The sequence below is a fragment of the Dendrobates tinctorius genome, unplaced genomic scaffold, assembly GCF_039654945.1.
Source record: "Dendrobates tinctorius isolate UK_male_01 unplaced genomic scaffold, ASM3965494v1 ptg000116l, whole genome shotgun sequence".
NCBI classification, from domain to species: Eukaryota; Metazoa; Chordata; class Amphibia; order Anura; family Dendrobatidae; genus Dendrobates; species Dendrobates tinctorius.
In genome coordinates this window covers 22,779,428-23,067,785 of record NW_027361784.1, presented here as the reverse complement: position 1 = coordinate 23,067,785, position 288,358 = coordinate 22,779,428, and the positions used below count along the sequence as shown (strand labels likewise).

Below are 288,358 nucleotides of genomic sequence, written 5' to 3'. Positions count from 1 at the left end.
GGCTGGTTTCACATTAGCGCTTTTTAAGCGCACGCACGGCCGGGGGTAGCTCTGCCCCCGAGCCGGCTCTCTGCCCGGCGTGCCCGCCCCTTGCTTGTAGCGCCGCCTCCTAGCGCACAGCGGCGTCTGCGATCGGCGCACCCTATCTTTAGCATAGGGTGCGCAGATCGTGCGCAGGCCGTGCGCTAGTTGCGCTTTGACCTGCGCTGTGCACTTTTGACGGTGCGCCGTGCGCGCCAAAATCCGAAAAGTTTGATTTTGGCGCGCACGGCGCACCGTCAAAAGTGCGCTGCGCAGGTCAAAGCGCAACTAGCGCATGGCCTGCGCACGATCTGCGCACCCTATGCTAAAGATAGGGTGCGCCGATCGCAGGCGCCGCTGTGCGCTAGGAGGCGGCGCTACAAGCAAGGGGCGGGCACGCCGGGCAGAGAGCCGGTTCGGGGGCGGAGCTACCCCCGGCCGTGCGTGCGCTTAAAAAGCGCTAATGTGAAACCAGCCTTAGACATTGTTTTTCAACCATGCTTCCACAAAATTTTTTAAAACATAAAACTCATGAAATAGGCCTGGACAGAAATGATGGTACCCCTGAAAATAATATGACAAAGGGGACATGTAAAATCGCGGTGTGTCCACTAATTAGCATCACAGGTGTCTACAATCTTGGAATCAGTGAGTGGCCTGTATAGAGGCTACAGATACTCACTGTGCTGTTTTGTGACATTTTGTGTATCACCCTCAACATGGACCAGAGGAAGCGAAGGAAAGAGCTGTCTCAGGAGATTAGAAATAAAATTATAGACAAACATGTTAAAGGTAAAAGTTATAAGACCATCTCCAAGCAGCTTGATGATCCTGTGACTACAGTTGCACATATTATTCAAAAATTTAAGCTCCATGGGACTGTAGCCATCCTCCCTGGACGTGGCGCAGGAGGAAAATTGATGACAAATCAAAGAGATGGATAATACGAATGGTAACAAAAGAGCCCAGAAAAACTTCTAAACACTTTAAAGGTGAACTTCAAGCTCAAGGAACATCAGTGTCAGATCGCACCATCCATCATTGTATGAGACAAAGTGGACTTCATGAGAGACAACCAAGGAGGACACCATTGTTGAAAAAAATCATAAAAAAAACAGACTGGAATTTGCCAAACTACATGTTGACAAGCCACGAAGCTTCTTGGAGAATGTCCTATGGACAGATGAGACAAAAATGGAACTTTTTGGCAAGGCACATCAGCTCTATGTTCACAGATGGAAAAATGAAGCATATCAAGAAAAGAAAACTGTCCCAAAGATTCTGGGAGAATGTCCTATGGACAGATGAGGCAAAAATGGAACTTTCTAGCAAGGCACATCAGCTCTATGTTCACATATGGAGAAATGAAGTATATCAGGGAAAAAGTACTGTCCCTACTGTGAAACATGGATGAGGCTGTTATGTTCTGGGGCTGCTTTGCTGCATCTGGCACTGGGTGTCTAGAATCTGTGCAGGGTACAATGAAATCTCAAGACTATCAAGGGATTCTAGAGAGAAATGTGCTGCCCAGTATCAGAAAGCTTGGTCTCAGTCGCAGGTCATGGGTCTTGCAACATGACAGGGATCCAAAACACACAGCTAAAAACACCCAAGAATGGCTAAGAGGAAAACATTGGACTATTCTGAAGTGGCCTTCTATGAGACCTGACCTAAATCCTATTGAGCATCTCTGGAAAGAGCTGAAACATTCCGTCTGGAAAAGGCAACCTTCAAACATGAGACAACTGGAGCAGTTTGCTCTTGAGGAGTGGGCCAAAATACCTGTCGAGAGGTGCAGAAGTCTCCTTGACAGTTACGGGAATCGTTTGATCGCAGTGATTGCCTCAAAAGGTTGTGCAACAAAATATTAAGTTAAGGGAACCATCATTTCTGTCCAGGCCTATTTCATGAGTTTTTTTTCTTCTTAATTCTGTGGAAGCATGGTTGAAAAGCAATGCCTGACTTTCATTTGTTCATTTTCATAGATTTTTTATTTATTTTTACTTTTGTCAGATTCAAGTTATTTCTGTCACCATTGTGGGTTTTTCTGTCATTAAACGAGGGGTACCAACAATTTTGACCACGTGTGTAGATAGATAGATAGATAGATAGATAGATAGATAGATAGATAGATAGATACAGTTGGGAAAATAAATATTTGATACACTGACGATTTTGCAAGTTTTCGCACCTACAAAGAATGGAGACTTATGTAATTTTTATCACAGGTACACTTCACTTGTGAGAGACAGAATCTAAAAGTAAAAAAAGAAAATCACATTGTATGGATTTTTAAATAAATAAATTGCATTTTTATTGCAATGAAATAAATATTTGATCACCTACCAACCAGCAAGAAGTCTGTCTCTCACAGACTTGTTAGTTTTTCTTTAAGAAGCCTCCAAACATGTTAGGGCAAGTTAGGATAGGATATGGGTTGAACTAGATGGACTTAAAGTCTTCCATGAACCTTAATAACTATGTTACTATGTTATTCTACACTTATTATATGTATTAATTGCACCTGTTTGACCTTGTTGTCTGTATAAAAGACACAGATCCACACAATCAATCACACTCCAACCTCTCCACCATGGCCAAGACCAAAGCGCTGTCTAAGGACAACAGGGACAAAATTGTGGACCTGCACAAGGCTGGGATGTGCTACAGGACAATAGACAAGTAGCTGGGTGAGGCAACAACTGTTGGCACAATTATTAGAATATGGAAGAAACACAAGATGACTGTCAATATTCCTCAGTCTGGGGCTCCATACAAGATCTCGCCTTGTGTGATAAGCATGATTCTGGGAAAGGAAGCAGCTCAAAACTACACGGGAAGACCTGGTCAATGACCTGAAGAGAGCTATGACTCCAATCTCAAACATTACCATTAGTAACACACTATACCGTCATAGATTAAAATCCTGCAGGGCATGCAAGGTCCCCCTGCTCATACCAGCACATGTGCAGGCTCGTATGAAGTTTGACAGTGACCCAGATGAGGCATGGGAGAAGGTCATGTGGCCAGATGAGACCAAAATAGAACTTTTTGGTATCAACTCCACTCGCTGTTTGGAAGAAGGATGAATACAACCCAAGAACACCACCCCAGCCATTAAGCATGGTGGGGGAAAACATCATACTTTGGGGGTACATTTCTGCAAAAGTGTGCAAGACAACTGCATCGTATTGAGGGGAGTATGGATGAGGTCATGCATTGTGAGATTTTGGCCAACCTCCTTCCCTCAGTAATAGCATTGAAGATGGGTCTTGTCTGGGTCTTCCAGCATGGCAATCACCCAAAACACACAGCCAGGGCAACTAAGGAGAGTTCCGTAAGAAGCATTTCAAGGTCCTGGAGTGGCCTAGCAAGTCTCCAGATCTGAATCTAACAGAAAATCTTTGGAGGGAGCTGAAACTCAATGTTGCCCAGTGACAGCCCCGAAACCTGAAAGATCAGGAGAAAATCTGTATGGAGGAAGGGGCCAAAATCCCTGCTGCAGTGTGTGCAAACTGGGTCAAGAACTACAGGAAATATCTGACCTTTGTAACTGCAAACAAAGGTTTCTGTACCAAACATTAAGTTGTTTTTTTATTGTATCAAATACTTATTTCATGCCATAAAACACAAATGAATTACCGTATTTTCCAGCGTATAAGACGACTTTTTGACCCCTGAAAATCTTCTTAAAAGTCAGGGGTCGTCTTATACGCCGGGTGTCGTCTTCAGATCTCGTCTCCCGAGATCTCGGGACGAGATCTGGGTCTGACCATGCGCCGCTCCCAGCAGACATTTTCCTGGAGGCCACCGCATCACAGCAATAAAACTGCGGGGGTCTCTGGGCTGTGACTAAATTCCGGCGGAGCCCCCCACGCTGCACAAAGAGCCGCACAGAGCACCGCTGCCGCAATGAGGTAATAGGGATACTTCACTTACACCTTCCCGGTGAGGCACCCCCTCACCTAGTCATCGGGACCACCCTCCCCCACCATATGCGGTGACCGCACATTGCTCCGCACCCGCCCTATAAGAAGATCCCCGACTTTTGAGAAGATTTTATATTTTAACTGGAAAAGTTTTTTATTGTTAGATTCTGTCTCTCACAGGTGAAGTGTACCTACAATAAAAAATACAGACCTCTCCATTCATTGTAGGTGGGAAAACTTGCAAAATCGGCAGTGTATCAAATACTTATTTTCAGACAGATAGATTCTTTTATTTTCATAAATGTCAATTTTTTTCTAGGGAATCCCCAGGCTGTAGTAAACCCATATACTAGCCAATTGGCTCCTCTGTAAAATAAATCTAATGAAAATTCCAATGTAAAAAAAGTTCTCTTTAACATCAGTGTACACCATGTGCCACCTAGTGACCAGCAGCGGTATGGCAGCTTCTACCGCTATATCATTCATCGAAGGTGGAGTCGCTTCCAAACGTGATCATAAATCATTACGTCCTTGACCTTCCCAATTATGGATGGAGAACAATTGATGATAGCAAAAATCCTACAACATGGAGTCAAGGAGTGGTTCCTTAATGTCCGTTTTAATTTAGAGGGGTGTCACATCCCTGCCAGGGCGACGCCTCAGACTAAAGTGATGTCTGACAGACGCATCCATCATAGCGCACAAGTGACGCACGGCTCTCGCTGACTATCACTGCGGAGTCCACACATTCCTTACTTCCATGAATATTCTCTGCAGATTATCAGCCAGGTTTATTATATTTGGGAAGTTTTTGCTAGGCAACGTGGGATGTCTGACAAGGCTTTGGCTGCCGGCCTTTATATATTGTTTTTTGTGAAATTTCCCAATTTCCTTTATGTTCAGCTCCTGAGGTTAGATGAGGACACTTCTCTGTGGTCGAGGACTCATATCACAGCTTTCTAATGGAAATGTCTGGACATTGCCTGTGTTGTGTAATTACATTTTTTTTTTTACAAAAATTTACAATTTTAGCCCAAATTATCCAAAATGCTGGATTTACGCAGCTCTAATATAAGCATTTTTTAGGGGCCCATTGTTCTGTCTAACTCATTGCAGCTCTCTATAGACATTTAAAAAGGACCCATTACCAGGTTAAAAGCATCCAGTTTTTTCTCCTATTTTATTCCCCCTCCTTCACTGATTATTTCACTTTTTTTTTTTTTTAATTCGCCCCATAGTTCCAGAGATATGGGTCTTTTCATTTAGTGCAAATTTTTATGGTCTTCACTAAGGAGGTGGGGCTCTGAGCATTCTCTGGGGGGCGTGTCTTTAGGCTGTTCTGCATAATTACACTGAGAGCCACGCCCCTTTTGGGAAAAAAAACATGAAAAAAGTAGCACAAAATAAAAAGACCCATATCTTTGGAACTGTATGATGGATCAAAAAAAAAAAGAAAAGAGATTAATACACAGGGGAGCGGAGGTAATACAAAAAGAACAAAAACTGGACACATTTGAACTGGTGATACGCCTACTTTAAGGCCTGCTCGTCAGCACTTTAGAGGGCTTATGGATGAAAAAAGTGCAAACTGGACCCTCACAGGCTCAGCCCCAAGTATAGACTAGTTGATGACCTGAATTAATAAAGAGGGGACTTCATTGTTGATAGAAGGGAAACCCAAGAATCGGACCCCCATAGTTTGCATATTAATGGTCTATCCTAAAAAGTTTTATTTGTTGGGAACCAACCACCATCCTCTGAGTCTCCACCGCAGCTCCCAGTGTCTGCTATTGTCTACAATGCTGACCTCACATTGACAGTGTTGTCACCATTCAGTGCTGCAGCCACTGAACTCAGTGTTTGGTTGCAGCGCTGTCGACTTGGTGTAAGTGTATGAGGGTGTGCCGGAGAATATGAGATTCCCCGGCACTGTGCGGCTTTTGTGTTCAAAGACTGCCACTTGCTGCCCAAGCAGTACCCTGCATAACCAACAGGAAAGGGAAGAGTTTCAGGAGGGAAGAGTCTAGATGAACCACTGGGTCAGGTGATCTCCGTGATGAAGTTCATAAGAAGATGGAGCAAGAATTCGGGAAGGGATTTGGTGCCAACAAGTGAGACACAAGCAGAGAGGGACGCAGAGGCCGAGACACTAGTGTGCCAGTTGGCCTGAACCAGCAGGTGGTTGTGCACCTGTGAGCGGGATCCAGACAACACCAGTCAAGACCCGCGGACCAGGCCACAGCAGTCAGAACCGGAGGCCCAGACCCACAGTAGTCAAGACCCAGGAACCAGACTACGCCAGTCAAAACTCCCGCAGCCCAGCTCTCTTTCATCCAGGCCCGATAAACTACTGCCACAGGTCGAGCATCAAAGACTTGGTGAGAACTGTGATCCAGAAGAACAAACTCTAAATGAAAATTGAGGTGCAAGAGAAACCCACTACAAAATAAAATATGTCTATATAAATACACAAAGCATGGGAAACAAACAAGAATAATTGGAGCTGAAAACACAGGAAGAGAGATATGATGTCATAGGCATCACTGAAACTAGGTGGGATGATACACATGATTGGAATACAAACTTTGAAGGCTACAACTTATTTATTAGACACAGGATTAACAAGAGGGGAGCAGGAGTTGCATTGTATGTTAGGAAAACATATATCTCCACAAAGATCCAAGCTTCAAAGACCGGTAGCTCTGCAGAACCTGGATAAGAATTCAATTAAAGAAGAACAGAAAGGACACTATTGTGGGTATTTATTATTGGCCACCTGGACAGACTGAAGATATGGATGAACTCTTTTAACATCAGATGTTTCTGTTCTCGAAAAAGTATGACATAGTGATCATAGCAGATTTTAGCTATCACAATATTTGTTGGGAATCTCTCTCAGGCAAAAGTAATGGGTCAAAAAAATTCTTATCCTCTCTTGCTGACAACTTTGTCTTTCAAAAGGTACAAGAGAGAACAAGAGAATCTGCAATATTCGACCTAATTCTTACCAACAGGGAGGTAAACAGTTTAGGAAGTAAAAGTGGCTGGAAATTTAAGAGGCATGCTATCCTTGAATTTTAAATTACAAGAGGAGGAAGACCAGCAAGACTTTAAGGTTGGAATTCAGAAATGCAGATTTTAACCCCTTTCTGACATCAGACGTACTATCCCGTCCATGGGACCCGGGCCCCTATGCCCATGGACGGGATAGTACATCTAGCGCGATAAGTGGCGCTCATGTGGTGAGCGCCGCTGATTGCGGCCGGGTGTCAGCTGATTATCACAGCTGACACCCGGCACAATGTGTCAGGGGCGGTCACGGACCGTCCCCGACACGTTAACCCCTTGCACACCGCGATCAAACACGATCGCGGTGTACCGGGGGTTAAAGGGAAGCATCAGCAGGGAGGGGGCTCCCTCTGTGCTTCCCTGAGCCCCCCACAGCAGCGCAATGTGCAGTGCTGCTGCGGGGGGCTCCATCCCTGCAGGTCCCCGAGTCCAAGATGGCGACGGGGACCTTCGGGGGCCTGCTGGGAGCTGGCTTCCTCAGTGCCTGCAAAGCGCAGGCACGAGGAAGCCAAGTGCAGTGCCTGTGACAGATCGCTGATCTGTCACAGTGATCTGTGATGTGACAGATCAGCGATCTGTCACATGACAGTTATGTCCCCCCTGGGACAATGTAATAAAGTTTTTTTTTAAAAAAGTGTAAAAATAATTTTTTAAAAATCGCTAAATAAATTAAAAAAAAATATATATATATATTCCCTATTAAATTCATTTTTTGGAAATAAAAAAAAAAAAACAATAAAAGTACACATATTTGGTATTGCCGCGTCCGTAATGACCTGCCCTATAAAACTGTCCCATCATTTAACTCCTTTAGCGAACCCCTTAATAAATCATTATTTTTTGCTTCGTTTTTTATTTTTATTTTTTATCATACCGCCAAACAAAAAGTGTAATAATGCGCGATCGAAAAGATACATATAAATATCCATGGTACCACTGAAAACGTCATCTCGTCCCGCAAAAAACAAGCCATGATTCAGCATCATCAGCAAAAAAATAAAAAAGTTATAGCTCGCAGAATAAAGCGATGCAAAAATAATTATTTTTTATATAAAATTGTTTTCATTGCATAAAAGCGCCAAAACATAAAAAAACGACCTAAATGAGGTATCGCTGTAATCGTACCAACCCGAAGAATAAAACCGTCTTATCAATTTCACCGCTCGCGGAACGGTGTAAACGCACCCCCCAAAAGAAATTCATGAAACGCTGGTTTTTGTTCATTCTGCGTACCAAAAATCAGAATAAAAAGTGATCAAAAGATGTCACGTGCCCGAAAATGATACCAATAAAAACGTCAACTCGTTCCGCAAAAAATAAGACCTCACATGACTCGGTGGGTCAAAATATGGAAAAATTATAGCTCTCAATATGTGGTGATGCAAAAACTATCTTTACAATAAAAAGCGTCTTTTAGCGTGTGACAGCTGCCAAACATAAAAGCCGCCATAAATAGTAAATCAAACCCCCCGTTATCACCCCCTTAGTTAGGGAAAAATAATAAAATTAAAAGAAAATGTATTTATTTCCATTTTCCCATTAGGGCTAGGGCTAGGGCTAAGATTAGGGTTAGGGGTGTGTTGGGGTTAGGGTTGGAGTTAGAATTGGGGGGTTTCCACTGTTTGGGCACATCAGATGCTCTCCAAATGCAACATGGCATCTGATCTCAATTCCAGCCAATTCTGCGTTGAAAAAGTCAAATGGTGCTCCTTCCCTTCCAAGCTCTGCCATGCGCCCAAACAGCATTTTACCCCCACATATAGGGTATCAGCCTACTCAGGACAAACTGCAAAACAACTTTTGGGGTCCAATTTCTCCTGTTACCCATAGAAAAATAAAAAATTGGGGGCAAAAATATCATTTTTGCGGAAAAAAATGATTTTTTTATTTTCACGTCCGGGCGTTATAAACTTCTGTGAAGCACTTGGGGGTTCAAAGTGCTCACCACACATCTAGATAAGTTCCTTGGGGGGTCTAGTTTCCAAAATGGGGTTACTTGTGGGGAGTTTCAATAGTTTAGGTACATGAGGGGCTCTCCAAACGCACATGACACCCGCAGACCATTCCATCAAAGTCTGCATTCCAAAACGTCACTACTTCCCTTCCGAGCCCCGACGTGTGTGGGTCGCCCTCCCAGGGCTGTGGGGTACTCGGTACTGGGCCGGTTTCAGTGGGATGTGTCACAGCAGCGGTGACCCGGACCGTGGCCCTGGGCGCCCAAGTAATAGGGAGATGTGAATGGTGGAATGTAGTTAGATGAATAGTTCGCAATGCCACCTGTGGTGTTCGGCAAGGGAGGTGTTAAGCCGACGCTGCAGACAGATCCTCTGGGACTGATGGTACGGTGCAGCAAAGCTGTAAAAGCTCCCCACAGGAGAAGCTATAGTCCCAGGGCAGTGTAGATGTGGTCGGCACGGGGATGTAGTGGTGCCGGAAAGGTAGGAAGCAGACAAGACAAGACACAGCGGGGTGAAATTTCTGTACCTTTACTTGGTAACTGCAGTCCAGGGTCCTGATTACAGATGGTATTGGAGCAAGCTAGCCTGGAAGCAACTCCGGGATTCTCTCTCAGCAGATGGGCTGTGCAGTCTCCTTTCTAGCGCTTATTCAAATGAAGTACTCCCAGTACTGAGTTACACTGGAGTTCCTCCGGACAGATGTTCTCTAGAACCTCACTTGCACGGCAGACAGCTGTAGCCTGCTTCGGGGACTCTCTAATCCTAAGTCCCGGCTCTCTATCCGTGTTGCTGTTGTGCCCTCAAGTCTTAGATGGGAGTAGTGCATTTACAGCCTCCTACTCCTCTGGTGTCTGTTGCAGGACCGTTAGTATCCATACAACCGTGGAGACCAGGCTCCAGTTCATGCGCTCTCTCCCGAGATGAGCTCGTCCTCTCTGCTCTATCTCAGCGCTCCTTCCACATGTCTGCACACTTCACCCTCCGCAGACTAACTAACTACTCCTTCCTCTTGGTCCTCAGAGAGCACTCCTCCCTTTAATCCCGGTTCAGAGTTCCCCCTGCTGGCCTGGAGTGGAACTGTGTTGCATGCATAGATTGACTGCGAGAGAGAGACCCATCATTGCCTCCAAGCCTGGCATTACCCTCCCCTGGAGGAAGGCAAGCCACTGTGGCGACCATACCCCTGGGGGCGCCACATTCCCCCCTAGTGCAAGTCAGCACTCCTGGGCTGAATAAAAACATGAAACATACAAACAGTTACACAATAATAATTGTACAAGAGTTAAAAATGAAAAAGTTACAAAAACCAAGAGCTTCAAAAATGGTCCTATGATGATAAGTCCAAGCATCAATGTCCATGGTCCATTCCTGGGCAAATGGTGAACTATATACAGGAAAGTTTTTGACCACACAAGTCCTGTGGTACAATGTCCATAAAATAAAACTGGCAAATCCAAAGGAAATTCTTACAGGTTACCTGTAGGCACAAAACTTGAAAAACATTTACATATATACATATATAATTTCAACATTGACATTTATCTATATATGATATCTGATGGGTGGTATCCCTTGGGTAATGCGGGTAGACCTACGTAATACTGGTGTAGTGGGTAATGTACTGGATACACTACTGGGGGTTCTGCATGGCACAGGGATCCTAGATTGTCTGTGAACTCTTAGACTCACCATGGGCATAACAGGTTCACCACTGGCAGGGCGAGGGTAGCAGGGTTCTCTGGATCCACTGCTGGTGTGGCATCTGCTGCCTGATTTTCCTGATCCTCAAGATTTCCTTGAGTCACATCTTCCTGTGCTACCAATTGGGGAAATGTCAACACCAGCACCACTATAGCATCATTTATTTTAGTCCAATTCGCAGGGAATTCCCCAAGTATTGTGCTGACCTTCTCTTCTTCCTCTATGGGTTGGATGTTATCTGGTTCTTCCACTCTTTCCTTCAGCAGGTCAGGACATAGTTTCAGGTGATCTCTTGATATCGCTGCCGAGGTTTCTCCTCCATCTTTGCTAATAAGGCATACCTTGGTATTATCAAAGTTTGAGGGCAGAATGGTATAAGGTTCAGCTTCCCATTGATCATCCAATTTGTGCAATCTTCTCTTCTTTTTTAAGACTTGTTCTCCTGGCGACAAAGGAACGGCAGGTGCATTTTGATTGTAAAGCTTTTCCTGCTTTTGTCTTGCCTGGGCTAGACTCTTTTCCACGCATTCTTGAACCCTTCTGTACTGTTGTTGTCTTCCTGTATCCCAGTCAGCATGTGGTGACATTACTTCGGGTGTAAGGACTCCCATGCCCAAATCAATAGGCAGTTTACCAGGTCTTGCTCTCATTAAGTAGGCTGGGGTACAGTTGGTGGAATTCACTGGAATATGGTTGTAGAGGTCCACCAGATCTGGCAACTTCTCTGGCCACAGATTCCTCTCCTCCAAGGGCAAAGTCTTCAGTAGGTCAATCACTACCTGATTCATCTTCTCACACATGCCATTGGTCTGTGGGTGGTACGGTGTTGTCCGGATCTTCTTACAACCATACAAGTTACAGAATTCCTGGAACACTTCTGCCTCAAAAGCTGGACCTTGATCTGTAAGCACTCTTTCAGGATATCCATGTGTAATAATTATAGGGGATAACTCAGGAGACTCTGTGCGTGGAACAAGATGACTACAGGACACAGCTTTATAAGTGATAAAGTCTATATTAACACACGGTGATACAACAGATGCAGAAAGAAACTCAAGTCCATAACACTTGGAGAAAATATAAGAAGCAGCTTAGCAGTCTATAGGAACTTCAGAGGAAGATGCAATCAAGCAAAAAGTCTATGAAGCACAGTAATTTCTTCAGGATACTTGGCATGAATAAATCCTTGTCTTAGTCCAGACACAGATAGCTAAGCTTAAAAGGCAGTTCAAATCTTATCTTAGCTTGACCAGGAAAATAGTCTCAGGCTCTTGCAGAGCAGGAACAGCTTACATGTCCAGCAAATGCAGATGGAAGTGAAACACAAGCAGCAGAGGAAGAAGAGTTCTGGAAACTGGAGTATGCAGCAGGAACTCAGAGCAGAGCAGCAGGATCACCACACAGGTTCACAGGAGACGGTATATAGCCAGGGAGCAATCAGAGGTCAGGAGCTGGATGCAAGGCAGAGTACTCAAGCACAGACTGAAGGCTGGGGTGGAGTTTTATAGCAGGAGGACACAATGCACATGAGACCAAGGACACCATCTTGGAAAAGGGCAGTAATGCAAAAAGGTAAAAATGTTCAGAGTCCTGACACCATGTGGTCTTGTGGTCCTACTCCTGGGGGTTGGCCCTCTGCCCCAGGGGTTGCTCGTTTAGAGGACAAAATCTCGCAAGCTGGCCGGCCTTGTAGCAGTGATGACAGATGGGACGCCCGTCCTGGTCATAGCGATCGTTGCTCCTCCCTCGAAGTGGCGGGGTTCTCCTCCTCCAGAGCCACGGGACATCCTCTGGACTGGAAGCAAGCAGGATCTTTTCCTTGGAGGACACCTGCAGGGACTGCACGCTTTTGGTAAGTGCAGCCATCCCTTGGTCAACTCCTGGACCTGAAGACGCAGCTCCTCAGTTGGATCTTTATCCAGAGTCTGTGCATCAGCCTCTGCAGGGATGGAAGGGAAAGATGTTGCTTCCCGGTGTAAGTGATCGCTGGACGCCTAGGGGGCGCTGGGCGGCTGTCAGTTGATTCCTGCAGTACCCGAATAACCCTGTCCTTAAAATCAGCAAAGTCCAGATCAGGGTTTTGCAGGGTTATGATACGCAACTGTCCTCTGTGGGTATTGGATAGGAGTCCTTCAATGAACTGCGCCTTTAACAGCTTATCCTCCTCCTTCACACTGTCAGGATCGACTTGCTTAACTGCTCGCAGCACCTCCTGCAGGTTGAGAGCATAGTCCCTTATACTGTCCTGCGTTCTCTGCTTACATCCAAATAACCTCATCTTGATTTCAGCTGCGGTGTCAAAGGTGCTTCTCAGCTTGGCCAGGATCTTTGCAACAGTCTCTTTATCAGTGTCCTGCCAGGCTTTCACTTCTCTCTGTGCTGCACCCGTTAGCTGTCCAATCAGGATATTCACTTTCTGGCTCTCAGACAGAGGGTAGACTTTAAACAAACTGCACAGTCTCTCTTTAAATTCACTCAGGGTATGTGACTCACCCGAGTACTGCGGTAACCAGGCCGCTCCCAGTATGTAGGGCATAGACAGCGGCATTATGGAGACTGCTGAGCGGGCGCGCCTCCTTGCAGCGCTGCGGGGTTGGCGGCGGCGTCCACCGCTGCATTGCCGTGTGGCGCGGACATTCTCTTCCTCCCCCCTAGTTAACGTTAGCCAGGGCCGGGGGTTGTGTGAGCTCACCGGCGACCGCTTCGCAGGCCCGATGCTCCGGGTCGTAGGCCTCAGCTCCTCCTCTTCTCGCGCACTGTCCTCTCTTCCCGCGCGGCACTTCACTTCTTCGCGCTCTGTGGCAGGCTCCGCCCTTGAAGGCCTGCCCCTTTTTCTTCCCGCACGCGCCAAGTGGCGCGACAATTGGCGCCAATTTCACACACAGTCTTTTACACAAACACAGTCTATGGCACACAGGACCCTGGGGTACCGGGCTCCATAATCCTGTTCGTGACGCCAAATTGGGTCGCCCTCCCAGGGCTGTGGGGTACTCAGTACCGGGCCGGTGTCGGCGGGATGTGTCACAGCAGCGGTGACCCAGACCGTGGCCCTGGGAGCCCAAGTAATAGGGAGATGTGAATGGTGAAATGTAGTTAGATGAATAGTTCGTGACGCCACCTGTGGTGTTCGGCAAGGGAGGTGTTAAGCCGACGCTGCAGACAGATCCTCTGGGACTGATGGAATGGTGCAGCAAAGATGTAAAAGCTCCCCACAGGTGAAGCTATAGTCCCAGGCAGGGCCGGCCCGAGAGATTACGGCGCCCTAGGCGAAACTATTTTGTTGCGCCCCTACTATTCTTGGCAGTAGATAAAAACTTGGGATATAAATTTAGGAGCAAAATAAACCACAACAACAATGATTAATTACCTCTCTCCTAACACTTTAATCTTCTGAGAAGTTGTATAGGACAAATATATACAAAGTAATCAATAACACAAAACAAAAACGACCATAGGTAATTAAAATTTTTGTTTCCTTGCCTTGTTTTTTTAAAAGGATGACACTAAGTCACCGAGATTAATTTGTTTAGCAACTTCAGATTCTATCAAAATTGTTGCCAACCCAACCAACCTCTCTTGCGTCATATTTGCCCTTAAATATGTACACTTTTTTTTCCATCCCTAAAACTTTTTGCCTTTTGAAAAGATTTTTTATAATTTTTTCTATTTTTTCTCTGGCGCCCCCTTTGGGTCGGCGCCCTAGGCGGCCGCCTAGTTCGCCTATACGTTCAGGCCGGCCCTGGTCCCAGGGCTGTGTAGATGTTGTCGGCACGGGGATGTTCGGTGCCGGAAAGGTAGGAAGCAGACAAGACACAGCGGGGTGCAATTTCTGTACCTTTACTTGGTAACTGCAGTCCAGGGTCCTGATTACAGATGGTATTGGAGCAGGCTAGCCTGGAAGCAACTCCGGGATCCTCACTCAGCAGATGGGCTGTGCAGTATCCTTACTAGCGCTTATTCAAATGAAGTACTCCCAGTACTGAGTTACACTGGAGTTCCTCTGGACAGATGTTCTCAAGAACCTCACTTGCACGGCAGACAGCTGTAGCCTGCTTCGGGGACTCTCTAATCCTAAGTCCCGGCTCTCTATCCGTGTTGCTGTTGTGCCCTCAAGTCTTAGATGGGAGTAGTGCATTTACAGCCTCCTACTCCTCTGGTGTCTGTTGCAGGACCGTTAGTATCCATACAACCGTGGAGACCAGGCTCCAGTTCATGCGCTCTCTCCCGAGATGAGCTCGTCCTCTCTGCTCTATCTCAGCGCTCCTTCCACATGTCTGCACACTTCACCCTCCGCAGACTAACTAACTACTCCTTCCTCTTGGTCCTCAGAGAGCACTCCTCCCTTTAATCCCGGTTCAGAGTTCCCCCTGCTGGCCTGGAGTGGAACTGTGTTGCATGCATAGATTGACTGCGAGAGAGAGACCCATCATTGCCTCCAAGCCTGGCATTACCCTCCCCTGGAGGAAGGCAAGCCACTGTAGCGACCACACCCCTGGGGGGCGCCACATGTGCCCATACAGTAGTATTCTCCCACATATGAGGTTTCAGCGTATTCAGGACAAATTGGACAACAACTTTTGGGGTCCAATTTCTCCTGTTACCCTTGGGAAAATAAAAAAAAAGGGGACTAAAAGATCATGTTTGTTGAAAAAATAGGATTTTTTTATTTTCACACCCGGTCGTTATAAACTTCTGTGAAGCACTGGGGGGGTTCAAAGTGCTTACCACACATCTAGATAAGTTCCTTAGGGGGTCTTGTTTCCAAAATGGGGTCACTTGTGGGGGGTTTCCACTGTTTAGGTACATCAGGGGCTCTCCAAAAGCAACATGACACCCGCAGACCATGCCATCAAAGGCTGCATTACAAAACGTCACTACTTCCCTTCCCGAGCCCTGATGTGTGTCCATACAGTAGTTTTCTCCCACATATGGGGTATCAGCGTACTAAGGACAAATTGGACAACAACTTTTGGGGTCCAATTTCTCCTGGTACCCTTGGGAAAAGCACTGGGGGGTTCAAAGTGCTCACCACACATCTAGATAAGTTCCTTGGGGGTCTAGTTTCCAAAATGGTGTCATTTGTGGGGGTTTTCACTGTTTTGGTACATCAGGGGCTTTCCAAACGCGACATGGTGTCCGATCTCAATTCCAGCCAAAAACGTCAAATGGCGCTGCTTCCCTTCCGAGCTCTGCCATGCGCCCAAATAGTGGTTTACCCCCACATGTGGGGTATCAGCATACTCAGGACAAATTGCACAATAACTTTTAGGGTCCTGATACTCTTGGAAAAATAAGAATTGAGGGTGAAAAGATCATTTTTGTGGAAAAAATATGATTTTTTAATTGTACGGCTGTACGTTATAAACTTCTGTGAAGCCCTTGGGGGTTCAAAGTGCTCACCACATAACTAGATAAGTTCCTTGGGGGGTCTTGTTTCCAAAAATGTGTCATTTGTGGGGGGTTTCCACTGTTTAGGTACATCAGGGGCTCTCCAAACGTGACATGGCATCCGATCTGAATTCCAGCCAATTTTGCATTGAAAAAGTAAAACGGCGCTCCTTCACTTCTGAGCTCTGCCATGCGCCGAAACAGTGGTTCCCCCCACATATCAGGTATCAGCGTACTCAGGACAAACTGCGCAATAACTTTTGCAGTCCAATTTCTCCTGTTACCCTTGGTAAAATAAAAAAAATTGAGCCTGAATAATTTTTTTTGTGAAAAAAAGTTAAATGTTCATTTTTTTTAAATATTCAAATAATTCCTGTGACGCACCTGAAGGGTTAATAAACTTCTAGAATGTGGTTTTAAGCACCTTAAGGGGTGCAGTTTTTAGAATGGTGTCACTTTTGGGTATTTTCTATCATATAGACCCCTAAAAGTGTCTTCAAATGTGATGTGGTCCGTAAAAATAAAATGGTGTTGCAAAAATCACTGGTCAACTTTTAACCCTTATAGCTTCCTAACAAAAAAAATTTTGGTTCCAAAATTGTGCTGATGTAAAGTAAACATGTGGGAAATTTTACTTATTAAGTTTTTTGTGTGCTGTATCTCTGTGATTTAAGGGCATAAAAATTCAAAGTTGGAAAATTGTGAAATTTTCAACATTTTTGCCAAATTTCCATTTTTTTCACAAATTAAACTTGCAAGTTATTTGAATGAAATTTTACCACTAACATGAAGTACAATATGTCACGAGAAAACAGTGTCAGAATCACCGGGATCCATGGAAACGTTTCAGAGTTATTAACTCATAAAGGGACAGTGGTCAGAATTGTAAAAATTGGCCCGGTCATGAAAGTGCAAACCACCCTTGGGGGCGAAGGGGTTAAAAGACAGAAATGTCTAAGAAGTAAGGAAGATTTTGGTAAATTAAATTCTCACTGCACAATCAGTAACAATTCTAAAAAGATGGAAGAATTGGAAGCATTTAAAGAGACCAGGATGGATGAACACAGAACTTAATCACTTGTTAAAAAGGTAAAAATAAATGTATATCAAATGTGAAGACGGGGGCATATCTAAACAATAATATAATGCTGTTTGCAGGGAATGCAGGGCAAGCGTTAGAAAAGCTAAAGCCAGAAATGGAGTGAGTCTTGCAAGGGAGAGCAAAAGCAGTAGAAAGTTTTGGAGGTATGTCAAAAGCAAAAGAAAACTCAAAGAAGCTATAGGATTTTTACAGGCTGAAAAGGGTAAAGTGATCAAAAATGATGTTGAAAAGGACAAACTTTTCATTTCCGATTTTGCATCTGTGTTCTCTATGAAAGCAATTGTAACATCAACTGATCTTTGTGGTATCATCGAAGTAATGAAAGAATCCACACTATCTATAAACAGAGAAATGGTGAGGGAATACTTAGCTAATTTAAATGAATTTAAATCTCCTGGTCCAGATGAATTATATCCTAGGGTACTAAAAATGATAGCAGAGGAAATTGCAGAACCACTGGCCAGAATCTATGAAAAATCCTGGAGAACAGGAAAAGTCCCAAAATATTGGAGAAGAGCAAGTCTTGTCCCTATCTTCAAAAAAGGAAAGAAGATGGAGCCAGGAAATTTAGAGGCCAGTGAGCCTTACTTCTACACCAGGAAAGATCTTTGAACAAATTATTAAACAACATGTGTTATGAATGTTATGAATGAGTCACCGAGGAGGAAAAAACAAAAAGCAAGCTAAGCCCAGAAAACCGGAGAGGTTGGTAACTAGCGGATTGCAGACCCCTGATCCTATCCACAAAAACTAGCAGTAGTCGTGGAGCGTGCCTACGGTGGTCCTAGATGCCTCATCACGGCTGGAGAACTAAATAAGCCTAAAGAAAGAAAGGGAAAATCTAAACTGCCCCAGAGCAGACCCCAAAGCAATAGACAGCCCCCAACATGTATTGTCGGTGAAACAAGATGAAAACACAGACACAGGTAGAAAGATAGGCTGAGCAAACGATGGGGCCCTGACTAACTAGAAAGGACAGGAAAGAAAAGATGCTGTCTGCAATCACGCAAAAAACCCTGCCAAAAAGAATGTCCAACACGTCTGATAGAAAAAGGCCCTGAAGTTGCTAGACTTCAAGTCACTATATCAGTACTCGGGTATATTCTGAAGACAGAGCAAAAGAGATCAGCTGATCAGAGACAAAATGGGGATTCAGCCCAGTCCCAGCCAGGGCTGGCTGAACACAAAAACTAAGTAAACCAGACAAAAACTCATATGAACAATAGCAGAGAAAACTTAGCTTTAGGAAGGCAGGAACCAAACTGGAAACCAGGAGCCACAGTCAGGAAAAATCACCAGCAAGAAACTAGGGAGTCGGCTGCCTTAAATCCAGTCAGAAACTCCTGATGTCCAATCGCAGTCCTCTTCCTCAGGTGGCCGGTGTCTGCCATTTAGATCAGCTTCATTACCTCCCTTCACCAACAGAGGGAGTCCAGATAGAGAACTCCCTACTCCTCTGTCAGCACAGCCAGCTCCATAACCCTCACCAGAAGCCAGAGGCAAACCCGAAAATGAGCTCACAACAAACATGTATGTAAGGAGCTGGATAGATTTGTAGCAAACAAGTCATGCCGGACTAATCAATTTCCTTCTATAATGGAATCACTGACTAGGTGGATTAGGGAAACGCGGTAGATATAGTATATCTCGACTTCAGCAAAGCATTGGATAAAGTATCTTATACTATCCTTATTCAAAATATGACATATTGGATTGGAAAGGCTATGGTTGGGTGGATTCATAACTGGCTCAGTGATCTTACTCAAAGAGTTGTAATAAATGGTTGCACATCCAATTTTAAGAAGGTTTCAAGTGGGGTATCGTAAGGCTCTGTCCTGACCCCAGTGTTGTTCAACATTTGTATAAATGATCTAGATAGGAGAACTGAAGGTAAATTGAATCAAATTTGCAGACGATGCAAAACTAAGAGGGATAGCAAACACTAGAGGAAAGATTCAAAAGGATCTAGATAAGCTTGAACAATCGTCAGCGCCTCTCACAAGTGGGTAACATCATCCTTAGAGAACTGGGGTTAAAAGATCGTTATGTATTAAGGTTGATGCTTCAGAGTTGGGGTCTGGGCTGTATTGTCTCAAGAGTCATCAGCTAGTAAATGGCATTCATGTACCTCCTTCTCTAAAAAGTTGTCGACGGCCGAAAAAAAATATGTTGCAGGCAATAGGGGACTTTTGGCCATTAAGTTGACATTTGAGGAATGGCGTCATTTTTTGGAGGAGGCAGTTCACCCGGTCACAGTCATCATTGATCACAAAACCTTGATGTATCCTGATCTGCTAAATGTCTTAATCCCAGGCAAGCTACAGGGTCTTTGTTTTTCACCAGAATTAATTATGTGGTCACTTACGTCGTGAGATTAAGAACGAGTTTCCCTGGGGGTGGGAATACTTATAATGCTGTCTGTTATGATTGAGTCACCGTAGGAGGCAAAAACAGAAATGCTAGCTAAGTCCAGAAAACCAGAGAAGTTGGCAACTATCAGATTGCAGACCCCTGAACCTATCAACACAACTAGCAGTAGCCGTGGGGGGTTCCTACGATGACCTAGACCCCTCGATCACAGCCGGAGAGATACATAGGCCTAAAGAAGGAAAGGGGAAATCTAACTGCCCCAGAGCAGACCCCAAAGCTATAGGCAGCCCCCCACATATAATGACGGTGAAGCAAGATGAAAACACTTACACAGACAGAAAGACAGACTGAGCAAAGACGGGGCCCAAAAACTACCTAGATAGGAACGGATAGGAAGGCTGCTGTCTGCAATCTGCCAAAACCCTATCAGAGACAAAAGCCAACAAGCTGATATAAAAATGGCCCTGAAGCAACTAAGCTTCAAAAACTAAATCAGCACTCAGGTACTTTCTGAAGACAGAGCTAACGGAACACTGCACACTCCAGCAGGGAGTGGCAGAATCCAAAAAGCAAGAAAAACAAAAACAAATCTTAAATGCAAAAAGGCAAAGCAGAAAACTTAGCTTTAGGAGAGCAGGAATCAGACTGGTGTCCAAGGGTCCACAGAGAAATCACCCACAGGGCAGAAAGGGCGTAGGCTGCCTTAAATCCAGTCAGTGACTCCACTCAGCCAATCGTCTTCATTAGTCCCAGGTGCCTGATAATCAGGATCACTACCTTCCTTCACTAGAATAGGGAGTTCACCAGGCCTCAGTGACGGATGGGAAAATGAACTCACAACAGTACCCCCCCCTTGAGGAGGGGTCACCGAACCCTCAACAACGCTACCAGGGCGATCAGGGTGAGCCCGATGAAAGGCACGCACCAATCTTTTGGCATGAATATCAGAGGCAGAGACCCAGGAATTATCCTCCTGACCATAACCCTTCCACTTAACCAAGTACTGGAGTCTCCGTCTAGCCAGACGGGAATCCAGAATTTTCTCTACCTCATATTCCAAGTTACCTTCAACCAATCACTGAAACTTGGTGGGACAATACACATGATTGGAATACAAGACTAGAAGGATACAACTTATTTGCAAGAAACAGACTTGTTAACGAGGAGGGGGTGTCGCATTGTATGTTCGAAACGCGTATATCTGCACAGAGATTGAAGCTTCAGAGACTGGGAGTTCTGTGGAAACTGTTTGGGTAAGAATACAAGGACAGAACAATGGAAAGGACACCATTGTAGGCATTTACTACAGGCCGCCTGTGCAAGCCGAAGATATAGATGAACTCTTTATGCATCAGATGGCCAAGTTCTCCAAAAAATATGACATAGTTGTCATGGGAGATTTCAACTATCCAGACATTTGTTGGGAATCTCTCTCAGGCAAAACTAACAGGTCAAGGAAATTCTTATCCTCTCTTGCTGACAACTTTATCTTCCAAAAGGTAAGGGAGAAAACAAAGGGAACTGCTACCTTGGATCTAATCCTTATAAACAGGGAGGAAATGGTTGAGGAGGTAAAAGTGGCTGGGACCCTAGGAGGTAGCGACCATGCTATTTTAGAATTTTGGATTACTAGAGGTGGAAGACCTGTGAAGACTCAGACGTCAAGGTTAGATTTCAGAAAGGCAGATTTTAAGGGATTCAGAAAGAGAATTGGAGGGATCCAATGGCTGGATATCCTTAAAGACAAAAATGTCCAGGAAGGATGGGAAATCTTGAAAAATGAAATTCTCAAAGCACAGTTGTTAACAATTCCGAAAAGAGGGAAGAATAGGAAGCATTTAAGGAAACCAGGATGGATGAACACAGAACTTAAGCACATGCTAAAAAGGAAGAAAAAAATGTTTATAAAATGGAAAGAGGGAGGCATATCTAAAGAAGAATATAATGCTGTCTGCAGAACCTGCAGGGCACAAATCAGATTATCTAAAGCTGAAAATGAACTGAGGCTTGCAAGAGATGTCAAAAGCAATAATAAAGGATTTTGGGGATATGTCAAAAGTAAAAGAAAAGTCAAAGATGCTATAGGATTTTTACAGGATGAAAATGATGAAATGGTAAGACAGGATGTTGAGAAGGCTGAACTTTTAAATTCCTATTTTGCATCTGTTTTCTCTCAGAAAGGAAATGCAACATCAACTGTTATTCACTGTCCTATTAAGGGAATAGAAGAATCCAGGATATCTATAAACAGAAAGATAGTGAGGAAACACTTAGCTAACCTAAATGAATTCAAGTCTCCAGGTCCAGATGAATTACACCCCAGAGTACTGAAGGAGATAGCAGAAGAAATTTTTGAACCCCTCTCCATAATCTTTGAAAATTCTTGGAGAACAGGAGAAGTGCCAGAAGACTGGAGAAGAGCAAATGTTGTTCCTATCTTCAAAAAGGGGAAGAAGGTGGACCCAGGCAACTATAGGCCGGTGAGTCTGACTTCTATACCAGGAAAGATCTTTGAACAAATTATTAAACAACATGTATGTCAATACCTGGATAAGAATGAAGTGATTAAACAGAGTCAGCATGGGTTTCTAACTAATAAGTCATGTCAGACTAACTTAATTTCCTTCTATGACGGTATCACTGATTGGGTGGATCAAGGAAATGCTGTAGATATAGTATATCTTGACTTCAGCAAAGCATTTGACAAAGTCTCTCATACAATCCTTATTGAAAAAATGACTAAGTATGGAATGGACAAGGCAACTGTTAGGTGGATTCATAACTGGCTTAGTGATCGGACCCAAAGAGTGGTCGTAAATGGCTGCACATCCAGTTGGAAGAATGTCTCAAGTGGGGTACCACAGGGCTCTGTCCTGGGCCCTGTATTGTTCAACATCTTTATCAACGATTTAGATGAAGGAATTGAGGGTAAACTGATTAAATTTGCTGATGACACAAAGCTAGGAGGGATAGCTAATACTAGAGAAGAGAGAGAGAGGATTCAAAAAGATTTAAATAAACTGGAGAAGTGGGCAGCAACTAACAGAATGGTTTTTAACAGGGAGAAATGCAAAGTACTACATCTGGGCAATAAAAATGAAAAAAGCATATATAGAATGGGAGGAATAGGGCTAAGTGACAGCACATGTGAAAAAGACTTGGGTATACTAATAGATCACAGACTGAATATGAGTCAACAGTGTGATGCAGCAGCAAAAAAGGCAAATGCAATTCTAGGATGTATTAACAGAAGCATACAGTCTAGATCACGTGAAGTCATTATTTCCCTCTACTCCTCTTTGGTCAGACCTCATCTGGAATATTGTGTCCAGTTTTGGGCACCACATTTTAAAAAAGACATCAACAAACTGGAGCAAGTTCAGAAAAGAGCGACCAGAATGGTGACCGGTCTGCAAACCCTGTCTTATGAGGAAAGGTTGCAGGATTTGGGAATGTTTAGTTTGCAAAAGAGAAGACTGAGAGGAGACTTAATAGCTGTCTACAAATATCTAAAGGGCTGTCACATTGTAGAAGGATCAACTTTATTCTCATTTGCACAAGGAAAGACTAGAAGCAATGGGATGAAACTGAATGGGAAGAGACACAGATTAGATATTAGAAAAAACTTTTTGACAGTTAGAGTGATCAATGAGTGGAACAGGCTGCCACGAGAAGTGGTGAGTTCTCCTTCAATGGAAGTCTTCAAACAGAGGCTGGACAGACATCTGACTGGGATGATTTAGCGAATCCTGCTTTGAGCAGGGGGTTGGACCAGATGGCCCAGGAGGTCCCTTCCAACTCTACAATTCTATGATTCTATGATTCAATACAGGGTCCGGAGGTGCCACCTCAGGCACAACTGGCTCAACAAACCTCTTCAACAAGGACTTATGGAACACATTATGGATCTTAAATGTGACAGGAAGAGCCAAACGAAAAGAGACCGGATTAATAATCTCCAAAATCTTGTAAGGTCCAATAAATCTAGGCTTAAACTTAGGAGAAGCCACCTTCGTAGCAATATTTTTTGATGATAACCACACCATATCACCAATCTTAAACTGGGGACCAATGGTCCTATGTCGATTGGAAAACTGCTGGGCCTTTTCCTGGGAAAGAGATAACTTATCCACCACTTGGTCCCAGATCTGGTGCATTCTCTCCACCACAGTGTCAACACCTGGGCAGGCAGAGGGCTCCACCTGCCCTGAAGAAAATCGAGGATGAAACCCAAAGTTACAAAAAAAAGGTGACATCAAAGTGGCAGAACTAGCTCTATTATTTAAAGCAAATTCGGCCAAGGGCAAAAATGAAACCTAATCATCCTGATCAGCGGAAATAAAACATCTCAAATACGACTCAAAGGTCTGGTTTGTTCTCTCTGTCTGCCCATTGGTCTGAGGGTGAAGAGCAGAGGAGAAGGACAACTGAATTCCCAACTTGGAACAGAACGTCCTCCAAAATTTAGACACAAATTGAACTCCTCTGTCAGATACAATGTTCTCAGGAATCCCGTGCAAGCGAACCACCTGTTGCAAAAACAGGGGCACCAACTCAGAGGAAGATGGCAACTTAGGGAGTGGTACAAGATGAACCATCTTAGAGAACCTATCACAAATCACCCAAATAACAGTCATTCTTTGAGAGACCGGCATATCAGAGATGAAATCCATTGAAATATGGGTCCATGGCCTCCTGGGGACCGGCAAAGGCATCAACAACCCACTAGAGCGAGAACAAGATTTAGACCGGGAGCAAGTCCCACAGGACTGCACAAAATTCCTGACATCATGAGACAAGGTGGGCCACCAAAAAGAGCGACTCACCAGATCTCTAGTACCAAAAATACCTGGATGACCAGCCAATGCAGAGCAATGAACTTCAGACATCACTTTCTTCTTCCACTGGTCAGGAACATACAACTTTCCACTGGGGCAACGCTCAGGTTTGTCCTCCTGGAACTCTTGCAGAGCAAGTCTCAAATCGGGCGAGATGGCAGAAAGAACTACCCCTTCGCCTAAGATGGTAGCAGGCTTGGTCACCATAGGAGAATCAGCAAAGAAACTCCTAGAGAGGGCGTCTGCCTTGACATTCTTAGTTCCAGGAAGGAAAGAGACCACAAAATCAAAATGTGTAAAAAACAAGGCCCACCTAGCCTGTCTAGGGTTCAAGCGTTTAGCCGACTCTAGGTAAATCAAATTTTTGTGGTCAGTGAGGACCACAACTTGATGTTTGGCTCCCTCCAACCAATGTCTCCACTCCTCAAATGCCCATTTCATGGCCAACAGTTCCCGATTCCCCACATCATAGTTACGTTCAGATGAAGAGAACTTACGGGAAAAGAAAGCACAGGGATTCATTTTAGATGTTACAGGATCCTTTTGGGACAACACTGCTCCTGCACCAATCTCAGAAGCATCCACCTCTACCTGAAACGGGAGTGAGACATCAGGCTGCCGCAGAACCGGGGTGGAGGTAAATCTACGCTTCAGCTCCTGAAAGGAAGCAACCGCCTCCGGAGACCAATTCAACACATCCGCACCCTTCCTGGTCAGGTCAGTCAATGGTTTGGCAATACTAGAAAATTTTGCTATAAATTTCCGATAAAAATTAGCAAAACCCAAAAATTCTGGAGGGCCTTCAAAGAAGTGGGCTGAACCCAATCATAAATGGCCTGTACCTTGGCCGGGTCCATTTCAATAGTTGACGGAGACAAAATAAATCCCAAAAAAGAAATCCTCTGTACTCCAAAAAGGCATTTTGATCCTTTGACATACAGAGAATTCTCTCTCAAGATCCGGAACACAGTCCGAATATGTTCCACATGAGCATCCCAATCCTTGGAGAAGATCAAAATATCGTCCAGATAGATAATCAAAAATTTATCGACAAAGTCTCGGAAAATATCGTTCATGAAGCACTGGAAGACAGAAGGGGCATTAGTGAGCCCAAAAGGCATCACCAGGTACTCAAAATGTCCCTCTGGAGTATTAAACGCCGTCTTCCATTCATCCCCCTGCTTAATGCGGATAAGATTATACGCCCCCCTGAGGTCAAGCTTGGTAAACCAGCAAGCACCTCTGACTCTAGAGAATAGATCCGAAATCAGGGGTAACGGATACTGATATTTAATAGTAATTTTATTGAGGGCACGATAATCAATACAAGGCCTCAAAGAACCATCCTTCTTGGCCACAAAAAAAAAACCGGCACCTAACGGTGAAGAGGATGGTCTAATATGACCCTTCTCCAACGCCTCCTTAATATAGGACCGCATAGCCTCGTGCTTGGGTACAGATAAATTGAAGAGCCGACCCTTAGGAAATTTACACCCCGGGCTTAGTTCAATTGCACAGTCATAACTCCTATGAGGAGGCAAGGACGCAGACTCATTCTCACTAAATACATCATAGAAGTCCGCCAAATAGTCAGGAACCTCATGCGACTGAGGAGAGGTGGAAAAAACCGGAGCCTTACTAAAGGTACACCGGCAACCCCAACTCACCGCAGACACAGACTTCCAATCCAAAACTGGATTATGAATCTGCAACCAGGGAAACCCCAGAACAACAGCATCATGCAGACCATGCAACACCAAAAATCTGCAATTTTCTTGGTGGTCTGGGGCGACCCGCATGACCAACTGGGTCCAAAACTGAGGTTTATTTTTAGCCAGAGGGGTAGCATCAATCCCCCTCAAAGGGATAGGCGTCTGCAGAGGTGTCAACGGAAATCCACAACGTTTAGCAAAATCCAAGTCCATTAGGTTTAGCGCTGCTCCCGAATCCACAAAAGCCTTGGCGGAAAATGTGGACAGGGAACAGATCAGAGTAATCACCAAAAGAAACTTAGGCTGAACCCCACCAACAGAAAACGTGTGTGCAAAGCGTTTCTCACGTTTAGGACAAACAGAAATAATATGTGAGGCATCTCCACAGAAAAAACACAGCTTATTACGCCTTCTGAACTCCTGACGTTGCGCCTTAGACAAAACTCTATCACATTGCATAGGTTCAGACGTCTGTTCAACCGGTGGCAACACCTCTCGTGTAATCCTGCGTTCACGTAAACGCCGATCAACCTGAATGGCTAAAGACATAGAATCGTCCAGACCAGAGGGAACAGGAAATCCCACCATAGTATCTTTTACGGCTTCTGAAAAACCCTTCCGAAAGAGAGCAGCCAAGGCACTATCATTCCAGGTAGTAAGGACCGCCCACTTTCGGAACTTTTGACAGTACAACTCTGCAGATTCTCGACCCTGGTTCAATGCTAACAGGGTCTTTTCAGCCTGATCAATAGCATTAGGTTCGTCGTACAGCAACCCCAAGGCTTGAAAAAATGCGTTCACATTAGTCAGAATAGGGTCATCTGGTTTCAAAGAAAACGCCCAATCCTGGGGATCGCCGCACAGCAAAGAGATGACAATTTTAACCTGCTGCGCGGGGCTCCCCGACGAGTTAGGCTTCAAAGCAAAAAATAATTTACAATTATTTTTGAAACTCAAAAATTTAGATCGATCCCCAAAAAATACATCAGGTGTGGGGATCTTTGGTTCAACAGCATGTGAACGAGCAAGATAGTCGGAAATTCCTCGCACTTCAGCAGCGAGCCGCTGCACACGATCAGACACTTGCTTTATCTCCATTGAGAGAAAAAAAATTCCCCCTACGGCCTCAGAGATATAGAGGAAAGAATATACACATTTTTTTTTTTTTTTAAACACAATTCTTTCCTGCTATTGAGTACCCAAGGATCTGCGGTTAGGCGGGTGATTCTGTTATGATTGAGTCACCGTAGGAGGCAAAAACAGAAATGCTAGCTAAGTCCAGAAAACCAGAGAAGTTGGCAACTATCAGATTGCAGACCCCTGAACCTATCAACACAACTAGCAGTAGCCGTGGGGGGTTCCTACGATGACCTAGACCCCTCGATCACAGCCAGAGAGATACATAGGCCTAAAGAAGGAAAGGGGAAATCTAACTGCCCCAGAGCAGACCCCAAAGCTATAGGCAGCCCCCCACATATAATGACAGTGAAGCAAGATGAAAACACTTACACAGACAGAAAGACAGACTGAGCAAAGACGGGGCCCAAAAACTACCTAGATAGGAACGGATAGGAAGGCTGCTGTCTGCAATCTGCCAAAACCCTATCAGAGACAAAAGCCAACAAGCTGATATAAAAATGGCCCTGAAGCAACTAAGCTTCAAAAACTAAATCAGCACTCAGGTACTTTCTGAAGACAGAGCTAACGGAACACTGCACACTCCAGCAGGGAGTGACAGAATCCAAAAAGCAAGAAAAACAAAAACAAATCTTAAATGCAAAAAGGCAAAACAGAAAACTTAGCTTTAGGAGAGCAGGAATCAGACTGGTGTCCAAGGGTCCACAGAGAAATCACCCGCAGGGCAGAAAGGGCGTAGGCTGCCTTAAATCCAGTCAGTGACTCTACTCAGCCAATCGTCTTCATTAGTCCCAGGTGCCTGATAATCAGGCTCACTACCTTCCTTCACTAGAATAGGGAGTTCACCAGGCCTCAGTGACGGAGGGGAAAATGAACTCACAACAGCTGTCCCTATTTTACAAAAGGGGTGGTTGTCACTGTAGTGTGTTCTGAACTTGAGGGTTAGGTCCTGAAAACTCGGGGGATGCCTGTTATGAAAAGGTCTCCGAGGAGGATGGCAGGAATAGGCTAGGCCACCAGGAAACCAGAAAGGTTGGTAACTTAGTGGATTTCAAACCCCTAATGCTAACAACACAACTAACAGTAGCCGTGGAGCGTACCTACGATACCCTAGACGCCTCGACACAGCCGGAGAACTAACTAGGCCTAAAGCAAGAAAGGTGAAATCTAAACTGCCCCGGAGTAGAACCCCAAAGAATATAGATAGCCTCCAAACATATATTGCCGGTGAGACAAGATGAAACACAAATGCAGGCAGAAAATAGACTGAGCAAATGATGGGGCCTGAACTGACTAGATAGGATAGGAAAGGAAAGACATTGTCTGCAATCACGCAAAAACCCTAAAAAATCCAACACGTCTGATGTACAAAAAAACAGAGGTCTCACGACCTCGCCCCCACTATATCAGCATTCTGGTATGAACTGGCAGCAAAGCAAAAGAGACTAATATAACAGGGGACTGAACAAACTGACACAAGCTGTAACATATGGAGCGGGGTCCAGCACTGCCCCCAGCAGGGAGCACGCTGAACCCTCACAACAAGCAGAAAGAGGAAAAACCAGATCAGATGCAAAGGATTAGCAAATGAACAACTTAACTGAAAATTGCAGGATCAGGCAGGAGACATCAGACCTCAGAATGCACAGAAGAACTAATCACCAGCATGGATTGAAGGAAGCCTGCTGACTTAAATACTCCAATCAGTAACCCCAGATCTCCAATCATCATCATGAGGTGACAGACCTCTGTCAATCCGGCCAGCTCCACTACCCACAGTAACCACCAGAGGGAGCCCCGACTCAGAAGTAAGAGAATTCACAACAGATGCCCCAGCTGGTCCTTCAGGGAAATTGTTTGTACCTGTACTTCTGCCTCTTAAAATTTTGAAGGCACATCATAACTTACCTTTGGCTGGTCACCCAGGTAGTAAGGTGACCTTAGACCACCTTTTTCGATGACTAAAGTTGCCTAAAGATGAAGCTGACTTTGTGTCCTCCTGTTGTGTCTGTTTGTGTTTCAAGACCCCGCATACTTGTCCGTCTGGGGTTCTTTTACCATTAACCATTCGTGACAGACCATGGACTCTTTTATCCATGGATTTCATTACGGATCTTCCTTTGTCCTCTCGTAAAACTGTTACCTTAGTTGTGGTGGATAGGTTTAGCAAAATGTCACACTTTATTGCTTTACCTGCTCTCCCTAAAGACACTGGTTCAGGTGTATGTCATTGAGATCGTCAAGTTTCATGGGGTTTCCTCCGATATGATGTCAGATCGAGGGACCTAATTTGCATCTATCCCTTCCTTCGGTGTTCCATCCTCAAACTAATGGCCAGACTGAATGCCTAAACCCAAGTTTGGAGGCTTACCTCAGATGTTTTGCGGCAAATAACCAGGAGGATTGGTCTTCCTTTCTACCACTGGCTGAGTTTTCATTAAACAATGGTTGTAGTAAGTCCACTGGTAAGTCGCCATTTTTTGGTCCATATGGCTCCCATCCACAATTCTGTACCTTCAGTAATGATCAGTCTTCGGAGGATCCTGGGGAGGAACAATTTTCTTCTTCGCTCTCATTGGTATGGGAAGGGGTTCAGTATAATTTAAAGATCATGGGTGACAAATACAAACGCATGACTGATAAGAAATGATTGTCAGGTCCGGACCTGGGATTGAATGATTTACTATGGCTGTCAACCAAAAATATTAACCTTTTCGCTCCGCAGCCCATTTTCGTTTTTGTTTTTTGCTCCCCTGGTTCCCAGAGCCATAACTCTCTTTATGTTTCAGTCAATATGGCCATGTAATGGCTTATTTTTTGCGGTTTTGATTTTACGATATCATGTACTGAGAATGGGAACTAAATTCCAAGTGCTGTGAAATTGCAAAAAAAATGCAATTCCACAACTGTTTTTTCTTTTTGATTCTTTTTTCTTGTTACACTGTTTATCGATCGGATTTATTTTTTTAATATTTTGATAGATCGGGCGATTATGAATGCGACGATCCAAATATGTGTATTTTTTTAATGGGGGTGATTTGAACTATATATCTTTTTAATTTTTTTTTATATTTTTGAAAACTTTTTTTACTTTACACTTGTTTCAATTGTCTCCATGGGACACTAGAAGCTGCAATCATCCAATCGCTTGTGCTACACAAAGCAGGGCTTCAGCACTGCTCTATGTAGCAGAAATGCTCATTTACTGTGAGCACCGACTGCTGAAAGGCACTTATAGCAATCAGGCTATGACAACCACAGGGGTCTGCTGGAGACCGCGGATTGTCATGCTAACCCATTGGCAACCCGCGGTCAAGTGACAAAGGCGCCGATTGGCGGGATTAGTGATGCTCTTTTGGCGCAATCACATTAAAAGCCGCTGTCAGAGACTCACAACGGCATCTAACAGCTTTACAGCTGGATCGCAATTCCACCCTCAGCTGTTAAGGGCACATGTCAGCAGTTCAAATCAGCTGACATGTGCCGGAAAAGATGTGGGCTCATCGCCGGAGCCCACCTCAAAGGGAGACACGACATGTTCAGTACATGTACGGCACATGTCGTTAAGGGGTTAAACTGAAATTTCCTTCTTGGAAATTAGGATCTAGGTTTATTGGTCCTTATAAAGTGGTCATCATATTTAAACCTGTAACTTTTCATCTCAAGCTTTCACCAGTTCTCATAATCTTTAATGTTTTTCACAGGTCTTTGCTGAAAAAATTTGTTGCACCTGTGAAACCTTTACTGCCACCACCGGTTATTATTGCTGGCAATTTAGAATCTCAGGTAGTGAAAATTATTGATTCCTGTATGGTTCGTTGCTCTGTACAGTACCTGGTACATTGGAAGGGGTATGGTCCAGAGGAGAGGATGTGGGTGCCGACATCTGAGGTTAATGCCACTAGATTGATACAGTCTTTTCATTTGAGCCATCTGGAAAAAGCCAGTCCCGAGGGCCATGTGGCCCCTCGTAGAAGAGGGGTTCTGACACTAGTGTGCCACATCCTCCTGGGAGATCTGGGGTTAAAAGATCACTACGTCTTGTGAATCGCAGATCTTCCTTTTAGCCTGTATTTTTGTGTCCATAGTAAATGGATTTGGTTTCCTTTGGTGCTGAAGAGGTTAATGACCTTTTCAATTCTGGTCAGAAACTTGCAGCTCCATTTCAGCTGCTTCCCATCTGGTCATTACCTCTCCCTATAAAACCTGACCAGACCTTCTCTGCCTTGCAAGTGAAAGCTTTGCTATCTATCTCCTTGGAGATGCTGTGCTGAATTGGAGATCATTGTTGCTATTGGACATTGTTGCGTGCTGCTTTTGGGTGTATGCTTTCCTCATTGTCCTATTCCCATTTGGTTGGTACATTCCTATATACCGCTCTACCTTTGGTGAGTGTTTGTATGTTTGTTGCTTCCTGTTATCCCTGTTTTGTCTTTGTGTTTTGTTTACCTTAAATTTCTGTCCCATACCTCATGGTGTAGGAGAGGGGCAGTTCAGGGTTTAGCAGGAGCATAGTAAGGTTGGACATTCGGAACCCTCTACCCTCAAGAGTGCCCTCGTGACAGGGATAGTTAGGGTCCCAGATCCAGGGACAGTTTGGGTCCCCCCTTCCTTATTGAAGACCGTAATTTTGTAGCTGAATCTGCAAAGTAATATAATCTGCCCTGAAGATGGAGAAACATACTGTCCAGTAAGAGATTAGGAAAGTGGGGAGCACACAGGAAGATGTCCAGTCCAGATCCAGCAGCTGGATTATTAGATGTTCTGCAGCAGGAGGCTTCACACAGCTATGAGAGGATGAGCCAAAATGATCAGCTGGTCAGTTACAGACCTCACTCCTAACATGACCCGAACCAGTGGCTAGAGTCATGGACTCCCTGGTGGAGCATTAGTAGATAATATATTAGGCTCAGTGCGCTGTATCAGTGTGGGAGGTCTGCAGATGAAAGGCTGTAACGTCCTCCACTTACGCATTATACTGGGCGATACACAGCGCAGAGATGTTATTGTCCTGAAGGATGCACATTGGAATCTTTTGGAGTTTGTATTTTTGTAGATTACAGATGTCCCTTTATTGCAGATGCTGGTAAGACTTTCCATAGCAGTAAGGGATCTACGCTGAAAGGAGTTTCTAACCTTACTGACAATATGGGAATATATAACCTACAAGGCAATTACTGAAGGGCACTACCGGTGAAAACAAGTTATCCTGTAGATAGGTGATAATTTGCTGATCGGTGGGACTCTGGGACCTACACCATTCGGCCAAGTAGGGAATTATTTCCCCCAACGGTTGTCTTTTATCTCCATTACAAAATGGTGCTGCAGGTCAAATTTCTAAGGCTGTGTGCCCACGTTGCGTTTTTTAAGCGTTTTTGCCACTGTGGAAACGCAAAAAAACGCTACTAAAACGCATCCCCATGCAGTCCTATGGGATTCCGCAGTTGCTGTGCCAATGCTGCGGATTTTACCGCTGCGGAATCACATAGTGGAAAAATCCGCAGCATGTCCATTAATTTTGCAGAATCGCGGCGATTCCGCCACCATAGGATTGCATTGAAACGCTCACTTTACAAATGTGGCTATGCACACCATGCGTAAAGTGAGCACTTCATGTGCGGATGGTACCCAGGGTCTGGAGGAGAGGAGACTGTCCTCCAGGCCCTGGGTACCATATTCCTGTAAAAAATAGAATAAAAATAAAAAATAGTGATATACTCACGCTCTGATGGCCCCCGGAGTCCTCAGCGGCGCTGCCGGCAAGATCCGTTACCAGGCATGCTTTGTGAGAATGACCTCTGATGACATAGCGGTCACACGACCGTGACGTCACAAAGGTCCTTCGCACAAAGCACGCCTGGGAATGGAACGGAACTTGCCGGCAGCACTGCTGAGGACCGGGATCGCCACTGTGGAGATCGGGGGCCACCAGGAGGTGAGTATATCCCTATTTTTAATTTTTATTATTATTTTGAACATTCTATCTTTTACTATTGATGCTGCATAGGCAGCATCAATAGTAAAAAGTTGGTCACACTTGTCAAGCGCTATGCTTGTGTGTGACCAACCTGTCAATCACTTTTCTAAGCGATGCTTCAAATCGCTTGGAAAAGCGCTAGCATTCTGCAAGCTAAAAACGCTTGTGTTTTGTGGGAAAACGCATGTGAATTCCGCATGTGTTTTACCCGTGGCGGGGAGTTGCGTAAATACTGCGGTCATTTCTGCAGCATTTCTGCAACGTGGGCACAAAGCCTAACTGTTGCTCCATTCATTGTCTATGGGGCTGCCGGGTAAAGCTGCATATAGTACCTAGCTGCTCCATAGAGAATGAATGTAGTGCAAATTCCCCATTTTGCCAATTGGTGGTGGCCCCAGCACTCGGACCCCCACCAAAGAGAAAGCTATTACCTATCCATTCCTATTGGCACAAAGCATCCACCGGCTATTTCCAAAAACAACTTCACTCTGTGCCTCTGTCTCTTTCTCACTCTATGCAGATTCTATTATTGCAGGAGTTACAAAAAGAGGATTCAATATGACCTGTAGAGGAGACACTCCTTAAAAAATAAAGGGGACAATTTGAGCCAGTTTTCTGCCATCAAAAAGTCACAAATTTTGGCACACAACATTTTTGCACTTACAGCATATTCCAGGCTTTTTGTGATTTTTCTTCACTTACCAGGCAAGTGGTCAGCCTGTTTAATCCCAGTGGTTTGCATTTAGTCAGTCGGCAGGTGTTGAACGGTTGTGATGGGTCGGTGTAGATGTCACCTTAGCAATGAAACCAGAGGTTGCGTATTGCAAGGAGCATCATTTGTAACCCTAACATATTATTAGTAGGACTGGCTACCCAAAACCTGGATCTGAGGCCAGTTAAGGTGGAATCTGCGCATGTTAAGGGTACGTGCACACGCTGCGGATTCCGCTGCGTTTCCGCAGCGGTTTTGGCCGCTGCGGACCCGCAGCAGCTTTAGCTGCGGTGTACAGTACCATTCAAATGAATGGGAAAAAAAAAACGCTGTGCCGACGCTGCGGAAAAATCCGCGCGGATTTGCTGTGGTTTTGAATCCGCAGAAAGAATTGCATGTCAATTCTTTCTGCGGAAACCGCTGCGGGTTCCTATCTCCACCATTGTGGAGATAGTGAATCCGCAGGACCAAACCGCAGGCAAAACCGCAGATAATCCGCAGGTCTTTTGACCTGCGGATTATCTGCGGTTTTTGCAAAATCCGTGCGGATTAATCCGCAGCGGATTCCGCAGCGTGTGCACGTACCCTTAGAGTACAGGAAGAACGCAGCCATACTAAGAAAGCAAGTGTAAACAGGTGCTTGGGATGCAACTGTGACGGAGGGCCAAGGCCGTAGTCATGGCCAAGGACACCGGGGCATCTGTGCCCTGGCTTCCCATCACATGAAAACAATGTCCATTAGTCAGCATACCTGTGACTTCAGGTCCAGCATCATCCAGATCCCTTTTGCGCCACTGAATGCTGTTTGCAAACATTTTTGCATCAATTGAGTCACAGTAAATTTCAACTTTCAAAAGGACAACTTTATTGTATTCATTTCGCAGCACATCCAAGTATTTCACAACATTAATCACATGTTCCACATTAATTACACATCTCTTCCTCTTTCCCTGTACTTCTCTCACTGTCACACAGCACGTTACCGGGTCAGGCCACCTCATACGGTTCCTCAGCATCCTCCCTGTGTAGCTCTGCCACGGTTAGACACTCCTCTGCCTGTTTTGCCCCAGAAATAAGATCTTCTGTTCCCGAAGTCAGTTGCCCCATTGCGAGTGACCTGCCCATGTGTACTGTCTCCTGTAGTGACACAGTGTTCTCCCAAACCAAACTTACTGCATTTGGAAGTTCCCTCAGCCGTTTCACCCTGGATCTAAGGGAATCAGCCCATACTATAAGTTGCCACATAATGGAGCCACCTGCGTCCCCGTGTTGCCACTGTTTCTGCCTTAAGCTTCTGTTCCAAGCCTGCAGTGATCCTCCGCTGTTCTGGCCAGTAGCTATGGATGGCTGGGCTTCTCCCTTGAGCGTTGCATGGTCACTGCTACGATTCTGGACAATAAGTCCATGCTATAATTCTGGGCACTTATGCCCGTACAGGCGGTCAGGGCACCATGGCCCATCTAACTCCTATCAGGAAGTCCTCCCTATCTTAGCTGCAGTTGACCCCTCTTAAATTAACTAGTTCCTAGCTCTATGTACCTGTCTATATAGTATCCTAACATGCCCCCTCTAGTGGCTGAACTAAGCACTGTACTTTCCCTTCATAACTATATACATATATAGTACATTTGCAGTACATTTATCAGCATAAGGAATCATCACATAAGTAGAACGTATTAAAGGCATTAATATACATACAGTAACATATATATTTAAATACCAAAGGAAAAGAATGGAGCACTATACGGTACACCCCTTACACAACAGCGCAGAGGATGAGGATGCAGCAGCAAATTAACCAAAGATTAATTAATACTCTAACACAACAATTTGAATTATTCGGATGCAAAATTAAAGGAGGTTATCAGATTATTAAAGTGCAATAAAATATTTGACAATTTCAACGTAAACCACTTCCTTTTTATAACAATTCAACCCTATCATACAAGGAACTATTCATTTACAACATATACAGGCATCTCTACTCTCTTATTCTGTCCCCACGGTCAGTCGTGTACCTGTCGCCATCGTTATCCTGCCACTTTGGTGGTAATAATGCGGCCCATCCAGGCCCTAACTGGTGTCTATGCTACTACATAATTATGCCGCAAGATCCTTCTTGGTGAGTCGCTCCTAGTACACAATGCACTGGTCACCTCTGTTCCCTGAAGCGCGGCCCTTATTCCCTCATTGCATCATCTCACGTCGCAGATTTCACAGATTTCCCTCTAACATTGTCCACTCGCTTCTCGTAGCCCTGGTCATTCGATCCCTCACACAGGTCTGGTCACTCAGTTCTTCTCTCAGATCTGGTCACTCCATTTTTATCTCGGTTTGGATTCCGGTCTGGTCACTCACATCCCAACTGGGGTCTGCTCACTCGATTCTTCACTCGGGTCTGGTCACTCGATTCTTCACTCTGGTCTGGTCACTCGGGTTTGATCACTCAATTCTTCACTTGGTCTGGTCACTCGATTTTTCAATCAGGTCTGGTCATTCATAATGGTGGCAATAAGCCAACCTCACTGTGCCACGCATCTGCCTGTTACAGGTTCAGACACTGATTCCTGCCATTCACTGCCCTTCTGAACCCTTTATAATTACCACAGCTATAACCTGACCTGGTGTCTCTTCCAATCTCTTCCCCGAAGGAACATGCACTTCACTCTTCAGTTCCTGCTAAAGCAATTCTCTCTGCTTTCCCTTGTCCTATCATCTCTGACCAGCAGATGGCGGTATTCACATGCAGACACTCTGTTAGGCATTAAAGGGAACCTGTCAGCAGGGTTGTGCATAGTAACCTACACACAGTGTCAGGTCGGCGCTGTTATACTGAATAAAATGATACCTTTGTTGATGAAACTTGTCTTGTGTTTCTTTTTTAATCCTTATTTTTAGTTAATGATATGCTTGTGTCCTAAGGCAGGGTTGGTGTATGTGGTGCTCTGATTATATATTCATAATGCAGACTGATGACAGGTCGCTGCTCCCTCATTGACCTGCCCCCTAGTTTGCACAATGAATATACTAATGTGTGTATTTGAAAAAAACATGTCACTTCATCAGAATGGCTTGTCAGTTAGTGACTATTACCTTGTGCTGTTGAAAAGAAACAAAAATCACCATCAAAATGGCACCGTTGGCTGCACCTGCACGTTATCATCTATCGCGTTCCGATAGATGCTACTGCACAAGCGCCTCAGCCGACTCCTCGTTGCTGCAGACAAAATGAAATTACACTACATTAAAATAGTGCCATGGGCTATGCCTGCACATTAGCTTCTATCGCGTACCGATAGATGCTACTCAGCATGCGCAGCCTCCGGCGCCATTTTGTTGTAGTGTACATTTTTTTGGCTGCAGCGTCAAGGGGTGGGTGGAGGCACTTGCGCAGTAGCATCTATCGGTAACTATTATCGGCCAAACCTGGTGCCAGGTTCCCTTTAACTGTGTGAATCTGTAGTAACCCTCCTACTGAAATGGTGCAGGTGTAACACAGGAACTTGGATGCAGTGACACAGAGACGCGGAGCAGGGGTTAACTATTGTTTACTTAATCAACAGTAAGGAACTCCTAGCAGGGAGATAACAGGGAGGGGAAAACAGGTTAAACAGTGTAATGGTTATTTAACTCAGCAGTCTCTTTATGAGGTTCAGCTTATCGTGACTCCGCTGTAGTTTACTCGCTTGCAGTCCGATGGGTGATGGGTTGCTGGCAGAGGCCGGTTTTGCGTCTTCAGGCTTCCCCGCCTAACACATGGTTTCGCTTTTGGCGGCAGCAGGCGGTCACCGGTTTTGCCTGCAGAGCCCCTAGTCCATTGATCTGCGGAGCAGAAGAGTGAAGCTCTCCGCACAAGTCTCTCCACGGTGTGTACTTTCCTGCGCACCCACCGATACCTGGATGCCCGCACCGCAATGCTTCACTGACTTCAGCATCCCCGTAATGGCGCATGATGTCACTACCATGAGGTCACGCGCATGCCAATGTCAGCTGTCGGCCTATGATTGTCCGGCAGCGAGTATTGCAGTGCAAGAAGACGGTGGGTTCCCAGCACCGGAATACATTATTGCTGAAAGTGTGTCCTCGGATGCACATCCAGCTGAAGCAGTCTCTGGTGGCGGCGGCCCCCCTCCATATCAGGGCCCCAATGAAGCTACACTGCGCCGGTGATATGTCCGCCCCAGCATTGTGAGGTCTTACATTTAGCAAAGAGGCCTTTGAAATTTGACCGAATCACAGAAAATCCATTTAACCAATTGCCATCAGTACCAGAAGTTCATACAGTAAATTATTTATTATTATTATTATTATTATTATTATTATTATTATTATTAATAATGATGGTGAGATATTATTATTCGGAACTTGTAATGATGTGAAATGTAATTTCTCACATGTAATTCTCCCCATAAACACCAGAGGGCAGAACATTACTGTAAAGCATAGGAAAAGTCTCAGTGTTGACTGATTCCCGTGATCCATTCCTTACATCACACAAGACATTGTGTTACAGCCATGGAAATTATCGGAGTCATGTCGGAAAATGATTTGAGTCAAGAAGATGCTTTGTGATGTCAGAACCTGGTGCAGAGATGAGGGGCGATACAGAGACGCTGCCGCTTATCTCTTCCAGCAGGAGCCGTCGATTACAGATCAAACTTACATGACATTACTCCTTTAAAGCCAGCCACTAATTGATTGACATGTAGTGGTAACGCTGTTTATCAGAAAGAGGTTCTTCAGCAGCTGTAACGTGTCGAATAAAGCTCCATGTCCCTGCTGCTACAGAACATCATACTACACACCTCAGCTGCTGCAGAACATCATACTACACACCTCAGCTGCTGCAGAACATCATACTACACACCTCAGCTGCTGCAGAACATCATACTACACACCTCAGCTGCTACAGAACATCATACTACACACCTCAGCTGCTGCAGAACTTCATACTACACACCTCAGCTGCTGCAGAACATCATACTACACACCTCAGCTGCTGCAGAACATCATACTACACACCTCAGCTGCTGCAGAACTTCATACTACACACCTCAGCTGCTGCAGAACATCATACTACACACCTCAGCTGCTGCAGAACATCATACTACACACCTCAGCTGCTACAGAACTTCATACTACACACCTCAGCTGCTGCAGAACTTCATACTACACACCTCAGCTGCTGCAGAACTTCATACTACACACCTCAGCTGCTGCAGAACATCATACTACACACCTCAGCTGCTACAGAACTTCATACTACACACCTCAGCTGCTGCAGAACATCATACTACACACCTAGCTGCTGCAGAACCTCATAGTACACACCTCAGCTGCTGCAGAACCTCATAGTACACACCTCAGCTGCTGCAGAACATCATCATACACACCTCAGCTGCTGCAGAACCTCATAGTACACACCTAGCTGCTGCAGAACATCATACTACACACCTAGCTGCTGCAGAACCTCATAGTACACACCTCAGCTGCTGCAGAACCTCATAGTACACACCTCAGCTGCTGCAGAACATCATCATACACACCTCAGCTGCTGCAGAACCTCATAGTACACACCTAGCTGCTGCAGAACATCATCATACACATCTCAGCTGCTGCAGAACCTCATAGTACACATCTCAGCTGCTACAGAACATCATAATACACACCTCAGCTGCTGCAGAACCTCATAGTACACATCTCAGCTGCTGCCGAACCTCATGCTACACACCTCAGCTGCTGCCGAACCTCATAGTACACAACTAGCTGCTGCAGAGCCTCATAGTACACACCTAGCTGCTGCAGAACATCATCATACACATCTCAGCTGCTGCAAAACCTCATAGTACACATCTCAGCTGCTACAGAACATCATAATACACACCTCAGCTGCTGCAGAACCTCATAGTACACACCTCAGCTGCTGCAGAACCTCATAGTACACACCTAGCTGCTGCAGAGCATCCTCATACACACCTCAGCTGCTACAGAACCTCATACTACACACCTCAGCTGCTGCCGAACCTCATTCTACACACCTTAGCTGCTACAGAACATCACAGTATAGACCTCAGCTGCTGCAGAACCTCATACTACACACCTCAGCTGCTGCAGAACATCATGATACACATCTCAGCTGCTGCAGAACTTCATACTACACTCCCCAGCTGCTGCAGAACATCATAGTACACATCTCAGCTGCTGCCGAACCTCATGCTACACACCTCAGCTGCTGCCGAACCTCATAGTACACAACTAGCTGCTGCAGAGCCTCATAGTACACACCTAGCTGCTGCAGAACATCATCATACACATCTCAGCTGCTGCAAAACCTCATAGTACACATCTCAGCTGCTACAGAACATCATAATACATACCTCAGCTGCTGCCGAACCTCATGCTACACACCTCAGCTGCTGCCGAACCTCATGCTACACACCTCAGCTGCTGCCGAACCTCATACTACACACCTTAGCTTCTGCCGAACCTCATTCTACACACCTTAGCTGCTACAGAACATCACAGTATACACCTCAGCTGCTGCAGAACCTCATACTACACACCTCAGCTGCTGCAGAACATCATAGCACACATCTCAGCTGCTGCAGAACCTCACAGTACACACCCCAACTGCTGCAGAACATCATCAGATACATCATACAGAGCATATTGATATGATGGAAAGCAGCCGTCTGGATCCTCCCACTGGGGAAATATATGACCCTGGAGAGTTCTCAGCACCTTGTCATCTATTATAATACATGTCCCTAGCACTGAGCGGAGAACGTCTGAGGATTCTGCAAGTGTCGTCAATGACATAAAGTTCTGAGGTCCCAATGCAAAATCTATGAAAGAGACCCACATCAGTGACGTGTACTATACTTGGGGCCCAAGGTATGACTTCTGACTCTGCACTTCCATAAAGCTGAGGGACGTATGGTGCCTAGTGTTGAGCATTCCGATACTGCAAGTATCGGGTATCGGCCGATATTCGCGGTATCGGAGTTCCGATACTGAGTTCCGATATTTTTACAATATCGAATACCGGAATCGGAAGTTCCCATAATGCAATGAGCCTGTCAGGCATGCTGAAATGATATCATCATGATGCGTTATAATGGAGTGTGCGCGGAGACTGTGCGTGACCGTGGGGGGTCTGTGCGGGCCTGCCGGGGGTCTGTGCGGGCCCGCCGGGGTCTGTACGGGCCTGCCGGGGGTCTGTGCGGGCCTGCCGGAGGTCTGTACGGGCCTGCCGAGGGTCTGTGCGGGCCTGCCAGGGGTCTGTGCGGGCCTGCCAGGGATCTGTGCGGGCTGCCGGGGGTTTGTGTGGGCCTGCCGGCGGTCTGTGCGGGCTGCCGGGGGTCTGTCGGGGGTTGTGTGTGTGTGCAGGCATCGTCCGATGGGACTACAAGTCCCATCGGGCTATGCCTGCTACAATGACAATGATTGACACATTAGCCAATGATGGGACAGTAATAAAAAGCACAAACATACATACTACATACATACAACATACATACAACATACTACATACAACATACATACTACATACATACTACATACAATACATTCATACAATACATACATATAGACATACAGTACATATAACATAGAGTACATACTCACATCACTTGTCACTTTGATCCCCGAAGCCAGTGTCATCTGTAAAAAAATATTAAAATAACAAACAACCAATATACTCCCTGATCCGCAGAAATCCACGCTTGTCCCACGACGATCTCCCCTATAGAACATTGACATCTATAGGGCCTTCAGTGACACACTGACAGGAGACAATGGCTCCTGCAGTGCATCACTGAGAGGTTACTATAGTTCACTGGTCTCACTTTATGGCAAAAGCTGCGTGGGAACTTTCTCACACAGCAATGCCAAAAGTGAGACTAGGGACTATTTTTTTACAGTGGCAGATGAATACAGTGCGGAAGGATACCTTCCACCCGTCATTGTATTCCTGGAGCCCCTAGAGAGCGGTCGCATCAGCTGATGCTGCTGTTCTGCATGGAAAATTGTCGTGGGACACTCGTGGATTTCTGCGGATCAGGGAGTATATTGGTTGTTATTTTAATATTTTTTACAGATGACACTGGCTTCAGGGATCAAAGTGACAAGTGATGGTGAGTAGGTACTCTATGTTATATGTACTGTATGTCTATATGTATGTATTGTATGAATGTATTGTATGTAGTATGTAGTATGTATGTAGTATGTATGTATGTAGTATGCATGTAGTATGTTGTATGTAGTATGTATGTATGTAGTATGCATGTTTGTGTTTTGTTTTTTTTTACATTCAACACATTAGCCGGATGATGGGACTACTACTGTCCCATCATTGGCTAATGTGTCAATCACTGTCATTGTAGCAGGCATAGCCCGATGGGACTTGTAGTCCCATCGGAAGATGCCTGCACACAGACACAAAGACCCCCGAGAGGCCCACACAGACCTCCGGCAGCCCGCACAGACCCCCGGCAGCCCCCATAGACCCCCAGCAGCTCGCACAGACCCCCGGCAGCCCGCACAGACCCCCAGCAGCCCGCACAGACCCCCGGCAGGCCCCCACAGACGCCCAGCAGCCCGCACAGACCCCCGGCAGGCCCCCACAGACCCCCGAGAGGCCCGTACAGACCCCGCCCGCACACACACAGACACGCACAGTCTCCGCCCACGCACCGCCCACACTCTTCCCCCCTCTCGAACTGGATGTGCAAGGAAAGAAAGGATTTATTTTCATTCCGATGTTTGTGTCCCATTGACTTGCATTGGCTTCCGGTATCGGAATCGGTGATACCCGATATTTTTGGGGTATCGGTCCGATCCAGTCCGATCCGTTATTTCCCGATATCGGAAGGTATCGCTCAACACTAATGGTGCCACAAAACTATATTCTGGGGGGTCCTAATATGAAGAGGAGTTCACCTAACTATATGACCTCTTTATACATTTGAAAATAACTTTAGGCTATGTGCCCTTTAGCGTTTTTCATGCAGAATATTCCTGAGCGGAAACGCACACCCTCTTCCCGGGAAAACTCATGCGTTTTATGAAGCGCTTTTGTAAGCATTTTTTACGCTTTTGTTAAGCGTTTTCGCATGCGTTTTTGTAATACAATTGAATGTATGCAGAAACGCGTGCGTATCCGCAAAATTGATGAACATGCTGCGTTTTTTTCCGCTTAGCATTTCCGCATCGGAAAAAAACGCACCATTAGCACAACATGTGCGGATTCCATTATGATTACATTGGATGCTTTTCTTAAGCGCATCTAAAAACGCTGCGGAAACGCTTAAAAAACGCAACGTGGACACCCAGCCTTAAAGTGGTCAGAAGTAGAAATCCATGGCTGGTTTCAGACACAGCGCCACACGTGTCCACAGGTTGTGTTTGGCATTGCAACTGAGCTCCACTGACGTGAACAGGATCCAGCCTGATGCTAAATGCTAAGACGACTTTTTATTTCCCTCTTGTCCCTGAGAAATGTAAATTGTGATTTCTGGTTTAGTTTCAGAGCACGATGCTCTTATAAGAGTGGAACCTCCACGGTATAAATAGTCCCAAAGTTTCACTTACCGCAAAATGGCCCCCGAGGTCAAGCATCTGGTATCAATAATGGGATCGTCACGAGGCGTTTATGGGAATTTGTTGGCATTTTCATCGCTAGAAATAGAACGAAAGCAAGAAGACAATTTTGCTTCATGGCGTTCACGAGAAATCCTGTTATGGTAGAGATGCCAAGGAGCCGCGAGGTCAGACGCCTCTGTCCGAATTCCTTGTACGCGTTTTATCTGCGGTTTCCTGAGATAGAACCCATCCCCGCTATAAACTCTGGCGCTGTTCACAGAGATGAATGAAACTCACTCATACAAGTCTATTGGAACATGGATGGCGTTTAATAGGAGAAACTTTGGAAACTTCCATCAGTTTTGTACATGAAACCCTGATACTAAAGGCTGATCAAACACTGATGAAAATCTGTCCATTTTTCACGTACACCAAAACAGTAATGTACTTGTGGAACTGGGATACAGAGGTTTCCAGTGATATCAACTTTTGACAAAGAGAGTTCAAACAAGAGTAAGAAAAATCATTTATCATCTGTATTATCAGATTCCATCATCATCTATGGGGGGGAGATGGGAGGTCCCCTCCACAACAGGTGGTCATATGGTCTTACCTAAATCGGCGGATTGGACTGACTTTATTCTATTGTGTACGGGAGGGGGGCTTTAAACAAAACCCTGTTGATGCTTCCTTTAAAGAGGATGTCCAACCTTAGGCCACAAATCTACAGTCACTGTATGTGACTGCAAACTTAGAAGATTTTCCTGTGCTCTTGGAGCACCCCCAGGGCAGGTGAGGTTCCTCACTTTACTTGGTAGCGGGCCGGTGTCTTAAAGGGGAAGTGTCGAGGTGGCGGTGACCCGGACGGTGGCCCTGGGTGTCCATGTAAAATAGGTGGAAATGAATAAAGTTCATGTGTAGATAAGTTTGTGACGCCACCTGTGGTATCTGGTCAGAAGGGGACCAGCGCTGCAGTGCAGATCCTCTGGGACAGATGGTCTGGTGCAGCAGAGATGTAATAGCTCTCCACAGGCAGAGCTATATTCCCAGGGCAGTGATAGTAGATGTTGAAGTAGATGATGTAGTGTTAGGCACAGAGATGTAGCAGTGCTGAGTAGGTTGGCGCAGGAAGAAGGCAACGACACAGCTGAATGCAGGTCCAATGCTTTACTCACGTTTCTGGCATAGACAGGTGCCCGCTTCAGTGCTGTGTCCTCCAGGTCAGGGGCTCAGCCAACTCCCAGGGAGATGGAATACACGCTAGCAGCACTCCATTCCGTGTGCTTCTTCTGAACGTCTCCTTACTAGCGCTAATCTGAAGTACTTGTAGTTATGAATTACACTCAAGTTCCTCTTTCTTGCTGTTCCTTAGAACTCCACTCGCATGACAGGCAGTTGTAGCCTACTTCAGGGACGCCTTACAATCATGTCCCGGCTCACATACGTTGCTGCTGTGTCGTCAAGTCTTAGATGGGAATAAAGTGGTCACAACTTCTATTCCTCCGGTTTCTGCTGTAGGATCATTAGTATCACACACAGCCTCGGATACCGGTGCCCTGCCTTGGCGCAATGAACTTAGGGAAGGGCTCTGCACTAGCCCTAGTCCCCAGTCTCTCACCTCCTCACATTCCGTTCTTATCTATCTTCCTTCTGAACAACTGATCCTTCTTTCCTCCTCTTTCCTTGCCAGCAGCTCCAGCTCACAGGAGGCTGCAGCATCTACATCCTTTCCCTCCTTCCCCCCATAGGGGAACTGACTAACTTCCTGTCAGCTTTCCCCTCTAGCGTTTCTAAGTTCCACCCACCACCCAGCACCCTTCATGAACCAAAGCAGCTGCCATAAAGGGTGCTCTGCTGTTCTAAGCTGTCTGTGCTGGATGCAGGTGCTGGAGTCTGGTCAGGTGGTACCATCTTACCTGAGGAGTGGGATACTACACCTCAGGAGGAGGTGCAGTACCTCTGTGGCAACTGAACCCTCAGGGGCGCCACACTGGCGCAAGGAGTGGGTGGTCATGTGACCGCAAGGAAGCAATTTGCATACTCCCAGCCACATTCTGACTAGACATACCTGGTCTCGCTCAGTCTAGTTGGCATGTAGGCAAATCACACACTTGCAATAGCGTGACTGTCACTCCCGACACCAGCATAGGAGAATCCTCAGAGAGCACTGTGCATCTTGTGAGGATCCACAAGTCTACAGTGACTGAAGACTTGCAGCCAAAGGCTTTTAAATCCTCTTCTGCTCTTTAGACTAGGTTCACATGACAGTATCAGGGATCGGACCATTCCCAAATTGCGGCCATGACTTTCTCCACGTGCAACTCTGTGTGCTCATCCACATTTCGGATAGGTATCGGAGCTGCCTTTACATTGTGGGCATTATTCTCGTCTGATGGTGAATGATGTAAGTTTTTTCCCCACAGACCACTGACCGGCCGCAGGCACTGGCACACTGGTAGCGCACACTGACTGATAATGTGCTCGTCTGAACAAACCCTTACTCTGGTGACATGACGTGGCCCTACCATATGGGAATTCGGAAAATATGCTGAGCGAACATTGGGTGAGACCCCCATCTGTCAGACAGATATGGATTTGTGGGCATGCTTTAAATATACAGTGGGGCAAAAAAGTAGTCAGTCAGCAATAGTGCAAGTTCCACCACTTAAAAAGATGAGAGGCGTCTGTAATTTACATCATAGGTAGACCTCAACTATGGGAGACAAACTGAGAAAAAAAAATCCAGAAAATCACATTGTCTGTTTTTTTTTCATTTTATTTGCATATTATGGTGGAAAATAAGTATTTGGTCAGAAACAAGCAATCAAGATTTCTGGCTCTCACAGACCTGTAACTTCTTCTTTAAGAGTCTCCTCTTTCCTCCACTCATTACCTGTAGTAATGGCACCTGTTTAAACTTGTTATCAGTATAAAAAGACACCTGTGCACACCCTCAAACAGTCTGACTCCAAACTCCACTATGGTGAAGACCAAAGAGCTGTCAAAGGACACCAGAAACAAAATTGTAGCCCTGCACCAGGCTGGGAAGACTGAATCTGCAATAGCCAACCAGCTTGGGGTGAAGAAATCAACTGTGGGAGCAATAATTAGAAAATGGAAGACATACAAGACCACTGATAATCTCCCTCGATCTGGTGCTCCACGCAAAATCCCACCCCGTGGGGTCAGAATGATCACAAGAACGATGAGCAAAAATCCCAGAACCACGCGGGGGGACCTAGTGAATGAACTGCAGAGAGCTGGGACCAATGTAACAAGGCCTACCATAAGTAACACACTACGCCACCATGGACTCAGATCCTGCAGTGCCAGACGTGTCCCACTGCTTAAGCCTGTACATGTCCGGGCCCGTCTGAAGTTTGCTAGAGAGCATTTGGATGATCCAGAGGAGTTTTGGGAGAATGTCCTAAGGTCTGATGAAACCAAACTGGAACTGTTTGGTAGAAACACAACTTGTCGTGTTTGGAGGAAAAAGAATACTGAGTTGCATCCATCAAACACCATACCTACTGTAAAGCATGGTGGTGGAAACATCATGCTTTGGGGCTGTTTCTCTGCAAAGGGGCCAGGACGACTGATCCGGGTACATGGAAGAATGAATGGGGCCATGTATCGTGAGATTTTGAGTGCAAACCTCCTTCCATCAGCAAGGGCATTGATGATGAAACGTGGCTGGGTCTTTCAACATGACAATGATCCAAAGCACACCGCCAGGGCAACGAAGGAGTGGCTTCGTAAGAAGCATTTCAAGGTCCTGGAGTGGCCTAGCCAGTCTCCAGATCTCAACCCTATAGAAAACCTTTGGAGGGAGTTGAAAGTCCGTGTTGCCAAGCGAAAAGCCAAAAACATCACTGCTCTAGAGGAGATCTGCATGGAGGAATGGGCCAACATACCAACAACAGTGTGTGGCAACCTTGTGAAGACTTACAGAAAACGTTTGACCTCTGTCATTGCCAACAAAGGATATATCACAAAGTATTGAGATGAAATTTTGTTTCTGACCAAATACTTATTTTCCACCATAATATGCAAATAAAATGAAAAAAAAACAGACAATGTGATTTTCTGGATTTTTTTTTCTCAGTTTGTCTCCCATAGTTGAGGTCTACCTACGATGTAAATTACAGACGCCTCTAATCTTTTTAAGTGGTGGAACTTGCACTATTGCTGACTGACTAAATACTTTTTTGCCCCACTGTATCAGGTGGGAAGAATAACCCTTTACACTTATGTTCTATGAAATTAGTGCAAAAATCATTGCACTCGGCCCTTAGTAAGGGAGGCGGCCGTATAAATCAGACTGATAGCAGACCGCAGTGCTCGGACTGGCCAGCGGCTCTCCTGACCCAAGAGAGACAGCTTCATATATTTCTAAGCTGCAGCTGTCACGCTCGCATCGGGAGATAAAAAAAACACGAAAGAGACCTCTTATATAAATATCCCCATATAACTTTAGGTTATGCCCCCTTCACACGTCAGCTTAAAAAAACGTACGCTTGAGATGGTCCGTTTTTACTATTCATTTTGGTTTTCTGTTGTCCGTCCGTGTGTCCGTGTGTACTATCCGATGTAGTCCAGTGAATGGAAACCTGAAAAGAAGAAGCACACAAAACCACATAGAAATAATAGAAAGTCACTATCCTTCACTCACCACGATATAAAGCGAGACCCGACGAATCTGGAGAGCGGTGACGTCAGTAACGGTACCGCTCATCAGAATTGCCACATCTCGCGCAGCGCAACCTAACCCAGATGTGGCTGTTTCCAAAGACTATGGAGCGTGAGAGCAAGGCTCCGTATGCTTTGTAAGGAGGATTCAATGGACTTTGCTGGATTTGCTTGCACTATGTCGGATTCTGTGGACTACGTCGAACCTGCATGTGAAGCTCCACTTTTGTGGTGGCTGTGGGCTGGTATTTTTAGACTGGGAAGGGGCCAATATCCATGGACCTTCCCAGACTGATATGCAAAAACTGTGAAAAAGAAAATAGAATATAGCATATATTGTATACTGACTTACTGGTATCTTTAAGATCCCTGGCTTTTGACGCGCCCTGTCCTCTTAGTTATTCCTCTTACTGCTCGCCTACATCCATTGGGATTAATCCTTCCTTCTGTTCTTATTTTACAAGCGTGAAGAATCAGATAAAAGCTCATATAATGCAAAAGCACAAGCCAATTCCTGTGGAGCTTCTGCTCATCTTCCCAGGCTTTATAACCATCACTTACTTACACGTGGCCACCGAGGGTGATAATGGTTTCATATTCATGTTCTATTCATAGTGGCCACCTTCTATATATATCCCATGTGGCCCAGTTTCCCAGGAAATTCCTATTTTGTTTTCCCACTGAATATCTGTAATGGAGACGTCCTTACTGTTCAGGGTTAGGGTTCATAAAGGGAATGTGTAATCAAAAAATGACCAATTAGGAAAATCAGATTTGTATCTTACTGCATTTTTAACCATTTTTATAATGTGTTTGTTTTATTATTTATATCAAACAAATTCAGAAAACTGTTTCAAGTCTTCACACTGGCCAAAACATCCTGTTCTGTACAGAAGATTTTTCATCAATCTCATTAGCATCACAGACACAATTGCAATGACTGATAACACCTCTACGTACAGTAGATAACACAGAATCAAATATTCACAATAGGTGATATCACAGCTCACCTCCTCCTCCTGTGCAATCATATATCTACTGTACAATGACTGATAACACCTCTATCTACACAGGGCCGCCATCAGGGCATTACTGGCCTTTACTTGTGTATGGGGCCCGATGAGCAGAAGCAAGGAGGGAGGCCCTCCTCTTTTTGCTTTTGCTCACCGGGCCTCAGGGGCGGGATTCAGCTGGTTCAGCAACTGAATGTGCATCCTCCGAAGCACATTCAGTTGACATCTATTGCCGTGCAGAAAGCCACTGGCCTGTTACTATGCAGGGCAGCACTATGTTGCTTATATTTCTTCATCTGATGTTGTGTAGAAGTTGTGGAAAAATTGGGGAATGTGCTCTGGATTGGTGCTCTAGATAAGTATGTGTTATTTTCTGCAGAGACGAGTCTTGGCTGGAAGAAGTGATGGCGGTCTGTGCTGGATGAAGAAAGCCAAGATGAAGGACTTTAACTAAAGATGTCACTAGTGAGTGAGTGCGTTACCTGTACACTTACATTTTACATTATATACAGGGCTCCTGTGTATAATGTCGCTGGCGATCCCTGTAATACCTGAACACTGAGACTATATACAGAGCTCCTGTGTATAATGTCACTGGTGATCACTGTATTACCTATACACAGTACACTCTATACAGAGCTCCTGTGTATAATGTCACTGGTGATCACTGTATTACCTGTACACTGACACTATATACAGAGCTCCTGTGTATAATGTCACCAGTGATCACTGTATTACCTGTACACTATATACAGAGTTCCTGTGTTTAATGTCACTGGTGATTCCTGTATTACACTTACACTATACACTATATACAGAGCTCCTATGTATAAACTCACTGGTAAGTCAGAAGCTTTTTTTACTTTAGAAGGGAGAGCTGACATTTTATTGATATCAATTTGGGGAGTATACAACTATTTGGTCGCTCCTTATTGCATTACTTTAGGGAGGTGTGGTGATTGAAAACTCTAAATTCTGTTTTTTTTTCTCTTTTCGGCATTTACCATATGAGCTAATCAGCTTTATATTTAAAGAGATAAGACTTTTATGGATATAGCTATACCACATATGTTTATTTTTTTATTTATTTTACTGGTGGAAATAGGGGAGTGACTTCACTAAATATATATATATATATGTATTTCTGAATATTTATTTTCTTTTTAACTTCAATTTTAAATTTTTTTTATTTTAGCTTTCATTCCCTTTAGGAGACTTGAACCTTTCCTGATCATATATTGCAGTCTCCAATGAGGCTCACCAGAACTTCACAGATGTACCAAGATGGCAGTGATAGGGACCTTCAGCAGAAGCCTGGCTGCCATCGTAATCCATCGGTTCCCTGTGATCTCGTTGCTGGGTGCTGATGGGAATCTATGTCCTCATTATTTAAATGCCATTATCAGAAATTAACAGAGGCATCTAAATGGTTAACAGCAGCTTTCGGAGCACGGTTCTGGTTGCTGCTCTTAAATACAAATTATGGATATGTAACACAGCCCGCACCTACTGTATGTGGAGGAAGCTCAGCTCCTCAGCCCCCTCCACACATGGTCACTGTAGTGCTACTATACAACAGGGGCAGATTGTGATGAGGGTAATTTGGGCTACCAGCTGAGGTCTGAGCCTCTGGGGAGGCCCCTGGTCAGATTGCCCCATTTTAATACTTTTGTGCCACCATCTGCAACGTACATCGCCTAGCAGGGTGTCATTTAACACGTATCCACCAGCAACAAGTGGAAGAGAGAGGAGCCGTGGGGTGTCGTCTAGAGATAATCACATTATAATGAATAGAGAGGGCGTGGGAAAAAATGACATAGGGAATCGGGGAGGATACCTAATTATGTTGAAAGGGGGGGGAGACATGTAGTTTAATGATTTGGGTGAGTGGGAGAAGCAGATCTGGGGTGGGAGGGTCGAGGACACAGGAGAGTGACTTAATGAATTGGGGGTAAAGCATGAAGGCTAATTACCCTAGTTTAAAATTTTAAATGGGGGGAAAGAGTGGCTAATTAAAGTTAGTGGTGCACAGTGGTGGATTATCAATTTATATTTTGTATGGTGGGTTGCACATTGGCTATTTATACATTAATGGTGGGTGCATATCTGTATTCAGGTATGCACGGTGGGGGATTTATTGCATCGGAAACAAATGTGTGTATACATATGGATCGCCCCCAGGGCTGTGGGATACTCGGTATCGGGCCGGTGTTTAGCAAAGGGAGGTGTCGCGGCGGCGGTGACCCAGTCTGTGGCCCCGGGAGTCCAATGTAGAATGGGTGAAATGCAAATAGAATAAAGTTTATAGGTAGGTAGTTTGTGACGCCACCTGTGGTGCTCAGCAAGGAAGTTATTAGGCTGACGCTGCAGTGCAGATCCTCTGTGACAGATGGTGTGGTGCAGCAAAGATGTAATAGCTCTCCACAGGCAGGGCTGGAGTCCCAGGGCAGTAGCAATGGGTGTAGAGATAGATGGTGTAGTGTTAGGCACAGAGATGTAGCAGTGCTGAGTAGGTTGGCGCAGGAGAAAGGCAATGACACAGCTGAATGCAATTCCAATTCTTTTACTCACGTTTCTGGCACAGACAGGTGCCCGCTTCAGTGCTGCAGCCTCCAGGTCAGGGACTCAGCCAACTCCCAGGGAGATGGATTAACCCTTACAGCACTCCCTTCCAAATGTGCCTTTTCTGAACGTCTCCTCTCTAGCGCTAATCTGAAGTACTTGTAGTTCTGAATTACACTCAAGTGCCTCCTTCTTGATGTTACGTAAACTCCACTCATATGACAGGCGACTGTAGCCTGCTTCGGGGACTCCATCAATCATGTCCCGGCTCACACAACATTGCCACTCTGTCTTCGAGTCTTTGGTGGGAATAAAGCGGTCACAACTTCTATTCCACCGGTTTCTGCTGCAGAATCATTAGTATCACACACAGCCTCTGATACCGGCGCCCGGCATTGGTGCAATCAACTTAGGGAAAGGCTCTACTCTAGCCCTCGTCCCCAGTCACTCTCCTCCTCACGTTCCGTGCTTATCTATCTTCCTCCTGAACAACTGATCTTTCTTTCCTTCTCTTCCTGTGCCAACAGCTCCAGCCCACAGGGAGCTGCTGCAAATACGTTCTCTCTCTATCCCTCCACCGGAGATTATCACTGTCGACAGTTCTTCTCTCCGCTCCCCCCTGCGGGGAACTTCTGCCTTCCTCCCCCTCTCAGGGGATTCTGCTCCAACTTCCTGTCAGCTTTCCCCTCTTAGTGTCATCTAAGCTCCACCCACCACCCAGCACCCTTCATGAACCAAAGCAGCTACCATATAGGGTGCTCTGCTGTTCTAAGGTGTCTGTGCTGGATGTAGGTGTTGGAGTCTGGTCAGTTGTCCCCATCTTACCTGGGAAGTGGGATAATACTCCTCAGGAGGAGGTGCAGTACCTCTGTGGCGACTGAACCCTCAGGGACACCACATACCCCCCCGTTAACTGCAGCACATCCGCGGGCTGTAAACAAATGAGCATAAGATGTTACTGAAACATGCAAAATTTTGCTTTTTAAATTAACAATGTAAAACACTTCTCTTAAGGAGAGGACTACTGCTTGAACGTTACTGAACATTTTAATTACAACATCCTACGTCCTAAATGCTATATCATATTATATCCTAAGTGCTATCCAACTTCACAAAGTGCTACTGGGGCAACCGCTCTCTTTCCAGGTTCGCCACCAGATCCGGACATTCTCTTGTCCCTGTAACAATATATCATACCTATATTAGTATCCTATCTTTTACCATACTATCTACTTTACGAATATATTAAAACATTCCTATTTTACTCATAAAGTGCTTCTTTCTATAAGTCCTGAGTGACAACCGCCAGCCTAGGTTCGCCACTGCTGTACTTAGCTATCTATACACATTTATCTATATCTATCAAAAGTGCAAAAATCCTATACTCATCAATATATATTTCCTATACATGGCATAATATTTACAAATATAATAACACTTTTATTGATTACAAAGAAAAGCAGTATTTATCAATGATGAATGGCAGATATTGCCCCAGCCGGAGTATCTTCAAGTGTCCAAATTCTGTGTGGAGGACCCGCTTAAAACCTCCAACGGTGGTCCTAAGTAGGCTGCAGGACATACTAGTCTTCCCGCTTAGACCCTGTTTTCGGCCACACCCAACGGGTTTTTGTTCGGGTCTGTGATTTTGTGAAATGATGAATCCTTATTTTTCCTAAGAACATATGTAAAACCCAAGAGGGAGCACCTTAATAGGCGCTAACTATTTACAATTGGAGTGTCCGGATCACTCAGTGTTTATGATCTCCACAGTTTTTATAAGGAACACTTTTGCCTAAACCCACCTGGGTTAAACTTTGTACAGGAAAAGTTAAAGTGTACTGTCCACTTTGATGAGAAACTTGTAAAACCCTACTGGGTAACTATATACAAACGAAGGAACTCACTGGAGAAACAGTTCAGTCCTCCTGATTAACATGGCTAAGCGTTTGGGCTTGATCGCTTCCATGGCATGTCGTGAGTACCCTTCTGGGCAGGGTAAAAGAGGCTGTTTTCTGCCAGTACTTGTTTTAAGGCATCTGTTAGCTGTTCAGTAGTGAGGCCTGCCGACCTTGGCACTACAGAAGCCACTGGTGAAATTGCGGCCTGTGTTGGGGTTGCCGCTGTTGCCTACTGCTACATAGATTCCAGGCGTTGTTTTGGTGCCCCCTGGTGGGCAGACGAGATTTTGTATGGCTTTGATGGCATGTTCGGTGGTCTGACTGTTGCAGGTTCAGAAGTGTCATGCGCCCCCTGCTGAGCTAGTAGCTGCGGGGATCCTACGGACATTGAGGTCATATCACCCCCTGTCTCCAAGATGGTGTGTGAGTGACATGTAGTCCTCCTCGTACAGATCACGCTCGGGATGTTCGTGGACCAGATGGGCCTCTACATCCCGCCTGTTAACAAGAAGATCAGGACCCCTCTCGGAGTCCTGGATAAAGCCGAATCCTCGGTCATTATCGAATCAGAGTACTAGTCCCCACCCCATAGGGTTACAGTGCTCCAGCTGCCCCCTCCGAACTTGCTGCTTGTGGTAGAGGTCCCGCTCCGCCAGGGCCTGCTTCTGCCGCTGACGGTCCCTCTCCTCCTGTTTGAATTTAAGGATCTGCTGCTGCAGAACTCTTCTGTGCTTAGGGGAAAGATCAGCGCTTCAGCCCTCTGTGCTGCTTTGCTGCAGACCTCCGACCTGCTACCCCTGGTGGTATGGGGCTGCACAATGGGAGCCAGTTCCAGTACTCCGCCCTGGGCGCCATCCTCCGGTCTCATGTTACATCCAATATGGCCTGACTGGACTTCAGGGTTGGTGGCGCTGCACTGGGGCCTAGCGGGGCCTCCCAGATCCCAGGGGTGTCAGACATACCTGCTCCTCCAGGGTCACGGCTTTCCTCTTCAGCCTCCGGTGATGGAGAGACTGGCGTGGCAACGGGTACCGGTGACGATGGTACCGGGGAAGTGCTGGTGGGTACCGGTGGTGATGGTACCTATGGGGTGACTGTCGGTACCGGTGGTGAGGGTACCAATATGGCGGACTCGTCCTGGCATTGCTTTTGCAGCAGAGCCTGCTTATCCTGGATCCTCCTGTGCAGCTTCGCAATCTCTTCCTCCAGCTGTGACAGGTTGGAAAGTGGTGAGCGTCCAGAGAATGATTCTCCGGAGCCGGGAGATGCTGACTCTTCTCCGCTGCGCTCTACAGGCCTCCTGCTGCTTGCCATCATGGCCTCCTTGTACTGTGGCTTCCTCTTCTCTTCTGCTCCTTTTCCCGCCGTGGAGCTTCTCTCCGCCCACGAGGGGTGGTCTTTTTTCTTTGCCGCCATACCAGGCTAAGATCCGGACCCCTCTCTGGGTCGGCCATGACGCAGTAGCATAGAGTACAGGCAGGGGAGGTTCATGTTGCTTTGCACTCTTTCTTGGGTGCCACCCACGAAGGCACACCTCACTGCATGCCTCGTGGGACCGCCATGGCGGCCATCTTTACAGTCAAAATCACAGTCCAATAAATCAGTTCCTTTGCACATTTCAGGTTTAGCATTTCTCAAATCAATCAAATCTTCGGCACACAGGACCCAGTGGCACCGGGCTTCTCGTCCTGTTCGTGACGCCAAAATTTGGATCGCCCCCAGGGCTGTGGGGTGCTCAGTACTGGACCGGAGTCTAGCAAAGGGAGGTGTCACAGCGGCGGTGACCCAGTCTGTGGCCCCGGGAGTCCAAGTAGAATTGGTGAAATGTAAATAGAATAAAGTTTATAGGTAGGTAGTTCGTGACGCCACTTCGGGTGCTCAGCAAGGAAGGTGTTAAGTCGACGCTGCGGTGCAGATCCTCTGGGACAGATGGTGGGGCGCAGCAAAGATGTAATAGCTCTCCACAGGTAGAGCTGTAGTCCCAGGGCAGTAGTAATAGGTGTTGAAGTAGATTGTGTAGTGTTAGGCACAGAGATGTAGCAGTGCTGAGTAGGTTGGTGCAGGAGGAAGGCAATGACAGCTGAGTGCAGTTCCAATTCTTTTACTCACGTTTCTGGCACAGACAGGTGCCCACTTCAGTGCTGCAGCCTTCAGGTCAGGGACTCAGCCAACTCCCAGGGAGATGGATTAACCCTTCCAGCATTCCCTTTCAAATGTGCCTTTTCTGAACGTCTCCTCTCTAGTGCTAATCTGAAGTACTTGTAGTTCTGAATTACACTCAAGTGCCTCATCCTTGATATTACTTAAACTCCACTCGTATGACAGGTGGCTGAAGACTGCTTCGGGGACTCCATACACTTGTGTCCCGGCTCACACAACATTGCCACTGTGTCTTCGAGTCTTTGGTGGGAATAAAGCGGTCACAACTTCTATTCCATCGGTTTCTGCTGCAGAATCATTAGTATCACAAAAAGCCTTGGATACCGGCGCCCGGCCTTGGCACAATCAACTTTGGCTAGTTTCACGTTTGTGTTTAAGGCCGCAGCGGCGGCCTGCGCACGGCTGCCGCAAAGCTCCACCCCCTGCCATGCCTCCCCCAGTAGCTCCGCCTACGGGCGCATGACGCTGCATGTGTCCTGCGTCCCCTATCTTTAGCACTGGGGACGCAGGCTGTGCGCAGGTATGCGTTTGGTGGCGCATGCGTCCTTTTGACGCTGCACCGAGCGCACCCAAAATGCAACCTGTTGCATTTGGCGCTGGTCAGCGCAGCGTCAAAAGGACGCATGCGCCGCCAAACGCATACCTGCACACGGCCTGCGTCCCCAGTGCTAAAGATAGGGGACGCAGGACACATGCAGCGTCATGCGCCCGTAGGCGGAGCTACTGGCGGAGGCACGGCAGGGGACGGGGCTTAGCGGCGGCCATGTGCAGGCCGCCACTGCGGCCTTAAACGCAAATGTGAAACTAGCCTTAGGGAAAGGCTCTACTCTAGCCCTCGTCCCCAGTCACTCTCCTCCTCACGTTCCGTGCTTATCTATCTTCCTCCTGAACAACTGATCTTTCTTTCATTCTCTTCCCGTGCCAACAGCTCCAGCCCACAGGGAGCTGCTGCAAAAACGTTCTCTCTCTATCCCTCTGCCAGGGATTATCACTGTCGAGAGTTTTTCTCTCTGCTCCCCTCTGCGGGGAACTTCTGCCTTCCTCCCCCTCTCAGGGGATTCTGCTCCAACTTCCTGTCAGCTTTCCCCTCTAGTGTTTCTAAGCTCCACCCACCACCCAGCACCCTTCATGAACCAAATCAGCTGCTATAAAGGGTGCTCTGCTGTTCTAAGGTGTCTGTGCTGAATGTAGGTGTTGGAGTCTGGTCATTTGTCCCCATCTTACCTGGGAAGTGGGATACTACACCTCAAGAGGAAGTGCAGTACCTCTGTGGCAACTGAACCCTCAGGGGCGCCACACATATATTTGACCTGGAACAACGTTAAGACGTGGACATGAAGGTTTGACAAAATGGGGAAGAAGCAAAGAAATGGCTGTAATCAGATGAGATGTTAGGGGTGAGTTACTGTAAATTCTGTATCAACAAAATATAAGGGTCTGTTTATACAGACCCACCAGCAGCACTAAACCACCAATCAATTGGTTGTAAAACAAATTTTTATTATATATGGTGCTGTCCCTTATTACATACAGGCGTGGGGGGTCTGTTTTCCCCTTTATGGTTTTATCATGAAATTATGTGAATAAAACTTATCGTGGATTTTATTAAGTCTCCAGTGCCGGATCTTCCTTCTCTCTTCATGATTACATACAACAGCATCCTCTCTTGTTATATATAGCTCTGTCCCCTATTACATGGTGCCCACTCGTGTAATATATTCCTCCTTATATTACATAGTGTCCTTCCTTGTTATGTATAGCACCATCCCTTATTATATTCCATTCTCTATCTTGCTATGCACAGCACCATTTTTTTTATGTATAGCGCCATCACTTATTACATAGCATCGGCTCTTGTTATGTATACCGCCATCCCATATTACATAGTGTCCTTCCTTTTTATGTACAGCCCCATCCCTTATTACATACCACCCTGTCTTGTAATATACATCACCCCTTATTACATAGCATCCTTTTTTGTTATGTATAGGACTGTACAGAAGGGAAAAAAATGTGGTTCGGTGCGCTATGCTACCCCTTCTGTGGGCAAGAAGAGAGGAAGCAACAGACATTACTTTTATCTGCCTGCTGAAAAAGAGTTACTAAACCAATGGCTTGGATACTAATGGAGATTTATTTCTATTTACTCTTCCTTATAACAATATGGTCTTGGAACTTCAGCATTTTTTATATTAATTTGCAGTTTCTTAGCACCTATTCAAAATAAATTGTAAATGTATTAAATGTTACCGGTGTTTACTGCAAAGATCGAGTGAGCAGGAGTAATGTTAATTACACTGGAATTAAGATTAATATTCACCAGACTCTGTAAATTATAGAATTTCCGCTGTTTACTGCTATTCTAGAGCAAAAAGGCATGGGGTAGGTATGAATCACACAGAGCATATATCTGTGTAGATAGATGCATAAGATATTTATTGAAAGCTGGAAAACTGCATATTTACCATCATTCTGCTGTTCTCAGTTTTGGTCCTGATGATTCCTGTCTATTTTTCAGGTGAGCTGTGATTGAATGTTATATTCTTGTACATAGGGGCAGTACACTCACTGGCCACTTTATTAGGTACACCTGTCCAACTGTGTGTTAAGACTTAATTTCTAATCAGCCAATCACATGGCGGCAACTCAGTGCATTTAGGCATGTAGACATGGTCAAGACAATCTCCTGCAGTTCAAACCGAGCATCAGTATGGGGAAGAAAGGTGATTTGAGTGCCTTTGAACGTGGCATGATTGTTGGTGCCAGAAGGGCTGGTCTGAGAATTTCAGAAACTGCTGATCTACTGGGATTTTCACGCACAACCATCTCTAGGGTTTACAGAGAATGGTCCGAAAAAGAAAAAAAATCCAGTGAGCGGCAGTTCTGTGGCCGGAAATGCCATGTTGATGCCAGAGGTCAGACGAGAATGGGCAGACTGGTTCGAGCTGATAGAAAGGCAACAGTGACTCAAATTGCCACCCGTTACAACCAAGGTAGGCAGAAGAGCATCTCTGAACGCACAGTGCGTCGAACTTTGAGGCAGATGGGCTACAGCAGCAGAAGACCACACTGGGTACCACTCCTCTCAGCTAAGAACAGGAAACTGAGGCTAAAATTTGCACAAGCTCATCGAAATTGGACAGTAGAAGATTGGAAAAACGTTGCCTGGTCTGATGAGTCTCGATTTCTGCTGCGACATTCGGATGGTAGGGTCAGAATTTGGCGTAAACAACATGAAAGTATGGATCCATCCTGCCTTGTATCAACGGTTCAGGCTGGTGGTGGTGGTGTCATGGTGTGGGGAATTTTTTCTGGGCACTCTTTGGGCCCCTTGGTACCAATTGAGCATCGTTGCAACGCCACAGCCTACCTGAGTATTGTTGCTGACCATGTCCATCCCTTTATGACCACAATGTACCCAACATCTGATGGCTACTTTCATCAGGATAATGCGCCATGTCATAAAGCTCGAATCATCTCAGATTGGTTTCTTGAACATGACAATGAGTTTACTGTACTCAAATGGCCTCCTCAGTCACCAGATCTCAATCCAATAGAGCATCTTTGGGATGTGGTGGAACGGGAGATTCGCATCAGGGATGTGCAGCCGACAAATCTGCGCCAACTGTGTGATGCCATCATGTCAATATGGTCCAAAATCTCTGAGGAATGCTTCCAGCACCTTGTTGAATCTCTGCCACGAAGAATTGAGGCAGTTCTGAAGGCAAAAGGGGGTCCAACCCCTTACTAGCATGGTGTACCTAATAAAGTGGCCAGTGAGTGTATAATAGTAGTAATATTCTTACACAGGAATATGCCTACTATAATACTGCTCCTATGAACAAGAATATACGGTAACTACTATAATACTGCCCCCTATGTACAAGAATATAACTACTACAATACTGCCCCTATGTACAAGAATATAACTACTATAATACTGCTCCTATGTACAAGAATATAACTACTATAATACAGTTCCTATGTAGAAGAATATAACTACTATAATACTGCCCCTATGTACAAGAATATAACTACTACAATACTGCGCCTATGTACAAGAATATAACTACTATAATACTGTTCCTATGTAGAAGAATATAACTACTATAATACTGCCCCCTATGTACAAGAATATAACTACTATAATACAGTTCCTATGTAGAAGAATATAACTACTATAATACTGCCCCCTATGTACAAGAATATAACTACTATAATAATGCTCCTATGTACAAGAATATAACTACTATAATACTGCCCGCTATATACAAGAATATAACTACTATAATACTGCTCCTATGTACAAGAATATAACTACTATAATACTTCCCCTATATACAAGAATATAACTACTATAATACTGCTACTCTGTCCAGAATATAACTACTATAATACTGCTCCTATGTGCAAGAATATAACTACTATAATACTGCTCCTATGTACAAGAATTTAACTACTATAATACTGCCCCTATGTGCAAGACTATAACTACTATAATACTGCTCCTATGTACAAAAATATAACTACTATAATACAGCCCCTATGTACAAGAATATAACTACTATAATACTGCCCCTATGTACAAGAATATAACTACTATAATACTGCCCCCTATGTACAAGAATATAACTACTATAATACTGCTCCTATGTACAAGAATATAACTACTATAATACAGCCCCTATGTACAAGAATATAACTACTATAATACTGCTCCTATGTGCAAGAATATAACTACTATAATACTGCTCCTATGTGCAAGAATATAACTACTATAATACTGCTCCTATGTACAAGAATATAACTACTATAATACTGCTCCTATGTACAAGAATATAACTACTATAATACTTCCCCTATATACAAGAATATAACTACTATAATACTGCTCCTATGTACAAGAATATAACTACTATAATACTGTCCCTATGTACAAGAATATAACTACTATAATACTGCTCCTATGTACAAGAATATAACTACTATAATACTGCCCCTATGTACAAGAATATAACTACTATAATACTGCTCCTATGTACAAGAATATAACTATTATAATACTGCCCCTATATACAAGAATATAACTACTATAATACTGTTCCTATATACAAGAATATAACTACTATAATACTGCTCCTATGTACAAGAATATAACTACTATAATACTGCCTCCTATGTACAAGAATATAACTACTATAATACTGTCTCCTAGCTGTGAGGTTGTGTGTTTGTAGCTCTCCTGATGTCTGGAGCAAGCCCAGGGAGAGGCCACCCTGGGCGGGGTAACTCCCCAAGCAAGGCCCAGGCTTCCAGGCCTACACTTGGAAGTAACGCTCAAGTTGTGTCTAAGGCGGATGCAAGTCCCAAAGTTGTTTCTGAGGGAAAGAAAGCTCAGAATGGAAGTAGCAGCAAGAAAGATGAAGCTGTGAAAGTGCAAAAAGTAACGGAACAAGGAAAAGCCATGGCTGTGGGTAAGAAAGTTCCAGTTAAGCAGTCGGCCAGCCAAGGCAAACAGAGTGAAGTGCAACTAGGAGAAATCCAAAAGAAATCTAGTGGTGAGAAGCTGAATGGAGGAAAGCAGCCTGCAGCTCAGGAGGTGCCATCACCATCTTCAGGTGTGCAGCTGACTCCCAGCAGACAGAGGAGAACCTCACTGGAGAGACAGACGCTCCAGGAGAACCTGCAGCAGAAGCATGTGGTGGCCAGCATGGCGAGCTCTGGGCGCACAAGGTCGCAGTCAGGTGGCAGCAGTAAAAGTGCTGTGGAGCCTGGAGCCACGAAACCAGCGGTGGTGAAAGTTAAGGAGACGTCTGGTTTCAAGCATCCGGGGACATTGCTGAAAGCAGAATCCCAGGAGGAGACGCCATGTGCACCTGAGCTTCAGGTCGCAGAGGAGATCCCAGGACTGGTCAAGAGGCTCGGTGAGTTACAGCAGCACAAAGACTTGCTGCAGAAACAGATAGAAATGGGCAATAATGTAAAGGCTGCTAATCCTGGTGGAGATCACACCTTTTATGATCAGACTCTGAACATGCTTGGTATACAGCTGGCAAAAGTGGTGACGGACATGGACTGTGTCCTAGAGAGGATGGGGCCCCTGGCAGAGACTTATAGGAACCAGGAACTGTTTATGTCACACAAGCAGGACTCTGCGGGTTCCAGCTCAGACATTGTCCCAGGTGAGCCCCAGAGGCCGGTGCGGCCAGTGCTGCAGCCTGCAAGTTTCTGCTTCCAAAAGGGTCAAATACTGCAGCCGCAGCAGCCTGCGGCAGACCCCAAGCAGCAGCATGTTATGCAGATTCCAGCAGGTGTACCACAAGTCTCAGAATGCCTAGCACAGCAGCCTGCAGCAGATTCCAAGCAGCAGCATGGACTGCACTTTCCAGCAGAGGGACTACAAGTCTCAGAATGCCAAGCACAACAGTTGGGCAGTGGACATGTGCTGGTCATTACTGATGGTGCCCAGCAGGGCTCTGATGCTGGGGATAACCGTGCTGTATCTGAGGGGTTGGGGGCTTGGGGGAGCACAGTATCTTTGGTGGACGCTGCACAGTCTGATAATGACATTGATGCTGATGATAACAATGTGCATGATAATGTCTGTGGTTTCCCCCCTTTAATTTCAAGCACACAAGGTGTGGCTGCCCCTCCTGCTGCAGACCTTCACCCCGTCAGTCAACCCAATGTGACCCCGCACGGTCCCCCCAGTAATGCCTGGAGTCGTGGTGCTCCTTCCTTTACCTCTGGTACCAATTATACAGGCCAGGCGTTTAAACGGAGAAACGTCGTGCGTTTCCGGCACAGAGGTGCCAAGGAGGACCTGCCAGACAGGAGGTTTGTCGTCAGGGAGCTCTTGTGCCACCAGATGGGGTTTGTGCCAGTCAGCATCCTGGCAGTGATTAATCTTCCAGACAGGCAGGGCTATGATGTCAGCTTTAAGCTCATGTCAGACCTGGACAGATTCTGGTCTAGTTTCCCCAAGTTTAGAGACACGGAGAGCTGGAGTAAGTTCAGCTTTATTCCTACCTCTAAGCCAGATACTGTCACTGTAAATGTCATCTTCTGGAATGAGTCTGTTCCCCCGCAGGACATTGTGGTGTGGCTCCGGAGGCATTGTGACCTGGTCTCGGACCTCACCAAAAGCAGAGACAGTGATGGGATCTGGACGGGAGGGTGGCGGGTTTTGGTGAAACTGCGCCAATGCAATAACATCACTGCCCATTTACCCAACTCCTTCTTTATTGGGAGGGAGAGGGGTGTGTGTTTCTATCCTGGGCAGCCTCGTAAGTGCTTTAAATGTGGCAAGGCAGGTCACCTGGCAAATACCTGTACTGTGGTGAAGTGCAGCCTGTGTGGGGAGGTCGGCCATCTAGCTGCAGACTGCCAGAACATCAGGTGCAACCTCTGTGGGAAGATCGGTCACCCTCACAGGGACTGTCCAGACGCCTGGCACAACATCTGTAAGGACTTTCCTGACGAGGACTTGGTGGCAGGGGCAGAGATTCTGGAGGAGGCAGCTTTACTGTCAGGGGAAATACTGACCAGACCAGAGGTCCACCAGGGGTCTACTCAGCTAACACCAGAGCAGCAGGGTTCAGAGAGAGAACAGGGGAGTATGGAGGTTGTACCTCAGGGGCAGCGGTCACAGGAAGGCATTACTTCAGTGCTACCATCTGTGTCTGAAGAGTATAGCAATAATCAGAAAAGGAAGAAAAAGGACAAGGCCTCCCGTAAACCTGAGGGGTATGACACTGGCCAAGGAGCCGGGAAGAAATTCCAGAGTTCTGCAGGTGTAATGGTCGTATCTAACAGGTTTGATGTTCTGTCTGAGTCTGACGGCGATTTTGAAGATGACCTTAAAAGAATTGACGCAGAGTGTGATAGGGACGTAGAGGATTGTCCTCCGCCAAAGCGGAAGCCCTTACCTGAGGGCACTCGGGTAGAGTCTGAGATGGAGACCGGTGGTGAACAGAATAACTCCGACTCAGATCTGTGACGCTGTCAACCAGATAATGTCCAAACTCAGATAGGGAAAATCATTAGGAGAAATTAGGAAATGTTAAGGTAGAGAAGGATGAGTCACTGGGTAGGAACATGATGAGCTCTGTTTGCAAAGTGTTTTTTTTTTTTTTTTTTTTTTCCTCTCCTCAAACTAGGAGTATGGACTCTAAGTTAATTTGATATGTATAAACTGGATATGTAATGAATGTATGTACAATCCTAGTGAATTCAGTTTTGTATTATTGGAGGAATGTTATTTGTATTTGTTTGGTTTTTACAATAAAAATTGCCCCCTATGTACAAGAATATAACTACTATAATACTGCCCCCTATGTACAAGAATATAACTACTATAATACTGACCCTATATAAAATATACCTACAATAATACCGCCCCTATATACAAGAATATAACTACTATAATACTGCTCCTATGTACAAGAATATAAGTACTATAATACTGCTCCTATGTGCAAGAATATAACTATTATAATACTGCTCCTATGTATAAGAATATAACTACTATAATACTGTCCCTATGTACAAGAATATAACTACTATAATACTGCTCCTGTGTACAAGAATATAACTACTGTAATACTGCCCCCTATGTGCAAGAATACAACTACTATAATACTGGCCCTATGTACAAGAATATAACTACTATAATACTGCCCCCTATATACAAGAATATAACTACTATAATACTGCTCCTATGTGCAAGAATATAACTACAATAATACTGCTCCTATGTACAAGAATATAACTACTATAATACTGCTCCTATGTGCAAGAATATAACTACAATAATACTGCTCCTATGTACAAGAATATAACTACTATAATACTGCTCCTATGTATAAGAATATAACTACTATAATACTGCTGCTATGTACAAGAATATAACTACTGTAATACTGGCCCTATGTACAAGAATATAACTACTATAATACCGCCCCCTATATACAAGAATATAACTACTATAATACTGCTCCTATGTGCAAGAATATAACTACTATAATACTACTCCTATGTACAAGAATATAACTACTATAATACTGCTCCCTATCTACAAGAATATAACTACTATAATACTGCCCCTATGTACAAGAATATACCTACAATATTACCGCCCCCTATATACAAGAATATAACTACTATAATACTGCTCCTATGTACAAGAATATAACTACTTTAATTCTGCTCCTATGTACAAGAATATAACTACTATAATACTGCTCCTATGTACAAGAATATAACTACTACAATACTGCCCCCTATGTGCAAGAATATAACTACTATAATACTGCCCCCTATGTGCAAGAATATAACTACTACAATACTGCTCCTATGTACAAGAATATAACTACTATAATACTACCCCCTATGTGCAAGAATATAACTACTATAATACTGCCCCCTATGTGCAAGAATATAACTACTATAATAATGCTCCCTATGTACAAGAATATAACTACTATAACACTGCTCCCTATGTACAAGAATATACCTACAATAATACCGCCCCTATATACAAGAATATAACTTCTATAATACTGCCCCTATGTACAAGAATATAACTACTATAATACTGCTCCTATATACAAGAATATAACTACTATAATACTGCCCCCTATGTGCAAGAATATAACTGCTATAATACTGCCCCTATGTACAAGAATATAACTACTAAAATACTGCCCCTATGTATAAGAATATACCTACAATAATACCGCCCCCTATATACAAGAATACAAGAATATAACTAATATAATACTGCCCCTATACAAGAATATAACTACTATAATACTGCCCCTATGTACAAGAATATAACTACTATAATACTGCTCCTATGTACAAGAATATAACTACTATAATACTGCTCCTATGTACAAGAATATAACTACTATAATACTGCCCCTATGTACAAGAATATACCTACAATATTACCGCCCCCTATATACAAGAATATAACTACTATAATACTGCTCCTATGTACAAGAATATAACTACTTTAATTCTGCTCCTATGTACAAGAATATAACTACTATAATACTGCTCCTATGTACAAGAATATAACTACTACAATACTGCCCCCTATGTGCAAGAATATAACTACTATAATACTGCCCCCTATGTGCAAGAATATAACTACTACAATACTTCTCCTATGTACAAGAATATAACTACTATAATACTGCCCCCTATGTGCAAGAATATAACTACTATAATACTGCCCCCTATGTGCAAGAATATAACTACTATAATACTGCTCCCTATGTACAAGAATATAACTACTATAACACTGCTCCCTATGTACAAGAATATACCTACAATAATACCGCCCCTATATACAAGAATATAACTTCTATAATACTGCCCCTATGTACAAGAATATAACTACTATAATACTGCTCCTATATACAAGAATATAACTACTATAATACTGCCCCCTATGTGCAAGAATATAACTGCTATAATACTGCCCCTATGTACAAGAATATAACTACTATAATACTGCCCCTATGTATAAGAATATACCTACAATAATACCGCCCCCTATATACAAGAATACAAGAATATAACTAATATAATACTGCCCCCTATACAAGAATATAACTACTATAATACTCCCCCTATGTACAAGAATATAACTACTATAATACTGCTCCTATGTACAAGAATATAAGTACTATAATACTGCTCCTATGTACAAGAATATAACTACTATAATACTGTTCCTATGTACAAGAATATAACTACTATAATACTGCCCCCTATGTACAAGAATATAACTACTATAATACTGCTCCTATGTACAAGAATATAACTACTATAATACTGCCCCTATGTATAAGAATATACCTACAATAATACCGCCCCCTATATACAAGAATACAAGAATATAACTAATATAATACTGCCCCCTATACAAGAATATAACTACTATAATACTGCCCCTATGTACAAGAATATAACTACTATAATACTGCTTCTATGTACAAGAATATAAGTACTATAATACTGCTCCTATGTACAAGAATATAACTACTATAATACTGTTCCTATGTACAAGAATATAACTACTATAATACTGCTCCCTATGTACAAGAATATAACTACTATAATACTGCTCCTATGTACAAGAATATAACTACCAGAATACTGCTCCTATGTACAAGAATATAAGTACTATAATACTGCTCCTATGTACAAGAATATAACTACTATAATACTGTTCCTATGTACAAGAATATAACTACTATAATACTGCTCCCTATGTACAAGAATATAACTACTATAATACTGCCCCTATGTATAAGAATATACCTACAATAATACCGCCCCCTATATACAAGAATACAAGAATATAACTAATATAATACTGCCCCCTATACAAGAATATAACTACTATAATACTGCCCCTATGTACAAGAATATAACTACTATAATACTGCTTCTATGTACAAGAATATAAGTACTATAATACTGCTCCTATGTACAAGAATATAACTACTATAATACTGTTCCTATGTACAAGAATATAACTACTATAATACTGCTCCCTATGTACAAGAATATAACTACTATAATACTGCTCCTATGTACAAGAATATAACTACCATACTGCTCTTAAGTTTACAAAAGGAAATTTTTTTTCAGCACTCATACATGGATTTTACAATATAGAATTAAGCTGAAAAGTAAAAGATGATTCACAGATAAGAGAATGGCACCTACAGGAGGCATCATGGTGAGGAAGAGTTGCTCCCGGATGTAAATCCATCAATTATAACATGATTATTTATATATCCGCGGCTAAGATTCTTGGATTCAGGTACACTTTATAAATAAGTTTTGCCGCTGATTTCTACCTTATTCTATATGAAGCCTTGCCATCATAGTTTATCTGTTAAGAATGTTACTGAGATGCTAGCAATCCTCTGTCCTGTCGATTGATGTCATTTCCTGCGGCTAATGGTGAATATAGCGATGCAGAGAGGTATGTGGAGAATGTAATTACAGCAGGCAGTAGGGTACCAAATGGGAACGGATAAATAATAAAAATTCCAGCCAAGAAGAACAATCCCCCAAGTGATTTCACTTTCAAGGGATATAACTATTTCCTTAAAGGGCCAAACTGAAGCTGGGGATCGGTGGTACCATTCGTCAGTCGTGCCACGATGTTTGATGGGGGCTCTCTGCTACATAAGACATCTGTGTTATTAATGTCCCTGGCAGAATAAGTGGGCAACAAAGCTGTAAATCTTGAATTTTGGATCCAAAAGATACAGTCTAATTTCATAACAGGGGTGGAAATACCAGTAAAACAGCTGCATGGGGGTCCATGGTGGACAAAGCCCCAGCCAGGAAGCTGATATGTGCAGATATGAAAAGGGTCGTCTATGCAGGGATGTTGGTACTGAGGCTCTTTGCTCTACATTTACAGTTCATGTCCTTCTTGGTGCTGCTGAGTTTTCTCTTTTATCTATTTCAATTTTTCTCTAAAGCAAGACATTGGCGTAATGGCCGTCCCAGCAGTCTGACTGCGCACTGCAAAGTTCTCTATATATTTCATGATAAATTTAATCTCAGCATTTGTAGCCAAGACTCAAACTCATGAACTATAGTATGAGAGGCAGAAACACTAACAGTGAGCCACAGGCTGCACTGCTGTGTATGGGAGACATTTCTGAAAGCATCACTAGTAGAGATACGCGAACCTAAACTTAAAAGAGTCATACAGACAGTTAGTGTCTGATGCTATGTAAGGGAGGGACAGGACTGTAGTCGTGACCAGAATAACTGCAATATCTATGGCCAGTCCTTCCCCTACAGAAAACTGTACTCTTCTCTCCAGCATACCTGCATCTCCAGCTTCAGCTTCCTCTGGGCACTTCCCAGGCGACGACAGTCTCTCTTTCAGGCAACCCCCAGCAATGGAGACACAGTCCAACTTAACTTTAACACTTTCTTTACTGAGAACTTCATACGTTACATCCACAGTTGGTACATCATGACATTTACTTGTTTCCTCATCTTTCCCTTTCTGGCTGTCGCTTCTGTGCAGTACATGCCCGGACCGAACCGTCCTAGACTGCTCCCCAGTTCCTTCCTGGCCTGACAATTCCTTCTGCCTGTTTCGCCCCAGACTTGAAATCATCAGTGACCAGGTTTGGTTGCCTCTGGTAAAGCATCCGGCCCGTCTGTATCGATCTCGTTGAAGCCCCAACTTCCTTAATTTCCTCAGTCCAACCGATTACTGCCCAAAAAGCATCTGCCCAGGCGATAACTCGACACATCTTTCCTTTACTGTTCTGCCCCACTGCTATGACACACAGTGGCCGTGGGTAACGTGAGCTGCAGCACTTTAACGTTGCGTGGTTGCCGAGCTGTCCGGGCCTATATCCCATGTGGACACTAGGGCACCCTGGCCCCGTCTCACCTAACTTACTACCAGATTTCCTCTTACTACCCAGCAGCCCCTCCTACAATTAGCCCGCTATAAACATCCTACTCGCTATACCTATAAGACCCACTATTATGCCCCATCTAGTGGCCCTCAACAGAACTACACGTACCCTTATCTATAGGAACTATAAACTACAGTTCCCTCCTCTAATGTCCCCCCCCCCAAGAAGGATGCACTAACTTACCCTAACTGTACATCAGACAGTATAATATAGTTTTTATCAGGCAGTATAATACAGCTTTTCCTATACAATGGTAACACATATATGTGTCAATACCATAAGCAATGAGCGATAATACATATTTCTATGTAGCAGTACCGCAGATACTTATCAATCAACAATATGTAAACATTAGTAATCGAAGGGCAAACAGAGGAAGAGAAGCAAGAAGAACATTATATCTCACCCCCTTACAGCTAAACGCCGAAGTCCGCTGCAAAGTTCCAAATCCCTGCGAGAGAAAGAAAGAGAGAGAATTTTCCAGCTCAACAGTTTGAGTCCTTATTATTTTCAATAGGGTTTGGGTTCTGGTTCAAGTTCGGGTACAGTTCTGGTACCCAAACCGAAATTTGGAATAAAATTCGGGTCGGGTACCAGAAGGCGAACTTTTACAGATCCGCTCATCCCGAATAAGTAATAGTCTTCTTTACAAACGTAAAATACTGCTTTTTTTTTTTATATAATATAGATAAAAAGACAAAAACAATTAAGATATTTTAGAAATAAACGTCATGAGCGAGTAAATGACTTGGGCGTAATTAAGATCCAGCATGGTAAAGTGATCACTTTACTTGATCTTTACAGGGAGTAAGTGAAAATGGAGCAACTGTCTGTTGGGGGTTTTTTGGGCTGTTTTTGTTAGTTTTTTTTATTTGCACAAAATAAAATGTAATATAAATAAAAGCCACACTTTTGTGTCTTGTAAACCGTCACTTATCAAAGTAGAGTTCATCTCTCAAGAAAAAAAATATACATAGCCTAGAGATATTTGCATAAAAAAGCGCTCATGATATGAATGAGAGAAGGTGAAAATGTGGCCATCAGAACGAGTGCATCACCGAGCGTTCCATCAGTAAGAGCAATAAGTTACACGCCTTGCGGCATACAGCTGCCTCTCTCCTTTTTTCGGAAGAAATTAGTTTTGGTAAGGCCTCGTGCACACGACCGTAAAAATCGGACAAGTGCTACTGGGTCGCCCTCCCAGGGCTGTGGGGTACTCGGTACCGGGCCGGTGTCAGTGGGATGTGTCACAGCAGCGGTGACCCGGTCCGTGGCCCTGGCGCCCAAGTAATGGGGAAATGTACTTAATGGAATGGAATAGTTCATGACGCCACCTGTGGTGTTCGGCAAGTGAGATGTTAAGCCGACGCTGCATGCAGATCCTCTGGGACTGATGGTATGGTGCAGCAAAGATGTAAAAGCTCCCCACAGGTGAAGCTATAGTCCCAGGGCAGCATAGAGGTGGATGGCACGGTGATGTAGCAGTGCCGTAAGGGTAGGAAGCAGACAAGACACAGCGGGGTGTAATTTCGTATCTTTACGTGATAGCTGCAGTCCAGGGTCCTGATTACAGATGGTATTGGAGCAGGCTAGCCTGGAAGCAACTCAGGGATTCTCTCTCAGCAGAAGGGCTGTGCAGTCTCCTTCCTAATGCTTGTTTGAATGAAGCACTCCAGTACTAAGTTACTCTGAAGTTCCTCCTGTCAGATGTTCCCAAGAACCTTACTTGCACGGCAGACAGCTGTAGTCTCTCTCGGGGACTCCTCGTTCTGAGTCCTGGCTCACTATCCAAGCTGCTGTTGTGCCTCAAGTCTTAGATGGGAGTAGGGCATTTACAGCCTCCTACTCCTCTGGTATCTGTTGCAGGACCGTTAGTATCCGTACAACCGTGGAGACCAGGCTCCAGTTCTTGCACTCTCAAGTTGAGGGAGCTCTCCTTCCTAGCTCAACCTCCAGCTTCTCTCAACACGTCTGCACACTTCACCCTAACTAACTCCTCTTCCTCCTGGCCCTCAGAGAGCACTCCTCCCCTTAATCCTGGTTCAGAGTTCCCCCTGCTGGCCTGGAGTGGAACTGTGTTGCATGTATGGATTGACTGCGAGAGAGACCCATCATTGCCTCCAAACCTGGCATTACCCTCCCCTGGAGGAAGGCAAAGCCACTGTGGCGGCCATACTCCTGGGGGCTCCACACTACTCTTCATTTTGTTGTATCGCTCTCGTCCCTGTGTTATTCTATGAGGCCGTGTACATGTCTGATTTATTTCTGAGTCGGTTCAAGACAAAAAAAATAAAACGTGCATGACTTGCATTCGGTTATTGGATCACATACGGCCATTCAGGTCATGGAAAAAATCAGACTGTAATCAGGTGTTATTTTCGTGGACTGGCAGAATGGAGAAGATGGAGAATTTTTTTTTTCAGATGCAGGGGTTGCCTAACAAATAGGTAATCCCTGCAGGTGATGCGCCGGTGTCGAAAAACCCACAGACATTCAGCCGCGGCAAATCGAGCATTTTTCCGAAGAAATGCCGAAGACACTCGATTAGAACATGAGCATGCTCAGATAATACCTTCTCCGAGCATGCTCGCTCATCACTACTGGTGGGTGATTATTACCGAGAAGGCAGAGTCTGGCAAACATTTTAGAAATGAAAAGCACTGGAAATGTTGCTGTTCCTCCCTCGTTGACTCTTACGTGTCCACAAAGAATCATAATCCAGGGAAAAGCTAATTTATTTGCCAAATTCAGGTCTAGTTTTTTGCAAGAATTCTGTCCAACGCGTCATTTTCTTTTTTCTCATTGTCTTTATTAACAATACAATTTTTGTCACAATTTCCGAGCAAAAGCAAGAAGAAATAAAGAAAGAAAACAACACTTCAATGCGTTCTTATTAAAAGTAATAAACAGCAGCATACTCTTCTTGCACCTCCCCTGCGGATCCAGCACAACCCGCCCCAGAGGTCTACGGTGGCTAATGAAGGTGATGCTTCACTAATGGCGCACTTCTTCTTGTCCCTGACCCACCAGAAAGCTGCGGCGCGGGCTGCACCAGATCTGCAGACGCACTAGAAGATGACACCCACTCTATGCTGATGACACCCAATTATACGCTTCTTCTCCTGACATCACGCCAGCCTTTCTAGAAAACACCGGCGATTGTCTAACATCATGTCCTCACTATATCTGAAACTGAACCTGTCAAAGACTGAACTCCTTGTGTTTCCTCCCTCTACTTGCCTACCTATGCCCGACATTGCCATTTCTGTGTGGGGTTCCACTATTACTCCTCAGCAACATGCCCGCTGTCTTGGGGTCATACTTGACACCGAGCTTTCCTTCACCCCCCTCATTTGATCACTGGCTCGCTCTTGTCATCTGCACCTCAAAAACATTTCTAGAATTCGACCTTTTCTTACTTTTTACTCTGCAAAAACACTGACTGTTTCTCTTATTCTTTCTCGTCTCGACTATTGTAACTCTCTTCTAATCGGTCTCCCTCTTACCAAACTCTCCCCTCTCCAATCTGTCTTGAATGCTGCAGCCAGGATCATATTCCTCGCCAATCGTTACACCGGTGCCTCTACCTTGTGCCAGTCATTACACTGGCTACCCATCCACTCCAGAATCCAGTACAAACTTATTACTCTCACCCACAAAGCCCTCCATGGCTCAGCACCACCCTACATCTCCTCCATAGTCTCAGCCTACCACCCTACCCATGCCCTCCATTCTGCTGATGACCTGAGGTTAGCATCCTCAATAATCAGAACCTTCCACTCCCGTCTCCAAGACTTTACACGTGCTGCACCAATTCTTTGGAATGCACTTCCCAGGTCAATACGATTAGTCCCGAATCCCTACAATTTTAAGTGTGCCCTGAAAACGCATTTATTCAGACTGGCCTACCGCCTCCACACATTACCCTAATCTATCCCTATGTGGCACAGCCAAAAGTTTTACCATAACCAGGTTCCCCGCATCATGTTCCCATATGCTTTATGCATCCATTAGCCCTCTGTGTCTGTACTGTTACACACTTAACATTATGGCTGGTCCATACAATCAGGGCAACTGTTACCACCCACCTTTCGTGTCTACCTCTTTCCTCATAGACTGTAAGCTTGCGAGCAGGGCCCTCACTCCTCTTGGTATTTGTTATAATCTATGTGATTATTGTTATGCTGTAACGTCTATTGTCTGTACAAGTCCCCTCTGAAATGTAAAGTGCTGCGGAATATGTCAGCGCTATAGAAATAAAATGTATTATTATTATTATGAATATGCCTCTGTTTATTATTTTTAGTCAATCCATCCCTTAATAGAAAAAAAAACAATTGGGGGGGACATATCCTTTAAATAGAAAGTATTAAATCAGTGTGTCATCCTGAGACATGATGGAGGTGATTAAAAAAAAAGAGAAAAAAAATGAAATTTATTTTAGAAAAATATTTAAAATCACTCATTCTCATCAGATTTCTACTTTTGCTTAGAATGTACAGTCATATGTTAAAGTTTGGGCACCCCTGTTAATGTTAACCTTTTTTCTTTATAACAATTTTGGTTTTTGCAACAGCTATTTCAGTTTCATATATCTAATAACTGATGGACTCAGTTATATTTCTGGATTCAAATGAGGTTTATTGTGCTAACAGAAAATGTGCAATCTGCATTTAAACAAAATTTGACCGGTGCAAAAGTATGGGCACCCTTATCATTTTCTTGATTTGAACATTCCTAACTACTTCCTGAAGCACTAAATTGGTTTTGTAACCTCATTGAGCTTTGAACTTCATAGCCAGGTGTATCAAATCATGAGAAAAGGTATTTAAGGTGGCCACTTGCAAGTAGTTCTCCTATTTGATTCTCCTATGAAGAGTGGCATCATGGGCTCCTCAAAACAACTCTCAAATGATCTGAAAGCAAAGATTATTCAACATAGCTTTTCAGGGGAAGGATACAAAAAGTTGTCTCAGAGATTTAACCTGTCAGTTTCCACTGTAAGGAACATAGTAAGGAAATGGAAGAACACAGGTACAGTTCTTGTTAAGCCCAGAAGTGGCAGGCCAAGAAAAATATCAGAAAGGCGGAGAAGAAGAATGGTGAGAACAGTCAAGGACAATCCACAGACCACTTCCAAAGACCTGCAGCATCATCTTGCTGCAGATGGTGTCACTGTGCATCGGTCAGCAATACAGCGCACTTTGCACAAGGAGAAGCTGTATGGGAGAGTGATGCGAAAGAAGCCGTTTCTGCAAGCACGCCACAAACAGAGTCGCCTGAGGTATGCAAAAGCACATTTGGACAAGCCAGTTACATTTTGGAAGAAGGTCTTGTGGACTGATAAAGCAAAGATTGAGTTGTTTGGTCATACAAAAAGGCGTTATGCATGGAGGCTAAAAAACACAGCATTCCAAGAAAAACACTTGCTACCCACAGTAAAATTTGGTGGAGGTTCCATCATGCTTTGGGGCTGTGTGGCCAATGCCGGCACCGGGAATCTTGTTAAAGCTGAGGGTCGCATGGATTCAAAACAGTATCAGCAGATTCTTGACAATAATGTGCAAGAATCAGTGACAAAGTTGAAGTTACGCAGGGGATGGATATTTCAACAAGACAATGATCCAAAACACTGCTCCAAATCTACTCAGGCATTCATGCAGAGGAACAATTACAATGTTCTGGAATGGCCATCCCAGTCCCCAGACCTGAATATCATTGAACATCTGTGGGATGATTTGAAGCGGGCTGTCCATGCTCGGCGACCATCAAACTTAACTGAACTGGAATTGTTTTGTAAACAGGAATGGTCACAAATACCTTCATCCAGGATCCAGGAACTCATTAATAGCTACAGGAAGCGACTAGAGGCTGTTATTTTTGCAAAAGGAGGATCTACGAAATATTAATGTCACTTTTATGTTGAGGTGCCCATACTTTTGCACCTGTCAAATTTTGTTTAAATGCAGATTGCACATTTTCTGTTAGTACAATAAACCTCATTTGAATCCAGAAATATAACTGAGTCCATCAGTTATTAGATATATGAAACTGAAATAGCTGTTGCAAAAACCAAAATTGTTATAAAGAAAAAAGGTTAACATTAATAGGGGTGCCCAAACTTTAACATATGACTGTATATTTGATTTGAGCTAAAAAAAAGATTTCCATTGCCGTTAAAAAACAAAAACAAAAGTTTAATAAATGTAAAAAGAAAACAAATAAGCTGTAATCCTAGAGAGAAGACATTCCAGTGGGAAAACAGCACAGAAAATAAATGTTGACTTTATTGCAGAATACATTTTCTCATTCCACACCGGTCAGTGGAGAAGACCGACGCTTGTATTAAAGTCAACGTGTGGTTACTCCACCAAAGGAGTCCGTGTATAAATCCATCAAAAGCCATAAAATAACCTCGCAAGTCAGAAGAGAGATGTCTGTGTCAGGGCAATGCTTCCTAAAAATGATCCTTGACCGTTTTTTCATAATGAAGGAAGACGATCGGTCAGCTCTCCTGTGTCGGGCAATATGTAGAGCAGGGGTCTGAAACTCAGCCAGGGAAAGTAGCCACACATAGAAAAAAACAATTTTTTTCGATATGACTTTTTGATCATTTTTGGCTTGTTTTTATTTTCTTTATTGCCATTTATCATTTGATTATGGTATAGGTTTTCTTTTCTACTTCAATTTGTACAAAAAAACATCATTTTGGTGGCAAAATATTTTCCAGAATTTTTTCATACTTTTGGACACACTGTGTGTACACATTTTTACACACTGATGTATCATCATCATACAGTAAAACTGTTTAACAGTTAGCCCCATATGTAATTCTGGCCCCAATCCTGTAATAATGGCCACCATCCTGCCCCATATTTTGTAGTAATGTATCTCATCACGGGCAGCACGGTGGCTCAGTGGATAGCACTGTAGCGCTGGGCTCCTGGGTTCAAATCCCAGCAAGGACAATATCTGCAAGGAGTTTGTATGTTCTCCCCATATTTGCGTGGGTTTCCTCCGGGTTCTCCGGTTTCCCCCCACATTCCAAAGACATACTGATAGGGAATTTAGATTGTGAGCCCCATCGGGGACAGTGATGATAATGTGTGCAAACTGTAAAGCGCTGCGGAATATGTTAGCGCTATATAAAAAAAATATAAAAATAAAAAAAATCTCATCCTGTAGTAGCGTTTCCCATCCTGCAATGATGTCCCTCATCTGGAAATAATGTCCTTGATTGTGGTTCCCTTCTTGTAGCAATGTTCCCCATCCTGGTCCTCATCTTGTAGTAATGTCCCCAATCCTGGTGCACATATTGTAATAATATCCCTAATATTATTATTTCCCATCCGGTAATACTGTCCCCATCCTGGTCCCCTTCTTGTACCAATGTTCCCATCCTGGTTCCAATCTTGTAATAATGTCCCTCATTCTGGTCCTCATCTCATAGTAATGTTCCCCATCATGGTCTCAATGCTGTAATAATGTCCCCATCCTGGTCCTATCTTGTAGCAATGTTCCATATATTGGTCCTCATCTTGTAGCAATGTCCCCCATCCTGTTCACATCTTGTAATAATGTCCCCAATCCTGGTCCCATCTTGTAGTAATGTCCACCAACCTGGTCCCCTCCTTGTACCAATAGCCTCTTCCTGGTCCCAATCTTGTAATGTCCCCCATCTTGTAGCAATGTCCCCCATCAGGGTCCCAATCTTGTAATAATGTCCTCATCCTGGCCCTATCTTGTAGTAATGTTTCCCATCTTGTAGCAATGTCCCCCATCCTGGTCTCATCCTGTAGTAATGTCCCCCATCCCTGATCCTGGTCCCAATATTGTAATAATGTCCCCCATCCTGGTCTCATCGTCTAGTAATGTCCTCCATCCTGGTCCCCTTCTTGTAGTAATGTCCCTCATCCTGGTTCCTTTCTTGTAATAATGTCCCCAATTCTGTGTTCTTCATATATAAAAAAATATTAAAAAATATAAAAAATTCTTCTCACCTGCCCTTGTGCTCATTTCAGGTGAAAAGAGTGCGACCTCCTGACACTCTGGACACAATCGTGTTGAAGATATATGCACAATGGAGCCTCGGTGGCCATATGCAGCCCGTGGGCCACGGTTTTGAGTCGCCCGTGATATAGAGGATCTGTCTTGTGTGGGGTATATACAGGAGCTTCTCACAAAATTAGAATATCATCAAAAAATTAATTTATTTCAGTTCCTCAATGCAAAAAGTGAAACTCATGTATTCTATAGAGTCATTACACACAGAGTGATCTATTTCACGTGTTTATTTCTGTTAATGTTGATGATTATGGCTTACAGCCAATGAAAACCCAAAAGTCATAATCTCAGTAAATTAGAATAATTACCAAAAAACACCTGCAAAGGCTTCCTAAGTGTTTATAAAGGTCCCTTAGTCTGTTTCAGTAGCTCCACAATCATGGGGAAGACTGCTGACTTGACAGATGTCCAGAAGGCAGTCATTGACACACTCCACAAGGAGGGTAAGCCACAAATGGTCATTGCTAAAAAAGCTGGCTGTTCAGAGTACTATATCCAAGCATATTAATGGAAAGTTGAGTGGAAGGAAAAAGTGTGGTAGATAAAGGTGCAGAAGCAACCGGGATAACCTCAGCCTTGAAAGGATTGTTAAAGAGAAACTGTCACCCCCCCCCAGGGCGGTTTTAACTAAAAGCACCACCTTCAGTAGCACTAAGGCGGCATTCTGTGAAGATGGCTCTTCTGTTTCTGTCCCCCATTAACGCCAAAATATAGACTTTTATAAATAGGTCCTCATGCCTGTATTCCGTCACAGAGGTATGGAGTGTCTCTCTGTTTAAGCCGCCTCCCAGCTGTCTATCAACCCCCCTCTATAGCGTCCCTGCACCGCCTCCTCCTGTGTTGTTGCCGTTAAATGTTGTCGGGCGCCTGGGCTGTGCCAACTGCTCTCGGGCATGCGCAGTGCGCGCTGCCCGGGAACTGCCATCAAGCTATCGCGCCTGTGTGTTTTGGCATCCCCAGATCCCGCCCCGCAGTGTGTTATGAAGTATTCACACTGAGGGGCTGGGGCCTCCGCAACACGCAGGCGCGATAGCCTGATGTCAGATCCTGGGCAGCGTGTACTGCGCATGCCCGAGAGCTGTTGGCACAGCGCAGGCGCCCGACAGCATCTAATGTGGCGCCCCTGAGGCTCAGTTGCCACAGAGATACTGCACCTCCTCCTGAGGTGTGGTACCCCACCATCCAGGTAAGGTGGAGACTCCTGACCACACTCCAACACCTGCACCCCACAGCACAAAGTAGTGTAGCAAAGCAACTTCGGTGGCTCCCTGCTTGGAGTATAGCAAAGCACCCATTGGTGGCTCCCTGCTTGGAACATGAAACGTGCTGGGAGGTGGGTGAAGTAAGTTTACATTACAAAGAGTGAGAAGAGTTTAGGATTGAGAGGTAAGTTGGTTGGTGAGTTGGAGGGAGAAGGAGGTCCCCGGAGAGAGGGATAGATGGATGGAAGTGCTGCAGCAGATCCCAGTGACCTGGGTCTGCTGGCACAGGAAAGGAAGAGAGAGAGAGCAACATAGACTGAAAGCCTGATTCTCCATAGAAAGAAAGATTAGTACGGAACGTGAGGAGTAAAAGAGAACAGAGGACGTGGGTTAGAAGAGAACCCTTCCTAGAAGTTCTAAGCGCAAGGCCGGGGCCCGGTTCCCGAGGTTGTATGGATAATAATGGTCCTGCAGCAGACACCGGAGGAATAGAAGTAGTGACCACTTTATTCCCACACAAGACTTGGGGGCACAACAGCAACTGGATAGTGAGCCGGGACTTAGTAGCGAGGATTCCCCGAAGCAGGCTACAGCTGTCTGCCGTACAAGTAGAGTTCATAAGAACATCGGACAGGAGGAACTCCAGTGTAACTCAGTACTAGGAGTACTTCATTTAAAGGCGCTATAAGAGGAGACGTTCAGAAAGGCACATGTTGGCAGAGTGTTGGGGAGGAGTATTCCATCTGGCCTGGAGGTTGACCGAGTCCCTGACCCGGAGGACACGGCACGGATGCGGGCACCTGTTTGTACAACAGACTGAGTAAAGCTTTGGAACTACATGCCCTGGTGTCCTCCATTTATTCCTGCGCCAGCCTGCCCAGCACTGCTGCATCCTCTGCGCCTGACACTACACCATCTACGTGTCACTTCACCTACTCTGCCCTGGGACTACAGCCCTGCCTGTGGAGGGCTATAACATCACTGCTGCACCACACCATCAGTCCCAGAGGATCTGTCTGCAGCGTCGGCTTACATCTCCATTGCCGAACACCACAGGTGGCGTCACGAATCACTCATAAACTTTCATCACAATAAGCACACTGCAACAACCCCTTTTACAATGGGCGCCCAGGGCCACGGGCCGGGTCCCAGCTGCCGTGACAACCCCCATTGAAGCTCAACAGGCCCGGTACCGAGTACCCCACAGCCCTGGGAGGACGACCCACAAACGCGAACAGCAGCACAGAAGATAGGCGGCGCAGGGACGCAACAGGGGGTTGATGGACAGCTGGGAGATGGCTTAAACAGAGGGACACTCCATACCTCTGTGACGGAATGCAGGTATGAGAACCTATTTATAAAAGTCTATATTTGGACGTTAATGGGGGGTCAGAAACAGAGGAGCCACCTTCACAGAATGCAGCCTTAGTGCTACTGAAGGTGGCTCTTTTAGTTAAAAACACCTTGGGGGGGGGTGACAGGTTCCCTTTAAGAAAAGGCTATTCAAAAATTTGGGGGAGATTCACTAGGAGTGGACTGCTGCTGGAGTCATTGCCTCAAGAGCCACCACACACAGACGCATCCAGGACATGGACTACAAGTGTCGCATTCCTTGTGTCACCCACTCATGACCAATAGACAATGCCAGAAGCGTCTTACCTGGGCCAAGGAGAAAAAGAACTGGACTGTTGTCAGTGGTCCAAGGTGTTGTTTTCAGATGAAAGTAAATTTTGCATTTCATTTGGAAATCAAGGTCCCAGACTCTGGAGGGAGAGTGGAGAGGGCACAATCCAAGCTGCTGGAGGTCTAGTGTGAAGTCTCCACAATCAGAGATGGTTTGGGGAGCCATGTCATCTGCTGGTTTAGGTCCACTGTGTTTTATCAAGACCAAAGTCAGCGCAGCCGTCTACCAGGACATTATAGAGCACTTCATGCTTCCCTCTGCCGACAAGCTTTTTGGAGATGGAGAAGTCATTCTCCAGCAGGACTTGGCCCCTGTCCACACTGCCAAAAGTACCAATACCTGGTGTAAAAACAACAGTATCACTGTGCTTGATTGGCAGCAAAGTCGCCTGACCTTAACCCCATAGAGAATCTATGGGGTGTTGCCAAGAGGAAGATGAGAGACACCAGACCTAACAATGCAGACGAGCTGAAGGCTGCTATCAAAGCGACCTGGGCTTCCATAACCCCTCAGCAGTGCCACAGGCTGATCGCCTCCATGCCACGCCGCATTGATGCAGTAATTGATGCCAAAGGAGCCCCGACCAAGTATGGAGTGCATTTACTGAACATACATTTCAGTAGGCCAACATTTCAGATTTTAAAATCATTTTTCAAGCTGGTGTTATAAAGTATTCTAATTTCCTGAGATAATGACTTTTGGGTTGTCATTGGCTGTAAGCCATAATCATCAACATTAACAGAAATAAACACGTGAAATAGATCACTCTGTGTGTAATGACTCTATATAATACATGAGTTTCACTTTTTGTATTGAAGAACTGAAATAAATTAACTTTTTGATGATATTCTAATTTTGTGAGAAGCACCTGTACGTTTTTGCTTATCAGCTTAAGTTTCTAAAACTTTTTTTTATTATTGCTTTCTGTATTTTTTGTGGTCCCCTTAGGTGACTTAAACTTCAATTGGGTACTTAAATATTTGTACTTGATACATTTTTTGTAACTTTTTTCGTTATGTTTTTGTCCCCTTAATCTCTGTTGTTTATCTGCTTTGATTGGTGGTTCACGCACACACTAGCTCCCATCGGCCCCCCTACTGAAGCCACTCGAGGCATCTTTTTAGGAGACCATCATTTACACTATATAGTGCAATAAAATGGTATTGCATGAAATGATCGAAGGTTGGAGAGTTACCATCCTTTCCTAAACTCCCATTTTCACGTTCCTTTTTTTTTATTAAAAGGGGGTCGGTGATAATCTACACAGCAGTTCCATCAATATATAAATATCTGAGCCACCAACTGGACCATCTTTACTCACAACGTCCAACGAACATCTGGTCAAGTGACACAAATCAAAGTTCGGGGTTTGTCATTATTACTCGCAGCTCGCTGACATGGCGACATTTTGACCTTTTCCAGCTATTCATTAAGGGTTGTAAATGTTTCTTTCACTGCAAAGTCCAATGAAATAGATAAAAGTTACCTGCTTATTAAACTTCACAAGACTCCTAATGATAGTCTGTCGTGGCCAGGAGGCTAAGAAGTGATCACAGGGCTATGGAGAAACATTTTCTATACGTTCCATTCTGCCCTCACTTTTTCCTAACGTCCTTATACATTACATAAATATATATATACGGTATCTGTAAGTGTGATTTTATATATATACAGTATATATGTGAGTAATAGGGCTGTGGTACAGGAAGGGGCCCAATAACATATCATAGTAGAAAACTATTAATTGCACATGATCCATAATACAGATTCTGAAGAAACAAAATGCTCCATTGCTTTCATAGTTCACATGTTTCTTTTTGTTCCATTTTTAGAATCAATATTTTAAAAAAATTACAAAAAAAGTTCATAAAACACCATTAAAAATATAGAAACATGAGAAAAACGGGAGAACCGATAACACACTGCAAAAAGAAAAAATAAACAAAATGTAAAAAAACCACACCTGTGTTTGATCCATATATTTAATATGAAGGTTAAAAGGAGCCGTAGCACCACATAGTTACATAGGTTGAAAAAATCTCCCGGTCTATCCCGTTTAACCTTTCTCCACCAATTGTACATTTGTTACTAATCTATTTATATAATTGCCTTGTAATGGTTTCATTTCCTGTTCTGTCCAGATGTCACCGTATCCCAGAATTCCAAGCAGAGGAAGTTCACCGACCGCCATATTGGGACACCCAAGTAATGGGTGTCTCAATATGGAAACTGTTGCTGGTACCAACCTATTGCGCGGTACCAGCAGTGGAACACCGTCACACACACACACTCTATATGCCGTACGCACCACACACACACACACTCACACTCACACATTCACGCAGCCTCTTGCGTGGTACCACCAGCGGAACACCATCGCAGGCGCAGTGAATCATTCGGCTGATCCCGGCGGCAGATGCGCGACTCTACAGGCAGAGGAAGACGGTCACATTAAAGGGGTTTTCCCACGAATCAAAGTTCATTTTAAAAATTGTCTGTGTCTGACCATGTACGGAGCATGCCACAGCTCCTGGGCAGGGGAGGAAGCAAAAGACAATACTGACATTATAGCAGGGGATCACAGAGGATTCATTTTGTGAGCTAAAATATTTCACTGACTGTTTTTAAACAATATTTTACCTCACAAAATGTATCCTCTGCGATCTCCTGCTGTAATGTCAGTATTGTCTTTTGCTTCCTCCCCTACCCAGGAGCTGTGGTATGTTCTGTACACGGTCAGACACAGGGGTGAGAGAGACAGAGCACAGGGGGGAGACAGCTCAAACGGGACAGCACATGAGGGGAGAACACAGCACAGGAAGGAGAGAGACAGCAGACAAGGGGGATAGCACATGGGGTAGACAGGTCAAAGAAGAGAGCACAGACGGAAGAAGTCAGCACATGGGGAAAGAGAGAGTGGGTAGGTGGGTGAGCACATGGGGGGAGAGATTCTTAACGCTGCAAAGCTTCCCCCATCGTGACATTACCGCCCTCCCGATGCGATAGCATCGGGCCTCCATCTAGTTTAACTATAACCCACTAAGTTATGTATATTGTGGAAATCATCCAGCCCTTGTATAAAAGCTGTTCTAGTGTCGGCCATTACTATCTCCTGTGGTCGGCATTCCACAGTCTCACTGCTCTAACTGTAAAGAACCCTTTCCTATTTAGCTGCTGGAATGATCATTCTTCCTCCCATAATGAGTGCTCCCTAGTCCTCATCTAGGTCCTTGAAAGAAATGTCATGCGCCAGTCCTTTGTACTGACCACACATATATTTATACATGTAAATGAGATCTCCTCTGAGACTTTTTTTTCTAAGCTAAACAAGCCCAACTTTTCCAACCTCTTCTCATATGAGCTCATATCCCTTGTAATAATCTCGTTGCTTGCCTTCAAACTGACTCCAACTTCTGAATATCCTTTTTAAAATGTGTAGCCCAAAACTGGATCCCATATTGTAGATGTGGCCTCACCAGTGATTTATAAAGATGTAACAATACGTTGGGATCACAGGATTTTACCTCTTTTTATACACCCTAAAATCTTGTTTGCTTTTGCGGCTGCTGACTGACATTGAGTACTACTGCTCAGATTACTTGTAACCAGAATCCCCAAGATGTTGGACAATACAGGGCCCAGGACAGAGCCCTGTGGTACCCCACTTGAGACATTCTTCCAACTGGATGTGCAGCCACTTATGGCCACTCCATGGGTCCGATCACTGAGCCAGTTATGAATCCACCTAACAGTTGCCTTGTCCATTCCATACTTAGTCATTTTTTCAATAAGGATTGTGTGAGATCACTCCTTCCTAGGTGCATTACTCTACATTTATCTACATTAAACCTCAATTTCCGAGGTTTTGTCCATTCAGTCATCTTATCCAGATGGTTTTGCAATATTGTTATGTCAAGGTCAGACTTCAATATCCTACATAGTTTGGTGTCATAGCAAAGACTGAGGCTAAGTTCACACGTAGCGGAATTCCCGCGGAAGTTACCGCGAGAATTCCGGAATTCCATTCTGCGGGAAAATCGCATTTTAAATTCCCGCGATTTTCCCGCTGAAAAACTAGCGATTTGCAAGCGTAATTAGCTTGCAGAATTGCTAGCGTTTTCCAAGCGATCTAGAGCACAGTGTTTGACAAGTGTGACCAACTTTTTACTACTGATGCTGCCTATGCAGCATCAGTAGTAAAAGATAGGATGTAAAAAATATTAAAATATTGTTATTCTCACCTTCCGGCGTCCCGCACTGCCTTCCCGCCTCTCACCACGCTCCCGGCATCTTCCGGTCTCAGTAATCCTTTGAGCTAATGACCGCGAGACGTCGTGCTCCCGCGACGTCATCGCGAATGACCGCGAGACATCGCGCTCCCACAAGACCGCGACGTCATCGCGGTAATTCTCGCAAAGGATTACTGGGACTGGAAGATGCCGGGAGTGTGGAGAGAGGCGGGAAGATCGCTGGCCGCCGGAAGGTGAGAATAACAATATTTTTTATTTTAATTCTATTTTTTACAGGGATATGGTACCCACAGCCCGGAGGACAGTCTCCTCTCCTCCGGACCGTGGGTACCATCCGCAAATGTTCTGCTTACTTTTTGCATGGTGGGAACAGCCACATGCGGAAAGTAAGCAGAACAATGCATTCCTATGTGGGCGGAATCGCCGCGATTCCGCTAAATTAATGAGCAAGCTGCGGTTTTTACCGCGAAGCGATTCCGCCGCGGTAAAAACCGCAGCATTAGCACAGCATTGCGGAATGCCATAGGATTGCATGGGATGCATATTTTTCGCGTTTTCGCTGCAAAATCGCGCGTTTAAAACCGCGACGTGTGAACGCAGCCTGACACTTTACTCTCAATCCCATCCACAAGGTCATTAATAAAGAGATTATAAAGAGTCGGTCATAGAACAGATCCCTGTGGTCCCCACTGCTCCCAGTACAGATCCCTGCGGTCCCCCACTGCTCCCAGTATACAGTTGTGGCCAAAAGTATTGACACCCCTGCAATTTTGTCAGATAATACTCAGTTTCTTCCTGAAAATGATTGCAAACACAAATTCTTTGGTATTATTATCTTCATTTAATTTGTCTTAAATGAAAAAAACACAAAAGAGAATGAAGCAAAAAGCAAAACATTGATCATTTCACACAAAACTCCAAAAATGGGCCAGACAAAGGTATTGGCACCCTCAGCCTAATACTTGGTTGCACAACCTTTAGCCAAAATAACTGCGACCAACCGCTTCCGGTAACCATCAATGAGCTTCTTACAATGCTCTGCTGGAATTTTAGACCATTCTTCTTTGGCAAACTGCTCCAGGTCCCTGATATTTGAAGGGTGTCTTCTCCAAACTGCCATTTTCAGATCTCTCCACAGGTGTTCTATGGGATTCAGGTCTGGACTCATTGCTGGCCACCTTAGAAGTCTCCAGTGCTTTCTCTCAAACCATTTTCTAGTGCTTTTTGAAGTGTGTTTTGGGTCATTGTCCTGCTGGAAGACCCATGACCTCTGAGGGAGACCCAGCTCGCACTGCCTGTTTCACACATCAGTTTTTTGTGTCAGTTAAAATCCGCTAAAATGGCGGAAAGCGGATCCGTTCCAGTACTGACCTCAACGTTTGCCACCGGACCATTGTTTTAACGGATCCGGCGAAGGAAGAATCTTAAAGGAACCGCAGCTCAGGGAGGAGAGAGAGAGAATTTTCAGCCGCAAGAACAGAGTTTAGGGTTAAATTTGCGGCCGAGGCAAGTCCTCCGGGCATGCGCAATGTAAAATGCGGATCCGGACGCCCGAAAAAACGTTGCATTTTCCGTCCAGGCATGTTGGCGGACGTCAAAATTTTGGCGGATCCGCAAAAAAACGGATCCAATGGATGGCCATCCATCAATATCGCCGGTAATGCAACTCAATGTGAAAAAAACGGATCCGCCAAGCAAAATGGCGGATTCGTTTTTTTGCAAATCGGCGGATCTTGACTGATGATGACAAACGGATGTGTGAAACAGACCTTATGCTGCAAAATTTGTTGGTAGTCTTCCGACTTCATAATGCCATGCACACGGTCAAGCAGTCCAGTGCCAGAGGCAGCAAAGCAACCCCAAAACATCAGGGAACCTCTGCCATGTTTGACTGTAGGGACAGTGTTTTTTTCCTTGAATGCCTCTTTTTTTCTCCTGTAAACTCTATGTTGATGCCTTTGCCCAAAAAGCTCTACTTTTGTCTCATCTGACCAGAGAACATTCTTCCAAAACGTTTTAGGCTTTTTCAGGTAAGTTTTGGCAAACTCCAGCCTAGCTTTTTTATGTCTCGGGGTAAGAAGTGGGGTCTTCCTGGGTCTCCTACCATACAGTCCCTTTTAATTCAGGCACCGATGGATAGTACGGGTTGACACTGTTGTACCCTCGGACTGCAGGGCAGCTTGAACTTGTTTGGATGTTAGTCGAGGTTCTTTATCCACCATCCGTACAATCTTGCGTTGAAATCTCTTGTCAATTTTTCTTTCCCGTCCACATCTAGGGAGGTTAGCCACAGTGCCATGGGCTTTAAACTTCTTGATGACACTGCGCACGGTAGACACAGGAACATTCAGGTCTTTGGAGATGGACTTGTAGCCTTGAGATTGCTCATGCTTCCTCACAATTTGGTTTCTCAAGTCCTCAGACAGTTCTTTGGTCTTCTTTCTTTTCTCCATGCTCAATGTGATACACACAAGGACACAGGACAGAGGTTGAGTCAACTTTAATCCATGTCAGCTGGCTGCAAGTGTGATTTACTTATTGCCAACACCTGTTAGGTGCCACAGGTAAGTTACAGGTGCTGTTAATTACACAAATTAGAGAAGCATCACAAGATTTTTCGAACAGTACCAATACTTTTGTCCATCCTCTTTTTTATGTTTGGTGTGGAATTATATCCAATTTGGCTTTAGGACAATTATTTTTGTGTTTTTTTCATTTAAGACAAATTAAATGAAGATAATAATACCAAAGAATTTGTGTTTGCAATCATTTTCAGGAAGAAACTGAGTATTATTTGACAAAATTGCAGGGGTGTCAATACTTTTGGCCACAACTGTAGATCCCTGCGGTTCACCACTGTTCCCAGTAAAGATCCCTGCGGTCCCCACTGCTCCCAGTACAGATCCCTGCGGTCCCCACTGCTCCCAGCACAGATCCCTGTGGTCCCTACTGCTCCCAGCACAGATCCCTGTGGTCCCCACTGCTCCCAGTACAGATTCCTGCGGTCCCAATTGCTCCCAGTACAGATCCCTGTGGTCCCCCACTGCTACAAGTACAGATCCCTCCGGTCCCCACTGCTCCCAGAACAGATGCCTGTGGTCCCCATTGCTCCCAGTACAGATCCCTGCGGTATCCCACTGCTCCCAGTACAGATCCCTGCGGTCCCCACTGCTCCTAGTGTGGCGCCCCTGAGGCTCAGTCGCCACAGAGGTACTGCACCTCCTCCTGAGGTGTAGTATCCCACCATCCAGGTAAGGTGGGGACTCCTGACCACACTCCCACACCTGCACCCCACACCACAAAGTAGTGTAGCAAAGCACCTTTGGCTGCTCCCTGCTTGGAGTATAGCAAAGCACCCATTGGTGGCTCCCTGCTTGGAACACGAAACGTGCTGGGAGGTGGGTGGAGTTAGTTTACATTACAAGGAGCGGGAAGAGTTTAGGATGAGAGGTCAGTTGGTTAGAGAGTTGGAGAGGAGAAGATCCCCGGAGTGAGGGATGGAAGGATGGAGGTGCTGCAGCGGATTCCAGTGACCTGGGTCTGCTGGCACGGGAGAGGAAGAGAAAGAGCAACATAGACTGAAAGCCTGATTCTCCATAGAAGGAAAGATTAGTACGGAACGTGAGGAGTAAGAGAGAACAGAGGACGTGGGTTAGAAGAGCACCCTTCCTAGAAGTTCTAAGTGCAAGGCCGGGGCCCGGTCCCCGAGGTTGTATGGATACTAATGGTCCTGCAGCAGACACCAGAGGAATAGAAGTAGTGACCGCTTTATTCCCACACAAGACTTGGGGGCACAACAGCAACTGGATAGTGAGCCGGGACTTAGTAGCAAGGAGTCCCCGAAGCAGGCTACAGCTGTCTGCCGTACAAGTAGAGTTCATAGGAACATCTGACAGGAGGAACTCCAGTGTAACTCAGTACTAGGAGTACTTCACTTAAAGGCGCTATAAGAGGAGACGTTCAGCAAGGCACATATTGGCGGAGTGCTGGAAAGGAGTATTCCATCTGGCCTGGAGGTTGCCTGATTCTCTGACCTGGAGGACACGGCATGGAGGCAGGCACCTGTTTGTACAACAGACTGTGAATAAAACTTTGGAACTACACGCCATGGTGTCCTCCAATTATTCCTGCGCCAACCTGCCCGACACTGCTGCATCCCCTGCGCCTGACACTACCCCATCTACGTGTCACTTCACCTACATTGCCCTGGGACTACAGCCCTGCCTGTGGAGGGCTATAACATCATTGCTGCACCACACCATCTGCCCCAGAGGAACTGTCTGCAGCGTCGGCTTACATTCACATTGCTGAGCACCACAGGTGGCGTCACGAATCACTTATAAACTTTCATTACCACAAGCACACTGAAACAACCCCCTTTTACAATGGGCGCCCAGGCCCAGGTCACAGCTGTCGTGACATCTACCGAGTACCCCACAGCCCTGGGAGGGCGACCCATTTTCTGGCGTCACGAACAGGATGACGAGACCTGATGCCATCGGGTTCTGTGTGCCTAAGACTCGAACCTTTTGAAAATGTGCAGAAGACCCAATTTAATAGACTGTAAAATGAACGCTAAACATGGCCGCTGGTGCGGTGAAGAAGGGCGTGACAACATGGGTGGTCCTAAGAAAAGAGCGCAGACTGTCCTGGGCCTCCCCTGTCTGAACTTCTATGCGACAGCAACATGGCCCACCCCCTGAGGGGTTCGTATACTGGCTTGGTATGGAGGAGTAGGAAGAAGACGCCGCACTCAGGAGGGGCGAGAGCCAGTGGCGGGAAGGGAACCCGGGAAGGAGGAAGAACGTCAGAATGCCATGATGGAAGGAGCGCGGAGGCCAGGAGAGAACGGTGGGGAGAAGCCATCCTCCCCCAAGCAACCCCCGCAGGACATACGGCCGCTGCAACACCCTTTACAGCGCCCGCTACTGCCCCCAGGCCGATGTTGTCACTGGATGCGGCCTTCTAGAAGGTACATGAGGGTTCCGGAGGCTGTGGGACGGGAGCTGAGTCCCAGCCCGGCCCTAGCGCGGCCACGCAGGCTTTTACCGGCATGCCCCCGTCCTGTGCCAACACGGATGCAACTACTGGCCGTTCCTCAGTCCACTCCCGGGGTTGCGGCCGCCATCATTTGTCCCCCGGTGCCTCGGCCGGAGTCGGCACATCACAGGGAAGCACCGGGTGTGGTCACCGTCCCTGCCATGATCTTGGTACTAGGAGCCGTGCCTGTGGACAGAAATGGTCCGGTGATTACCCAAGCCAGGAGTGGTGGCACTCCAATGGCATCCAGCCCGCAACAACCGGCTGTAGGACTGCCAACTGTGGTACCACTTGGGTTCGCAGAGCAACATCTATTGGTGCCGACGGCAGCCCTTGCTGACTTGTTGGCGGCAGAAATACCATCTGCAGCAGCTGATGTGCTCTCAGTACTGGCAGCAGAGACACCATCAACAACCGTTGACATCATCACCCCTGCTGTACCTCAGGCAGCAGCCATGCCAGATGAAAATCGGCAATTCTTTAACCCAGCTGGACACCCTGAGCATCTCCCCTGGAAGCAGCCCAAGCAATCCGCTTCCAGAAACCCAGGAGGGGATAACAAGCCATAATGTTGATCTAAACTAACTTTTGTTGCCCAGGAGGGTATTAGCAAGTTCCAGTTTTTCTATTTCTGATTATGATGTTTATTTGTTGATCCTGTTGTTGCCCAGTTTTTATTGGCAGCGTTTTTCATACTTGAACTGTGGAGATCATGGACGCTGAGTGATCCAGAACTGTACTTGTAAATAGTTTGCACCTCTTTAGGTGCTCTCTCTTGGTTTTACATAGGAACCTTTCCCTTGGAACAAGGACTACCTCGTTATAAGGACATTTCCAGACGTGATGGCCGGACCAATGTCTATTCTTTGCACTTATGAATAATGCTTAGTATTTTTGAACAAAAAAAGAAAATGATAATGTGAAGTGACAGTATTAATGACAGATTTTATAAGGTCAAATTGAGCAGGAAAAATATAGAGAATGTTTTAATAAAGATGTGAAAATTGAATAAAAGTATGCAGGTGACGAACCAGGTGTTGACGGTTGTCACTCCTTCAGAAAGTAGAAAATGTGACAGATAACACTGGTCAACAGCATTTTTGGTGCCAAAGATATTTCATCGAATTTAGGGTATTTTTGGGGTGCTGATTCTGAATATGTCATCAGTTTTGCCAGATTGGCTCAAGTTTTTGAGATTTTTGGTATCTTATTTATAGCACTTGTTGGTAAATGCGACGCATCATCTCATTAATTTCTTTGGATTAGTACTTGAACTGAGCAGTTCTCAATATAGTTTTGTGTTAATTAGTGTTCTAAAAGTTTGTTCATAGCTTGATTTTTGCACTAACTTTATGTTGTTGTCTGTTTTCCAGTGAAAAGCATGAACTCATCAAGAAGAAGTTGTCTTAACGATCCAGACTCATTCTGTTACATTTGTGGTGAATACACACTGCCAAAACATAGAAGAAACATAACAGACTTCGTAAAAAAAGTGTATTTTGCCTATTTTGGGGTTATGCTTGGGGACCAAGACAAGTTTTGGGCACCACACATAGTGTGCAAAGCATGTATCGAATTATTACGAAAATGGAGCAAAGGACAAAGAAAAAGCTTCAAATTTGGTGTTCCAATGGTGTGGAGAGAGCCAAAAAATCATCATGATGACTGTTATTTATGGTAAACACAGGTACAGGCACATCTTCACAATGAGGGACAGGCCTTCTTGCAGATTCCATGTTACTCCCATTTTCGTTTCTTATGCTTATTGAATCCTTGCACTTGCACTGCACAGAAATAACAGTCATCATGATGATTTTTTGGCTCTCTCCACACCATTGGAACACCAAATTTGAAGCTTTTTCTTTGTCCTTTGCTCCATTTTCGTAATAATTCGATACATGCTTTGCACACTATGTGTGGTGCCCAAAACTTGTCTTGGTCCCCAAGCATAACCCCAAAATAGGCAAAATACACTTTTTTTACGAAGTCTGTTATGTTTCTTCTATGTTTTGGCAGTGTATATTCACCACAAATGTAACAGAATGAGTCTGGATCGTTAAGACAACTTCTTCATGATGAGTTCATGCTTTTCACTGGAAAACAGACAACAACATAAAGTTAGTGCAAAAATCAAGCTATGAACAAACTTTTAGAACACTAATTAACACAAAACTATATTGAGAACTGCTCAGTTCAAGTACTAATCCAAAGAAATTAATGAGATGATGCGTCGCATTTACCAACAAGTGCTATAAATAAGATACCAAAAATCTCAAAAACTTGAGCCAATCTGGCAAAACTGATGACATATTCAGAATCAGCACCCCAAAAATACCCCAAATTCATTAAAATATTTTGGACACCAGAAAAAAAAATTTTTTTCGTTGACCTGTGTAATAAAAGAAAGGAAATGTGATGATAGAAAATGTGTTACTCAAGCTGATAGTGAGTTTGCTTACATAGCACTTTAAATTAGGTAGCATAAGTTTCAATATAGATAGACAGTTAAATTGTTTGCAATGTCCAAGAAACAGTGCCTCCCACATTGGGAAGTTTAGTATAAGACCTGTTCATTATGCAATATAAAATTTTGTATGTTCCTGTATTGTCAACTGTGTTTACCTTGCAGCCCGCGGACGTGCTGTGTTTAACAGGGGGTATGTGGCACCCCTGAGGCTCAGTCGCCACAGAGGTACTGCACCTCCTCCTGAGGTGTAGTATCCCACCATCCAGGTAAGGTGGAGACTCCTGACCACACTCCAACACCTGCACCCCACACCACAAAGTAGTGTTGCAAAGCACCTTCGGCGGCTCCCTGCTTGGAGTATAGCAAAGCACCCATTGGTGGCTCCCTGCTTGGAACACGAAACATGCTGGGAGGTGGATGGAGTTAGTTTACATTACAAGGAGCGGGAAGAGTTTAGGATTGAGAGGTCAGTTGGTCAGAGAGTTGGAGAGGAGAAGATCCCCGGAGAGAGGGATGGAAGGATGGAGGTGCTGCAGCGGATCCCAGTGACCTGGGTCTGCTGGCACGGGAGAGGAAGAGAAAGAGCAACGTAGACTGAAAGCCTGATTCTCCATAGAAGGAAAGATTAGCACGGAACGTGAGGAGTAAGAGAGAACAGAGGAGGTGGGTTAGAAGAGCATCCTTCCTAGAAGTTCTAAGCGCAAGGCCGGGGCCCGGTCCTCGAGGTTTTATGGATACTAATGGTCCTGCAGCAGACACGGAAGGAATAGAAGTAGTGACCACTTTATTCCCACACAAGACTTGGGGGCACAACAGCAACTGGATAGTGAGCCGGGACTTAGTAGCAAGGAGTCCCCGAAGCAGGCTACAGCTGTCTGCCGTACAAGTAGAGTTCATATGAACATCGGACAGGAAGAACTCCAGTGTAACTCAGTACTAGGAGTACTTCACTTAAAGGCGCTATAAGAGGAGACGTTCAGCAAGGCACATATGTTGGCGGAGTGTTGGAAAGGAGTATTCCATCTGGCCTGGAGGTTGACTGAGTCCCTGACCCGGAGGACATGGCACGGAAGCGGGCACCTGTTTGTACAACAGACTGTGAGTAAAACTTTGGAACTACACGCCCTGGTGTCCTCCACTTATTCCTGCGCCAACCTTCCCAACACTGCTGCATCCCCTGCACCTGACACTACCCCATCTACGTGTCACTTCACCTACACTGCCCTGGGACTACAGCCCTGCCTGTGGAGGGCTATAACATCATTGCTGCACCACACCATCTGTCTCAGAGGATCTGTCTGCAGCGTCGGCTTACATTCACATTGCCGAGCACCACAAGTGGCGTCACGAATCACTTATAAACTTTCATTACCACAAGCACACTGAAACAACCCCCTTTTACAATGGGCGCCCAGGGCCACGGGCCAGGTCACAGCTGCCGTGACATCTCCCATGGAAGATCATAGGGCCCGGTACCGAGTACCCCACAGCCCTGGGAGGGCGACCCACTAGTACAGATCCCTGTGGTATCCCACTGCTCCCGGTACAGATTATTGTGGTCCCCACTGCTCCCAGTACAGATCCCTGCGTTCCCCACTGCTGCCAGCACAGATCCCTGTGGTCCCCACTCCTCCCAGTACAGATTCCTGTGGTCCCAATTGCTCCCAGTACAGATCCCTGCAGTCCCCCACTGCTACAAGTACAGATCCCTCCGGTCCCCACTGCTCCCAGAACAGATCCCTGCAGTCTCCACTGCTCCCAGTACAGATCATTGTGGTCCCTCTGCTTCCGGTACAGATCCTTGTGGTCCCCACTGCTCCCAGTACAGATCACTGCGGTCCCCACAGCTCCCAGTACAGATCCCTGCGGTCCCCACTGCTCCCAGTACAGATCCCTGCAGTCCCCACTGCTCCCAGTACAGATCCCCGCGGTCCCCACTGCTTCCAGTACAGATCCCTGCGGTATCCCACTGCTCCCGGTACAGATCCTTGTGGTCCCCACTGCTCCGGGTACAGATCCCTGCGGTCCCCACTGCTCCCAGTACAGATCCTTGCGGTCCCCACTGCTCCCAGTACAGATTCCTGTGGTCCCCACTGCTCCCAGTACAGATCCCTGCGGTCCCCACTGCTCCCAGTACAGATCCCTGCGGTATCCCACTGCTCCCGGTACAGATCCTTGTGGTCCCCACTGCTCCCGGTACAGATCCCTGCGGTCCCCACTGCTCCCAGTACAGATCCTTGCGGTATCCTACTGCTCCCAGTACAGATCCCTGCGGTATCCCACTGCTCCCGGTACAGATCCTTGTGGTCCCTACTGCTCCCAGTACAGATCCCTACGGTATCCCACTGCTCCCAGTACATATCCCTGCGGTCCCCACTGCTCCTAGTACAGATCCCTGTGGTCCCTACTGCTCCCGGTACAGATCCCTGCGGTATCCCACTGCTCCCGATACAGATCCTTGTGGTCCCCACTGCTCCCGGTACAGATCCTTGTGGTCCCCAATGCTCACAGTACAGATCCCTGCGGTCCCCGCTACTCCCAGTACAGATCCCTGCGGTATCCCACTGCTCCCGGTACAGATCCTTGTGGTCCCTACTGCTCCCAGTACAGATCCCTACGGTATCCCACTGCTCCCAGTACATATCCCTGCGGTCCCCACTGCTCCTAGTACAGATCCCTGTGGTCCCTACTGCTCCCGGTACAGATCCCTGCGGTATCCCACTGCTCCCGATACAGATCCTTGTGGTCCCCACTGCTCCCGGTACAGATCCTTGTGGTCCCCAATGCTCACAGTACAGATCCCTGCGGTCCCCGCTACTCCCAGTACAGATCCCTGCGGTATCCCACTGCTCCCGGTACAGATCCTTGTGGTCCCTACTGCTCCCAGTACAGATCCCTGTGGTCCCCACTGCTCCCAGTACAGATCCCTGCGGTCCCCACTGCTCCCTGTACAGATCCCTGCGGTCTGCGGTCCCCACTGCTCCCAGTACAGATCCCTGCGGTCCCCACTGCTCCCAGTACAGATCCCTGCGGTCCCCACTGCTCCCTGTACAGATCCCTGTGGTATCCCACTGCTCCCAGTACAGATCCCTGCGGTATCCCACTGCTCCCAGTACAGATCCCTGCGGTCCCCACTGGTGAATATATCCCATTTAGAGAACGTACCACCTTTTTTACAATTATTTTTCTTTACTTATCAATATAAGGCAAGGAAGCCACCCAGTGCTGCTTATCAATTGTCATAAGCAGTAAGAATGCCGACATGATTGATCTAGAAGAGGGAGGATCCTCGTAAGAACTTTACCAACAGAAGATCGTCTAAAAGACATTACTCATGATGACAATACAGGAAAGATAGTGTTTATGTCTATGGGAGGGAGATCTCCCCGGCCCGCACCTTATTATAATGGACTTTACCAGAAGGAACAGGAATAAGAAAGGGAATAGCAGGAGGGAAGAGGAAGCAGAAGTCCCACAGTGATGGAGGAGGACCAGCTCTAGAACCATCTCTGCCCCCATCCCCTAATCCTACCTTATTATTCTAACCTCACTCCGAAAAGATTGGATATGACCAAAAGATGTGCAAAAAAATCTGCCCTCGTGGCACTTGCGTGGTCCACAGAAGGGAACATTTTATGGCGCTGCACTCTCACCCTATAACATCTCGTTAGTAGTTTGTAATTTGCTTCCTGCTGATGTCTTGGGATTTAAGACTTCCCTTACTGCCTGCTTATGATTGGTCATTGTCAGAACGGGTAAGAAGAACACGCCCCCCAGTGAAATCTCTCTGGTAGCTTTTAAAAATATTAACTGTTTAGCTGCCCAATACTTTGATCGCTAATATCTCCGCACAGATAGGTGAAAAATGAAACAAAAACATTTTATTCCGCGGAGACAGCGTGTTTACACTTCAACATGAAAAATTTGGTGAAAGATCCTGTTTAATCACTTGATAACATTCGATGCACATATAAGTCACATGTATGAAGGGCGTTTATGGCGTGTGTGGAGCTTGTTCCGTACAAAACAGGTGCAAATTGCCTCTGCAGAGAGATCCTAAAAGTCACTATCAAGCCTTTTTTGACCCTTACCACATGACTTAGGTTAAAAGCCAAACTGGAATCTCAATTTGCGGACACGGTGTTTCGGGATATGTTGCCCCTCAGTGCAAAGTATGAGATCTGATTTGAATAGGTGAGAGGCTAAGACTGGGATCTAAAAGAGAAGGCTTCTTATTGTGGAAAGTGACAAGCCAAGCCTGGCATGTCAGAGTGAGGAGACTTATAGGCCACGCATGCTCCTCTGGGAAATTAAACATGCCAATTGTTGGTATCTGTAAGCCAAAACCACGAGAGGAACAATCAGAGGAAAATTAGATTAGAAACACGTCACCACTTCTGCATCTATCACCCACTCCTGGTTTTACTGGGCTGATACAGAAAACTTTAGTGCTGTAATTCACGCCGGAAATGTTACTCCAGTCACTGACTTTGATTGATGTACCAATTCTGTGCCGGATGAGGGCTTGTATTTTCAGGCTGGGAAGGGACCAATATCCCGAGACCTTTCCAGCCTGATATCAGCTGACAGCTGTCTGCTTTACCTTTGCTGGTTATCAAACATAACCAGCAAAGGTAAAGCTGATCTATAAAGGTAAATAAGACTAAATACCATTTAGTGCCACATGAAAGGCACTAAACTGTGCAAGTTTATTCTATGTAGATGGGGCTTGTGATGTTATCTATCTGTATGTCTTTCCTCATCTGTGAATGTTCTCTACTCGGCTGATGAAATGTTGGGTTTCCTTTGATATTTATGCGTTAAAATAGGGCGGCATACGTTTGGTCCGTGTTCCCATTTTTTTTCGCACCCATTGACTTTCGTCCAATATGCGCGGACACTCGATTATTATCCCCAGCCTGGGTACAGTTGAGCGCCGACTCACTGAATAACATTGGTCAGAGTGCGCTGCGATGATTTTTGGTCCCATACACACCCTGGAGTGAGCCAGCCCTCACATTAATAACACTTTGTAAAAAGTCTGAAAAAAAATTAAAATAAATAAAGTTGCCACCGAAGTAGCTTTTTTTTTTGGCCGGGCTGTAATGCCCAGAGCGCCCACTAGATGCCGCTGCCCCCGCGCTCTCGCCGCGCTGTAGCCCTTGCTGCACCGGGACGCGGCCCCATTAACCCCGCGCTGCCCGGGCGGCCGCCTTGGCTCCCGCCGCACCGGTGATCCCGAGCATTATGTGCTCGGCTTTGTTTGCTCAGTCAGCTCTTCTCGGGTTTCCCCGCTCGTTGCTCCTCCCCGCTGGGGAGCAGAGAGACATGAGTTGGCACCAGAACTATTTCCCAGTGAGTGAAGTCGGAGTAAAGTCCTGAGTGCGGGCGATGCGCCCAGCATGGCAGCAGCCGCAGCAGTAGCGCCGCCGGGCAGCGGGGGGCTGGAGGTGCTGGTGCGGGAGCGCTGGCACAGAGTTGGGGTGAAGTTGTGTGAGGACTCCCTGGTGCTGAGCAGCGAGGACGGCGGCTCCAACGGCCTCACCAATGGCTCGTACAGCAGCCCCCCGGAGCCCGGCAGCGGCAGCCCCCCGGAGCCCGGCAGCGGCAGCCCCCCGGGGGCGAGGACGGCGCTCACCGAGCAGCCGGTGCCCGAGGCCATCGCCAGCCAGAAGCGGGCGGTGCGGGTGGTGAAGCAGGAGCTGGGCGGGCTGGGCATCAGCATCAAGGGGGGCAAGGAGAACAAGATGCCCATCCTCATCAGCAAGATCTTCCGGGGGCTGGCGGCCGACCTCACCCACTGCCTGTACGTCGGGGATGCCATCTTATCGGTCAACGGGCTGGACCTGAGGGACGCCACCCACGACGAGGCCGTGCAGGCTCTGAAGAAGGCGGGCAGGGAGGTGACCCTGGAGGGTGAGTGCTGCTGCCCGTGTGTGGGGGGCTCTGACAGCTGCTAGGGACTACAGGGCTCCGCTCAAAGAGGTGCTGCAGCAGCTGCTTCAGCGCACTGGTCCTTAGTAGTCTGTGTGACTGGGTCATTTATGCACAGGTATTATACTTACAGGCTTCACACGCTGTCTGTACATCTGCCTGTCAATTCTGCACTCAAAGATGTTCTGCAGCAGCAGCTTTACCTTCAGAGCACTGATCCTTAACTAGTATAGGAGCCATTAGATCATGTCTACCTATATAGGTCTTACTCTGTTACAGGCTGTAGACCTACTCACTTAGAACTGTCAGATCTGTGCTCAAAGATGTTCTGCAGCAGCTGCTTCAGCGCACTGGTCCTCTTAGTCTGTGTGACTGGGTCATTTATGCACAGGTATTATACTTACAGGCTTTATATGCTGGCCTGTAGACCTGCCTGTCAATTCTGCACTCAAAGATGTTCTGCAGCAGCAGCTTTAGCTTCAGAGCACTGATCCTTAACTAGTATAGGAGCCATTAGATCATGTCTACATAGGTCTTACACTGTTACAGGCTATAGACCTACTCACTTAGAACTGTCAGTTCTGTGCTCAAAGATGTTCTGCAGCAGCTGCGTTCGCTTCAGAGCACTGGTCCTCGTGACTAGGTCAAATGTGCATAGGTATTATACTTTGAGTGCCTGTCAATTCTGCACTCAAAGATGTTCTGCAGCAGCTTTATCCTCAGAGCACTGGTCCTTCACTAGTACTGGAGCAATTAGATCATACATAGGTATTACACTATTACAGTTTGGTCAAGCTGAGCTGTAGACCTGCTTATTTAGAACGTTCTGCATTTAAAGATGTTCTGCAGGAGCTTTACTAATCGTTTCCTAGTATGTGTGTGACTAGGTCATGTAGAAATAGCTATTCACTGTTACAGGCTGCATAAGCTGGGCTGTAGACCTGCTCACTTAGAACTGTCCTGTACTCGAAGATGTTCTGCAGCAGCTTTAGCTTTAGAGTACTGATCCTTTACTCGTTAGGAGTCACTAGGTCATATATGTATAGGTATTACACTATTGAAGTCTTTATATGCTGGGCTGTAGACCTGCTTAACTAGATCTGTCTACGTGTAAAGATGTTCTGCAGCAGCTGTTGAGCAGGAAAGATTGCTTATACTGACTTTGTGACTGGAGCGTGCACTCGCTGAGTGTACATCATTACCGGCTGCAGACAATCACTGCTGTAACCACACTGGATGATAATGGACACTTCACTGTTCCATTCAAAGATGTTCTGAAGCAGCTGCTGATCCTTGAGCGCTTTTAGATGACTAGTTCGTGGTCACTGCTTTCCATTGTTGTTACTTGTATATCACTTCTTGCAGTCTGAACTATGACAACTGACAGTTCTATACTGAAAGATGTTCTGCAGCAGCAGCGACGTGGCCCATTTCACCAGATATTTACAAGTTTAACAGTCGACAATGGATTTTGAGTGAATGCTGTCTAATGTGGAATGGTCAGCGGTGTCATTGTCATTGCTTTCAAAGATGTTCTGCAGCATCTACTGCTCCATATGGGATCAGGTGTGGGTAGAAAGGATGTCACTATGAGTTAGGAAAATGCTGTGAAGATTCAGCTGTGACTGTAGACAAGCTGACCGTCCTGCACCTCAGGAAGCTGAGCTACGAGGCGCTGTTTGATGGATTCCTCACACTATGCGACTTTTAACTTTTAGGGTCTTCTCTAAGGGTTCGGTGCTCAAAAGGCAATAATGCAGAGCGGTCAAAAGACATAAAAAAAAAAAATCCTGTGAGCTCCACTTAGCATTTAATAAAAGGTCCATATTTCTGGAAGCATATGGCGCCTTTAGATAAGAGTAATCAGAGGAGCAGTGGGGATAAAATAAGAGCGAATGGTCACTTTTATTTTTGTGACAGGTCTCCTTTAAGTGGCGCTGTTGGATCTGTGTCGGCTCTGGAGAGGACTAGGGGCTGTTGTTATTTTACATGGAGGAATAGGGCAGGTGAGAAGGGGTTGGCCGAGTAGAGGACAACCCCTTTAAGTGGTTCTAGTGAGTTAGTGGCATATTGTGGGTGGCCAGTGCTCGGAACAAATCAAGTATTACACCCCCAAATACGCCCTTAAAGAAAATATTGTCCCCTTAGTGTCCTTTTTTTTTAGAAAGTACTAATGGCCCATAGTTCCCTTTATAAAGTATTGATGCCCCTCTGTCCCCTCCAAAAGTAATAATGCCACCCCTCACATACAGTACCCCACTATTTCCTAAAACCAAGTCCTCTTCTCACCTGCAGACAGAGGGGCCGGTAGAGTCGACACAACAGGAGTGACGTTATTGCTCCGCCTGCCCCGGGACGGAGACGTCTTGTTGGCTCCTTCCTCTACCACAGGGTCCGGATGTGTTGGCATCAGGTTGACACCAATACAGTTCAAAGGGGTTCTTGCCCATAAATCAGGGGCATCGGTCAAGAAGTTTGGCCCGAATCTTCTGCAGTAGTAAGGCCCAGCTACTTTCTTTTCATTCTTCTGACATTTTTGCGCCCAGGGCAACATCCCCTGTGCCGCAACCCCCTCACTAAGCTGCTCAAGAGAGGCACCTATCGTTAGGCAGTCGGGAATTATTCTGGCCTCCACTAGTAAATCTAATTTTGATGTAGCCTGAATTAATATATGTGGTGCATGTGACTATTCCTAGGATGCTCATGGGTGTTATCAAGCTAAGCAGGGGAGGGGATTAAGGATGTGAGATTTACCATAAATATTGAGGGCTACAGTAAATTCTGAAAGTATTCAGACCCCTTTACATTTTTCACTCTTTGTTTCATTGCAGCCATTTGGTAAATTCAAAAAAGTTCATTTTTTTTCTCATTAATGTACACTCTGCACTCCATCTTGACTGAAAAAATAACAAATGTAGAAATTTTTGCAAATTTATTAAAAAAGAAAAACTGAAATATCACATGGTCATAAGTATTCAGACCCTTTGCTCAGACACTCATATTTAAGTCACATGCTGTCCATTTCCTTGTGATCCTCCTTGAGAGGGTTCTACTCCTTCATTGGAGTCCAGCTGTGAGTAATTAAGCTGATAGGACTTGATTTGTAAAGGCGCACACCTGTCTATATAAGACCTCACAGCTCACAGTGCATGTCAGACCAAATGAGAATCATGAGGTCAAAGGAACTGACCAAGGAGCTCAGAGACAGAATTGTGGCAAGGGACAGATCTGGCCAAGGTTACAAAAGAATTTCTGCAGTACTCCAGGTTCCTAAGAGCACAGTGGCCTCCATAATCCTTAAATGGAAGAAGTTTGGGACTACCAGATGTCTTCCTAGACCTGGCCGTCCAGCCAAACTGAGCAATCGTGGGAGAAGAGCCTTTGTGAGAGAGGTAAAGAAGAACCCCAAGATTGCTGTGGCTGAGCTCCACAGGTGCAGTAGGGAGATGGGAGAAAGTTCCACAAAGTCAACTATCACTGCAGCCCTCCACCAATCGGGCCTTTATGGCAGAGAGGCCCGACGGAAGCCTCTCCTCAGTGCCAGACATATGAAATCCTGCATAGAGTTTGCAAAAAACACATGAAGGACTCCCAGACTATGAGAAATAAGATTCTCTGGTCTGATGAGACAAAGAGAGAACTTTTTGGTGATAATTCTAAGTGTTATGTGTGGAGAAAACCAGGTATTGTTCATGACCTGCCCAATACAATCCCAACAGTGAAACATGGTGGTGGCAGCATCATGCTATGGGGGTGTTTTTCTGCTGCAGGTACAGGATGACTGGTTGCCATTGAAGGAAACATGAATGCGGCCAAGTATAGAGATACATTAATGAGAAAAAAAAGAATTTTTGGGAATTTACCAAATGGCTGCAATGAAACAAAGAGTGAAAAATTAAAAGGGGTCTGAATACTTTCCGTGCTCACTGTATGTGGAAGAGCATCCCACCGCAGTCAGTGAGCGCATATAGCAAGGGTCAGGCCATTTTTTGATGGTGGACAATTTTCCACGGCTCTGGTTTGTAGGACACCTTTAAGGGAATCGAAACGCCAGAAACAAACTGCTACTTATTATTTAGAAGCACGTAGTTGTATTATTTGGGAACTGAATGGTAGTACTATATGGGAATTATCATGTGCGATTATGTACATTTTTGTATTATAACGAAATTAAATAGCGGTATTATGGGAATATTTGAATATATGAGAATTATATGGCGGCATGACGTTTATTTTTTTAACATATGGGAATCAAATGGCGGTATCATGTGCACATTTTAATATATGGGAATTATATGGCAGTATTATGTGAGCTTTTTTAACACATAAGTGAATTATATGGTGTTATTATTTTAACTTTTTAATATATGGCAGTTATATGGCTGTATTATGTATTTTTTTTTCAACCTATTGGAATTAAAAGCGGTATTATGTGATCTTTTGCATAAATAGGAATTATATGGCGGTACCATTGTTGTCTTGTGTCCTAAAAAAATGAATATTATGGAATTGCTTTGGTGAATTCAGAAGAACTGGATCAGAGGCCGTTTACTCTCAGAAAGTAACCCTTTCTCAGGAACTTTTTTTCTGTTCCCATTTTAGCCTTGCAGATGAGTGTTTTCCCTGGATTGAGCAGAGTTGATGCGGTGTGGGGCAGGCCGCAGCTTGTTGGTTCACAGCCATTGTAGCATGTGTAGCGTGTTCTGCCAGGCGGCTGACTCCCATGTAGTAGGAAGCCTGCGGAACGGCCAGCTTTCATGGAGCTCAGCATTCGCTGCCAGTCGCTGAACTTGGAAGTTTACCTTTGAAGTTGTTTCATCACCCATATTTAACTTTTGGAAAATAATCTGGCGATATTCTTTAAATTAGATTTGGGGCCACTAGCCCGCTAAATGCCATTATACAGCCGGGGTTTGGGATTTCAAACATGCCCATGTCAAAACCTAGAATTTGAGCGTTAGTTAGGTACTTAAAAGATGACTTTATTTAATCAAGTTTTTATTCTAAACCATTTTTTTTTTACGTATTGTATTTTTTTTTTATATAAAAATCCTAAAGATGTTGTATTCTGGTCACTAACTCACACAGTGTCATAAAAGTGGTCACCACCCGGTGACTATTCTGTAGTTTCACATCCTAAAATCAGTCCAAATGTGACTCTAGCTAAAACCATTCTCTTGAAGGGGGACTTCACTTAAATTCTTACTTTAACCCGAGTAGTTCCTCCAATTGCCGCTGCTCCGTCGATTCCGGAACAGTTTTTCTTTTTCTTCTGTGACCCTCCGTTCCAAAGTTATGCCCTCTCATAATGAAGATGCAAATTTTCCCTTCCACCAAGTGGGTGTATACCACAGAACTCTGTGGGCGTGGCCTTTTTTTTTATTGGCCAGCATGAGAGGAGAAAAAGTAAACGCCCACAGAGAACTTAGTTGAATGGAATATTTGCACCTTTGTTACCGGAGGGCATAACTTGGGAACAGAGGGGCACAGGAGAAAAAGAAAAACTGTTCTGGATTCAGTGGAACAGCGGCAATTGGAGGCCAGACTCAGTTTAAATATTAAATAAAAATTTAGTATAAGGGCCCTTTAAAAATGTTTACATTAGACTACCATTAACGTTTTTGGTTGCGATTGGAGACTAGTACTAGGAACATAAATATAGGGGGTCCAAGCCCAGTGGCCTGAGAAAGACCAAAAAAGGTCACTGTACAATATAAAGAGACTTGTACTAGAAATAATGGATCACCTCATAGCTTTGGGTACAGCGGGAAATTTTAAATTGGGGGCCCCAGGAGTATCTAAAAGGGTTTGTAAATGACATGCAAGACATGGCAGCTAGCTTCCAGTGATATACACCCATGCTTGTATCCGCTCGGGTCCTAAAGGGGCTGAGCTGCAATACCACTGTCGACCAATAGATAATGTGGCGCTGTTTTTTAAATAAAGTAGCCATGTTTTCCTAATCCTGGTCAACCCCTTTAAGTAAGTTGATAACAAGCTGAGCTTTAGAGGACAACTTTTCCTTCTTTTGAAACTCGTGTTACCCTCCCTCTTGCAATTATTTGCAAAAATCCCATAGGGTCCAAAATTCAATATAATATGTAGACATTTTACTCTGCGCAAGAGTCACCGAGGAATTTTATCAATTCCCAAACAATTTCCTTTTTTTTTCTGCAGATCAGGGGATTCTTAGGTGAATACCAGGACAATTATCACCTGCGCTGGCGGAAGAGGAATATTTTCCCATTAATAGAACTTTATGATTTTCTGCTCAATTATTTACGAACTTTTTAATGGGTTTTCTGCTTCCACATTAAACTCTGAAAAATTTACTAAAATTTCCGCTGATTCCTGTACTATTTCATTTCTCCATACATTAAAATCAAGAAAACTGTGACTTTGTTCCCACAGGAATATGGCACAACTCTGCAGAGTGATATGTCTGTCACTTTCCCGTACGAGGCCTAGAAGTCACGAAGTACAAGATTGGAGTCCAAGGAATATTGTTTGTTGCTTAAAGGGGTTCTCAACTTTTAGTGAAGTGGACCCCGAAACGCTGGCAGACATGTCAAATAACAAAACCAGCTCTTGCACTGGCTGCTCCGATATCAGTGGTTTGGCTGCAGCAGTGAGCCCATATAACCGCTGCAGCCAATCACTGAGCACAGCAGCTCGTACCATCTACATCGCCAAGCAAGTGGTTCAACCATACCATAGATATCGGAGCAGCGGTTGGAGTAAAGTAGGGTGAGTAGCGGCTGGCTTTGATATTTTAAATGCCTGACAGCTTTTTGGGGTCCGAAAGTGGGAAAACAGCTTTAACCTCACGGAAGAAGCGTGACAGCGGCATTTAAAAGTCATCAACACGGTGGCCGCGAGTTCTGACCGTTATCATCACCCCCCCATCCCCATGCAACGTGATTAAGAGGGAATGATGGGTCGCTTTGGCAGCCAGAGGCGTACGAAACGCCCACAATGTCTGCTTGGTTAGAAGGATATTGGCCATTTTTCAATGCACTACAATGCTAAAGTATTACAGTGTATGGAATAATGCGATCAGGCGATCGTAGGGTCAAGTCCTGTTTGAAGATTAAATGTAACGTAATAAAAGAGACATTTGAAAAATATTTGAAAAGAGAACAAAAAATATAAAAGTTTATATCACAGCCCAGCAAAATATAAAAAAAATAAACCTTTATGTTAAATGAAAAAAAATAATAAAAATATATTTCAGTTGTTCATTACCCCCCAAAAAAATGTCAGAAATGAAAAGCGCTTAATATTGTATGTGCCGGAAAATAGTACCAGTAAAAACTAAACAAAACCCGAAAAAGTGACAAAATCACGTTGATTTTCACCATTTATTTTCTCTTTTGTTCACCATTTTTTTTTATAAGCATTATAGGGTAAAATTAAAGGTGTAATCCAAAACAACTCATCTTGCAAAAAAAAAAAAAAAAAAAACAATACCGCATATGGCTTTGTCAATGGAAAACATAAAAAGTTATAGAAGAGGGTGGAGTAAAAAAAAAAAAAAAAAAAAAATGAAAGTGTAGAAACTAAAAAGAATCACCCAGCCCTTAAGAAGTTAATGGGGAAAAAGAACTGACTTGAGGATGGTAGGTTAACTAAAATTGGGCCTCATCTATCAAAATTGTCTAAAGGTAAAACTGCCCATAGGAACCAATCATCACTCGGCTTTCGTTTCTTTAACAGCTCGGGTAAAATGAAAGCTGCACTGTGGTTGGTTGCTACGGGCAACAATGACAGATTTGTTGTTTTCATACATTTTCCCTGTTGGTTTTTTTTTTTTTTTCCCACAGATGAATTGTTTCATTGCCACTTTTGGGGTCAGAAGACCAGGCTTAGTCAAATAAGTCTTTTTTTTGATACAACAGAAGTTATACTGCAATGTAGGCCAGATTCAGGCGTCCATGAAACACGGTCCGCGTAGAAACCGGGGTGTAGGGACCAGCGGGGGGTCTACAGACACAAACATAGCCTCATCTATGAGAGGGTATCCAAAAGAAGCGGACATTAGGAGTGCTTGTAGTGCGGTTTTAATGCCGCTGGACCCTTCTGAGTCAGTGTGCCAGTCGACATTTTTGGGGATGGTTGTTTTTGGCTTCAATCTTTTGCCTATTTTGTGAGGGCCGATTCACACGAACAACTCATGGCTATGTCTGAGTGCCCGCGACTGCTAGGCAATCCCTGCATGTGTTGTGGCTGTTGAGCAGCCGGCGGGGACTCGAACATATTATTCGAGCACGCCGAAGACACTCGGTCAGCACCCGAGCATGATAATATAACACCTTATCCCAGCACGCTCGCTCATCACTAAGTGAAAATGTGATAAAAATTTGTCAGGCCTTTCTAAAAGGACGCCATCGAGCCATTGAAGATCTTGCACAATTGACTGGGAGTTCTTCTCAGCGAACTTTACCTCAGGAATTGGGCACCAAATGAGTTGCAATAAAATTCGTGCCTCGTAATAGCCTTTTCTGCTGTTTTTTTTTTTTTTTTCCCCAAAAGGAAACAAAACTTCATATCATGTGAAGCAGCCATCACAATGTAGGCGAAAGATTGAACGACCCATCGAAAAAAAATCTACCTGGAACCAAACGCAGCGGGCTCGGAAAAAAAAAGCTCTAGTCACCACGGCTGCATTTCTTGCAGTTCGACAGCCGCAACACATGTAGGGATTGCCTAACGAGCAGGTACTCCATGCATGTGTTGCAGCTGTCGGGACAGCCGCGAGACATGCAGCCGCGGGGACGCGAACATATTTTTTCGAGTACGCCGAAGACACTCGGTTAGCACCTGAGCATGCTCAGATAACACCTTGTCCCAGCACGTTCCCTCATCACTAATCCCTTCCCTTCTTCCCTATCCAAAATAAAAGAAATTTAAAAAAGTTAGAAAAGAAAAACATCCGGTCTTGCTCCATCTATATATGTCCGATCAATCAAAATATAAAATTGTTAAACTCATAAGGTAAATGGAAGAAAGAATACAGAATTGCCATGTTTTGGATACCCGCTCCTCCCCAAAAAAGTGCAATACAAGGCAATCACAATTTCACACTTGCGACAAAATGGTATCACTAAACACTACAGCTCAACACACGCAAAAAAAAACAAAAAAAAAACAACTTTTTTTTTTTTTTTTTTTTGCAAAGTTCTTCATTTTTTAAATCACTGAAAAGAAAAATGACACAAGTTTGGGATCAGCGTTTTTACTCTGACCTAAAGGATTGTTTTTCGACCAGACAATGAGCACCATAAAAAGAAAACTACAGCACAACGGAGCAATTGCAGAGGGGTTTTTTTCACCATTTTCCTCCACTAGGAATTTTTTTCTGTCATGTCTTTTCAGTGTTTTATATGGTAAAATGGATGGTGTCATTCAGAACTACAAAAAACCTAAAGTGATGACTGTTGGAAGAAAAAATCGAAAAATGGATGAAACAAAGTTACTTAACTTTTCAACGAAGTTATTTCATGTAGAATAGTAGTTTTCATTTTTTTTTTCACATACAGCAGAGCTGATAATTTCTGGTGTAGTAGGGCTGAGTTTGTTCTTTTGGCTGTACATGTGGTATGATGTGAGACATAGATCTGCAATCCTTCAATGAATGAATGACGCATTTAGCTCTGCTTCATCCGTGCTTTTTCAGGGGCTCTCATTGCGGAGTCCACTATTCCGTATAGAACCGATAGTAGTCATGTACATTAGGGTAGGTTCCCTGTGATCCCAGTGCAGTGTTTGCAGCCGGTGGCGTGTCTGCGCTTGCACAGTGCAGCTTAATCTGCGGTGCTGCTTGATAATGGAAGGAATGGTATGCTGAGCATCTGCTTCCCGCCACATTGTGAAACGCCACATTGTATGCAGCCTCACTGTCTTTTTATATCATGTCATAGCCTGCCAGTCCGTCCACGCTCATGTGTTCTGCGTTGTGCTGCCAATGAGGGGGCTGGGCACAGCATGGCGGCAGTGCGGAGCTCTCCACCAGGATCGAAGGGGGTTGTCCAATTTTGGAGACACATTTTTTCTTTTGCTTTTTTTTTAGGGGTTACTATTATTATTGTTATATTTTTTTTTTTTAAAGAAAACATTGCACCCTTTTGGGTTTCACAGGATCGTTACTTCCAGGCTCATTAAACTTTGAAGGGTATATTCATCTGGGGCGGACACAGACAAAAGAGAGCTCCAGTGCAAGAACGTTGTATGGGCTCCCCTTTATGTGACCGAAGCTGCTTGTCGCATTAGGGGTGGAAGTCGGCCCGCTTGCCTAGTGGGCCCCTGTGTGGCTGCACAGGCTGTACCAATGCTATGTCCGCCCCTCGGGGTCATAAATCAGCAGAGAGGAGCTCAGAAAAAAAGAGCGACAGAATGCTTAAGGTCTCTGAAAGTCGGCTGATCCTGCCGATATCGACAGGTTCGGCCAACAGTCAGATGGGCGTTGGGCAGTGGGAGATATCGATCGGACATGACCAATTTCAGACTGCCGATGCATTGTTTAGTCAGCGGCTTTCTCCTGTCATTCGGCGGCTTTCTCATAGAGAACACAGGAGTTCTCTTCCTCCTGTGTATGGGAGTGTTGGCCCAGATGGTTGTCAGATGAACGATCAGCTGGAGCATCGGACATCCGACAGCCATCTAATGTTTATGGCCAGCTTTAAAGACTATGTTTTGAGACTGTCAGAATGAGCTCGCTGTTGGATTGCCAGTAAACTCAATCTGCAGCCAGCAATAGACTATACCTTATAAAGGCTATCTATAGACATATAAAATGGCCTCTCCTGAGGATACAAAATAAATTTCCAAGATAAGGCTATCCCTTTAAAGAGGACCTGTCATGTGTATGTATATACAGCTGTGGCAAAAATTAAGAGATCACTGCACTGTTTTATAAAAAATCAGCTTCTCTCCATGTCTGACAGCCAGTCCATTCCTGTGTCAGTTGAATTCCAACCAGAGTCCACCTCATTCTACTTAATGTGCTTCTGATTAGGAGATCACCTGAGCCAAATCTTATTTAACAAAGGAAAGTATAAAACACCCTGCTGTGGTGTTCACAATCCTCTTGTAATAGGACAAGCTGGATGGAAAAACCAGTGCTAGGAATGTCCCAAAGGTAATAGGAATGAAAAAATAACTTTTAACCATGGCATAGGAGTTGGAGAGAAAAGTCTTGAGTGAGGAATAGAAGGGCTTAATTCTGACTTTACTAGAAGAGGGATACAGTGAGCGTCATGTTGCCTCCATCCTTAAAATTTCTAAGACGGCAGTCCATTACAACAAGGTCAAGCAGCAGACATTGGGAACAAGAAAGCTCCAGACCGGCAGAGGGTGAAAACAACTCTCCACTGACCGGGTTGACCGTCATCTTATTCGAATGTCACTCAGAAACCGCAGGATGACATCAAGTGACCTACAAAAGGAATGGCAAATGGCAGCTGGGGTGAAGTGCATGGCAAGAACAGTTTGTAACATGCTCCTAGAGGCAGGGCTCAAGTCATGTAAAGGTAGAAAAAAGCCTTTCATCAATGAGAAGCAAAGGAGAGCCAGGCTGAAGTTTGCCAAAGACCATAAGGATTGGACCATAGAGGACTGGAGTAAGATAATCTTCTCTGATGAGTCTAATCTTCAGCTTTGCCCAACACCTGGTCGTCTAATGGTTAGATGGAGACCTGGAGGGACGTACAAGCCACAGTGTCTTGCACCCACTGTGAAATTTGGTGGAGGATCGGTGATGATCTGGGGAGGCTTCAGCAAGGCTGGAATTGGGCAGGTTAATCTTTGCAAAGGACGTATGAGTCAAGCTGCATACAAGGTGATCCTGGAAAAACAGTTGATTCCTTCTGCTCAGGCAATGTTCCCCAACTCTGAGGACTGTTTTTTCCAGCAGGACAATGCACCATGCCACACAGCCAGGACAATCAATGTGTGGATGAAGGACCACCACATCAAATCCCTGTCATGGGCAGCCCAATCTCCAGATCTGAACCCCATTGAAAACCTCTGGAATGTAATCAAGAGGAAGATGGATCATCACAAGCCATCAAACAAAGAAGAACTGCTTACATATGTGTACCAGGAGTGGCATAAAGTCACTCAAAAGCAGTGTGAAAGACTGGTGGAAAGCAGCCACGACGCATGAAAGCTGTGATTAACAATCATGGTTATTCCACAAATTATTGATTTCTGAACTCTTCCTGAGTTAAAACATTAATATTGTTGTTTCTACATGAATAAGAACTTGCTTTCTTTGCATTATTTGAGGTCTGAAAGCACTGTTTCTTTTATTATTTTGTCGATTTCTAATTTGCTGCAAATAAATACAAGATTTTTAGCTTTAAACTTTGGAGACATGTTGTCAGTAGTTTATATAATAAAACAACAATGTACATTTTGCTCAAAAAATATACCTATAAATAGAAAATTCAGAAAAACTGAAAATTTTGCATATATGTGTGTATATGTATGTATATATATATATATATATATATATATATATATATATATATATATATATATATATATATATAGTATATATTTTTAGTATTTTTTTGTGGGTGTAAATGCCGCTATTCTACTGAATCACGCGATGTTTTTTCTTTTGTTCTGGAAATATGGCCCCCTTTTCCCTGTATGAAAACGTAAGACCCGATTCATTATTTGCATTTTTTGTTGTTGTGGGTTTTTTTTGGGGTTCTGCAGCATTCGTAACATTTTTTTTTTTACAGCCCATTCTTGAAACTAGCTCACGCGGTTTATAAGTTCTGCGCAAAATTAAAAAAAATTCTCTTATTATTTTGATACAGGAAAGATGTATATCTTTGTACCGTGTTAGCCAGTGGATAGAAAAATATTCAGGATTGAGAGTCCTCAGTAGTTGATAGCTTTTAATGGCTAACTGAAAAGATGGTAATACATTGCAAGCTTTCGAGACTACTCAGGTCTCTTCATCAGGCTTCATCAAGCTTCAGATTTTGTATTAGTCTAGCCTGATGAAGAGACCTGAGTAGTCTCGAAAGCTTGCAATGTATTACCATCTTTTCAGTTAGCCATTAAAAGGTATCAACTACTGAGGACTCTCAATCCTGAATATCTTATTATTTTGGTTATTTTTGTCTTCAATTTTTTTTGGCAGTTTTTTTTAACACAGAAAGTCGCTTGTGCCGCTAAAATGATGCAAAATTTGAGCAAAAAAATTTCTGGCGTGTACAAATATACTTCTTTGGGGGTAGGGGGAGACTGAAAATCAAAAAAGAATTAGAGGTTTGCCGTCTTGTGGCAGTGGGCTTATACCTTCTGGACGAACCTCATGTTTAGTTTTGAACATTTTCCTACAGTATTATAATGTTATTATTACGGTATTATTTATTTCTATAGCGCCATTGGTTCCATGGTGCTGTACATGAGAAGGGGGTTACATACAAATTACAGATATCACTTACAGTAAACATACTAACAATCACAGACTGATACAGAGGGGAGAGGACCCTGCCCTTTCGGGCTTACATTCTACAGGATGGTGGGGAAGGAGACAGTAGGTTGGGGGGTCGCAGCAGTTCCGTTGTTGGTTGAGGTGAAATCTCCGGTAGTGGTGGGGAGGTAGCGGGGTCATTGCAGGCTGTAGGCTTTCCTGAAGAGGTGGGTTTTCAGGTTCCGTCTGTTGGGTCAAAGAATTCCAGAGGATGGGGGCTATTCGGGAGAAGTCTTGGAGGCGGTTGGGTGAGGAGCGAATAAGTGTGGAGGAGAGAAGGAGGTCTTGGGAGGACCGGAGATTACGTGAGGGAAGGTATCAGGAGATTAGTTCAGAGACATATGGGGGAGACAGGTTATAGATGGCCTTGTAGGTCAGTATTAGTAATTTGAACAGGATACGCTGAGGGAATGGGAGCCAGTGAAGAGATTTGCAGAGGGGAGAAGCGGAGGAGTAGCGAGGAGAGAGATGAAGTAGGGCTCTATTACACATCAGTCTTTTAGAATCAGTCACAATCCGTCAAAGTGTTGAAAAAACGGATCCTGTGGAGACTGTAAAAAACTGATGCACCGGATCGTTTTTTTTTTTTTTTAATGGATCCATCGAAGCAGGAGTTGTAGGAATTGTAAAGGATCAGAATTCTGGAGTAGAGAGAGAATCTTTTAACGGACAGCGACAGATGTCGCCCAATAGGCTTCCACTGTAGCCATTGACGGATGGCGCTGGATCCGTCACTGTCCTACTTTTCGACATACACAAAAAAAACGTTACTTTGTCCACTGTCTCCGGCCGACGGACAAAGAATTTATGACTGATCCGTCAAATGACAGATGAAACGGACGACCATCCGCCACAATCTGTCGCTAATACAAGTCTATGAGAAAAAAACAGATCCAGCGGGCAAATTTGCTGGATCCATTTTTTCACAAAACGACGGATTTTGACTGAAACAAAAAGACTGAAGTGTGAAAGAGGCCTTAGTCGGGCAGCAGAGGATGGACTGGAGAGGTGCGAGGGTGTTAGCAGGGAGGCCACAGAAAAGGATGTTGCAGTAGTCGAGGCGGGAGATGATGAGGGCATGCACAAGCATTTTAGTAGATTGAGGGTTGAGGAAAGGATGTATAAAATATGGATGTGAAGTCCATGTGTTTTTTTTTTCTACAGTTATGCTTTACTATTGTATACTACATATTGCGATCCTCTAGTATTACGAGCGATCAAATGATTGCACCTTCAACTCCACCAGGTGGACTAAAATATAAAGTAAAAATAAATGTAAAAAACTTCTAATACATATAAAAAAAAAAATATAAAAGTTTAAATCCCCCTTTCACTTATTATAAAATATAGAAATTAAAAAAAAAATGTTTGGTATCACCGGCGCGTCTGTAAAAAATCTAATCAAACTAAATATAAAATTATTTAACCTGACAATTATATTCCTTAAAGAAAGAAAAATGCCTTTATGGATGAAAAAATGGCGTAAATAAAATCTAAGGCTAAGTTCACACTGGGAGTTTATTTATGCAAATTTTCAGCTTCATTTCACAGTACCTGCAAAGTCTGAGATTTCAGACATTTTATGTACACACCTTGGTTTTTTATCTTCAGTATTTTTTGCTTCGCATGTTTTTTTGCACAATGGAGCATGTCAATTTTTTTTGTTTTTTCAGCTTTTTTCACCCATTGAAATGAATAGGTAGTGAAAAAAACGCACCAAAAACGTAGATATCAAGTTTTGCTGCTTTTTTTTTTTAATGCCAAAACCTGATTCTATAGAACAGGCCTTTTTTTTTTCCCAACACTAAACTTTATCAGCATGCACGCGAGACAAATCCAGCATGCCAAAACTGCCGCAAAATGCACCAAAAAAACAAGAAAAAAAACAAGTAAAACATGCTTTTTTTCCACTGGAAAAAAAAAAGTGTGAACTTACCCTAAAGCTTCCTATGCAAAAAAAAGCCCTCACAAAGCGCCAGTGATGGAAAAGTACAACATTTGTGGGTCACAGAAAATGGCAACACAATCCCAACTTTTTTTTTGTACAAAGTTTTTTAACCTCTAAAATATTTTAAGAATCCTTGGTATTGTCTTAGGCTGTGTGCACACGTTGCGTTTTTTTGCGTTTTCCCGCTGCGGAATCGCCGCGAAAACGCAAAGAAAGCGCATCCCGTGCAACCCTAAGGGATTCCGCACATGCTGTGCTAATGCTGCGGATTTTTCCACTGCGGAATCGCATAGCGGAAAAATACGCAGCATGCTCATTCTTTTTGCGGAATCGCGGCGATTCCACATCCATAGGATTGCATTGAAGCGCTCACTTTACGCATGTGGTTATGCCCACCATGCGTAAAGTGAGCGCTCAATGTGCGGATGGTAACCAGGGTCTGGAGGAGAGGAGACTCTCCTCCAGGCCCTGTGTACCATAATCCTGTTAAAAAAAATAGAATAAAAATAAAAAATAGTGATATACTCACCCTCCGGCGGCCCCTGGCGTCCTTCCCGGCATCTTCCAGTCCCAGTAATGCTTTGTGCGAATGACTGCTGCTGACCTGCTCTCGCGAGCGTGACGTCATCTCAGGTCCTTCGTGCAAAGCATTACTGGGACCGGAAGATGTCTGGAGCGCCGCAGAGCAAATTGGGGGCTGTCGGAAGGTGAGAATAACAATATTTTATATTTTTTTTTATTATTTTTAACATCCTATCTTTTACTGTTGATTCTGCATAGGCAGCATCAATAGTAAAAAGTTGGTCACACTTGTCAAGCGCTATGCTTGTGTGTGACCAACCTGTTAATCACCTTTCCAAATGATGCTTCAAATCACTTGGAATGTGCAAGCATTCCACAAGTGAAAAACGCTTGCAAAACACTTGTTTTTCGCGGGAAAAACGCATGCGAATTTGCATGTGTTTTACCCGCGGCGGGAGTTGAGTAAATTTCCGCAACATTTCCGAACGTGTGCACATAGCCTTAATCGTACCGGTATGGAGAATCATGTTGCCATAAACGCGTAAAAACAAAGCCCAAAAAAACAATGGAGGAACGGTGTCTTTATTTTTTTACCGAACTAGGATGTTTTTGCCGTTTCTCAGTGCATTACATGGTAAAATGAAAGGTGAAATCCAAAACGATATCTCCTCCCGTAAAAAACAAGCCCTCATATGGACAGAAGAATAAAAATGTTATGGGTCTTGGAAGAAGAGAAGGAAAAAATGAAAAAAATGAAAAATTGCCCACAAGTGAAGAGGTCAAAGTTTGTACTTTTACTACAGCTGGAGAGAGACGAGTTGGAGGCCACTCCTGGATCACTTCTGGAAGAATCTCCTAATGTTTCCTGCAATTTACAGAAACCAGGAGGAACGTCCTTGATCTGTGCACTCAATAAAGATAACATTACCGCATATCAGGGCCTGTTACGGGTGAATGATCGGTGGTGTCACCCATGCAGTGTATGATCGGCGGTGTCACCCATACGGCGTATGATCGGCGGTGTCACCCATACGGCGTATGATCGGCGGTGTCACCCATACGGCGTATGATCGGCGGTGTCACCCATACGGCGTATGATCGGCGGTGTCACCCATACGGCGTTTGATCGGCGGTGTCACCCATACGGCGTTTGATCGGCGGTGTCGACCATACAGCGTTTGATCGGCGCTGTCGCCCGTACAGCGTATGATCTGCGCTGTCGCCCGTACAGCGTATGATCTGCGCTGTCGCCCGTACAGCGTATGATCGGCGCTGTCGCCCGTACAGCGTATGATCGGTGCTGTCGCCCGTACAGCGTATGATCGGCGCTGTCGCCCATACTATTATTATTATAGCGCCATTTATTCCATGGCGCTTTACATGTGAGGAGGGGTATAAAGTACATAATACATGCAAGTACAGTAATCTTAAACAATACAAGTCACGACTGGTACAGGAGGAGAGAGGACCCTGCCCGCAAGGGCTCACAATCTACAAGGGATGGGTGAGGATACAGTAGGCGAGGGTAGAGCTGGTCGTGCAGCGGTTTGGTGGATCGGTGGTTACTACAGGTTGTAGGCTTGTCGGAAGAGGTAGGTCTTCAGGTTCTTTTTGAAGGTTTCCATGGTAGGCGAGAGTCTGATATGTTGTGGTAGAGAGTTCCAGAGGAGGGGGGATGCACGGGAGAAATCTTGTATGCGATTGTGGGAAGAGGAGATAAGAGGGGAGTACAGAAGGAGATCTTGTGAGGAGCAGAGGTTTCGTGCAGGTAAGTACCGGGAGACTATACAGTGTATGATCGGCGGTGTCGCCCATACAGTGTATGATCGGCTTACCCTGACGTTCTCCATGGCTTACCATGGGTTCCCATGCACCGCTCGATCACGTTCAGCCACTCTACGCCCAGGAGCCCATGGCTAATTCTTCTGGGATTCCTTGCCCCCCAGCACAAATTCTTCCTCCGGGCTCTCAGCATTTTTCTTGCATATCATAAAGATCTGCTTACGTCGTGTTTGTCCCTTATGTCAGATACATACATATTGATGAGCAGACAAATCCGACTCAAGACAGTTGTTTGCTCTGGATTTATTGGGATCCATTGATTTGTGCTGATTGACAGGGTTTGGGGGGGGGGGTTAGAGCCCACCTGTCAATATCGTTGGCTCGTCCTATGGATAGACTGTCAGTCCTGGAGAAGCCCGTCAAAGGAGTCAAATTTAACCATCTGAAAATATGGAAAATATGAAGTGACTTGGTGCGTTGTTGTGATGGAGGGGCAGAGAGGAACGGATAAAAAGGAGCGATGAAGCCCAAGGGACTAAGCGTGGTTAGTCCACGTGTAGTACCTGGAGAACCTATTATTGGTTTCCGAAAACCTCAAAAACTGTAACGATAATTAGAGATACCCGCAATCGAATAGTCCATCTGTTATTCTCAAAGCAATGGATCGGCATACTATTAGCACCAAAGCACGCGCACCCTATGGACCTGGCCTCGTCTACACCTTTGTATAGCAGCCCTTGAATCTATAACCTTACCTTATTAAAATGTCCTGCAACCCACCCTTCAAAAAATAAACACCTTCCCAACCTGTCATGTTCCTGTCCAAAAATATAAGGGGGGCTCATCAGAAGACATAAGGCCTTAGACATGTATCCCAATTTTGAAAAACAAGAGGGACATAAATGCATAGCATGCCATGGCAATTGTTATATGCCCCTACTGTACATTTATGTGTATTCACACATACACAGCTCTGCTACATCAATGCACACAAAAACACTTACAGCTTTGGTACATTAATACACACACATACACACATAGCTCTGCTACATCAATACACACACAGCTCTGCTACATTAATACGCACACATCACTGCTACATCAACACACACACAGCTGTTGCATCAATACACATTCAAACACAACTGTTGCATCAATTCACAGACATACACACAGCACTGCTACATCATTACACAACCACACAACTTTGCTATATCAATATACACCCATACACACACAGCTCTGTTATATCAATACAATCATGCACACTCTTGTCTGCTACTTCAGTACAAACATATACAGACACAGTTCTGCATCATCCATACTCCCATACTTACTCTGCTCTGCTACATCAATACAAACACACACAACACTGCTACATCAGTACAAACACACAGCTCTGCTACATCAATGCAAATACACACAGCTCTGCTACATCAATGCAAACACACATTCATGCGCCCAAACCATGAGCACCATGAATCAGAACCCATATGCACGATTGCAGCCACAATCTGAGAAAAATATATTTTAGAGATTCGGGAGCCGCTCCGGACTTGGTCAGTCTCTGCCTATGGTCCCCGGCCGGCTTTCCCAGCTCCACTGTGGGTGATTGACAGATCTTTATGTACCGAGCAGTGTATGGAGAAGCAACGCTGACATTACTGGAACGGCGCCTGCCAGATGTGACAATACACAACTTGTATTGTAATTTGGGTCCTGAATTTATTAGGGTGGGGTTATCCCGTAGTGGACAAACCCTTTAAATATTGCTAGGATATGTCATTATCATATTGTGAGGATTCGACATCCGGCACCTACAGAGGCTGAAAATTTTGTACAGAGCCAGAACAACACATACCTATTTATTTAATTGGGTGACGGGTGGATGAGGTTCCACTAAAGCTAAATCTCTAAATACTCATAAAACCTGCCCAAAGACTCGTCCTCCTCATAATTTCACACCAAAACATCCTTAGTGAAAGGAAGGTAATGTAATGTGTCTGGAGGATTGACGTATACATGGATTTAGGAGGATCTGTATGTAATTATGGTATAATTATAATAATTGCTCAGTCAAGGATTTCCATTGTACATGAATCTGCAAAATTGCTCTTCCAGGGGCCAAATACCGAAAACAATCTCTCAAATGGTTGAATGTTGGATGAACTCATGCTACATTTTACTCTGATGTGAATATCCTGTCACCGGTAGCCGTATCCTCTACTAGTCCTTAGGGCACCCATAGTTAAGAAAATGGTTGGAGGAGATAGAAAGTTGACAACCCTTCTCTGAGCCAGAAATACACACCAAGAACTTGCTTCCCTTCCCTTTTTTTTAGATCATTACTCAGTCGGGGGCGATATTGAGTTCCTCCCAGGTTAAAGAAAATCTGGGCGCCATCCTGAAGCTTTATGGGAGTCAAATATAGATTTTTTTTTTTTTTTTTTTTTTAAAAAGGGTTAAACTATTCAATTATTTGAACTGTTGACCACGTATTCTAATGTGAGAGAGAGGTCTTAAAGTAGGCACCAGGTCTGAATGCAACTACTAACCATAGTCCAGCTCACAATTCTTAGGTCCACTGAAAGATTTGCAAGTGATCCCCAACCTACTTTAGTCCAGTTAGGATATTGACATATTCCTAAAAGGGTAATCCCAACAACAGGGTAGGTGATAACTATTCCCAGCAACAGGGTAGGTGGTAACTATTCCCAACAACAGGGTAGGTGGTAACTATTCCCAGCAACATTGTGGGTGATAACTCTTCCCAACAACAGGGTAGGTGATAACTGTTCCCAGCAGGGCTGTGGAGTCGGAGTCGTGGAGTCGGAGTCGGTGCTCATTTTGGTGGAGTCGGAGTTGGTATAAAATGGACCGACTCCGACTCCTAAAATATATAATAAATTGGGTACAGTAATTCAATGCAGGATGTGCTGAATATTTTTTCATAGGAGTTTGGGAAAGTTATGAAATGTCCTATAAATGGCTGTTATATTCCTGATCTAAGGCTACATTCACACACAGCGTTTTTCCTGTGTTTTTTGAGGATACGTTTTTCAGCTGCAAAAGCTGATCATCTTTTTAAAAAACCGCATCACCTGAAAGGTTTTTGAGCTCATAGATAATGTTTTCAATAGCAAAAGCAGATTAGAAATCTGCTCTATCTATCCATTTATCCATATCTGTCTATCCATATCGTATCTGTACCAAAAAGAATGAAAACCGGGTAGTACACCAATATATATTCTGTTCTATATAAATATCTTGATTATTGGATCATAAAAATGATTAAATGTCTGAGGTTCACATTGTACTACAATAAATTTTTCACTTAAATATAAGCAATATGTGTGGGAGTCGGAGTCGTGGAGTCGGAGTTGGAGTCGGTGTAAGGGAAATTGAGGAGTCGGAGTCGCAGGTTTGGCTTACCGACTCCACAGCCCTGGTTCCCAGCAACAGGGTAGATGGTAACTGTTCCCAGCAACAGGGTAGGTGGTAACTGTTCCCAGCAACAGGGTAGGTGGTAACTGTTCCCAGCAGCAGGGTAGGTGGTAACTGTTCCCAGCAGCAGGGTAGGTGGTAACTGTTCCCAGCAGCAGGGTAGGTGGTAACTGTTCCCAGCAGCAGGGTAGGTGGTAACTGTTCCCAGCAGCAGGGTAGGTGGTAACTGTTCCCAGCAGCAGGGTAGGTGGTAACTGTTCCCAGCAGCAGGGTAGGTGGTAACTGTTCCCAGCAGCAGGGTAGGTGGTAACTGTTCCCAGCAGCAGGGTAGGTGGTAACTGTTCCCAGCAGCAGGGTAGGTGGTAACTGTTCCCAGCAACAGGGTAGGTGATAACTGTTCCCAGCAACAGGGTAGGTGGTAACTGTTCCCAGCAGCAGGGTAGGTGGTAACTGTTCCCAGCAGCAGGGTAGGTGGTAACTGTTCCCAGCAGCAGGGTAGGTGGTAACTGTTCCCAGCAGCAGGGTAGGTGGTAACTGTTCCCAGCAGCAGGGTAGGTGGTAACTGTTCCCAGCAGCAGGGTAGGTGGTAACTTCCCAGCAACAGGGTAGGTGGTAACTTCCCAGCAACAGGGTAGGTGATCACTGTTCCCAGCAACAGGGTAGGTGATAACTGTTCCCAGCAACAGGGTAGGTGATAACTGTTCCCAGCAACAGGGTAGGTGATAACTGTTTCCAGCAACAGGGTAGGTGGTTGGTTAATTGGTTAATTTATGTGTATATAATTGTGGCTGTAACAGTTTTATGTATCCTATGACTGAGTGTACACCAGGCACTCGAAACGCGTCAGGCAACTTAATTTTAATATGGCTTAATTTGCCACAATAAAATATATATTTTTTTCTTTATTCCTGGAGTGCCGTCAATCTCCTTTCTTCCTGATTCCGCTATGCTATCTAGCTTGGACGTGCACCCTCCACATGTGGATTGGCTCGTCTAATTTGGATTCATCTCGTGGCAGCTCCATGTCCTCCCTCCAACAGGGTTGGTGGTAACTATTCCCAGCAACAGGTTAGATGATAATTTGCTGAGGTCTGGGGTCCGACCATTGAGATCCCCGAGAAGGTTGTGCCGTGTCCTGTTAGAATTTAGCACATGCGCACCTCCACTTTATTCATTGTGTATGGGTCTGTCAGAGATGGCCAAGTGCAGATCCGTTCCTGGCAGTCAGACGACCACGGATCACAGCTGATTATCATCTAACCTGTTGATAGATGTTAACTTGTCAAGTTGCCAATAACCCTTTAATTACTACAGACTACTTTAGACACCAAGGACCAGAAAAGATTAATTTCCAATCTTTCCTATTAGCTACACCCCTATCACTATGGGTCCAGCAGCAGTAACTCTGAAGACCACCTAATAATTTTCAGCTGCATCTTGGCAAAAACGGAGAGGAAGATATCAGTAGTGCCCCCATTAGCATATAATAGGCCAGTGTGCATTCAAAAAATGCTTTAAAAAGCTTGAAATAAAAATATAAATTAAAAAAACTCAGACAGATTACAGACGCTTCTTTCATTCTTGAAATGAGGATAACGTTCATCTCATATAACCTGATATGGATCAGAGCGCCGTCCTGGAACTTCATTTCCAGCGGTAAACCATTAACCGAGACTTTGATTCCCAGTTTGATCTCACGGTGAGCGCTCGTCATGTATCTCTCTGCCAATACAGTTGTCACTGACCCGGAATAATGAGACATCCCATTTCTTTTGGCCGGGAGGGTAATTATTTGAGAATCGCAGATGATATCGTTGTTAGAAGTTGTACAAGGCATCAGGTGTGTTCATTCTCCAGGCCGAGCCCCTCCAACAAGCGGACCATTGTTCTGTGAGATCAGTTCTAGGACACATACCGATCATTCCTCACTGCAGGAGACCATTGTCCTGGGCAGAAAGGGGCGAGAGACCTGCAACTCTGCGACTGTCAACTGTTTGTGAAACTACTAGTCCCAGCATGCCTCTGTATAGAATTAGATAAGAGGTTCTTATTAAAGGGAGTTTCCATTACGTGACGGTGTCACAGTAGGATGCTGCATTACTTCCCGACTGGTGGTGTGAGCAGTAGAATAACTAGAGTCAGATGTGTCCCCCCATCCTGGTATATATGTCCCCATTCTGTTCCCCTTCCTGATATATATGTCTTTTATCATGGGTCTTTTCCAGGTATTTACTGTATATCCCCCATCCTGGTCCCATTCCCGGTATATATGTTCCCCATCCTGTTATATATGTCTCCCATCCTGGGTGCCTTCCTGGTATATATGTCCCTCATCCAGGTATATATGTATCTCACCACGGGGCCCTTTCCTTGTATATATCTCCCCCATTCTGGACCCCTCCCTGTCATATACGTATATCCCTCATCTTGGTATATACAGTATGTCCCCCATCCTGGACCTCTTCCTGATGTATATGTCCCAGGTCTGCATAATAATAAAAAAAAAAGATTCTACTCACCTTCCCTCGCTCCCATGATGTGCATCCTACTCGTCTGTAGCAGGCATATGACGGAAGATGTCACTGCCATGCGCCACCTGACTGCCTCTTATTGACCGGAAGCGCGTATTGCGGTGCAGACACCCGGTGGGCCTCTGTGCCGCAGGACATTTCAGCTTAATGTTCATTTTCGGACCCGCATTCAACAGAAATAGCCTCTGACAGTGGTGTGCCCTCCTCCCACACGGCCACGTTACGCCGCTAAGTAAGAGTAGGATTGTTGATCTTATGGCTTTGTCCATGATCTGATTTTCATAGATTTTTTGGTATGTATACATTTTTGCCATCAGTGTTTCATCTGGTTTTCACATGCAAAAAAACCCCCCAAAATTCCGAGTTAGTTCTCTTTAAACAGACACCACTCGGATGACACACGGATGGCATCTCTGTGCTGTCTGCTTTTTTCCATGAACCCATTGGATCAAAAGTGAAGTCCTAGACCAGGAACCCCAAGGACCACGATGTGAATGTGTTATTTTCTAGGATCATAGAAGAACTCGAAAACTATCCAGCCCCATCTGCCATATTTATTTAACATCCACGTTTTTGCACGTTCTCCTTGTGGACGTCAATTTTCACCTTGTCTCGTGGTGTAGCCGGCCGCAATATGTAGAAATCACACGCAATATTTTCACTGCAAACAAACTGTCAGCCTACACGAGGTCCGGCCCGGGGGAGGGGGGATGCGTTGGTGAAGTTTCTATGAAGGAAGCAAATGGCATAATTTTTTTTTTTTTTTTTTTTTTAAATATCCCCCTATGTTCTGTCTTATTAAGGTCAGAAAGTAATGGAAGGTTTGAGATGTCGAGCGTCCCGGCACGTGTTGGCGGACAGGTATGATAAAAATGTAGAAATGGAGTCATTCTCATTCAGGCAAGATAGAATCTGTCCTATGTGAGATGGACAAACCGTTACATAAAACGATCGCACTGCTGGCTCCGGAAAAAGATTTAGATAGTTACAGTGCGTTCCTGCTCCAAACCGGATAGCTGGATAGATAGATAGATAGATAGATAGATATGAGATAGATAGATGGATAGATAGCTAGATAGATGGATAACAGATATGAGATTGATAATAGATGGATAATAGATAGATAACAGATAGGTAGATAATAGATAGATTTATGGATAATAGATAGATGATAGATAAATAGAGAGAGAAAGAAACTGGATGGATGGATAAACTAGATGGCTGGATAGATGGATGATTACATGGATGGATGGATAGATGAATAGATAGATTATTACTTTCCACAGGTAGCACAGCACCAAAAATAACTCATAAGGGCAGCACGGTGGCTCAGTGGATAGCACTGCAACATTGGGGTCCTGGGTTCAAATCCCACCAAGGACAACATCTGCAAGGAGTTTGTATGTTCTCCCAGTGTTTGTGTGGGTTTCCTCCGGATACTCTGGTTTCCTCCCACACTCAAAAGACATACTGATAGGAAACCTAGATTGTGAGCCCCAATGGGGACAGTGATGATAATGTGTGCAAACTGTAAAGCGCTGCAGAATATGTTAGCACTATATAAAAATAAAGATTATTATTTTATTTATTATTCTTAAATATAAATCTCTAGCCTTGTCCAGGCGCTAACTAAACAGAACAGATCCTGGCTACTCATACACGGTGGAGCTAGCCCCAGCTCGGTCAAATAACACAACTATTGTCCATAGAATCCACTGATACTTGCAGTTCTCTGCACACAGCCTGTGCAAACTCTTCTCAGAGTGGCAGAGAGGGATTCTGGTTTGTCTTTCTTCAGCCCCAAGACACATCCAGTCTGGTCAACTTCCCTGATCTGACTGACTAAGGAGAACAGCTAGCCTGGTTCTATGCAGGGCTAGCCAGGTGATCTAATCAGAACCTCTAGAGCTAGGATTTAACCCTAGTCTACTTGGCTTTGCTACAATAAACATACCGTAAGTGATATCGGACAGATGGATGAATAGATATAAGATAGATAAGACAGAGATATGAAACGGATAACAGGACAAATAAAAGCCTTCAATATTACTTCTGTATGTCTGTAATTTTGCAGCAGCTGGAGAGCCTATAGCAGATTATAGTAGTAGTAAAGTAATTGACAGATCTAGTGAGGACCACAGGTCGTTGGTAGATGATTCCTTACTTGCTTGGCAGGGAAGTAAGGGAAGAGATAAAGAGACAGCACCTCACATGTAGCAGTGATTTGCTCCATGATAAGTAACCGTGGGTCATGTCTGCCGGGTCTGGAATGTATCTGGCTTTGCTGGCAGTTCCTCTGATTTCTTCTTCCAAGAAGAGATTGAGAATAAAGTCAATAAGGGCGTTAATACTGTTAAAGAGATTTTCGGGGTTTATAGTACAGCTCTCCATTCTATTTTATAGAGGGGGTGGTCCTGAGCAGGAAAGCCCCTCTCTGATATCCACGTGGCCTAATACTAGGATAGATGGACAATAGATGTCCTCATGAAACACCCCCTCTACTAAAATCCCATTATAATTAATAGGCTATGATGGTGTTGGGTGACATCGTAAGGAACATTTGCTCCATCTTAGAACCCAATTGGTGCATTATAGAATACCTATGGAAGCATTGCGAGCTCACACACCCCCCTGAAGAGCTTACAACACTTTTTACAATTGTGCTACATCTTTATTGCCCAAGAACAATTTAAACCTCAGAATGGGGATATTCAAACCCTGTCCCTCGGACTGCTGTGGAACACCCCTCACATGCCCCGAGACGCCTATTTTGGGTTGTAATTCCATAAACCACACGTTTTCTCAGATCAAAGGACAGTCTCCACAAAATCAGAAATCTTGGCAAGAATGTGACCTCATTGTTATGATACTGTCCTTTCGCAGCCGGGTCTGAAATTGTTGGTGGCATGCATGGCGATGCCCCACCGGCTTTTTAATGTAAGTAGCAGCGCCAAATTTATTAATAAAAAAGGCACGTTTTGCCTGCCAGTCGTGATGAAGAGTGCGCTGCAGTAAGAGGTGCCAAATTCATTAAGTGACACGCTCCTCTAGTGAATTTGGTTCATCTTTCAGTTTGCTGGATGCCACCGTAAGAAATGCACCCAAGTCAGAAACTGGAGTACTTATCCGTCCTAACTTACTCCATTTCTAAGGCATAAATTAACATGAATTTGCTGACCGCGCATCATGGTGACAAGTTTTGACCACTTTTGAAAAAGTTGTCTGGAACTGGCATAAAAATAACAAAATTCACAGATTTTCTGCACAACCACAAGTTGCACCAAAATTTTGCAATAATACAAATAGTTTTACACCAGAATTCTGGGTAAAAATATTTTTGTAAAAAAAAATCTTAAGGATGAGATATTGTCAAAATCAGGCAACCACCTAAACAGCAGATTGGAAATAAAAGACTAAAAAGTGACTAAAGAGGCCTACCATGAAGATAATTGTTAAACATGGTCTAAACGTGCTGCCGTGGCTGCAGCGTTTCCGAACTTGTATTCCATCGAACATATCTGGAACATCATTGGTCAGAAATAGCAAAGGAAGCTGCCAGCAGTGGATCTTGATGTGTTGTTCTTGATGTTGCAGTTTCAATCATAAGGAGGTTAGCATAGGTGATACATTTCTGATCCAGCTGCTTAGACCCTCACCAAGCCGGTGACCAAAATCCCTAGTGTGAATGGAGCACTAGTGAGCATGTGTGACCACTAGTCCCATAAATAGTGAATAGGTCAGTGGTCGCACATGCTTACTACTGCCCAATTCACACAGGAGACTTTAGGACCCCCATTTTCTTGATCGATGTTGTTTCCGACAGACTGTCCTTGTATTCCTATCAGGAGTTAATTCTCTGGGGATTATCAATGACGTCTTCTTGAACCTTATGTTCTACCTTGTGGAACTACATGCCCGGGAGCAAGAAACTTCAAAGATCTGTTTGACGTGAACCTGTGATCACAATAGAACAAAAGTCAGAAGAAAAAGCAAATATTGAAACAGAAAACGTGTGATTTTTCCTATTCCTTTTAGGATCCCCTAACCCCAACAAACCGGCTCTGTCACTGTGGGTGGCTCCGTAAGGAGGCTAATATTTGTCACAGGGGTGGACATGGCCAGTGAAAGGACTTGTGTTTGTCCACTCTCCCCATACATCAGACCCTGCCTGCATGTATTCATGAACGTTTACATGTATATAAGCATTAAATACGCACAAGCTGATACGTTACAGGTGTACTAACACGATCATATATAAAATATACACCTATAGACATTACTCATGCATATACACAGTGAGATTTTTGTGATGCACTTGTTTAGGCCAGTTGACGAGTTTAAAGGTGCTGTCCACTACTCTGACAACCCCTTCTCAATCCCTATGTTTCCCTCTTGTAAAATAACACTTTAACTCCGGTGCCAACGCTGTTCCAGCGGGGTCAGTACTAATTCTCCCTGGGATTGCTGTTCTCTCAATTCCTCTAGATATATGTAATTTTTCCGAAGGAGAAGAGAGTGAAGCCAATTCAGATGAGCCCCAGGATCACATGACATAATGTAATTTGATCCCCGGGAGAGGCATTGCTGACTGGATGTGAGTATAAGGCTACTTTCACACTAGCGTTGTGCACTGCACGTCGCTATGCGACGTTGCAGCGCACCGACGCATAGTGTGGAAGCGCCGCACAACGGGGGCAGCGGATGCAGATTTTCATCGCATCCGCTGCCCCATTGTAATGTCCGGGGAGGAGGGGGCGGAGTTTCGGCCGCGCATGCGCGGTCGAAAATGGCGGAGACGACCCACAAAAAAAGTTACATGTAACTTTTTTTTGTGCGTCGCGGCCGCCAAAACACGGCGCATCCGTCGCACGACGGATGCGACGGGCAACTTTGCAGGATGCGTTTTTTCTCCAAAACGACACATAGCGACGTGCAGTGCACGACGCTAGTGTGAAAGTAGCCTAAGCGTCATTGTTTTACTGGGGGGGGAAAATTAGGATACAGAAGGGGTTGCCCTAGTAGTGGACAATGTCATAATTATTTTTGTTCATTCTGTCATTCATAGCTGTAACAGTCATTATGTTTTTATTTTTTACCTAAGCTCACTATGTGAGGTCTTGTTTTTTTTGTTAGATAAGCTATAGGTTTTTAAAAAGGGACATTTTGCTAAGTGTGGAAGCGTTAAAATCTGCGTTAACTTTTTTTTATGGGTTTTATGGAGAATATAAAAATAAAAATCACTCAATTTTTTTTACGCCATTTACCAATCGCCGAGAATAAACTGTGCACTCTATTGTACAGATTGTTACAATGAAATGTAATGAAAAGTCATCAGTCAGAATCAATAGATAGCATAAACAGTCCTTTTCTTCAGGCAGAATGTAAAAACATAAATGTATCAGCCTCACCGTCCTCGGTGTTCCCAGCAGCAGCTAACACTTCTATTAAACGTTTTCACCAAACAAAACCTCTGTTTCACTCCAGCACTCAGCTTTTTTTCAGAGCAGAGTAACCAGCAGCTCTGCCTTTCTCTAGTCTTAGGCCTGTTTCACACATCCGTTTTTTTGCATCCGCCAAAGTGTGAAAAAACTGATCCGTTTCCGTTTTGCCGCAATGAAAAGTCTATGGGACAAAAAAACGGATCCTCCAAAAAAATGGCGGATCCGTTTTTTAACGGAAGGCTGTGGAGTCGGAGTCGGTGCTCATTTTGGTGGAGTCGGAGTTGGAGTCGGTATAAAATGGACCGACTCCGACTCCTAAAATATATAATAAATTGGGTACAGTAATTCAATGCAGGATGTGCTGAATATTTTTTCATAGGAGTTTGGGAAAGTTATGAAATGTCCTAATGGCTGTTCTATTCCTGATCTAAGGCTACATTCACACACAGCGTTTTTCCTGTGTTTTTTGAGGATACGTTTTTCAGCTGCAAAAGCTGATCATCTTTTTAAAAAACCGCATCACCTGAAAGGTTTTTGAGCTCATAGATAATGTTTTCAATAGCAAAAGCAGATTAGAAATCTGCTCTATCTATCCATTTATCCATATCTGTCTATCCATATCGTATCTGTACCAAAAAGAATGAAAACCGGGTGGTACACCAATATATATTCTGTTCTATCTAAATGTCTTGATTATTGTATCATAGAAATGATTAAATGTCTGAGGTTCACATTGTACTACAATAAATTTTTCACTTAAATATAAGCAATATGTGTCGGAGTTGGAGTCGGAGTCGGTGTAAGGGAAACTGAGGAGTCGGAGTCGCAGGTTTGGCTTACCGACTCCACAGCCCTGCGGAAAACGACGGATTTTGACGGATTTGAAAAAACGGAAGTGTGATCCAGGCCTTAAAGGGGTTGTCCGGGCTTTTCACATAATCTCAGTACATATCTGCTCTCTGCAGTGAGGCTGCAGGAGGGGAAGAATTCGTTACTGTGTGATGAGGGCTGCTTCATGTGGACGGGGAGGGCCTGTAGCTATGGAGGGTGGGGTTGTTGCTATAGAGGGCATGTTTGGAATAGAGTAGGAGGTTACGACTAGTTCTCATTTCAATGCCATAACACCCCCCCCCTTGGACGTTCTGTTCAGAATATCTAGAAAACCGTCCAAACTATTGACAGAAAGTAAATTACTTATTGTCATAATTCTGCAGCCCAGATATGTACTGAGATTATGTGAAAATCCCGGACAACCCATTTAACACTAGTCCACACTTCCTAGACCTGTAAACCACGGACTGGATCATAGGATCATCTTTTCTCTGCCAGGTTCTTTTGGTAAGTCCAAAAACCCAGAACTGTAATCCAGTCACATTAAACCCTCTCAATAACCTAATGTTACTGGTACAGCTTACTGTATCTTGCGGTTTATAAGTCTCTGACTTGTGTTACCTCCACGAACATTGACATCAATCTGGTCGATGCCCCTAACTATTAAGTAGGGTTAGAGTTAACCCTAAGGTACTCTCACATCTTTCAACGTGACGAGTTATAGTCTTTAGTGTGGATGTGTCCGTGTGGTGGACTGCCGAAGCAATACCAATAACGTGTTCCCTCACACTTCTTTTTAGCTGACGTGTAGAAAGACCAATGTGGATTAAATTACATGGACACACAGCGTAATATATAACGAGTCCGGATGTATACGACATAAGTCAGAATAGTCGCAGAATGTGTCAATGCGCTCTGTATTAGAACACGCAACGCACCGACAACGTGGGACTCATCCACGCCCAAGACCAGCCACTCAGGATATCTGGTCATTTTTCTTTTTCTTATGTTTTTGTGAATGCTTTTCTTTAATGCATAGATAAAATAAACCATTATACTCACCTTCCCTCCGCTCCCCCACCCCGCGGTGTCCTCTTCTGAAGCGGGCAGCTGATTTCATTGTGCAAGCGACGGGAGCACATGACATCACTGCCATGCACCCCCAGTCATGTGCACACCGACGTCAGCTGCTGGCCTCTGATTGGCTGGCAGCGTGTTGCAGCGCACAGACCCGATGGGTCTCTGCTCCCCACACACACGGGTCTGGTCGCAGTCGCAACCTCTGTGACCACAGTCGTTACGCCCCTGTTTAGCATCTAGTTTATGTATAACTCAACAATTCGGCTAATATCACCTTTCTGCAACTTGGATCATTTTTTTTTTATGTGTCACTCATTGCTTTATATTTTTCTAGTACTTTATTACCTCCATGGTCTTGTTGATACTGGTGATTGAATTCTTGATTGCGAGATCTTCTGATTACGGCTCATGTGTCAGATCCTCCTGACCCCTCCATAACCTGCAGAGCATTCACCTCATCTCGTAATCTTCAACCACTAAATAAAATATGAATGATTTTATATCGTATGAATTTTTTTTTAATGCTCACTTTTTATTTACTTCCACTAAACGTGTTTACTTGCTCCCTAACTTTATTTTATGATCTGTACATTAAGTCATTTTGTAAGTACTTTATTTTTACAGATCCACAATTACCGTCTGTATTATAGCCAGGAGCTGTATTCATAATTCTGCAAAGTTTAGGAGCTGAAATCTCCCTGCAATCCCTCCTAGCTCATTGACTGCAAATAGATTGCTTTGAGAAAGTGATGTAGGAGCTCGGAAAAGCTGTTAAGATGCTGCCGAAAATTACAACTCATCCCACAAAACCAACTCTAATAGACAAATCGTGACTTACAAATCCCGGTGGCTTTAAACAGGTTGTTCAATTTCAACAATCTGTCCCACTGCTGGAAACGGAATCCCTACAATCAGTTGCAACTTGTGGAAGAACCCAGCAGTAAGTGTTCATTTTCCCTGCAGTGCCTCCACAGGAGAAATGAAAAATTACACCTCATCTCAATGTTTTAGCACAGGGGTATAAGGAAGGGGGCGGTGATATGGTCCCAATCCTGCCCTCGCTAGCCTCCTGATATTCAGGGTGATCAGCCATGCGGACACAATCTTTGCCTCCTTCATCTTCTTCAGTGTGGCTTCTACTCATCTTCTGTTTCTTTTCTTCCTCGTCTTAATGTACTGGATCTCTTCTCACTTATTATTCTCTGCCTTTAGGTTTTTTTTTTTTTTAATCTTTTTATGCATCCTCTTTTGATTCTGGTTTCTTCTCATGTTGTTACTACCTCTTCTCACATCCTTTGTTGTTACTACTACCCCCATGTCTCAACATCCTCTTGCTGCTACAACTACTACATCTCATCATCCTCTATTACTACAGCTGCTACATCTCATCATCCTCTATTACCACAACTACTACATCTCATCATCCTCTATTACTACAACTACTACATCTCATCATCCTTTATTACTACATCTACTACATCTCATCATCCTCTATTACTACAACTACTACATCTCATCATCCTCTATTACTACAACTACTACTTCTCATCATCCTCTATTACTACATCTCATCATCCTCTATTACTACAACTACTACTTCTCATCATCCTCTATTACTACATCTACTACATCTCATCATCCTCTATTACTACAGCTACTACATCTCATCATCCTCTATTACTACATTTACTACATCTCATCATCCTCTATTACTACAACTACTACATCTCATCATCCTCTATTACTACAACTACTACTTCTCATCATCCTCTATTACTACAACTACTACTTCTCATCATCCTCTATTACTACAACTACTACTTCTCATCATCCCCTATTACTACAACTACTATTTCTCCTCATCCTTTGTTGCTACAACTACTACTTCTCATCATCCTCTATTATTACAACTACTACTTCTCATCATCCTCTACTACTACTACTTCTCATCATCATCCTCTATTACTACAACTACTACTTCTCATCATCCTCTATTACTACAACTACTACTTCTCATCATCCTCTATTACTACAACTACTACTTCTCATCCTTTGTTGCTATAACTACTACATCTCATCCTCTATTACTACAACTACTACTTCTCATCATCATCCTCTATTACTACAACTACTACTTCTCATCATCATCCTCTATTACTACAGCTAATACATCTCATCATCCTCTATTACTACAACTACTACTTCTCATCCTTTGTTGCTACAACTACTACATCTCATCATCCTGTATTACTACAACTACTACTTCTCATCATCCTCTATTACTACAGCTACTACTTCTCATCATCCTCTATTACTACAACTACTACATCTCATCATCCTCTATTACTACAACTACTACTTCTCCTCATCCTTTGTTGCTACAACTACTACATCTCTTCATCCTCTATTACTACAACTACTACTTCTCATCATCATCCTCTATTACTACAACTACTACTTCTCATCATCCTCTATTACTACAACTACTACGTCTCATCATCCTCTACTACTACAACTACTTCTCATCATCCTCTATTACTACAGCTACTACATCTCATCAAACTCTATTACTACAACTACTACTTCTCATCCTTTGTTGCTATAACTACTACATCTCATCATCCTCTATTACTACAACTACTGCTTCTCATTATCATCCTCTATTACTACAACTACTACTTCTCATCATCCTCTATTATTACTACAACTACAACATCTCATCATCCTCTATTACTACAACTACTACTTCTCATCATCCTCTATTACTACAACTACTACTTCTCCTCATCCTTTGTTGCTACAACTACTACATCTCATCATCCTCTATTACTACAACTACTACTTCTCATCATCCTCTATTACTACAACTACATCTTATCATTCTCTATTACTACAACTACTACTTCCCATCATCATCCTCTATTACTACAACTACTCATCTCATCATCCTCTATTGCTACAACTACTACTTCTCATCATCCTCTATTACTACAGCTACTACATCTCATCATCCTCTATTACTACAACTACTGCTTCTCATCATCCTCTATTATTACAACTACTACTTCTCATCATCCTTTGTTGCTACAACTACTACATCTCATCATCCTCTATTACTACAACTACTACTTCTCATCATCCTCTATTACTACAACTACATCTCATCATTCTCTATTACTACAACTACATCTCATCATTCTCTATTACTACAACTACTACGTCTCATCATCCTCTATTACTACAACTACTACGTCTCATCATCCTCTATTACTACATCTACTACATCTCATCATCCTCTATTACTACATCTACTACATCTCATCATCCTCTATTACTACATCTACTACATCTCATCATCCTCTATTACTACAACTACTACATCTCATCATCCTCTATTACTACAACTACTACGTCTCATCATCCTCTATTACTACAACTACTACATCTCATCATCCTCTATTACTACAACTACTACATCTCATCATCCTCTATTACTACAGCTACTACATCTCATCATCCTCTATTACTACAGCTACTACATCTCATCATCCTCTATTACTACAACTACTACTTCTCATCATCCTCTATTATTACAACTACTACTCATCATCCTCTATTACTACAACTACTACATCTCATCATCCTCTATTACTACAACTACTACTTCTCCTCATCCTTTGTTGCTACAACTACTACATCTCTTCATCCTCTATTACTACAACTACTACTTCTCATCATCATCCTCTATTACTACAACTACTACTTCTCATCATCCTCTATTACTACAACTACAACATCTCATCATCCTCTATTACTACAACTACTACTTCTCATCATCTATTACTACATCTACTACATCTCATCATCCTCTATTACTACAACTACTACTTCTCATCCTTTGTTGCTACAACTACTACATCTCATCATCCTGTATTATTACAACTACTACTTCTCATCATCCTCTATTACTACAGCTACTACTTCTCATCATCCTCTATTACTACAACTACTACATCTCATTATCCTCTATTACTACAACTACTACTTCTCATCCTTTGTTGCTACAACTACTACATCTCATCATCCTCTATTACTACAACTACTACATCTCATCATCCTCTATTACTACAACTACTACGTCTCATCATCCTCTATTACTACAACTACTACGTCTCATCATCCTCTATTACTACAACTACTACGTCTCATCATCCTCTATTACTACAACTACTACATCTCATCATCCTCTATTACTACAACTACTACATCTCATCATCCTCTATTACTACAACTACTACATCTCATCATCCTCTATTACTACAACTACTACATCTCATCATCCTCTATTACTATAGCTACTACATCTCATCATCCTCTATTACTACAACTTCTCATCCTTTGTTGCTACAACTACTACATCTCATCATCCTCTATTACTACAACAACTACATCTCATCATCCTCTATTACTACAGCTACTACATCTCATCATCCTCTATTACTACAACTACTACATCTCATCATCCTCTATTACTACAGCTTCTACATCTCATCATCCTCTATTACTACAGCTTCTACATCTCATCATCCTCTATTACTACAACTACTACTTCTCATCATCCTCTATTATTACAACTACTACTCATCATCCTCTATTACTACAACTACTACATCTCATCATCCTCTATTACTACAACTACTACTTCTCCTCATCCTTTGTTGCTACAACTACTACATCTCTTCATCCTCTATTACTACAACTACTACTTCTCATCATCATCCTCTATTACTACAACTACTACTTCTCATCATCCTCTATTACTACAACTACAACATCTCATCATCCTCTATTACTACAACTACTACTTCTCATCATCCTCTATTGCTACAACTACTACATCTCATCATCCTCTATTACTACAACTACTACTTCTCCTCATCCTTTGTTGCTACAACTACTACATCTCATCATCCTCTATTACTACAACTATATCTTATCATTCTCTATTACTACAACTACTACTTCCCATCATCATCCTCTATTACTACAACTACTCATCTCATCATCCTCTATTACTACAACTACTACTTCTCATCATCCTCTATTACTACAACTACTACATCTCATCATCCTCTATTACTACAACTACTGCTTCTCATCATCCTCTATTATTACAACTACTACTTCTCATCATCCTCTATTACTACAACTACATCTCATCATTCTCTATTACTACAACTACATCTCATCATTCTCTATTACTACAACTACTACTTCTCATCATCCTCTATTACTACAGCTACTACTTCTCATCATCATCCTCTATTACTACAACTTCTCATCCTTTGTTGCTACAACTACTACATCTCATCATCCTCTATTACTACAACTACATCTCATCATCCTCTATTACTACAGCTACTACATCTCATCATCCTCTATTACTACAGCTACTACATCTCATCATCCTCTATTACTACAACTACTACATCTCATCATCCTCTATTACTACAGCTACTACATCTCATCATCCTCTATTACTACAGCTACTACATCTCATCATCCTCTATTACTACAACTACTACATCTCATCATCCTCTATTATTACAACTACTACTCATCATCCTCTATTACTACAACTACTACTTCTCCTCATCCTTTGTTGCTACAACTACTACATCTCTTCATCCTCTATTACTACAACTACTACTTCTCATCATCATCCTCTATTACTACAACTACTACTTCTCATCATCCTCTATTACTACAACTACAACATCTCATCATCCTCTATTACTACAACTACTACTTCTCATCATCCTCTATTGCTACAACTACTACATCTCATCATCCTCTATTACTACAACTACTACTTCTCCTCATCCTTTGTTGCTACAACTACTACATCTCATCATCCTCTATTACTACAACTACTACTTCTCATCATCCTCTATTACTACAACTACATCTTATCATTCTCTATTACTACAACTACTACTTCCCATCATCATCCTCTATTACTACAACTACTCATCTCATCATCCTCTATTACTACAACTACTGCTTCTCATCATCCTCTATTATTACAACTACTACTTCTCATCATCCTCTATTACTACAACTACTACTTCTCATCATCCTCTATTACTACAACTACATCTCATCATTCTCTATTACTACAACTACATCTCATCATTCTCTATTACTACAACTACTACTTCTCATCATCATCCTCTATTACTACAACTACTACTTCTCATCATCCTCTATTACTACAACTACTACTTCTCATCATCCTCTATTACTACAACTACTACATCTCATCATCCTCTATTACTACAACTACTACTTCTCATCCTTTGTTGCTACAACTACTACATCTCATCATCCTCTATTACTACAACTACTACTTCTCATCATCATCCTCTATTACTACAACTACTACATCTCATCATCCTCTATTACTACAACTACTACGTCTCATCATCCTCTATTACTACATCTACTACATCTCATCATCCTCTATTACTACATCTACTACATCTCATCATCCTCTATTACTACAACTACTACATCTCATCATCCTCTATTACTACAACTACTACATCTCATCATCCTCTATTACTACAACTACTACATCTCATCATCCTCTATTACTACAACTACTACATCTCATCATCCTCTATTACTACAACTACTACGTCTCATCATCCTCTATTACTACAGCTAATACATCTCATCATCCTCTATTACTACAACTACTACTTCTCATCCTTTGTTGCTACAACTACTACATCTCATCATCCTGTATTATTACAACTACTACTTCTCATCATCCTCCATTACTACAGCTACTACTTCTCATCATCCTCTATTACTACAACTACTACATCTCATTATCCTCTATTACTACAACTACTACTTCTCATCCTTTGTTGCTACAACTACTACATCTCATCATCCTCTATTACTACAACAACTACATCTCATCATCCTCTATTACTACAACTACTACATCTCATCATCCTCTATTACTACAACTACTACGTCTCATCATCCTCTATTACTACAACTACTACATCTCATCATCCTCTATTACTACAACTACTACATCTCATCATCCTCTATTACTACAACTACTACATCTCATCATCCTCTATTACTACAACTACTACATCTCATCATCCTCTATTACTACAACTACTACATCTCATCATCCTCTATTACTATAGCTGCTACATCTCATCATCCTCTATTACTACAACTACTACATCTCATCATCCTCTATTACTACAGCTACTACATCTCATCATCCTCTATTACTACAACTACTACATCTCATCATCCTCTATTACTACAGCTACTACATCTCATCGTCCTCTATTACTACAGCTACTACATCTCATCGTCCTCTATTACTACAGCTACTACATCTCATCATCCTCTATTACTACAACTACTACTTATCATCCTCTATTATTACAACTACTACTCATCATCCTCTATTACTACAACTACTACATCTCATCCTCTATTACTACAACTACTACTTCTCCTCATCCTTTGTTGCTACAACTACTACATCTCTTCATCCTCTATTACTACAACTACTACTTCTCATCATCCTCTATTACTACAACTACGACTTCTCATCATCCTCTATTACTACAACTACTACGTCTCATCATCCTCTACTACTACAACTACTTCTCATCATCCTCTATTACTACAGCTACTACATCTCATCATCCTCTATTACTACAACTACTACTTCTCATCCTTTGTTGCTATAACTACATCTCATCATCCTCTATTACTACAACTACTACATCTCATCATCATCCTCTATTACTACAACTACTACTTCTCATCATCCTCTATTACTACAACTACAACATCTCATCATCCTCTATTACTACAACTACTACTTCCCATCATCATCCTCTATTACTACAACTACTCATCTCATCATCCTCTATTACTACAACTACTACTTCTCATCATCCTCTATTACTACAGCTACTACATCTCATCATCCTCTATTACTACAACTACTGCTTCTCATCATCCTCTATTATTACAACTACTACTTCTCATCATCCTCTATTACTACAACTACTACTTCTCATCATCCTCTATTACTACAACTACATCTCATCATTCTCTATTACTACAACTACATCTCATCATTCTCTATTACTACAACTACTACTTCTCATCATCCTCTATTATTGCAACTACTACTTCTCATCATCCTCTATTACTACAACTACTACATCTCATCATCCTCTATTACTACAACTACTACTTCTCATCATCCTCTATTACTACAACTACATCTCATCATTCTCTATTACTACAACTACTACTTCCCATCATCCTCTATTACTACAGCTACTACATCTCATCCTCTATTACTACAACTACTACTTCTCATCATCCTCTATTACTACAACTACTACTTCTCATCATCCTCTATTACTACAGCTACTACATCTCATCATCCTCTATTATTACAACTACTACTTCTCATCATCCTCTATTACTACAACTTCTCATCCTTTGTTGCTTCAACTACTACATCTCCTCATCCTTTGTTGCTTCAACTACTACTTCTCATCATCCTCTATTACTACATCTACTACATCTCATCATCCTCTATTACTACAACTTCTCATCCTTTGTTGCTACAACTACTACTTCTCATCATCCTCTATTACTACAACTACAACATCTCATCATCCTCTATTACTACAACTACAACATCTCATCATCCTCTATTACTACAACTACTACGTCTCATCATCCTCTATTACTACAACTACTACTTCTCATCATCCTCTATTACTACAACTACTACTCATCATCCTCTATTACTACAGCTACTACATCTCATCATCCTCTATTATTACAACTACTACTTCTCATCATCCTCTATTACTACAACTACAACTTCTCATCCTTTGTTGCTTCAACTACTACATCTCCTCATCCTTTGTTGCTTCAACTACTACTTCTCATCATCCTCTATTACTACATCTACTACATCTCATCATCCTCTATTACTACAACTTCTCATCCTTTGTTGCTACAACTACTACTTCTCATCATCCTCTATTACTACAACTACTACTTCTCATCATCCTCTATTACTACAACTACAACGTCTCATCATCCTCTATTACTACAACTACTACGTCTCATCATCCTCTATTACTACAACTACTACTTCTCATCATCCTCTATTACTACAACTACTACGTCTCATCATCCTCTATTACTACAACTACTACTTCTCCTCATCCTCTATTACTACAACTACTACATCTCATCATCCTCTATTACTACAACTACTACATCTCATCATCCTCTATTACTACAACTACTACATCTCATCATCCTCTATTACTACAACTACTACTCATCATCCTCTATTACTACAACTACTACTCATCATCCTCTATTACTACAACTACTACTTCTCATCATCCTCTATTACTACAACTACTACATCTCATCATCCTCTATTACTACAACTACTACATCTCATCATCCTCTATTACTACAACTACTACTTCTCCTTATCCTATGTTACTACAACTACTACTTATCATTCTCTATTACTACAACTACTACATCTCATCATCCTCTATTACTACAACTACTACATCTCATCATCCTCTATTACTACAACTACTACATCTCATCATCCTCTATTACTACAACTACTACTTCTCCTTATCCTATGTTACTACAACTACTACTTATCATTCTCTATTACTACAACTACTACATCTCATCATCCTCTATTACTACAACTACTACTTCTCCTTATCCTATGTTGCTACAACTACTACTTATCTCCTACTACTGTAACTACTACTTTTCATCATCCTCTGATTTTACAACTACTACTTTTTATCAAGAACCCTGCTGCAGACTTACAGCAGGAGTCTGTGCACGTGTTACACAAGGTCAGAGAGTGTGTGAGGAGCGCTGCGGTGATCTTACTTGCCGGAGCGCAGGACCTGAGACTTGTGACCACGGGGGGAGTGGCCAGACGCTAAGTGGCGGCAGTGATCAGCGAAGCCGGAGAGTCGTCTGAACGGGCCGAAGTCAAGCCAGGTGGTCGATAAAGTGCCAAAGGGTGAGACACTAAGAGTGGTCAGGACGTAGCAAAAATGTCGGGAAGCCGGATATAGTGGTGCAGTACAAACGGGGCAGGCAGGAGATACAGTTGTGGCCAAAAGTATTGACACCCCTGCAATTTTGTCAGATAATACTCAGTTTCTTCCTGAAAATGATTGCAATCACAAATTCTTTGGTATTATTATCTTCATTTAATTTGTCTTAAATGAAAAAAACACAAAAGAGAATGAAGCAAAAAGCAAAACATTGATCATTTCACACAAAACTCCAAAAATGGGCCAGACAAAAGTATTGGCACCCTCAGCCTAATACTTGGTTGCACAACCTTTAGCCAAAATAACTGCGACCAACCGCTTCCGGTAACCATCAATGAGTTTCTTACAATGCTCTGCTGGAATTTTAGACCATTCTTCTTTGGCAAACTGCTCCAGGTCCCTGATATTAGAAGGGTGCCTTCTCCAAACTGCCATTTTTAGATCTCTCCACAGGTGCTCTATGGGATTCAGGTCTGGACTCATTGCTGGCCACCTTAGAAGTCTCCAGTGCTTTCTCTCAAACCATTTTCTAGTGCTTTTTGAAGTGTGCTTTGGGTCATTGTCCTGCTGGAAGACCCATGACCTCTGAGGGAGACCCAGCTTTCTCACACTGGGCCCTACATTATGTTGCAAAATTTGTTGGTAGTCTTCAGACTTCATAATGCCATGCACACGGTGAAGCAGTCCAGTGCCAGAGGCAGCAAAGCAACCCCAAAACATCAGGGAACCTCCGCCATGTTTGACTGTAGGGACCGTGTTTTTTTTCTTTGAATGCCTCTTTTTTTTCTCCTGTAAACTCTATGTTGATGCCTTTGCCCAAAAAGTTCTTCTTTTGTCTCATCTGACCAGAGAACATTCTTCCAAAACGTTTTAGGCTTTTTCAGGTAAGTTTTGGCAAACTCCAGCCTGGCTTTTTTATGTTTCGGGGTAAGAAGTGGGGTCTTCCTGGGTCTCCTACCATACAGTCCCTTTTCATTCAGACACTGACTGATAGAACGGGTTGACACTGTTGTTCCCTCGGACTGCAGGGCAGCTTGAACTTGTTTAGATGTTAGTCGAGGTTCTTTATCCAACATCCGCACAATCTTGCATTGATATCTCTTGTCAATTTTTCTTTTCCGTCCACATCTAGGGAGGTTAGCCACAGTGCCATGGGCTTTAAACTTCTTGATGACACTGCGCACGGTAGACACAGGAACATTCAGGTCTTTGGAGATGGACTTGTAGCCTTCAGATTGCTCATGCTTCCTCACAATTTGGTTTCTCAAGTCCTCAGACAGTTCTTTGGTCTTCTTTCTTTTCTCCATGCTCAATGTGGTACACACAAGGACACAGGACAGAGGTTGAGTCAACTTTAATCCATGTCAACTGGCTACAAGTGTGATTTAGTTATTGCCAACACCTGTTAGGTGCCACAGGTAAGTTACAGGTGCTGTTAATTACACAAATTAGAGAAGCATCACATGATTTTTCGAACAGTGCCAATACTTTCGTCCACCCTCTTTTTTATGTTTGGTGTGGAATTATATCCAATTTGGCTTTAGGACAATTCTTTTTGTGTTTTTTTCATTTAAGACAAATTAAATGAAGATAATAATACCAAAGAATTTGTGTTTGCAATCATTTTCAGGAGGAAACTGAGTATTATCTGACAAAATTGCAGGGGTGTCAATACTTTCGGCCACAACTGTAAGTAAGAGTACCAAGCCGAAGGTCAGAGCCAGAAACAGACAGCAAGCACAGAGTCACAAGGCACAGAACGAGAAAACAGACCAGGTCATACAGGAGAAGGCAAACGGACTACACAGTATGCGAGCACTCCAGGGGGTCAGACACACAGCCAAGACAGATCTATCACTGACAAGGATCCCCAGATTAAGGCGGGTACATATAGCTCTCCCCAAACCAAAAGGAGGCCATACAAAATTAACCCTGAGAGGACAGGGAAGGAACCCTGTCCACAACCATGACACTCCTCATCATCCTGTGTTGCTACTACCACTTCTTCTCATTATTCTGTTTCCCCTTTTCATACTTTTCTCTTTCTCTTCCTTTGGGTTGGGTCTGACATTCCATCATGGCATTGGATTGCACACAACTCCTCTTTCTGTGTAAATATGTTTTTACGCCTGCGGGTTACTGAGGAGCGCAGTATGGCCGTATATCATGTATGTATATATCACACATGACAAGGAGCGCCTGTACACATATATATCATATTGCCTGAGAACCTTTGTCCCTTGCTGGCAGCGCAGACTGTATGAACATGCACGGCAGGGCCCCGGCCGAGTCCCTTATGGCTTTAGTTCCCCTTGTTAGCTGGTTCGGGGCCTTATTATACTGTACGTGTTTTACCCTGTGCCCTTTAGGCTATGTGCACACGTTGCGGATTCTGCTGCGGATTTCCCCTGCGTTTTGACACCTGCTGATTTTTATAATGAAGCAAGTGTCAAACCGCTGCCAATTCCGCACAAAGAATTGACATGCTGCGGATTCCAATCCGCAGCAGATCCGCGCGGAAAAATCCGCAGCATGTGCACAGCGGTTTTCGTTTTCCATTGACTTTAAAGGTACTGGACAACGCAGCAGAAAATCCGGCCAAATCCGCTGCGGATCCACAGCAGAATCCCTAACGTGTGCACATACCCTTAGTGTGAGCCATGTTCTTTTCCTTGCAGCTTCCATCACTAGGTCACAGTCGTAGACTTGGGGGCCCATGTATAGTCAGCCTTGGGGTCCGATCTAAAAAAGAGAATCCTGTGTCATAGAGAAGCAGAGGATACTGTATCATCGCACAAGAGTAGGATAATACAATACACGCGTAAAATAAACATGTAAAACTCCCCTCCTTTAAGGTCATAAATGTAAGAAAAGTCTGCAAAAATTCCCAAAACAAGATTATTTAGCATAAAATACACTATTTTTCTTACAACGCATGATTAAAAAATTGCATATTTTATGTTTTCACAAAACTGCAATAACCTGATAAGTATTTAGCATGTCATCAATTTTCTTGGTAAATATAGTAAATATATTTCTAACTGTGCTATTGACATGAAATTCTCACCAGATGTCGGTAACAACCCATCCAAACCACACAGGCAAAGAAATCAACTCATAGATGTCTATAAATTAGGTTATGTGTAATAATGAGAACTGACACAGGGAAAAAGTATTCAACACTTGAAAGAGAGATGCAAATTTCACCAACTGAAATCTATCAGTAACTAGAAAGCAATTCTGCTACTTAGTGAAAAATAATATCAACCAGTTCAGCTGATGGCCTATAGAAAGGTGTCTCATTACCAAGGTGCCACACAAGAAACATCTCATGGTGAGTAAAACTAGTGAGCCGTCTCAAGACCTTCACAACCTCATTGTTGCAAAACATACTGATGGCATTGGTTACAGAAGAATTTCTAAACTACTGAATGCTCCAGTTAGCACTGTTGGGGCCATAATCCAGACGTGGAAAGAATATAATTTCAGCATAAACCATCCACAAGCAGGTGCTTCCCGTTAGATTTCAGCAGAGCTACAGAAAAACCTGGAATCAACAGGTACAATTGTTTCAATGAAAACTATAAGTAATGTACTCAACCTCCGCAGCCTGTTAGCAGCTCACCATGCAAGACTCCATTGATGAACAAAAAGCATGTTCAAGAGCATTTAAAGCATGTGTTGCTTGCAGCTGTTGAACAGCCGCGAGACATGCAGTCGCGGGGACTCGAACATAGTCTTCGAGCACGCCGAAGACACTCAGCACCCGAACATGCTCGGATAACGCCTTATCCCTGCACATTCGCTCATCACTAGTCATAATGTCTTTTCTACCTTGTCTTACAACCTAGTTAGATCTTTACTAGCGTGGACCCGTGGATGTTCAGGTCCGTCGAGTTCAACCGAGCCTTAGTCCAAAGTTTGGTTCAGGATTCAAAACTCTTCCCGTGAAAGAAGTCAATGAGAACCCAAACTTTGGTGCTGTAAAATGGTCGTAGTAAGGTGTAGTGATCTTTCATCCGAACTCCGAACACTAAAACGGACTTCTGGGAGAAGTCTGTGTTCGGAGTTGAGTACCGGAACAGCCTGAATTCTGCAGCTTATTTTTTTTTTTTTGGGGGGGGGGGGGGTGGAATTGATTGTGAAGGCTGCAAATAGAGTGATCCAGCCGGTCTATGAGTATTGGGAGAGGAGTGTAGACTGATGCTCCATCACTACATCTCCAGGATCTTTACGGTTATAGAGACGAGCTCTCTTATATTGAAGGGATTTTTCTCTGTCTTGGTGGAAGCAATAATTGATTAAATGATGAATCTCGTTTTCCGCTGTAACAGTAGAACACGAATATTAATGGCAGATAATCGGGTACTCTGTTTTAATCTCCTGTATAATTAGATATTGAATCATTGTTAACTTGGAATATATGGGAAGCACTCATCTGTCAGAGATGCCCCAGTGATGGGTTAGTGGAGCACGTTGAGCTCAGAGATTGTGCTGAGTGTGCAATTCTTAGTAGGATCTTAAAGTGGACAGGGGTGGCGCCGCTTTTGTATTTATAATCCTGGAAAACACCTTTATGCCCCATAATACATCCAGGACCTTAGCTATTTATTTCTTGGGTAATAATGTATTGATTCGCACTTATGGAAGAGTTGTCAAATCTTTCAGTCAGTGCTTAGACCTCCTGGAAACCTGCATTTTCAGATGGTTTCTCATCCATGATGCTGAGATGGACCAATATCAGACAGAGCTTTGGTGTCCATTAGCAAATTCGGAGGATGGAAATAAAGGGGGTACCACTATCTTTGCGTAATCTCTTGGACAATCTGTGCGTCTCCTGGAAAAAGAAAGACCTAGAAGTGTTGGCAAATCTGTGGGACACTCCTGAAGCCTTGAAAAATGTGTAAGGGGCGTACCACTGTCCTTCTTATTCTCTCGGAGCATCCAGGAGTCTCTCAGAGGAGACTTCCCAAACTCCTAGAAGTGTTGGGCACTGCTGTAAGCTCCCCAAAAAATGGCCGTTCTGGATGGTTCTGGGTGAGGAGTGTTGGTGTTCAGTTGCAAATTCAGGGTGATAAAAACAGGGTGTGAAAGTTGTGTAGAGAGGTTTGGTTTAGAAGAGGGACCTGGGTTTGAGGAACCAGCAAACCATCCCATGAGGACAGCACGCAGTAAGTGATGAGGCAGACGGCGTCACTTCATTACCCTGGAATGAATGCGGTATCACTTTTCGTGGCGGGTGTAAGAACATTTTCCCTTAAAGATCAGCTACGTTTAACTGTTTCTGGGTGAAAACCTATCTTTTTCAGGGTGAACAGTTCCCATAAAGGTCTCTTTAGACGGCCAAATTGGGTGCCTGTGTGTCTCTGTAGTCTTAATGGCTATATAAAAATCATATGAAGCTCTTGGATCTTGCATCAATATTGTGGACATTAGAATACAGTCTCGTTGTGGTCATTTGGGTAATACTTTGGAAATAAATCCTTAAAAGGAATGTGTCAGTGGGGTCAGTCTTCTAAGCTGTCTTTATGGGCATGAAGGTCATAAGAAGCTTAGTAAAATGATACCATGATATCTGTGATCTGATGTTTTATTCCAGAGAAAGCCACATTTTTCTTAATATGTATATGACCTGTCAAGATCAATGAACCGGATATAGATCTCCCCGAGAATCTACTCCAAAGCTCATTTTAAGTGAAAAAGGGCATTACCAATGTGAGACATGTAATGACTGCCAGTCTGCTCTCTTGATCTACATGTCTCACCCTGGTAACTCGCCTTTCATTTACAATAAGCTCTGGAGGCAGATTCTCAGGGAGATCTATATCCAGCCCATAGATCTTAACAGCTCATTTACATAATAAGAAAAACATGGTTTTCTCAGGAATGGGATGTCAAATCGCAGATATCAAGGTATCATTTTATTCAGCTTCTTAAGACCTTCATGCCCATATAAACGGCTAAGGACGGGTGATCCTACTGACAGATTCCCTTTTGCTTTGTTCACATGATTTGCGTGACCTGAGGTGTTCCCTGTTGCATCATTCATTACTGTATTAATAGCTCTGCTTTGTATGAACAGTTAGCTGATAGCACGACCTTGGCTTTGCTGTAAATCGACCTGGCAGCAGGGTGTGAGCGCTGCTCCTGATCACAGAATAAAATCTAGGAATAAGTTCAAAACTGTGTTAAAAAAAATTGGAACAGGATGTAACTCAGGATCAATACAGGATCAGTAATGTATGCACACAGTGACTGCACCAGCAGAATAGTGAGCGCAGCTCTGGAGTATAGTATAGGATGTAACTCAGGATCAGTAATGTAATGTATGTACACAGTGACTGCACCAGCAGAATAGTGAGTGCAGCTCTGGAGTATAATACAGGATGTAACTCAGGATCAGTAATGTAATGTATGTACACAGTGACTGCACCAGCAGAATAGTGAGTGCAGCTCTGGAGTATATTACAGGATGTAACTCAGGATCAGTAATGTATGTACACTGTGACTGCACCAGCAGAATAGTGAGTGCAGCTCTGGAGTATAATACAGGATGTAACTCAGGATCAATACAGGATCAGTAATGTATGCACACAGTGACTGCACCAGCAGAATAGTGAGCGCAGCTCTGGAGTATAGTATAGGATGTAACTTAGGATCAGTAATGTAATGTATGTACACAGTGACTGCACCAGCAGAATAGTGAGTGCAGCTCTGGGGTATAATACAGGATGTAACTCAGGATGAGTACAGGACCAGTAATGTAATGTATGTACACAGTGACTGCACCAGCAGAATAGTGAGTGCAGCTCTCGAGTATAGTACAGGATGTATCTCAGGATCAGTACAGGTTCAGTAATGTAATGTATGTACACAGTGACTGCACCAGCAGAATAGTGAGTGCAGCTCTGGGGTATAATACAGGATGTAACTCAGGATGAGTACAGGACCAGTAATGTAATGTATGTACACAGTGACTGCACCAGCAGAATAGTGAGTGCAGCTCTCGAGTATAGTACAGGATGTATCTCAGGATCAGTACAGGATCAGTAATGTATGTAGACAGTGACTGCACCAGCAGAATAGTGAGTGCAGCTCTGGAGTATAATACAGGATGTAACTCAGGATCAGGACAGGATCAGTAATGTATGCACACAGTGACTGCACCAGCAGAATAGTGAGCGCAGCTCTGGAGTATAGTATAGGATGAAACTCAGGATCAGTAATGTAATGTATGTACACAGTGACTGCACCAGCAGAATAGTGAGTGCAGCTCTCGAGTATAGTACAGGATGTATCTCAGGATCAGTACAGGATCAGTAATGTATGTAGACAGTGACTGCACCAGCAGAATAGTGAGTGCAGCTCTGGAGTATACTACAGGATGTAACTCAGGATCAGTACAGGTTCAGTAATGTAATGTATGTACACAGTGACTGCACCAGCAGAATAGTGAGTGCAGCTCTCGAGTATAGTACAGGATGTATCTCAGGATCAGTACAGGTTCAGTAATGTAATGTATGTAGACAGTGACTGCACCAGCAGAATAGTGAGTGCAGCTCTGGAGTATAATACAGGATGTAACTCAGGATCAGTAATGTAATGTATGTACACAGTGACTGCACCAGCAGAATAGTGACTGCAGCTCTGGAGTATAATACAGGATGTAACTCAGGATCAATACAGGATCAGTAATGTATGCACACAGTGACTGCACCAGCAGAATAGTGAGCGCAGCTCTGGAGTATAGTATAGGATGTAACTTAGGATCAGTAATGTAATGTATGTACACAGTGACTGCACCAGCAGAATAGTGAGTGCAGCTCTGGAGTATAATACAGGATGTAACTCAGGATCAGTACAGGTTCAGTAATGTAATGTATGTAGACAGTGACTGCACCAGCAGAATAGTGAGTGCAGCTCTGGAGTATAATACAGGATGTAACTCAGGATCAGTAATGTAATGTATGTACACAGTGACTGCACCAGCAGAATAGTGAGTGCAGCTCTGGAGTATAATACAGGATGTAACTCAGGATCAATACAGGATCAGTAATGTATGCACACAGTGACTGCACCAGCAGAATAGTGAGCGCAGCTCTGGAGTATAGTATAGGATGTAACTTAGGATCAGTAATGTAATGTATGTACACAGTGACTGCACCAGCAGAATAGTGAGTGCAGCTCTGGGGTATAATACAGGATGTAACTCAGGATGAGTACAGGACCAGTAATGTAATGTATGTACACAGTGACTGCACCAGCAGAATAGTGAGTGCAGCTCTCGAGTATAGTACAGGATGTATCTCAGGATCAGTACAGGATCAGTAATGTATGTAGACAGTGACTGCACCAGCAGAATAGTGAGTGCAGCTCTGGAGTATAATACAGGATGTAACTCAGGATCAGGACAGGATCAGTAATGTATGCACACAGTGACTGCACCAGCAGAATAGTGAGCGCAGCTCTGGAGTATAGTATAGGATGAAACTCAGGATCAGTAATGTAATGTATGTACACAGTGACTGCACCAGCAGAATAGTGAGTGCAGCTCTCGAGTATAGTACAGGATGTATCTCAGGATCAGTACAGGATCAGTAATGTATGTAGACAGTGACTGCACCAGCAGAATAGTGAGTGCAGCTCTGGAGTATACTACAGGATGTAACTCAGGATCAGTACAGGTTCAGTAATGTAATGTATGTACACAGTGACTGCACCAGCAGAATAGTGAGTGCAGCTCTCGAGTATAGTACAGGATGTATCTCAGGATCAGTACAGGTTCAGTAATGTAATGTATGTAGACAGTGACTGCACCAGCAGAATAGTGAGTGCAGCTCTGGGGTATAATACAGGATGTAACTCAGGATGAGTACAGGACCAGTAATGTAATGTATGTACACAGTGACTGCACCAGCAGAATAGTGAGTGCAGCTCTCGAGTATAGTACAGGATGTATCTCAGGATCAGTACAGGATCAGTAATGTATGTAGACAGTGACTGCACCAGCAGAATAGTGAGTGCAGCTCTGGAGTATAATACAGGATGTATCTCAGGATCAGTACAGGTTCAGTAATGTAATGTATGTACACAGTGACTGCACCAGCAGAATAGTGAGTGCAGCTCTGGAGTATAATACAGGATGTAACTCAGGATCAGTAATGTAATGTATGTACACAGTGACTGCACCAGCAGAATAGTGACTGCAGCTCTGGAGTATAATACAGGATGTAACTCTGGATCAATACAGGATCAGTAATGTATGCACACAGTGACTGCACCAGCAGAATAGTGAGTGCAGCTCTGGAGTATAGGATGTAACTCAGGATCAGTAATGTAATGTGAGCTGCACTCACTATTCTGCTGGTGCAGTCACTGTGTACATACAGAGCACATAAAAAAACACAAAAAACAGACAAAATAAAGCGGAAATGCAATAATGAATCGGGTTTATCGGGCCAAAATCTGCTACAATATATTAATTCATTGTCACTGTTTATAAATTAAAATAACTGTCATTTTATTTTTTTTTAAATCAGAATCAATAGTACATGGGAAGATATGAATGTTTGTGATGTTCTTTCTCCTCTTGGACTGATCTTTCATTTTCAAAATTCTCAAGTTTCTTACGGAGATAGGAGATGACAGTTCGTGCTCGTGAAGTTCTATGTAGATGTCTGTACCTGCATTTAGCTCCTCCCTCTCGCATAGAATTTTATAAGTACCAACTGTCATCTTGGGTCTCACCTGTGGGAACATCTGTCTGTAATGACTACAGATTGTAGCCATGAACTGAGAGTGAATGATCAGTCTAGAAGGAGAAAGAAGCAGATTTCTCTGATAAGATGTGTTACAAAGTTGGTTATTTTCATGTCGACTAATGATTTATGGAAGATGGAGATGAAAGCAGCGAGATCATCTTTAATCTCCCGCAGAGACTCGGCTAAAACACATAGATTCATCATAGCTTTCAGCAGCAAAAACCCTGCAGACAACTACAAAACGCCGCCGCCGCGCTCAGGACGACTGCTGGGGCCGAGCTCACAGTATTAAAGGGGTGTAGCCTGCATTATGCAAAGCAACCTATAGACACGGCCCCAGAGAATACATCCCCTCATAAAGACCCCCCAAAAATACCACTAAATTAAATGGCCCCATTTCTCTGGAACCATATGGTAGATTTAAAAAAAAAAAAAAAAAAAACAACAGGGAAAACTTAGAGGAGCACCAAAATTATTTAAGAGAAAAAAACTGGACATTTTTGACCTGTTAACAGGTCCTCTTAAAGGGGGTTTACAGGCCTGGAAAACCCCTTTAAAGGAATGCGACTATAAACACGATCCTCTGTGTGGTCACTGATAAACCATTGCTTGCGGGTAAGAAAACCTATTTATTGTCATATTTTAGCATGTTATTCAAGGCTGTGATGACATAACTAGTGCGCAACCTTTAACCTGGAAGTGATCCTGCTGGAGCGCCGTGACAGATGGCATCAGGGCCAGGAATGGCTGTCACGCTGACCTTTGACCCACGGTCACATGGTCCAGGGTGAAATAGGCAAAAGAATTCCTCCGGCACACGGCTCAGCCACAACTGGGTCAAGGGCTCCACCGTACATCAGTCTCCAGGGCGGACACAAAGCTTCCTGGCTGGCAGAAAGATGACCACTGTGCCGTCACTGGCTTCCATCTTACAGTCTTAAACTTGGCACATTAATAGAAAATGCATTAATTTAATTTTTTATTTATTTTTTACATTTAATTTTTTTTGTCTACTTTTTAGGGGTTTTATTTGCTCCTTATTTTGTTTTAAACTGGGCACATTGACAGAAAATGCATTTTTTTTTTGTCTAGTTTTTTGTTGTTTTTTTTTACCTATTTTTCACTTGCTTCCGATTCTTCTTTTAATTTGTCTATTTTATGTATATACGTTTGCCTATTTCTCTTATGCTTCTCCTTGTGGGTGAGAATCGGGATTTTCAGATGTTTTCATCAATAAGGACTTTTTTAAAAAAGTCACAACATTTTTTGGGCTCTGATCCCTCCCTGGAGCTATTTCATGTTTATTTTTGAAATTTTTGAGCAAATTTTGTGTCATTTTAGCAGAACATGTGACCCTTCACTCTAAAATGTCACCTAAAAAGCTGAAGACAAGAATAAACGATCCCGATTCATCATTTTCGGTGGGGGGGGTTTAAGTCACTTTTTCCTCTTTTTTTGTCTTGTGGTATGCGCTGACTTTTTTGAGCCGAATTCATAAATTTTGTACAAAATCAAAAAAAGATCTTTATTTCTTTTTTTAACCCTTTTTTTGTGACTTTTTAGCTTACAAAGTTGCAGGCTCTGATTAGAATATCGTACAATTTTATCAAAAACGTCAAAGTCATTCCAGGGGATATTGGAGTATTTGTGTCAAAAGTTAGAGACTTTTTTTTTTTTTTTTTAAATAAGGTAGAATTAATGAATGTGCTGACAACATCTGGAAGCCCAAACTCTGCTCACAATGTCAATCATGAAAAAAAAACTAAGCAAATAAAATAGACTTTAAAAAAGGTGCAAATCAAAGGAATAATAAGGTGCAAACGAAAAACAGGCGAAAAATACTAAAAAACAAGGCGCAAACGCAGTGATGAATCCGACTCACAGTCCATAGATGTCCGCAGTTTCAAGATGTCGCCACATGGAGCATCTGTACAGCATGGTGTTATGGAGCGATATGTTTGCTCATCTCACTAATTGTCCTTAGTGGAGGTTCATGTGGCTCCACTGGCTCCGGGGATTGACTTATTGCAGGTCTCCAAAAGTGAGGCGGGTGCAAGTTACCTCTGTGTATAGATCGTCACCTGCAGCTATGTATAAAACCAATATCATGAGGAGCCCTAAATGACTTAGTTATCTCTGCTAGCTCTTAGTTACTTCTGCTAGCTCTTAGTTTTCTCTGCTGGCTCTTAGATAGCTCTGCTACCTCTTTGTTGGCTCTGCTACCTCTTTGTTGGCTCTGCTACCTCTTTGTTGGCTCTGCTTGGCTCTGCTACCTCTTTGTTGGCTCTGCTACCTCTTTGTTGGCTCTGCTACCTCTTAGTTATCTCTGCTACCTCTTAGTTATCTCTGCTAACCCTTAGTTATCTCTGCTAACCCTTAGTTAGCTATGCTAGCTCTTAGTTATCTCTGCTAACCCTTAGTTAGCTCCGCTAGCTCTTAGTTATCTCTGCTACCTCTTAGTTAGCTCTGCTAGCTCTGTTAGCTCTGCTAGCTGTTAGCTAACTCTGCTAGCTCTTACTTAGCTCTGCTACCTCTCAGTTAGCTCTGCTACCTCTCAGTTAGCTCTGCTACCTCTCAGTTAGCTCTGCTACCACTCAGTTAGCTCTGCTAGCTCTTAGTCATCTCTGCTACCTCTTAGTTACTTCTGCTAGCTTTTACTTATCTCTGCTACCTCTTTGCTAGTTCTGCTAGCTCTTAGTTAGTTCTGATACCTCTTTGTTAGGTCTGCTACCTCTTAGTTATCTCTGCTAACTCTTAGCTCTTTTCGCTCTTAGTTATCTCTGCTAACTCTTAGCTCTTTTCGCTCTTAGTTATCTCTGCTAGCTGTTTCTTAGCTCTACTGGCTCTTTGTTAGCTCTGCTAGCTCTCAGTAAGCTCTGCTAGCTCTTAGTTATCTTTGCTAGCTCTTAGTTAGCTCTGCTACCATTCAGTTAGCTCTGCAAGCTCTTAGTTAGCTCTGCTACATCTTAGCGCTGCTAGCTCTGTTAGCTCTGCTACCTCTGTTATCTCTGTTACCTTGTTACCTCTTAGTTAGCTCTGCTACCTCTCAGCTCTGCTAGCTCTTTGCTCTGCTACGTGCAGGATGTAGTGTTGAACATTTTATGTGCTGAGTTTTAACTTTACATCGCTCACATAGCGTTTTTTTTGGCAATTAGTGCATTTGGATGTAACACGGAGCTCAGCTGCTGAACTGCAAATGACACCGGTCATCGCCATCAGTGACTGCGAGCAGCAAGATGCCGGTGCTGCAAACTGATTCCTACATCTCAAACCCCACTGATCATTTTGATTAAATTTACCACATATACTCCTCAGGGCATTTTTCTTGTACAGCAATAAACATTTTATAAAAACCTTCAATAAACCAGTGCAGCGTCTGCAGGTTACAGTAGAGAGAACAGTTGTGAATATAATTAGAATGGCCCGAACACAAGAGGCCGGCATGTGGGGATTCAGCATATATACAGTAAAAGAGTAACTAGGAGAACAAAGTAAAAAGATTATTACGGTACTTTAGTCTAACAGATACTGGACTTCTGTAGGTGACAACTACCAGCTGGTCTTTACAATGCACATGAAGTCTGATGCCTAGCTTTAGTCTATAATACTCCCCTTATGTACAAGAATATAACTACTATAATACTGCCCCTATGTACAAGAATATAACTACTATAATACTGCTCCCTATGTACAAGAATATAACTACTATAATACTGCTCCTATGTACAAGAATATAACTACTATAATACTGCTCCCTATGTACAAGAATATAACTACTATAATACTGCTCCTATGTACAAGAATATAACTACTATAATACTGCTCCTATGTACAAGAATATAACTACTATATTACTGCCCCTATGTGCAAGAATATAACTACTATAATACTGCTCCTATGTACAAGAATATAACTACTATAATACTGCTCCTATGTACAAGAATATAACTACTATAATACTGCTCCTATGTACAAGAATATAATTACTATAATGCCGGGGTCACACTAACCGACACAAAATACGGTCAGTATTTTACATGCGTAATACGGATGAATGGCCCCTAAACAGTGCTCCGTATGTCATCCGTATAGCGAGATTTTCTCGCAGGCTTGCAAAATGGACATATAATGGAGCCCTATGACAGGGTTTCTAACAGAAACCAAAGAATAGATATAGACACATACAGTTGTGGCCAAAAGTATTGACACCCCTGCAATTCTGTCAGATAATACTCAGTTTCTTCCTGAAAATGATTGCAAACACAAATTCTTTGGTATTATTATCTTCATTTAATTTGTCTTAAATGAAAAAACACGAAAGAGAATGAAGCAAAAAGCAAAACATTGATCATTTCACACAAAACTCCAAAAATGGGACAAACAAAAGTATTGGCACCCTCAGCCTAATACTTGGTTGCACAACCTTTAGCCAAAATAACTGCGACCAACCGCTTCCGGTAACCATCAATGAGTTTCTTACAATGCTCTGCTGGAATTTTAGACCATTCTTCTTTGGCAAACTGCTCCAGGTCCCTGATATTTGAAGGGTGCCTTCTCCAAACTGCCATTTTTAGATCTCTCCACAGGTGTTCTATGGGATTCAGGTCTGGACTCATTGCTGGCCACCTTAGAAGTGTCCAGTGCTTTCTCTCAAACCATTTTCTAGTGCTTTTTGAAGTGTGTTTTGGGTCATTGTCCTGCTGGAAGACCCATGACCTCTGAGGGAGACCCAGCTTTCTCACACTGGGCCCTACATTATGCTGCAAAAAATTTCTTGGTAGTCTTCAGACTTCATAATGCCATGCGCACGGTCAAGCAGTCCAGTGCCAGAGGCAGCAAAGCAACCCCAAAACATCAGGGAACCTCCGCCATGTTTGACTGTAGGGACCGTGTTCTTTTCTTTGAATGCCTCTTCTTTTCTCCTGTAAACTCTATGTTGATGCCTTTGCCCAAAAAGCTCTACTTTTGTCTCATCTAACCAGAGAACATTCTTCCAAAACCTTTTTTAGGCTTTTTCAGGTAAGTTTTGGCAAACTCCAGCCTGGCTTTTTTATGTCTCGGGGTAAGAAGTGGGGTCTTCCTGGGTCTCCTACCATACAGTCCCTTTTCATTCAGACGCCGATGGATAGTACGGGTTGACACTGTTGTACCCTCGGACTGCAGGGCAGCTTGAACTTGTTTGGATGTTAGTTGAGGTTCTTTATCCAACATCCGCACAATCTTGCATTGAAATCTCTTGTCAATTTTTCTTTCCCGTCCACATCTAGGGAGGTTAGCCACAGTGCCATGGGCTTTAAACTTCTTGATGACACTGCGCACGGTAGACACAGGAACATTCAGGTCTTTGGAGATGGACTTGTAGCCTTGAGATTGCTCATGCTTCCTCACAATTTGGTTTCTCAAGTCCTCAGACAGTTCTTTGGTCTTCTTTCTTTTCTCCATGCTCAATGTGGTACACACAAGGACACAGGACAGAGGTTGAGTCAACTTTAATCCATGTCAACTGGCTGCAAGTGTGATTTAGTTATTGCCAACACCTGTTAGGTGCCACAGGTAAGTTATAGGTGCTGTTAATTACACAAATTAGAGAAGCATCACATGATTTTTCGAACAGTGCCAATACTTTTGTCCATCCTCTTTTTTATGTTTGGTGTGGAATTATATCCAATTTGGCTTTAGGACAATTCTTTTTGTGTTTTTTTCATTTAAGACAAATTAAATGAAGATAATACCAAAGAATTTGTTTGCAATAATTTTCAGGAAGAAACTGAGTATTATCTGACAGAATTGCAGGGGTGTCAATACTTTTGGCCACAACTGTGTATGTATGTGTGTGTGTGTATATGTATATGTATGTATATATATATATATATATATATATATATATATATATTGCATTCTATGTATTCTATGTGTATATATCTATTCTTTCTTTCTTTATTAAAACTGTCAACGTAAGTTTACTGTATAGCGCACTGAATTGCCGGCTTTGCTAAAAGACACCGGGTGCGTATTTCTCGCAAGTCACATGTGTGGGTCCGTGTGTAATCCGTATTTTTTGCGCACCCATAGACTTGCATTGGCGTACTACGGCCGTAGTACGCTGACAATCACAGCATGCTGCGATTGGCGCGGAGCGTAGAATACGGATGAGAAATATACGGCTGGTGCGAGGGACCCCATAGAGAATCATTGGTCCGTGTCTAATGCGTGCTTTTAGCGCCTCTCACTCGGCCGTATTCCTCGCCAGTGTGACCCCGGCCTAATACTGCCCCTATGTACAAGACTATAACTACTATAATACTGCCCCTATGTACAAGAATTTAACTACTATAATACTGGTCCTATGTACAAGAATAGAACTACTATAATACTGTCACTATGTACAAGAATAGAACTACTATAATACTGCTCCTATGTACAGGAATATAACTACTATAATACTGCCCCTATGTACAAGAATATAACTACTATAATACTGCCACTATGTACAAGAATATAACTACTATAATACTGCCACTATGTACAAGAATATAACTACTATAATACTGCTCCTAAGTACAAGAATATAACTACTATAATACTGCCCCTATGTACAAGAATATAACTACTATAATACTGCTCCTATGTACAAGAATATAACTACTATAATACTGCTCCTATGTACAAGAATATAACTACTATAATACTGCTCCTATGTACAAGAATATAACTACTATAATACTGCCCCTATGTACAAGAATATAACTACTATAATACTGCCCCTATATAAAAGAATATAACTACTATAATACTGCCACTATGTACAAAATATAATTACTATAATACTGCCCCTATGTACAAGAATATAATTACTATAATACTGCCCTCTATGTACAAGAATATAACTACTATAATACTGCCCTCTATGTACAAGAATATAACTACTATAATACTGCCCTCTATGTACAAGAATATAACTACTATAATACTGCTCCTATGTACAAGAATATAACTACTATAATACTGCTCCTATGTACAAGAATATAACTACTATAATACTGCCCCTATGTACAAGAATATAACTACTATAATACTGCCACTATGTACAAGAATATAACTACTATAATACTGCCACTATGTACAAGAATATAACTACTATAATACTGCCCCCTATGTACAAGAATATAACTACTATAATACTGCTCCTATGTATAAGAATATAACTACTATAATGCTGCTCCTATATACAAGAATGTAACTACTATAATACTCCCCCCTACGTACAAGAATATAACTACTATAATGCTGCTCCTATATACAAGAATATAACTACTATAATACTGCCCCCTATGTACAAGAATATAACTACTATAATACTGCCCCTATGTACAAGAATATAGCTACTATAATACTGCCTCTATGTACAAGAATATAACTACTATAATACTGCTCCTATGTACAAGAATATAACTACTATAATACTGCTCCTATATACAAGAATATAACTACTATAATACTGCCCCCTATGTACAAGAATATAACTACTATAATACTGCCCCTATGTACAAGAATATAGCTACTATAATACTGCCTCTATGTACAAGAATATAACTACTATAATACTGCCCCTATGTACAAGAATATAACTACTATAATACTGCTCCTATGTACAAGAATATAACTTCTGCGGCGTGATTTGCTGGGATGTAGTCTCTCGGCAGCCGCCAATCCACATGTTAGCTACCTATGGAGTGGATTTGTATCCTAGTGTGCAGCGTACAAAGGTATATAGTAATTGTGACATGTCTGCAGAGCCTATGATTCGGTGCGGTGCCCTGCGGTAACACAATGAGGGTCCACGTCACATTTCTCCTCCTGGTAATTACGCTTTGTTTATTCTTCGGGAGACTCTGTAATGTCAGGCCAACTCTCTCCCATTTATAATTGGCTCTCAGCTAGAAGAATAAGCTGATTGTGCGGAGCCGCATTCAGTGCTGCCATGGATTGTGTCTCCGTGACCCGCCATCAAAGTCGCATGTCATCACAGAACGTTTACTTCTGAGACTGAAGAATCCTAAACTCTCACTTTTATCACTGTTGTACCTTGCGATAAAAAAATATGAGCCCATGGTTTGCAGCAGCAGAGAAAAGCAAGGTGCTGCAAGAAGTTGTAAAGCAATATTATATACCACAAAAAATAAATAATAATGAATAATAATTAAAAAATAATAATTTAAAAAAAAGCCTTCATACATCACTAGTAGAAACATAAAAACGAATTATATGATCAATGGTGGGCAGCCTGGACACCTGGATAGCAAATCTGCCCAGTAATGCGTCCTCTGCTCCAGTTGAGCAGACTTTCTAGATGACGACCTCTATAGGGATTTTTTTCTTATTTTGAGTGAAATGCTGAAACTTTTTTAAGTTTTCTTTATTAATGAAAAATTAAGTAAGACATAGATCTGCTTTCCTGTAATACTTCTCTCTCTGGATTATGTGTAGTGAGTGACGCGTTTAGGGTCGTCATTACTTGAGAAGATAAAATGAAAAATAGAACAGATGATACAGTATTTGGAAAATCTAAAACTGTTTACCCCATGGTAATGATTTTTTTTTTTTCTATCAGAGAAGCTTGCAAAAGTATTCAATCCCTTGAAAAGTCAACAGACATGTCTATATAATAGCAAGTGTCACATTGGTTCCAGTTTTTCCCCAATCTTTTTTTTCGTTTCTTAAAATATACAGTAGATAAATCGATATTCTGGATAAAGACGTGTCCATCTTTACCTGTCTGTAAATTTCATGAAGGAATCCAATTTCTCATACTTATTCAGTGTACTTTCTCACAAACACGTATAGCGTAAAACACGCCCAATAGAGTAGTGTGGGTTTTATAAAAAAAAAAAAAAAAAACTAGTCATTAGTGTTGAGCATTCCGATACCGCAAGTATCGGGTATCGGCCGATACTTGCTGTATCGGAATTCCGATACCGACTTCCGATATTTTTTCAATATCGGAATTCGGCATCGGAATCGGAAGTTCAGTTGATTGACGGCCTGACGTCATCATGATGCGCGGTGTGTGCGCATCATGATGCGCCGTCATTTCGGGCCTTCCGGGGGTCTCTGCCGGCCTGCCGGGGGGCTGTGTGGACTGCCCGGGGTCTCTGCCGGGGGGCTGTGCACCCTGTGGGGGTCTGTACCGGCCTGCCGGGGGGCTGTGCCGGCCTGCCGGGGGGCTGTGCTGATGTCCGGGGGTCTGTGCAAGCATCGTCCGATGGGACTACAAGTCCCATCGGGCGATGCCTGCTACCATGACAGTGATTGACACATTAGCCAATGATGGGACAGTAGTAGTCCCATCATCCGGCTAATGTGTTAAATGTTAAAAAAAAAAAAATACTACATACATACTACATGCATGCTACATACATACTACATGCTACATACATACTACATATATACTACATGCATGCTACATACATACTACATGCTACATACATACTACATATATACTACATGCATGCTACATACATACTACATGCTACATACATACTACATGCTACATACATACTACATATATACTACATACATACTACATACATGCTACATACATACTACATGCATGCTACATACATACTACATGCTACATACATACTACATGCATGCTACATACATACTACATATATACTACATACATGCTACATACATACTGCATGCTACATACATACTACATACATACTACATACATACTACATGCATGCTACATACATACTACATGCTACATACATACCACATACATACTACATGCTACATACATACCACATATATACTACATACATGCTACATACATACTACATGCTACATGCATGCTACATACATACTACATGCTACATACATACCACATACATACTACATACATGCTACATATATACTACATGCATGCTACATACATACTACATATATACTACATGCATGCTACATACATACTACATACATACTACATACATACAATACATACATAGACATACAGTACATATAACATAGAGTAACATACTTACCAATACTTGTCACATTGTTCCCCGAAGCCATTGTCTTTCCGGAATAAATATTAACATAACAAACCACAAAAATACTCACCCACGATCCGAAGCAGTCCACGAGTGTGTCCCACGACGATCTTGGGTAGAGAACTGCAGCATCAGATGATGCTGCCGTTCTCTACGGGCTGCAGGAATCCAATGACGGAAGGTAGGTATCCTTCCGCACTGTATTCCTCCGCCACTTAAAAAAAAAAAAGTCCCTAGTCTCACTTTATGCCATTGCTGCGTGGGAATTTCCCACACAGCAATGGCATAAAGTGAGACTAGGGACTTTTTTTTTTTTAAGTGGCGGAGGAATACAGTGCGGAAAGATACCTACCTTCCGTCATTGGATTCCTGCAGCCCGTAGAGAACGGCAGCATCATCTGATGCTGCAGTTCTCTACCCAAGATCGTCGTGGGACACACTCGTGGACTGCTTCGGATCGTGGGTGAGTATTTTTGTGGTTTGTTATGTTAATATTTATTCCGGAAAGACAATGGCTTCGGGGAACAATGTGACAAGTATTGGTAAGTATGTTACTCTATGTTATATGTACTGTATGTCTATGTATGTATTGTATGAATGTATTGTATGTATGTAGTATATATGTGGTATGTATGTAGCATGCATGTAGTATATATGTAGTATGTATGTAGCATGCATGTAGTATATATGTAGTATGTATGTAGCATGCATGTAGTATATATGTAGTATGTATGTAGCATGTAGTATGTATGTAGCATGCATGTAGTATATATGTAGTATGTATGTAGCATGTAGTATGTATGTAGCATGCATGTAGTATATATGTAGCATGCATGTAGTATGTATGTAGCATGCATGTAGTATGTATATGGTATGTATGTAGCATGTAGTATGTATGTAGCATGCATGTAGTATATATGTGTTATGTATGTGGTATGTATGTAGTATGTATGTAGCATGCATGTAGTATGTATGTAGTATGTATGTAGTATATATGTAGTATGTATGTAGCATGTAGTATGTATGTAGTATGTATGTAGCATGCATGTAGCATGCAGTATGTATGTAGCATGCATGTAGTATATATGTAGTATGTATGTAGCATGTAGCATGTAGCATGCATGTAGTATATATGTAGTATGTAGCATGTAGTATGTATGTAGCATGCATGTAGTATATATGTGTTATGTATGATGCATGTAGTATGTATGTAGTATATATGTAGTATGTATGTAGCATGCAGTATGTATGTAGCATGCATGTAGTATATATGTAGTATGTATGTTGCATGTAGTATGAATGTAGCATGTATGTAGTATGCATGTTGTATGTATGTAGCATGTAATTTTTTTTTTTTTTTTTTTTTACATTTAACACATTAGCCGGATGATGGGACTACTACTGTCCCATCATTGGCTAATGTGTCAATCACTGTCATGGTAGCAGGCATCGCCCGATGGGACTTGTAGTCCCATCGGACGATGCCTGCACAGACCCCCGGAGCCTGCACAGACCCCCGGCAGGCCGGCACAGCCCCCCGGCAGGCCGGCACAGCCCCCCGGAGCCTGCACAGACCACCGGCAGGCCGGCACAGACCACCGGAGCCTGCACAGACCCCCTGGCAGGCCGGCACAGCCCCCCGAAAGGCCCGTACAGACCCCAGAGAGGCTGTACAAGGGCAGGAAAGGGTTTTTCTTATTCCGATACCGGAAGTCCCATAGACTTGAATGGGACTTCCGGTATCGGAATCGGCGATACCGATACTTTTTTTAAAGATCGGCCGATACCATCCGATACGATACTTTGAAGTATCGGACGGTATCGCTCAACTCTACTAGTCATCTCATGCCACCTGAGTTCAAAGGGTTGTCTGGTGAAAGTCACCAACTATTTCATAGAATAGGTGAAAACTTATTGATTGGTGGGTGTCCGACCTCATGGATCGGCACCGATTGACAACAGTGGGGAATTTTATCACTGATGGAGCACTGTTATCCCCGTCATGGAATGGAACGGCAGATCAGACACCCGAATGCCCATCCATTCATTCTCTAAGGGGACGTCGAATAAAGCTGAGCCCAGAGCTTGGCAGTCGAGCATGCGCACATCTGCTCCATTCTAACGGGAAAAAAGTGACCCATTCTGTAGATCGGTGCCGCTCCCGGTGGTCTGACCCGCACTGATCTACAGTGTGAGCCATAACCAACCTTCCTCAAAACTCAGATTTCATCCTGAGTGCCTGTCTACACGTTGTTATCACTTTCTGTACATATTTTCCTTGCAATATTAATTGGTCATTAGTGATGAGTGAACATGCTGGGATAAGCCGTTATCGGAGCATGCTCAGGTGCTAACTAACAGACAGACAATCCCTGCATGTGTTACTGCTGTCGAACAGCCACGAGACATACAGCCGCGGGGACTCGAACATATTTTTCGACCACGCCAAAGACACTCGGCTAGCACACGAGCATGCTCAGATAACACCTCATCCCCGCACATTTGGCTCTCCTTTATGAGGTGGACCATCCTTGCCTATTACCTAAACTGCAAACTCTTCAATACTATAGTGGTTGTACCTGTAAGTCTTGTCTGTGATAAATCCAGGACTCGAGTATTGTAGAGGCCGTCCTTCAACCACCGTCTATCAAACAGCCCACTATTGAATTCCCGTTTTTTCCTAAATAAAACAGACTCATCGTTTTATATAAAATTGGCCAAGTCGTCTTTTATTATAACAAACATAACAATCAGTAATCACTTTAGGCTCAACGAGGATCTTGGCGCTCCAAAGGCTTGTCGGTACTCGAATATTGAAATCTTACAACTTTACCCCCAGCCATAACCACCAGCTCGGGGGGCACCTCCATTGCAGGAAAACCTTCTCCATGACACCAGTTCCCCAGGGTCCCCACCCTGAAGAGTGACACAACTCCACCAGGCCATTACCAAATTCCAACCACAATTAATTGGCGCCAGCTACTTAATATACACCCCCCACCACAATTGTCCACTAACTCCAAGGACCCCCTTCCTCCGCCAACCCAAAATGACACCAAAAACAACCCTACTTATCTCCCTCGTTGCCAAGAGAATTTCTGTTTTTTTTTAAAGATACCAAAATAAAAAGGGGTGGTCAGGTGGGACCTTTTGCTATTGTCTCCCCCAGTACTGATTAAGAGCCTCCCATACCCTCCCTGAATGGTGCTTGTTTTTTATGGTTGTTGGAGTTTGGTGAATGGTGGGGAGATTATCTAGTGATGCTGAATGGTGTTTTTTTTATGGGTACTGAGGTCTACGGAAAGTGTCGGGTTTTGCTAATTGATGTTGGATTTCGTTATAGGTTGGTGGGATTTGCCTGGAATCTTTTGAAGGCCAATGGTATTCACTTGGAATCTGCCGATGGGCGGTTGTTTTATTATGGGTGTTGGGGGTCTCCTACTTAATGCTGAGATCATCTGGGGTTTACTGAAGGGTGCTCGGTGTAATTTAAGGGTACTAGAGTTTTCTGATGGGTGCTGGGATTTGTTGATGGGAGTTGGATTTTGTGGAAGGATGCTGCAGTCTGTTGGTGTCTGCTGATGGGTGTTAGGATTTGTTGAAAGGTTCTGAGTAGACTTGAGCGAATATGTTCGGAATCGGACAACGAATCCGAACTTGCCATATTCGTGACATATTGTTACCCTATTCGGGCCCAATTTGTGTTTGACGATCAGTCCCGAACATATTCGGTCACTTGTACCCCCATTGACTCCAATAACGTTCAACGAATATTGCAAAATCAATATCCTCCCCAGATCAAAATCGGAACCGAATTTTGAAAAATTTGTTCAACTCTACCGTAGCAGTTTTGAGACCATGGTGGTCTTTTGAAAGGTGATTAGTTTTGTCAATGGGTGCTGGTGAGGTCTGGTGCTGGTAGTGGGATCAGATGAGGTCTGCTGGATGGCGGTGGGATCTGTTGGATCTGTTATGGTTTTGTTGAAGGTGCTGTTAAATAGTATTGGGATCAGGTATCTTCGGTTCTGTGCCATGCGTCGGGCATAACTCTCATCGGAAGACTAGAATGTTTAGAGAAGAGTTTTATATTTGTAGAGTCCGGGCGTAGATCTACAAAGAACATTGTGACCCCCTCAATGTTTTTCCAGGTGCAGTAGAGCGTTTGTATATACTCACTGTAAAGATTGGTCCTCAATGCGTTTTCCTGGACCGACCCCCTTTAATGATCACCTTAAATCCTTTCAGAAGCCAATCAATAAGCAATGTGACATCTCTCGTCAGTATTTTCTGGTCTCGAAAATGTCATCCAGACATCAGACAATGGATGTTCTGTGGAACAAGACATAATCCCGCGCTCAGCGTTTTTTGGCAAGTCTGTCGTCTTGTCTACAGTGAAAGAAAAATGGATTCTTTTGTTTTAATTCACTGATGTCATCGGTAAATGAGAATTTTACATGATCAGAATTGAATCTTGTGCAAAGAACAAGTGTGATAAATGCCGCGCCCTGTGAAAGTGCACGGCCGCCTACTCCTACAGACCATGGCACCAAGATAACGGCACAACAGGGCGAGGTATAGCACCGTCCAAGATGCCGAGACGCGACAGTCATGGAGCACAACGTCGTGCAGGGTCAGATCTGTGGTTAAAACACTAAGGGTATGTGCACACGTTGCGGATTGCCGTGAGGAATTTTCTGCGCAGGATCTGCATCTCTTGGCAGAATCCGCAGGTCAAAATCCGCGCGGTTTTTTATGCGGATTTCGCCTGCGTTTTTACACCTGCGGATTCCTATAATGGAATGGGTGTAAAAACTCTGCGGAATCCGCACAAAGAATTGACATGCTGCGGAAAAAAAAAACGCGTTTCCGCGCAGATTTTTCCGCAGCATGAGCACAGCGTTTTTTTTCCCCATAGAATAACATTGTACTGTAAATCACTTCCGGATCTGCAGCAGATCCGCAGGGGCAAATCCGCAACGTGTGCACATACCCTTAGGCTATGTTCACACGTTGCGTTTTTGCAACTTTTTTTATGCCAAGTTTAAGCTACGTTTAAGCTGTTTACAAAAAGCGCTCTTTGCTTGGATTTTGCTGTGTTTTTTTGCTTCACTTTTGGTGCGGTTTTTTTACTGGGGTTTTGTCAGGTTACATTTGTCTCTTGTGCACGCCGATAAAAGTAAGCGGCACGTGCAGGAGCCTTCTGAAATCTTATTCGTTTTCCTGGTTCTGTAAAACACTTTGTGGGTTTTTTTCTTTCGTGGAGTGTGAACAAGTTGAAAAAGTTATGGCAAGAGTGGTGTAGCCATAAATGACCTCTAACTATGACGTCTATAGTACATCTTTGCTATGTAGATAGATACTGACGAGATTCCTCGTTATTGTGACACACCGTGACTTGACGCGCCGCCGCCGCTCTCGGGACATCATTGATTCCCTTTTGCCTCTCACCGTCCCCGTCACTAATTCTTTGTTCCTTTTGATCTTATTACAAGACGTCGCACGTATTAAAAGCAGAATACATAATATACAGTAGATGAGACGAGCGCTTTGAAGTTGTTCGCGGCCTGGGAGACGAGACAAGGCCTTACGCAGCTTGTAAACTGGTAGTGTGTATGGGCGCCGCCGCTGATGGATGAGGTGGAGTAATTGTGGTGTTTTATGACTTTTTTTTTTGTAGTGAAGTACATGCGAGAGGCCACTCCTTATGTCAAGAAGGGTTCCCCGGTGTCTGAGATCGGATGGGAGACTCCTCCTCCAGAATCTCCGCGGCTCGGTAATTCATCGAAGTGTCCGCCATCGCCTCTCTCTCTGCCCAGTTATGGAGACAAGAAAACCATTCCGCTGAAGATGTGTTTCGTGACGAGGAACCTGACCGTTCCTGATCCAGAGAACAGGTAAATCTATTAGGCCTCTTTCACACTTCCGTTTTTTACAATCAGTCACAATCCGCCAGGTTTTGAAAAAAAACGGATCCTCAAATTTTTTTTCCCATTGACTTGCATTAATGGCGGATTGTGACGGATTGCTGTCCGTTGCATCCGTTTTTTGTGAGGATCCGCCAAAAGTTGCTGTCCGTCACCATCCTCAAAAATTTCAAAACGGAGCTTGTAACGTTTTTTTCTCTTGCGGATCCTGCAAACACTAATTTAACCCGAATTTCTTTCTGGGTGCCGGACAAAAAAAAAAAAAAAATTCTCCCTCTCCCTCTCCCTCTCCCTCTCCCTCTCCCTCTCCCTCTCCCTCTCCCTCCCTCTCTCTCTCTCTCTCTCTCTCTCTCTCTCTCCCTCCCTCTCTCTCTCTCCCTCTCTCCCTCTCTCCCTCTCCCCGGCCAGCGATTAAATTTCTTCATTTTCAGGATCCGTCTGAAAATGGATCCTGTGCCATCCGTTCACATCAGTTGAGAACGGATCCGCTTGTCCGCCTTTTTGGCGGATTATAACTGATGCAAAAAACTGAAGTGTGAAAGAGGCCTTACACACCCATCGTACCGTGGGATGGAGCATAGGTGTTCTATACCTTCATTGTCACCCCTTCCCCCACCTGCCGTGTAATGAACTGTAGATACAAGTGGGGGAAGGGGAGTGACAACTATCATTTCTGGTTTAAAAAAAAAAAAAATTGTCACATTTTTTGGGGGACTTTCTTATTACAGGTATTTATGGCGTATTCAGAGAATAGGTGTGAGGGGGAGCACTTTTAGAAAAGTGGACCCCAAATGTTGCCTGTCAAGTAAAATAACTGAACTGGATGGTACACATCCTCCCCCGATCCAGCGCTGCTCTCCTTCCACAGCTCCCATCACCGCTGCAGTCAGTGGCTGAGCTCAGTGGTTGGTGCCATCTATTTCATCCAAGCGGCTGAGTTCAGTGATTGGCGTCAGCAGTGATGTGAGCATCTGACGCGCCATTTTACTCTCCACAGCAGGGGTCCCCATCTTTTCTTACCTCCAGACCCACATTGCATGCATAGACGTTACAGAAAACCCAAATTAAAGTGCCCTAAGTATCGTCTTATAAAGTATTAATGTCCCAATTGCCCTCTTATATAAGAGTTATGCCACAAATCACCCTCATAAAGTACTTATGCCCCCTTGTAAATTTGCAATGCCTTGGGTACGCCCTATAAAGTAATAATGTCGTTTTAATGTCCTTTTAATGCCCCAAGTAAAGAAATATTGTCCATCGAATCCCCCTTAAAAAGTAACAATGTACTGAGTACAACCTTATAATATGTAACGCTGGAGGGTGTAGACCCACTGCACCACAGGCGCGGCTTAGTCTGGAGGGGCGTGACTGGGATTCTGCCAGGTCTAAACTAGAGCCTCTGATGGTGAGGATAGGCTGGGCAGTCGGTAGACACCAGTTACCATTCCAAGGAAGTCCCTGGGCCTGCAGCAGATGACCAGTGCATCAGAGACTTGGGTACAGGTGGGCGAGACAAAAACGAGGGCAGGCAGTCTGAGCTCGGGGCAGGCAGGACAGAATCAGATCTCATAGCCGAGGTCATGAGTGGATACATTAAGATAAACGAGAAGGCAAGCCGGGTCGATCACAGGTGAGATAAAACAGGAATACGCAAATACAGGAACTAGAGACAGAGCTACAAACAACCTAAGTTCAGGCGAGGAATGGCGGGTGGAGTCGCCTGAAGATAGCAGTAGGCAGCGCAAAGCGATGCTCAGGTACTAAGTGGAGCAGAGCGAAACACTCGGTGAGTGGAGTGGCGCTTAGAGGTTGTGCGAGTGGCTGGTATATCATAAAATAAATTTGCTCCAAGTGTCCCTGTACAATGTTGTAATTCCCTGAGTGTCCTTTATAAAATAATAATGCTCTTTCAGTTCCCCCTTAACATTTAATATCGCCCAGCGTGTGCCTAACCAAATAATAATGCCCCCTGAGTGCCCCATAACAATTAATTAAGCCACGAGTACCTCCAAAAAATGATGGCCCCTGAGTGCGCTATTAACAATGAAATGTGCCACTGAACGATTAACAATGCCAACTGAGTGCCCTACCCAATAATTTCCCGAATGAGCCCATCAATCGGGTCTTCTTCATCTTTTAGATACCGAGTGCTGGCTTATAGATGTGCGTACATTTTATGAATGCCTTCCCTGAAATGGTACGGCGCTTCCTGCAGTATACAAGAGGGGGAGAATTACCCACTGTACCATAAGTTTAACAAAATTACCCTGCGGAGACAACCCGAGCAGACAGTGGTCAGCCAGACGTTTCAGTAAAAATAAGCAAATTTCTCCAGTTAATAACAAAAAAAAAGGGAAGAGGGAGATGTGGCTGCAGTTGTGTCTGCGAGAGGAGGAGCATCAGGAAAAGGTAAGTGATTGGCTCAGGAAGAACCCGCCCACTGAGGAAGCATGGAGTATGACAGTGAAGCAAAGGGAAGGAAAGATTCCTGAAATACGCAGGTCACACAACATTGCTGGCTGTGCTGCGCGTAGTAAATATTCACAACTGTTTTCTTTGATAAATGTTATCAGGTTACAGGAGAAATTAATTTATGTAAATATAAAATAATGTGGTAATGACGCCTCCGAAGAACATTTGCGTATGTATATTGTATAGAGCGCCAGTATAAAGTGTTATTATCTGGGGAATGTATATTATGTGTGGGGGAAAACCGGGAAATGCCCAGGCCGATGATTGATGCTTCTAATGAAGCCTCTTCTCAATGTGCATTCATTAAAGTGATCGGCACAGGAATATATAGAATGTGCACAGTGCATCACTGTAGACAGGATGGGCGGGAAACTCGCCATTTGCATTTCAAGGCCAATGAAAAACAAAGATCATCTCACAAATCACTTTGAGGCAAGACATCATTGTTATACAGTCTACCAGCAGGACTGAAGAGGTTAAAGGAGTTCTCCTTGTTTTTTTTGGGCAAAGGAGTATAAATGTGTACATGTCCCTCAGGGTCTTTTTTTTGGTAAACCATACCAAAGTTACATGCTCATAAATAATCTCCAGAAAGATTCCAGCTAGTATTGGTAGTGTTTTTTTTATATAAGCCCCACCCACGCATATAGTCCAGTCCCACCCACGCATATAACCCACACCCCATAGTCACAGCAGACTAGCCACTATTAAAGGGGTTTGTTTCAACCCTGACAACTCCTTCAAATAAGGGACCCTACAACAATGAGTTAAGCATTGTAGGTCCACCTCCAACCACCTTTTGTGAGTAGTTGAAATTTAGGTCTAACTTTCCCTAGATGTAAAATCAGAGTATAGTAGATGGAAATTTTAGAAACGTTTGCTTTAGTCGATAGACGCGGGTCCTGAGGATGGACTTGCTCTGTGACATCCATATTTCCTTATACGCATATGGACAGAAGTTACTATCACGCAAGAATTTTTTTTTAAAAAAGTGCCATCAGATAAACCCTAATGACAGTTCCCGAAAAGGACCCCCAAATTGTAAAGCCCTATCTTTAATACCCAAGGGAAAAAGCTGGTGCTGAAGGCAAATTTGGGCCATCTAATTGGAAATTTCACTTGGGTATCATAGATCACAAACCGTTAGATCAGAGAAATTGGAGCACACATGATATGTCGGTTGTACGTTTTACATTGTTTTCTGGAATGGTTGGAAGGAAGTGACCGGTGGCGGCCTTCTTTTCTTCTTCTTATTAACTGTTCTTCTCAAAATACGTCTGTGATCTACCAGGTGTAATGTGCTCACCTCGTGGGACTGACATGGATGCCGCTTGGCTCCTTACCAATCCGAATTACCGGTAGGTGTGCCATATTTAACAACAGTGACGCATCAGTCTCAGTCCCCGTTATAGGTGTTTATTCCCTAGTTAGACCTGTTGAACCCACTCTGCATTTGAACTTGATATTTGCTCGACTAGTTTGACCACATTGCCGTCTCTGCTGGATCACCGCTCCTGAGGCCTTAGGCTTATCTGACAATATTTTTTAACATGCCTATGCCTAGGTTTTACGGCTACCTCTGCACCTCTTATGGCCACTTTCATGTCCATATTTTTGGCTTCATTGTCCTCTGTTATGGTTGGGATCTACTGATTATACCCGTGACTGCCGGATCAGGTTTCTGTTCCAAGTGTCTCTTTACTGCTAAGTTTTAGGAACTTTTTGTTGAAACCGTATCATAACTACAAAGACCTAACAAAGCTACATACAGCAGTATACACACAGCACAAAAATACCAGAAAAGAACTATAAGTACTGGACGTGAAAGTAATATTTCTGTAATAAATATTAAAAAAAAAAGATAATTACATAATGTGAAAAATAGTAAAAGAACATCCGGTGGGCGAATCCGACAAAGCAGATAGTAAGACCATATATTTGTTGTTAAGCGAACCCTGGCGTTTCCATTTCCCAACAAAAAGTAGTAAAGTGCGAGTGCAGCAAGAAATAGGTGAGTATATTGGATCACTGAATTAAAAAGTGCCCAAAAAGGCAACTAAATCTGTTACAGTTCTGCAGCACAGGACTAGGGTAAGAGGGGGAGAACTGACCCTGCACTGTGACTAGGCTGATACCCTACGATGGAGTGGGCGACCCATTCCTTGTGAATAGACCCACCGACCATCCTAGGCTAATATCAAGCGAAGACCTATAGATAGGGGGAAGGGGGTCCCTGAAAGATCTAAGGACTGTGTACAAAAAAGGGTCACCTCCTAATAGAAAACAAAGAGAAGGCTGCAGAAACTAACTGAAAACAGAAACTAAGACTAGCAGAACCAGAGGTCCCAGCACTGCACTAATTAAACACACAGAAGGCAAAGCAAAGCTCCAAGCCAGAACTCAAGGAATACGCGGATAATATAAATAGGACACTTGAAGATTGTTTTGCCAATAGCTTTGTCTGGGGATACCGGCTTTATCTGGGGCTTTGTCTCCTCCTGTTTAACTTTATCCAGTTATGGACACCTAAGTCCTAATGGGAGCTGTGTACCTCGATTCTAACCAAAGTCAAAGGGAAGGAAGGCGTCAAAAGTTAAATTGTGTGTTCCTTACTTGGGATCAAACCGTTATATTACAGTACCTGTTAGAAAACCGCCCGCTGGTATAAACACAGCAAAGATAAAATACACAACCATTCGGAATCTAAATGGAAAGAAAACAACCTACATGTCAGTGCAATTTCCTGTATAAGGCCATGAAGGCCTCCAGCCCGTCGGACCATCATAACCATTCCCGTAAGTCATTTTTTTTTTTTTGCAATATATGATATTAAAAATTCCTGAGCAGGACATAGACTTTAAAATGCGTCCTGGCAGACAGAAGCGTTTCGCCTGCCACGTTCGCCATTACTTTACCTTTCAGGGACTGTTTTTGCCTTCAATCCTTGGCATATGACACTTTTATTATAAAGCAGAGGTAAACATTGCTGCATTAGTAATTACGTTGACCTACTTCATAATACCAGAAGCTCCGGAGAGGAAGCAGCATGAGTTAGATTAACATTGCTAAAATATTCCGTTCTCTCCATGTGGCCATTTTTTTTTTTTTAATAAACTAGTCCTCGTCCACTCGGAGGCCGGTCACATTTACTTAACACTGTAGTTTTAATCCAAGCAGCAAGAACAAGCATAAATCAGTTGTGCTCACAACCTCGAGGACATTATCTTTTTTTTTTTTATCTTTTATTTTTTTGTTTTTTTTTATATTTATTTTATTTTTTTTATTTTTTATAGTTTTTTTTATGTCTCTTTTAGCACGAGATTCTTGTTATTTAGTCATCAAGAAGATGTAATTGTGTCTCTGGTGTATTCTTGGTTTTAATTAAAACCTCTCAGCCAAGTATTTAACATTTAAAGAAATGGGCGATGTTTCGTTTTATTATTTTGGGGTTTTGTTTTTTTTTTACCGTATTTATTATGTATTAAAAGTGACCTAACAACATGATTCAGTACGATTGCGACAATCTCAAATTTATGGTGTTTTTTTTTATTATTATTTATGTTGGTTCTTGCCTTTATTTTATTTCTCCAAATTGGTTTTTAATTTTAATTTTCTGTGAGCCGCGACATTTTTATTTTTCTGTTGATGGAGAGGTGCAATGACTTGTCTCTTTTGTGGCGAGCTGTAGAATTTATTGACACTATTTTAGGGTGCGTGTGATATTTTGATTTTTTTTTGTTGAATTTTTCGGGGGGGAAGATTGTCAACCAAAAAAAAACCGCCAATCTTACAGGTTTTTTTTTTTTTTTGTTTTTTTTTGGGGGGGGGTAACTTAAAAGTGAAATCATTTTAGATGGTGATAGATCAGACTTTTATAGAAATAAAGATACCAGCTGATTTTCTTTTTTTATTTCTTTGTGATTTAATTGGGAAAAACTGATTTAAAAGATAATCTTTTTTTTTTTTTTTTTATAAATTTGTACTTTTTTTTTAATCCCACCAAGATTGATTGATTTATTGCTAGTACTATATATTACAAAAATGTAATTTCCTCTTGTTGAGATCTAGTCTCTCTCGGCCGTGTCTCTGAGCACTGAACACCTTGTACTTCTGTGTCATCAGCGTCGGACTGGAACACCTTGGGCCCACCAGAGAAAATCATTCTTGGGGCCCACTACGTAGCTGCATAGAGTTAAATACCAGACCACCAATTATGCGGTAAAACACGCTAATATCCGGGTATAATATAAGGTTGTACATGTCTTAATTATGTAGCAGGAGTTGGGGTAGCCCCCTCATATAATATAAAGCAGCCCCCTCACATAGTATAATGAAGCCATCTAATAGAATATAATGCAGCCATCTCATAGAATATAATACTGCCCCCCTCATAGGGGATAATACTGCCCCCCTCATAGGGTATAATGCACCCCCTCATAGGGTATAATACTGACCCCCTCATAGGGTATAATACTGCACCCCTCATAGGGTATAATACTGCCCCCCTCATAGGGTATAATGCACCCCCTCATAGGGTATAATGCACCCCCTCATAGGGTATAATGCACCCCCTCATAGGGTATAATACTGCCCCCCTCATAGGGTATAATGCTGCCTCCTCATAGGGTATAATGCTGCCCCCTCATAGAATATAATACTGCCCCCCTCATAGGGAATAATGCACCCCCTCATAGGGTATAATACTGCCCCCCTCATAGGGTATAATGCTGCCTCCTCATAGGGTATAATGCTGCCCCCCTCATAGGGTATAATGCACCCCCTCATAGGGAATAATGCACCCCCTCATAGGGTATAATGCTGCCCCCTCATAGGGTATAATACTGCCCCCCTCATAGGGTATAATGCTGCCCCCCTCATAGGGTATAATGCACCCCCTGATAGGGAATAATGCACCCCCTCATAGGGTATAATGCTGCCCCCTCATAGGGTATAATGCTGCCCCCCTCATAGGGTATAATACTGCCCCCCTCATAGGGAATAATGCACCCCCTCATAGGGAATAATGCACCCCCTCATAGGGAATAATGCACCCCCTCATAGGGAATAATGCTGCCCTCCTCATAGGGTATAATGCTGCCTCCTCATAGGGTATAATGCTGCCTCCTTATAGGGTATAATGCTGCCTCCTCATAGGGTATAATGCTGCCTCCTCATAGGGTATAATGCTGCCCCCTCATAGGGAATAATGCACCCCCTCATAGGGTATAATGCTGCCTCCTCATAGGGTATAATGCTGCCTCCTCATAGGGTATAATGCTGCCCCCTCATAGGGTATAATGCTGCCTCCTCATAGGGTATAATGCTGCCTCCTCATAGGGTATAATGCTGCCTCCTCATAGGGTATAATGCTGCCCCCTCATAGGGTATAATGCACCCCCTCATAGGGTATAATGCTGCCCCCCTCATAGGGTATAATGCTGCCTCCTCATAGGGTATAATGCTGCCTCCTCATAGGGTATAATGCTGCCCCCCTCATAGGGTATAATACTGCCCCCCTCATAGGGTATAATGCTGCCCCCTATTAGGGTATAATGCTATATAGATATAGAGTTAGATAGATATAGATAGAAAGATAGATGTAGAAATAGATAGATATAGAGATAGATAGTAGATAATGGATAGATATAGATAGAAAGATTCATAGAGATAGATAGATATAAAGATAGATATAGAAAGAAATATAGATAGATAGGTAGATAGATATAGAGACAGATAGAAAATAGATAATGGATAGATAGAAAGATATAGAGATAGATAGATATATAGATAGAGATAGATAATAGATAGAGATATACAGATGATATAATAATAATAATAATAATAATTAATGTAGACATATATAGAGATAAATATATATAGATAGATGGCTATAAATAAAAATAGATATAGAGATATATAGAGATAATAGATATAGAGATAATAGATATAGAGATAATAGATATAGAGATAATAGATATAGAGATAATAGATATAGAGATAATAGATATAGAGATAATAGATATAGAGATAATAGATATAGAGATAGATAGATATAGAGACAGATAGCTATAGAAAGATAGATATAGAGATAGATATAGAGATAATATCTAGATATAGAGATATGTATAGAGATAGATATAGAGTTAGAAAGATAGATAGATATAGAGAGAGATAGAGATAGATAGATATAAATAATAGAGATAATAGATAGATATAATAGATGGATAGATCAATAGATAGATAAAGAGAGAGAGATAGAGATAGATAGATAATGAGATATAGAGATAGATATAGAGATATAGTGTTAGATAGAAAGATAGATAGATATAGAGATAGATAGATATGGATATAGAGATAACAGATAGATATAGAGATAGATAGATATAGAGATAGATATAGAGATAGATAGATATAGAGATAATATATAGATAGATATAGAGATAGCTATAGAGAGAGATATAGAGATAGATATAGAGAGAAACAGATATAGATATATAGGTAGATATAGAGATAATAGATAGATATAGAGATAGATAGAGAGAGCGGTAGATAGAGAGAGAGATAGATACAGAGATCGATAAATAGAGAGATAGATATAGATAATAGATAGAGATAGATAGATAAAGATAGATAATAAATATAGAGATAACAGAGTAAGATAGAAAGATATAGAGATAGGTAGATATAGATAATAGAGATAGCTAGATAGATAGACATAATAGAACGATAGATATAGAGATAGATGTAGAGATAGAGAGATAGATAGAGATAATAGATAGAGATAGATAGATAGAGAAAGATAGATAGATATAGAGATAGATATAGAGATAGAAAGAAAGATAGATAGATAGATATACAGAGAGATAGATATAGAGAGAGATAGATAGATAGATATAGAGAGATATATATATAGAGATAATAGATATATATAGAGATAGATAGATATAGATATAGAGAGAGATAGATACAGAGAAAAGATATAGAGATAAATAGATAGAGAAAGATAGATAGATAGATATATAGATAGAAAGATAGATATAGAGATAGAGCGATAGATAGATATACAGAGAGATAGATATAGAGATAGATAGAGATATATAGATAGCTATAGAGAGATAGAGATAGATATAGAGAGAAATAGATATAGATAGAGATAGATATATAGATATAGATATAAAGATAGATATAGAGATAGATATAGAGATAGAGCGATAGATAGCGAGAGATATAGATATAGAGATAGATACAGAGAAAAGATATAGAGATAGATAACGGATAGATAAATAGATAGGTATAGAGATAGATAGATATAGATATTAGATAGAGATATATATAGATAAAGATAGATAGATATAGATGGTAGCTAGATAGATAATAAATATAGAAATAATAGATATAGAGATAGATAGACATAATAGATAGCTATAGAGATATATATAGAAAGATATAGAGATAGATGTAGAGATAGAAAGATAGGTATAAAGATAGAGCGATAGATAGAGATAGATATAGAAATAGATAGATATAGATAATGGATAGAGATAGATATAGAGATAGATAGATATAGATAATAGATAGAGATAGAAAAATAGATAGATATAAGAGAGATATATAGAGATAGATAGATAGAGAGAGACAGATAGAGAGAGCGAGAGAGATATAAAAAACAAACAAACCACGATACTCACCTCTCCTCCTCGCTCCCACGCTGATCCCGGCGTCAGTGTCAGGAGCTGCCCCCTCTGCCAGACACACAGCGGGTGCGTGATGTAGTGACGTCATCGCGCACTGGCTGTGAGCCAGGAGCAGAGAGGACTGAGGGCGGCGCCGGCCCTGATTTACAGCTGTAGTCTGCAGAGCGGCTTACTGGGCTGGGGGCGGGGCCTCTGGGGGTGGAGACCTGCTTCGCAGTGAATATTCATTTCTCTTTAGCAGCGGGGACAGGGGCTCCTGCCTCCTGACACCCGCTGCTGCTCCGCTGGCAGGGGCCCCCATAGCAGCTGCATGGTGTGCGACACACCACTGGCTGGGGGCCCCTGGAGCAGCGGGGGCCCTAGGCAACTGCTGGCCCTGTATGCCAGCAGGTGCCAGGGCCCACCAGATGCCAGGGCCCACCGGAGAATCCTCCGGTTCTCCGGTGGGCCAGTCCGACGCTGTGTGTCATGCTCAGTGGTGGTCGGGCTCAGCCTCTTCACCTCGGCCGTGTCTCTGAGCAGAGATCACCTTGTACTTCTGTGTCATGCTCAGTGGTGGTCGGGCTCAGCCTCCTCACCTCAGCCGTGTCTCTGAGCACTGAACACCTTGTACTTTTGTGTCTTGCTCAGTGGAGGTCTGGCTCAGCCTCCTCCCCTCGGCCGTGTCTCTGAGCACTGAAGACCCTGTACTTCTGTGTCTTGCTCAGTGGTGGTCGGGCTCAGCCTCTTCACGTCGGCCATGTCTCTGAGCACTGAACACCTTGTACTTTTGTGTCTTCTCAGTGGTGGTCGGGCTCAGCCTCCTCATCTCGGCCATGTCTCTGAGCACTGAACACCTTGTACTTCTGTGTCTTGCTCAGTGGTGGTCGGGCTCAGCCTCCTCATCTCGGCCATGTCTCTGAGCACTGCACACCTTGTACTTTTGTGTCTTGCTCAGTGGTGGTCGGGCTCAGCCTCCTCACCTCGGCCGTGTCTCTGAGCACTGAAGACCCTGTACTTCTGTGCCTTGCTCAGTGGTGGTTGGGCTCAGATTCCTTACCTCGGCCGTGTCTCTGAGCACTGAAGAACCTGTACTTCTGTGCCTTGCTCAGTGGTGGTCGGGCTCAGATTCCTTACCTCGGCCGTGTCTCTGAGCACTGAAGAACCTGTACTTCTGTGTCTTCTCAGTGGTGGTCGGGCTCAGCCTCCTCACCTCGGCCATGTCTCTGAGCACTGAAGACCTTGTACTCTTGTGTCTTCTCAGTGGTGGTCGGGCTCAGCCTCCTCACCTCGGCCGTGTCGCTGAGCATTAAACACCTTGTACTTTTGTGTCTTCTCAGTGGTGGTCGGGCTCAGCGTCCTCACTTCAGCCATGTCTCTGAGCACTGAAGACTTTGTACTTTTGTGTCTTCTCAGTGGTGGTCGGGCTCAGCGTCCTCACCTCAGCCGTGTCTCTGAGCACTGAAGACCTTGTACTTTTGTGTCTTCTCAGTGGTGGTCGGGCTCAGCGTCCTCACTTCAACCATGTCTCTGAGCACTGAAGACTTTGTACTTTTGTGTCTTCTCAGTGGTGGTCGGGCTCAGCCTCCTCACCTCGGCCGTGTCTCTGAGCACTGAACACCTTGTACTTTTGTGTCTTCCTCAGTGGTGGTCGGGCTCAGCGTCCTCACCTCAGCCGTGTCTCTGAGCACTGAAGACCTTGTACTTTTGTGTCTTCTCAGTGGTGGTCGGGCTCAGCGTCCTCACTTCAGCCATGTCTCTGAGCACTGAAGACTTTGTACTTTTGTGTCTTCTCAGTGGTGGTCGGGCTCAGCCTCCTCACCTCGGCCGTGTCTCTGAGCACTGAACACCTTGTACTTTTGTGTCTTCCTCAGTGGTGGTCGGGCTCAGCGTCCTCACCTCGGCCGTGTCTCTGGGCACTGAACACCTTGTACTTTTGTGTCTTCCTCAGTGGTGGTCGGGCTCAGCCTCCTCACCTCGGCCGTGTCTCTGAGCACTGAACACCTTGTACTTTTGTGTCTTCCTCAGTGGTGGTCGGGCTCAGCGTCCTCACCTCGGCCGTGTCTCTGAGCACTGAACACCTTGTACTTTTGTGTCTTCCTCAGTGGTGGTCGGGCTCAGCCTCCTCACCTCGGCCGTGTCACTGAGCATTAAACACCTTGTACTTTTGTGTCTTCTCAGTGGTGGTCGGGCTCAGCCTCCTCACCTCGGCCGTGTCACTGAGCATTAAACACCTTGTACTTTTGTGTCTTCTCAGTGGTGGTCGGGCTCAGCCTCCTCACCTCGGCCGTGTCTCTGAGCACTGAACACCTTGTACTTTTGTGTCTTCCTCAGTGGTGGTCGGGCTCAGCCTCCTCACCTCGGCCGTGTCACTGAGCATTAAACACCTTGTACTTTTGTGTCTTCCTCAGTGGTGGTCGGGCTCAGCCTCCTCACCTCGGCCGTGTCACTGAGCATTAAACACCTTGTACTTTTGTGTCTTCTCAGTGGTGGTCGGGCTCAGCCTCCTCACCTCGGCCGTGTCTCTGAGCACTGAAGAACCTGTACTTCTGTGCCTTGCTCAGTGGTGGTCGGGCTCAGATTCCTCACCTCAGCCGTGTCTCTGAGCACTGAACACCTTGTACTTTTGTGTCTTCCTCAGTGGTGGTCGGGCTCAGCCTCCTCACCTCGGCCGTGTCTCTGAGCACTGAAGAACCTGTACTTCTGTGCCTTGCTCAGTGGTGGTCGGGCTCAGATTCCTCACCTCGGCCATGTCTCTGAGCACTGAAGACCTTGTACTTTTGTGTCTTCTCAGTGGTGGTCGGGCTCAGCCTCCTCACCTCGGCCGTGTATCTGAGCACTGAACACCTTGTACTTTTGTGTCTTCCTCAGTGGTGGTCGGGCTCAGCGTCCTCACCTCGGCCGTGTCTCTGAGCACTGAACACCTTGTACTTTTGTGTCTTCCTCAGTGGTGGTCGGGCTCAGCGTCCTCACCTCGGCCGTGTCTCTGAGCACTGAACACCTTGTACTTTTGTGTCTTTCTCAGTGGTGGTCGGGCTCAGCCTCCTCACCTCGGCCGTGTCTCTGAGCACTGAACACCTTGTACTTTTGTGTCTTGCTCAGTGGTGGTCGGGCTCAGCCTCCTCACCTCGGCCGTGTCTCTGAGCACTGAACACCTTGTACTTCTGTGTCTTGCTCAGTGGTGGTCGGGCTCAGCCTCCTCACCTTGGCTGTGTCTCTGAGCACTGAGCACCATGTGCTTCTGTGTCTTCTCAGTGGTGGTCGGGCTCAGCCTCCTCACCTTGGCTGTGTCTCTGAGCACTGAGCACCATGTGCTTCTGTGTCTTCTCAGTGGTGGTCGGGCTCAGCCTCCTCACCTCGGCCGTGTCTCTGAGCACCTTGTACTTTTGACCTCCAGGGAGACTGCAGTTCTGGACTATGACAGCACTGGAGGACAATGGCTTCCCGCTTGCTTCACGTCTGATTCTTCTCAGATCTTGGGCAGTTATTGTGCGGCTTTTTTTCTCATCACGTTCTTTGCAACCCTGGTGACTGTTTGCAACAAAACGTTTGCAGTTCTGTGTTCACCCCAATATCTTAGTAATCGCAGGCGCTGCCTCCTCTATAAGACGTGGAACAACTTGGGACTCTTCAGAGTTAGATAAATCTAATTTTTGGTTCATTTTGCCGGAGGAAAACGAGCTGCCTAATAATTCTGCACACCTTGATAGTGGGCGTTGTATCCTCAGGCCGCTGTCCCCTCATTACACATCACATGATCTGCTTCATCCAATCAGCATTGAGCTTGGGGCAGGAAATCTGCATAACAGTGATAATCTGGTCAGAGTACCCCCTGCACACGGTATAGGATATCGTTCCTGACCCGTCACCCCGTAACATACAAAAAAAAGTGCGAGAAGTCGGAATTCCATATTCCGAGTCTTCTGTAAAATTTCAGAGCGCGGCGGGCAGGAAGCGGCAGCGAGCTCGTGCACAGACGTCTTCCTATTTTCAGCAGCGGGGAGCGTGCCACCAGCAGCTGTGAAATAGACGAGGGTCCGAGGGTCTCCCGGGACGCGGCTGTGCTCCAGATGCTGCAAACAAGCGGCGCTGACCTTTCTGACAGTCAACAGAACGAGCATTGTGTATTTACAGAGCATCAAGGAAATCCAGGCTGTCACAAATAGCCGGGACGGCCGTAGGGTGCGCAAAATTAGACTTTCCGATCAGCTTAACCCTACCGGTGCCAAGTGGTTTTTTGCTTTATTTTTTCTTGTAATTCCCCTGCTAAAAAAAAAAAAAAATAGCAGTCGCCCTGAAACTTGTGCCATAATTGCCTGCAAATTTTAGAGAGGTTTTTTTTTTTTTTTTTTTTTTAACGTGGCTTTAACCCCATTATTTTATCACTGTTTTTACTTTTGAGGGCAAAAGAGGACGGCGCCCAGCATTTTCTTTTCCTTGCCATATTTATGTGCTACGACTACTGTAGTAATAAAAAGTATGAAACATCGCGCAACTCTTTCGCAAATGTGGCGCAAATATCGACAACGCACCCACTAGACAAACCTACTTATATCCCCCCCCCACCCCCCCCCATGATAAATTCCCACCATAATTCTTTTTTTTTTATGGATTTTTTTTTTGTCTGGTTTGTAGATATTACCTAGATTTTCATGCGTTTTTTAAAAGTCCTTCCGTTTGGCCCTTTTCTCGTAGGTTCTTTTTTGTTTGTTTGCTTGACTTTTGCCGTAGAGAACACTTAGAAAAAAAAGACCACGGAGGTTGCTGCATTTGGGGAAAAAAAAATCCAAGAGTCCCAAAAATGCATCAAAAATGTGAAAAAGCCTTTTTTTTGTTTTTTTTTGTTTAATAGTTCCCTTTTATCTCACAGTCAACGTCTGTTCGCAAAGTTTTCTAATCTTACAGAGAAGCTTCTGATAAGAATTTTTTTGCTATCCCAACAAAATGCCACAATCCAAAAGCGTTGTCATGCCATGCATTTAATATGGCACTGTAGACTATAAAGTGAAAAATTTCGCAAAATTTCAATTTCCCGGGGATCTGATTTGGCCAAATCTCATTGGTTTGACCAAACTGGATGTTAAAATCACAGCCGGCATGCAAGAGATGTCAAGCAGCAGTGCCCTGTAAAGACTGCATGAATGACCAGCCATGTCTGCCCCTCATTCCTGGTCCCTGCGACTAACCAATTTCTATGACCATGAGTGGAGAACCGATGTGGCACAGTGGCTCTTGTTGACTCGCAGTGACCATTAATCAGACGTGTAATATGTCACGATCCATTTTTGGATCTGTGTCAGAGTCTGGACTCTTATATGAACCTTTTTCCTTTCTGGCCCTCGGGGGTTAATATGGGTTTTTGCCCCTGGTGTTACTACAAGTTTAGTGAGTCTGCTGCTGGGTTTCCTCCCCCCCCCCCGGTGGCCTCTGGTATTACTACATGTTTAATCAGTCAGCAGGTGTGACCACTCCCTCCTTGCTATAAAGGGTCATCAGGTGCTGCACTCACTGTTGGTGATGTTATTCATTTGGAGACCAACCAAGCTGGACTCAGGAGCAGGCTGTGTTGCAGTGGAGCTCCAGCTATCCCCTTGTTCTGGTTCCTTACTCTGCTGCTCAGAGCATTAGCAGCAGAGAGCAGCTAAGTCTTGTTTTTTAGTTTATTTTACCCTTAGGTGTCTGTCGTATCTTTCCTTGTTTGTTACTTGGTGCAGTACACGTTTTCCCTGTCTCACCTCCTGGGGAGGGTGTTGGGGGTTTAGCGCAGGGCTGAACAGGAGATAGGGACAGGTCGGGGACTTGGGCCTCACTACCATCAAGTGTACCCCCAAGATAAGGAGAGTCAGGGCATCCCCTAAGCCTGAGGAGCAGTTCAGGGGCCCAGGTTCCACGTCTCCTGTTTTCACACTACTGCCCCGTGACATTATACCACTTAAAGGGGTTTTAATGTTTCGGAAAACCCCTGCCCCTTGTTAAAAAAAAAAAAAAAAAATCCCTGAGCTTTTCTCACCCTTCCTGGGTTCAGCGCTAAGTCTCCGCCGCTGTTCCCGGTGTCTGTTATTGTCTGCAGCACTTACGTCACATTAACAGCGCTGCAGCCAAGCAGCCACCCATTTGCTGCAGCGCTGTTAATGTGACGGCAGCGCTGCAGACAATAACAGACACCGGGAGACTCAGCGCTGGAACGCACATTTTATTTTAAAACAACTGCGTCAGGGAAGAGGGGTCATGCAAATCTGGAGAACCCCTTTAATACCAAAATGTCTGCCCGGTCACGATTAATTGACCAACTTTTTAAAGCCATTTGGTAATTTTGATGAAAGTAAAATAATCTCCAGACTCGTCGTGCTCCCTTCTGTAATGCTGGTGGGTCGGATGGTTTGGAGTGACGCCATATATTTCTGCTTTTTTTTGTAAGGCTTGATGACAAGTAGAATAATAACTACTTTTGGCGTGGAGGCCGCTGTATTTGCGCTCCGGTAAGCTTCAGACATTTTACGGAGCGGGCAGTCATTGAGGTCCCACACCATCAGTGATGAGGCGAGGAATATTGGCTTCCTAGGGAAAAGATGTGAAACTGTTTTCTCGAGGCAAATAACCGTGAGATAATCACGTGGTGCAGCTTGTACTTAAGTGTCTGTGTGTTTTGATGATATTAAATCCATTAAATAAACCATGGAAAAATCAAATCATTTTCTTTTTGATGGTTAGCCGGGGTGGATTTCATGCTGAAGTTGAAAAAGAAAAATATTTGTGTTCCGTTTTGGCCAAGTTTTGAAGATTGACTCTTGTTGTACGTTTTGCCGCCTCCTCCCTGGTTTCGGTGGTGAATTAGGGACTTGTATAACACTCGTGTGTATAAGGCCTTATGTGTAAAATAATCTGAATTTTACAACCCTAAGGGAAGAGTCACTCGGCGGTATAACTAGCAACACAATGCCCGGACTGGCTGTCGGCTCTCCTCACCAGAGAGTGACAGCTGCATATAAATAAGTGCTGTCACGCTCGGGTAGGGAGAGCCGACAGCCAGTCCGAGCAGAACTGACTCCACTTTACAAGCCTGGGGAAGGCCTCTGTAGTTGGCCATACATACGGCGGAGCTGTTGGCCAATGTTCGTTTAGCAAACAACTATTCCCCTGACTTTGTTAATATGCATCAACTCGCTCAGGCTGGCACTTTTTAATTGGGCAGAGGGGAATAAGGAGCTGCCAGAAATATAGTATTGGGCATGCTCAAAACCATCTGCCCAATCCTTCTTTTACCATGAGATTTGCTCCCTAGCCCAGATGTTCCTTACCTTTCTAACCGCATCCTGCTCTACCAGTAACACTTCCCCGGTGCCCAGCCGGTCTCTCCCTTTCTGGTCCAGCAATGACCTGTTGACACAACACGTAACCGCTGCAGACAATGACTGTCCACAGTGGTTACTTCAGTGATGTTGAAACATTATTGCTGCTGACAGTGATTGGAAGCAGCGGTGAAAGGTTAATATGTTACATCATCACTAATAAAGACCGGTGGGGGACCAGGGAAGCATTGAACTAAAATTAGTAAGGTGGTTTGATCCTTTTGTGCCTTTGGAAATTCGCCCCAAGAGACCGACTCAAACCCTACTGAATTGTTTTCAAGCATTTTGTGAGCATGGTGCCATCAAGGCAAAGACCATTCTGAATGGAGGGGAGGAGGTGAGCTGTGACATCATTTTAAATGGTGGATCTTCTCTTATCTACAGTATATAGGGATATTATCAGTCATTGTACAGAAGGAGGAGATGAGCTGTGACATCACCTATTGCGAATGGTGGATCCTGTGTTATCTGCTATGTACAGAGGTGTTATCAGTCATTGTACAGGAGGGGGAGGAGGTGAGCTGTGACATCACCTATTGTGATTGGTGGGTCCTGTGTTATCTACTCTATATAGAGGTGTTATCAGTCATTGTACAGGAGGAGGAGGAGGTGAGCTGTGACATCACCTATTGTGAATGGTGGATCCTGTGTTATCTACTGTATATAGAGGTGTTATCGGTCATTGTACAGGAGGAGGAGGAGGTGAGCTGTGACATCACCTATTGTGAATGGTGGATCCTGTGTTAGCAAAATGGCGAGATTTCTGTGCTTTGTTTTTTGTTATATATATATATATATATACAGTGCCTACAAGTAGTATTCAACCCCCTGCAGATTTAGCAGGTTTGATAAGATGCAAATAAGTTAGAGCCTTCAAACTTCACACAAGAGCAGGATTTATTAACAGATGCATAAATCTTACAAACCAAAAAGTTATGTTGCTCAGTTAAATGTTAAAAAATTTTAAACATAAAAGTGTGGGTCAATTATTATTCAACCCCTAGGTTTAATATTTTGTGGAATAACCCTTGTTTGCAATTACAGCTAACAATCGTCTTTTATAAGACCTGATCAGGCCGGCACAGGTCTCTGGAGTTATCTTGGCCCACTCCTCCATGCAGATCTTCTCCAAGTTATCTAGGTTCTTTGGGTGTCTCATGTGGACTTTAATCTTGAGCTCCTTCCACAAGTTTTCAATTGGGTTAAGGTCAGGAGACTGACTAGGCCACTCCAACACCTTGATTTTTTGCCTCTTGAACCAGGCCTTGGCTTTCTTGGCTGTGTGCTTTGAGTCGTTGTCTTGTTGGAAGATGAAATGACGACCCATCTTAAGATCCTTGATGGAGGAGCGGAGGTTCTTGGCCAAAATCTCCAGGTAGGCTGTGCTATCCATCTTCCCATGGATGCGGACCAGATGGCCAGGCCCCTTGGCTGAGAAACAGCCCCACAGCATGATGCTGCCACCACCATGCTTGACTGTAGGGATGGTTTTCTTGGGGTCGTATGCAGTGCCATCCAGTCTCCAAACGTCACGTGTGTGGTTGGCACCAAAGATCTCGATCTTGGTCTCATCAGACCAGAGAACCTTGAACCAGTCTGTCTCAGAGTCCTCCAAGTGATCATGAGCAAACTGTAGACGAGCCTTGACATGACGCTTTGAAAGTAAAGGTACCTTACGGGCTCGTCTGGTACGGAGACCATTGCGGTGGAGTACGTTACTTATGGTATTGACTGAAACCAATGTCCCCACTGCCATGAGATCTTCCTGGAGCTCCTTCCTTGTTGTCCTTGGGTTAGCCTTGACTCTTCGGACAAGCCTGGCCTCGGCACGGGAGGAAACTTTCAAAGGCTGTCCAGGCCGTGGAAGGCTAACAGTAGTTCCATAAGCCTTCCACTTCCGGATGATGCTCCCAACAGTGGAGACAGGTAGGCCCAACTCCTTGTAAATGGTTTTGTACCCCTTGCCAGCCTTGTGACCCTCCACGATCTTGTCTCTGATGGCCTTGGAATGCTCCTTTGTCTTTCCCATGTTGACCATGTATGAGTGCTGTTCACAAGTTTGGGGAGGGTCTTAAATAGTCAGAAAAGGCTGGAAAAAGAGATAATTAATCCAAACATGTGAAGCTCATTGTTCTTTGTGCCTGAAATACTTCTTAATACTTTAGGGGAACCAAACAGAATTCTGGTGGTTTGAGGGGTTGAATAATAAATGACCCTCTGAATAAACTTTTCACAATTTAAAAAAAAATTAAACAAAGAAATAACATTCTTTTTTGCTGCAGTGCATTTCACACTTCCAGGCTGATCTACAGTCCAAATGTCACAATGCCAAGTTAATTCCGAATGTGTAAACCTGCTAAATCTGCAGGGGGTTGAATACTACTTGTAGGCACTGTGTGTGTGTATATATATATATATATATATATATATATATATATATCAGCTGATTAAGAAAACGATCATCAGATTATCACATCTGTTATGTGGCCTAAAATTACTCTTCATCAGAAAGAAATATCTTTGTGTCATTAGGGGACGGTAACATTGGTGATGACTGTGCAAACACAGCAAGGTTATAAAGTCTGCCTGGAATAAGGACCACGACAGGATTTTAAGATTCTGATTTTTGACACTTTTCTGACAACTTTGGGAGCTTTAAAAAAGTGTCCACAAAAAGTGTTGTAAACGCTCTGAACCCTGAAGTAGCATAAAGAAAAGTGTCTGTCATCTCTATATGTAAAATTGAATGTGTGTGTGTGTGTGTGTGTGTGTATCATCAACCAATCACGAAGCATCTTTCATTTCACCAGAGCTGTTTAAAAGAAGCTGAGCTGTGATTGGTTACTATGAGCAACAGTTTTCTCACTGCATGACAACACCTCAGCAGACCGTGACATGGTGGGAGAAATCTAGCATCCCTGGGAACATAAGCTCCCAGCCATCGTCTGCCCCGCAGAAAGGAGCAGAGAGCACATGACAGAAATGAATCCCCCCTCCTGTGCCCATATCCCCATCACACATCCTCCATCCCATAGCCACATCTTCCCTCTTAAAGGGATCATTGGTGTGGAAGTCAGAGCAAATCCATCCAGCGCATTGGGTTGACGCCAGGCCTCTCTTAAAGAGATCCCCGGTATGGAAGTCAGGGCAATTGCCTTCAAATGCTCTGGTTCTGACCCCAGGCCTCTATTAAAGGGATCATTGGTTTGGAAGTCAGGGCAAATCCATCCAGCGCTTTGGTTTTGACCCCAGACATCTCTTAAAGGGATCCCCGGTATGGAAGTTAGGACCGTTCCACTCAGCGCTGTGGTTCTGACCCCTGGGCCTCTTAAAGGGATCATTGGTATGCAAGTCAGGGCAAATCCACTCATCGCTCTGGTTCTGACACCAGGCCCCTCTTAAAGGGATCCCCAGTATGGAAGTGAGGGCATATCCACTCTGCGTTTTGGTACTGACCCCAGGCCTCTCTTAACCCCTTTCTGTCATGTGACTTACTATCCCGTCCATGTGCCCTGGGACTTAATTCCCAGGGACGGGATAGTACGTCACAGCGATCAGCGGCGCCCACGTGGTGAGCGCCGCTGATCGCGGACGGGTGTCAGCTGACACGCCCCCGACACGTTAACCCCTTGCACACCGTGATCAAACACGATTGCGGCATACCGGGGGTTAAAGGGAAGCATCGTCAGGGAGGGGGCTCTGTTATGATTGAGTCACCGTAGGAGGCAAAAATAGAAATGCTAGCTAAGGCTAGTTTCACACTTGCTTTTTTTTGCAGCGCGTTTTTCCCGCAAAAAAACGCATTGAAAAAACGCATACAAAAGCATACAACTGCTGCGTTTTTTTCAAGCATTTTTATGAGCATGCATGAAAAAAACGCAGCGTTTTTATGCGTTTGTATGCGTTTTTAGTGCGTTTTTACCGCGTTTGCGTTTTTTTCCAACATTTTTAGGTGGCCCCTCACACTAACCCAAACCATGACTTTACTAACCCTAACCCTAACCCTGACCCTAACCCTTAACCAAATCATACTTAACCCTAACCCAAACCCTAAACCCTAACTAACCCTAACCCTGACCCTGACCCTAACCCTAACCCTGACCCTAACCCTAACCCTGACCCTAACCCTTAACCAAACCATACTTAACCCTAGTCCTGACCCTAACCCTGACCCTAACCCTTAACCAAACCATACTTAACCCTAACCCTGACCCAAACCCCAACCCTAACCCTAAACCCCCTTAACTAACCCTAACTCTAACCCAAACCCCTAAATTCCATGGTTAAAAAAAAAAAACGCATATGCAAAAAAACGCATACATGAGCATGCCAGTGCGCACATATGCGCATCCATAGGCTATAATGGCCATTTTTAGCGCAAAACGTGCGCATATGTGCGCATGCGCTTTTTTGCAGGGCCAAAAAATGCAACATGCTGCGTCTGGAAAATACAAACGCACACCCCAAAAAAACGCAGCGCATGAAAATCGCATACATGCGCTTACAAGCGCGCAGGTATGCGCACCCATGTTAAATATAGGGGAAAAAACGCATGCGCACATATGCGTTTTTTTCCAGCGCTAAAAAACGCAAATGTGAAACCAGCCTAAGTCCAGAAAACCAGAGAAGTTGGCAGCTATCGGATTGCAGACCCCTGAACCTATCAACACAACTAGCAGTAGCCGTGGGGGGCTCCTACGATGCCCTAGGCCCCTCGATCACAGCCGGAGGACTACATAGCCTAAAGACAGAAAGGGAAATCTAAACTGCCCCAGAGCAGACCCCAAAGCAAAAGGCAGCCCCCCACATATAATGAGGGTGAAGCAAGAACAAAACACAGACAGAAAGATAGACTGAGCAAAGACGGGGCCCAAGCTAGCTTAGATAGGAAAGGACAGGAAGGCTGCTGTCTGCAATCCGTGAAAAACCCTATGAAAATAAGAGCCAACAAACTGACAGTAAAAAAGGCCCTGAAGACGCTAGGCTTCAAAAAAGGCTATGTCAGTACTCAGGAATATTCTGAAGACAGAGCAACAGGCAAAAGGAGATTCAGCTCACCCCAGCAGGGAATGGCAGAATCCAGAAAAGCAAGGAAAACAAAACACTAATGCAAAAAGGCAAAGCAGAAATCTTAGCTTTAGATGAGCAGGAATCAGACTGGTTTCCTAGAAGTCCACAGAGAAATCACCCGCAGGCCAGAAGGGCGTCGGCAGCCTTATATCCAGTCATTAACTCCACTCAGCCAGTCATCATCATCAGCCCCAGGTGTTTGACAATCAGGCTCACTACCTTTCTTCACCAGAAGAGGGAGTTCCTCGGGCCTCAGTAGTGAAGGGGAAAATGAACTCACAACAGGGCTCCCTCCGTGCTTCCCTGATCCCCCCACAGCAGCGCAATGTGTAGCGCTGCTGCGGGGATCTCCATCCCTGCAGGTCCCCGAATCCAAGATGGCGACGGGGACCTTCGGGGGCTTGCAGGGAGCTGGCTTCCTCAGTGCCTGCAAAGCGCAGGCATGAGGAAGTCTGCAGCAGTGCCTGTGACAGATCGCTGATCTGTCACAGTGATCTGTGATGTGACAGATCAGTGATCTGTCACAGGACAGTGATGTCCCACCTGGGACAATGTAATAAAGTTAAAAAAGAAAAAAAAGGTGTAAAAATAATTTTTTAAAAATCGCTAAATTCAAAAAAAAAAAAAAAAAAAAAAATATTCCGTAATAAATTCATTTTTGGAAATAAAAATAAAAAAAAATAAAAGTACACATATTAGGTATCGCCACGTCCGTAACGACCCGCCCTATAAAACTGTCCCATTAGTTAACCCCTTTAGCGAACCCCTTAAAAAATAAAAATAAAAAACGAAGTAAAAAATGATTTATTATCATACCGCCAAACAAAAAGTGCAATAACGCGCGATCAAAAAGACACATATAAATATCCATGGTACCGCTAAAAACCTCATCTTGTCCCGCAAAAAACGAGCTGCCACGCAGCGTCATCAGTAAAAAAATAAAGTTATAGCTCGCAGAATAAAGCGATGCAAAAATAATTATTTTTTATATAAAATTGTTTTCATTGCATAAAAGCGCCAAAACATAAAAAAAGACCTAAATGAGGTATCGCTGTAACCGTACTGACCCGAAGAATAAAACCGCTTTATCAATTTTACCGCAGGCGGAACGGTGTAAACGTACCCCCCAAAAGAAATTCATGAAACGCTGGTTTTTGTTCATTCTGCGTCCCAAAAATCAGAATAAAAAGCGATCAAAAGATGTCACATGCCCGAAAATGGTACCAATAAAAACGTCAACTCGTCCCGCAAAAAAATAAGACCTCACGTGACTCTGTGGGTCAAAATATGGAAAAATTATAGCTCTCAATATGTGGTGATGCAAAAACTATTTTTACAATAAAAAGCATCTTTTAGCGTGTGACAGCCGCCAAAAATAAAAACCGCCATAAATAGTAAATCAAACCCCCCGTTATCACCCCCTTAGTTAGGGAAAAATAATAAAATAAAAAAAATGTATTTATTTCCATTTTCCCATTAGGGTTAGGGGTGTGTTGGGGTTAGGGTTGGAGTTAGAATTGGGGGTTTCCAATGTTTGGGCACATCAGGGGCTCTCCAAACGCAACATGGCGTCTGATCTCAATTCCAGCCAATTGTGCGTTGAAAAAGTAAAATGGTGCTCCTTCCCTTCCAAGCTCTGCCATGCGCCCAAACAGTGATTTACCCCCACATATGGGGTATCAGCCTACTCAGGACAAATTGCAAAACAACTTTTGCGGTCCAATTTCTCCTGTTGCCCTTAGGAAAATAAAAAATTTGGGGCAAAAATATATTTTTTTGTGGAAAAAAATGATTTTTTTATTTTCATGCCCGGGCGTTATAAACTTCTGTGAAGCACTTGGGGGTTCAAAGTGCTCTCCACACATCTAGATAAGTTCCGTGGGGGTCTAGTCTCCAAAATGGGGTCACTTGTGGGGAGTTTCAATAGTTTAGGTACATCAGGGGCTCTCCAAACGCACATGACACCCGCAGACCAATCCATCAAAGTCTGCATTCCAAAACGTCACTCCTTCCCTTCCGAGCCCCGACGTGTGCCCATACAGTAGTTTTCTCCCACATATGAGGTATCAGCGTACTCGGGACAAATTGGACAACAACTTTTTCCCAATTTCTTCTGTTACCATTGGGAAAATAAAAAAAATTGGGGACTAAAAGATCATGTTTATGGAAAAAATACGATTTTTTTATTTTCACGCTCGGGCGTTATAAACTTCTGTGAAGCACTGGGGGGTTCAAAGTGCTCACCACACATCTAGATAAGTTCCTTAGGGGGTCTAGTTTCCAAAATGGTGTCATTTGTGGGGGGTTTTCACTGTTTTGGTACATCAGGGGCTTTCCAAACACGACATGGTGTCCGATCTCAATTCCAGCCAAAAACGTCAAATGGCGCTGCTTCCCTTCCGAGCTCTGCCATGCGCCCAAATAGTGGTTTACCGCCACATGTGGGGTATCGGCGTACTCAGGACAAATTGCACAATAACTTTTAGGGTCCTGTTACCCTTGGGAAAATAAAAATTGGGGGTGAAAAGATCTTTTTTGTGGAAAAATATGATTTTTTTAATTGTACCGCTGTACGTTATAAACTTCTGTGAAGCCCTTGTGGGTTCAAAGTTCTCACCACATATCTAGATAAGCTCCTTGGGGGGTATAGTTTCCAAAATGGGGTCACTTGTGGGGGGTTTCCACTGTTTAGGTACATCAGGGGCTCTCCAAACGTGACATGGCGTCCGATCTGAATTCTAGCCAATTTTGCATTGAAAAAGTCAAACGGCGCTCCTTCCATTCTGAGCTCTGCCATGCGCCGAAACAGTGGTTCCCCCTCACATATCAGGTATCAGCGTACTCAGGACAAACTGCACAATAATTTTTGCAGTCCAATTTCTCCTGTTACCCTTGGTAAAATAAAAAAAATTGAACCTGAAATATTTTTTTTGTGAAAAAAAGTTAAATGTTCATTTTTTTTTTAAAATATTCAAAAAATTCCTGTGAAGCACGTAAAGGGTTAATAAACTTCTTGAATGTGGTTTTGTGCACCTTAAGGGGTGCAGTTTTTAGAATGGTGTCACTTTTGGGTATTTTCTATCATATAGACCCCTCAAAGTGGCTTCAAATGTGATGTGGTCCGTAAAAATAAAATGGTGTTGCAAAAATGAGAAATCGCTGGTCAACTTTTAACCCTTATAACTTCCTAACAAAAAAAAATTGGGGTTCCAAAATTGTGCTGATGTAAAGTAAACATGTGGGAAATGTTACTTATTAAGTTTTTTGTGTGCCGTATCGCTGTGATTTAAGGGCATAAAAATTCAAAGTTGGAAAATTGCGAAATTTTCAACATTTTTGCCAAATTTCCGTTTTTTTCACACAAAAAAAACGCAATTTATATGAATGAAATTTTACCAGTAGCATGAAGTACAATATGTCACGACAAAACAATGTCAGAATCACCGGGATCCATGGAAGCGTTTCAGAGTTATTACCTCATAAAGGGACAGTGGTCAGAATTGTAAAAATTGTCCCGGTCATGAACGTGCAAACCACCCTTGGGGGTTAAGGGGTTAAAGGGATTTCCAGTATGGAAGTTAGGGTAAATCCCTCAGCACTCTGTTTCTCACCCCAGGCTTCTATTAAAGGGATCCCCGGTATGGAAGTCAGGGCTAATCCACTCAACGCTCTGGTTCTGATGCCAGGCTGACGGGATGATGTGGGATATTAGGGGGAGTAGTCCGGTGGCTCTGGCTGACGGGATGATGTGAGATATTAGGGGTAGTAGTCCGGTGGCTCTGGCTGACGGGATGATGTGGGATATTAGGGGTAGTAGTCCGGTGGCTCTGGCTGACAGGATGATGTGGGATATTAGGGGTAGTAGTCCGGTGGCTCTGGCTGATGGGATGATGTGGGATATTAGGGGTAGTAGTCCGGTGGCTCTGGCTGACGGGATGATGTGGGATATTAGGGGTAGTAGTCCGGTGTCTCTGGCTGACAGGATGATGTGGGATATTAGAGGTAGTAGTCCTGTGGCTCTGGCTGATGGGACGATGTGGGATATTAGAGGTAGTAGTCCTGTGGCTCTGGCTGACGGGATGATGTGGGATATTAGGGGTAGTAGTCCGGTGGCTCTGGCTGATGGGATGATGTGGGATATTAGTGGTAGTAGTCCGGTGTCTCTGGCTGACGGGATGATGTGGGATATTAGGGGTAGTAGTCCGGTGTCTCTGGCTGACAGGATGATGTGAGATATTAGGGGTAGTAGTCCGGTGGCTGTGGCTGATGGGATGATGTGGGATATTAGTGGTAGTAGTCCGGTGTCTCTGGCTGACGGGATGATGTGGGATATTAGGGGTAGTAGTCCGGTGTCTCTGGCTGACGGGATGATGTGGGATATTAGGGGTAGTAGTCCGGTGTCTCTGGCTGACAGGATGATGTGAGATATTAGGGGTAGTAGTCCGGTGTCTCTGGCTGACGGGATGATGTGGGATATTAGGGGTAGTAGTCCGGTGTCTCTGGCTGACAGGATGATGTGAGATATTAGGGGTAGTAGTCCGGTGGCTCTGGCTGATGGGATGATGTGGGATATTATGGGTAGTAGTCCGGTGTCTCTGGCTGACGGGATGATGTGGGATATTAGGGGTAGTAGTCCGGTGGCTCTGGCTGACGGGATGATGTGGGATATTAGGGGTAGTAGTCCGGTGGCTCTGGCTGATGGGATTATGTGGGATATTAGGGGTAGTAGTCCGGTAGCTCTGGCTGACGGGATGATGTGGGATATTAGGGGTAGTAGTCCGGTGGCTCTGGCTGACGGGATGATGTGAGATATTAGGGGTAGTAGTCCGGTAGCTCTGGCTGACGGGATGATGTGGGATATTAGGGGTAGTAGTCCGGTGGCTCTGGCTGATGGGATTATGTGGGATATTAGGGGTAGTAGTCCGGTAGCTCTGGCTGACGGGATGATGTGGGATATTAGTGGTAGTTGTCCGGTGGCTCTGGCTGACGGGATGATGTGGGATATTAGGGGTAGTAGTCCGGTAACTCTGGCTGACGGCATGATGTGGGATATTAGGGGCAGTAGTCCGGTGGCTCTGGCTGACGGGATGATGTGGGATATTAGGGGTAGTAGTCCGGTAGCTCTGGCTGACGGCATGATGTGGGATATTAGGGGTAGTTGTCCGGTGGCTCTGGCTGATGGGATGATGTGGGATATTAGGGGCAGTAGTCCGGTAGCTCTGGCTGACGGGATGATGTGGGATATTAGGGGTAGTAGTCCGGTAGCTCTGGCTGACGGCATGATGTGGGATATTAGGGGTAGTTGTCCGGTGGCTCTGGCTGATGGGATGATGTGGGATATTAGGGGCAGTAGTCCGGTAGCTCTGGCTGACGGGATGATGTGGGATATTAGGGGTAGTTGTCCGGTGGCTCTGGCTGACGGGATGATGTGGGATATTAGGGGTAGTTGTCCAGTGGCTCTGGCTGATGGGATGATGTGGGATATTAGGGGTAGTAGTCCGGTGGCTCTGGCTGACGGGATGATGTGGGATATTAGGGGTAGTTGTCCAGTGGCTCTGGCTGATGGGATGATGTGGGATATTAGGGGCAGTAGTCCGGTAGCTCTGGCTGACGGCATGATGTGGGATATTAGGGGTAGTTGTCCGGTGGCTCTGGCTGACGGGATGATGTGGGATATTAGGGGTAGTAGTCCGGTGGCTCTGGCTGACGGGATGATGTGGGATATTAGGGGTAGTAGTCCGGTGGCTCTGGCTGACGGGATGATGTGGGATATTAGTGGTAGTAGTCCGGTGGCTCTGGCTGATGGGATGATGTAGGATATTAGTGGTAGTAGTCCGGTAGCTCTGGCTGACGGCATGATGTGGGATATTAGGGGTAGTAGTCCGGTGGCTCTGGCTGACGGCATGATGTGGGTTATTAGGGGCAGTAGTCCGGTGGCTCTGGCTGACGGGATGATGTGGGATATTAGGGGTAGTTGTCCAGTGGCTGTGACAGGATGATGTGGGATATTAGGGGTAGTTGTCCGGTGGCTCTGGCTGACGGGATGATGTGGGATATTAGGGGTAGTTGTCCAGTGGCTCTGGCTGATGGGCTGATGTGGCTATGCGGAGTGGGCGGGGCTATACACTCAGGTTTATATATATATATATATATAGATGCATTCATTATAATTATATAATCAGCTAGTACATAATAAAGAAACAATTTCAGTAAAAGTATAAGACTGCAAAAGAAGTCTGATCGAGCCACAATAATAAGTGGTAAAGCAGCATTCCATTTTCAGAAGTCTCAGATTACCAGTAAGGTCGCAGCATTGTCATTGCCAGCTATTAATCTTTCGTCTCCCTGACTCACACACACATTTGTCGTTACATCGGATGCGTCATTTCTGTCCGACCTTTCCTTACATATGCCGCGTCTTACTAAATTGCCCCCGTCTTTACTCCTGTCACCTGTCAACAGCGGTATGTTGTGTATACAGGATAACAGCACTTACATAGGCGGTGACAACATTAATTCTGTCTGTATTGTTCGTTTTGACTAAGGCCCTGTTCCCACATGTGAAAATGCTGCTTTTTTTTGCAGTCATATGCAATAACTATCTGCTCTTATTATTGTACTTTTGCTAACTTTTTGATGCGTTTTCCTCCCCTTCATGTGTTTTTGATGTGATGCAGATTTTTTAAGTGCACTTTTAGTGTTTGAAATGATGAGATTCTGCACGTAAGGGAACTTGACAGCTGATACAGTCTGCCCGATCCGCAGGCAGCATGTATCCCACACTGGTTGTATTATGTCAGCCAGGCATGTGTGATTCAAGAGCTGCGCCGTTTCAGAGAAAAACATTCTTTTAAGGTTTCCATGGACTGAGCTGCATGGGAGACTAGTTGGATAGGCAGATCCCCAGCAGCTTCTCTCCGCCCACTGCTAATGACTGACAGGTCTCTCCCTATATATAAATGAAGGGAGAGGTCTGTCACTCCATGTAGCTGGAGGGAAGAACCCACCTGTTTGACTAGTCTCCCATGCGGTTCAGTCCCCTGCTGCAAAGTTTGAGATCGCCTCCTAAGCTCCCTGCAGCACAGCTAGGATCAGCTCCTAAGCTCCCTGCAGCACGGTCTGAGATCAGCTCCTGAGCTCCCTGCAGCACAGCTAGGATCAGCTCCTGAGCTCCCTGCAGCACGGTCTGATATCAGCTCCTGAGCTCCCTGCAGCACGGTCTGATATCAGCTCCTGAGCTCCCTGCAGCACAGCTAGGATCAGCTCCTAAGCTCCCTGCAGCACGGTCTGAGATCAGCTCCTGAGCTCCCTGCAGCACAGCTAGGATCAGCTCCTGAGCTCCCTGCAGCACGGTCTGATATCAGCTCCTGAGCTCCCTGCAGCACGGTCTGATATCAGCTCCTGAGCTCCCTGCAGCACAGCTAGGATCAGCTCCTAAGCTCCCTGCAGCACGGTCTGAGATCAGCTCCTGAGCTCCCTGCAGCACAGCTAGGATCAGCTCCTAAGCTCCCTGCAGCACGGTCTGAGATCAGCTCCTGAGCTCCCTGCAGCACAGCTAGGATCGCCTCCTAAGCTCCCTGCAGCACGGTCTGAGATCAGCTCCTGAGCTCCCTGCAGCACGGTCTGAGATCAGCTCCTGAGCTCCCTGCAGCACGGTCTGAGATCAGCTCCTGAGCTCCCTGCAGCACGGTCTGAGATCAGCTCCTGAGCTCCCTGCAGCACGGTCTGAGATCAGCTCATGAGCACCCTGCAGCACGGTCTGAGATCAGCTCCTGAGCTCCCTGCAGCACGGTCTGAGATCAGCTCCTGAGCTCCCTGCAGCACGGTCTGAGATCAGCTCCTGAGCTCCCTGCAGCACGGTCTGAGATCAGCTCCTGAGCTCCCTGCAGCACGGTCTGAGATCAGCTCCTGAGCTCCCTGCAGCACGGTCTGAGATCAGCTCCTGAGCTCCCTGCAGCACGGTCTGAGATCAGCTCCTGAGCTCCCTGCAGCACGGTCTGAGATCAGCTCCTGAGCTCCCTGCAGCACGGTCTGAGATCAGCTCCTGAGCTCCCTGCAGCACGGTCTGAGATCAGCTCCTGAGCTCCCTGCAGCACGGTCTGAGATCAGCTCCTGAGCTCCCTGCAGCACGGTCTGAGATCAGCTCCTGAGCTCCCTGCAGCACGGTCTGAGATCAGCTCCTGAGCTCCCTGCAGCACGGTCTGAGATCAGCTCCTGAGCTCCCTGCAGCACGGTCTGAGATCAGCTCCTGAGCTCCCTGCAGCACGGTCTGAGATCAGCTCCTGAGCTCCCTGCAGCACGGTCTGAGATCAGCTCCTGAGCTCCCTGCAGCACGGTCTGAGATCAGCTCCTGAGCTCCCTGCAGCACGGTCTGAGATCAGCTCCTGAGCTCCCTGCAGCACGGTCTGAGATCAGCTCCTGAGCTCCCTGCAGCACGGTCTGAGATCAGCTCCTGAGCTCCCTGCAGCACGGTCTGAGATCAGCTCCTGAGCTCCCTGCAGCACGGTCTGAGATCAGCTCCTGAGCTCCCTGCAGCACGGCCTGGGATCAACTACTAGGCTCTCTGCAGCACGGTCTGAGATCAGCTCCTGAGCTCCCTGTAGCACGGCCTGGGATCAGCTCCTGAGCTCCCTGCAGCACGGTCTGAGATCAGCTCCTGAGCTCCCTGCAGCACAGCTAGGATCAGCTCCTGAGCTCCCTGCAGCACGGTCTGAGATCAGCTCCTGAGCTCCCTGCAGCACGGTCTGATATCAGCTCCTTAGCTCCCTGCAGCACGGACTGATATCAGCTCCTGAGCTCCCTGCAGCACGGACTGAAATCAGCTCCTGAGCTCCCTGCAGCAAGGTCTGATATCAGCTCCTGAGCTCCCTGCAGCACGGTCTGAGATCAGCTCCTGAGCTCCCTGCAGCACGGCCTGGGATCAACTACTAGGCTCTCTGCAGCACGGTCTGAGATCAGCTCCTGAGCTCCCTGTAGCACGGCCTGGGATCAGCTCCTGAGCTCCCTGCAGCACGGACTGATATCAGCTCCTGAGCTCCCTGCAGCAAGGTCTGATATCAGCTCCTGAGCTCCCTGCAGCACGGTCTGAGATCAGCTCCTGAGCTCCCTGCAGCAAGGTCTGATATCAGCTCCTGAGCTCCCTGCAGCACAGCTAGGATCAGCTCCTGAGCTCCCTGCAGCACGGTCTGAGATCAGCTCCTGAGCTCCCTGCAGCACGGTCTGATATCAGCTCCTTAGCTCCCTGCAGCACGGACTGATATCAGCTCCTGAGCTCCCTGCAGCACGGACTGAAATCAGCTCCTGAGCTCCCTGCAGCAAGGTCTGATATCAGCTCCTGAGCTCCCTGCAGCACGGTCTGAGATCAGCTCCTAAGCTCCCTGCAGCACGGCCTGGGATCAACTACTAGGCTCTCTGTAGCACGATCTGGGATCGTCTCTCTCTCTCCGTTTTCCGCCATTTTCGCGGATTACTACTGATCTGAAAAACGGACGTGTGAAACAGGCCTTAGGATCAGTCCTCCGCTGATCCCAAGAATGAGGTCTCTGGTAGTCACTCATGGTGCAGGTGTTTTATGAACGGCGACTTTCTCCTTTTACAGTCCTTATAACTTTTACTTGAAAGAAAGCGGCGTGGCCTCCAGCTCACCCGCATCCTTAGTTCATGTCTTGTTCTGAGTGGATGGATGGTCCTGTGCGCTTTTAGGATGTGGATTTCTCCCACTGATCAGTGATCGTCTTGTGTTCGAAAAACCTGACACATGCAGCCTACCAAGGGGTTAATGGAAATTTGGGGAATATTTTGCATCCTTCGGAGCAGGGTAAGAGCCGTCATCACTGATCGTTGCTCGGATTTCATTATTCGTACCTTTTGGATTGAGGGTTGGAAATGTCCAAGTACATACAAGTTTTTTTTTTTTCCTGGAATAAAAATACATCTCTTGGCAGGTAAAAGGCAGCTTGCAATACGCTTGTTATTTTTAGGCGTTTTTTTTACTTGCATTTTTTTTATGCATTTATTTGAATGGGTGAAAAATGCAGCAAAAACGCTGAATGAATTGACGCAATGCTGTATTGAAAAAAATGCTGGGTAAAATACACAAGGAAAAAAAACATTGTGTGCATGACATTTATTTTGCTGGTAAAAAAATGTATGCATGAAAAACACACAAAAAAATGCGGCAAAAATGTTTCGTGTAGACGTACCCTTATAAAAAAAAGAAAGTTGGTAAATCAATCTAAAAAAATTGTGAGTATCATAAAAACAAAGGCTTAAAGGAATCCTGACAGCTAATACATACTGCTGGATCCACGGGCGACATGTATCAGACACCGGCTGTGTAATTATAGCCATTTTTGTTTGGAACACTGCAACAGTTCAGAGAAAAACATATTTTTTCGACCCGCCGGGGACCGAACCGTACGGGAGACTGGTTCAAGAATCGGGTTCCCTTTGGCTTCTCCCTGCCTGCTGCCGATAACTGACAGGTCTCTCCCTATACATGTACGATGGAAAAGGTCTGTCACTCGAGGGTGTGGTCGGGAAGAACCCACCTGTTTGACTAGTCTCCCATGCGGCTCTGTCACCGGCGGCATTTATTCTCACTTAAGTGATGACATGCTATATAGCCCGGTCCCCGGTAGCTTCTCCCCATCTGCTCTCCTGGAGTGACAGTTCTCTCCCTGTACATGCATAAAGGGAGAGACCTGTCACTCAAGGGAATTGAGCTGGCAGAACCCACCTGTCTTGACTAGTCTCCCATGCGGCTCTGTCACCGGCGGCATTTATTCTCACTTAAGTGATGACATGCTATATAGCCCGGTCCCCGGTAGCTTCTCCCCATCTGCTCTCCTGGAGTGACAGTTCTCTCCCTGTACATGCATAAAGGGAGAGACCTGTCACTCAAGGGAATTGAGCTGGCAGAACCCACCTGTCTTGACTAGTCTCCCATGCGGCTCTGTCACCGGCGGCATTTATTCTCACTTTATAAAGTGATGACATGCTATATAGCCTCTTCCCATCTGCTCCCCTGGAGTGGCAGTTCTCTCCCTACACATACATGAAAGGAGAGACCTGTCACTCAAGGAGAGCGGGCGGGAAGTTGCCACTGGGAACCGAGCCACACCGAAGACTAGTCGGACAGGTGGGTCCCCGGTTTTCTCTTAAACACTGCTGCATTTCACAGTCAAACATACAATACATGGTTGAAATCATGCAGTGGATCGGCTGTCAGGTTCCCTTTACACGGAAAGGAGTTGTGGGTATTGGTATTATAAAAATATGATAATCTAAAAAAAAAAAAAAAGTTGCACAATTGATAAAAAAGAAAAGTTGACTAAATCTAAAATAGTATGTTAAATCTTTTATTACAAAAGTATAAAAAAAGTGGATACGTCAATCTAAAAAAAAAGTTTCAAGGGCCGTATGAGAAATGTGAAGTTTTATAAAAAAAAAGTTGGTAAACTAATCTAATCTCATAATGATGCGCTTGTGATAAAGGTGAAAGCCCCCCAGAGCTTTATAAATGGCGGCTCCGTGTTGCCGCCCTCTGCTATTTACCAATGCACTTAGTGCATTAATCTCGGGAAATCTTAATGGCTGATATCAAGTGAATGTTTTCTTAAGGGCTCTTTCATTTGAACTTTAAAGTCTGTTTATATAGTGGTACAACATCGGGAATGTCCAGGAGTCCCTGGACCGCAGCAGGTTTCCATCTTTAGTAATGTTTAGTCCTGAGTCTAAGTGATGTATGAAGTGTAAAAGGCTAATGGGAATTCATCGTGGCTCTAAACATCACTCAAGTCTTATTTTGGTCTTCCCGACAGTGACAATCATTATATTGTAGAGGTGTGGTAGGAGAAGAATGAGGATCGGACAGAACAGGCCTGGCAAAAAAAAAAGTGCTAACGCGAGCTAGAAGTTATTTTCTGTTGCGCACAGCGGTCCCTGTCCTTGGGGTGGCTCACAAAGTAATTTCCCTTTCTTAGGCTAGGGTCACACGACCGTATTTTCTGTCCTCCGAGAAAATCTGATCAGAGTGTGATCCGGTTTTCTCGGATGAGGAGGAGATGGGAAAAAAATCTTTTCCATTCTCGTGGAATTTGACTGCGCTCAGATGTCATCCAAGTGCAGTCTGATTTTTTTCTATGGATTCATCTACTTGCATGGCCAAGTATGATCTGAATATGGGATGGAGCTCAGGCATGCTCGGTTTTTTTTTTTATCTGTTCATGGAAAAAATCGGACATGTGCATGACCCCATAGAATAATATTGGTCCGAGTGCAATCTAGTGTTTTGTCAGATCGCAATCTGACTGAAAATGCGGTCGTCTGCACGAGCCCTCAGACACACATTTGGGTTAGGTTTATTGCTTTCCTAGGAACCTATTGTTATCTTTTTGGGGTATGGGAGGAAATTGGAAACACTGGAGGAAACCCCCCCAAAATGTGGGGAGAACGTACAATTGTTGTGCAAATGGTGACCATGGTTGGCTCAAACTCAGAGGGTTGCAAAGGAACAAAGTGCTGCCTCAATGGTAGTGGTCTCCTAGTGTCACGAGTGTGTCACATCCTTCTAGGAGATGTGAGGTTAGATGATCATTACGTATTGTGAATTGCAGGTCTTCCAATTAGCCTGTGTGTTTGTTCCTCGTATTAAATGGATGTTTCCTTTGGTACAGAAGATGTTAGCAACTTGTTGTATGCTGGTTAGGCTGGTTTCACATTTGCGTTAAAACAACGCTGCGCCCTGCGTCGTTAAGCCCCGCCCCGAGCCGGCTCCCTGCCCGCCCCATCCGGGATCACCGCCTACTTTCGCATTTGCACGCATGCGATCGGCGCACCCTATCTTTAGCATAGGGTGCGCAGATCATGCGCTGTCAGTGTGAAAGTAGCGTGCTGCGCACTTTTGACGGTGCGCCGTGCGCGCCGAAATGCAGCATGTTGCATTTCGGCGCGCACGGCGCACCCTCAAAAGTGCGCAGCACGCTACTTTCACACTGGCAGCGCATGATCTGCGCACCCTATGCTAAAGATAGGGTGCGCCGATCGCATGCGTGCAAATGCGAAAGTAGGCGGTGATCCCGGATGGGGCGGGCAGGGAGCCGGCTCGGGGCGGGGCTTAACGACGCAGGGCGCAGCGTTGTTTTAACGCAAATGTGAAACCAGCCTTAGAGACATGCAACTCCATCTTACAGCTGCTCCTGACCTGCTCATTTCCATCCTCCCTGGCCAGACCTTTTCATCCCCGCCTGTGAAAGTTTACTTCCTGGCTTGCTGGAGTTGGTGTGCTGAAGTTGGAGTTCGTAGTTGCTGCTGGAGATTGTTGTAGGCTGTTTTTCGACGTATGCTTTCACCATTATCCTATTCTCATTTGTTTTTCTACCTTCCTATCCTTCCCTTTATTTCTTTCTACCCTTGCTGAGTGTTTTTGTATTTAAGATGCTTTTTGTCATCCCTGTTTGTCTTACATATATACAGTAACATATCTGTCCCATTCCTCGTGGGCGAGGGGACAGCCTAGGACTTTAAAAGGACCATAGCAAGGTCGGAGGATCGGGCCTCTCTACTTTCAAGCGTACCCCTGGGCCAGGGATAGTTAGGGTCCCAATTCCAGGGACAGTTTGAGGTCCCCCTTCCTTAACGAAGACCATGACCGCATGACACCTAGGCTAGGAGCTGAAACAGTCAACATGCTGTATGAATAATAGCTTAGTTAGGCTCCTATAATAGGTAGTTTTCCAACATAAGATGACTGTACCATATCTGGTACGAAGACAACACTAGCCATAAGGTAGATCAATACGGTTGGCATTGAGTTAGGAAGAAATACTGAGAGATTTCAGCTCTGAAGCCTCCAGAAGGCTTCATACACACATCCATGTTATGGCTCCATTAAGGACTCCAAGTCTCTATACAAATTAAATGCATTAATCTAACATAAAAATCCACAACATTCTGTAATGCATATCTCATCTGCTGTATGGCAGCTTACAGACACATATAGCACAAACATCTCCCGACAGAGTGCAGCAAAATCATCTGTAGTCATGATATGGTGTGCGAACAAGTGTTTAGGCCCTAGCTTTATCTGTATATGCTTATTATGTCATATTATGACCTGATCCGTCACTTGCCATAGGCATCAAGATGTTCTTTTCTAGAAGCATCGCAAGTGTAGGGACTTGCCAACTCTCCACTCCAGTGGCAGATGACCAGGGAAGGGAATATTGGGCATGTTGGATTTCAAAGATACAAGTCTCTACTTGAAAGGATCTGGAAGGAAGTCAATTATTCTCTTCTACCCTTTGAAAGAAATATGCCGGCTTTCCAGAACTGAGCATGCATGTGTACAGAGAGTCGGGGAAAAAATGTCAAGTCATGAAATGAGCAGACTGTAATTTAATGAGTGTGGATAATTTTCGATTGATGGCTATTTTCTAAAACATAAATTCATAAAGAGTCACCAACGAAATAAAACAAAGCATTGGGCAGTACGAGCACTGACGCGCCGGTGGTCCACCTGGTGTTTGTTTACAAGCGGACAGGATGTAAACAAACACCGGAAGGGCAGCCGGAGCGTCACTGCTGGGTCACGTGGGAAAGAAGAGCTGAGTACAGTTTTATTTTTTTGTTTTAGAACATTTGCAGCTGATTTTTATTTAGAAGTTAGATAACCACATTAATATATGTGTGAGTAGGTTTAGCTGAACCGTCAGTTGTCCTTGAGCGGCCAGTCATTCTTCTGAGGTTGTACCTAGGTCATACTTTGCTAAATTTCCTTGTGGGAGATCGGGATTACCCGTGATCACCCCTTTCTTAATAACACAGGCTGTCATCGTCTGGGCGAAGAGAACACTGAGGCAGAGTTGTAAGGTGCCAGGGAGATTTTCCAACTATTCAAGAAGACCAGGAACTTTCTCCTTTTTTTTTTTTTGAGGGACTATCTTGATCATTTCTGGTAACTAGGACCAACTTGTAACGCTAGCTCATCATCTAGACACCTTGGTCAAAGCGACCATTGTCTGGACAAAGGAAACACTGGGTGAGATTGGTAAGGTGCCAGGGAGATTTTCCAACTCTTCTAGAAGATCATGAACTTTCTCTTTTTTGTTTTTGATAGACTATCTTGGACATTCCTGGCAATTAGAACCTAGGTGTAACTTTAGCTCATCATCTAGACACCTTGGTCCAAGGGACCATCGTCTGGGCAAAGGAAACATTTGTAAGGTGCCAGGGAGATTTTCCAACTCTTCTAGAAGATCATGAACTTTCTCTTTTTTGTTTTTGATGGACTATCTTGGACATTCCTGGCAACTAGAACCTAGGTGTAACTTTAGCTCATCATCTAGACACCTTGGTCCAAGGGACCATCGTCTGGGCAAAGGAAACATTTGTAAGGTGCCAGGGAGATTTTCCAACTTTTCTAGAAGACCAGTAATATTTTCTTTTTTTTGAGGGATTAACTGGAACATTCCTGGCAACTAGAACTTAATTGTAACTCAAACTCATCATCTAGACACCTTGGTCATGGCGACCATTGTCTGGGCAAAGGAAACACTGGGTGAGATTTGTAAGGTGCCAGGGAGATTTTCCAACTCTTCTAGAAGACCAGGAACATTCTCTTTTTTGTTTTTGAGGGACTATCTTGGACATTCCTGGCAACTAGGACTGACTTGTACTTCTAGCTCATCATGTAGACACCTTGGTCAAGGCATCTTGACTTGTGGTTCCCCCCAATGCCATCCTATCAGCCCCTGCCCCATGCACAATTCTAATGGATGGTATCATTTTTGTCTTGGAAGAAAACTTACAGAGCAGAGACCAATCTTCTAAATGATCTCTCTGAGAGTTCTGTCATGTCAGTTTATCTTGGCCTCATGTGGTGAGAAGACATTAGCTTGTGTCAAGAGACTGTCCTCGAATGCACCAGGAATATCTTATGGAGGGAATTGCAGAAGAAGCACAAATACTGATACGATGGAACCTTCTGGCAATCAGTGGAGACAGTTTTATAATGTTTCCCCCTATCCATGCGGAGCAGACCATGCAGATCGCCGGCCACCCGCCCCGACCGCCAGCCCCAGATGAGGTTTGGGACGGATTTCCATATAGAATATTCACTTGCAGGGAAATCAAGTCTTTCTGATGAGCTCCAGGAATAGAAGCGGCTGAAAAACTGTTTCTCATGGAGACCTAAGAAAATGTTATCAGAGGATTTCAGGGGGCACCTGACCGCCGGGCACAGGGGGACGAGCGAATGGTAAGTGCCGCTCATAGAGAATAATTACACAGAGGGGATGACACAAGGCTAATTCGGGAAGGAATACATTGCTGCTCAGGATATCACGGGGAAAGAAATCATGAGAACTGGGCTATCTCTGGGTTCTGAATGGGGATGTGAGGGACCATCTGAGAGCCGGTGATGTGTTACTGCTCAATTACACAGATTTGCAGGACCCTAGAAAAGCAGGGTGATAGCCGAGAGCTATAATGTAAGCCACATTAAGGACTTACTGGGACATTTTATTTTTACTTGCATGTAATTGGGGCTAGGAAGAAAAAATTTTTTTACTGTTGTTTCGTTAAAACTTTTGCATAATTGCTGTAGTGAAAAATGAGGCAACGGAGAATCTTTCAGTGAGCTCGCTATGACAGTCTGATGGGGAGTTTGTGACTCTTTTATATCTAGTTCTGGGCTCCACTCGGCTGATTTATGACCACAGGTACAATTTAAAGTTTAATGTTTGGTGAAATAAAATGCCTATAAAAGCAAAACTGTGAAATTATTTTTTTTAAGGAAAGCAAATTGCAGAAATGATTATTAGCTCCAAATGCATGCACGTAAGTAAAAAAGAAAATGTGAAGAAAAAATGTCCCAAAAAGTAGACAAGCGTTTAAGGATACATACTCTGAAAGAATCAATTAAAAATCCGATATCTATCTATCATCTATCATCTATTTATTATCTATAGATCTATCAACAGTATCTGTCTATCTATATCCATCTATTATCTCTCTCCATCTATCATTTATTTTTCTATCATCTATTATCTATCTGTTTCACGCTGCACACTATGGAAGAGAACGTTGTTAAGACTCAAACTATCTTTTCTGCACCTGTTCTCTATCCTTTTGTTCTCCATCCAGTCCAGACCACCATGACGACTTTGCCCACTGACTGTACCATTTAGTGCCCAGACATCTTTAGGCTATGTGCACACAGTGTATTTTTTATGCGTTTTCACGTCACTCTTTTCCGCACAGAAATGTTCCAAAAACGCTATAGAATCCTTATGTAAGTGTATTCAATAGCAATCCTGAAGTGTTGCGCACATGATCAGTAAATTTCCATGCGTATTTGCAGTGCGTTGTTTTTCTGCAGCATGTCAATTCTTTTTGTGTTTCTGCAGCTTGTTTGCACCCATTGACTTCAACTGGGTCAGTCAGATCTGCAGCAAAAACACAGGTATAAAAATGTTTGCGGATTTGTTGAGTTTTCGTTTTGCATTTTACTGGCTTCCTATGGTGTTTCCCACGCTGTCATCTGTGTGACAGCGTGGGAATCACCGGTGCCGCAGTTCTTTCCAGCGGTAACGCTACCGCCAGTAAGACCGTCGGTCAGAGCGCTGCGGGATCATGCTGGCAGATGTCAGCGTGATCCCGCAGCTGAAGGTGACCCGGAGATGTGATCTGCAGTTAAAAGCTTACCACAGATCAGCAGGCGTGGGCTGATGAGACTTCTGCTCCCATCGGGCTACGTCTGCTGTCTCTATTAACAGTGACAGCAGGTGCCGCTGATGGGAGATGTAAAAAAAAAAAAAAGGAAAATTACATACATATTCACATAAAAATAAAAACTCATTATACTCACCTAACACCAAATCTCTGATATCCTCATCTCCTAGAGATAATGTAAAAAATTAAACCAACATATACTCCCCTTTTCGCCATAGTCCACGTAATCCCAAGTGTCTCACGGCGATCTCATGTGTAGAACAGTCACATTTACCGCTCTACCCGGCCACCGGCGATACACTTACAGAAGGTAATTGCTCCCACAGTGTATCACTGAGCTGCCATGAGCGTTCACTGGAATTCATCAGCTCTGGTGCTCTCCCTTATGACTTTCCCACTCAGCAGTGGTGCCGAAAGGGAGATCACCGGAGCTGATGAACTCCAGTGAACTCTCGCACAGCGGCTCAGTGATACACTGCTGGAGCGATTACCTCCTGTCAGTGTATCGCCGGCTGTCTTTGAGAGCAGTCACATCAGCAACTCCTCTTGAAGTGATCAGGATCGTCGTGGGACACTACAGGGCAAGTGGGACGAACGAGGCTAATCACCAGATTTGGCGCATCTAACAGATCCACCTTTTCTGGGGTGGCTGAGAGCTGATGTTTTTAGCCTGGGATTGGCAATATCCTTGGCCCCTTCCTAGGCTATTGATATCAGCTCGCAGCTGTCTGCATAGCCTTTGTTGGTTATTAATTATAGGGGGACCCCACGTCTTTTTTGGGGGTCCCCCATTTTAATAGCCAGTAAAGGCTAAAGATACAGCTGTGAGCTGATATTTATAGCCTGGGGAGTTCGATGGGTATTTCCCCCTTGCAAGGCTATAAACATAGGCCCTCAGCTGGTTTTTAAAATTATGCAGAACCCACGCCATTTTTTTCCTTTAATTGCTGTCTGGTTACAGCCTTTGTATTTTTGTTCTGTTAATGCTCATACATAGGCTGATGACTGTGTGTGTGTGTGTGTGTAGGTTTGTGTGTGTTTGTGTTTACTTGTGGGCTTGGTAATAAGGGTGTCGAGGCTGAAACCTTTGCATTACTAAGCCTAGGACTTGGTGTCAATGACAGCTGCTGACACCAAGCCCTAATCCCATTATTCTGATGCTACTGCACCAGCATGAAAAAAATGGTGTTGAACCAAGAAATTACATCACAAAACTTTTTTTTAAATATCTTTATTAAGCTCAAAAAAGTCTTCATTGCTGTACAAAAAAAGCATACAAAAACGCACCAAAAAAACGCGTGTTTTTTGCCGCAGCTTTTTTCCTGCCAGGAGATGCAGAAATTTCTGCAAGCAAATACTCAACGTGCGCGCATAGCCTTAGTCTATCTTTTCTGCAAGCATCCCGCTTCTCCCCCGGCCTCTGTATCAGCACAAACAATTCTTTATCCAGACCAGGGCAACACAAAATATCGAGACCTGGGGCCAGACCTGTACATGTGTTTACCCTTTTTGCTCCCGGTGACCACCTCTTCACCTCCAGAGCCACCGCTCACTGCATGAAAAAGCAAACCAAAAAATAACCAGTGCGTATATGAAAATGAAGAAGACTTTGTAGAATATGTTATATGCAAATGAATAACTATATTTTACTTGTTAGGGACAAAAAAAAGCAGGCAAGAAATGTCAAAAAATAAAAATACTTCTAATGTTTAAGTATGAATCCCAGAAAATGCTGCATCTCCTGACGGGTGAATGGCGCCGCATGGAGCTGGGGAAAAAAGGAAGAGTGATAATGGCTGATTCCCAAAAGAAAAAGGGACCGTTGTCCTCGCCCCCCAAAGTCTGTCCCTGCATCTGTTTACCTGCTTGTATTCTATATACCGTAGCTGCAAACATTCAGTGTGAACCATAGAAGCCCTACATTACTGTGTGATAGTACGAGCTTTACGTGGCTTCTCTGTGGTCTTTGCTCTTCTTGCCGCTTCCCTTCAGCACTTTCTCAAGGCTTTGCTCTTTCATATCTCACAGAAAGCCCTTAAAGAGGTTGTCCATCATCAGAGCTAGTGACGGAAACAGCAGGACTCGTGTATGTGTGTCTTTTCTTGTATTGCTGTTTAGCACTATTCACTTCAATAAGACAACATGTAGCTCATGGAGTAAAAAAAAAAAAAAAATAGGACCTATTCCTCATCCTGGACAAGCCCTTTAATTCTTCAATCGCGTGCCCTCAATTACAGTACAGGTAGCGACATGTACAGTAATGTTCATTAGAAGTTCTGTTTGTGATATAGTATACTGCCGCTCCATACGACACAGACTTGTTTTAGGTCTATGCAGTATACTGCCACTCCGTGCTACATACTCTTGTTTTAGGTGTATAAAATATACTGCCGATCCATACCACACAGACTTTTTTTTTATATATATATATCTATACAGCATACTGCCTCTCCATACTACACGCACTTGTTTTAGGTCTATACAGCATACTGCGGCTCTGACTTGTTTTCGATACATCCAGTGCACACCTGCTCCATACTACACAGGTGTGTAATATATATCTATACAGTATACTGCTTCTCTATACCACACAGACTTGTTTTAGGGCTATACAGTTTACTGTCATTCCATAATGCACAGACTTGGTTTTAGCCTTTACAGTATACTGCCTCTCCATATTACTCAGACTTGTTTTAGGTCTATACAGTATACTACCACTCCATGCGCCACCAACTTGTTTTAGTTCAGTAGAGTATACTGCAGCTGCATGCACCAACGCCTTTTTTTTATATCTATACAGTATACTGCTGCTCCAGGCTCCATCGACTTATTTTAGATCTATACAGCATACTGCCGCTCCATGCTCCACGACTTGTTTTAGATCTATACAGTATACTGCCACTCCATGCACAAACGACTTCTTTCAGATCTATACAGCATACTGCCGCTTCATGCTCCACAGACTTGTTTTAGATCTATACAGCATAATGCCGCTCCAGGCTCCACCGACTTATTTTAGATCTATACAGCATACTGCCGCTCCATGCTCCACCCAATTGTTTTAGATCTATACAGTATACTGCCGCTCCATGCTCCACCGACTTTTTTTTAGATCTATACAGTATACTGCCGCTCCATGCTCCACCAGCTTGTTTTAGGTCTCTCTCAAGAATGCAGATGGAGAAATCATAGAGATTCATTAAACTCAGAGGATAGATGATGAAGAAAACAGATTAAAAAAAAATAGATTTTGCATTGAAAAATCCATTCTTGGTGTTTCTTCTTTGCAGACACCTTGAGCTGCATTCACCTGATGCCAAGCACACAGTAGTGTTAAGAAGCAAAGATCCAGCAACAGCCCAGACCTGGTTCAGTGCGATCCACGGAGTAGCGGTGGAACAGGCTGCAAAGGCGATTACAGAGGTGAAAGATCAGCTCGGAAAAAAAGGGATCTCCGGGAGCCAAGAAATCCGGCACATGGGCTGGTTGGCAGAGAAGGTAAATGCTCACATTCCACAGCACATATCATTGGCAGCAAGGATCCCAAAAAAAAGGGATGGCTTTTATTCTTATCCACGTATATGGGGCTGAGCTGCACTTCCTATTTAATGCCACAAGAGTGGCGCTGTTTTCAATCCAATCTGCTATAGAACAGGCTGCCTCTTCACGTCACACAGACTTGTTTTCATTCTTTTTTTTTTTTTCTACTGGTTGTAATATAACATAATCATTTAAATTTCAGGGCAAAGACATTGATAAAACGATGTGCTGTATACTAAACCCCTCGAAATATATAAAACCCACCTCTGTCCAAAAACATTCCCAAAACTGCACTGAAAAACTTTTTTTTTTTTTTTTTTTTGCTCCTTTTGTGGGCTGATCTATGGGACCGTGTGGGACTGTTGGCGGCTGAGTGTAAGGACAGGTACATTGTGGGGAATTTATCTCTCCCTTTGAGCCAGTTTTCCATCGTAATCGCGTTTTTGCAAAAATTGTAGTAATTTTTTTTTTTTTCCCCTTCAATTTTGCAACAACCACAACGACGCATTACTAAAAAGTTGACGGGGAGAAATTTGAAATAAGTAATAGTGGAAATCTGTGCTGGCTCATAGCCCGGTCTGAGCTGGTGGAATTCCCTGTCTACATTATTTCCACCTTTTTGTTTTCCAGTTCCCGTAGTATTTGCCTTTTTCAGCCATCAAGTAATAATTAGGGCAGACTCTTTTTCTTTTTTTTCTTTTTTTTTTTTTTTTTTTTTTCCCCCCTTACTATAAGGTGACTATTACACGTCTTTTCTGAAAAAGGTCACTGAATCAAAGTCATGACAGTGAGAACAGCGCCGAACCTGTGAAGGGCACGAAAAAGCTTAGGGACAATATAATTAGGTACTTTCTTCTTAGAAGGTTTCCTTTAATTAGTAGATCAATCTGTGGGAGAACTTGGCAATAAGGGTGTGCACTCGCTGCGGATTCTGCTGCGGATCCACAGCGGATTTGGCCCTGCGGATCCGCAGCAGAATTAGCTGCGTTGTACAGTAACATTATATCCTGTGCAAAATGGAAACCGCAGTGCAGACGGTGCGGAATTTTCTGCGCTGTTTTTGCTGCAGTTTACAATCCGCAGAAAGAATTGACTGGTCATTCTTTTCTGTGGATTCCGCAACGGTTTGCCATCTCCTCCATTGTAGAGATGATAAACCGCAGGCTAATCCGCAGGTCTTTTGACCTGTAGATTTATCAGCGGATTGTACAAAATCCGCGCGGCCAAATCCGCAGAGCATTCCGCAGCGTGTGCACGTACCCTAAGAGTTTTGGTTCCCTGCAGTGCCTCCGCAGGGGAAACTAAGCATTACACGCGCTCATTAAAATCAGTCGCCTGTGTGCTTTCAACAGCTCTCCATGACCCAAGGATAAGGATCCTAAACAGTGGATTGTCCAAAATTGTATACGTAAGAATGGGAAATTAGAAGAGAGTCAAGAAAATTAGTAGCAAAATTTTCCAAAATTCTAAAAGTGAAAGTAACCCTCTAGAAATCAAGTGCCCTGTTCCTGAAAATGTCATCAAGTAGATAAAACAGAAGTTTTGGGAGAAAGTAGAAGGGATGAGTCTGGCTTGGTTCTGCTTGGGAGGAAGTTTGCCAAAGTTTCTCCAACAACTCATACAAATTAGATCAAAGACCGGTTGAACCTTCCGATTTTAGTGAGATCCACAGTTTCAATCCAAATGCCCGCTTCTTAGGGAGAGAAGATGCCACCAGGTGCCTGACAAGGATTTTCTCCGCCCTCTCCATTGTATACACATGAACATATAGTAAAGTTGATTATTTATGCCTAAAGGGAAACCGGAAAGAAAGTTCTCAACCAATCGAGCCCTCAGTCATCAGCAGTGACGTAACTAGAGTCCAGTGGACCCTGGTGTAAAATCAGGACCTGCCCCTTCGGCATCTTTGTTAGATGTAGGGGCTCTTGTATAGTTCTAAATCCTATAAGGACATATGTGCTGCTAAATCTTTCTGAAGGCCTTTTGCAGACAAGCGGGGTTTCCGATTTGCCTCCCTAGCAATCCTATCATCTCTCACTGAAATTTTGCTTGGTCTTCCTGACCTTATCTTGACCTCCCCTGTTTTTTGTTAACTGCTATTTCTTAATTACATTTCGAACTGAGGAAAGGGCAACTTGGAAACGCTTTGCTATCTTCTTATAACCTTCTCCTGCTTTGTGGGCCTCTCCACCATTTTCATTTTCAGAGTGCTAGGAAGCTGCATAGAAGAAACCATGGCTGTTGTTTTTTGGCACAAAGTTAGAGGAGGCTGGGTTTTTATAAAGCTGACCTTTCATAACGATGATAGTGAACAAGTCATAACCATAACAGCGCCAAGGGTCCCCATGCTTACGAGTCCCTACACTAAACTAATTAGCAGGTGAGTGTTGCTGCCTTTTTGTCTGCTGTTTAAATTGAATTTTTGGAGACTTTGAGTTTTCTTTAGTGGCTTTGCTAATTAGTTTAGTGTAGGGACTCGTAAGCATGGGGACCCTTGGCGCGGGTTACGAGCTTGCGTATTTTGGGCAAAATATCAACCAATACCTCACTATTTTTGTATTTTTTGAACTATAATTTTCAGGGTGCAGCCAATCCCAAACAAGTCTGGTCTCGCATGAGGGGTGTTCACACTGTGATGCATTGAGCGTGTGCTGGCCAGCCCGCCTAATCGAAAGGTAGGGGCGTGACTAATAGGCTGTGAACCAGACACTATGCAGAGCCCTTGTGTGAACAACGCCCTATGTGGCCTTTATTGTGCAATTGTATACTGGGCAGTCACCACCTCCAGGAAGGCGTAGGTGGAGAGTGGCTGTTGATCTGGGGTATTTTGCACCTGTGTTGCTGACATCTTGCTTTATGGGCTGGCTGCACACTGTAGTGCATTTGTTCCAAGATCTGGGCAGGTAAGCGGTGCTGCCTTTTTGCCTGCTTTTAAATTCATAGCGATGTAGCCAACAGCTTGTAAGCGCAAACTCCTTGCCTAGAAAACCAGCCACCTCTGCAGGGTCGGCCGATAAACCCCACCTCTGCAGGGTCGGCCGATAAACCCCACCTCTGCAGGGTCGGCCATTAAACCCCACCTCTGCAGGGTCGGCCGATAAACCCCACCTCTGCAGGGTCGGCCGATAAACCCCACCTCTGCAGGGTCGGCCGATAAACCCCACCTCTGCAGGGTCGGCCGATAAACCCCACCTCTGCAGGGTCGGCCGATAAACCCCACCTCTTCAGGGGGGCCGATAAACCCCACCTCTGCAGGGTCGGCCGATAAACCCCACCTCTGCAGGGTCGGCCGATAAACCCCACCTCTGCAGGGTCGGCCGATAAACCCCACCTCTGCAGGGTCGGCCGATAAACCCCACCTCTGCAGGGTCGGCCGATAAACCCCACCTCTGCAGGGTTGGCCGATAAACCCCACCTCTGCAGGGCGGCCGATAAACCCCACCTCTGCAGGACGGCCGATAAACCCCACCTCTGCAGGGCGGCCGATAAACCCCACCTCTGCAGGGCGGCCGATAAACCAGGCAATGAGCAGTAAACATAAAATTAAAAATCTTTCTGTTCTTGAGAGTTGGAGAGATAAGTTGTAAAGTCGATTTATTTTTACAAGCGCTTTGCAATTTTACCCATTTAACAAGATGAGCCGGTACCTCCAATTAGCGAAAGTCAACGTGAAAAATAGGACAACCTTATTTCTTTATTTATTGATAACAAAGCTCAGCACATTGTAGTGTTGGTCCCATCACATCACACCCTGCCAGGTGCGTCAGAACAGTTTAGAAAACCGATCACTAGGTTTCATGGAAAACAAAAAATTGATTAAGAGTTGAGATCCAAACCAGTTTTATATATTTATTTATTTTTATGCTCCAAGCCTTCTTATTACGGGCGTGCGTCTCTATCTCCGAGTAGCATCGAGAGTGCGACAGTCAACAGGACTGATAATTGCTGCATGTTTTGGGTTTTGCCTTATTAAGACATTCCGACCTTTGTGATTATTTGTCTGCTTGTTTAGTAAATACCGTTTGGCTCCATTTTTGATGTTCCTGTCGTCTCAGCTGCTTTAAAAACATTCTTGGCTATATTAAAGTTTTTAACTCTTAATATATTGCAGTCACCATAGTATACAGCACTGTGTACAATTGCTCATTTGGCCTTTCTACCTAGGTAATGCTTCTCTTTTCCATTAGGTCTATGACATCACGTGATTAAAAGAGTAAAAGCGGAGCAACTGAATCCTTCTAAGTTCCATGTAGAAACTGGAGATCAATTTTCCCTGCGTGAGTCATCACTGCAAAAGTCCCCTGCAGAGGGGAGGAGCAGAGCAGCTCTGTCAGGAGTTGAAGAGGGAGATGACTCATGCAGGGAAATGAGACTTCATGTTTTCCCTTTTCTCTACATAGAGCAGAGAAAAGAGAAGAATTAGCTGGGTAGAAAAGCAAAATGAGCAATAGTAAGTACACAGCGCTGTATAATATGATGAATGCAATATATTAAGAGGATAAATATGTTAATTGGAAGAGGAGGATGAGGAGAAAGTGTTGCTTTAATGTTAATTTTAAAAAGTGTAATTTTTCTGCTGCCTTTTTATTGCTTTGCTTGTTTGGGGCTTTTTTTTGTACATTTTTTTAAAATAAATGCCCCCAAACTGTGTCACTCAATAACTCCAGTACACCAAGTTATCCGTTGACAGTCACATTCCTTAAGATGTCAGTGGAAAGATTACTTAGCAGTGAAAGTTACGCCGCATTTATCATTAATTTCTGTTAGAAGGTGACATTTCTTGGAATATGTCAAAAAAGTTTTCCAAATATTTCCAACCGTGAGAACCCATGATTAAAAGTGTTATCTCATTTTTCCACAGGACAGGTAGTAACACGTTTGACTGTTAGGAACCCCAACCTGTCCCAAGAATGAATGGATTTGGTGGCCATGTTTGCACGTATCTGCTCCACTTGTTGTCTGAGGGACAGCGAGAGATGGGCAACGACAGCACTCAGCTATCTCTGGCTGTCCTGCAACAAAGAGTGAAGTGGTGGCGCTCATACGCAGCTACTAATCTATTCCATGGGGGATGTTAGATCTCCTTTCTCTAGCTGGTACAGCCCATTTAAGTAGTTATATTTTTGTACATAGGGGCAGTATTATAGTAGTTATATTCTTGTACATAGGGGCAGTATTATAGTAGTTATATTCTTGTACATAGGGGCAGTATTATAGTAGTTATATTCTTGTACATAGGGGCAGTATTATAGTAGTTATATTCTTGTACATAGGAGCAGTATTATAGTAGTTATATTCTTGTACATAGGAGCAGTATTATAGTAGTTATATTCTTGTACATAGGGGACAGTATTATAGTAGTTATATTCTTGTACATAGGGGCAGTATTATAGTAGTTATATTCTTGTACATAGGAGCAGTATTATATGAGTTATATTTTTGTACATAGGAGCAGTATTATAGTAGTTATATTCTTGTACATAGGAGCAGTATTATAGTAGTTATATTCTTGTACATAGGAGTAGTATTATAGTAGTTATATTCTTGTACATAGGAGTAGTATTATACTAGTTATATTCTTGTACATAGGAGCAGTATTATAGGAGTTATATTCTTGTACATAGGAGCAGTATTATAGTAGTTATATTCTTGTACATAGGAGCAGTATTATAGGAGTTATATTCTTGTACATAGGAGCAGTATTATAGTAGTTATATTCTTGTACATTGGAGCAGTATTATAGGAGTTATATTCTTGTACATAGGAGCAGTATTATAGTAGTTATATTCTTGTACATAGGGGCAGTATTATAGGAGTTATATTCTTGTACATAGGAGCAGTATTATAGGAGTTATATTCTTGTACATAGGAGCAGTATTATAGGAGTTATATTCTTGTACATAGGAGCAGTATTATAGGAGTTATATTCTTGTACATAGGAGCAGTATTATAGTAGTTATATTCTTGTACATAGGAGCAGTATTATAGTAGATATATTCCGCTGAATAGACGCTGGCCTGGGAAAGAAGATGGGTCAGTATGTTTCCAGACTGTTTAGTTTATTTGTTTGTGTCTTTGCTCACATCAATAGAATAACAGGATGACAAGTACAATCTCATTACCTCATCGAGCTAAATATTACCTGACTCCCCACTGAACTTCCTATAGCTTCCAGACTAAACAGGAAGGATTTACTAAGGAAGAAATATTGTATAGATATGACATGTATATGCTTGGCAGGTAGCAAGGACGGAGCACGTACTGTATGCTCACATTTATCTCTGTATAGAGAGGTAACAAGAATGTACAAGGACCAAGAACTAATGAAAAGAGACAGAGAGAATGATATATACAGTATAAGGAAAGCTACAACAACATACCTGAACCTTATCACTGTAAATATAATGTTGTCAGGTTCTAGATGAAGAATATAACTACTATAATACTGCTCCTATGTACAAGAATATAACTACTATAATACTGCTCCTATGTACAAGAATATAACTACTATAATACTGCTCCTATGTACAAGAATATAACTACTATAATACTGCTCCTATGTACAAGAATATAACTACTATAATACTGCCCCTATGTACAAGAATATAACTACTATAATACTGCTCCTATGTACAAGAATATAACTACTATAATACTGCCCCTATGTACAAGAATATAACTACTATAATACTGCTCCTATGTACAAGAATATAACTACTATAATACTGCCCCTATGTACAAGAATATAACTACTATAATACTGTCTCTATGTACAAGAATATAACTACTATAATACTGCTCCTATATACAAGAATATAACTACTATAATACTGCTCCTATGTACAAGAATATAACTACTATAATACTGCTCCTATGTACAAGAATATAACCAGCGTCGGACTGGCCCACCGGAGAACCGGAGGATTCTCCGGTGGGCCCTGGCATCTGGTGGGCCCTGGCACCTGCTGGCATACAGGGCCAGCAGTTGCCTAGGGCCAGGGGCCCCCAGCCAGTGGTGTGTCGCACACCATTCAGCTGCTATGGGGGCCCCTGCCAGCGGAGCAGCAGCGGGTGTCAGGAGGCAGGAGCCCCTGTCCCCGCTGCTAAAGAGAAATGAATATTCACTGTGAAGCAGTGAATATCATTTCAGGTCTCCACCCCCAGAGGCCCCGCCCCCAGCCCAGTAAGCCGCTCTGCATCAGGGCCGGCGCCGCCCTCAGTCCTCTCTGCTCCTGACTCACAGCCAGTGCGCGATGACGTCACTACATCACGCACCCGCTGTGTGTCTGGCAGAGGGGGCAGCTCCTGACACTGACGCCGGGATCAGCGAGGAGGAGAGGTGAGTATTGTGTTTTGTTTTTTTTTTTTATATCTCTCTCGCTCTCTCTATCTGTCTCTCTCTATCTCTATATATCTCTCTCTCTATCTCTCTTATATCTATCTATCTTTCTATCTCTATCTATTATCTATATCTATCTATCTCTATCTATTATCTCTATCTATTATCTATATCTATCTATCTTTCTATCTCTATCTATTATCTATATCTATCTATTTCTATATCTATCTCTATCTATCGCTCTATCTTTATATCTTTCTTTCTATCTCTACATCTATCTCTATATCTTTCTATATATATCTCTATATCTATCTATCTTACTCTATCTATCTTTATATCTATTATCTCTATATTTACTATCTATCTAGCTACCATCTATATCTATCTATCTTTATCTATCTATCTATATATATATATATCTCTATCTAATATCTATATCTATCTATCTCTATACCTATTATCTATTTATCTATCAGTTATCTATCTCTATATCTTTTCTCTGTATCTATCTATCTCTATATCTATATCTCTCGCTATCTATCGCTCTATCTCTATATCTCTATCTATCTCTATATCTATCTCTATATCTCTCTCTATAGCTATCTATCTATATATCTCTATCTCTATATCTATCTCTCTGTATATCTATCGCTCTATCTCTATATCTATCTTTCTCTATCTATTTATCTCTATATCTTTTCTCTGTATCTATCTCTCTCTATATCTATATCTATCTATCTCTATATATTATCTCTATATCTATCTATTTATCTCTATCTCTATATATATCTCTCTGTATATCTATCTATCTTTCTATCTCTATATCTATCTCTATATCTATCTATCTTTCTCTATCTATCTATCTCTATTATCTATATCTATCTCTATCTATCTATCACTCTATCTCTATATCTATCTTTCTATCTCTACATCTATCTCTATATCTATCTTTCTATCTATCTCTATATCTATCTATATCTATTATGTCTATCTATCTAGCTATCTCTATTATCTATATCTATCTATCTCTATATCTATCTATTATCTCTATATCTATCTACCTATATATCTCTATATATCTATATCTATATCTATATCTGTTTCTCTCTATATCTCTCTCTATAGCTATCTATATATTATCTCTATATCTATCTCTATATCTATCTATCTCTATATCTATCTATCTCTATATCCATATCTATCTCTATATCCATATCTATCTCTATATCTATCCATCTCTATATCTATCTTTATATCTAACACTATATCTCTATATCTATCTCTATATCTCATTATCTATCTATCTCTATCTCTCTCTCTTTATCTATCTATTGATCTATCCATCTATCTCTATATCTATCTATTATATCTATCTATTATCTCTATTATCTATATCTATCTATCCATCTATCTAGCTATCTCTATCTCTATATCTCTCTCTATATCTATCTATCTTTCTAACTCTATATCTAGCTATTATCTCTATATCTATCTCTATATCTATCTTTCTATATCTATCTGTCTCTATATCTATCTCTATATCTATCTATCTATCTCTATATCTATTATCTCTATATCTATCTATCTCTCTATATAGCTCTATATCTATTTTTATTTATAGCCATCTATCTATATATATTTATCTCTATATCTATCTATATATGTCTATATTATTATTATATCTGTATATCTCTATTATCTATCTCTATCTATATATCTATCTATCTCTAGATCTTTCTATCTATAGCTATCTATCTATCTATCCATTATCTAATTTCTATCTATCTCTATATCTATCTACCTATCGATCTATCTATCTATATTTCTTTCTATATCTATCTTTATATCTATCTCTATCTATCTCTATCTATCTCTATGAATCTTTCTATCTATATCTATCCATTATCTACTTTCTATCCATTATCTACTATCTATCTCTATATCTATCTATTTCTACATCTATCTTTCTATCTATATCTATCTAACTCTATATCTATATAGCATTATACCCTATGAGGGGGGCAGCATTATTCCCTATGAGGGGGCAGCATTATACCCTATGAGGGGGGCAGTATTATACCCTATGAGGGGGTGCATTATACCCTATGAGGGGGGCAGCATTATACCCTATGAGGGGGTGCATTATACCCTATGAGGGGGCAGCATTATACCCTATGAGGGGGTGCATTATTCCCTATGGGGGGGTGCATTATACCCTATGAGGGGGTGCATTATACCCTATGAGGGGGCAGCATTATTCCCTATGAGGGGGTGCATTATACCCTATGAGGAGGCAGCATTATACCCTATGAGGAGGCAGCATTATACCCTATGAGGAGGGCAGCATTATACCCTATGAGGAGGGCAGCATTATTCCCTATGAGGGGGGCAGCATTATTCCCTATGAGTGGGGCAGTATTATACCCTATGAGGGGGGCAGTATTATACCCTATGAGGGGGGCAGTATTATACCCTATGAGGGGGGCAGTATTATACCCTATGAGGGGGGCAGTATTATACCCTATGAGGGGGTGCATTATTCCCTATGAGGGGGTGCATTATTCCCTATGAGGGGGTGCATTATTCCCTATGAGGGGGGCAGTATTATACCCTATGAGGGGGGCAGTATTATACCCTATGAGGGGGCAGCATTATACCCTATGAGGGGGTGCATTATTCCCTATGAGGGGGGCAGTATTATACCCTATGAGGGGGGCAGTATTATACCCTATGAGGGGGGCAGTATTATACCCTATGAGGGGGCAGCATTATACCCTATGAGGGGGCAGCGTTATACCCTATGAGGGGGTGCATTATTCCCTATGAGGGGGGCAGCATTATACCCTATGATGGGGGCAGTATTATACCCTATGAGGGGGTGCATTATTCCCTATGAGGGGGGCAGTATTATATTCTATGAGATGGCTGCATTATATTCTATGAGATGGCTGCATTATACTATGTGAGGGGGCTGCTTTATATTCTATGAGGGGGCTACCCCAACTCCTGCTACATAATTAAGACATGTACAACCTTATATTATACCCGGATATTAGCGTGTTTTACCGCATAATTGGTGGTCTGGTATTTAACTCTATGCAGCTACATAGTGGGCCCCAAGAATGATTTTCTCTGGTGGGCCCAAGGTGTTCCAGTCCGACGCTGAATATAACTACTATAATACTGCCCCCTATGTCCGAGAATATAACTACTATAATACTGCCCCCTATGTCCGAGAATATAACTACTATAATACTGCTCCTATGTACAAGAATATAACTACTATAATACTGCTCCTATGTACAAGAATATAACTACTATAATACTGCCCCTATGTACAAGAATATAACTACTAGAATACTGCTCCCTATGTACAAGAATATAACTACTTTCATACTGTGCCTTCCATATACAGGCGCTTCTCACAAAATTAGAATATCATCAAAAAGTTATTTTATTTCAGTTCTTCAATGCAAGAAGTGAATCTCCTATATTCTAGAGTCATTACACACGGAGTGATCTATTTCACGTGATTATTTCTGTTAATGTTGATGATTATGGCTTACAGCCAATGAAAACCCAAAAGTCATTATCTCAGTAAATTAGAATACTTTATAACACCAGCTTGAAAAAATTATTTTAAAATCCTAAATGTTGTCCTACTGAAATGTATGTTCAGTAAATGCACTCAATACTTGGTCGGGGCTCCTTTGGCATCAATCACTGCATCAATGCTGTGTGGCATGGAGGCGATCAGCCTGTGGCACTGCTGAGGGGTTATGGAAGCCCAGGTCGCTTTGATAGCAGCCTTCAGCTCGTCTGCATTGTTGGGTCTGGTGTCTCTCATCTTCCTCCTGACAATACGCCATAGATTCTCTATGGGGTTAAGGTCAGGTGAGTTTGCTGCCAATCAAGCACAGTGATACTGTTGTTTTTACACCAGGTATTGGTACTTTTGGCAGTGTGGACAGGGGCCAAGTCCTGCTGTCGAATGACATTTCCATCTCCATAAAGCTTGTTGGGTTCGGGAAGCATGAAGTGCTCTAAAATGTCCTGGTAGATGGTTGCGCTGACTTTGGTCTTGATAACACACAGTGGACCTACACCAGCAGATGACATGGCTCCCCAAACCATCACTGAGTGTGGAGACTTCACACTAGACCTCCAGCAGCTTGGATTGTGGCCTCTCCACTCTTCCTCCAGACTCTGGGACCGCGATTTCCAAATGAAATGCAAAATTTACTTTCATCTGAAAACAACACCTTGGACCACTGACAACAGTCCAGTTCTTTTTCTCCTTGGCCCAGGTAAGACACTTCTGGCGTTGTCTATTGGTCATGAGTGGGTGACACAAGGAATGTGACACTTGTAGCTCATGTCCTGGATACGTCTGTGTGTGGTGGCTCTTGAAGCAATGACTCCAGCAGCAGTCCACTCCTTGTGAATTTCCCCTAAATTTTTGAATGGCCTTTTTTGTTAACAATCCTTTCTAGGCTCCAGTTATCCCGGTTGCTTGTGCACCTTTTTCTACCACACTTTTCCTTCCGCTCCAATTTCCATTAATATTCTTGGATACAGCACTCTGTGAACAGCCAGCTTCTTTAGCAATGACCTTTTGTGGCTTCCCCTCCTTGTGGAGTGTCAATGACTGCCTTCTGGACATCTGTCAGGTCAGCAGTCTTCCCCATGATTGTGGAGTTACTGAAACAGACTAAGGGACCTTTGTAAACGCTTAGGAAGCCTTTGCAGGTGTTTTTTGTTATTCTAATTTCCTGAGATAATGACTTTTGGGTTTTCATTGGCTGTAAGCCATAATCATCAACATTAACAGAAATAAACACGTGAAATAGATCACTCTGTGCGTAATGACTCTGTATAATGAGTTTCACTTCTTGTATTGAAGAACTGAAATAAAATAATTTTTTGATGATATTCTAATTTTGTGAGAACCATCTGTATAATTACTCGAGTTGTCTTTTATAAAATATACCGTATCTATAATTTCTGAATCTATTTATTCAGGAATTATTACGTGGTTTTGTTCTTTTTTTTTCTCTCTGATTATCTATATATATATATATATATATATATATATATATATATACAGTATATACTGCTCAGAAAAATAAAGGGAACACTGTAACATAGAATGTGGTATTTTAGTGTTCCCTTTATTTTTTTCGAGGTGTGTATGTGTGTGTGTATACAGTCATATGTAAAAGTTTGGGCACCCCTATTAATGTTAACCTTTTTTCTTTATAACAAATTTGGTTTTTGCAACAGCTATTTCAGTTTCATATATCTAATAACTGATGGACTCAGTTATATTTCCGGATTCAAATGAAGTTTATTGTACTAACAGAAAATGTGCAACCTGCATTTAAACAAAATTTGACCGGTGCAAAAGTATGGGCACCTCAACATAAAAGTGACATTAATATTTTGTAGATCCTCCTTTTGCAAAAATAACAGTCGCTTCCTGTAGCTATTAATGAGTTCCTGGATCCTGGATGAAGGTATTTGTGACCATTCCTGTTTACAAAACAATTCCAGTTCAGTTAAGTTTGATGGTCGCCGAGCATTGACAGCCCGCTTCAAATCATTCCACAGATGTTCAATGATATTCAGGTCTGGGGACTGGGATGGCCATTCCAGAACATTGTAATTGTTCCTCTGCATGAATGCCTGAGTAGATTTGGAGCGGTGTTTTGGATCATTGTCTTGCTGAAATATCCATCCCCTGCGTAACTTCAACTTCGTCACTGATTCTTGCACATTATTGTTAAGAATCTGCTGATACTGAGTTGAATCCATGCGACCCTCAACTTTAACAAGATTCCCGGTGCCGGCATTGGCCACACAGCCCCACAGCATGATGGAACCTCCACCAAATTTTACTGTGGATAGCAAGTGTTTTTCTTGGAATGCTGTGTTTTTTAGCCTCCATGCATAACGCCTTTATGTATGACCAAACAACTCAATCTTTGTTTCATCAGTCCACAGGACCTTCTTCCAAAATGTAACTGGCTTGTCCAAATGTGCTTTTGCATACCTCAGGCGACTCTGTTTGTGGCGTGCTTGCAGAAACGGCTTCTTTCGCATCACTCTCCCATACAGCTTCTCCTTGTGCAAAGTGCGCTGTATTGTTGACCGATGCACAGTGACACCATCTGCAGCAAGATGATGCTGCCGGTCTTTGGAGGTGGTCTGTGGATTGTCCTTGACTGTTCTCACCATTCTTCTTCTCTGCCTTTCTGATATTTTTCTTGGCCTGCCACTTCTGGGCTTAACAAGAACTGTACCTGTGTTCTTCCATTTCCTTACTATGTTCCTCACAGTGGAAACTGACAGGTTAAATCTCTGAGACAACTTTTTGTATCCTTCCCCTGAAAAGCTATGTTGAATAATCTTTGTTTTCAGATCATTTGAGAGTTGTTTTGAGGAGCCCATGATGCCACTCTTCATAGGAGAAACAAATAGGAGAACTACTTGCAAGTGGCCACCTTAAAGTTCAAAGCTCAATGAGGTTACAAAACCAATTTAGTGCTTCAGGAAGTCCGTAAAAAGTAGTTAGGAGTGTTCAAATCAAGAAAATGATAAGGGTGCCCATACTTTTGCATCGGTCACATTTTGTTTAAATGCAGATTGCACATTTTCTGTTAGTACAATAAACCTCATTTGAATCCAGAAATATAACTGAGTCCATCAGTTATTAGATATATGAAACTGAAATAGCTGTTGCAAAAAACAAAATTGTTATAAAGAAAAAAGGTTAACATTAATAGGGGTGCCCAAACTTTAACATATGACTGTATATATATATATAGACATACACACACACCCCGTATATACTCGTGTATAAGCCGAGATTTTCAGCACATTTTTTTGTGCTGAAAATGCCCCCCCTCGGCTTATGCACGAATCGTTGTCCAGAAATGGGGAGGGGAGTGGCGGAGCAGCGGCAGGAGCCGGCGGCTGTGACATCATACTCACCCTTCTCGTGCCATCGCTGGACGTCCCTGCTTCTCCGTTGTCCCAGCGGCAGCTCTTCCCCTGTGCTGAGCGGTCACGTGGCCCCGCTCATTAAGGTAATGAATATGCATGCGTCTCCACTCTCATTGGCGTGGAGCGCATATTCATTACTTTAATGAGCGGCACCACGTGACCGCTCAGCACAGGAAGAGCTGCCGCTGGGACAACGGAGCTGCAGGGACGTGCAGCGACGGTGTGAGGAGAACGGAGGAAGACGGGGGGAGCCGATCCATGCATACTAGGGTGGGATGGCGGAGCCCAACCATGCATCCAAGATGGGACGGGGGGGGACCATGCATACAGTGGGGGAGCCACACATAACAGGACAGGACTGGGGGAGCCACAAATATCAGGACAGGGATGAGGGGATAATGTACACCCGGCTTATACTTGAGTCAATAAACTTACCCAGTTTTCCCTGGCAAAATCAGGTGCCTCGGCTTATACTCAAGAATATACAGTATATTTATTATTTCCGATCTCTTTTTCCGGGTTCTGTGTTGCAGTGTCATTACTGCTTACAATATTTTTTTTTTTTTTTCATGTGGACAGAAGAATAGCCACCTACTGAGAATTTCCTCTATGAAACGTGTTATGTTTGTGCTACGAGTTTCTATATAAGACGTCGGCATTAGATGTCTGGAGCGTTAGGTCCGTGTCGTCCTGGCCATGATATTAGAGCTACGCCGCAGTCACCTCTGTTGTATCCACAGATGGGCACAGCATAATGTCAGGGCTGTGGGAAGCATCTTGATGGGATGTCGCATTGCTGCCCGGTTGGTGGCGGGTGTCACCTTGTCCTGCCCTTCACTAGTTTGATCAGCTGTTTGCTACGGGGGAGCCGCAGCGTTTATGTGCATTCTCTCTACATCAGCATCCAAAGTACACACAACGTCCAGTGAACTGCGCCGTCCGTCTCTCAGTCCTCTGCTGATGGAGTGTGGGGCTTCTGCCTGAGATAGTACAGCGGGACCTCTGCTCCAGATGGGCTTCGATAGACCACTTTTAAGGTTACTTTTATTATTCAGCCTGTTTTGTCTGGGTACGAGTGACCCCCAGGCTAGATTTATCAAATTCATAAATGTCAACCATTGAGACGTAACATCAGGGAGACCAAGAGTACAGTCGTGACAAATGGTTTTGAGACTGACCCCTTTTTTGGTTTTGCTGCTTCAGTGTTATTAGATCTTTTAGTTGGATGTTTCTCTGGTTACTGGAGTACAATTATCAGCATTTCATAAGTCTTTACACTTTTATTGGGAAATACATGAAGTTTATGTAAAGATTCCATATTTACAGAGTTGACCATCATTTCTCCAGACTTCTGCCCTCCGCCCTGGCAGGTGGATATCAGCTTCTGGGCCAAATTCTTACTGATGGATGCCCATTCTTGTCTCCTCAGTGCTTGGAATTTATCACAATTTCTGTGTTTTTGTTTGTCAGCCTGTTCTTTTGAGCATTAACCTACGTTAATCAATGGGATTGGGATCTGTGAAGTTTTCTGGCCATGGACCCAAAATGTTTTGTTCATTGAGCCACTTAGTTATCACTTTTGCCTTGTGACATGGTCTCCATTATATTAGAAAGAGCATTGTCATCACTTCATTCCTCCTGGATCGTTGGGAGAAGTTACTCTTAGAGATGGTTTAGACCCCATTCTTTATTCATGGCTGTGTTTTTCGGCAAAATTGTGATTGAGCCCCTTCTATGAATGAAAAGCCCCCACACATAATTGATGTCAGGAGGATTTACTATTTTCATGACACAGGAGCTTTCAACTTTTCTATTCCGGACTCCGGACAATTCTTCCTAATGTCCCAAAACAATCTGAAGTGGCTTCATCAGAGAAAATAACTATACCCCAGTCCACTGCTGTCCGATCCCTGTTTTTGCTGCAGAATGTCAGCCTGTCCTGGATGTTTTTCTTAGAGAGAAGTGGCTTCTATGCCTCCCTTATTGACATCAGAATAACCTCCAAAAGCTTTTGCCTCACTACACGTTGTGATGGTGGTGGGTGTAGACCCACTGCACCACTGGCCAGGCTTACCCTGGAGGGGCGTAACTAAGTGACTACCTGGTCTTCACTACCTTGGGTCGTTCCGGTAGTCCACAGATACTACTCCAGGGCAGTTGCCCAGACCTGCAGCGTCTGACCAATGGATTAGCGGCACAAATACAAAACACAGAGGGAAAAGACACAGACATGGTCAGACAGGCGGAAATTGGGGCGGGCAGTACAGGTTTAGAATACGGTAGCAAAGAGATCAGGTTATGGTAAATGAGTAGACAAGCCGAGTCGGTAACAGAAGAGAAAAAACAATAATGCGCCAAGACAGGTAACTAGAGACTGACTGGAAACTAGAAGCTTAAGTTCAGGCAAGGTGTGGAGGGAGGAGCTGCCTAATATATCCTCTGCAGGTAGAGGATATGCTATGGAAACAAAACTCTGCCGGATTCAGCGGAGTTAAATTTCTGCAGAGTCTGGCCGTGCCTCCCTATAGCTAGGTGGAGACTCTCCAGCAACCAGGGAATGCAGCAGTGATGGGAATGCTGCAATTGGGAGTTTGTGCAGTGCGATGACCTGACACACTGGGTGGAGCAATGCGGTGAACGCAGTGCATAGGACGCCATTGAAAAGGCTTGCTGGTTACCGCACAGATACACTGACACCTCCTTGCTGCCATTCCTGAGAAAGCTCTGCACTGGTATTGAACTGATTCCGTAGCTGAATCCTCTTTAGAGTTAGTCCTGACACTTGCTGAATTTTCTTGGGTGCCCTGAAACCTTCACAGCAACAGAACCGCTCTCTTTGAAGTTCCTGATGATCCAATAAATGGTTTGGCCTTACAAGCAGCAATGCCTTTGCCTGTAAAGCCCTTTTGATGCAAAGCAATAAAGACTGCCCATATATTCCTGGAGCTAACATGGTTAACAGAAGAAGACAATGATTACAAGCGCCAGCTTCCTTTTAAACCAACAGCTTGCACTTATAAAGCAATCAGCATGACAAAAATATATCAGCTGCCTTGTCCTCATTAACACTTTCTCCCGAGCTAACGAGAAGATCACTGTGCAGGTCATTTTATGGCAAGGCTGAAATTCAGTGGAAATGGTTTTTTTTTCGTGATTAAGTTAATTTTCATTCCAATGAGTAACTTTCCATTTTTTTTGCAATACATCTCATCGCTCTTCATAACAATCTAGAGTTTATGCAAATTGCCACCATAAAAACTGAAGCTGCAAACTGCAAGAACTTCCACATATGCCCATCCCTTTTTCATGGTGCCATTAAATCCTTATGTATTTGAATCCCTAGTAGAGCATGTGACCCCCTTCAATACACCCAAAAATGACTGGTAGACCCAGACCATACTCCCTTAACAAGAAAAGACCCCCCATGAGATCCTGAAACTAATATAGACCCCATTTAAATACATATTTAGTCTTGACCCTCAAAACAATTGCAGACCCCAAAGCAGACTCCTAAACTAACACAGACCTCAGAAGTAACCCCATTAATAAAAACAGACACCACACCAAACCCTTAAAGGGATTATTCGGGACATTAACATTGATGGCCTATCCTTAGGATACGTCATCAATGTCTCGTCGGTGGGGCCGTGGGGGTGCGTCACCCGGCACTCCCAGCGATCATCTGTTCCCGTGTTGGCGACTGCCGAAACTGCTGAGTTACGGAGCTGCACGGCACAGCTTCGTCTACAGTATTGTGGCCGGGGCCTAGTACCGCACATTCAATCCCTAGTCAAATCAATCGATCAGACATTGATGACCTTTCCTAAGGATAGGCCATCAATATTAAAGTCTTAGACAGCCCCCTTCAACTAATGCAGACCCTAGACCAAACCCTCTAATAATTAAAGACCCAACCGCGTAATCAGATACTGACGTCAGACCAGACTCCTTGACAAATACAGACCTTAGACCCCTAAATTAATTCAGACCCCCAGACCTAATCCCACATCAGGCTGCCTAAACAAATAAAGACCCAAGACCAGACCCCTGGACAAATACAGACCTGTAACCTTTTATCATTGTTCCTCTCCACTTTCTAATTGCCGCCATCTGATCCGATGGGCGCCTCCACAGTGTGCTCAACGCCTCCTCTGTCCCGCTAATCGCTGTCTGTATACTGTTGAGTCATGAAAAAAAAATTACACTATGGTTACTTTTTAAAAATGTGTGTCTAACGGGAACGGTGTATGTGAGGTTTGGCGGCCACATACCATATATAATATATTTTGTCCGGCCATAGACAGCGAGACGTTCTGCAGATCTGGAGAAATGAAGCCATAATTATAGAGCCGTTAGGATGATGAGTTCGGCTCCCCCAGGCATTCGCCTAATTTGCCAATTAGGATATGTGTTCTCGTTAGTGCCATCAGCATTTTGTCGGGATGTATAAGTGGAATCCCTAGAAACCTCAGCTGAAGAAATAAATGGGGTGTCACAAGCAACTCTGCGCCTCTAGCACTATGCACAGCCATTGATCCACATTCTACCTCTCCCTGCTGAATCCTTAGGGGCAAGAACAGATATCTGTGATGGGACGTTGAGCCAGGGAACTAGTCTGATTGCCGTATATGGAACCAAGAAGGAATTTTCCTCCTAATATGGGGTATTTAGCATCTGCCTCATAAACTTTTTGGCTTTCTCTAGATGAACATTTCAGGTTATTGCTGGAACTCGATGGACTTGTGTCTTTTTTCATCCTTAAAACTATTAAACTGATTAATTCTGCGCTAAATTATTCTCCCTAATGCATAAAATGTAATGTCAGCCTACATTGCAGGCAGCACTTTAATATTCTGCCTAGGGTGCTTAGGTTACTTAGTAGAGATCAGCGAATCTACTAAAACGGATTATGGCTGACTTGCTTGATTCAGTCCGTATAAATTCAATCTTAATCTAAACTACCCCAAAGACATTTTGTGATGTTCGTGCATCTCCCCAAGTAATAACACCAAATAAAAGATATGTAAATGAGGCGATAAGTGCTCTGGACATATCAGAGCACTTCCAATACCTCAGTCTGTTTAGGTTGTTTTTCTGCCTGGAACCAGCTTGATTGATAGCTCATAGTCTGTGTCGCCGATGGCTGCTACTGTGTGGCACTGGTGTGGCACCATCTTGGAGGAGGAATTTTTTTTTCTTCTCTAGGAAGATGGCGCCTTCCGGCAGTAGCAGCTATCAGATCACCTCTATATACACCGATAGCTGCAACTGCGCATGCGCGGCAGGCGCCATTTTCAAAGTTTTTTTTTTTTTTTTTTAATATCAGGATAACCTCAAGCACATTTATTATTAACACAATAAATATTTGATTATGCTGCAGCGAGCGCAGGTGACACGGCCGGTGCCAGCCTGCAGAAGGGTTTTTATTTCTTCAGTATGTACAGATATTCATTATGTAAGCTAGGGAGCAGGTCAGAGAGGGATCAGAGACCTGTCAGAAGCCATACTGATGAATATGTAAGCGGAGCACCACATGAAGACCCCCAATCCAGACTGCCCCGGGGTACGAGTGGAGCGCCCTCACTCACCAGGGCCGTGGGGTACTCGGTACCGGGCCGGTTGATCTTCTCAACGGAGGTTGTCACATCGGCAGTGACCCAGTCCGTGGCCCTGGGGCTCCATTACAAAAGGGGTTGTTTCAGTGTGCTTATGGTGGTGAAAGTTTATAAGTGATTCGTGACGCCACCTGTGGTGTTCGGCAATGAAGATGTAAGCCGACACTGCAGACAGATCCTCTGGGACAGATGGTGTGGTGCAGCAGCGATGTTATAGCCCTCCACAGGCAGGGCTGTAGACCCAGGGCAGTGTGGGTGAAGTGACACTTAGATGGTGTAGTGTCAGACGCAAGTGATGTAGCGGTGCTGGGCAGGTTGGCGCAGGAATAAGTGGAGGATACCAGGGCATGTAGTTCCAAAGCTTTATACAGTCTGTTGCAGGTACAGGTGCCCGCATCCGTGCCGTGTCCTCCGGGTCAGGAGCCCAGCCAACTTCCAGGCCAGATGGAATACTCCTTTCCAACACTCCGCCAACATATGTGCCTTTCCTGAACGTCTCCTCTTATAGCGCCTTTGAGTGAAGTACTCCTAGTACTGAGTTACACTGGAGTTCCTCCTGTCAGATGTTCCTATGAACTCTACTTGTACGGCAGACAGCTGTAGCCTGCTTCGGGGACTCCTTGCTACTAAGTCCCGGCTCACTATCCAGTTGCTGTTGTGCCCCCAAGTCTTGTGTGGGAATAAAGTGGTCACTACTTCTATTCCTCCGATGTCTGCTGCAGGACCATTAGTATCTGTACAACCTCGGGGACCGGACCCCGGCCTTGCGCTTAGAACTTGAAAAGGGTTCTCCTCTATCCCTGGTCCTTGTTCTCTTATTCTCCTCATGTTCTGTGCTAATCCTTCTTCCCAATGGAGAATCAAGCTTCCATTCTGTCTCTTTCCTGTGCCAGCAGACCCAGATCACTGTGGCCTGCTGCAGCACTTCCTTCCTCCATCCCTCTCCCGGGGATCTTCTCTGTCTCAGACTCTGTCCTTCTACATCCTCACTCATTGACTGAATGAAAGACTGACTGACTGACTCAACTCTTCCCGCTCTTTTATGTGAACTAAACTCCTTCCACCTCTCAGCACGTTTCGTGTTCCAAGCAGGGAGCCACCAAGGGGTGCTATGCTACACTCCAAGCAGGGAGCCGCCGAAAGTGCTTTGCTACACTACTTTGTGGTGTGGGGTGCAGGTGTTGGAGCATGGTCAGGTGTCTCCACCTTACCTGGATAGTGGGGCACCACACCTCAGGAGGAGGTGCAGTACCTCTGTGGCGACTGAACCCTCAGGTGCGCCACACGAGCATATCATTAACTCAAAACTGAATATAAAGATTAAACAACAATCACAAGACGGATTCCATCACCAGGTATCATTGTAATCGGTATAAAGGCGTCGACCTGTCTGTAGGTTCCTGTGCACAATGCTGCTGACAGGTTCCCTTTAAAGGAGTCACTTAAAGGGGATCTCTAAAATGCTAAGAGTCTGTTTCTATCATCATAGAAGATTCCTTTAAATGAGTAATATATAAAGTATCTCTCTTCATATATACAGGTGCTTCTCACAATATTAGAATATCATCAAAAAGTTAATTTATTTCAGTTCTTCAATACAAAAAGTGAATCTCATATATTATATAGAGTCATTATACACAGAGTGATCTTTTCCAAGTGTTTATTTCTGTTAATGTTGATGATTATGGCTTACAGACAATGAAAACCCAAAAGTCATTATCTCAGTATATTAGAATAATTAAAAAGAAAAAACATCTGCAAAGGCTTCCTAAGTGTTTATAAAGGTTCCTTAATCTGTTTCAGTAGCTCCACAATCATGGGGAAGACTGCTGACCTGACAGATATCCAGAAGGCAGTCATTGTCAAACTCCGCAAAGAGGGGAAGCCACAAAAGTTCATTGCTAAAGAAGCCAGCTGTTCACAGAGTGCTGTATCCAAGAATATTAATGGAAAGTTGAGTGGAAGGAAAAAGTGTGGTAGAAAAAGGCGCACAAGCAACTGGGATAACTGCAGCCTTGAAAGGATTGTTAAGAAAAGGCCATTTAAAAATTTTGGGGAGATTCACAAGGAGTGGACTGCTGCTGGAGTCATTGCTTCAAGAGCCACCACACACAGACGCATCCAGGACATGGACTACAAGTGTCGCATTCCTTGTGTCACCCACTCATGACCAATAGACAACGCAAGAAGCGTCTTACCTGGGCCAAGGAGAAAAAGAACTGGACTGTTGTCAGTGGTCCAATGTGTTGTTTTCAGATGAAAGTAAATTTTGCATTTAATTTAGAAATCAAGGTCCCAGAGTCTAGAGGAAGGGTGGAGAGGCCACAATCCAAGCTGCTGGAGGTCTAGTGTGAAGTCTCCACAATCAGTGATGGTTTGGGGAGCCATGTCATCTGCTGGTGTAGATCCACTGTGTTTTATCAAGACCAAAGTCAGCGCAGCCGTCTACCAGGAAATTGTAGAGCTCTTCATGCTTCCCTCTGCCGACATGCTTTTTGGAGATGGAAATGTCATTCTCCAGTAGGACTTGGCCCCTGTCCACGCTGCCAAAAGTACCAATACCTGGTTTACAAACAACAGTATCACTGTGCTTGATTGGCAGCAAAGTCACCTGACCTTAACCACATAAAGAATCTGTGGGGTATTGTCAAGAGGAAGATGAGAGACACCAGACCCAACAATGCAGATGAGCTGAAGGCTGCTATCAAAGCAACCTGGGCTTCCATAACCCCTCAGCAGTGCCACAGGCTGATCGCCTCCATGCCACGCCGCATTGATGCAGTAATTGATGCAAAAGGAGCCCCGACCAAGTATTGAATGCATTTACTGAACATACATTTCAGTAGGACAACGTTTCAGATTTTACAATAATTTTTCAAGCTGGTGTTATAAAGTATTCTAATTTACTGAGATAATGACTTTTGGGTTTTCATTGGCTGTAAGCCGCAATCATCAACATTAACAGAAATAAACACGTGGAATAGATCACTCTGTGTGTAATGATAATATAATACAGGAGCTTCACTTTCTATATTGAGGAGCTGAAATAAATTAACTTTTTGATGATTTTCTAATTTTGTTAGAATCACCTGTAGATGAATATGAATATATATGTGTGTGCATATATATATATATATAATTTTTTTTTTTTTTTTTTTTACTTATTTTACTTGACTCATTTTTGAGTATCTATTCATGTCATTCTAGAAGACTTTTTAAGAGAATATATTCTACATCATCTTGGAGGACCCTTTCATGGCAGTCTTAAGGAGGCTATTTATGCTCGTATGGAAGGCTCCTTTAAGAGAGTATTTAGTTCTGATCTAATGCTCAGCACCGATCAGTGGTTTAGCTGTGGAGGATTCGGCTGCAGATTGGCCGGCCGGTGAGAGCCCTTCTGTATTCTCCTCCATGCTCGGTGCATTAATTCCGCTCAGGAAGTCTTACCACTGTTATCAAGCGTTAATGAGTCAAACAAAAGCCCTGAAAGGTTATTATGGTCTCATAACTCATTGTACTTGGCCGGTAACTCCCCATTGTCTGAGGAGCATTATTACAGCTTAATAAAGGCTTGCAAATAAATTGATAGTTGAGACTTTCAAAGGGGTTTAACTCTTTTCCGTATTTTAATGAGGCCCAGCGCTAGTTGGCTTTATTATTTCCCTGATGGATGACAGATCTGCGGCCAAGATGCTGACCTGTGCTTACACAATACCTCGTTTGCCACACAGCATTAACCCTGCGCCTACCAACATGCATAATCCTCGCCACATCTAAAAATGTGAAGAATAAAAACTCCTCTCGGAACAGAACTAGTTAATACCATGAAGGGACTCCGCGTTCTATTCTCGTGCACTCAGCGTTCCGCTTCTCTTCTAAAGACTGCAGTCATTTAATAAATGTTTTGTCGTTGAATTAGTAGGAGTTTATTGTGAAAATCTGTACATGTCCAATTTTGTCACATTTTCGCCATGATGTCTACACTCCAGGATTCCACTCTTTATACTCTACTGAAACTGCCCTCACTAAAGTCTCTAATGATCTACTAACAGCTAAATCAAATGGTCACTACTCCTTGCTAGTTCTCTTGGATCTCTCTGCAGCATTAGACACTGTGGATCATCAGCTCCTCCTCACTATGCTCCGTTCCATTGGCCTCAAGGACACCGTTCTCCCCTGGTTCTCCTCCTATCTCTCTGACCGCTCCTTCCCTGTATCTTTTGCTAGCTCCTCCTCCTCTCATCTTCCCCTTACTGTTGGGGTTCCTCAAGCATTGGTTCTAGACCCCCTCCTCTTCTCTTTGTATACTGCCCCTATTGGTCAAGCAATCAGTAGATTTGGTTTCCAGTAACATCTCTATGCTGATGACACCCAATTATACACTTCTTCTCCTGATATCACGCCTGCCTTTTTAGAAAACACCAGTAATTGTCTTACCGCTGTCTCTAACATCATGTCTTCCCTCTATCTGATACTGAACCGGTCAAAAACTGAACTCCTCGTGTTTCCTCCCTCTACTAATGTACCTATGCCCGACATTGCCATTTCCGTGTGTGGTTCCACCATTTCTCGCCAGCAACATGAACATGCCCGCTGTCTTGGGGATATACTTGATTCTAGAATTTGATCTTTCCTTACTTTCAACTCTGCAAAAACTCTTACTATTTCTCTTATTTATTCTTGTCTGGACTGTTGTAACTCTCTACTAATCGGTCTCCCTCTTACCAAACTCTCCCCCCTCCAATCTGTCTTGAATGCTGCAACCAGGATCATATTCCTCACCAACCGTTACACTGATGCCTCTGCCTTGTGCCAGTCATTACACTGGCTACCCATCCACTCCAGAATCCAGTACAAACTTATTACCCTCACCAACAAAGCACTCCATAACTCAGCACCACCCTACATCTCCTCCCTCGTCTCAGCCTACCACCCTACCCGTGCCCTCCGTTCTGCTAATGACATGAGGGTTAACATCCTCAATAATCAGAACCTCCCACTCCCGTCTCCAATACTTTTTATGTGCTGGGCCAATTCTTTGGAATGCATTACCCAGGTTAATATGATTAATCCCCAATCCCCACAGTTTTAAGTGTGCCCTAAAAACGCATTTGTTCAGACTGGCCTATCGCCTCAACGTATTTACCTAACTATCCCTGTGTTGCCCATTCAAAAATGTCTTTACCATAATCAGGTTCCTTGCATCATGTTCTCACACGCTTTATGCATTGAATAGCCCTCTGTGTCTGTACTGTTACATACTTAGGCTGTTAACTGGTTCATGCAGCATTACATGAACACCCGATTCTTAAGGGCCCATTACACTAAGCGATATCGCTAGCAATATCGCTATAACGTCACTGGTTTTGTGACGCCGCAGCGATATTGCTAGCAATATCGCTATGTGTGAGCCTTACCTCCGACCGGCTCCCCCGCTGATTATCGCTGATATCGCGAGAACGTCCTGGGCCGTTTCTCGTCGGCCACTTCCTGCTGGGCATCCTGCTGTGGCGACGAGCGACGCGTGGATGCGGGCGGGAGGACGTCAGGATCGCCTCGTCTGACAGGTAAGTAGCGACCCCCGACCGCTGCGATGTCGCTGGTGAGATCTGCCTGTTTGGCAGCTCACTAGCGACCACTCAGCGATGCACCAGCGATCCTGACCTCGTCATATCGTGGTCGGGATCGCTGGTGCATCGCTAAGTGTAACGGCGGTACCCTTACACTATGGCTGGTACAAACAATAAAAGCAATTGTTACCGTCCCCTTTTTCCTTATAGATTGTAAGCTTGCGAGCAGGGCCCTCTTTCCTCTTGGTATCTGTTATGATCTATGTGATTATTGTTATGCTGTGATGTCTATTGTCTGTACAAATCCCCTCTGAAATGTAAAGTGCTGCGGAATATGTTGGCGCTATAGAAATAAAATTATTATTATTATTTCCAGCTCGAGAATTGATTTACACCCGCCAATCCAATCGTGATGACATGTGCCATAGTGAGAAGCTGTCTATAGGCTCTGCCAATGTCTTCTCTTTTTCTCCCAAATTTGAAAGATTGGAAAAAGTCACTTCAGTAATATTGTCCAGTTCTGAATATGAGCCCACACAGAGGTATTGCTCCCAATGAAGCCCATTTGTGTTATCACACAATACAGTGCTGCTTTTATGGCCCCACAAAGTGCTCCCAATACACACAGTATGATGCCCCAGCACTAAATTTTCCTTCACACAGTATGATGCCCCCACAACCCTGCCACACACACAATATGATTTTCACACACTACATTCCCCCACATGCTGTATGATACCCCTCACATACTACACTCCACCACACACAGTATAATGCCCCCTGCAGTACATTCTTCTGCATACAGTATGTACTGAGAACCCCCACCACACATACAGTATGATGCCCCTCACTTACTATATTCAACCACATACAGTATGATGTCCTCTATAGTAAATTTCCCCACACAGATTATGATGTCCCCACAATACATTCCCACTCACAATATGATCCACCCAGAGTCCACCTCACACAGTATGATGCCTTTATAGTGCATCCCCTCACACGCAGTATGATGCCACAACAATCCCCCTACACTGTGTAATGCCTCCAGACTACATTCCGCCAGTCATAATATGGTGCTTCCACGATACCCCTAACAGTACATTCCCCCACGCACAGTATGATGCCCCCACATTCCCTCACGCACAGTATGATGCCCCCACAAACTGTATGATGCCCCACATTCCCCCACAAACTGTATGATACACCCACAGTCCCCCCCTACACTGTATAATGCCTCATACTACATTCCGCCAGTCATAGTATGATGCTCCCATGATACCCCTAACACAGTATGATGTCTCTACAATACATTCCCCCACACGCAATATGATGCCCCATATTCTACCCACACACTGTATGATACACCCACAGTACCCAACACACTGTATAATGTCTCCAGACTACATTCCATCAGTCATAGTATGGTGCTTCCACGATACCCCTAACACAGTATGTCTCTACAGTACATTCCCGCACACACAGTATGATGTCACATAAGTAAATTCGCTCGCACATATAATATGATTCGCCCAAACGCACATTGATGGCCCTAGCAGCCACTCACACAGTATAATGCTGCAACAATACATCCCCCCACACAGCACAATTCCCCTGTAGTCCTTCTTACACAATATGATGCCCCGCAGTACATTCGTCTGCACAGAATTATGTCAAGCTCAGGCCCCACACAAAGTATGATGCCCCTACATTTCCCTAAAACAGTGTGATACCTCCCACAGTCCACCCAACACAGTATGTTGCCCCATAGTTTAACAATACTGAATAATGCCACCACATTCTTCCGACACAGTGTGACGATCCCTCCAGTCCGTCCCACACAGTGTGATGCACCACACAAGAGTCACACTTGTTTACTGCACCCCTGTTCTCTGCTCCTGTGCTGCTGGACTGTCTCTGCTGCCAGTCTAGAAAATTCCCGAAGGTCCAGTAAAGACTTTAAAGTCATGTAACCTTCATTTAACTTGAAGGTCCTTAGGACTAAACGGAATGGTGAAGCCGGGATCTGTCAGCTCCCCTAGTCCACCATTATATTCAACTGTATCTGTGTTTTGAGGAAACATTTGAAGTTGTGACACATCCCCAACATCCTGGGACAGTGGGATTGCCAGCTCCCCAAATTTGTGCCTGCCACGCTAGATTCAGAATGTTTTGGAGATATGTTTGTGCCATCTATACACTAATTAATTGGATAATGTGAGACCTTTGAAGGGACTCCCGGGGTGGACCCGCTGGACCGTGGCAACGAACCTCCCTCGGGCGAGCTGACCTGGTGTACCACTCCCTATACAGGGAGCGTTAGGGGCAGACCCAAGGGAAACTATCAACACAGTAGCTGGTACCCAGGGGAGAGGCCCAGGAGTGACCGCGGGGGGCCGGAGAGGCTGGCGAAGAACCAACAGGACTGGAACACGGAGGACGAACAGGACTGGGATGACGGAGGCAGAACAGCAACACGGAGGAGGCAGCAAGGCGGAGGCACGGGTAGGAGAACAAGGCTTGAGACACAGGGACGAGGCTGGACGGGAGGCACTAGGAGAGAGAAACACGGACGAGGCTGGACGGGAGGCACTAGGAGAGAGAAACACGGAGAGTAAGGAACAGGCAAAGGAACTGCTGGCAGGGGAATGCGCGTCAGGACGGTGCCAGGATCACTTGCAAGTCACAAATGATAATCAGGCACCGCCAGGAGGAAGGGGCGGCCTGATAAGGGGAGAGGTTGAAGGACTTCTGGGTCAGAGTGCAGCACGAGCAGGGAGACAAGAGCGGCCGCCATGGGCAGAACGGAGTGCGCGTGCGCTGCTGAACACAGCGCGGGCGCGCGCCCGTCGGGAAGCCGGAGCAGGAGGCAGAGCGGGAGCGCGCAGGGACGCCGGGTGAGTGTGCCGCGGCAAGGCAGGAGGTGGCCACGGCGGTGCAAGGAGCGGCGTGACAGTACCCCCTCCTTAAGCGCCCCCTTCCGCAAGCTTGAAAGAAACCTAGCCAAGATTCGAGGGGCCTGTATATTCTCCCGGGGCTCCCAGGATCTCTCCTCAGGACCAAAACCTTTCCAATCAACCAGAAAAAAGGTCCTCTCTCTTATCTTTTTCCTTGCCAGAATGTCTTTCACTTCGAACACATCGTCAGCGGAGACAGGCAGAGGTGAATGAGTGGTAGAGGTATGAAACTGATTGAGGATGACAGGTTTTAGAAGGGACACGTGAAAGGAATTAGGGATGCGGAAGCCGCAGTTTGTAGGAGACATCGTTGATGCGAGCCAAGACCACTAAGGGTCCAATGTACCGGGGGCCTAGCTTATGCGAAGGAATCTTTAGACGAATGAACTTGGAGGATACCCAAACCTTATCACCCGGACGATATCGAGGAGGGTCTAAGCGCCTTTTGTCTGCGTGTCTCTTCACTCTGTCACGAGCTAACTCGAGAGCGGTCTTGGTCTCCTGCCAGATCCTGGAGAACTCCCCAGACAGAAGATCAGCCGCCGGTACACCTGAGACAGGAAGAACTGGTAGGGGTATGCTGGGATGTTGCCCATAGACGACAAAGAAAGGCGACTTGGCAGAAGATTCGCGGGAGTGATTGTTATATGTGAATTCAGCCCACGGGAGTAAGTCAGATCAGTCATTCTGGTGGGCATTAGAGAAGTGACGGAGATAATTCACCAGGCACTGGTTAGTCCGCTCCGCTTGTCCGTTGGACTGTGGGTGGTACGCAGAAGAGAAGTCGAGAGTAACGTTCATAGACCGGCATAAAGCTCTCCAAAATCGAGAGTTGAACTGAGCTCCTCTGTCTGAAACAATATGTTGAGGTAGGCCATGGAGGCGAAAGATATGATGGAAAATTTTCGCCAAGTCAGGTGCTGAGGGTAAACCAGGAAAGGCGATGAAGTGTGCCATTTTGGAGAATCTGTCCACGACCACAAGGATGACGGTACAACCCGAAGACCGAGATAGATCGGTAATAAAGTCCATTGCGACGTGTTGCCATGGAGCCGAAGGGACTGGAAGCGGGTGTAAAAGACCAGAGGGCAGCTGCCTTGGAACCTTGTTCTTGGCACAGGAGGGGCATGAGGCAACAAAACTTCGGACATCATGGAGAACGGTAGGCCACCAGTAATAGCGGGACATGAGGATGAGTGTCTTTTTCAGACCAGCATGACCCGCGAGTTTGGAGGAATGCCCCCAGCATAAGACTCGTTTCTGGTCTCTTTCTGGCACAAAAGTTTTACTGGGAGGTAGAGAAGTTAAAGTGACGGGTACCACCGTGATGAGCCTGGAAGGATCCATGATGTGCGTGGGTTCCTCCTCAGTATCTGTAGACAAGAAGGACCTGGAAAAGGCATCGGCCCTGAGATTTTTGTTGCCGGGGTGGAAGTGAAGTTCGAAATCGAAACGGCCGAAGAACAGGGACCACCTGGCTTGCCTGGGGTTGAGTCTCTGTGCAGATCGGATGTAGGCTACGTTCTTATGTTCCGTGTAGATCTTAAAAGGATGTATAGCTCCCTCCAATAGGTACCTCCACTCCTCCAGTGCTAACTTGATGGCCAACAGCTCCCTGTCACCGATGGAGTAGTTCCGTTCCGCAGTGGAGAACGTCTTGGAGAAGAAACCGCAAGTACCCAGCCGTCCGAAGGAAGCTCTCTGAGAAAGTACTGCTCCGGCCCCAGTTGCCGAGGCGTCAACCTCGAGGATGAAAGGTTTGTTGGCCTCAGGACGCTGGAGCATGGGTGCGGTGGCAAAGGCTTGCTTCAGAGACAGGAAGGCGTTCTCGGCCTCAGACGACCAGACGTGAGGATTAGCCCCCTTGCGGATCAACGAGGAGATGGGACCAGACAAGGAAGAAAAATGTGGGAGAAATTGCCGGTAATAGTTCGCGAAGCCCAGAAACCGCTGAATTGCTTTAACACCATGAGGCCGCGGCCAGTTGAGCACAGCGGACACCTATTCTAGATCCAAGCGCAAGCCCGAGTCGGAGGTGACATAACCCAGGAACGGAAGGGACGACTGCTCAAAGGCGCACTTCTCCAGCTTGGCATACAGGCGATTCTCCCTCAAGCACAGCAGTACTTGACGGACGTTTCTTCTGTGGGTGGACAGGTCCGGAGAGAAGACGAGAATATCATCCAGATACACCACCACACTCCTGAGGATTCAGAGGATAGATTCGGCCACTAGGAGGAGTAGAGCCTGGAACAAGATCGATTGGGCAATCGTGCGGCCGATGCGGGGGGAAGACTCTGCCTCTTTCTTATCAAAGACGTCGACGAAGGCAAATCTGCAGGCACCGTGACAGGCCGCGAAGTTTTAAGAGGCTGAACAGAAAGGAGACACTTAATCTGGCAGGACTGACCCCAACGAAGAATGTCTCCAGACCGCCAATCCAGAACAGGTTCATGTATCCTTAATCAAGGAAGGCCTAAGAGAAGCGTATAGGACAATGATGGCAGTACGAAGAAGGCTATCCTCTCCCGATGCAAGGATCCAATTTGTAATTCCTCCTCTTCGGTGACCAAGGTAACTGTCTCCCTTAGGGGAGCACCGTCGACTGACGCTAACTGCTGAGGAGTCTCCAAGGTCCGCAATCTTTTTACCGCCTCGAGCTGGATGAATTTCCATGCTGCCCCAGAATCTATATAAGCTACCTCTGAGGAGCGTTTAGAACCGAGGGTCAAAGGTAGAGAGGTGTCATTGACGCCTAGGGAGGCCTCTCTTACCTGTCCTAGGCCGAGGCGTTTCCCGGTCTCACCGGACAAGAACGCAGGAGATGGGTGGCGCTGCCACAATAGAGACAGAGACCTTGTGCGAGTCTCTCCTGGCGACGCTGCTCAGCCGGCTTGAGATGGTCCACCTGCATGGGCTCTGGAGCTGCAGCCGCGGAGGAAAATCGCGAGCGAGGAGGACTGTGTGTAGCTGGAGACGAGCGAGGAAATCTTCTCTCCCTGGCAGCTTCGTGGGTACGCTCCTGAAAACGTAGATCGATACGCGTCGCCAGGAAAATGAGGTTCTCCAGGGACGTTGGTGTGTCTCGCCCAGCCAACTCGTCTTTAATTCGAGCAGACAAGCCATGCCAAAAAGCTCCTACCAGGGCCTCATTGTTCCAGGACTCGGTGGCAGATACCAGGCGCCCGGGCTTGTCGAAGACTTTACGAAAAGTCTCCAGAAAGGAGGCGAGCTGGGAGACCAGGGGATCGTCTCACTCCCACAGGGGGTTTACCCAAGCCAGTGCCTCACCCTCCAAGTGGGATACCACAAAGGCCAGTTTGGCTTGGTCGTTGGGGTACTGTTGTGGCAATAATTCAAAATGCAACTGGCATTGGTTAAGGAACCCCCGACACAGCTTGGGGTCCCCGGTGTACCGCAGAGGTTTGGCCAAACGGGGGGAAGGCTGTGGAACCGGAGCCAGAGCGGCGGCCTGTAGGGTGAGCAGGCGATTATCCACCGAGGCCATGAAATTATGCATGCGGGCTTGGGTGTCTCGCTGCTGGGCGAGTTCCTGCTGGAGACTGGCTAGCTGGGATGCGCTCCCCGGATCGGAGGGCTGTAGGGCCGCGAGACGGGACTCCATGGTCTTCAAAAATGACATGATTCGGGTCTGATTTTCCCGCAGGAACGCTAGTTCCTTTTGGGCGGCGGCAGAGGTACCAGTGGGGTCCAGGGCCTGATTATACTGTGAGACCTTTGAAGGAACTCCTGGGGTGGACCCGCTGGACCGTGGCAACGAACCTCCCTCGGGCAAGCTGACCTGGTGTACCACCCCCTATACAGGGAGCATGGGGGCAGACCCAAGGGAGACTATCACCACAGTAGTTGGTACCCAGGGGAGAGGCCCAGGAGTAACAGCGGGGGGCCAGAGAGGCTGGCGAAGAACCAACAGGACTAGAACACGGAGGACGAACAGGACTGGGATGACGGAGTCAGAACAGTAACACGGAGGAGGCACGGGCAGGAGGACAAGGCTTGAGACACAGGGACGAGGCTGGACGGGACCACAGGCAGGCAGGCACTAGGAGAGAGAAACACGGAGAGTAAGGAACAGGCACAGGCAAAGGAACTGCTGGCAGGGGAATGCGCGGCAGGACGGGGCCAGCATCACTTGCAAGTCACAAATGATAATCAGGCACCGCCAGGAGGAAGGGGCGCCTGTCGGGAAGCCGGAGCAGGAGGCAGAGCGGGAGCGCGCAGGGACGCCGGGTGAGTGTACCGCGGCGAGGCAGGAGGTGGCCGCGGCGGTGCAAGGAGCGGCGTGGGTAGCTTGACAGATAAATTTAGCCAAACAAATGAGTGTTGTGGCTCCTTCATTCTTAGAATCGGATCAGCCCCCCACTGCTCATAAAGTAATATAGCAATATGCCAATACTTTTTATGATGTAAATATCCATTTATCGCTTTCATCCTCCAACGAAAATGATATGACTCTAATTCTCTCCCATTCTGTACAGCAAAGCTGAAAAGTGAGCTACAAAAATAACAGATACAATATGTGCTCATGGAGTGTTTTTGTGACAGTCAGAGTAAAATATTCTAGTGGAAACCATTTTAGAAAAGAATCCTTCTTTGATGCGGGATGGGGGGGGTGGAGTAGTTTTTAATTTCCTGAAGTATCAACTGAATCAGTTTTATAGAGTTTTTTGAAGCGTTTTGAAAGAGTTGTTTTCCCTGAAGGTGTTTTTGCAGCCTTTTACGTGGACACTGCCTAGTGCGGAGCAAATTTTATCACCAGACGCTCTATGCACATTCTTTTCGCCAAGAAATTGTTATTCAAGACGAACCCATGGATGTTCATGTCCGACCGAACTTCTAAAGAAAAGTTCAGTTCGGGTACCAGAACCTGGATTCCATTTAGATGAATTCTGGGTTCGAACCTCCGTTGTTTGCCACGCTGTCATTTGTATCACAGGCATTGGATAATGAGAGAGTAGTACACTAATCATCCTACGCCTGCTGTCACTGATAACAGCGAGAGCAGGCACCGCTGATGGTAGTATTCATCAACCGGCTCCTGTGTTATACATAAATACAAAACAAAAATGACATGGGATCTCTTCTAATTTTGATAACCAGCGCAGGCAAAACTATTGCATTGTTTGCTTTCTGTAGCATCTGCATTGCCGTGTCTATTGCTAGTTGCTGAAAGCGTTCAGAGAATACATAAGTGAGCTCGTTCTGATGGAAAAGTTTATAACTCTTGGGCCTCATTCAGAGAAAACTGTAATTGAATGACTGACACCTGTTCTGTGGTTTGGAGACTCCTGGTTTTGGCATACAAATACCGATCAGTAAATACTAATATGGCCTTAGGCAAGTATCACATAGACATAAAACATGGACTGTTCTTGCATTTGAAAAGCCCGTCAGGGTCTCCTCCATCATCTGCTTCATAAGGAGATCTGATCCGAGCATGGATTGGTGCACACGGACTGAAGGAAACCATCTTCTGGCCTTCTCTCAACTCATTGATGGCCATGTGGTCATAAATCAACTGAGAGGAGCTCAGAAAAGGGAGGATAAGATTATAAACTCTCACAATGAGTTCACTGACAGATTCTCAGTTGACTCGTTCTGCAGCCAGTGTAACAGAGTGTATATATAGCAAATGGTGCATTTTTTGTGAAATAGAAAATAATAATAATGAATTATTAATAATAGAATGATTTTCAGCCAAAAATTCATGCATTTATTAAAAAGTGTCCACATCCTTTAATAATTTCCACTGAAAACATGGATCAGCTAAAAGTTAATTCTGTCATTGTAAGACAAGATTTCTTCCGTGTAAATAAATGGGAAGCGAGAGGATGAGACGTTTCGCCCAGATGATGATGTACCCGCTCCAGTTTGACATCAATTAAAGCCGACACTGTGAAATGGAAATCTTTTGTTTTCTTCACCTCTTCCCAGCACCGCTCTCTGAATGTTTTCAGACACCCACAGGGACCCGGGCGGCTCGTCTCTCGCCCTCCAGACGGACAGAGACCACAAAGGGGCAGCGCTGATCAGAGTATTCCATGTGCTCCAGTCTCTGCTGTGCGTGTCTGTTCCTGAGAATATGGAGATCACTCAAGGGAATGTGGTCAGAGACTAGAAAGTCTTCATCGCTCACACGGGAGATTTATAATAATAATAATAAATTTTATTTCTATAGCGCCGACATATTCCGCAGCACTTTACATTTCAGAGGGGACTTGTACAGACAATAGACATTACAGCATAACAATAATCACATAGATCATAACAGATACCAAGAGGAGTGAGTGCCCTGCTCGCAAGCTTACAATCTATGAGGAAAAAAGGGAGACACGAAAGGTGGGTGGTAACAGTTGCCCTGATTGTATGGAGCAGCCATAATGTTAAGTGTGTAACAGTACAGACACAGAGGGCTAATGGATGCATAAAGCATGTGGGAACATGATGCGGGGAACCTGGTTATGGTAAAACGTTTGGCTGTGCCACACAGGGATAGATTAGGTTAATGTCTTGAGGCGATAGGCCAGTCTAAATAAATGCGTTTTCAGGGCACGCTTAAAATTGTGGGGATTGGGGACTAATCGTATTGACCTGGGAAGTGCATTCCAAAGAATTGGCGCAGCACGTGTATAGTCTTGAAGACGGGAGCGGGAGGTTCTGATTATTGAGGATGCTAACCTCAGGTCATCAGCAGAACGGAGGGCGCGGGTAGGATGGTATACTGAGATGAGGGAGGAGATGTAGGGTGGTGCTGAGCCATGGAGGGCTTTGTGGGTGAGGGTAATAAGTTTGTACTGAATTCTGGAGTGGATGGGTAGCCAGTGTAATGACTGGCACAAGGTAGAGGCATCGGTGTAACGATTGGCGAGGAATATGATCCTGGCAGCTGCATTCAAGACAGATTGGAGGGGGGAGAGTTTGGTAAGAGGGAGACTGATTAGAAGGGAGTTACAATAGTGGAGACGAGAATGAATAAGAGAAACAGTAAGAGTTTTTGCAGAGTCAAAAGTAAGAAAAGGTCGAATTCTAGAAATGTTTTTGAGGTGCAGATAACAAGAGCGAGCCAGTGATTGGATGTGGGGGACAAAGGAAAGCTCGGAGTCAAGTATGACCCCAAGACAGCGGACATGTTGCTGGGGAGTAATAGTAGAACCACACACGGAAATGGCAATGTCGGGTATAGGTACATTAGTAGCGGGAGGAGTTCAGTCTTTGACAGGTTCAGTTTCAGATATAGTGAGGACATGATGTTAGACACAGCGTTTAGACAATTGCCGGTGTTTTCTAGAAAGGCTGGCGTGATGTCAGGAGAAGAAGCGTATAATTGGGTGTCATCAGCATAGAGATGGTACTGGAAACCAAATCTACTGATTGTTTGACCAATAGGAGCAGTGTACAAGGAGAAGAGGAGGGTCCTAGGACTGATCCTTGAGGAACCCCAACAGTAAGGGGAAGGTGAGAGGAGGAGGAGCCAGCAAACGATACAGTAAAGGAGCTGTCAGAGAGATAGGAGGAGAACCAGGAGAGAACGGTGTCCTTGAGGCCAATGGAATGGAGCATAGTGAGGAGGAGCTGATGATCCACAGTGTCGAATGCTGCAGAGAGATCCAAGAGAATTAGCATGGAGTAATGACCATTTGATTTAGCTGTTAGTAGATCATTAGAGACTTTAGTGAGAGCAGTTTCAGTGGAGTGTAAAGAGCGGAAACCGGATTGGAGAGGGTCGAGAACAGAGTTTTCTGAGAGATAGCGGATAAGGCGGGAGTGGACCAGGCGTTCCAGGAGTTTAGAGATGAAGGGAAGATTAGAGACAGGTCTATAGTTAGTGGCACAGTTTTGGTCGAGGGATGGTTTTTTAAGTAGTGGATGTATGATGGCATGCTTAAATGAGGGAAAGATACCAGAAGAGAGAGAGAGGTTAAATATTTTAGTTAGGTGAGGGCTGACAGCAGGGGAAAGGGTCTGGAGTAGATGTGACGGAAATGGGTCACTGGTGCAAGTGGTTGGGCGAGAAGATGCAAGGAGCCTGCTTACTTCTTCTTCTGTGACTGGTTCAAAGTCAGAGAGTGAGCTAGATGCAGTGGGGGAGGGAGGACAGTGCATGGTATGAGGTGATTGGGAGATAATTTCCTGTCGGATGTGGTCAATTTTTTCTTTGAAGTAATAGGCCAGATTGTCAGCTCCAAGCTCCGTGGTTGGGGCCTGTACTCTTGGGTTGCGTAGTTAATGAAAAGTGTCAGAGATGTGTAGGGTTATTGGACAGTGAAGTGATGAGGGTGTTGAAGTAGGTTTGTTTTGAGAGGTGAAGGGCAGTGTTGTATGTTCGAAGCATAAACTTATAATGGATGAAATCTTCGTGTAGATTGGATTTTCTCCACAGACATTCGGCGCACCTGGAGCATCGCTGCAGGAAACGTGTTTGCAGGGTGTGACAGGGTTGTCGCCGTCTGTGTTGTGGTGTTCTATGTATAGGAGGAGCAAATTCATCCAGGGCACTTTGAGGTGTTTCATTGTAATGCTTCAATGCAGAATCAGGACATGAAAGGGAGGAGATAGGGGCCAATGAAGACTGCAAGTTCTTCATAAGTTTCTGGGTGTTAATGGCCTGTATGTTTCTATAAGTCAGGACAGTGGGGGTGACCTGAGCAGCCTGGCAGTTCTTCATAGAGAATGAAAGAAGGTTGTGGTCAGAGAGCGGAAGAGGGGAGTTTGCAAAATCATCCACTGCACAAAGCCGAGAGAAGACCAAGTCAATGAGTTTCCGTCTTCATGCGTTGGAGAATTAGTAAGCTGTGAAAGGCCAAACGAGGAGGTTAGAGATAAAAGGTGAGTAGCAGATGGGGAGAGGGGAAGAGCAATGGGGATGTTGAAATCTCCCATGATGAGGGTAGGGATGTCACAGGAGAGAAAATGTGGAAGCCAAGTGGCAAAATGATCCAGGAACTGATGGGAGGGGCCGGGAGGACGAAACACCACCGCCACTCGCATTGAGAAGGGGGTGTAGAGTCTGACGGCATGGACCTCAAAAGAAGGAAACACGTGAGGATACTTGAGGGATGACCTGAAAGGTACATTTTGGTGATAGGAGCAGACCAACGCCTCCACCTGCTCTATTGTCTGATCTTGGGGTATGAGAGAAGTGTAGCCCCCCGTATGAAAGAGCAGCAGCAGCGGTAGTGTCTGACTGCTGGATCCAGGTTTCAGTAAGAGCCAGGAGGTTAAGAGAATTAGAAAGGAAAAAGTCTTGAGTGAAGGAGAGTTTGTTACACACTGAGCGAGAATTCCAAAGTGCACAATTAAGAGAGACAGATGGCATGCAGGGAATATTAATAAGATTAGAGGGGTTTCTGAGTGTAGCAGTTGGGGGGTTTGACTTTCTATAACATGGGGGACCAGGGTTGGGAGCAATGTCTCCTGCGACTAGGAGAAGGAGGATAGAAAGAGTGAGCAGATGGTTAAGTGATTTGTGAGAGCGTCTCTGATGAATGGTGGGAATGACTGGATCTATGTAATTTAGCAATGTGAAAAGAGCGTGAGTGCTATACATAGGAGAGGAAAGGAGTGAGGGGCCAATATGGACGGAGTATAGAGAGTTAATACCGGGGCGGTGGATGTGTGTAAATGCAGCGGCCAGGATATAAATTACACAAATGCATATGGTAAATATTTGGGGTTGCCAAAATGTGCAGGGAAGAGATTTATTTATTTGTCTTACCTGTCTCCTGCCCTGTCTAACTGACATGTTATAACTGCCAGCGTACTTAGATACATGTACTTCGATTACATGTACATAAATGCCACCCCTGCATAAATGCCTTCCCCAGGCTTGCTCTGAATTTATAGAAGGCCACTTCTAAGATCTTCCTTTTTTTTTTCTCTCCTTACTCGTTAGCAATCAATCAAACTAAGTTAGGACAGCAAGACACAATAAATGTATTTAGCAGATAAACAAGTGTCCAGGCCTACATGGATCATAAACCACTTTGAAAAGTTACTTGACCTCAATAGCATAAGGGGACAAGCAGGGTGAGTTGAAATAACTATATACCATTATATATGCTGCAAAGATGAATGACAGAGGTTGGACACATGCAGGATTCAGTGAAGTTGCTGGAAAGAGTTAAATACCATTATATATGCTGCAAAGATGAATGATAGAGGTTGAACACATGCAGGATTCAGTGAAGTTGCTGGAAATACCTGTATGAAGAGAATAGAGATGCGTGTTAGATTCAGCCATGTTGTAACTGCCAGCGTACTTAGATACATGTACATGATTTATCAGTAATGATAAAAATGCATCGTTTTAGGTGATAGCAGAAATGGCGCTAAATGGAACAAAATGGCACAGATTGCATGATTATCTTGGCACAATGTACTAAACATGTTAGAATCTTTTGTTTTGCCACTTGTGTTTTCCTACTAAAACTTAATGATTTATTGTAAAATTTTCTATTGTACAATTTTCTCATGCATCTAAACATGTCTGTGCAAGAAGCAGAGGCAGGCTATTGTTCAGCGGACTTATTGAGCACATGTAACTGCATGACAGGAGGTGCAGTAGTTGCATGGACTCTAGAATAGTTTTCCAGATACAGTTGGATGGATTGTAAAGGTATTTTGATTGACCGGCGGAGTATGGAGTCTTATAAACAGTGCACCTTGGGAAAACATGCAAATTAGCTCTTTCTCGTTCACCTTTGCAAGTGTCGGACCTTTTATTGAGACTTGGAACATGACTGAGTATTATCCATTTGCGCAAATCTGTATGTCCCTCATCACTGATACGAAGGATATGCCACAAATGCCTAATAGATGCAGGGAGTCCAGGGACCAGCGGCTGGATCCTCCTTCCAACTAGTGACCCAACTCCACTCACTACTATGGCAGGTCCGAATACATCAGAACACATGCACTCAGTTGTATTGAGCATCTCATCAGTGAATGCAACTATTACCTCTGTAACCATTACCTCTGCAACTGTTACCTCTGTAATTATTGCCTGTGCACCCATTACAATTGAGACAATTACCTCTGTAACCCTACCCATTCTGTAATGTGTAATTGTGTGAAAAAGTTTGTACTCAGGTGGGGAAGGTTTATTTAGTGCCAGACCTGAGTTGGGCACTTTATACGTGTTAGGCCCCTGTATATCACCATATTTTTGTGGCACTAAGAAGAGGGGAAATATGACACCATCCAATTTTCAATTTCCATGTGCAAATCACCTCTTGTGTGATGACGCTGCCGGTAAGCCTACTAACAGTGGGGTACCACCAATGGCGGTCTGTGGCGACACCATTGCTACGGGTCCTGTGGGTTTGGGGCCCTGATGCTGCTCCTTGCCCCCCAATGGTTGCCCACCTCTCTGACATCAGCTGTGTATGTACCGCCGGTACTCGCCAGTAACTGCTGCGATTGGCGCTAGCTCCAATTAATACCTTAGATGCTGCAACCATTCCATCTAGAACATGAAAGATTCTTGTCCAGGGGCTCAAAGGAGAAGGTCTAGATCTTGGGGTCCCCAAGATTTCTATGTACCCCCCTACATAGTGTCTACCTAATCCAGACACACAGTAAATAAAGCCCCAAAAAGTGAATTGACAACCTCATCTGTGCTACATCTGCACGTCTCCGGTCTCGGGGCCGTCCCACAATATACAGCGTCTGACAACCGCACAATCCTCATTCTTACACAATCAGACAAAGCGACCACAGAAATGCGGCTCGTGAATTCTCTCGGCCTGTGGGATGCTAGAAAGTGTTTGTTATTGGGGGTGGGTCTGCGGTTAGAAGAAAAAGTGACGACTTGAAGTTTTCTATGTTTGGACTTTGCGGCTGAAATAAACTTGTTTGTTTTCAAAAATAAACTGGAGACGAGGAAAGAAGTGAAATCAGTATGTGCCGATCGTCGGGGGGCTCTGATGTGGGGGGAGCATGGCCCGAGATCTGCTCTATCATTTACAGAACGGGCTAATGAATAGGGACAGAAAAGCCACAGACCAGGAGATCTGGAGGGGCTGCTGGGAAATAATACTCGTGAGTCCGATCTATACCAGAAGCACTCTTTAATGTAGGGTGACATCGAAAGAGTCAAAGTTATGCTGCCACATGGGTGCTCGAAGTCTGAGGGATGCACAAACTTAAAGTTTTCCCTTTTAGAAAAAAAACATCTTCTGGGTTAAAAAAAAAATTGCTTTACTCTCCCTTCCCAGGTCCAGCGGTGAGTCTCCACTGCCCCAGTTTCTGCTATAGTCTAACGTCTTGTCGACAGCACTGTAGACAAACCCTGTGGTCGGCAGCTTTACCCGAGTGTACGGCCCAAGTCACTGATTGGCTTCAGTGCTGTCGACATGACGTCAGCGCTGCAGACAATCACAGACACCAGGGGCAGCAGCAAAGACTCAGCGCTGGACTTGGGGTGGGTGAGTAAGGAGAACACAGAATGATCGTATTAATGATTTTTTGCGGGCATAGAGTTATGGCCGACCAGTCTAAATTGGACATTAAACAACCTCGATCAGCAAGTATGGAGTCACTCGGCGGCGGTGTTTCTTATGAGCATGTAGGTCATACGAAGCTGAATAAAATGATTCCATAATATCTGCGATCCGAGGTCTAATTCTACAGAAATCCACATTTTTCTTAATACGCAAATGAGCCGTTAAGATCTATGGGATGGACATAGATCTCCCCGAGAATCTGCCTCCAGAGCTTAAAATAAATGTAGTAAATGCCTAGAGGCATTTAGATATACTCGGATATATTAATGTTAGAAAATAAAGATAGTAAATGAATAAAGAAATATTAAATTAATATTGTGAAAAAAAATACAACAAAACAGAATGACTGTATGAATGTGTAGAGAGGAAAATGTTACAATTAGAAAGTAAAGATGGTGAATGAATGAATACATTAAAATTTGTAATAAATAAAAATTAAGGTAAGAAATCATGACTGTGCAGTGGTACAGCAGGGGTTGTAACCCACTTTAATTTTTTGTCCTGGATTATAATTTCACAATTAATGAGATGAAACCTTTTTTTCTTGCCGATTGCAGAAATGAGAACAGTTGTAATAATTTTAGTCTGTTCTATAAATGTAGTTACTTCCCGAGAGTCGTCACGATCATCGGGCTCCGTCAGTCAGCTGAAGGAAACACCTGTGCCCCGCACAACACATGGTGGCCAGAGGACGTCGTCTTATGACAGCTAAGACGTAGTCACTGAGCTCCCATCATCATAGGGCTCGAGTTGCTAGGGGACTTCTAATATTTGGAGAACTTGGCTGGGAGCCAGGATTTTTTTTTCCCCCCGTAAAGCAAATTGAGCAGCGGACAAGACAAAACATTAACTCCGGCCGACTGTTTATTATTCCTCATCTTCTACCACTTCTGCTTGGAAAAATGTGGTCACCATCATCTGTAGGTCGGAGGTGAAGGGTTGACAGGGATTTCCCACAATACTCTGGGAAAACGACTTGACATTCAGCTGGGGGGGAGGCTTTTATTTTTTATTATTATTTTTTAGTTCATAGACGTACAACCATCATCTAGAATGAATCAACCTGAAACCGTCGTTCATCAAAAAGTTGATGATGTGATAGAGGACTATATGAGCCTCCTCCACGTTGTGTGGGCACAGCGCCATGCACGGGTACTCGAGAGGATATTTCCACAGGATGTGAAATATATTATTATTCTATAGTGGGTGGAAGTGTTTTTCTTTTTTTTTTTTTTTATAAAGGGGGAGGTCTACTTTTATTAGAAGGGTCACTCGATGATTAGATGATCACAGGGTCTTCTTCTCCCGAGACCTCCAGAGATCGGGTGTAATCTGGGGAGGAACTTGACAGCAAGTGTTCAGGTTTTCTAGAGTGCCTCCGCAGGTGAAATGAAGCAATTGCACATTTTTTCATTGAAATCAGTGAGCTAAAAGTTAAAGAGGTTGCCCAGTGAAAACAAGTTATCACCTATCCTTAGATCGGTGGGTGATTGAGAAATGTTCATCCCCATTGGGAAACTTTCAGCGCCGTTTCAAAATTGCACGTTAGCTCCATTCATTCTGTATGGGACGGACGTTAAAAAAGTTGAGCGTCCAAAAACAAAAACTCAGAGCACTGGGCAGAAATCACATTGCGTCAACACCCGTCTCCGTGTTGACGTGATGTGATTTCTGCCCAGTGCTCTAAGTTTTTGTTTTTGGATGTATATAAAATAAAGGATCTGTTAAAATCTCTCTATGGATTGAGTGCCAAGTTGTTGCAAATTCTATATGATTGGTTGGATACCAGACTTGGGCACCTTCTTCTCGCACTCTGAGTGCCGTATTCCGCTAATACTGTTAAAAAGTTGAGCACCGCACTCGGCAGCCCCATAGGAAATGGCTCTACGGTCAAGCATCATGCTCCTCCATTCTATACTGGGGATAAAAGTTCCCCTTTCCGCCGATGGTTGTGGATCCTAACGGTTGGACATCCACCGAACAAAAAATGATCACATATCCTGTGGATTTGTTTTCACCGGACAACGCCCCTGTATAAGTAGAGAAGTGGTGTATATGTTTGGTCACCGCCACTTACATGGGTGTGAAGGAGACGGCCGCTTCACCAGTCCCGTAGAAGTAAATGTAGCTCTGGTTGAGCATGGTCACTACTGAGACTTTGGAACATCTCGTTCTCAGGATTAGTAGGGTCCCAGCCTTCGGATGCCCACTGATGTATGTATTTAATGGATAAACTTATGTAGTGTTATTTTTTTCTTGGATTGGTTTCCCACATCCATGTTTCAAGGTCCGAGCACAGACCACAATATACGGACTCCCTGGTGGTCTTCCGAGGCTGTTCAGTTTGGGTCAAGGGTCCCGCTGCCGGTCCGTACTCGGAACGTGAAACATGGATGTGTGATAAAGGCTTTGAGAAAAATTCTCCAGATATTAGTAGATCAGGTTTGTTCTGTATAACCCTCTCCTGACGCAGATATGGAGTAATAGAAGACACGTGCATGAACGCTGGATAGCGCAGACTTAATGAATTCACCATTTTCATGCCGCCGGTACATTTCCGGCCTCACAACCTGTGAATAATATATAATCACGGCACAAGTTCCAATCAAAGCAAATGCTTTATGAAAATTTCTCGGTTAACTACCAAAAAAAAAAAAAAAAAAGGGAACCATTGCCAAGCATGTGAGCACCGAAGGAGCCCGCGCCTGCCTTCCTCTCCGTCCGCAGGCTCTTTGTGCTGCTAATGTGAATGCGATTCCCGTGCCCGATTCTTTTCATCCTGAAGCCGGCAATTACTCTCAGCTGCTTGTGTAATAAAACATAGATAATTAGTACCTGCCCGCTGATTATAGCGGCGACATTGCTCTACTTCAAGTAGCAGCGCTAAAGTCTTTGTTCAAGAGGAAAATACAGTTGCTGAATCCTTGGTAGGAAAAGCAAAAAGGGATTAATGAGAGAGGAAGAAACTGGGAAAACCCAGAGGATTAAAGGAAGGACCAAGTTTCTTCATTCGATACGTATTAATGGCTCCACATACCGATAGGTTCCCAACGTACTGGACCATGGTGTATGAAACGGAATATATTGTAGGGATTGATGTGATTAATTACGGCCTACAGCCCCTCTGTTGTGTCCTGTCACAGAATACAGGCTCCCCTAAATGGTGGCGGACTTTAATGGACCACTACCCAGTGAACCAAATTTAGTTTATTGGGTTCAGTTAGAGAAAACCATCCTGGGCTTGTAAGAGGAAGCAGTGATACCGCTGAAGAGCCCTTGCGGGATGTGACCATAGTGAGGAAGAACTGCTCATAGGGCAGAGTCCCAGGATATAAAAGCCCTGCCCACCAAACCACAGGCAGATTTGGCACCAAGAGAGAGAGGAGCAGACGCGGACCAGGGATGGCGCTGAGTGACAGGCCTCATTGGGAAGTCTGCACCACCAGGGTGCTATTCCTTGCCTGACAAGGTTCATACTATGTCCTGAAAGACACAGAGTTCCGACTGCATAGGTCAAGACCAGTACCTGCGCCCCACGCCGGTCAAGACCCAGAGACCAGATGTTGCCTGTTAAGAGCCGAGTCCCAGTCCTCTCGGCTCAGGCCCAGCAGACGGTAAAGCAGCGAAGATCCGCAAGGAAACTAGGACTAGAGAGGTACGTCTGCGATTGCGAGTGAGCAGAGCCGTCATTTCCAGTTTTAACATACAGTATTGGGGTTGTCCAGGGTCAGGACAACATGTTAGGAGGGGGCCGATTGGTGGGAGACTCATTGCGCTTTAAGAGTCTTCGTCAGAGAGATTTGTGGCCTAGCGGGAAAACTTGACCCAACTAGGGCCAGAGTTAAAGAGACAACCTGCGTGGTAACTCCCTTGAATGAGTGTACCACCTTTGTGAAGAGAACATTAGCATTATATAGTGAAGAACTTTCGTTGCCATTTCACTTCTATCGTTATTTGGTTTATTGTTCGGTTTGCCTTGTTATTATCACCAACTGTAAATTACTATTGTATTTAAACAGAATTCTATCTGTTCTTGCCTTGCGTTATCTGTGCGTTGCATCCAGTCCCCTACATTACAGGCTTAACTTGCTTCCACTGGATAACCCCATCCATAGGATAGATGATAACTTGGTGATTGGTGGGGTCCAAACACAGGGACCCCCACAGATCGGCCAGACGGGGCACTTTTATTCCCCATTAAAATGGATCAGCAGTGCGCATGCTGTAGTTAGGTGATAACTTGTTGATCGGTGGGGGTCCGGTCACTGGGACCAGCACAGATTGGCAGAACTGGGAACTTGTGTCCCCGTTAGAATGGTGCAGCAGTGCACATGCTCAACAGTGGATAAGAGAAAACTTGTTTTCACAGACCAACCCCTTTAGATATCACTAGCCGGAGCTACGATAAAAATGGATGGTCAACATTGACAACACTCTATTAAAGATGTATTCCCAACCAAAACCTTTTTGGCATATTCACAGGATATGCAATGTTGGTTAGGTGTAGCTCCATAGCTATGGGACTCACGCTAGTCTTTTTTCTCTTTGGGAGGTGGCCATAACTTTCTTTGAAGCAAATGGAAAGAAAGGGCAGGACTACTCATTTCTTTCTCTGCCCGGTGGTGGCTCCCAGCAGCCACCTGATACGCTTGACGACGGTTCATGAAACCCCTCCTTTTTCAACCTTAGTACGCTTCCCAGAAGTTTGGTCAACTTTTATCTAAAGTGTATGGCCTCATTTAGGACCATGTTTTACATTTAGCATCAATAACTTTTTTTTTTTCCTATACGTGGATGATACAGGTGATGGAAACTTTTTTTTTTTTATATATAATTACTCAAGTAATTTCCAATTGAAGAAGTAAAACTATTGACTCACACATTAATATATATATCGCACTGTCCCTTTTTTCCATGATTTTTCTCAAGTCCATGTCTGGTCAAGAAAGCACATTGTAATTTCTGCACATTTACCAATAGTCCCAATTTTTGCTGGAACAATCCTGTGTCCTGACCCTAAACTGGGGTGGAATTCACTAAAATAATGCCCAAAAGTGGGTGGTTTGGGGCCAAACTGTGTCTCCTTGGTTAGCATCGTAGCAGTGGGGTCCTAGGTTCAAATCCCACCAAGGACAACATCAGCAAGGAGTTTATGTTCTCCCTGTGTTTGCGTGGGTTTCCTCCAGGTACTCTGGTTTCCTCCCACACTCCAAAGACATACTGATAGGGAATTTAGATTGCGAGCCCCAATGGGTGCAGACTGTACAGTCTTTGTGATGAATTTAACCTCCTGAGCCCACCTAACCTGTGACATTTATTACTGATTTGGCAGTGGAGTCTTCGGCTCTCTCCTAGTCTCAGGAGTGTGTGGTGCCTCTACGTCCGGTCATGCTCTGTCCCTGTGTACGCATGTTAGACTGAACCCGTCTTTCACTACAATCTTCTATTCATGGACATCCTGTGGTTTGACTGTCCCGAGTACATGAAGTACAACTCAAGAGTAAAGACGTGTCAAACATTCTGTTTAGTGGTTGTCCAGAGCTCCAGTCACGTCCTTCGTGTGTGGGAGAATTTGGCAGTTTCTTGGGGTGGTTTAGTAACAACATTGTACCGTCCTGGAAATTACCAGTGAAACCAGAGATCTGAAGCTTGTGCTCCACTGCAACAGCAATCGGGCCGTGCTCAGGAGCAGCGCTCAGGAGCAGCGCTCAGCCGCAGGGAAGCGTCTGCGGAGGAAACTCTGTACCGGCTGACTCAGTCACGTTATACTCGTCACATTGGGAATGTTGCTGCTTTTTTGTTTTGTTTTGAAGGGATGTTCTGGTTTTACTAGAAATCACCCACAGTCACTGTATAAGTTTTCAACAATTGGTTAACCTTCAAAATTAAATTGATCTCGTAGACTGGATAGGACTGGTGTACTTACTTTGAAAATCCATGTCACAATGGCTGTATCATCTGATTATTATAAACCTCTGATTGGTAAGATAGACTCCACATAACCTGAAAAACTCTCCGCCTCCGGTCGCTCCCTCCTCTTATTGTCACTGTCTGTCTCTTTCAGGTACCTGGAGAAAATGAGAAACACTGGAAGCCGGTCCTGATTGTTATCACAGAGAAAGACCTACTCATGTATGACAGCATGCCCCGCATGAAGGACGCCTGGTACAGCCCTGTGCACAGCTACCCCCTCATTGCCACCAGGTACCACATCCACTGCACTACTAACAATTACCTACAAGGACTGGGAATAATGCAACGTACATCCGTCCTGAATCTCTGTCACATCACAATGTAGGATTGTTTGATTGAAGTGAATATTCCTTTCTAAACTGTATGCATATATATTTAAAAAGTGTAGTAACGGTAAATATATTATTTATCCCGTATTATACCCCAGAGCTGCACTCACTATTCTGCTGGTGGAGTCACTGTGTACATACATTACATTACTGATCCTGAGTTACATCCTGTATTATACCCCAGAGCTGCACTCACTATTCTGCTGGTGCAGTAACTGTGTACATACATTACATTACTGATCCTGAGTTACATCCTGTATTATACCCCAGAGCTGCACTCACTATTCTGCTGGTGCAGTCACTGTGTACATACATTACATTACTGATCCTGAGTTACATCCTGTATTATACCCCAGAGCTGCACTCACTATTCTGCTGGTGCAGTCACTGTACATACATTACATTACTGATCCTGTACTGATCCTGAGTTACATCCTGTATTATACCCCACAGCTGCACTCACTATTCTGCTGGTGCAGTCACTGTGTACATACATTACATTACTGATCCTGAGTTACATCCTGTATTATACCCCAGAGCTGCACTCACTATTCTGCTGGTGCAGTCACTGTACATACATTACATTACTGATCCTGTACTGATCCTGAGTTACCTCCTGTATTATACTACAGAGCTGCACTCACTATTCTGCTGGTGGAGTCACTGTGTACATACATTACATTACTGATCCTGAGTTACATCCTGTATTATACCCCAGAGCTGCACTCACTATTCTGCTGGTGCAGTCACTGTACATACATTACATTACTGATCCTGTACTGATCCTGAGTTACCTCCTGTATTATACTCCAGAGCTGCACTCACTATTCTGCTGGTGGAGTCACTGTGTACATACATTACTGATCCTGAGTTACATCCTGTATTATACCCAAGAGCTGCACTCACTATTCTGCTGGTGCAGTCACTGTGTACATACATGACATTACTGATCCTGAGTTACATCCTGTATTATACCCCAGAGCTGCACTCACTATTCTGCTGGTGGAGTCACTGTGTACATACATTACTGATCCTGAGTTACATCCTGTATTATACTCCAGAGCTGCAGTCACAATTCTGCTGGTGCAGTCACTGTGTACATACATTACATTACTGATCCTGTACTGATCCTGAGTTACCTCCTGTATTATACTCCAGAGCTGCACTCACTATTCTGCTGGTGCAGTCCCTGTGTACATACATTACATTACTGATCCTGAGTTACATCCTGTATTATACCCAGAGCTGCACTCACTATTCTGCTGGTGCAGTCACTATGTACATACATTACATTACTGATCCTGAGTTACATCCTGTATTATACCCGAGAGCTGCACTCACTATTCTGCTGGTGCAGTCACTGTACATACGTGACATTACTGATCCTGAGTTGCATCCTGTATTATACCCCAGAGCTGCACTCACTATTCTGCTGGTGGAGTCACTGTCTACATACATTACTGATCCTGAGTTACATCCTGTATTATACTCCAGAGCTGCACTCACTATTCTGCTGGTGCAGTCACTGTGTACATACATTACATTACTGATCCTGTACTGATCCTGAGTTGCATCCTGTATTATACTCCAGAGCTGCAGTCACTATTCTGCTGGTGCAGTCACTGTGTACATACATTACATTACTGATCCTGTACTGATCCTGAGTTACCTCCTGTATTATACTCCTGAGCTGCACTCACTATTCTGCTGGTGCAGTCACTGTGTACATACTTTACATTACTGATCCTGAGTTACCTCCTGTATTATACTCCAGAGCTGCACTCTCTATTCTGCTGGCGTACCCGACTTGACCTGGTGATGTGTGTTTTTGGAAGCATTTACATCAGACATTATATAGTTCACAAACTAATCTCTACCGGATAAGCTGTATGAGGCTGTGGACTGTTTCCAATATTCCAATAACGTTCAGCAGAATTAATGATTTCATCTCTGGAATATAATACAGTAACTCAAGGTCAATGTACATATAGAAAGGGTTAAAGCGAATCTGTCAGCAGGTTTTTGGTACCTCATCTAAGAGCAGCCTGATATAACCAGAGACCCTAAATCCAATGAAGTTTCACTTCGATTATTGGGTGCAGCCGTTCTGACGCAATCAGAGTTTTTAGATTTAGCATGAAGCAGAGCTGAGAAAGCTAGCCCCGCCCACACACCAGCTAACCCCACCCACACCAGGCTCTCAGTAAACTGGAGATAAGTTAACAAGGAGAGTAGGGCTGACACTTTTTGGGAAAGTATTTCCAGAATCTTAAAAGCTCTTATTTTTTTTTTCCTACCGTAAAATGCTGAATATTATCATACAATGTCGACACAATGCACCTAATAAATAATAATAAATACCGCCTCCTCCAATCAATGTTCATATAGCGCTACCATATGGTGCACGCATAATATCCCTGACTTAATGGGCATATAGAACAGCCATACATATATTGCTGCAATAACATATAAAGACGATGCCAGCATTTGTGTCTATATAATCTAAAAATAATAGTGACAATCAGTGCTGAAATAATGCCGCTATCCTCCTCGAGATATCACCTGCTGCTTTTAATCGTGATAAAGGGACATGACATATACAGTAGGTGATGAACTCGCCTGTCTTTGTCGCTGCCATAGACTGTGTGGCAGTAGATATGATTGACCGCTGTTACTCTGGTCAGGCTCCTGATCTTGTGATCATTGGGGGTCACGGCAGATGAACCCCACTAATATGGCAGTTTTCACCCTGCCAGTGGTGATAACTTGTCATTACCAGTATACCCCATTAATTTGACAACTTTTTTGGGGGGGGAGCAAAATGATAAAAATGTAACCAGTGGGTGTAGATGGAGAATCTGCCCGTCCATACGTCACCCTTGTAATTTGCACATTACGCTGGGCAGTCATTCTATGTACCGGGACTCCGTTATAACAATAAAAAAAAAGATTTGAGATTTGCTGTTGGGTTTAATTTCCTATTTGCTCCTCGTTTGCATCAGACTCTTATTATAATGGACTTTGGGGATTTTTCTTCTGAGGTTATTAGAAAAGTTAGACGCTGAAATGAAACAATACAGCGCGGTTACACTTCCTCCGTCACGCTGTCCTGGTTCCCTATCTGTGTAACAACTGTGAATAATGAGGCCGGATTCCAACTGAAAGTGGACAGAATCAATCTGTTGTACGGGAAGCGGAGACTGCGCCACTTCTTGTTTAACCCGCCTCCCCACAAAAAAAATATCCAAAATCTTCAGAAATTGCATAAGTGAGACGAACAGGTCTTTGCCTTTATTGCTTTAGTAATAAGATGTGTAGATCGTTCGAGTCCTCTGTGGGGGCCGATCACCCATCATTCAATATCTTATATGTGACACTAATAGGATATAGCCGCAGGTACCAAACCTCTTCAGGCCAAGGAACCCTACCTCCGCTAAGGGTCAGGAGTGGGACTCCACCACGACTGAGGTTCAGAAGTGGGACCCATCTCTTATACAAGCTGGTGGAGGGCAGTGCGCAAACTCACGGCCAACTTCTCGGTCTGGCTCCTCGCTGTCTCACTTGGATCCATAATTCTAATTTTCACTTCACATGGACTGGATTTACTATGGAAATTTCCTAATATTTGATTTTTGGATTTTTTTTTGCCTCCAAAATGATTTCAATCCAGATAGAAAAATTCATTCGAGTGGTGCAGATTTAAAAGGGACTTTGCCAGTACGGACTGTTCAGACGAAGCACAGGCACTCGGTGCACCCTCGGTGTGGCTAAACCTTCCCACCTACTTGTTTTCCATGGCTCTATAGCTGTCAGTCAGGGAAGAGAAGGGCTGAGATAGATGGAAAATAAGTAGATGGGAAGGTGCACTGAAGTTCTCGGCCTCGTCCAGGGTGCACCGTGCATCTGCACTTGGTTTGCACCGTCATTTTATGTTGATCGACTCCCTTTCAGGCTAGGGGTAGAAAGAGTGTAGACTATGATGCACAGACCGACCGGGAGGCCTCTTGGCCCAAACCTGACTGCAGCGCTATATAGAGTCATGTCTGAAATATTGGCACCCTTCACATTGTTCCAGAAAACCAAGTGTATTGCCCAGAAAATGTCTGCAGTTTCACATGTTTTGTTAGACACATGTTTATTTCCTTTGTGTGTACTGGAACAGCACAAAAAACACAGAGAAAAAAGGCAAATGGGATATAATCGCACACATAACCCCAAAAATGGGCCGAGCAAAACATTGTTGGCACCCTCAACTTAATATTTGGTTGCACACCCTTTGGAATAAACAACTGCAATCAGTCGCTTCCTATAACCATCCACAAGCTTCTTACTCTTCTGGAATTTTGGACCGCTCTTCTTTCGCAAACTGCTCCGGGCCTCTCATATGTGAAGGCGCCTTCTCCTAGCAGCAGTTTTAACATCTCTCCACAGGTGATCAATGGGATTTATATCCGGACTCATTGCTGCCACTTCAGAACTCTCCAGCACTTTGTTTCCATCCATTTCTAGTTGCTTCTTGAAATATGTCTTTGGCCATTGTCCTGCTGGAAGACCCATGACCTAGGATACAAACCCAGCTTTCTGACACTGGGCGCTACATTGCGACTCAAAATACTTTGGTACTCTTCAGATTCCATGATGCCTCGCACACCATCAATATGCAATATGAACCCGGCACTCAACTTAATGCAAAGATGAACAGTCCAGAAAACGGATGGCACTCACCAGTTAAAATCTTTATTCCAATACTTTAAAACATCGGCATAGGGAGGATGGGAGCGGGAGTGGAAATGACGACAGCCGTTTCGCGCTGCAGTAGCGCTTCTACTGGTCTCCAGGCCCAGGGGTTCGAGTACCATGGTAGCCGGTACCGAGAGAGGTGGCTCAAAAAGACTCTCTGGGCCGTGACCCCGAGGGGCCCCGGGCGAGCTGCCAGGTGGAACCGACACCTATACAGGGACCGTTAGGAGCAGGCCCAGGGGTTCGAGTACCATGGTAGCCGGTACCGAGAGGGGCGGCTCAAGGAGACCAGTAGAAGCGCTACTGCAGCGCGAAACGGCTGTTGTCATTTCCACTCCCGCTCCCATCCTCCCTATGCCAATGTTTTAAAGTATTGGAATAAAGAAGATTTTAACCGGTGAGTGCCATCCGTTTTCTTTTTTGGTGTAGCCGCTGTGACTAATTGCTTTGGAGTGGCACCCCGGTTTATGGAGCACTTCCCATAGTACGTATGTTTGCAGTACCAGCTTACACAGCTATTTGTGCAATGGATGAGCTTCCCGGCTGTGCGGATTAACACTTTGTTGGAGATTTAATGCAGTCTAGGATGCAATACAAAAAACGTTTCGGTCACTTCAGACCTTCATCGGTTACTACATAAGGGATCAAACAAAATCAAAGCAAAGAAAATTAAAAAAAGACAAAAAAAAAACAAAGCAAAAGGAAAATGAAGTACGGTATATACAAATTTGTAATTCCGTGAAAAATAGTGACGGGGTCATAATATAAGCAATCGAGACCCCAGGACATTAAAGTACAGTCCCTTGGATTATTCGGGGAGTTTTCTTCTTTCACACACCTTCTAACAAATGCGGGTAGGCATCTTGCCAATTATATTAAACATACCGGGAGTATCACATAACCCTCTAATGATGCTCATCATATATAGATACACACGCACCGTGGAATAAACCAGTAGGGTCCACAGGATATCACTCACTCAGCAGTCTGGTAGGTCACTTATCTCTCAGCTCTCCCCTGCGTATTTATCCCTGTATCTGATTTTTACTTGTGAGTAGGACCACCATACATCTATAATCTTGTAACACAGTCTGTTTTTTTCCTTTTACCTGCATATGTGTACACCGAATAATGTACTTTAATGTCCTGGGATCTCGATTGCTTATATTATGACCCCGACACTATTTTTGACCGAATTACAAATTTGTATATACTTCATTTTCCTTTAGCTTTTTTTTCTTTTTTTGTTTTTTTAATTTTCTTTGCTTTGATTTTGTTTGTTTCTTTATTTAGTAACTAATGAAGGTCTGAAGTGACCGAAACGTTTTTTGTACTGCATCCTGGACTGCATTAAAGTTCATGTTTGCATTAAGTTGAGTGCCGGGTTCATATTACATATTGCCTTATGGTGTGGGAACCTACCTTGGCACCTCTTTCAGTAGTGCTCACGGTGTTTCTTCTAAGTCGCACACCATAAAGGCACCCAGTGCCAGAGGCAGGAAAACAACCCCAGAACATCTTTGAACCTCCACCATATTTGACTGTAGGTACTGTGTTCTTTTCTTTGTAGGCCTCATTCTGTTTAAAGTAAACAGTAGAATGATGTGCTTTACCAAATAGCTCCAGCTTGGTCTCGTCTGTCCACAAAAGACTTTCCCAGAAGGATTTTGACTTCCGTACATTTTGGCAAACTGCTTTTTTATGTCTGTGTCAGCAATTGGGTCCTCATGGGTCTCCTGCCATAGCATTTCATTTCATTCAAATGTCGAAGGATAGTTCACGAGGGCACTGTACCCTGAGTCTGCAGAACATATTGAATTTCTTTTGGAACTTGATTGGGGCTGCTTATCCACCATCTGGTCTATCCTTCACTGCAACCTTTCATCAATTTTTCTTTGCCGTCCACTTCCAGGGAGATTAGCTACAGTGCCATGGGTTGTAAACTTCTTAATTATGTTGCGTACCGTGGACAAAGTAACATCAAGACCTCTTGAGATGGACTTATAACCTTCAGATTGGTGATGTATTTCAAGAATTTTGGTTCTCATGTCCTCAGACAGTTCTCATCTCTTCTTTCTGTTTTCCATGCTTAGTGTGGCACACACAGACCCACAATGCAAAGATTGAGTCAACTTCTCCTTTTTCTCTGGTCTCAGGTGGGATTTTCATATTGCCCATTCCTGTTACTTGCCACAGGCGAGTTTGAACGAGTATCATATGCTGTTGTTTACCCACAATCTTGGATAGGTGTGAAATTATGTCCAATTTTCCTGGGGTTTTTTTTGTGTTGTCACAATAAACATGTGTACAACAAAACATAAGCGAAATATTCTTCTGGAACAATTTCAAGGGTGCCAACACTTTCGGCTATGACCGTGTGCCTGTGAAGCTGTTGAGATAGGGGTGGGGAAATTAAGAACCAATTTTGGTACTTTAAAAAAAAAAAAAAAAAAAAAAATAATACAAGAATAAGGGGAGGGAAAAAATCCGGACCATTGAAAAAAAAAAAAAAACCTACAAAATACTTTAGTACTAATCTCATCTGTTCATTGAAGGATTTGACCTGAATTTCTCTTTTGTTTCTTAACTTAGCTGAAAAAATGAGTAAAAATTAAAAAAAAAACAAAAACAAACAACCTAACGTGAACTGGGTAATTTTCTGTAGCCTTTCCCTTTCTGGTGGATTTTTATTATTATTTTTTTGTTGTTGTTGTTACTTTGTCACCGGATCGGCTTGTCGGTACAAAATGAGAGGGAATTAAGTGTCTGGAAGAAGGCGTGACGGGGATTAACCCTTTCTATCTCTGTGGTACTTAAAACGGTCACGACTCGGGCTAATCATCATCAAGAACATCCAGCATCACAAGCGCAAATTAATAATTGCAGGTTGTGTCTGTACAGGGTGTATTTAATGTCACACTTCAGGGGAAGGTGATCTATTACCGCGATAATGTCTTTTGAAGAACAAAAAGCGTGTCGTTTGTGGGTGGGGGGAGGTTCTTTTTTTTTTTTTTCTGTTTTTTTTTAAAGGGGGGGGGTCATACATAGCACGCAATATTAGTTTAACAATAGTGGATATGAGCTGCCTTATTATAATATTCTGTTGGGGGTCCGAGCCGTGAAACGCGATTTATGGATGAGAACATCTAAATCAGCGGAGAAATCGCCAAAAATGTAACTACACAGTGATTGTCCCATCACCACCTTATAGATGTCATGGACGGGGTCCTCACTTTAGATTAAAACTGGCCAATCCTGCCAGTATCAACCATCTAATGTGTATGAGGGTCTCTCAACTCTGCCCCCAACAGATTGTCAGGGGAAATAAGGATCCGGCAGATTTATTGTTCTCCAGGGAGAATATGCCACCGGCAGAGATGTTCGGCAGCGGCTTTTTCCGGCCTTCCCTTTGAGCACGTGAATGTACAGCTGGGCGTCCATATGTAGGGGTAAGAAATAACCAGCCGAACCAGTGCTTAACAGCATTTTAAAGGGGTACAGACTTATACTCTGGAGGGGTACCGGGGCGTTTGTTTGGGAAGCGTGGGTGCGGAGAACCAAATCCTCTTTGACACCAACTCTGATACCAAATGGGTTTTCTGTGACGAGACTTCAGGATTTGTTTGTAGCCTGGAACCGTGGTGAGACACATCTCTGCATGGGAGCTGTATACACAATACAGATTTTATTTTTTCATCCAAACTATTAGAAATTTTGCTGTATTCTAAAATAATTTGCAAAAAATGTATAAATTCCTTAAAAGGAGTTTTTCCAGTTTTAGAAAATTTGGATAGTAGTGAAAAATATATATATAGAAAAAACAAATGGCGATAATACTCGCCCTCCTCAGGTCCAGCACCGACACCAGGGGTGACATCACTACTATAGCGCGCATCACCGCTGCAGCCAATCACAGATGCTGGATTCAGGGAGGGTAAGTAGCATCAGTGGTTTTTTGGTACTAGTATCGGAATCTTTTCTAAAAGTGGAAAACCCCTTTAACCATGGGTGTCTGTTGCCGTCTACTACCCAACTAAGTATCCGCTCACGTCAGACCATCACAGAGAAGAAGCCAAGCACAGTCCGACACGACCACAGTAAACAGTTATGGTTTTCCTCCATTTTCTCCACAGGCTGGTGCATTCTGGACCAGGGAAAAGCTCTACACTACCGGGAACAGAATTTTCTTTTGCCACAAGAACTGGTTCCCGACAAGGAATTGAGACCCATCTGTTCAGAGTGGAAACCAGCAGAGACCTCTCACTGTGGACCAGACATATCGTGCAGGGATGTCACAACGCAGCGGAGCTCATTAAGGAGATCACCACCCGTAAGCACCAGATCCATCCATAGGTCAGGGGAGAAATGGATGATGGGATGTAAGGCTGTAGGTCCACACAAAACAGCGCCACAACCTGTCCACAGGTTGGTTGTGGTAGTGCAGCCAAGTCCCATTCACGTCAATGGAGCTGAACTGCAATATCGCGTATTCTAGTACAATGAAAGTTTGTGAACTATTCAGAATTTTCCACATTTCTGCATAAATTTGATCCAAAACTACAGAAGCGCTAAAAGTAGAAAAAGAGAATCAAATATTACGCTCTGTTCACATGCAGCATTTTATGCAAATTAACCGCTTAATGACCGCCAATACACCTTTTAACAGCAGTATTTAAGGGTACTTAAACCACAGCGCCATGAATTCATGGCGGTGTGGAAAAAGTGTATAGCGCCCCCCAGAGTCGGATTTTTTCTGGGGTCTCGGCTGCCGGTGGTAGCCGAGACCCCAGAGAACATAATTCGGGTCGGTTTTTACCGACCCCGCTTTTGCAATCATCGTTATTAACGTATTACGGCGACAGCAGCAAAAAAAAAAAAAGGCCGCGATTTTGCATTAACTTTCTCTCTCCTCTGATGTGATCGCACATCAGAGGAGAGAGAAATAGGGTCCCCGATCCCTCCCACGGTACCTCCCGGTGGTCTTCGGGCCCTCCTGCCTCCTCCGGCAGGCGCTGCCATCTTCTCCCTGGAAGAAAATGGCAGGCGCATACGCGGTGCGCTCGCCGAATCTGCCGGCAGGTTCCATTCATTCATTGAACGTACATTTTGATCACGGTGATAAACTCCATCACAGTGATCAAAATAAAAAAATAGTAAATACCCCCCCCCCTTATCACCCCTTTAGTTAGGGAAATATAATGAAATAAAGTAAATATATTTATTTTCATTTTTCCGTTAGGGTTAGGATTAGGGTTGGGATTAGGGGTGTGTTGGGGTTAGGGCTGGAGTTAGAATTGAGGGGTTTCCACTATTTAGGCACATCAGGTGGGCCTCCAAAATTCCAGCCAATTTTGCGTTCAAAAAGTCAAATGGTGTTCCCTCCCTTCCGAGCCCAGACGTGTGCCCAGTGATTTACCCTAACATATGGGGAATCGGCGTACTCAGGACAAATTGCACACCAACCTTGGGGTTTAATTTCTGTTACCATTGGGAAAATAAAAAAATTGTGGGCTAAAAAATCTTTTGTGGAAAAATAAAAAGATTTTTTATTTTCACGGCTCTGCGTTATAAACTTCTGTGAAGCACTTTGGAGTTCAAAGTTCTCACCACTCATCTAGATAAGCTCCTTGGGGGGTCTAGTTTCCAAAATGGGGTCACTTGTGGGAGGTTTCTACTGTTTAGGCACATCAGGGGCTCTGCAAATGCAACATGACACTTGCAGAACATTCCATCAAAGTCTGCATTCCAAAACGGAGCGCGTTTCCTTCCGAGCTCTTCCATGTGCCCAAACAGTGGTTCCCCCCACATATGGGGTATCTGCGTATTTAAAAAAAAAAAAAATTGCGTGGGCTCCAGCATAATTTTCATAATCAGCAGAGGGAAAGCCGATAGCTGAGGGCTAATGTTATTTTTCTGGGAAGGTGTCAATAGCCATAAAGGTTCCCAGGCTGTTAATATCAGCTCACAGCTGTTTGCTTAGCCTTTACTCTCTAGTTTACAGGGGGAACCCCAGGAAAAAATTGACATGGGGTCCCCCTATAAAATCGAACCATCAAAGGCTAGGCAGACAGCTGTGGGCTGATATTAGTAGCCTGGGAAGGGGCCATGTATATTGTATGTATATTTATTTGAAATAGATTCCTTTATTGAATCTAAAATTAACCGTACTTGCAGAACCCTTAATCCCTGACGCCCTCATCTCCTGCAAACAATCAAAAAAAATAATAAACCAGCATATAATACTATCCTGTCCGACATAGTCCATTTAATACAGAGTGTCTCACAGTAATCTCACGTGTAGAACAGTCACATTGGGAGATGTAACTGTTCTCATCCGGCCTCCGGAGATACACTGATAGGAGGTAATCGCTCCCACAGTGTATCGCCGGCGCCCGGGTGACATCGACGTGGGACACTCTGTATTAAATGGACTATGGCGGACAGAGAGTATATGTTGGTTTATTATTTTTGATTGATTGCAGGAGACACGGGTGTCGGGGATAGGTGTTCGGTGAGTATGTAAATTGTACGTGATTATGTGAATGTTTTGATTATTTTTTTTTACTACAATTGAACTTAGGCGCCGGATCATGAGACTATTCTCCCATCATCGACTCATGCGGTCTCTGTGTATGTGATAGAAGACATAGCCGGATGGTAGTAATAGTCGCAAACCTTTTTACACCTGCGTTTTTGCTGCAGACTTGACTGACTGACTCAATTGAAGTCAATGAGTCAAAAACGCTGCAGAAACGCAAGAAGAATTGACATGCTGCAGAAAATAAAACGCTGCAAATACGGACTGAAATTTACGGATCATGTGCACAACACTTCAGGATTGTCATTGCATTACCTTGCTTTAGTATTCCAATGTGGTTTTTGGAGCATTTCCGAGTGTAAAAAAACGCATTGTGTGCACATAGCCTAAGGCTGCCTTCTCACAATGAGGTTTTGGTAAGCTTTTGATGTTGCAGATTTTCTGCACCCATTAAGTAAAATAGGTTATTTGCATTTTTTTCAAAAATGGACAGCGTAAAAAACTTACCAGAAACTCATTGTGAGAATGTAACCTTAGGATTTCACAGATAATTTGAAGATGACATTAGAATCATAGAATTGTAGAGTTGAAGGGACCTCCTGGGCCATCTGGTCCAACCCTCTGCTCAAAGAAGGATTCGCTAAATCATCCCAGACAGATGTCTGTCCAGCCTCTGTTTGAAGACTTCTATTGAAGGAGAACTCACCACCTCTCATGGCAGCCTGTTCCACACAATTGGTCACCCTCACTGTCTAAAAGTTTTTTCTCATATCTAATCTGTGTCTCCTCCCATTCAGTTTCATCCCATTGCTTCTAGTCTTTCCGTGTGCAAATTAGAATAAAGATGATCCTTCTACAATGTGACAGCCCTTGAGATATTTGTAGGCAGTTATTAAGTCTCCTCTCAGTCTTCTCTTTTGCAAGCTAAATATTCCCAAATCCTGCAACCTTTCCTCATAAGACAGGGTTTGCAGACCGGTCACCATTCTGGTCGCTCTTTTCTGAACTTTCTGAGCTCCAGTTTGTTCGTCTTTTTTAAAATGTGGCGCCCAAAACTGGACACAGTATTCCAGATGAGGTCTGACCAAAGAGGAGTAGAGGGCAATAATGACTTCCCGTGATCTAGACTGTATATGCATCTGTTAATACATCCTAGAATTGCATTTGCCTTTTTTGCTGCTGCATCACACTGTTGACTTATATTCAGTCTGTGATCTATTCCCGTCTTTTTCACATGTGCTGTTGCTTAGCCCTATTCCTCCCATTCTGTATATGCTTTTTTCATTTTTATTGCCTAGATGTAGTACTTTGCATTTTCCCCTGTTAAAAACCATTCTGTTAGTTGCTGCCCACTGCTCCAGTTTATTTATATCTTTTTGAATCCTCTCTCTCTCTCTTCTCTAGTATTAGCTATCCCTCCTAGCTTTGTGTCATCAGCAAATTTGATCAGTGTACCCTCAATTCCTTCATCTAAATCGTTGATAAAGATGTTGAACAATACAGGGCCCAGGACAGAGCCCTGTGGTACCCCACTTGAGACATTCTTCCAATTGGATGTGCAGCCATTTACGACCACTCTTTGGGTCCGATCACTAAGCCAGTTATGACTCCACCTAACAGTTGCCTTGTCCATTCCATACTTAGTCATTTTTTCAATAAGGATTGTGTGAGATACTTTGTCAAACGCTTTGCTGAAGTCAAGATATACTATATCAACCTCATTTCCCTGATCCACCTAATCAGTGATTCTGTCATAGAAGGAAATTTAGTCTGACATGACTTATTAGTTACAAACCCATGCTGACTTTGTTTAATCACTTCATTCTTATCCAGGTACTGACATACATGTTGTTTAATAATTTGGTCAGAGATCTTTCCAGGTATAGAAGTCAGGCTCACTGGCCTATAGTTGCCTGGGTCCAACTTCTTCCCCTTTTTGAAGATAGGAACAACATTTGCTCTTCTCCAGTCTTCTGGGACTTCTCCTGTTCTCCACGAATTTTCAAAGATTATGAAGAGGGGTTGAAAAACTTCTTCTGCTATCTCCTTCAGTACTCTGGGGTGTAATTCATCTGGACCTGGAGACCTGAATTCATTTAGGTTAGCTAAGTGTTTCCTCACTAGCTTTCTGTTTATAGATATCCTGGATTGTTCTATTCCCATAATAGGACAGTGAAGAATAGTTGATGTTACATTTCCTTTCTAAGAGAAAACAGATGCAAAATAGGAATTTAAAAGTTCGGCTTCTCAACATCCTGTCCTACCATTTCATCATTTTCATCCTGTAACATTAGTATCGGGTATTGTCAGTCAATGGGATGACAATCATGTGTGAGTGGGCGACCTATTTTATTTAAAAAACAAACAGGAATCTGTGAAAAGTATTATCCTCGCAACACGTTTGTGACCAATGGAGATTTCGGAAAACCTCAGAATTAGAATTGTTGGTGCTCATCAGGTTGGATAAGGTTACAAAACCATCTCTAAAGGGTTTGGACTCCACCAATCCATAATCAGTCAGATTGTTTATAAATGGTGGAAACTCAAGTCATTATTACCCTCCCCAGGAGTGGCAAACCATCGAAAATCTCTCCAAGAGCAAGGCAAATAATGGTCTGAGAGGAGGTCATAAAGAAACCCAAGGTAGCCTCTAGGTCCCTAAAGGCTTCTCTCACAGTAGCTAATGTTCTTGAGTTCCACCATCAGAAGGACACTGAACAACAATGGTGTGCATGGCAGGATTGCAATAAGAATCACCAAAAAGAACATTGCTTATGTCATTTTCAAATTTATGCAGAATTCTGTAAAATTCTGAAGGGTTCAAACAATTTCAACTATCCTTGTAAAACCCATGTACAGTTGTGGTTCTGTTTCTGGAACAAAGGTTCCTACAAGGAACTGTTAATGCACCCTTCAAATATCAACCCTTGAGGATCATTATTTGTTTTTATTTACTCAAATACATTCAAAATTCTGTATTAAATATCTAAAATGCATAAAAAAAGACAAAAAAAATAGGAATCGCTCCCCTTTTCCCAATCTGAAAATAATGAAAAAAAATCTGAACATTTGGTATTGCTGCACCCATAAAAACCCAACCTAAATTAAAAATCTAAAATTAATCCATATTGTAAATGGCGTGAAAAAAAGTAAAAATAATTGTTTTTCTGTCAATGCATTCATGCAAAAAAAAAATGGGAATATTAGTTATTAAATCCAGTGCTGCCACTAGCAGTGTTGCTCTATTCATCACATGATGGTGTTGATTGGCTGCAGTCGTCGCTGCAGGATCTGTAAGTCATGCTTTATACGTAGCGTTACACGTACTGACGGCTTTCTTTCTGTTCTCAGCCTGTTCTTACAGAAACCAGGAATGTCGGCTGGTGATAAATTACGAACATGGATTCTCGATTACCGCTCAGGCGCCGGACGGTACTTTTACTAAGCTATTAGCACAATTTTCTTATGACAAACTGAAAATGTCCTCGGATGACGGAGTTAAAATGCTGTTTTTAGAATTTGGAGCTAAAGATGGAGACATAGTAAGTATGAGGAGGATCACCGCAATATGGCAAAAAAAAAATTAAAGAAAACATAATACTGGTTCTGACTGTCACGTGTGATACAGGTGTGAACACATCATAAAAAATGCCGGCATCCAAGTTTTGCATTGCAGTTTCTCAACGATCCCAAAATCTCTTCTTGCTGTCAGTGAAAGTCGTAGTTACTCACCGGTTAACGGTATTTTTCGGAGTCCATGACAGCACCACCTGAGAGAGGGGATCCGCCCTCCAGGAACAGGAAATCCTACAGATACAGAAGGGCGGCACCTCTCCCACGCATCAGTTGGTTTACAGAGCACAAGAGGACCACAAGGTTAATAGCATAATTTATATACAATACTCTACACGACTATTAATTACCCGTGTACATATAAGAGGAAGAAGTGCACACCCAAATTAAACTAAAGGGAGGGAATGTACGGGTGCTGTCATGGACTCTGAAAAATACCGTTAACCGATGAGTAACTACGACTTTATTCGGTCGTCCATGACAGCACCACCTGAGAGAATTACACAGAGTAATAATTACTTTAGGGAGGGACCACAGCCTGCAGAACCCTGACACCAGAGAGGTCTGAGGAAGCACCCAGGTCTAGTCTATAATGGTTGTAGAAGGTGCTCGGAGAGGACCAAGTAGCTGCCTTAGATATCTGGTCGATCGAGACCTCCGATCTCTCTGCCCAAGAGGTTGCCATGGCCCTGGTGGAATGCGCCCTCAGCTTGCCAGGGGCCGGTTTGCCTTTTGAGGTGTATGCTAAAGAAATGGCCTCCCTAATCCATCTCGCTAGCGAGCTTTTTGAAGCCCTAAGGCCCTTTCTAGTGCCCTGATAAGAAATAAATAAGGCATTATCTTTTTTCCAGGGGGTCAGTAACTGTCAGGTACTCTAGGAGACATCTCCTAACGTCTAGAGTGTGTAATTTCCTTTCCTTATCGTTCGTGGGATTAGGGAGGAAGGATGGAAGAACTATCTCCTGAGTTCTATGGAAACTGGAGGCTACTTTAGGCAGGTATGCTGGATCGGGTGTAAGAATTACCCTGTCATCCCTGAATTGTATGTAAGGAGGAAGTCTAGATAGCGCCTGGATGTCACTCACTCTATGGGCTGATGTCAACGCTACCAGGAGAGCCACTTTAAGGGACAGGTTTTTTGTGGAAGCTGATGAAATAGGCTCAAACAGGGCCTCTGTCATGGCCGTAAGGACTAGGTTTAGATCCCATGGCATAAATTTATTTCTCACTACCGGTCTGGACCTGCCTGTTGCTTTAATAAACCTATTGATCCAACAGTTACTGGCGATGTTGCAGTTGAAAAGCGCCCCTAGAGCCGACACCTGTACCTTAAGGGTGCTGGTGGAGAGTCCCATGTCCAGACCTCTTTGTAAGAACTCTAAGATCTGTGCTATAGGAGTGGACTGCCCAGCTACTACCCCTGAGCCTTGAAGGAATCTTTTCCAGATCCTAACGTAGATTTTGGTTGTAATCGGTTTTCTGCTTTTGAGCAGGGTGTTAATTAGGGCCGGGGAGAAACCTTTCTCCTTTAGAAGTGCCCGTTCAAAATCCACGCCGTCAGAAGTAGGCCAGCTACCTGAGGATGGTAAACTGGGCCCTGGGATAGATCTGGGATGTTTGGTAGGACCCAAGGGTCGGACACAGACATGGTCCTGAGGCATGAGAACCATGCCCTCCTGGGCCAAAACGGGGCGATCACTATAATCCTTGCTTTGTCCTTCCTGACCTTCCTCATCACCAGGGGTAGTAGAGCCAGGGGAGGTTAGGCGTATACTAGCCTGAAGTCCCATTTGACCAGAAGAGCATCTACTGCCAGAGGATTCTCCCTGGGATTTAGAGAGCAGAACTGAGGCACCTTCCTGTTCTCTTTTTTTTTTTTTAATCAGATAAATTTTTATTTATGATAACAATTACATCATATACATGACATCAAGCAATTGTTCACATATAAACATGTTTTTATACTGTATATAAAAAAACAAAACTCCTCCCTCCCTTTTCCCCCCCTCCGAGATCCCTTCAGTGCCTTCCCCGTTCCTCGTCCAGTACTCTTTCCAACATCCATATATAGTTATGTAATGTGAATATCTTCCATATCCCAATACGTCCCTCCCACCCCTCTAACTCCATTCTACCCATGGCTGCCATATCTTGTGAAACACCTCAAGTTTATTTCTCTTAGTGTAAATACTTTTTTCCAATGAAATTATATGCTCCGCCTGCGCAGGAAAGTACCGTCTAGTCGGAGGCTCTTCTCTGATCCAAAACCGGGCAATCAATTTCCTTGCTATGAACAACAGTCTAGCAATCGCCAGTTTGACCATAGCCGCCGCTGCCAATTCTTCCACAAAGCCTAAAATACAGATCAAAGGGTCTCTGGGGATTACACATTTATATATCCATTCGATCCGATTCAGTACAACTGTCCAGTATGTAGACAATCTAGGGCAACACCACAACATGTGCATCATATCTGCCCGTTCCTGCGAACACCGTGGACAATCGGAATCAGACCTCAAACCCATCTTGAACAATCTATCAGGAGTTCTGTAAGCTCTATGAATTACGTACAGCTGAGACATCCTCCCAGGTTCGCTCATAGAAATCTTAGGCACATATTCTAAAATAGATTCCCATCTATCATCACTTATTTCTCCCAATTCAGCCTCCCATTTCACTCTAGCCGTGATGGGATGACTGACTAGAAATGTAAATAATAAATCTCTGTACACTTCTGAGATTGCCCCCTTCGTCTCGCTGTTCCCCAAAATGGAGGCCAGCGTGACATCAATCTGGACCTCAACAGGCCTCCTCCGACATTGCGACCGATACGCATGCTGAATTCTTTTATAATGATACATATTTGAGTGTGGAAGCTGGAACTCTGATTGTAGCTCCATGAATGATTTAAGTCTCCCCTGACCCACAAGCTGACCCATCCGTCTGATTCCTGCCTCTCTCCAAAGCCCAAATCCCTCCATTCGCTGGAATTCTTGTAAATTTATGCTATCCCACACTGGAGAGTATTTAGTAAGGCCCGTGACACCCCTAATCTGTTTAACTTTCTCCCATACCTTATGAATAAGGAGAACCGTAGGAAACCTAGAGCCAAATTTTAAAAACTGCCCCCCTTCCAGGCTCTCTCACAAAGGCCATTTCCCAAACAGCTTTCTCAAACTACTGGGCGATTGTTCCTGTCCCGTCTCCTCCCCCCATCCTCCCATATGTTGACATTGTGCTGCTAAAAAATATACCCAGGGATTAGGAAGTGCCACCCCCCCGTCCTCCTTCGGCCTCTGCAACGTTTCTTGTTTAAACCGTGGGCTTTTCCCCCCCCATATTAGGTCGCCGAACATCGATTTAATTTTACAGAACCTACTCTGTGGGATCCAAATTGGAGAATTATGCAGTACATACAGCAGCTGCGGCATCACAATCATTTTTAAAAGATTTACCCTTCCAATCACCGAAAGATGTAATTTATTCCACGCCGAAATCTTGGAACGAACTTTTTGTAGCAGAGGGCTTAAATTAAGTTCTTCAAAACTACTCAAAGGGAGGGCGATCTGTATCCCCAGATATTTAAATCTCGAAACTACTCTCAATTTCGGTGATATTCCAACCTCCCCAATATCTCCATCTACTGTATCAATGGGCATGATGCACGATTTATCCCAGTTAATTTTGAGTCCAGAAAATTCTCCGAATTCCTCAATTAATGCCATCGCATTATCCAAGTTCTCCCCCGAGTCCCCCAGGTATAGCAGAATATCATCAGCGTACAGAGACACCTTCTCCTCCTTCCTTCCATAAACAAATCCCTTTATCTCCTGTGTATCCCTTATTTTAATAGCTAGGGGTTCCACGGCGAGGGCAAACAGCAACGGAGATAATGGGCATCCCTGTCTCGTACCCCTATGTAGTGAGAAACTATCAGATAATTTATTGTTTACTCTGATTTTTGCCGTCGGAGAGGAATACAGCAACCCCACCCAAGACATAAACCTAGGCCCGAACCCAAAGCTCAACAGGACTGACCACAAGTACTTCCATTCTACACAGTCAAAAGCCTTATGGGCATCCAAAGACACTACCACTCTTTTTCCAGCATTATTGGCCGGAATTTGCATATTTAAATATAATCTTCTTAGATTGATTGCTGTAGATTTATTGGGCATAAAACCCGATTAATCTGGGTGAATTATTTTAGCCACCACACGGGTCAACCTGTTGGCCAAGGCCTTTGCCAATATCTTAATATCTGTCGTAAGAAGTGAAATCGGTCTGTAGGACTCCGGATCCAAAGGGTCTCTATCGGCTTTAGGAATGACCACAACAATGGCCTCTCTCATAGAAGTAGGCAGCTGTCCCCTCTCCAACGACTCATCAAATACCTTCACCAATTTAGTTATTACTTCTTCATTTAGTATTTTATAGACCTCCGTTGGAATACCATCTGCCCCCGGGGCCTTATTACCCGCCATGTCCGCCAATGCCACCCTCAACTCCTCTGCCGTAAGCGGCCTATCCATCCACTCTCTATCTTCATCCCCCAATCTAGGAAGCTCAATCGTCCCCAAATAACTGTTCATCTCCTCTTGACCTTTATGTGTCTGTGAGGAGTATAACTCACTGTAAAACTGTTTAAATACTTCCAAAATTTGATCCCCCTGTGAAACCACGGTACCTTCCTTATTTTTAATTGCATATACATGGGAAGATTCCCGTTGTGCTGACGCCACCACTGAGAGCAGGTGCCCCACTTTTTCACCCTCCGCGTAGAATGCCTCATTCTGAAACGCCCGCCGTCTCTCCGCCTTACGGATATGAAGTTTATTAACTTCCAATTGGGCCACTTTCATGCGGGTCTGCGTATCTGTATTACACTGCGCACCCAATGCCTCCTCCGCTGCCCTTAGTTCCTCCATCACTGCTTTGTCTTGATTTTGAGACTTAGTCTTATATCGAGATACTTCTCTGAATAAAATCCCTCTCAAAAAGGCCTTCATAGTATCCCAGACTATATGGCCCTCAGCACTGCCTTCATTTATCCTAAAAAATTCTCCCAATTCCTCTCCCACCTTTCCCATATCCAGCAACCGTAACCAAAAGGGGTGAATTTTCCATCCCATTCCGGTCAACCTCCCTTGCCCTCCCAATTGTAGAGACACCTCCAGTGGACAATGATCCGATAGGACCCTGGGCAGATATTCCACTTCCTGTACCAAGTCATCCATTCTCTCATTTCCTAAAGCCACATCAATACGAGATAAAGATCCGTATGTCGCCGAATAACATGAATAAGTATATTTCTCCATATTCTGAACTCTCCACAAATCTATCCAACCAATCTCCCTCATGTAGTTTCCAAAAGGTGTCACCTTCCCCCCCTTCCCACCCCCTGTATGTTTACCTTTATCCCAATGATCATTTGCAATATTATTTACATCACCGATTACAAGCAGCAGGACTCCCATCCATTTCCCAGATAAGTCCAGAATTTCCTGTATCTTTTTTCTAGAGAATGGTGGAGGGATATACAAGGACACAATACATAATAATCTATTCAAAATTCTGCATACAATAAACACGTATTGCCCGTCCCTATCTATTATAGCCTCCACTTCTTCGTATGGAGTAGAATTGTGGATTAACACCGACACTCCCCTTGCATAGGCCGAATACGTCGAGTGATAAGCCTTCCTCACCCATCTTTTTTGTAGCATTGCGACTTTATCCTCTACCAGGTGTGTCTCTTGGAGGCAAATCACTGAGGGCCTCAGCTTCAGCAGATATTGTAAAATTGCAACCCGTTTTGAAGCGTTAGCGAGACCCCTAACGTTCCAGCTTAGAATCTTAATTCTATCCCCCATAATATGTTGCAATCCCAAACATTAGACACGTTATAGGTAGAATCTCGATCCTCCCCCCCATCCCTCCCCCCCCACCTCCCCACCTCTACCCCCTTTCTCAACTTCCCAACTGGAATAAACTCCCCTCCCTCCCCCCCCCTCCCCCTCCCAAAAAAATTAGTTGTCTCCCACAGCCTTTAAGCTGATAAGAATTCTCTCTCCCTCTCTATTTGAGAACCAGTAGGGCGTTTTAACAGCCTAACGATACAAGCTCTGTATTCCAACTACCCTCCCGTCCACATTAATCCAACTGCAATAAGCGTTGCGCCGCCGAACACAACCTTCTTAAACCAACATGGCATTGCTTCATCTCAAAGATAACCATTAACTTAGTAATTTCAAACTAAATCACAGTTAGTCACTGTTTCAACATCACTCAGAGTATGCTTCAACTGGTCCGTCCCGCTCTGATATTTTGTATATTAGAGTCAAGCCAGAGTGTCGCCTCCTCTGGGTTCTGAAAAAAGTGCACCCGGTCCAAAGCTGCGACTCTCAGTTTAGCTGGGTAGATCATCGAGTAGCGCACATATGTCTCGTAGTCTTCTTTTAACTTCTCCAAACGTCATCCGGAGCTTCTGGACTGCTGCAGAATAATCTGGGTAAACGGAGATGCGATTGCCATCTATGGAAAGTTCCTCATGGGTCCTGGCTTTCCTCAGCAGAGTGTCTCTGTCCCTTCCTGTTCTCTCTGGTGGCGAAGAGGTCCACTTCTGGCTGCCCCCATTTTTGTACGATTCGGTCGAAGATGGACGTTTTTAAGGACCATTCCCCCTGCTTTAGAAGGTTGCGGCTTAGGAAGTCTGCTGTGGTGTTTTCTTTTCCTTTTATGTGCAGAGCTGTTAAAGACAGGAGATGTTGCTCTGCCCATTGGAACAGCCGCTCTGCTACCTCCATCAGGGGCCTGGAACGAGTCCCACCTTGGTGGTTTGATGTAAGCCACGGTGACCTGATTGTCAGAGGATATTCGAACATCATGACCCTGTAGATACACAAAAAGGTTTTTGACTGCCTGCTTTACGGCTGTTAGTTCTTTCAGGTTGGAGGACATTCCCAACTGATGGCATTCCCACAGGTCCTGGATCAAGATTTCCCCCATGTGGGCCCCCCAACCCGTAGGGCTTGCGTCTGTGGTGACTACACGGATTACGTTATATTCCCAGGGCACCCCTCTGGCTAGATTATTCTCGTCTAGCCACCACTCAAGGGATCTCAAGGTATGTTGGGACAGTCAACTGGCCTTTTAGATAGCCGCCCAGTATCTTGATGGCGTAAAACCTCGCCCTGTAGCATCCTTGTATGGAACTGGGCCCATCGAACCGCGGGGATGCAGGATGAGAGAGAACCCAGGAGGGACATTGATTTCCTGAGAGACATGGTAGGGCTATTGGAGGCGTTCAAGACCTGCTGACGTAGGCAAACTAATTTTTCGGGTGGAAGACGACACTCCTGATTCTGCGAGTCTAGGGTAAGCCAAAGAACTGCTGGACCTTCATGGGCTGTAGGCGGGACTTCTTAATGTTTAATAGCTACCCTAACTGCTCCAGAGCTGATTTTGCTTTTTGCAATTGATCCAGACAATGGACTGCTGTTTTGCCAACAATAAGGAAGTCATCCAGGTAAGGGATTACTAGGATGTTTGCTTCTCGCAGATGGGCCATAACCTCCGCTATAACTTTAGTGAACACCCAGGGGGCAACTGCTATAGCAAAGGGAAGTGCGACAAATTGAAAATGCTGTAACGACCCCTGTAAATGAACTGCCACTCTAAGGAAACGCTGATGAGACACATAGATGGGTATATGGTAATAAGCGTCTTTTAAATCCAACACCACCATAAAACAATTTTCAAACAGTAATTTTATTGTGGAACTGATCGTTTCCATTTTGAAAGGTCGAATGACCATGTATCTGTTGAGTGCCTTCAGATTGATTATGGTCCTGTAAGAATTATCTGGTTTACGGACCAAAAATAGGGGGGAGTAGAAGCCTTCACCCTTCTCCGCCTCTGGTACCTTTATCAGTACTCCTTTCTGACATAGGTCAACAACTTCGGTCTCTAAGGCAGTCTGTTCTGCCAGTGAAGACCTGAGCGGGGTGACCCTAAAACTGTTCTGGGGGACACAGGCAAATTCTAGCTTTAGGCCTGAGGCTATCAACCCCAGGATTCAGTTACTGTTTTAGATCTGCGACCAGGCATCGCAGAAGGCCGATAGTCTACCTCCCACCGGCCGAAAAAAATCTCTTCCTAGCAAAGGGACGTCTATAGGAAGGGGTGGGCAGGGAAGGGAATTTCTTTTTATCGTCGCCAGCCTTCTCCAGGGGTCCATCTAGGACTGGTCCGAATAGATATTCCCCCTCACACGAGATGGAGCAAAGCCGGGATCTGGCCTGGATATCCCCGGGCCAGCATTTCAGCCATATAGCCCGTCGGGCTGCATTTGATAGCCCTGCGGCCTTGGCCGCCATTTTTGCGGAATCTGCCAAAGCGTCGGCTAAAAAGGCTGCCGCATCCTGGATGGTAGGTAGGGTTTTCAAGATAGAGTCCCTCGAGGCTCTGTCCTCTAACTGCGTTTCCAGCTGGTCCAGCCAGACCATCAAAGATCTGGCTGTGCAGGTAGCTGCTACTGCTGGTCTCAGGGCACCAGCTGACATTTCCCATGTGCCTTTCAAGTAGGAGTCCGCCTTTTTATCCAGTGGATCCTTTAAAGAGACCATGTCATCAATGGGGATAGCGGATTTTTTGGAAGCCTTAGCCACTGCTGCATCCAATTTCGGGGCTGTCCCATTTATTTACCACAGGGTCCTCAAAAGGATATCGCCGTTTAAAAGCTGGTGGTAGGGAGCCTTTCCTTTCTGGTTTCCTCCATTCCCTATTAATCAAATTTTGGACCTTGTCGTTTAACGGGAACGACTTACGTTTCCTGGGGTCTAAACCCCCGAACATTAGGTCCTGCGCTGACCGTTCTGGTTTTGTGTCCGTTACCCCCATGGTAGCCCTGACTCCTTGACTCGTTTGTCCACTTGTTCCAAACCTAGGCAGAAACGACTGGCGTCTTCCTCTGAAGAGGACGCGGAGGTGGAGGGCTCTGAGGAGTCTTCATTTCCTCTAGGGTCAGCTGAAGAGCCTGACCCTGAGAAATTTGCTCTCTTTCTCTTCCTAGACGACTCCCCCTGGGGTACGGATTTTAGGGCTTTAACCTCCATCCTGATAATTTCCCTTAGACTTGTAGCGAAGTCGGGTTTCTTCCGCCACCCACAGGAGGGGGGACAGTGTAAGGAAGTATGCCTGGTAATTTTTTGGGACTACGCCCCCCCCTTTTTTTTTTTTTTACCGTCTGCCGTATGCATGACTGGCACAGCCTTTTAGGGTAGGCATCCGGCAAGGGGCATTTGCAAAGGGCGCATTCCGTTTTTTGCCTTTTTAGCGCATTTCTTCCCCTATAGGAGGAAAACATAAGGGGAACACTGCACCAGGGCACATTCACGAAGATCTCTTACCCTGAGCAGAAGGCGTAGGTACCGGATCACGGGGGCGTGCGGCTGTGCCTCAGAAGCAGTTTGAGACTGTGAAGAAGGCGGCAGTTGTTACCGCCGAAACGCGTAGTCTGTTCAGCATTATGTCTGCATCTTGTTACTGAACTCTGGATTTTTTAAATTATCTGCAATAAAAATTCTTGGATTTTATTATACCACCTGAAGTTTCCGCTTGCTGGACTTTTCTGCCTTGATATATATAATTATTTATTTATTTATTTTTCCTTACTGTTGGGGTTCCTCAAGGATCGGTTCTAGGCCCCCTCCTCTTCTCCTTGTACACTGCCCCTATTGGTCAAACAATCAGTAGATTTGGTTTCCAGTACCATCTCTATGCTGATGACACCCAATTATACACTTCTCCTGACATCACGCCAGCCTTTCTAGAAAACACCGGCAATTGTCTAAACGCTGTTTCCAACATCATGTCCTCACTATATCTGAACCTGAACCTGTCAAAGACTGAACTCCTTGTGTTTCCTCCCGCTACTAATGTACCTATACCCGACATTGCCATTTCTGTGTGTGGTTCCACTATTACTCCCCAGCAACATGCCTGCTGTCTTGGGGTCATACTTGACTCCGAGCTTTCCTTCGCCCCCCACATTCGATCACTGGCTCGCTCTTTTCATCTGCACCTCAAAAACATCTCTAGAATTCGACCTTTTCTTACTTTTGACTCTGCAAAAACTCTGTTTCTCTTATTCATTCTCATCTCGACTATTGTAACTCTCTTCTAATCGGTCTCCCTCTTACCAAACTCTCCCCTCTCCAATCTGTCTTGAATGCAGCTGCCAGGATCATATTCCTAGCCAATCGTTACACCGATGCCTCTACCTTGTGCCAGTCATTACACTGGCTACCCATCCACTCCAGAATCCAGTACAAACTTATTACCCTCACCCACAAAGCTCTCCATGGCTCAACACCACCCTACATCTCCTCCCTTGTTTCAGTATACCACCCTACCCGCGCCCTCCGTTCTGCTGATGACCTGAGGTTAGCATCCTCAATAGTCAGAACCTCCCACTCCCGTCTCCAAGACTTTACACGTGCTGCGCCAATTCTTTGGAATGCACTTCCCAGGTCAATACGATTAGTCCCCAATCTCCACAATTTTAAGCGTGCCCTGAAAACACATTTATTCAGACTGGCCTATCGCCTCAACACATTAACCTAATCTATCCCTGTGTGGCACAGCCAAAAGTTTTACCATTACCAGGTTCCCCGCATCATGTTCCCACATGCTTTATGCATCCATTAGCCCTCTGTGTCTGTACTGTTACACACTTAACATTATGGCTGCTCCATACAATCAGGGCAACTGTTACCACCCACCTTTCGTGTCTACCTCTTTCCTCATAGACTGTAAGCTTGCGAGCAGGGCCCTCATTCCTCTTGGTATTTGTTATAATCTATGTGATTATTGTTATGCTGTAACGTCTATTGTCTGTACAAATCCCCTCTGAAATGTAAAGTGCTGCGGAATATGTCGGCGCTATAGAAATAAAATTTATTATTTATTATTATTTCCCCTTGGGAGATGACAACCAAAAAATACCCCATTTTTCCGCCTAAGTGCCACAATTGTCAGCGCCACCCAAGAGTTTTAATTGTTGCCATCAGCGCTGGCTCTGACGTCATCAGTTACTCTCGGGTGGCGGCTGTATAGCACAGCCAGCTCCGCACTGTGAGTTCCTTAGTTTGCTCCTTACTTGCAGAGTGCCCATCTGCTGTACATATACGACAGATGTCACAAGGAGTTTAAGTCGTCAAATGTCATCGTAAATTCGTTGGCGACTGAATTCTTTTCGTAGAGCCTTAAATCATGAGCAGTCGTCTGACAGCTGCTTCAGTCATGGTGGGGCGCTGTAGCAGGCATGGGAGACGAGGGAAGCTCTTTCCTGCCTACTTCTCATTCTTACAATATTTCTCTTCTCTCCGCAGCAATTGGATCTTCAGTGTTGTCCAAAGCCCATTGTCTTCATCATTCATTCCTTCCTCTCTGCCAAGATCACAAGACTAGGATTAGTAGCGTGAGGACAATTTGGGGAAAACCCTCACTCCAGAACGAGGTATCCACCAGGCTTAGTCCCGGACTGCAGCTCCATGGAGGACTATTGAGAAGGAAACTCTCCAAGCAGAATGTCACTACTATTAGGTACTTGATCGGAGAGACTCTCCGGAGCGGAGCGATGGGGGGAACTCTACATCCAACAGAAGCACAGAATCATAGTTTTTTATTAATCTTTTGGAAGGGGAGGAACCCTCGGGTCATGGAAATAACCCTAATCATTACTTTATAGCAAGAGTCTTGGAATACATACTGTGATTTATGCCTGCAGCAAATAAATTACTAAAGAAGATCCATCCAGTGGTGGGAGCAAGGTCTGGGGTCTTCATCTACTGAAGGGAACGTGATTCTGAGGAACCTATAAATCAGATGTCCCCAGTGTAGAGCCGGCGTACAAGCAATGATTTAGGATATTACAAAAGTTATTAGAAAAACATGACTGCAATCTTCCCGAAACGGCACCACTCTAATTTAAAGGCCCTGACTGGTACTGCAGCGCATTAGATGGAAGCATGGTGGTTTCTGAATAGTCATCCTGCTTTGCCCAAGAGGTCTTGTCTTTGGATGATCGTTACGGATTACAGTGTCATCTCTTTAGAGGTAGTGCACATGCTAGACCACTGCTCCAGTCATTCCTTATAGGGCTGCTGGAGAATATATAATTCATCTCTCCGTAAGACCGATGAATGGGGCGGTGGTTCAACATGTGCTCTGCTAGTCCCATGTGCTCTATTCTGGAGGTCAATTGGGGTCCCAGCCCTTGGAGACCCACTGATTAAAAAAAAAGTCACCACCTATCATCCCATGGCAATAACTTCTTCCAACCAGAATACCCCCTTTTCCCATCATCAGATCACGGCTCCAGTGCTCATTATGTCAGTTCTAATCACAATGACCCCCTCTTCCTCTGATATTCCAATCATGTCTTAAAGGGGGCTTACATATAAACATATCCCCATCCATGAGATAGGTGATAAGTGGTGGGGGTCCGCTGTTCCTATAGTCACAGCAAGTCAGTGATTCCACTACCACTGCATTCACGTTGGGGGGGGGGGGGGGGGGGGGGCGGACCCCAGCGATCATAGATTTATCTTCAGTCCTGCCAATCGATCTGGTTCACGAGACACATATTATGGCACAGTTATCTCACTAATGTCTGGCGATTTCTCTACGGTTCTTTAATGCCCACAGAGAAAGTAACGACAACTCAAATTTTATACACTGGAGAGATGTTTTTGCCCGAAGGGCCTAATATAATAAAATTCCAGAATTCTTAGGTCAGCAATCATGTACAGTTTCCTACCGGTGGCTCTCTACGCTCCCATTTACAGTCATGGGTCACGATGTTATCCATGCCACATGACCATGGTAGTCCGCTCACACCGCTCTACGGGCACTTCCGGAGTCAGCTGTCTCACCAGAATACTGGAACCAATTTTTCTTGATACCACAGAGACCCTGTTACATTGACCACTATATGCGGTGCCATCTTGTATACTTACCCCATTTTCTTAGCTGAATCCGACAAAACCAATGAGCCGTGAGGTGCAAGTTAGCATTAAGCATTACCCTCAGGAGGACTTGGCACCCTCACGGATTAACCCCATTCAGAGCCATTAAACTGGAGGAAAAGAGTCTGCACCAAGAAAGAGTGGCCCCTGGTGACAAATCTGTTAAAGAACACCAAGGATAAAGGAGTCTTTCTATTACTCGCCAATAGGGCGTGTACTCAGGGCAGTGGAGTCCGGTAAGCCAAACCTCCGACTCCACAGCCCTGTGTGTACTCACACTGACCAATCAGTATGGATAATGTCAGACTGACCAGAGCAATCCAAATGATGGATGGAGAAATGGTAAAACCCCATTTAATTCCATGAAGGATAAAAGAAGGACAGATATCTAAGAAAAGATGCTCCTTAAAGGAAATCTGTCAGCAGGTTTTGCTATGTAATCAGGACAGCATGATGTAGAGGTTGAGACGCTAATCTCAGCGATGTGCAACGTATCAGGCTGTGTGCTGTTTACTTAAAACCTTCATTGTATCACTAGGACATCATTGCTGGAACTAGCTGCCTTGTGCCAAATCGGCCGCTCTCTCCACCACCCCCACCTCCTGTGATAAGCAGCTGTCAATAGACAAATGTACACAGAAAGCTATGGTGTGGGCAGGGTCAGCTTTCTGAGCTCTGCTACAACTAAGAATTGTGTCACAACTCTTGCATCCAGTAAATTTAAAGTGGAATCAGGGTTTCTTTTCCTACACTAATGCTGCTCGCAGACGAGGTGGCCAAAACCTGGTGAGAGATTCCCTTTAATTGTATTCCACATGAAACATTGTACAAAGCAGATATATCAACTAGGTTGCCCAGTTCCTTTTTAAGAGAGTGACTTTCCATAAATAAGTATTTTTTTTTTTATCCGGTGCAAATGCCGCTGTTCTCCTGAATTCAGTCTTGTTTTTCTTTTGTTCCTGCGCCTCTCTGTTCTTGAGATACGGCCTCCTCTTCTTTGTATCTTACCTTGTTGGTCAGGGGGTGTGGTTCAAGAAAAACACCCACAGAAGAGCTGACCACGCCCACTGAGCTAACAAGACTAGAGTCATACACCTGGAAAAGGAGGCCATATCTCGGGAACGGAGAGGCGCAGGAATAAACAAGAAACATCGCCGGATTCAGGAAAACAGCGGCATTAACACCGGCTTTAAAAAAAAAAACGACATTTCTGGTGATTGAAATATTGCTTTTAAATACTGTATTTACCTGAAGTAATTTATATGCCACATAACATTTAATGGTAATTCTGTTCTGTACGAGGTGACCCGGTGAGACCCCTGCACCCACAGGATACAACATATTGGTACTTTTCTTAAAAAAAAAAAATAATTCAACTAATTATTTTATTAGACTTTATTGCTATGAAGCTTTTTATTGGATTCTATGGTTGTAATTTTATTGATAAAACGCATTTCTTGCTGACAAATTATTGTAAATAAAAAAAAAAAAAGTATAAAAACGAACGTCGGCCTGGTGCGTTCATCACGATCTGTACATTCCCCGCACTTTACACACAACGCTCCTGAAAATACTTTAATTGCAGCTATTGCTGGAGAAAGCTTTGATTTTTCAGAGCCGCGGTCTGACCGGCGTATACAAAGGAGAAGATAATCATACGGCCAAGAAATTCCAGCCGACATGAAGAATAGCTGAATCAAAATGGTCTTCATAGGCACGGCTGTTCGTGGACGCTAGAGCACGAGCAAACAGGTATATATACTTGGGTCGTGCCTCTTAAAAAAGGCTCTGACACCATTAGAAGCATCCCATTGGCCCTGGTGGCCTGGGGTAACAGGACAGATAATGCTCAATTCCCTAGTGGTTTAGGGCAGCTCAGATTAGTCGGATTCTCACAATCTAGCACCGGCCAGTTGCGTCTAGAATACTTCTTTAGTGGTGTTGTCCCAGAATTAAAATCCATTGGAATGGCGATAAGTGTCAGATCACCGGGATCCCGATCAATCACGACAACGTGCTTCCTACGTCCTCCCCTTTTCATGTACCAAAACTCAATGATGCGAGTTGCCTCCTATATTAAAAGCCTATGGCCAGTGGTGTGACGAGAGTCTGATAGGTCCCGATGCAAGATATGGACCGGGATACCCCCCTCCCCCATCCTAAATATATACAGTGGGAAAAATAGATACACTGACAATTTTGCAAATTTTTCCACCTACAAATAATGCAGAGTTCTGTCATTTTTATCGTAGGTACACTCCACCTGTGACAGAATCTAAAAAAAATGAACAGAAAATCACATGGTATGATTTTTAAATTAATTTGCATTTTATTGCATGAAATAAGTATTTGATTCAGTAGAAAACAGAACTTAATATTTGGTGCAGAATCCTTTGTTTGTAATTACAGAGGTCAGATGTTTCCTGTAGTTCTTGACCAGGTTTGCACACACTGCAGCAGGGATTTTGGCCCCCTCCTCCATACAGATCATCTTCAGGTTTTGAGCATATCACTGGGCAACATTGAGTTTCAGCTCCGTCTAAAGATGTTAGGTTCAGGTCTGGAGTCTGGCTAGGCCACTCCAGGACCTTGAAATGCTTCTTATGGAGCCACTCCTTAGTTGCCCTGGCTGTGTCTTTTGGGTCATTGTCATGCTGGAAGACCCAGCCACGACCCATCTTCAATGCTCTTACTGAGGGAAGGAGGTTGTTGACCAAAATCTCACTATACATGACCTCATCCATCCTCCCTTCAATACAGTGCAGAAAAGCAGAGTGTAATTTTTCCCCCCCACCATGCTTCACGGTTGGGACGGTGTTCTTGGGGCTATACGCATCCTTCTTCCTCCAAACATGGTGAGTGGAGTTTATACCAAAAAGTTCTATTTTGGTCTCATCTGACCACATGACCTTCTCCCATGCATCCTCTGGATCATCCAGATGATCACTGTTAAACTTCATACGAGCCTGGACGTGCTGGTGTGAACAGGGGGACATTGCGTGCCCTGCAGGATTTTAATCCATGACAGCGTAGTGTGTTACTGTAATGTTTGCGACTGTTGTCCCAGCTCACTGCTGATCATTGACCAGGTCTTCCTGTGTAAGTCTTGGTCGATTCTGGACCTCTCTCAGACTCATGTTTACCCTACGAGGTGAGATCTTGGATGGAGCCTCAGACTGAGGAAGATTGACAGTCATCTTGTGTTTCTTCCATTTTCTAATAATTGTGCCAACAGTTGTTGCCTTCTCACCAAACTGCTTGCCTAGTGTCCTGTAGCCCATCCCAGCCTTGGGCAGGTCTACAATTTGGTCTCTGGTGTCCTTAAACAGATCTGGTCTTGTCCATGGTGGGGAGGTTGGAGTGTGATTGAGTGTGTGGACAGGTGTCTTATACAGGTAACGAGTTCAAACAGGGGCAATTACAGTACTACAGGTAATGAGTGCAGAGCAGGAGGGCTTCTTATAGAAAAACTAAAAGGTTTGTGAGAGCCAGAATTCTTGCAGGCTGGTAGAATTCTAATTGCATTTTATTGCCATAAAACATGTAAAAATCATACAATTTCAGTTTTTTTTTATTTTTACATTCTGTCTCTCAGAACATGCAAAATCAAATAAATTCTATACTCAAACGCACACAGACCTACCTGCATCGGTCACGCATCCTGATATCCATCTCCCTTCTGCTGCTATTCTTTAATGTATAGGAAAACCACTATATTTACCAGGGGCGGATATGGGGCCTCATAGCAGAAGTATAATGCATCCCCCGTAGTCCTCCATAAAATATAATGCACAGGCCATAGTCCTCCATGTAGTATAGTATGGCCACAGATTTTAAAAAAAAATTAAATAAAGTGCTCATCTTCCTTTCACTCTGCCGCCGTGCAGCGTCTGACGGAAGCTCATGACGTCCCTGTCCAGACAGGATGGGTCTGTGCAAAACACTTCAACTGCAGGTGCATCCTGGGTCACATTCAGCTGAAGTTCCTGCTGGCGTGGTAGCAGCGATCACGGTCGTTACACCCCTGCCTATGGGAGTGATTGAGAATGCTCACGGAACATCCCCGTGCCATAATTAGTCGGGGGGGGAAATCAACGAGCAGACAATTATTACCACACAAATGGGACACTGGAACCCCCCTCCTGCATTGATCACTGGCCCTCCCGAGCAGGATAGTTTAAATGTCATTACTGGGACCACCACTAACCATGGGCTGGGAGGGCATGGTGTCCCCTGTTTGAAAGGTGTGGAAGTTGAGCGCATCTATGAGACTACAAAGAAAAGTGAGCATCACCCACTGCAATCTCAGTCACCTCCATAGATTTTGAATAGAAGGGGCAACGCGCAACCTCGACTTCCGCTACATTCAAATGGAGAGCATAGGAACAATGT

General features: G+C 44.1%; 1 protein-coding gene across 2 annotated transcripts; it reads left to right on the top strand.

The window, feature by feature from the left end:
- The first annotated feature begins 97,190 nt into the window (after positions 1-97,190).
- SNTB1 (syntrophin beta 1) lies at positions 97,191-285,471 on the top strand. Of its 2 annotated transcripts, XM_073590272.1 has the most exons (7): positions 97,194-97,922; positions 164,689-164,905; positions 208,523-208,730; positions 255,847-255,986; positions 264,958-265,154; positions 270,714-270,904; positions 282,329-282,557. In XM_073590272.1, exons 1-7 carry the CDS (start codon positions 97,409-97,411, stop codon positions 282,419-282,421), a joined length of 1,560 nt encoding a protein of 519 aa, XP_073446373.1. In that variant the 5' UTR covers positions 97,194-97,408; the 3' UTR covers positions 282,422-282,557. The 2 variants fall into 2 exon arrangements, with proteins under 2 accessions (XP_073446372.1, XP_073446373.1); XM_073590271.1 differs by lacking the exon at positions 270,714-270,904 and having other exon boundaries at positions 97,191-97,922; positions 282,329-285,471.
- The last annotated feature ends 2,887 nt before the right edge of the window (positions 285,472-288,358 follow it).

Bases quoted from the DNA above. Each gene is read 5' to 3' on its own strand.
- SNTB1 (XM_073590271.1), top strand. From the start codon at position 97,409: ATGGCAGCAGCCGCAGCAGTAGCGCCGCCGGGCAGCGGGGGGCTGGAG. The intron at 164,906-208,522 runs GTAAATCTATTA...TCTTCTTTGCAG, and splicing joins GTTCCTGATCCAGAGAACAG to ACACCTTGAGCTGCATTCAC. The intron at 255,987-264,957 runs GTACCACATCCA...TTTTCTCCACAG, and splicing joins TACCCCCTCATTGCCACCAG to GCTGGTGCATTCTGGACCAG.